The sequence below is a fragment of the Somniosus microcephalus genome, chromosome 4 (genome assembly GCF_052327205.1).
Source record: "Somniosus microcephalus isolate GS21.2 chromosome 4, FLI_Smic_1.0, whole genome shotgun sequence".
Lineage (NCBI taxonomy): Eukaryota > Metazoa > Chordata > Chondrichthyes > Squaliformes > Somniosidae > Somniosus > Somniosus microcephalus.
The window spans coordinates 270,348,311-270,636,668 of record NC_140990.1 but is presented as its reverse complement, the minus strand read 5'-3'; the positions used below and the strand labels follow the sequence as shown (position 1 = coordinate 270,636,668).

At 46.0% G+C, this 288,358-nt stretch overlaps 2 protein-coding genes across 5 annotated transcripts in view; both read right to left on the bottom strand.

Moving 5' to 3' along the window:
* The window catches only part of fap (fibroblast activation protein, alpha), a 149,854-nt gene extending 126,348 nt beyond the window's left edge, over positions 1-23,506 (bottom strand). The window contains exons 1-2 of one of the 2 annotated variants that reach the window (XM_085986421.1): positions 23,169-23,506; positions 22,757-22,844 (exon numbers count right to left, since the gene is read on the bottom strand). In XM_085986421.1, the coding sequence (XP_085842547.1) occupies positions 22,757-22,844; positions 23,169-23,174 (94 nt within the window). In that variant the 5' untranslated portion in view covers positions 23,175-23,506. The remainder of the gene's footprint in view (positions 1-22,756; positions 22,845-23,168) is intronic. The other variant, XM_085986422.1, reaches the window with a different exon arrangement.
* Positions 23,507-102,391: 78,885 nt separating this feature from the next.
* ifih1 (interferon induced with helicase C domain 1) lies at positions 102,392-286,501 on the bottom strand. 3 transcript variants are annotated; one of them, XM_085986418.1, is made up of 16 exons: positions 285,526-286,501; positions 254,211-254,385; positions 248,420-248,617; positions 207,359-207,460; positions 145,187-145,410; positions 143,526-143,736; positions 139,937-140,142; positions 128,919-129,035; positions 128,044-128,167; positions 126,880-127,101; positions 117,605-117,861; positions 111,224-111,373; positions 107,152-107,313; positions 104,883-105,073; positions 103,935-104,028; positions 102,392-103,837 (listed from the first exon to the last, which is right to left on the bottom strand). In XM_085986418.1, exons 1-16 carry the CDS (start codon positions 285,985-285,987, stop codon positions 103,664-103,666), a joined length of 3,069 nt encoding a protein of 1,022 aa, XP_085842544.1. In that variant the 5' UTR covers positions 285,988-286,501; the 3' UTR covers positions 102,392-103,663. The 3 variants fall into 3 exon arrangements, with proteins under 3 accessions (XP_085842544.1, XP_085842545.1, XP_085842546.1); XM_085986419.1 differs by lacking the exon at positions 128,919-129,035; XM_085986420.1 differs by lacking the exon at positions 248,420-248,617.
* Between the last annotated feature and the right edge of the window lie 1,857 nt (positions 286,502-288,358).

Genomic DNA, 288,358 nt, shown 5'->3' with positions numbered 1-288,358 from the left:
AGTTGAACTGACTGTACAGATTACTACTCAGTGCGATATACAGGTGTGGTCACTGCCGGTACTACAGTATACATGAGCTGTAAAAAGTAGTTCCCCCCCTTAAAGGTATATACATTACAATTAGCCTTTTTGATTACTTTGTCTATCTGTGCATTAGCTTTTAGTGATCTGTGTACATAGGCACCCAAATCCCTTTGCTCCTCCACAGCTCCTAGTCTCTCACCATTAAGAAAATATTCTGATTTTTCTTTCTTGTATCCACCCCAACCAACTACTTGTTGTAGGAAGGTCCCAGGTTTATTCCACAGTCTGCTGAGTTAGCTTATCTCATCAGGAAGTGTTGGGATTACTACAATTGTCCGCAGTACCTCTGGGTTAGAAAAAGGTAAAAGTTGTCAGGCTTCTTGCTCCTGATTACTATAAAGTAAACCCTGTTAGAAGTGTGCTGTGTATAAATTTTGGGAGAGGACAGAATCAAGCTCAGGAGTGACATCCTCAACAAACAAATAACCTGTCAGCATTCAGCACCATAGCTAAAAATAAACAGTGGCTACTTGACAAGGTATAAGGGCAACTGGCACCCATGAAACCAATGCTTTCGGGAGAGTTGGGAAACAAGATAATTGGTGTGAAGGAAAATTAGGAAACAGAGAGTAGTATTTAGAAGTGTAAGTCAGACTGGAGCGAAGGTGTTGAGCAGAGTTTGGCACAATCATTACTTATTCTCCAGCTGTTTTTAATCTACATCTACATGAGTATTGAAACCTAAAGTAGCCTTGTTAAATGAAGAGAACAAGGATGTAAGTAAAGGATTTAGATTGGTTACGTAATCAGACTGACAGATGGAAATTAAATTTAACATTGAAATATGTAAAGTATTGCAACTGCTCGAAAAATAAGTATCATAACAATTGAATCACCAGAGGGAAGCTTAGAAAGAGACTGGGGAGTGATTGCAAATTCACTACATTTCAACAGTATACCTAAGCAATTAAAAAAGCAAATAGAACACTGGGATATTCAGACAGAACCCTAGAGTATCCATGTCCAGATGTTATAAATGCAAAACCTTTCTTCTTTATTTGTAATGTGCTGGTCAATGTACATTTGGAGCCTGTGTTCAATTCTGATCACTAATCCACAAATAAAGTATATTGGAGGGAGTTTGAAGAAGAGCAACAAGGTTGGTCCCAAGTGTAAAGGGGATGATCTATGAGGAAATATTGGAAATGGTTAAACACTGTAGTCTGAAAAGAAAGCAAATAAGTAGGAGCCTCACTGAGGTTTATAAAGCATTAAATGGCAGGGATAAGATAAAGCCAGCACACCACTTTAAATTAAGTCAGAGTTTTCCTGACTGTCCGTCATAACTTCGGTGGTTACGCCGTTTCTCCAGGGTTTTCGCAGATTTTCTGCCAAAGTTGACCGGCTGATTCAGAGAACATCTCAGAAATTCAACCCGAGGATCTCCTGAGCTCAACTGGAATTTAATTGCTCTTGGTGAGGGAAGTTTGCAGAATGGCAAATGCTCATAAATTCCCAACTCCATGTCAGACGAAATTAGCAAGAAATGACTGCTTTTTAAAAAAACATTTCTGACACTGAAATTTGTTGCTTGAAATATGACTGATTCAAAATGTGTAAGTGTAATTGCCACTGGATACTATAATAAGAGGTTTATATGGGCGATATGAACAGATCTAGCAACTCAAAACTGGGCATCCATGAGGCACTGTGGGCAATCAGCAGCAACAGAATTCCACCACAATCTGTAACCTCATAGCTCGGCATATCCCTCACTCTACCATCAAGCCAGGGGACCAACCATGGCTCAATGAGCAGTGTAGAAGAGCATGCCAGGAGCAGCACCAGGCGTACCTAAAAATGAGGTTCCAAGCTGGGGAAGCTGCAACACAGGACAATATGCATGCTAAACAGCGGAAGCAGCATGCTATAAACAGAGCTAAGCGACTCCACAATCAAAGAATCAGATCAGAGCTCTGCAGTCCTGCCACATCTAGTCGTGAATGGTGGTGGACAATTAAACAACTAACGGGAGGAGAAGGCTCCATGAATATCACCATCCTCTATGATGGCAGAGCTCAGCATACGAGTGCAAAAGGCAAGGCTGAAGCGTTTGCAACCATCTTCAGCCAGAAGTGCCGAGTGGGTGGTCCATATTGGCCTCCTCCTGAGGTCCCCATCATCACAGAAGCCTATCTTCAGCCAATTCGATTCACTCTATGTGATATCAAGAAACGGTTGAGCGCACTGGATACAGCAAAGGCTATGTACCCCGACAACATCCCGGCTGTCATGCTGAAGACTTGTGCTCCAGAAGTAGCCGTGCCTCTAGCAAATTGTTCCAGTACAGCTACAACACTGGCATCTATCCAACAATGTGGACAACTGCCCAGGTATGTCCTGTCCACAAAAAGCAGGACAAATCGAATCTAGCCAATTACCGCCCCATCAGTCTACTCTCAATCATCAGCAAAGTGATGGAACATGTCGTCAACAGTGCTATCAAGTGGCACTTACTCACCAACATCCTGCTCACTGATGCTCAGTTTGGGTTCCGCCAGGACCACTCGGCTCCAGACCTCATTACAGCCTTAGTCCAAACATGGACAAAAGAGTTGAATTCTGCAGGTGAGGTGAGAGTGACTGGCCTTGACATCAAGGCAGCATTTGACCAAGTGTGGCATCAAAGAGCCCTAGTAAAGTTGAAGTCAATGGGAATCAGGGGGAAAACTCTCCACTGGCTGGAGTCATAACTAGCACAAAGGAAGACGGTTGTGGTTGTTGGAGATCAATCATCTCAGCCGCAGGACATCACTGCAGGAGTTCCTCAGGGCAGTGTTCTAGGTCCACCATCTTCAACTGCTTCATCAATGACCCTCCCTCCATCATAAGGTCAGAAGTGGGGATGTTCGTTGATGATTGCACAGTGTTCAGTGTCATTCGCAATTCCTCAAATATTGAAGCAGTCCATGCCCACATGCAGCAAGACCTGGACGACATTTAGGCTTGGGCTGATAAGTGGCAAATAACATTCATGCCACACAAGTGCCAGGCAATGACTATCTCCAACAAGAGAGAGTCTAACCACCATCCCTTGACATTCAATGGCATTACCAGCGCCGAATCCTCCAACATCAACATCCTGGGGTCACCATTGACCAGAAACTTAACTGGACCAGCCACATAAGTACTGTGGCAACAAAAGCAGGTCAGAGGCTAGGTATTCTGCAGCGAGTGTCTCACCTCCTGACTCCCCAAAGCCTTTCCACCATCTACAGGGCACAAGTCAGGAGTGTAATGAAATACTCACCACTTGCCTGGACAAGTGCAGCTCCAACAACACTCAAGAAGCTCGACACCATCCAGGACAAAGCAGCCTGCTTGATTGGCACCCTATCCGCCACTTTAAACAGTCACTCCGTCCAACATGGGTGCACCATGGCTGCAGTGTGTACCATCTACAAGATGCACTGCAGCAACTTGCCAAGGCTTCTTCGGCAGCACCTCCCAAACCTGCGACCTCTACGACCTAGAAGGACAAGGACAGCAGGCACATGGGAACACCACCACCTCCAAGTTCCCTTCCAAGTCACACACCATCCTGACTTGGAAATATATCGCCATCCCTTCATCATCGCTGGGTCAAAATCCTGGAACTCCCTCTTTAACAGCACTGTGGGAATACCTTCACCACACGGACTGCAGCGGTTTCAAGAAGGCGGCTCACCACCATCTTCTCAAGGGCAATTAGGGATGGACAATAAATGCTGGCCTTGCCAGCGACGCCCACATCCCGTGAAGGAATAAAAGAAAATGGTGTTTTCTCATCTTTGCATTTTCTTTGATAAACCATTCATTGTATCCTATCCAGAAGTGAATGAGAGGTATTAGAGGATTCTTCTCAGATAGTGAAGCAATATATATGTTTTGGAAAGACTAAGGCTTTATAGAGGGTTAACATTTGTTATGGGGAAAGTAAGTGTTTAACACAGAAGCGGAAACAAAGCTTCTTGGAGGTAGCTTTGACAATGGATGAGCTGTGGGAATTCCATTTGAGACAAGAGGAGATAGTAATACCAAGAATGTCAATAGATTATGAAGCAGTACCAAGATGGAGCCAATGATAAATAGTTGGTAGCTGTTGATTATACTTGTAAGAGACAAAGAAACTGTGGCCTGAAAATTACTGTTGGTAATCAAATGTTAACTAAACATTGCTTACGATTGTTGGGGTTTACATAACACTACTGCTAAATTCATTATCAGAATGTGGGTGTAACATTTGCATATTGATTTATCATTGGCCCGCAGGCATCTGTAAGGAATACCTATTATATTCACATGTGATCACATGCTGAGTTGTCATTGGCCTGCAGGCATCTGTAAGGACTGCTATTGTTTAGAAGACCCAGGGGGTCCTGACTCCATCTTGTCCACACGGTGCTGTACTGATATGAGTAAGCACAGACCTGATGCTTCATTAAAAGAGTTTAAACTGTAATACTCTGTTGTCCTGCAATTTATTATTTTTGTACAAAGTGTGCAAAACAAGACATGGTGTCAGAACAGGGATTTGAAATGGACATCGTTGGAGCTCCCTTACCTCGAATGAATTGGGAATCTTTGAACTTACATAGAGAATGGTGCAAGTTCAAGCAACACGTGGAGTTAATGTTCTCGGGTCCGTTGAAAAGAAAAGGAGAGGAAGAAAAATGCAGCTACCTACTCCTGTGGATCAAAGAAAAAGGGAGAGACATTTTTAACACATGGTCTCTCACCGCAGATGAAGCAAAGGTACTGAAAAGTTATTTTGACCGTTTTGAAGCATATGTGATGCCCAAGACAAATACAATATTCGCTAGGTACAAGTTTCAGGAGAAAGTACAAGGAGCTAGTGAGTCGTTTGAACAGTTCGTGACTGAGTTAAAACTGCTGGTAAATGACTGTGCATATGCAGATAAAGATGAGATGGTCAGAGGCCGCATCGTGTTTGGAATACATTCAATTAAAGTGAGAGAGAAACTTTTGAATGTTGGGTCCGGGCTAACGCTGGACAAAGCTATGGACATAGCTAGATCGCACGAGATAGCCCAAGCACAGTTGAAAACCATAACCGGCGCCACGAGCAGCTCGAGTGAACAGACAGTGCACGCAGTTAATAGACACACACCAAAGAACACCGCCCAGAGAGCGTGTTTCAGAACAGAAAGAACAGAGAGTTCTAAAAATGGGCGACACAGACATAAAATGCTTCAAAAACTGTGGATATTGTGGAAACAACTGGCATGGAGAAAAGAAGTACTGCCCTGCCAAAGGAAGGCAATGTACTAAATGTGGTAAATGGAACCATTTTGCTAAAGTTTGCAGGACTGTTTTTCGAAAAGCAGTACACACAGTGAGTGACAGCCAAATGCCAAATAGAGAGCCAAATGCAGAGGAACTGTTTATTGATTCTGTGTCACAGAAAAAACAGATTTCAGAGACTGAGCAAGCCTATGTTGATATTGAGATAGGAAAACAGGGCAAAGAGCTTAAGTTTAAACTAGACACTGGATCTCAGGTTAATATAATTCCTCTGAGTGAGTATCGCAGCTTGAAGGATGAGTGTGAGCTACAGCCCACCTCATGCAGACTGACCGGCTATGGGGGTGAGCAGCTCATTGTAAAAGGCACATGCGTGATGAAATGCAAGTACAAAGAAAGCGACATGTTGGACTTTTACATTATTGACACTCAAGCACCTCCAGTGCTAGGTCTAAAGACATGTTTAGACATGGACCTCATCAAGCTAGTGCTATCATTGACAGCACCAGTTGAGAAGCAGACAGTCATGGAGGAGCTTGCTGACGTTTTCAAAGGAATCAGACTATTCCCAGGTGAATGCACTATTCACCTTGACCCAGCAACAACCCCTGTGGTTTGCCCACCGAGAAGGATACCCCTTGCTCTATGTAGTCGCCTGAAGGAGGAGCTGCAGAGCATGGAAAATACAAAAATCATCGTCCGGGAAACAGAACCGACAGAGTGGGTTAACGCGTTAGTAGTGGTTGAGAAACCACGTACAGGCAAGCTGAGAGTCTGTCTCGACCCCAGAGATTTGAACAAGGCTATCAAATGCCCTCACTACACTCTACCAACGCTAGATGACATCACACCCAAGCTAGTGGGAGCACGTTACTTCAGTGTAATGGATGCATGATCAGGATACTGGAATATCAAGCTCACGGAAGAGTCATCTAAGCTAACAACGTTCAACACACCATTTGGACGCTACCGATTTCTGCGTTTACCATTTGGTCTTATCTCAGCTCAGGATGAATTCCAGCGGAAGATTGACGAAACCTATGAAGGCCTCGACAGAGTAGTTACAATCATAGACGACATCCTCATCTATGGCAGGAATAGAGAGGAACATGACAGGAACCTCCGTGCGATGCTACAAAGATCACGGGAGAAAGGTATCCGGCTCAACCCTGAGAAAAGCATAATCGGATCCACCGAGATCAGTTATTTCGGGCATCGCCTCTCAACTGATGGCATTAAGCCGGATCCAAAGAAAATCTCTGCCATCAAGAAGATGGAGCCACCGAAGAACCGCGCAGAGCTAGAGACAGTACTAGGCATGGTTAACTACTTAGCCAAGTTTGCCCCGAGCCTCTCCGAAATCAATGCGCCATGCGTCAGTTGCTCAAACAATCCAATGAGTTCCTATGGGACAAACAACATGACACAGCATTTCAGAAAATGAAAGACCTAATCACCAGAGAACCAGGACCAGTTCTTGCCTACTTCGACCCCAACAAAGAGCTCAGACTACAAGTGGACGCGTCAAAGTACGGACTAGGCGCAGTATTACTGCAAGAAGGAAAGCCCATCGGCTACGCTTCCAGATCTCTCTCAGACAGTGAAATCAACTATGCTCAAATCAAGAAAGAGCTATATGCAATTCTGTTTGGATGTAAGCGTTTCCACCAGTACGTCTATGGCCGACAAGTCATTGTGGAATCCGACCACAAGCCCCTCGAGTCAATCATGAGGAAACCACTAGCCGCAGCCCCACCAAGGCTACAGAGAATGATCCTTCAGCTACAGAAGTATGACTTCACAATCATTCACCGTCCAGGCAAAGACATTCCTGTCGCAGACATGCTCTCCAGAAAGTCTCTAAGCTACCAGGACAACAGCCTCAGTGAAGGCATGGATGTGCAGGTGCACATGGTGTACAACAGCTTACCTGTGAGTGACTCAAAACTGAAGGAGATCCGAGCAGCAACAGAGAAAGATGCACAACTCACATTGCTGAGCAAAGTCATACATGAAGGATGGCCTGAGGAAAGGAGGAAATGCCCTCAGAGCATATCTGAATTCTGGAACCACAGAGACAAACTGTCACAAATCAACGGAATCATCTTCAAAGGGGAGAAAATCATCATTCCTACCAGTCTCAAAGAGATGTTGACAAAAATTCATGCTGGACATATGGGCATGGAAAAATGCAAACAAAGAGCACGTGACAATGGCCCAGTAATTCGGGTCGGTGGCTTGCCGCGCGTGCAAGCCCCGTATATGCACTTACCCGACGCGCTGACATTTCACCTCCAGGGACGCCTGGAATTCGTGTTTGAAAAAGAAGAATCCCGGGCAGCGTCTGACGTCACGCCGCCCAGGAGTGCAGCCAGCGCGAAGCCTGGAGCGCGCTGTGCAAGTGAGACACGCCCCTTGAGGTCTCAGTTTAATAGGACATGCCCCCAATGTTTCTCACAAGCTGCTAAGCATTTTTACATGCAAAGCAGCATTTTAAATAGGTTTTTGGTATTTTTATGAAGCTTTTGGTAACTTTTATAAACTTTTAAAAACATTTACATTATTTTGAAGAATTTGAAGTAGTTTTAAACAGAATTAAAGCAATTTAAAGACTTTTAAAAGCCCTAAAATAATTTTTTTTATTCCATTTATTTATTTAGCAATGTCGTCGTCATACGTGTCTTCACACTGTTCCCTTTGGGGAACTGTATGAAGTGGTGGAAGGATTTATGGCCGTGATTAACACTCATTCCGTGACCGTAACCATCTTTGAACCAGCCATTAGGGTGGTTAGTCCTATGGCGGGAGGGTTTTACGGGCTCCCACAAGCTATACAAGGAGGGGGGGCCACCCACACCCACGGACGCAAATATCCCACTGGATGTCAACCCAGAATTTAGAGCCGGAGCTCCGACTCCACTTGCCGGGACTGTCTGGAGCGGGGTTCGAAACCCTACCCCGTCTGGCCCAGCGGCGGGGATCCTACCGCTACGCCAAAGGCCCAATCCGATTAGCAACGTGAAATGGCTGGAATGAGCACAATTCACGGCATTAAAAGAACTCACAATTGAACTGATGATGACCTCAGCAATCTCCTCAACGAGGTGGAGGTGCAGCGCCTGCTCATCATTGGTAATGAGAAGTCAAAGGCGCCGCAAAAAGGACAGATGATAGCTTGGTCTTTCAAGTGGCAGCATAGGGCTCCAGTCACGGGGAGGGAAAAGGCGCAGGAAACGTATGGGTGTCACCTTTTGTGCGGAGTGGGCCTTTTGCGTAGCGGTAAGCATCCCCGCCGCTGGGCCAGAAGGAGTAGGGTTTCGAACCCCGCTCCAGACAGTCCTGGCAAGTGGAGTCGGAGCTCCAACTATAAATTCTGGGTGGACATCCAGCGGGATACTTGCGTCCGCGGGTGTGGGTGCCCCCCCCCTCAGATGGGTTGTGGGAGCCCGTAAAACCCTCACGCCATAGGACTAACCACCCTAATGGCTGGTATGAAGATGGTTATGGTCACAGAAGGAGTGTTAACGTGGCCAGAAATCCTTCCACCACTTCATACAGTTCCCGAAAGGGAACAGTGTGAGGATACGTACGACGATGACCTGTTGCGCAATGCACCTCCTTGGACCCTCAGTCGCAGATGCGAGGGGGCAAATCGTGCAATTGTTAAATTTTTCATTTTATTGACATGTAAAATGTTGGCCCAGTAATTCCCTTCCAAACGCGCGAGTACGGTCGGGGTACTTACGCGTCTGTCCGGAGGAAATGCCGGTTTTCAGCATGCACAGCGCATGCGGGGAAAACCGGCATTTCCTGTCCTCTGAACGAAGGGGTTCAGAGGCAGAACACGTGCGACTGTACAGGCAGCGCGTGCGCAGTAAAATTCGTCACTTTCATTCATGCTTTCAGTGAGGTCAAGTCCTTACAACTTACACATGAAAAAAGCATGAGTACAGTTGCTCCAGAGGCTGCGGTTGTTTGGGAAAGGGATGAAAGTTATTTTAAGAAATGCTGAGGTAAGTTTTAAAGTTTATTTTTGTTTTTTAAAACGGGTTTTCAGTACTGTAGGTAGAAGGATCAATTGTGGCTATGTGAATTGAATTTGCTGTGTTTATTAAATGTGAAAATGACTCCAACATTTTTAAGAAAGAAACTTTTCATCAGTAATATATTCTTTTAAGTAATTATGTATGTATGTCTGTATATATTCCTTTGCGTGTATGTATATATTCCTTTACTTATGTGTATGAATGTATGTATTTAATTATGACTTTCAGAGAAAGTAACTTATTGGAAAATCATAATTAAAAACATACATTCATACACATAAGTAAAGGAATATAAAACATACATACATATACGTAAAAGAATATATGCAGACATACATACATAATTACTTATTACTGATGAAAAGTTTCTTTCTTAAAAGTGTTGGAAATGTTACATTACTCATTTTAGAACACTCATTCTCACATTCAATTCACACAGCCACAATTGCTCCTTCTACCTAGCGTACTGAAAACCCGTTTAAAAAAAAAAATTTAAACTTTAAAACTAACCTCAGCATTTCTTAAAATAATTTTCCTCCCTTTCCCAAACAAAAATATTGCCTTTCAGAAGCTCCACGATAAAATATATCTTCCTCCGCAGCCTTGGAGCAACTTTACACATGCTTTTTTCAAGTGTAACTTGTAAGGACTTACCCTCACTGAATCCATGAATGAAATCGACGAAGTTCACTGCGCACGCGCTGCCTGTGCAGTCGCACGCGCTGTGCCTCTGAACCCCTTCGTTCAGAGGACTGGAAATGCCGGCGTTCCCCGCATGCACGGTGTTTCCTGAACGCCGGCATTTCATCCGGCCAGATGCGTGAGTACCCAGACCGTACTCACGCATTTGGACCCGAATTACTGGGCCAATATGTTTTAGCCCGGAATGTGCAAACACATTGAGGACATTGTCGGAAAATGTTCCATTTGTCTAGAACACTGCCCATCAAATGTCAAAGAGCCCATGATACCTCACCGTATCCCAGACAGGCCTTGGCAGGTCGCGGCAACGGATCTGTTCACATGGAACAACGAGGACTACATAGTGACTGTTGATTACTACAGCAGATTTTTTGAATTGGACAAGCTTCACAGCACCACATCTGCAGCTGTGATCCACAAGCTAAAGGCAGCCTTTGCCAGGCATGGCATTGTAGAGACTTTAGTCTCAGACAATGGCCCCCAATACAAATCGAAAGAGTTCGAGTCGTTTGCCAAGGCATGGGATTTCACACATGTCACATCAAGCCCACATTACCCTCAAAGTAATGGCCTTGCTGAAACAACTGTCCAGATTGCAACGGCACTCATGGACAAAGCCAAAGCGGACAAAAGAGACCCCTACATCAGTCTCCTTGAGTACCGCAACACTCCGGTTGACAACTTCAAGTCACCAGCACAGCTGTTGATGAGCCGCAGACTTCGCTCAATCCTTCCAAGCACCAACCAGCAGCTGCAGCCAGAGGTCATCAGCTGCAAGCAAGTGCATGCAAAACATGTACAGAGACAGCAACACCAAAAGAGATACTATGACAGGTCAGCTAGACTACTGCCGCCGCTGCACAATGGAGAATCCGTCAGAATCCAGGAGCATGACTACTGGAAGCCAGCAGTCATCATCCAGCCAGCTGACACTGAGCGATCATATCATGTCCGCACCCCAGAAGGACAGGTTTACTGCCGCAATCGCAGGCACCTCCTGAACACCAAGGAACAACCCCATCATTCCGACGAGAGGATCAGTGCAACAGAGTGTGATGAACAGAGCAATACACAAAACACATCATACTTACATAACCTAAACCTGAACCTGATTTATTGACCGATTCGGGAGCATGCTCAGTTCCATACCACACAAGGTCGGGACGAGAGGTCAAGCCTAGAGTTATCCTTGACTTGTGAACTGTCAAAGGGTGTAGGCGGATCGCTGCCCTAAAAAAAACTGTACATCGTTATTGAAACGTTGAGATGTTTTCAGTGCTAGTTAAATGTTGAGTTTACTTATATGTTGGTGCTACTGAGAACATTATGTAGAAGAAAGGTTCAAAAGTAATGCATAACATTTTTCTTTTAAAAGAAAGGGGATGTAACATTTGCATATTGATTTATCATTGGCCCGCAGGCATCTGTAAGGAATACCTATTATATTCACATGTGATCACATGCTGAGTTGTCATTGGCCTGCAGGCATCTGTAAGGACTGCTATTGTTTAGAAGACCCAGAGGGTCCTGACTCCCTCTTGTCCACACGGTGCTGTACTGATATGAGTAAGCACAGATCTGATGCTTCATTAAAAGAGTTTAAACTGTAATACTCTGTTGTCCTGCAATTTATTATTTTTGTACAAAGTGTGCAAAACAAGACAGTGGGTATCACTGGCAAGGTTGGCATTTGTTGCCCATCCCTGAGATACAACTGAGTGGCTTTCTAGGCCATGTCAGTGGGCAGTTAAGAGTCAACCATGTTGATGTATGACTGGAGTCACATATAGACCAGAACAGGTAAGGATGGCAGGTTTCCTTCCCTTAAGGACATTAGTTAACCAGTTGGTTTAGTATGACAAAACAGCAGCTTAGTGGCCACTTTTAATGATACCAGCTTTTCATTTCCAGATTTTTTTTAAACTGAATTCAAATTCCCAAACTGCCATGGTGTGATATGAACTCACATTCCCTGGATTATTAATTTAGGCTTCTGAATTACTAGTCCAGTCACATAACCACTACACTACCATTTCTGATGTTTTTTGAAGGAGTAATACATCATACACTATAACACCGACACAGCTGGTTGTCCAGTGGAGCAGCAAGATCAATAATAAAGGCTAGCATCTGTTAACAGTGCTAAGCAGCCACTTAAACCAAATAAACAGCCACTTAATCCTTTGCAATAGTGCAGGAAAGAGCAGGATAGCTGTTAATGGTGCCATATTATTGTGCTATGGAGGCTATCAGATAAAGGAAAGCAAGGTTTATTGACTGGGCACGGGATGCACTTCTGTAGAGAGTGAGGGAAAGAAAGAAACCATTTAAATGCAGAAAGTATGGGAGGAAATGGCAGTAAGGGTCAACACTCTCTTAAATCCAGCCGATGAGGAAGAATATTAGGAAAATCTGTTAAAGTAAGGCAAAAGTACACTATACGTGGCAGCAGCTGCCAGAAGTCATCATACAAAAAAGTCTACCCTGACATGCTTTAAATCCGATTCTGTCCCATCAAGTAACCACTAAGAAATTAACCTGTGCATTACTAGCATGAAAACAACCAGAGCAGTGAATGCTTTCCACGATTGAGGATACTTCTGTATTGGAAAGGTAAAATGAGTAAGTACATATACCAACTTCTGTGTGCAATAATAATTCTTAAAGCACTTCACATAAATCAATCGGGCACACTGAGTTCAGTTTTTATCAGTCAGTATGGCCTAAAAGCTGTGCAGCTACATGACATTGACTCTTTTCCATGTTCTTGCACTATCTCAATATTATTATATTACTTGAAGGTCAAGATGACCTATAATTAGCTGCAGCAACCTTGAATAGATAGTACATAGAAAAATAGGAATTGCTAAACGTAAAAAGACCAAGGTCCATCTAGTTCGCCTTCTACCATCCTGGTAGTCGCATAGTTGTATGATACAACAATAATGAAGTTGTTATCTAATCATAGCAATCAATGTCCATCAAATCGTCTACAACAGACCCAGACATGACGCAAAAAAAACCACAGTGGTGGAAAGCTTTGGGAATCATAAGTCCAATGACACCTGTTCCTCCCATACATGGTACATCTACCATATGTCTCCAATTACTCATATACTGTATCCCAAAATGTTATTTTCTGAAAGAAATCTGAATAATTTGCATTTAAATGATTCAATACAGACTGCTTTCATCATCTCCCTCGGGAGCCTGTTCCAGAGATTGACCATTCGCTCATTGAAATATTGTTTCCGCAGATTAGTTTTGAATTTACCTCCATGGAGCTAAATGAAACAATGCTTCTTTCCTTGTTGGATAAGAAACATATTGGGCCAAATTTTGTCAAAATAATGGTGAGGCTAAAGGCGCTCGCTGTTATTTATGCATAAATGGTACAACAACTTCAGGCAAGGCTGTTCTCAGCTCGCACTTTCAGCAACTTAGTGGGCAAAGATGTTTTGAGTTGAAGGGTGCAGGGGCAAGTCTAACTAATGGTAGATGCCATTAGATGCCCTGTTACAATAAAATCTGGCCCAATGTTCTAGCAAGCAGCCCTGGATACATTCTTTAAAAAATCCTCCTTTTATCCAGTTTATCTTGGGATAGCAAAAAGCCCCACCATTATTGCCCTGTTGTTCTTACTCTCCTTTTAAACTATCTGCAGATTTCTGGCTCTATCTTATCTCTACTATTTGATGGTCTGTTATGCACACAAAGAATTATAACATTTTCCTTCCCATTTCTTAACTCTATCCATATGGATTCTGTCTGAATGCAGCCATTTAAGATACATTTACATTCTAGTGCTGTGATAGAATCCTTCACTATCACTAACACCCCACCCTTTTTCCCCCTCCCTATCATTCCTGAAAATGTTATATCTAGGAATATTAACTTCCCAGTCCTATACACACTGAAGCCAAGGTTTCAGTCGATCTTCTGCCGAAATTATGTGGACAGATTGGTGAACCGCTGTGTAACTTCTACCCATATATGTAAAATCCATATTCAGACACATTCCCCATTAACATTAAATAGTGTATTCAATCCTCATTTATATACATTCCATGTTATAACATGTTTTAACTTTCATGAACTTCATTATTATTTATGTTGCAGCACGGTGGCATAGTGGTTAGCACTGTTGCCTCACAGCGCCAGGGACCCGGGTTCGAATCCAGCCTCGGGTGACTGTCTGTGTGGAGTTTGCACATTCTCCCCGTGTTTGCGTGGGTTTCCTCCGGGTGCCCCGGTTTCCTCCCACAGTCCAAAGATGTGCGGGTTAGGTTGATTGGCTATGATAAATTGACCTTTAGTGTTAGGGGGATTAAATACGTGGGGTTACAGGGATAGGGTGGGATATGTGTTGGTGTAGGGGTTACGGGGATCGGGTGGGATATGTGTCGGTGCAGGCTCGATGGGCCGAAATGGCCTCTATCTGCACTGTAGGGTTTCTGTGATTTCTGTGATTTCTGTGAAGAAATCCCCAACCTGCTATTAATTGGATAATTATGAATGGTTTGTGGCCCATTAATTAATTAACCTCTGCCTATTACTCAAACTTGATATTTGATGAATTATTTGGCTACATTTCAAATATGATTGTGTCAACCTTCTTTGGGCGGCATTTATGTTCTTCACAACTGAAACTATGCAGCATTGCTCATTTTTAATTTTATTGATCCCCATTTTTGAAGAATCTAGTATTAATGTAGCCTCCTAATAATTATGATAAAGAGAAATTACAATAGAACAGCAGTCTTCATCTCAAGCAGGCTAAGTCTCCTGTTATGAACCTGAATAGATTATCTCTTCCTCTGTGGAATCCAAAGAAATACATCAGCTCTTGGCTCCAGAAGCACAAGATAACAAGTGACACCAGGCCAAGGCATTGTGGGCAGCCACATTCTGATGAAGATCATAAGATTTTGTGGCAGTTACTATAATGAAAACCTATTTTTAAATAAATGCTATTAATTATCAGTGATTTATATTGAGACAAAAGTCAAATCGTTATTGGAGATATTAACAGCGGAATGTTTAATGTAGTCATATATCCACTATTTTAGCAGAGGTTCTAATCCATTTAAAATAAATGGGTTAATTTTCTGTGTTGAAACATTAGACAAAATAATATCATACAAATATGATAATATCGTTAATAATAATTTCTAGGGTCAATAAAGTGCCGCAAAATAGTAAGAAGCAACTTGAAACAAGAAACAAGTAGATTATTTTGTTAATAATAGATTACCACAGCATACATGAATCACCATTATAATTGTTTTCTCTCCAGCTTAGTGGACTGTAACCTCTCAGATGTAATATAAATAAGATCAGATATTTACGTCTATTCCCAAATGCTGGAAAATACACCAAATAAAGCGTCAAAGCAAAATTTTCTGTGCCCACATACCTCCAAAACCTCCCCCATAAAATAAATGGCATACATGATATACCCTTGTCTATAATTGTCACTAACCACTGACTCTACTCTCCTGAGGTCATAAAAAGCACTATATAAATGCAACTTCTTTTTTTCTTTCTTTGCTGCAGTCCTTATGGTGATGGTGCTCCCACAATGGTATTAGGTAAGGAATTCCAGGAATTTTTTTTAAAATTCATTCATGGTATGTGGGTGTCGCTGGCAAGGCCAGCATTTATTGCCCATCCCTAGTTTCCCTTGAGAAGGTGGTGGTGAGCCACCTTCTTGAACCGCTGCAGTCCGTGTGGTGAAGGTATTCCCACAGTGCTGTTAGGGAGGGAGTTCCAGGATTTTGACACAGCGACAATGAAGGAACAGCAATATACTTCCAAGTCAGGATGGTGTGTGGCTTGGAGGGGAAGTTGGAGGTGGTGGTGTTCCCATGCGTCTTTGGGTTGTGGGTTTGGGAGGTGCTGCCGAAGAAGCCTTGGCGAGTTGCTGCAGTGCATCTTGTAGATGGTACACACTGCAGCCATGGTACACCGGTGGTGGAGGGAGTGAATGTTTAAGGTGGTGGATGTGGTGCCAATTAAGCAGGCTGCTTTGTCCTGGATGGTGTTGAGTTTCTTGAGTGTTGTTGGAGCTGCACTCATCCAGGCAAGTGGAGAGTATTTCATCACACTTCTGACTTGTGCCTTGTAGATGGTGGAAAGGTTTTGGGTTGTTGGTCCAGTTATGTTGACCAGTGACAATAAAAGAATGACGATATATATCCAAGTTATGACAATCTGTGACTTGGAGGGGAACTTGGAGATAATGGTGCCCCATGACATTGCCCTCCTCTATGGTAGAGGTCATAGGGGAGGGAAGTTTGTTGAATAAGCTGCAGTTTTCCTTATGGAAACATTTAAGGTGAAGCTTTTTACAGTAGTATCATTATGAAATAATTATGTAATTATGTGTCTGCCATGGCTCAGCTATTAGCACCCTTGCCTCTGAGTCAGAGGATTATGGGTTCAAGTCCCACTCCAGAGACTTGAGCACATAAATCTAGGCTGACACTCCAGTGCAGTGCTGAGAGAGTGCTGCACTGTCAGAGGTGGCGTCTTTCAGATGAGACATTAAACCGGGGCCCAGTCTGCCTTCTCAGGTGGATGTAAAAAATCCCATGGCACTATTTCGAAGAAGAGCACGGGAGTTATCCCCGGTGTCCTGGCCAATATTTATCCCTCAATCAACATCACTAAAACAGATTGTCTGGTCATTATCACATTGCTGTTTGTGGGAGCTTGCTGTGCACCAACTGGCTGCTGCGTTTCCTACATTGCAACAGTGACTACACTTCAAAAAGTACTCCATTGGCTGTAAAGTGCTTTGGAATGTCCAGTGGTCGTGAAAGGCACTATATAAATGCAAGCCTTTTTTTTCTCTTTTTATTGCAGTGTATTAGGACCACTGCTCTTTTTGATGTATATTAATGACCTGGACTTGGGTATACAGGGCATCATTTCAAAGTTTACAGATGACACAAAACTTGGAAATATAGTAAACAATGAGGAGGATAGTAACAGACTTCAGGAGGACTTAGACAGAGGCCGCAAATTTAATTCTGGAGGCGGAATGGGGGCAGGACATCTGGTTTCCGGGTTCCGGTCACGCCCCCAGCTGCCTCCGCTCTGCAGATGTGATTTTCCCTTGATTGGTCTTGTTAAGCCTGCCCTGCGGGCTTACCGGCCAATTAACAGGAAGCGGGTCTGATGATGTCATTTGATGATGCTTCATCTGCTGGTTTACATAGAAACATAGAAGATAAGAGCAGGAGTAGCCATTTGGCCCCTCGAGCCTGCTCCACCATTCAATGCGATCATGGCTGATCATCCAAATTCAGTACCCGGTCCCTGCTTTCTCCCCATACCCCTTGATCCCTTTAGCCTTAAGAAATATATCCAACTCCTTCTTGAATATATTTAATGAACTGGCCTCCACCGCCTTCTGTGGTAGAGAGTTCCACAGGTTCACCACTCTCTGGGTGAAGAAATTCCTCCTCATTTCTGTCCTAAATGGCCTACCCTTTATCCTTAGACGGTGTCCCCTGGTTCTGCACTCCCCGACCATCGGGAACATCCTTCCTGCATCTAGTCTGTCCAGTCCTGTCAGAATTTTATAAGTTTCAATGGGATCCCCTCTCATTCTTCTAAACTCCAGCGAGTACAAGCCCAATCAACCCAATCTCTCCTCATACGTCATTCCTGCCATCCCAGGTATCAGCCTGGTGAATCTTCACTGAACTCCTTCCATGGCAAGAACATCCTTCCTCAGATAAGGTGACCAAAACTGCACACAATACTCAAGATGTGGTCTCATCAAGGCCCTGTACAACTGCAACAAGACATCCTTGTTCCTGTACTCAAACCCTCTCGCTACGAAGGCCAACATGCCATTTGCCTTCTTAACTGCCTGCTACACCTGCATGCTTACCTTCAGCGACTGGTGCACAAGGACACCCAGGTCTCGTTGCACTTCCCCTTCTCCTAATCTATTGCCATTTAGATAATAATCTGCCTTCCTGTTTTTGCCACCAAAGTGGATAACCTCACATTTATCCACGTTATATTGCATCTGCCATGTTTCTGCCCAATCACCCAACATGTCCAAATCATCCTGGAGTTTCTCGACATCCTCCTCACAGCACACACGCCCACCCAGCTTTGTGTCGTCTGCAAATTTGGAGATATTACATCTAGTTCCCTTGTCTAGATCATTAATATATATTGTGAATAGCTGGGGTCCAAGGACCAATCCCTACGGTACCCCACTAGTCACTGCCTGCCACTCGGAAAAAGACCCGTTTATTCCTTAAAGGGACCATGCACAATTTTATTTTGACAGTTGATCTGTCAGTGTTTGACAGCATTGCGGTGCTGCAAACACTGACAATCACTGCACAAAGGTGAACACTTGCACCTAGGCTCTCCAATGAGTCCCTCCATATGCTTATGGAGGGAGTCACAGCACGCAGGGAGGTTATCTTCCCTTCCAAGGGTGGAAGAGACCTCCCCAGGACACCAACTTACCTTGAACCTCCACCCAACCCTCTTTATCTACTTTATCACTTCCCCATCTCACTAGCCACCCCTCACACTCACCCTCATCCTACTGCAAGCATACCAACTAACAACACACAAGGGTAGGCACTTCAGAGGTTTAGCCAATGTCCATATGAAGTTTCTGGTAATGTGTTGTCATACAGTGTACTATCTTTTTCCAAAAGTGCCCCTTATTGGACAGATCTGAGCACACATTGAGAAGTGTTTTACTGAGTTGCAGTGTTTGTTCAGTCATAACTCCAGCACCCCCCCCCTCCCCCCCCCCCACCCCACTATAGTGATGTGTGTGCATGGAATGGCTTGGACATTAAAGGGATGCTTCACGGTGCTGGTATGGGATGGTATGAACCTGGAGCACCATGTGGCAGCCAGGGTTTACAGCATCAAGTGAAGAAAATCTGGCCATGGTAATGCCTCCCGGCCAGCGATTTTATCAGGGGCTAATGCCCTCTGTCCTGTGCAGCATCAGGTGGGTGAGGAGGAGGTTGGCACTCCTGGTGCTGGTGCTGCTGTTGTGGCTGGTTGTGGTGCTGCCACGGTTGCACTTCTTCCAAATCTGATGACCAGGAAGAGAGGATGTAAATGGTTCCCATCCCATTGCTATAGATTTCAGTTGAGGCAAGCAGCTTGCAAGCGCACACACAAAAAAAAGTGGCCTGAAATTATTCCAATCAGGTAACACTGCAGATGGGTGTCAGCTGGGTGTCAGCTTGAACAGTCACAAGGTCAGTAGATCTACAAAATCTCATCCCAAACCTCCAACAACAAAGTTGTTGCATTTGAATGTCAGCCATGTTGCAGGAGCACTTTTAAAGTGCTGCACCAATTACTACAAATCATGCCCGAGAAACTCATCTCCTTGCAGCTGGCGTGTCTCTGACAAGACAGGAAACAGAAGCCAAAGGCACAAAAATGGGAAACCACTATAAAAATAGGATTAGCAAGGCAGTTAACAGGCTCTTAACTGCCTTAATTACCTGTCCCACCATTTCCCGTCGGGTCAGTTTGGGAGCGGCTGACCTGACATGGAAATCGCATGGGGGCGGGATGGAGGCGGGTTGCGTCTGAAGCCATTTTCTCCGATTTTCGCTGCTGACCTGCCTCCAAATCCGCCTCCTCAGGGCGATTAAAATCGAGCCCAGACAGTCTGCTGAAATGGACAGACACATAAGAACATAAGAAATAGGAGCAGGAGTAGGCCAATCGGCCCCTCGAGCCTGCTCCGCCATTCAATAAGATCATGGCTGATCTAATCCTAACCGCCAATCCACTATCACAGAACCATCTCCTGAACCTAACAGAATTAGACACACAAAATAGGAGCAGGATCAGGCTACACGGCCCCTGGGCCCGCTCCGCTACCCACAGGGCCATGACCGATCCGAACCTAGACTCATGTCCAAATTCCTGCCCGCTCCCCGTAACCCTTAATTCCCTTTACTTCTAGGAAACTGTCTATTTCTGTTTTAAATTTATGTAATGATGTAGCTTCTACAGCTTTTTGGGGCAGCATATTCCATGGACCTACCACCCTCTGAGTGAAGTAGTTCCTTCTCATCTCAGTTTTGAAAGAGCAGCCCCTTATTCTAAGACTATGCCCCCTAGTTCTAGTTTCACCCATCATTGGGAACATCCTCCCCGCATCCACCCGATCCAACCCCTTCACAATCTTATATGTTTCAATAAGATCGCCTCTCATTCTTCTGAACTCCAATGAGTAGAGTCCCAATCTACTCAACCTCTCCTCATATGTCCATCCCCTCATCCCCGGGATTAACCGAGTGAACCTTCTTTGTACTGACTCGAGAGCAAGTATGTCCTTTCTTAAGTATGGACACCAAAACTGTACGCAGTATTCCAGGTGCGGTCTCACCAATACCTTGTACAACTGAAGCAATACCTCCCTATTTTTATATTCTATCCCCCTAGCAATGAAAGCCAACATTCCATTGGCCTTCTTAATCACTTGCTGCACCTGCATACTAACCTTTTGAGTTTCGTGCACCAGGACCCCCAGATCCCTTTGTACTTCAGTACTTTCCAGTTTAACGCAGAGAAGTGCGAAGTGATACATTTTGATAGGATGAATGAAGAAAGGCAATATAAACTAAATGTACAATTTTAAAGGGGGTGCAGGAACAGAGAGACTTGGGGCTTATGTACACAAATCTTTGAAGGAACTGAGGGACCTTGGAGTGAATGTCCACAGATCCCTGAAGGTAGCAGGACAGGTAGATAAGATGGGTAAGAAGGCATACGGGATACTTTCCTTTATTAACCAAGGCATAGAAAGGTTATGGAAGGTTATGCTTGAACTGTATAAAACACTAGTTAGGCCGTAGTTAGAGTATTGCATACAGTTCTGCTCACCGCATTACAGGAAGGATGTGATCGCACTACAGAGGGTACAGAAGAGATTTACAAGGATGTTGCCAGGACTGGAGAATTTTGCTATGAGGAAAGATTGGATAGACTGGGGTTGTTTTCTTTGGAACAGAGAAGGCTGAGGGGAGACTTGATTGAGGTGTACAAAATTATGAGGGGCCTAGATAGAGCGGACAGGAAGGACCTATTTCCCTTAGCAGAGAGGTCAATAACCAGGGGGCATAGATTTAAAGTAATGGGTAGAAGGTTTAGCGGGGAGTTGAGGAGAATTTTTTCACCCAGAGGGTGGTGGGGGTCTGGAACTCACTGCCTGAAAGGGTGGTAGAGGCAGAAACCCTCATCACATTTAAAAAGTACTTGGATGTGCCGTAAACTGCAATGCTACGGACCAAGAGATTGAAAGTGGGATTAGGCTGGATAGCTCTTTTACAACCGGCGCAGACATAATGGACCGAACGGTTTCCTTTTGTGCCGTAAATTTCTCTGATTTTATGATTCTACGAACACTGGTTAGGCCTCAGCTAGAGTATTGTGTTTAATTCTGGGCACCACACTTAAGGAAGGATATAGAGAGGCAGCAGAAGAGATTTACTAGAATGGTACCAGGGATTAGAGACTTCAGTTATGTGGAGAGACTGGAAAAGCTGGGGTTGTTCTCCTTAGAACAGAGCAGCTTAAGAGATAATTTTGATAGAAGTGTTCAATATCATGAACGGTTTTTGATAGAGTAAATAAGGAGTAACTGTTTCTAGAGACAGTAGGGTCGGTAACCAATAAACACAGATTTAAGGTAATTGGCAAAAGAGCCAGAGTTGATGTGAGGAGAAATATTTTTACGCAGTGAAATATTATCATCTGGAATGCACTGGCTGAAAGGTGGTGGAAGCCGATTCAATTGTAACTTTCAAAAAGGAATTGGATAAATACGCGAAGGGAAAAATTACAGGGCTATGGGGAAAGAGCAGGGGATTGGGACTAATTGGATAGCTCGACCAAAGAGCCAGCACAGGCATGATGTGCTGTAATATTCTCTGATTCTGATTGTCATTATAATTTTGCTTATTCAGAGGTTGCTATTTTAATTATGTGATGGACAAGTCACTTTTTTATTTGTAACTTTATTTTTTTCACAAGCTTGGAGGGCTTAAATCAATCAATAATCAATACCAATCCTGGAATTATAACGATGATCTAGAATTTGAAAGGCACGCCCATTTATATTATTTGATGATGTGTAGTTAGCCATCAATGACAAGAAAATGACAGCAAGTGGTTGGTATGTGCCTGAAAATGTCATACACAAGTGTGGCAATAAGGAGTACTAGTAACAAAAAGGTAACAAAAGATTAGGGATCTAAAATCCGAGACCTCAAAAAACAGTCACATTTGGTAGGACTAAGTGGCAACACTGAAGATGACAATAAGTACTGGATCCTACTATTGGCAAATAGGATTCGCACTGCATCGAAGTCCTCGCCCCAACGGAGCGGACCACATGGACTCAAAGATTGAGAGCTACAGGTATCAGTCACCATTTCCCGAGGATGTGCTTTGAGGAGCAGTGACAATCTCTACAGGTTCAATGCACTGTAACACATTAAAGTGACATAATGGGGGCAGACTGAGTGAGCTCTTTGCAATCTGGTTGTGTTTTTCCATCAATTTCTGTTGGTGCATGAAATTATAAAGCCATTCTACAAATAAGAACTGAAAACATCACGAATGACGTGCTGTAACATCTAAACAGCTTTAAATGCACTTACTGTTTGAAAACACAACTGCAACGGGAACCACTATCGCGATGATGACGACAGCAGATGCAATGACCCCCAACAACACTTTCAGAAGGAGCTGAAAGACAAAGAATCCATGGGAGGAGACAAGATACTGGGAGCCTGGTAACAAAACTACACTCCTTCATTGCACAGCAGGGGCATCAAGAGTTAAAATCTCAAAACTCCGCAAAACCAATAGAATTAGAATGGAATTCAGGTTTGCAAAAAGTTATAGTGAAACCAAAAAAAAGGAAAAAAAAACTTTTGTAATTTCTGTGAGATGAATTCAACATAAACTAAAACCACTGGCAAAAACTTTGCATCTGACTGTGGTCGCACTGGGTATTATATTAAGCAGCCTTTCGCACGGCGAGGTAACTATATCGCGCTAGTTACTGACCTTCATGTTTGGTTCAAGTCTTGTTCTTTGGATGGATGTGCAAACCCCGTTGGGTTTGATCCCTCTTGAACCGCGGCAGAGGCAGGACGGACAGAGAGGCAGCTAGCTGATCCTCACCCAACGAGTCATAAACTGCTGGCGAAAACTTTACAGCCCCTCTAATGTACCTAGTCTTTTTTGGCTTAGTAAACCATCGTTAAATATCATTTACAGTATTAAACATCATGCTAGTCGATCGTTTACGAATCGTAAATACAAAGGTTAACTGATAGCAAGTGCGATCTTTTGGCGTGGATCATAGAAGTGAGACAATTATGAAATTCTCATTGCTGAGGTACTTATTTTGAGTCAGCAGTGGAAAAAAATGTGGGTAGTGGTAGAACAGCTGCTTCAACAGCAGACTTATCTTTCGGTTTGGGTTAACTCAAACAGCAGATTCACAATTGGGATTGAGGCCAGCGTATACTGAAGCAACAACTCTACGTTTAGGGTTACTGAGCAAAAATGTCAGGTTTTTTTAACTCTTGAATACTGCAACATCAGCCGAAACGGCAAGATTTGACTATACCCCTATCAAACAGAAATCCATTCATATTCCCAAGGGAGGATTGTGTTGCTACATGCTCATTTGCATTTGGGACGGTCAGGTTTGCGAATTGCTGGTGTAGCGAGAAAAAAAACTATCTCCGTTGCCCCTCCCTTTTTGGAGCGGATGTTTGCAGCTGTTAACCGCTGCGCATACATATCGCCCTTGCACTATGTTAATATAATGTTCCTTATGTGTTCCATTATCGACGCTTCATTACAAAATCAATAAATATCAGTGGAGTAAATAAACCACCAGCACAATATCAAATCAAAACTAGAAATCTCTCTGCAGGAGAAGGAGATATAAAATTAAGGGTATAGAAAAAAGGAATAAAAACGTTACTAAGAATGCAGTGTGAGGATTAACAGTCCAGCCTTCTCATGCCCTTAGGTAATAGAACGTTGTTTCCACCCATACCTTTCATGTAGGAGGTTCCTTATGAAATAAGTGAACCACACATTCAAGGAGCTGTTTTGCCTGAACACCCTTCAGAATCTAGCAAGAATTCCAGAATGTGTAGGTAGACACTACTTTTATCTACTTTATTTCGTCGAAGAAGTAAAGCAGATGGGTTTTAATGATATTGCTAAAAAAACAAAAATATATAAGGCTAATATAGGAAAATTCTCCCCGGCTGGTATGCCTAGTGACATCATCAACACTATCCATATGAACCCATTTCCAATATCACTACACATAGTGACCAGAGCAGTTCTTTGGCTAAGGTGTTATTCCATTATAACAGCCCATGGCTACTATCATCCATAGCAGTTCATAGAATCATAGAATCTTACAGCACAGAAGGGATCATTTGACCCGTCGTGCCTGTGCCTACTCTTTGAAAGAGCAGTTCAATGTAATCCCACACCTCAGCTATTTCCCCATAAACCTGTAAATTAGTTCTCTTCAAATACATGACCAATTGCCTTTTGAAAGTTCCGATGGAATCTGATTCCACCACCCTTCCAGGTAATACATTCCAAATCATAGCAACCCTCCAGGTGAAAAAATTCTCCTCATTTCCCCTCTAATTCTTTTGCCAATTATTTTAAATCTCTAGTTATCGATCCACTTGCCAGAGGAAATAGTTTCTCCCTACCTGCTCTATCAAAACCCCTCATAATTTTAGCCAGTTTAAACACATCGCTACACAAAACATCACTTGTATCTGATGTTCCCCAGTGATGACATTTATACAATCAATTTCTGATTCTGAATTGAATGGCTGGTGACAATTCAGAGTCCCATCTTGTTAACACCTGCAACTTGGCACTTTGGATTAAATTAGTTTCCCAGAAACAAAGACCAGGACCCCTTTGAAAAAATATCGTAACCTGCATTTAACCTTTGTTTGGAAGAATATTGCTGGCATTTTTAAATACACTAAAATGAAACAGTGCAAATTTCCCGATTTGTAACGGGTGAAATAATGCCTCAGCTATACTGTTGGTACCAATATATTATGAATGCAGGTTCTAGAGCCATTGAAGTGGCTACACAGAGTTCTACTGTCTGCCTACTCCACACTGGGAAGATCCCATTCCCTAAAGTTCTAAGCACACATAGTTATGTGCACAAGTTGCCTGCCGATGTGCCATTGCATCGACATGTAGTCAGATCACCACGCATGTATATACAAAATGTCCCAGTTGTGGATTTTTGAAAAATTGGTGCAATTAATGAGCAAATGCAGCAATTTCTTGAAACTTACGAGGAGGTTGAGGGTGAGCTGCCGCTTTCTCGAGGCTAACAGTGGATCAGTGAAAATCATCCAGCAACTTGTAGCAATTCCCAATTCACAAGGTATCTCTTCCTCACCACAAGTTGCTGGACGATTTACACATTAATAATGGCATGCTCATTAAACTCACCCATATTTTGCTGGGAAAGTCTGCGCCAATAATTATTGCCACACAGCTTTGTACCATTGTTTTAAGAACTCGGAGAGTTGTATCACATTCTCACAGTTTGTTGCTTGTGAAACAGTTGGAAACACTTGAAAGCTGCAGCACCTGGCTGCAGTTATTCAGCTACAATCCTCACTGCTGATGAATAGTTACTGTAATGACAGAGAATCAGTGAAAGAACAAGTGGAAACACGTCAGAGTACAGAGTCTGTATGAGTTCTCTTGATTTTTGTGTTACAATTGCTACAATCTGGCCTCAGGGTCACTATCTGCTTTATACAACAGGCTGCAGATAATGCAGGTTTTGGAAAACTTTCACATGAGCAGGAAGAACTTCAACTGACATGCACTTCCATAAAAATAATTCCAGCTGAAACTTGAACTATATTGTGGAAACTGTAAAAATGATGTTTGTCCCGTACCACTATCTATGACATGTACTGTTACCATTATTGTTTTTGATGTTTGTGCAGGGATCATTGACATCTTGAAACTTTTGTTTATCATAGTGCCAACTAGAAATATCCCTGCATTGGTTCATGCCACAGAATTACTACAAGTGCCAATGATGGTGTTCCATGATTACAGAGGCAAATCATGTTGGCATGGTTATGTTTTTGAGATGAATATGTTGATTGGCCAGGAAATATAAACAATGCACTTGTGCTGATAAACTCCTTACTTGTATGCACTAGTTGCTGCTGGAACATTATTCCAAATTGAGGTGCCAACCTGGGGAAGCTGCAATACAGGACTACATGCATGCTAAAAAGCGGAAGCAGCATGCTATAGACAGGGCTGAGCGATCCCACAATCAACGGATCAGATCAAAGCTCTGCAGTCCTGCTACATCCAGTCGTGAATGGTGGTGGACAATTAAACAACTAACGGAAGGAGGAGGCTCCATGAATATCCCCCATCCTCAATGATGGTGGAGCCCAGCACGTGAGTGCAAAAAACAAGGCTGAAGCGTTTACAACTTTCTTCAGCCAGAAGTGCCGAGTGGATGGTCCATATTGGCCTCCTCCTGAGGTCCCCACCATCACAGAAGCCAGTCTTCAGCCAACACTGGATACAGCAAAGGCTATGGGTCACGATAACATCCCCGCTGTCGTGCTGAAGACTTGCACTCCAGAACTAGCCATGCCTCTAGCCAAGCTGTTCCAGTACAGCTACAACACTGGCATCTATCCGACAATGTGGAAAACTGCCCAGGTATGTCCTGTCCACAAAAAGCAGGACAAATCAAATCCGGCCAATTACCGCCCCATCAGTCGGCTCTCAATCATCAGCAAAGTGATGGAAGGTATCGTCGACAGTGCTATCAAGTGGCACTTACTCACCAATAACCTGCTCACTGATGCCCAGTTTGGGTTCCGCCAGGACCACTTGGCTCCAGACCTCATTACAGCCTTGGTCCAAACATAGGCAAAGGAGCTGAATTCCAAAGGTGAGGTGGGTGTGACTGCCCTTGACATCTAGGCAGCATTTGACCGAGGAGCCCTAGTAAAACTGAAGTCAATGGAAATTGGGGGGGGAAACTCGCCACTGGCTGGAATCATACCTAGCACAAAGGAAGATGGTTGTGGTTGTTGGAGGTCAATCATCTCAGCCCCAGGACATTGCTGCAGGAGTTCATCAGGGCAGTGTCCTAGGCCCAACCATCTTCAGCTGCTTCATCAATGAACCTCCCTCCGACATAAGGTCAGAAATGGGGATGTTCGCTGATGACTGCACAGTGTTCAGTGCCATTCGCAACTCCTCAGATAATGAAGCAGTCCATGCCTGCATGCAACAAGACCTGGATGACATTCAGGCTTGGGCTGATGTGTGGCACGAATGTTACCTGCCACTTAAGTGCCAGGCAATGACTATCTCCAACAAGCAATAGTCTAACCACCGCCCCTTGACATTCAACGGCATTACCATCACCGAATCCCCCACCATCAACATCCTGGGGGGGTCACCATTGACCAGAAACTTAACTGGACCAGGCACATAAATACTGTGGCAACAAGAGCAGATCAGAGGCTAGGTATTCTGTGGCAACAGTCTCACCTCCTGACTCCCCAAAGCCTTTCCACCATCTACAAGGCACAAGTCAGGAGTGTGATGGAATACTCTCCACTTGCCTGGATGAGTGCAGCTCCAACAACACTCAAGAAGTTCAACACCATCCAGGACAAAGCAGCCCGCTTGATTGGCATCCCATCGACCACCAGCGTACCGTGGCTGCAGTGTGTACCATCTACAAGATGCACTGCAACAACTCTCCAAGGCTTCTTCAGCATCACCACTCAAACCCGCGACCTCTACCGCCTAAAAGGACAAGGGCAGCAGACGCATGGGAACACCACCACCTCCAAGTTCCCTTCCAAGTCACAAACCATCCTGACTTGGAAGTATATTGCCAATCCTTCATTGTCACTGGGTCAAAATCCTGGAACTCCCTCCTAACAGCAGTATGAGAGTACCTTCACCACACGGACTGCAGCGGTTCAAGAAGGCGGCTCACCACCATCTTCTCAAGGGCAACTAGGAATGGGCAATAAATGCTGGCCTTGCCTGCGATGCCCACATCCCATGAATGAATTTTAAAAAAGTGCCAAGATGTGGTAAACTCATCTGTTAAAAGATGCCCCACATCTACTTTGTTCTTGGTATTTGAGCACAAAACATGGTACTGTAACTTTGAGTTGTCCATTGCATGATTAGTTATTGATAATGTATTTGGTAGGATGAACGGGTAGTGATAATCTCTAATCAGATGGAATGGCATTATATTAAAATTAACTTCCACACCAGTCATGGGATTATGCACCTTGCGCAATATCTGTAAGAAACAATTCTTGCTTCTGCATCAGCAGTTGAGGGTTTACCCTGAGAGGAATGCATGGGATGTGTTTAATTCTGTGGTTTGGTGTCTCAAAAGCCAGCAAGTGGAATGTGATGTGATGTATTCCCAGTCTGTTAAGGTACAGCAGCATGTAGGTTGCTGCTGCATCTTGTACCTTTTTAGTTGTATTGAATTGTTTTTGTAACATTAGCCTTTTTCTTTACTTGCTGGCACTCGCCTGTGTTTCAGGTCGGATCATTTGCTTCAAATTTCTACTCTGGACAAATGTGCCAACAGATCTTTCTGATTCCTGTTTGATTTTGCAATAATGTGATTCTGAATTAATTTGTGATGTTGATGGTTTTTTGCACTCTTCTAATTATTTTCAACCTTTACTTATTGACATGGACCAGGTGGGATCTTCTGCTTTGGCATTAAGTCCAGTAGAAGTGTGGTGGGGTGGGAATTCTAACCCACCAACTAGAGACAGCTAATTACAATATTTTGGGATGGGCTCCCAGCAGGAGTGTTAGGAAACAGTAATAATGTGATGACAGGGGGAGATGTAATTAAAGAATGTTTGGCTTGTGAAGCAGTTGTACTGTTCACTAATGTCCATGCAGTATTTTGCTATCGTACTAGTGTTTGGTTCACTGCCACACCTCTTCTAGGAATGCCTACCTTGAAGAAGTTCTGCTCTTCTCCACGGATGTTGCCTGACCTGCTGAGTTTTTCCAGCATTTTCTGTTGTTATTTCGGATTTCCAACATCTGCAGTATTTTGCTATCGTACTAGTGTTTGGTTCACTGCCACACCTCTTCTAGGAATGCCTACCTTGAAGAAGTTCTGCTCTTCTCCACGGATGTTGCCTGACCTGCTGAGTTTTTCCAGCATTTTCTGTTGTTATTTTACATTTTAGACCTCTGTGCTTATATGGTGCCTCAAAAGCTCAGATTCTCTGCACATTTTAAGTAGCTCATAATACATTGTATATTATTGTTTCTGCATATGTGCAGAAGAGTTAACATGCAATGCATTGTGGTTGAGTCCCCAGGGTCCCATGAAAAAGTTGCCAGGTATAGATTAAGGAAGCAATAAGAGGGTGGAGTGTACACTGCAGGAAAGGGAAGTCATAAAAAAAAGAAAGACTTGCATTTATATAGCGCCTTTCATAACCTCAAAGTGCTTTACAACCAATGAAGTACTTTTGAAGTGTAGTCACTGTTGTAATGTAGAAGCAAAACAGCCCACAATGTACTAGCAGTTTTCTGTGGTCAGTAAGTAGTTCACAAACTCATCAAGAATCGGACAAGATCATTCAGCTTAAGTGATGTTTGCCAGAATAAAGGCTTATCCTTGGCATAAATGTGCAACAGGATATCTGTTAAAAGTATTATAAAATCTTATAGGATTCTTTGAACACTGGGACAAATCCAGCTGCATCTTAGATATGTAGTGCAGATCCCCATGGCACTGATAGGATCCTGTAAAGCAATCTTAAAATGAAACTGGATTGTTTGGCGAGAATAGTTGTGTGATTTGCAGAACTGAAGGGCTCTACTGTGCTCAAAATGAAATCAAAGCTGTCACGCAACACTTGTGTTCTATTGAAGTTGGTGAGTGCAGAATGCAAAAAAGCGCTAGTATTATTACAAGGGTGATGAACACTATAGTGTTTCTTGCAAAAGATTTGCACAGTATTACTATAAAATGCATATATGCTCTATGCCAAAGATACTTTTTATGTCCTTGGACAGTTAATTACAAGTGATGCATTAAGTTAAATCCACCAAGCAGCATTAGTCCTACTTATGGTTCACAAATTGTTTTGAGAGCATTTATGTACTGAGCACAAGTAAATGCAAGCAAAGAAAAATATATTACATGAGAATTGCCAATACATGATGATGTGGCGGAGCCGCATGGTCGCGTTGGCGAGGGCGCTTTTTGTGTCAACGAACGCCTGGTCCATGTCGACCGTCCAGCTTACCGGATCCTTGCCAGACCTACGTTCTCCTCTATGGCCACAAAGCATGGTGTGGAACACCACATCACTACCACCGGCCCCCCGGTCCACGCATGGGCCCGGCACCTCGAACCCGGCAAGCTGGCGGTCGCGAAGGCGGAGTTCGCTACGATGGAACGCCTGGGGATTATTCGCCGGTCTAATAGTCCCTGGTCTTCGCCTCTCCACATAGTACCGAAACCTGGTGGCGGATGCCGCCCATGCGGCGACTATCGGCGACTTAACGATGCTACCACTCCTGATCGATACCCGATCCCCCGCATTCAGGATTTCTCTGCCCATTTGGCTGGGAACACCGTGTTTTCCAAGGTGGATCTGGTCTGAGGCTAACATCAGGTCCCGGTACACCAGCAGGATATGCAGAAGACCGCAGTCATCACCCCATTCGGCCTTTTTGAATTTTTGAGGATGCCTTTTGGGTTGAAGAACGCTGCCCAGGCCTTCCAGCGCCTCATGGGCTCCGTGCTGCGGGACCTCAAGTTCCTTTTCGTCTATTTAGACGACATCCTCGTGGCCAGTCGAAATAAGGAGGAACACATTGCGCACCTACGCACCCTCTTTCGTCGCCTCAGCCAACACGGCCTGATTCTCAACCCGGCCAAGTGTCAGTTTGGTCTGCCCCACATTGATTTCCTGGGACATCGCATCACATCAGAGGGAGCGGTGCCTTTGCAAGCAAAGGTAGAGGCGGTGACATCCTTTCCGCACCCGCAGACCATCAAGGCCCTGCAGGAGTTCCTCGGGATGGTAAATTTTTACCGCCGCTTCGTGCCTAAGGCAGCTCTGCTCATGCAGCCCCTGTACGAGGCCCTCAAGGGCAAGTCTGGCAAGGATCCGGTAAGCTGGACAGTCGACATGGACCGGGCGTTCGTTGACACAAAAAGCGCCCTCGCAAATGCGACCATGCTGGCGCACCCGCTGCCAGGTGCCACCATCGCCCTCACCACCGACGCGTCAGACTACGCCATCAGCGCAGTGCAGGAACAGTGGGTAAATGGAACGTGGCAACCGCTGGCGTTCTTCAGCCATCAACTACGGCAAAACGAGCGGAAGTACAGTACCTTCGACCGGCAGTTGCTGGCTCTTTTTCTGGCCCGACTACAGCATCGGACCTGGGGGTGAGCAGTGAGGTGAGGCGAGGTGGAGCTTAAAACCCGCAGCGACCCGAGGCCCGACTACAGCATCGGACCTGGGAGTGAGCAGTGAGGTGAGGCGAGGCGGAACTTAAAACCGGCAGCGACCCGAGGCCCGACTACAGCATCGGACCTGGGAGTGAGCAGCGAGGTGAGGTGAGGTGGAGCTTAAAACCGGCAGCGACCCGAGGCCCGACTACAGCATCGGACCTGGGAGTGAGCAGTGAGGTGAGGCAAGGCGGAGCTTAAAACCGGCAGCGACCCGAGGCCCGACCACAGCATCGGACCTGGGAGTGAGCAGTGAGGTGAGGCGAGGCGGAGCTTAAAACCGGCAGCGACCCGAGGCCCGACCACAGCATCGGACCTGGGAGTGAGCAGTGAGGTGAGGCGAGGCGCAGCGCAGCTTAAAACCGGCAGCGACCCGAGGCATACCAACTCAACAGCAGAGGAGAGAGGTAAAAAATAATCCAAGAGTGACGTCACCAGGAAGCAGGTAAGTGATTGGTTGGATTGGTTGGTGAGTATTTCTTTCTTCTTTTCATTACAAGCTTAACTTCTGCGTTTTTTTTTCTAGGGTCTCTGTGCTGTAGTGGAGACAGTTGGTAAACCATTTAACTGGTGTAATTGGAGGGATTGATTTAATTTAAATCCAATTAATTAAAGGGGATACTAGCATCTATAATCGGGCAGAGGGTGTCCATAACTAACAATAAAAAATTTAATTAATTACATAGAATGGAGCAGGTGATGTGTTACTGTTGCGAGATGTGGGAGCCGGTAGACCTCATTGAGGCTAACGGTGATTACATCTGTGACAAGTGTCTGCTGCTACAGGATCTCCAGCTCCGTGTTGATCAGCTGGAGTCTGAGCTTCAGACACTACGACACATCAGGGAGGGGGAGAAGTACCTGGACTCTGTGTATCAGAAGGTGTAAATGTAAGAAGTCACACAACACCAGGTTATAGTCCAACAGCTTTATTTGAAATCACAAGCTTTCGGAGCGCTGCTCCTTCTTCAGGTGAAGTGGAGAAATGCATAAAGACACAGCTTATATAGTCAGAGAATCATGTCAGATGTTTACAGGTAACCTTTCCAACTGCCATTTATCGCACCTCGGCAGAGAGATAATCACAGCAGTCAAAGGTGTGAATGGTGTCCAAACAGGTCAGTCAGGAAAACATTACATCAAAGAACAATGAGGTGGGGTCACAAGGGGTCAAATGTTGCAGATGCTGGGGTCTGTATGAAAAACAAAAAAACAGACAAAAAACATTTTTTTTGGCTGGAAATCACAGCAGGTCCAGCCGCATCTGTGTAGAGAGAACAAGCCAATGTCGACTCGAGTCTGGATGACCCTGCATCAGGTGGGGTTACATGTAGCGTGACATGAACCCAAGATCTCGGTTGAGGCCGTCCTCATGAGTGCGGAACTTGGCTATCAGTTTCTGCTCGACGATTTTGCGTTGTCGTGTGTCTCGAAGGCCACCTTGGAGAATGCTTACCCGAAGATCGGAGGCTGAATGTCCTTGACTGCTGAAGTGTTCCCCGACTGGGAGGGAACACTCCTGCCTGGTGATTGTTGCGCGGTGTCCGTTCATCCGTTGTCGCAGTGTCTGCATGGTCTCGCCGATGTACCATGCTCTGGGGCATCCTTTCCTGCAACGTATGAGGTAGGCAACGTTGGCCGAGTCACATGAGTATGTACCATGTACCTGGTGGGTGGTGTCCTCACGTGTGATGATGGTATCTGTGTTGATGATCTGGCATGTCTTGCAGAGGTTGCTGTGGCAGGGTTGTGTGGTGTCGTGGTCGCTGTTCTCCTGAAAGCTGGGTAATTTGCTGCGAACGATGGTCTGTTTGAGGTTAGGCGGCTGTTTGAAAGCGAGTAGTGGAGGCGTGGGGATGGCCTTAGCGAGGTGTTCGTCGTCATCGATGACATGTTGAAGGCTGCGAAGAACATGGCGTAGTTTCTCCGCTCCGGGGAAGTACTGGACGACGAAGGGTACGCTGAGAGACTCTGCCGTCGTACCTCTCGCACACTCCTCAACCATCTCGTACACCAGCTCTACAGCAGACGCCGCAACCTCGAAACCGAGATGGAGTCCATGTTCTCAGCCTGTGCTCAGGACGCAGCAGGCCAGCTACGAGACACCGCCAAACAAACAAGGCAACGGAACTACGCTACCTACATGCACACCAAGAACAGGAAGCTTGAGAAACTTGGCATCACCAGCAGCAGCAACCAAACCTCCCCCGGTACCACGGTTGAAACCACAGGGAAATCCATCGTCAACCTGTCCGACCACACCCTTCAACCAGACGAAATTGAAGTTCTCAGCCGAGGGCTCAATTTCTGCCCCACCACCAAAATGGACCCCATCGGTCTCGCGGCAGACACAGAGGAATTCATCAGGAGAATGAGGCTCCGGGAATTCTTCCACAAATCCCAAGATGTCAGCAGCGAACCCAATGAGACAATCAATGATCCGGAACAGCAGACAGAGGGATCCGCAGTGCAGCAACCGAAGAAGAAAGAGTCAAATTGGACCCCTCCGGAGGGTCGCTGCCCTAAGCTTGACATGTATGCTCAAGCTGTCAGGAGATGCATCAACGCCAGATTCATCAGCCGCACTCACAAGACAGTCCAGAATGTCACCCGAGCACAACGCAACGCCATCCACGCTCTCAAGACCAACCGCAACATCGTCATCAAACCAGCAGACAAAGGAGGTGCCATCGTCATACAGAACAGAACGGACTATTGCAAAGAAGTATACCGACAACTGGACAACCAGGAACACTACAGACAGTTACCCGCAGATCCGACCAAAGAACACACCCGCCAACTCAACAGACTGATCAAAACCTTCGATCCAGACCTTCAAAGCATCCTACATGCTCTCATCCCACGTACTCCCCGCGTGGGAGACTTCTACTGCCTCCCAAAGATACACAAAGCCAACACACCTGGACGTCCTATCGCATCAGGCAGCGGAACCCTGTGTGAGAACCTCTCTGGATATGTCGAGGGCATCCTGAAACCCATCGTACAGGGAACCCCCAGCTTCTGTCGCGACACTACAGACTTCTTACAGAAGCTCAGCACCCACGGACCAGTTGAACCAGGAACACTCCTCGCCACGATGGACGTCTCGGCACTCTACACCAGTATCCCCCACGATGACGGCATCGCTGCGACAGCCTCACTACTCAACACCAACAACAGCCAATCTCCAGACGCCATCCTACAACTCATCCACTTCATCCTTGACCACAATGTCTTCACCTTCGACAACCAGTTCTTTACCCAAACACACGGAACAGCCATGGGGACCAAATTCGCACCCCAATACGCAAACATCTTCATGCACAAGTTCGAGCAAGACTTCTTCGCTGCACAGGATCTCCAACCAACGCTATACACCAGATACATTGACGACATTTTCTTCCTATGGACCCACGGCGAAGAATCACTGAAAAGACTACACGATAACATCAACAAGTTCCATCCCACCATCAAACTCACCATGGACTACTCCTCAGAATCAGTCTCATTCCTGGACACACGAATCTCCATCAAAGACGGACACCTCAGCACTTCACTCTACCGCAAGCCCACGGACAACCTCACGATGCTTCACTTCTCCAGCTTCCACCCTAACCACGTTAAAGAAGCCATCCCCTATGGACAAGCCCTGCGAATACACAGGACCTGCTCAGACGAGGAGGAACGCAATGGACACCTACAGACACTGAAAGACGCCCTTGTAAGAACGGGATATGATGCTCGACTCGTCGATCGACAGTTCCAACGGGCCACAGCGAAAAATCGCATAGACCTCCTCAGAAGACAAACACGGGACACAACCAACAGAGTACCCTTCGTCGTCCAGTACTTCCCCGGAGCGGAGAAACTACGCCATGTTCTTCGCAGCCTTCAACATGTCATCGATGACGACGAACACCTCGCTAAGGCCATCCCCACGCCTCCACTACTCGCTTTCAAACAGCCGCCTAACCTCAAACAGACCATCGTTCGCAGCAAATTACCCAGCTTTCAGGAGAACAGCGACCACGACACCACACAACCCTGCCACAGCAACCTCTGCAAGACATGCCAGATCATCAACACAGATACCATCATCACACGTGAGGACACCACCCACCAGGTACATGGTACATACTCATGTGACTCGGCCAACGTTGCCTACCTCATACGTTGCAGGAAAGGATGCCCCAGAGCATGGTACATCGGCGAGACCATGCAGACACTGCGACAACGGATGAACGGACACCGCGCAACAATCACCAGGCAGGAGTGTTCCCTCCCAGTCGGGGAACACTTCAGCAGTCAAGGACATTCAGCCTCCGATCTTCGGGTAAGCATTCTCCAAGGTGGCCTTCGAGACACACGACAACGCAAAATCGTCAAGCAGAAACTGATAGCCAAGTTCCGCACTCATGAGGACGGCCTCAACCGAGATCTTGGGTTCATGTCACGCTACATGTAACCCCACCTGATGCAGGGTCATCCAGACTCGAGTCGACATTGGCTTGTTCTCTCTACACAGATGCGGCCGGACCTGCTGTGATTTCCAGCCAAAAAAAATGTTTTTTGTCTGTTTTTTTGTTTTTCATACAGACCCCAGCATCTGCAACATTTGACCCCTTGTGACCCCACCTCATTGTTCTTTGATGTAATGTTTTCCTGACTGACCTGTTTGGACACCATTCACACCTTTGACTGCTGTGATTATCTCTCTGCCGAGGTGCGATAAATGGCAGTTGGAAAGGTTACCTGTAAACATCTGACATGATTCTCTGACTATATAAGCTGTGTCTTTATGCATTTCTCCACTTCACCTGAAGAAGGAGCAGCGCTCCGAAAGCTTGTGATTTCAAATAAACCTGTTGGACTATAACCTGGTGTTGTGTGACTTCTTACATTTGTCCACCCCAGTCCAACTCCGGCATCTCCACACCATATCAGAAGGTGGTCACACCTATGAAGTTAATTAATTCAGATGTAGCCCATGGTCAGGGACAGGACAGTGTGACTACGAGCGAGGCAGGTACAGGGATCCAGGAGGTAGTGTTGGAGGAGCCGCAGCCCTTGCTCTTGTCCAACAGGTTCGAGGTTCTTACTCCCTGTGGGGACGGGAGCAGGGGCTGCAGGGAGGATGAGCAACCTGGCCACAGCACCGTGGAGCGGGTGGCCATTCAAGAGGGGGGAGTAAATAGAAATGTTGTAGTGGTGGGGGATAGTATTATTAGGGGGATAGATAGAGTTCTCTGCAGCCAAGAGCGAGAGTCCCGTAGGCTGTGTTGCCTACCCGGTGCCAGGGTTAAGGACATCTCCTCTGGGCTGGAAAGAAACTTGCAGTGGGAGGGGGTGGATCCAGTCGTCGTGGTCCATTGTTGGTACAAACGACATAGATAGGACTAGGAAGCCGGTTCTGTTAAAGGAGTATGAACAGCTAGGGGTCAAATTAAAAAACAGAACCTCAAGGGTAATAATCTCTGGATTATTACCTGAGCCACGAGCGAATTTGGCTAGGACAAATAAAATAAGAGAGTTAAATGCGTGACTCAAAGACTGGTGTGGGAGAAATGGGTTTTGCTTCCTGGGACACTGGCACCAGTACTGGGGCAGGAGGGAGCTGTTCCGTTGGGACGGGCTTCACTTGGCCAGTGCTGGGACTAGAGTCCTGGCGGATCATATAACTAGGGCTGTAGAGAGGGCTTTAAACTAACTAGTGGGGGGGAGGTTCCTAGAGAACAAATAATAAAAATGACAACAGAGAAGGTCATAGACTTAGGTAGCAGTGGGGAAATTAAAAACCAGAGCGTGTCAGGAAGGGGCAGAAGGTATGGAGTAAAAGGTAAAGTAATAAAAAGGGCAAAAGCAGGAACTAAGTGTCACAAAACACATTTGAAAGTTCTCTATCTGAATGCACGTAGCATTCGTAACAAAATAGAGTTAATGGCACAAATAGCTACATATGGGTATGATCTTGTGGCCATTACAGAAACATGGCTGCAGGGTGACAATGCCTGGGAATTAAACATACCAGGTTATTTAACAATCAGGAAGGACAGGCAGGAAGAAAGGGGAGGTGGGGTGGCTATGTTAATAAAGGAAGGAATCACTGTAATACAGAGAAATGATATTGGGTCAAAAGGTCAGGATAATGAAACAGTTTGGGTGGAGGTAAGGAATAATAAGGGGAAAAAAACACTAGTGGGCGTAGTCTATACTCCTCCGAACAGTGGCAACTCTGTTGGACGGAGTATCAATCAGGAAATAGTTGAGGCTTGAAATAAGGGAACATCTATAATTATGGGGGATTTTAACTATCATATTAATTGGACAAATCAAATTGGGCAGGGCTGCCTTGAGGATGAGTTCATTGAGTGTATTAGGGATGGGTTTCTTGAGCAGTATGTAACTGAACCGACCAGGGGGCAAGCAACCTTAGAGCTGGTCCTGTGTAACGAGACAGGATTAATTAAAAATGTCCTAGTAAAGGATCCCCTTGGAATGAGTGACCATGACATGGTTGAATTCCATATTCAATTAGAGGGTGAGGAGGTTGTATCTCAAACAAGCGTGCTAAGCTTGAATAAAGGAGACTATGAAGGTATGAGAGCGGAATTGAGTAAAGTGGATTGGGAAATTAGATTAAAGGGTAAGACGATACATGATCAGTGGTGTACATTTAAGGAGTTATTTTACAACTTCCAAAAAAAGTATATTCCACTGAGAAAAAAAGGGTGTAAAAGAAAAGACAGCCATCCGTGGCTAAGTAAAGAAATTAAGGATAGTATTCAACTAAAAACAAGGGCATATAAGGTAGCCAAATCTAGTGGGAGGATAGAGGATTGGGAAAACTTTAAAAGACAGCAAAAAATAACAAAAAGATTGCTTAAGAAAGGGAAGATAGACTATGAAAGTAAATTAGCAAAAAATATAAAAACAGATAGTAAGAGTTTTTATAGTTATATAAAAAGAAAAAGGGTGGCTAAAGTAAATGTTGGTCCCTTAGAGGATGAGACCGGGAAATTAATGGTGGGAAATATGGAGATGGCAAAAACACTGAATGAATATTTTGTATCAGTCTTTACAGTAGATGACACCAAGAATATCCCAACACTGGACAAGCAGGGGGCTATAGGGGGGGAGGAGATAAACACGATCAAAATCACTAAGGAAGTGGTACTCGGTAAAATAATGGGACTCAAGGCGGATAAATCGCCAGGACCTGATGGCTTACGTCCTAGGGTCTTGAGGGAAGCGGCGGTAGGGATTGTGGCTGCATTGGTAATAATCTTCCAAAACTCCCTGGACTCAGCAAAGGTCCCGGCAGACTGGAAAACTGCTAATGTAACACTCTTATTTAAAAAGGGCAGTAGACAGAAGGCTGGAAACTATAGACCGGTTAGCCTAACATCTGTGGTAGGTAAAATTTTGGAGTCCATTATTAAGGAGACAGTAACAGGACATTTGGATAATCGTAATTTAATAAGACAAAGCCAGCACAGTTTTATGAAGGGGAAGTCATGTTTGACAAATTTGCTGGAGTTCTTTGAGGAAGTAACATATAGGGTGGATAAAGGTGAACCAGTGGACGTAGTGTATTTAGACTTCCAAAAGGCATTTGACAAGGTGCCACACAAAAGATTATTGCTTAAGATAAAAAATCACGGGATTGGGGGTAATATTCTGGCATGGATAGAGGATTGGCTATCTAACAGAAGGCAGAGAGTTGGGATAAATGGTTCATTCTCAGAATGGCAATCAGTAACTAGTGGTGTTCCGCAGGGGTCAGTGCTGGGTCCCCAACTCTTTACAATCTATATTAACGATTTGGAGGAGGGGACTGAGTGTAACATATCAAAGTTTGCAGATGATACTAAGATGGGAGGGAAAGTAGTGAGTGAGGAGGACATAAAAAACCTGCAAGGGGACATAGACGGGCTAAGTAAGTGGGCAGAGATTTGGCAGATGGAATACAATACTGGAAAGTGTGAGGTTATGCACTTTGGCAGGAAAAATCGTAGAGCAAGTTATTATCTTAATGGCAAGAAACTGGAAAGTACTGAAGTACAAAGGGATCCGAGGGTCCTGGTGCACGAAACTCAAAAGGTTAGTATGCAGGTGCAGCAAGTGATTAAGAAGGCCAATGGAATGTTGGCTTTCATTGCTAGGGGGATAGAATATAAAAATAGGGAGGTATTGCTTCAGTTGTACAAGGTATTGGTGAGACCGCACCTGGAATACTGCATACAGTTTTGGTGTCCATACTTAAGAAAGGACATACTTGCTCTCGAGTCAGTACAAAGAAGGTACACTTGGTTAATCCCGGGGATGAGGGGATGGACATATGAGGAGAGGTTGAGTAGATTGGGACTCTACTCATTGGAGTTCAGAAGAATGAGAGGCGATCTTATTGAAACATATAAGATTGTGAAGGGGTTGGATCGGGTGGATGCAGGGCGGATGTTCCAGATGATGGGTGAAACTAGAACTAGGGGGCATAGTCTTAGAATAAGGGGCTGCTCTTTCAAAACTGAGATGAGGAGGAACTACTTCACTGAGGGTGGTAGGTCCATGGAATATGCTGCCCCAAAAAGCTGTTGAAGCTACATCATTACATAAATTTAAAACAGAAATAGACAGTTTCCTAGAAGAAAAGGGAATTAAGGGTTACGGGGAGCGGGCAGGAATTTGAACATGAGTCTAGGTTCGGATCGGTCATGGCCCTGTGGGTAGCGGAGCGGGCCCAGGGGCCGTGTAGCCTGATCCCGCTCCTGTTTCGTGTGTCTAATTCTGTTAGATTCAGGAGATATTCCTGTCATAGTGGATTGGCGGTTAGGATCAGATCAGCCATGATCTTATTGAATGGCGGAGCAGGCTCGAGGGGCCAATTGGCCTACTCCTGCTCCTATTTCTTATGTTCTTATGTTCATCCGCCATTTCCAGTTCTTGCTGGAAGGACGTCCTTTCACTGCTTTTGTAGACCATAAGCCACTAACGTTCGCTATGGCCAAGACTGCCGAACCGTGGTCAGCCCGACAACACCGTCAGTTAACGTTTATCTCTGAATTCACTACTGATATTCAGCACGTGGCCGGTAAAGACAACCTGGTGGCGGATTGCCTCTCTCACGCGACCGTTCAGGCAGTCCAGCTCGGCATCGACTATGCCCTCATGGCTGTGGATCAAGCCTCAGATCCAGAGGTGCAAGCTTAACGAACCAGCCCCTCTAGCCTCCAAGCGGCCGACGTCAAATTTCACGCCGCAGGCACCACGCTACTTTGTGACATCTCCGTAGGAGATCCTCGCCCTATCGTGCCGGTCGCCTGGCGCCGAAAAGTGTTTGACGCCATACACGGGTTGTCACACCCTGGCATGAAGGCCTCGCAAAGGCTGATGTCATCCAAGTTCGTTTGGCGGGGCATGCATATGGATGTCCGCGACTGGGCCAACACCTGCGTGGTCTGCCAAAAGGCCAAGGTGCAGCGTCACGTCAAAGCTCCATTGGCCACCTTCACTGTTCCGGAGCGACGGTTCGATCACGTGAATGTGGACCTGGTGTGGCCACTTCCACCTTCTCATGGGTTTACACATATCCTTACGATGGTAGACCGCACCACTAGATGGCCAGAGGCAGTTCCCTTGTCATCCACCACTTCGGCAGACGTAGCCAGGGCATTCATCTCTTGGGTCGCCCGTTTCGGGGTACCAGCGGACATCTCTTCTGATCGTGGACCGCAATTTTCCTCTGAGCTCTGGAACACAGTGGCTCAGGGGCTCAGCATCAAACTACATCGCACCACAGCCTACCATCCACAGGCGAACGGCCTGTGTGAACGGTTTCACAGGTCGCTCAAAGCCGCACTGAGGGCCAGCCTCCAAGGCGCTGGATGGGTGGACAGGCTACCATGGGTCTTGTTGGGTCTTCGCACAGCACCCAAGGAAGATCTTCGCTCGTCCTCGGCAGAGCTCGTCTATGGCCAGCCGCTACGCGTACCAGGGGATTTCCTTTCGACTCCAACAGAGCCATGGTCCACATCCAATCAACTCATCAGCCACCAGGAGGCAGCCAGGTGTTTTGCACAGTACCAACGTCGCATCACGGCTTTCAGAGCTCCCACGTCCCAGCAGAGCTGAAGAACGCCGAATATGTGTTCATCTGCCACGACGCTCATCGGGATCCGCTCAAGGCCCCTTACACTGGTCCTTTCCGCGTGCTAGAGCCGGGAGACAAAACTTTCTCGGTGGATATCGGAGGTAAACCGGACCACATTTCGGTTGACCAGTTGAAGCCGGCACACTTGGACCTTGACCGCCTGGTTGAGACCGCACAGCCATCAAAACGTGGCTGACCGCCCACAGTCATCATGCCAGATCAAGCGCAACTGCCCGCCAGCCCGCCCGCCGTCCAGCAGCTTCCACTCCAAGTGTACAGAAGTCGCTCTGACAGGCTTGTCAGGCCTCCTCGCCGTTTCACTTTTTCTGTTAAAGACAATTCTGGGGGGGGGCGCATGTGGCGGAGCCACTAAGGGACTCCGATCAAATGTATATAATTCCCTTTAACAACATGTTAGCTACAGCCTGAGTCTGTATCTTTGTATATACTGTTTGCATGTACAGAGCGCGGTCCCTTTAAGAGCGCGGGCAAACGCAATGACATCACGCCATTCATCACGTGATCCCCCACCGGCGGGAAAAACGTGATGACGTCATGACGCCAGCCACGGGACTGCCCAAGCATTCCTCGTGGAGCCTCCGAACTGACTAGACCTGTATTCATAGTTCTCTTGCAACTGTTCGTTAAACTCAATTAGTTTTACATTAAACATCGTTTGTTTGATCGCCTGAGTCGACCTCAGTCTCTTGATAGGAACTAGACATTCCTACAATGACATCATTTTTAACATATGAATAAATGTTCTGGCTTTTGTTTGCAGACCGTTGTATTTTTGAGTAGTGCCAATGGAGAGAATTTTAAACAGATGCATTTAGAGTATTGCTACCCTGGAGCAGCCATGTTGTTGTGCAATTCTGTTTATCTGAAGAAAAAAAAGTTTGAAAGGTATAATTTTCATATATATATGAATGAATGGAGGTAGATTGTGTCCTGTTGCAATTCAGGCCATCTCCAAACATTCTTTATTCATGCTGACCATAAAAGGCAGCTTCCATAAGTGGGCCCATGTGTCTTAAGAAGCGAAACTCAACTTTATATGTGAAGTGATTAGAATAGTGTGTTAATAATCCACCTATGGCATTTGATGCTAGCAGCAACTTGGTAGGCCTTCGTCAACACAAGTCAGTGCAACTGCCCGCACCCACCCCCCGCACCCCCCCACCTTGCACCCCTGGCCCTACACAAGTTCAATGGCTAATGCAATGGACAGGTCTTGCTCCTCTTGTTCAGATCACTTCCGGCACTAATGGCTTGAAATGTCACCTCTGCAGATTGGAGATGGGAACTCTCCCCTTAGTCATAGGCCTTTATTCAGAGTTGTTTTTCAGTTGCATGTTGTCTTTTGGGTTGTCAGCTTATTTGGGGCTGTGCAGCTTTTTTGATTCCTTCGTCACCGTTTCTGAGTTTTTTAGGTTGGCATATATGGATTTTAGTGGGGTGAGGTAGAGTTTGTTTTCTCAGATCCCCTACTTTTGCTGGTTGTAGTTTAAGGGTTGTGATCTACTTCATCGGCACCAGGTGGGGGACAAGTAGTAAGGACAGTTTAGGCAGGAGGGTGATGTCACTCTGTTAAGAAGATCTCCTTGATGATCTGTCTCAATATTTCTCTGGCAGCCATGACTGCGGCTGTTATGTATTGTGTGTTCTATTGTGTGTTCTCCTCCCACATGTGGTGGCGCTGTCACAGGAGATAAATGGTTGGGTGTTCTCTGTTAAGTTTAGCTCTCTTTGTTTGGAACTTGCCAGAACTTCCTTTCCTTCCAATAAAGCACTTCATGTTTGAATCTCTGAGTTCTGAGTCCTAAATTGTGTCTCGATAGAAAGGTACCAACACAACAAGTGGCAACGAGGAGCGGACAAATCTGCGTACGTTACGGGTGCAGTGAGTAAACAGAAAATTTAATTTGAAACGTGAGATGGCTACTATATTAGGAAACATCGGTGATTTTGATGAAAATGTGGAGCAATGGAGCGCTTATACAGAACGTTTTGACTATTTTGTATTGGCGAATGCGGCGGCAAATGAAAAGGTCGTGCCTACCTTTTTGAATGTAATCGGGCCGAAGACATTCAATTTACTTCGCAGCCTCGTGCAACCAGATAAGCCAGGAACTAAAACATATAAGCAACTAGTGGAAATTCTTGGAGCACGTTTTTCACAAAAACCTCTGGTTATTGCTGAGAGATTTAGATTTCATAAACGGAATCAAGAGGAGGGGGAATCAGTGACGATGTTTATTGCTGCTTTAAAAAGGTTGTCGGAACACTGCCAGTTCAAGGAGGCGCTGAATGACACCATTAGAGACAGACTTGTGTGTGGTCTGCAAAATGCAGCCACACAGAAGAGCCTTCTTACTAAGGACAACCTTACTCTTGAAAAGGCCATTGAAGTTAGTGTCTCCATGGAGATGGCGGAAAAGGAGGCTCACCAGTTGAGTTCAACAGGGAGAGTTCACAAGGTGTCGTCTGAGCCTAAAGGTGCGCGGAACGGCACATGTTACCGTTGTGGGAAAACGGGCCATCACGCTAATGACTGCTGGTGTACGGAGCTGGAATGCCGAAATTGTGGCAAAAAGGGTCACATTGAACGCGCCTGTAGAGGTAAAAAAAGAACAGACAGAGCTGGGAAGCATGGAAGCAAAATGTCTGTATTTGGACAAGAGAGGAAAAAGAGTGTTCATTCAGTGCAGTATGATGGAACAAGCAAAATAGAGGGGAGCGACACCTCTGAGGAGGAAGAGGTGCACATACTGATGGTTGCAGGTGATTTAAATGGCTACTGGGTTTCACCACTGGTGGAGGGACAATCAGTGCGGATGGAGGTGGACACAGGCGCGGCTGTGTCCCTTGTTTCAGACACTGTCTACAACAAAATGCTAAAGCATCTTACCCTTCAGCCAACAAACATTGTGCTAAAGACGTATACCGGTGAACCTGTGGCCATGAGAGGCGTCATTGAGGTGACAGTTAAATTGAACGGACAGACTGCAAAACTGCCACTATATGTGGTAAAGGGAAATTACCCATCGCTACTGGGACGTGCGTGGCTAGAGAAAATCACGCTGGACTGGCCTGCAGTCCGCATGATGTCAAAAGGGGAGTCAGGTCTGACTGCAGTGTCAAACAAACATGCAGAACTCTTCAATGGGGAACTTGGGAGCATGAAAAAGATCAGTGTGAGACTGGACATTAAACCTGACAGCAAGCCGAAGTTTCACAAAGCCCAACCTGTACCCTATGCAATTAGGCCAAAAGTTGAGGCTAATTTGGAGGCCTTAGTCGAGAATGGAGTCCTGGAGCCTGTGAGCGTGAGCAAATGGGCCACACCCATTGTTCCTGTCATGAAAAAGGATGGATCTGTTCGAATCTGCGGGGATTTTAAAGTGACTATTAACCCGGTGCTGTCTGTGGAACAGTACCCTCTTCCCCTCATTGATGATCTTTTTACGGGCCTGGCCGGAGGGCAAAAGTTCAGCAAAATAGACTTATGCCAGGCTTACCTACAAATGCATGTCGATGACAAATCAAAGGAGCTGCTGACAATTGTGACACACAAGGGGCTATACAGGTACTGCCGCCTTCCGTTTGGAATTACGTCGGCCCCTGCTCTATTCCAAAGGGCAATGGATCAGATTTTGAGTGGACTGCCAGGAGTCCAGTGCTACCCGGACGACATCCTTGTCACTGGGACAAATGAGGAGGATCATCTTCTGAACTTGGGTGCGACACTACAACGACTGAAAGAGTACGGACTCAGAGTTCGTAAAGACAAATGTGAATTCTTTCAGTCTTCAGTTGAGTACCTGGGGCATGTGATTGACGCTACTGGCCTGCATAAGGCGCTGTCAAAGGTCAAGGCGATCGTGGAGGCCCCAGCACCCCAGAATGTGAGCCAGTTACGTTCATTTCTGGGGCTACTTAACTACTATGGGAAGTTTATTCCAGACTTAGCAACATTGCTGAAGCCGTTACATCAGTTGCTATGTCAAGGCAAAATATGGAAATGGACTGAACTGTGCAACGAAGCTTTCGCCCAAGCAAAGAAAGCATTGCTGAAATCGGAGGTCCTGACACACTTCGACCCAAAGCTACCCGTGCAGCTAGCATGTGATGCATCACCATATGGTGTGGGAGCAGTCATATCCCACATCATGCCTTCGGGTGAAGAGATACCTATCGCTTTCGCATCACCCACCTTGAACAAGGCCGAGAGTAACTATGCGCAGATCGAGCGCGAGGCCTTGGGAATCGTTTTTGGAATTCGAAAATTTCATCAGTACCTGTTTGGGAGAAGGTTCACACTCCTGACGGACCACCGTCCATTGACTTCAATCTTCGGGCCCCACACCGGAATTCCGTCTCTCGCTGCAAGCAGGATGCAAAGGTGGGCTTTACTGTTGTCAGGACACACATACGACATCAAATATCGCAAATCAGACTTGCACGGCAACGCAGACGGTCTCTCGAGGCTACCCTTGCCTGTTACTCCCCCAGAGCCTCGTCAGATAGACATCTTCTACTTTAGACAAGTGGAGGGAGCACCTGTCACTGCAGTTCAGGTGCGAAGGTACACCCGCAACGATCCAGTCCTGTCTGAGGTAATGGACGATGTAATTCGAGGGAGAGCTATAGGAGATTCTCCTAGTTTGAAATCTTACGTTTCAAAAAGAAATGAGCTCTCCGTCCAGGCAGGTTGTCTTCTTTGGGGACGCCGTGTCATCATTCCGCCACCTCTGAGGGAACCTATACTGCAACAACTTCATACAGGCCACAGTGGGATGGTTCGGATGAAGGAAATGGCAAGAAACTACTTCATTGAGGAGAAAGCCAAAACATGTTCCCCATGTCAAAGGGTCCGGAATGTTCCACAGCTGGCAACCCTACACCCCTGGGATTGGCCTGCAGAAGTGTGGCAGCGAGTACATGTGGACTTCGCCGGTCCTTTCGAAGAGAAGATATTTATGGTGGTTGTGGACGCTCGTAGCAAGTGGCCGGAGGTCGCTGTGATGAGGTCTACCACGGCAGAGAAAACAATTGAGAAACTTGGTGAGATGTTCAGCCGTTATGGCTCACCAGAACAACTCGTATGTGACAACGGTCCACAATTTGTATCACAGGAGTTTGCAACCTTCCTGCATGTGAATGGTGTCCAACACATCAGGTCTGCGCCCTATCATCCCTCTACTAACGGCCAGGCAGAAAGGTTTGTGCAAACTTTGAAGCACGCCTTGAAGGCATCGCAAGGTCAGGGCTCAATCCACCAACGTCTGAACAGCTTCCTGTTGTCCTACAGGAACGAGCCGCATGCCACAACCAAAACTTCCCCTGCTTCGCTCATGATGAAGAGGCAGTTGCGGACAAGTTTTGAATTACTCAAACCTCCAAGGGCAGAACAGGTTGTCCATTGTCAACAACAAGCTCAAGTTGAAAAGAGAGAGAAAAGAGCCAAGGAGAGACGGTTTCACCCTGGAGAGCACGTCCTAGCTCGAAACTACAACACTGGACCGAAATGGGTTCCTGCTACGGTGATCGCACAGACGGGCCCTGTGTCTTACACGGTTGAGACTGCTGAGGACGTCGTCGGGAGAAGACACACAGATCAACTGTTGCTAGGAGCAGAGACAGCCACAGAGGCTCCAATGGCTGGTTGGCCTGAACTGTTTCCGGATTGTGGTGTATGTAACCTGTACCACCTTAAGAGACTACCTTAAGAGATGGACTACTTTCTCTTGGCTACTGTATATTGTAGTACCGGTGGTGACCACACCGGTATATAAACTCTGTGTAGTAATTTGCTAAGCAGTTCAGCCCTGACCTTCGATTAGTAAAGACCTGTTTAAGTTATTCTTGTTGTCAGTGTCCAGTGATTTAGAATAAGCATATCTGGGACACTCAGACCCAACACGGATGATACCGCAAACCAGCATCCTTTGCCACAGTGCTCTTCTCCAACACAGGAAGTCAAAGAGACTGTTCCACCTGTGCAAACTCCTGACTTTCGACTGACACAGGCACCTTCTCCATCCAGGCCTGTGTCAATGCCTAGTGCTGTGGAAGCCAGCGATGACCGCCGGTATCCTGTCAGAGAGCGGCGGCCTCCAAGACGCTTGGATCTGTAGGCTTAGTGACTTACCCACAAGACTGGGGCAGAATAAACCCCAGGGTAAAGTCAGGGTTTGAGGCAGTCTACCTCTACCCTAGGTTCGTTGAGTGCATTGAAAGTAACTTACCTGTTGAGGAATAATGTGGACCTTCCATTTAAGAGGAGAGGAAATGTTATGTATTGTGTGTTCTATTGTGTGTTCTCCTCCCACCTGTGGTGGCGCTGTCACAGGAGATAAATGGTTGGGTGTTCTCTGTTAAGTTTAGCTCTCTTTGTTCGGAATTTGCCAGAACTTCCTTTCCTTCCAATAAAGCACTTCATGTTTGAATCTCTGAGTTCTGAGTCCTAAATTGCGTCTAGGTAGAAAGGTACCGACACAACAGCGGCCTCCTCTGATTCCAGCTCTTCTTGCTTAATGGCTCAGTATCCTTCCTCCACACCTGACTGGCCTTCTTCTCCTACTACCTCCATTCCAGGACCTTTTTGAAGGGTGAAATTGTGGTGCATGCCACCACATTATGCTAGACCCTGCCTGGAGTATATTGCATGCTGCTTCAGGTACGTGAAGTGACCCATATACGCCAATCATAGAAACATAGAAGATAGGAGCAGGAGTAGGCCATTCGGCCCCTCAAGCCTGCTCCGCCATTCAATGAGATCATGGCTGATCATCCAATTTCAGTACCCTGTCCCTGCCTTCTCCCCATATCCCTTGATCCCTTTAGCCTTAAGAAATATATCCAACTCCTTCTTGAATATATTTAATGAGTTGGCCTCCACGGCCTTCTGTGGTAGAGAATTCCACAGGTTCACCACTCTCTGGGTGAAGAAATTCCTCCTCATCTCTGTCCTAAATGGCTTACTCCTTATCCTTAGACTGTGACCCCTGGTTGTGGACTCCCCGGCGATCGGGAACATCCTTCCTGCATCCAGTCTGTCCAGTCCTGTTAGAATTTTATAAGTTTCAATGAGATCCCCTCTCATTCTTCTAAACTCCAGCGAGTATAAGCCCAATCGACCCAATGTCTCCTCATACGCCATTCCTGCCATCCCAGGTATCAGTCTGGTGAATCTTCGCTGCACTCCCTCCATGGCAAGGACATCCTTCCTCAGATAAGGCGACCAAAACTGCACACAATACTCAAGGTGTGGTCTCACCAAGGCCCTGTACAACTGCAGCAAGACATCCTTGTTCTTGTACTCAAACCCTCTCGCTATGAAGGCCAACATACCATTTGCCTTCTTAACTGCCTGCTGCACCTGCATGCTTACCTTCAGTGACTGGTGCACAAGGACACCCAGGTCTCATTGCACTTCCCCTTCTCCCAATCTACTGCCATTCAGATAATAATCTGCCTTCTTGTTTTTGCCACCAAAGTGGATAACCTCGCATTTATCCACATTATACTGCATCTGCCATGCTTCTGCCCAGTCACCCAACCTGTCCAAATCATACTGGAGTTTCTCGGCATCCTCCTCACAGCACACACGCCCACCCAGCTTTGTGTCATCTGCAAACTTGGAGATATTACATCTAGTTCCCTCGTTTGGATCATTAATATATATTGTGAACAGCTGGGGTCCTAGGACCGATCCCTGCGGTACCCCACTAGTCACTGCCTGCCACTCGGAAAAAGAGCCGTTTATTCCAACTCTTTGCTTCCTGTCTGCCAACCAGTTTTTTATCCAAGTCAGTACCTTGCCCCTAATCCCATGTGCCTTAACTTTACACTCTGCTTGGTGACTAGATGTGCCTCATTGAACTGATGTTCTGCTGCAGAGGTGGGCACTCACAATGGCGTTATCAGGCATGGAAGTAAAGCCACCAGACATTTGCTTTTCTTGTGCAAAAATTTTGTGTACACTAGACTGCTGTAAGATAGAGTTATCATTACAGCAACCAGTATTTTGAGTGCTTACATGGAGGATTCATTGCGATTGGCTGCATACTAGTGGCGGGATTTATAATAAAGGAGAAAGATTTAAAATTTCAGTGTGCTAAAGGGCAAAAAGCCAATGAAGGTCTGTGAGCACAGGTATGATGGATGAGTGAGTCTAAGTGTATCTTAGTTTGGTGTCGGATTTGGGCAAAAGCTCTAGTCAAGTTGAGACTTGTGTGCAGTGGAGCTCCACACTTCCCCAGATTGTCCTTAACATTGTTACATATTTTAAACAACAACAACTTGCATTTACATAAACCCTTTAACATAGAAAAATATCTGTAATTTAAAAAAAAAACTAGATAAGGAGATATTAGGATGGGTGTGCAAAAGCTTGGTCAAAGAGCTGGGTTTTAAGGAAGGTCTTAAAGGAGGAGAGGGAGATGTAGAAGTGGAGGGGTTTTGGGAGGGAATTCTAGAATGTGGGACCTAGGCGGCTGAAGGCACGGCCGAAAAAGGAGGCGCAAGGTAGGGAGGATTCATAACAGGCCAGAATGAGAGGATTGGAGAATTTGGGGTGGAGGATTGCAGGAGTGGTGAAGGTTGCAGAGATAGTGAAGGAGAGAGAGAAGCCATGAAGGGATCTAAATACAAGGATGAGTATTTTAAATTAGAGGTGTTAGCAGATCAGGAGCCAAGGTGGATAACTGAGGATAGGGGTGATGGGGGAGTGAGATTTGGTGCAGGATAAAATTAAAGCAGCTGTATTTTTGGAGTTTATGGAGGGTGGGCAATGGGAGGTTGGCTAGAAGTGCATTAGAATATTTGAGTCTGGAAAAACATGTATGAGGGTTTCAGGGGCAGATGGGCTGAGGTTGTGGTGGAGGTGGGTGAGGTTATGGAGCTGGAATTAGGTGTTATTTGTGATGGAGAGGATATGGGGGCAGAATATCAGTACAGGTAGAATATGATGCTTGTTATAAATCTCATCATCAAGAAACTACTTATGAAATAACGCTGGACGACCAGCTGGTGGCACCGTCCAAGGAGTATAAATACTCGGGCGTGGGCCCCAGCTTTCCAGGGACATTTTGTAAGACAAGGAGCTAGTGAAATACAACTAGACTTCCATGTTCTGAAACAAGTTGATTAAAGCCTTGCTTTATGCTCAAACCAAGTGCGTAGTGAGTTTTATTACATCAATTTAATCAACTTGATATCGACTCCACGCTTTGGGTGATTTCAGGAACAGCCAGCTACGACTTGAACCGTAGAAGGGAACTCAGACAAGTAATCGATCCATCATGGAGAAACTACTCAGCCCCGCCTGTAGTGATCAATAACATGTCATTCTGTGGTGGACACTAGGTGGAGCAGTAGAGCTGTATATAGCTGTAGGTATAAGACTACACTACCCATGAGGCTAGGCTACCCACAAGGCAGCAGTCAAGATGGAAGCCTCTACAAGATGCTGTACCTAGTCCACATGGCTCAATAAAGTAACTAGCAAAAGCTAACTGTGTTCATAATAAGAATGTCTAGTTATTAATGAACATAACACCGCCCGTCTCGACCTGGACCCGAATTCACTTACAGCTGCTAAGGTATGGAAACACTGGTATTGTACTTTCAGCAGCAACTTCCTCAGAGTGTGTGGTGAAAATGTTCCTGATAAATTAGAGATACTTGCGAATTATGTATCCCCTCATGTGTTTGATTATATCGAAGACTGTGTAGATTATGACGCCGCTATCCAAATACTACAGCAGCTATATATCAAGTCCCCAAATGAAATTTTTGCTCGGCATCTACTGGCCACAACTCGACAACAACCCGGGGAATCACTTGACGAATTCCTTCAGAAACTTCGCAGGCTCAGCAAGGATTGTAATCTTAAAGCTGTTACAGCTGAGCAGTACCAGGAGGAGTTAATTTGTGATTCCGTTATTAATGGAATTGTGTCTCCCTTCATACGTCAGTGTCTGTTGGAGAATAAAACCCTCAAGTTACAGGTTGCCTATGACCAGGCATGTTCTCTGGACTTAGCAAAGAGGAATGCAGATATCTATCTTTCACCACGTGCATGGGCTGCTGCTATCACTTTTAGTGACTCCTTTGATAGGCCTCGGGCGGAAGCCCTCACAGGTGATGACTCCAACCTGGCTGTTGGCAACCCTACCCTAGAAACCTACACTGATGACGACCCCGCCCTAGCGGCATCTTGGCAATCCGGAAGGAAGTGTTTCTTCTGTGGAAGTGCATTCCATTATAGGAAATTTTGTCCTGCTCGCAACACAACCTGCAATCATTGCAGCAAGAAAGGACACTTTTCTAAGGTATGCCAGTCAAGAGCCATTGTTAGTAAGAAAGGCCACTTTTCTAAGGTATACCGGTCGAGAGCTCCTGTTAGTTTTGCAGCTACTATCTATAAAACTGCTCCTCCCCCAAGAGCCACTACTAAGGTTACAGCTGCAATCTATGAAACTGCTCCTCCCCCAAGAACTACTACTAAGGTTACAGCTGTCGAGGGTAAAACTGCCTCTCCTCCCGTCACAGCTGTTTTTCCCCAAAGTCTGTCCCATGCAGCCACGAATGTTTCGGTAAATGGACACATTTTGAGTGCACTAATCGACTCATGCAGCTCTGACAGCTTCATTAGTGAGCGGGCTGTCAGTAAGCTAAAACTGCGTATTTACCCCTCGGACAGGGAAATTGCAATGGCTCTGACGACACTGACCACCAATTCTTCTGGCTTTTGTCTTGTCGACCTTATCCTCAATGGCCGCACTTATTTCTCCACCCAGCTCGGGGTGCTCAAGAACCTATGCAGTGATGTGCTCCTGGGACAGGATTTCCAGAAACAACACAAAAGACTCACTTTCGAGTTTGGAGTGTCAAAGCCAGAGCTTACTATTTCCAAAGTACTGTTTTGTGCACTTTCGGCGGCTTCGCTCGACGAGCCCTCCTTGTTTGCCAATCTTTCCCCCGATGTAAGCCCATAGTCATTAAATCACGACGTTTCAGCCAAGATGATCGAGCCTTTATCGAGGCAGAAATCTCTTGCCTTCTAGCTGACGGTATCATTGAGCCATGTTCATCTTCCTGGCAGGCTCAAGTCGTCATTGTTAAAAATCCTCTGAAGCAACACAAGAAACGTCTTTGCATCGATTACTCGCAAACTATTAACCAGTATACTGACCTGGATGCCTACCCACTACCACGCATCGATGACATGGTCAATAACCTTGCAAACTACAAGGTATTTTCAACTTTTGATTTAAAGAGCACATATCATCAGGTACCGTTAAAGGACTCCGACAAAAAGTTTACAGCCTTTGAGGCCAATGGTCGGCTTTACCAGTTTTGTCGCCTTCCATTTGGGGTCACCAATGGGGTGGCCATCTTTCAACGGGCAATGGATAGCCTAGTCAAACAGGAGAACTTAACGGATACTTTTCCATATCTGGATAATATCACCATTGCTGGTCATGACCAGAAGGAACATGATGCCAACCTCCAGAAATTTTTTGACGTTCTCCGTCGTCGCAACTTAACCTTAAATGAGTCCAAATCTGTGAAATCAATACCATCAGTCAACATCCTTGGCTACTGGGTGGGCAACGGTGTCATCAAACCGGATCTGGAGCGACTTTGTCCGCTTCAGGAGCTCCCTCCCCCGACGAATCTCGGCTCTCTTCGTCGGGCACTCGGCATGTTTGCCTATTATGCGAAATGGATACCCCACTTCTCCAACAAGATCCAGCCCCTGCTTCACGCTAAGTCATTTCCATTGGAGGCAACGGTTATTTCAGCTTTCAACCTCCTCAAGCGACAACTGGAAAAAACCACGCTTCATTACATTGATGAAAATCTTCCTTTCGTGGTCGAGTGCGATGCATCGGATGTGGCGATCTCTGCTACCTTGAATCAAGGTGGTCGACCTGTTTCTGTCCAGAACTTTGCAGGGTAGCGAGCTCCATTATCCTCCTGTCGAGAAGGAGGCTACGGCCATCATCGAAGCGGTACATAAATGGAGTCATTTTCTCGCTCATCGCCATTTCACACTTATAACCGATCAGCGCTCCGTGGCCTTTATGCTGGATAACCGGAAACGCACTAAGATCAAGAATAACAAAATACAACTCTGGAGGATGGAATTGGCTGCCTTTGGATACACCATACATTATCGACCCGGCAAAGAGAATGTGGCCCCGGATACCCTCATGCGGGCATTCTGCTATTCTATGTCAACTTCGACTCTGGCGGATCTTCATACTGACTTATGCCATCCTGGCGTTACCCGTATGTTGCACTTTGTGCGATCTAAAAATCTCCCATTTTCTACGGAAGATGTGAAAAGAACGTGCTCCTCCTGTAAAATTTGTGCGGAGTTAAAACCGCAATTCTTCCATCCATCGGATGGCTCGCTCATACACGCTATGCAGCCTATGCAGCGACTCAGCATTGACTTTAAAGGGCCATTGCCTTCCTCAATGCGGAACACCTACTTACTGACTATGGTGGATGAATATTCACGCTTTCCCTTTGCTTTCTCCTGTCCCAATATGCTTACTTCCACAGTGATCAAATGCCTTGATCAAGTCTTTTCCCTTTGCGGTACGGCCAATTTCATCCACTCTGATCAGGGTCCCTCCTTCATGTCAAGCAAACTCAAAAGTTATCTCTCCCAACGGGGAATCGCCACAAGTAAAACGACACCATACCATCCCATTGGTAACGGACAGGTTGAGAGATACAACGCTATCATTTGGAACGCTGTTTGTCTTGCGCTGAGGTCACACAATCTACCAGACCAGCAGTGGGAAACTATGCTCCCTGACGCGTTGCATTCCATCAGGTCTCTCCTTTCTACTTTTATCAATGTCACACCTCACGAGCGATTCTTCAGCTTCCAGCGTCGCTCCACCCATGGGACGTCTCTACCGTCATGGTTGGCAGCTGCTGGCCCCGTGCTGCTCCGAAGATTCGTCCGATCATCGAAAACCGATCCTCTAGTTGACAAGGTAGAACTTATGGATGTCAACCCCACATATGCACACAGGCAGTACCCAGATGGCCGGGAGTCCACCGTTTTGCTCCGGGACCTGGCTCCCTGTCCGGCCGGTTCCGCGGACCCAACTGATGGAGGGACCCGCGGGGATGAGGCCGACACTCTGTGCTCCCCCGAGGATGATGCCCTACCTGGGACATCGAGGGGTCTGCTGGCTGCCCCACCAGATCCGCTCCCCGTGGGATGGCCTCCCCGGGCCTGGACGCCGGTCAATCCCCGGCTAACCTGTTATGTTCATTAATAAACATTCTTATTATGAACACAGCTAGCTTCTAGCTAGACATTTATTCAGTACACGTTCTCTAGGTACAGCATCTGTAGAGATTCCGCATGTGTGCTTCTGTGTGCAGGCTTCCATCTTGACTGCTGCCTTGTGGGTAGCCTAGTGCATCCTGGGTAGCCCACTCTTATATACATACAGCACCACCTAGTGTACCATTCCAGAATGACAGGTTACTGATCATTACATCCCCCTTTCTTTGAGGTTAAACAAAATCAGTATCAATCAATATCAAGCAATAACAACATAAACATCTTCAACAGTCAATACATTTTCAATGTAGTTTTCTTTGTACTCAAAGATTAAGTCTATCAGGCTTTTTTACTTCACGTGTGGACCTTCTCAGCACAGGTAAGTCTGATGTGTTTTCATGAGATTGTTCTGGTGGTGAGTGACAAGATTCAGTTGCGGCATTGTCATCAATCTGCTCTTGGATAGCTTCTTGTGTTTTCAGGAGGGAACGGCGGTTCCTCCTGAGAATCTGTCCTTCCTCAGTTCTAACAGTGTAAGACCTTGGTCATACTTCCTCAAGAACTGTAGCTTTCCTGTTCCATGCATCTGGATCCTCAATCCTGACAACATCATCTCTTGTCAATGGTTTTAGAGTTTTGGATGACTTGTCATAGTATGATTTCTGTTTCAGCTTTAACAGTTGAAGTCTCTGTCTCAGTTCCTTATTTTGCTGTTCTTTTGCACAGCAGGGTAGCGTGGTGCGCAACTTGCGACCCATTAGTAGTTCAGCAGGTGAAGAACCAGTCTAAAGGTGAGGCTCGGTAGCTCAGCAGGGCGAGATAAGGATCAGACTTGCTTTCTGTCGCTTTCTTCAGTAGCTGCTTGAGAACTTGAACACCTTTCTCTGCCTTACCATTTGACTGAGCATACAAAGGACTGGATGTGATGTGCTGAAAGTCATAATGTGCTGCAAACTGTTGCCACTCCTTACAGTTGAAGCACGGACCATTGTCGCTAACGGCAATCCTGGGAATTCCATGTCTGGCGAAGATGGATTTCACATGCATTATGACACGGCTTGCTGTGGTGCTTGAGAGCAGCGCCATCTCAGGATAGTTAGAATAGTAGTCAATCACTATTAGATATTCTTTACCATTCAAATGAAAGAGGTCCATACCAACCTTTTGCCATGGTGCTGTTGGTATGTTAGCTACTATCATTGGTTCCTTTTTTTGTTTGTTTTGGTGTTTCTGACATGTCTCACATTTGCCTATCATGTTCTCAATGTCCTTATTTATGCCAGGCCAATAAACAGTGTCTCTTGCTCTCCTTTTGCATTTTTCAATTTCGAGGTGTCCCTCATGAACCCTTTTGAGCATGTCTTGACGTAGAGCCTGTGGAATTACTATTCTGTTCTGTTTTAGTAATAGTCCACTTGCGACACTCAATTCTGACCTTATGTGAAAGTATTTTGGACAGGAACCTTTTGGCCAACCATGATGAATGTTCTCTATTACTGTTTGTAACACTGTATCTTTTACTGTTTCTTCTGCTATTTGCTTTGATTTTGTGTCTGACACGGGCAGCGCAGCAGTGACCATACTCACATGAACATCCACGTCTTCTTCAGTAGAGCTCACTTGACTCATTGTGGGTGCTCGCGATAGTGCATCTGCTAACACTATGTATTTGCCTGGTGTGTAGATCAGTTCAAAGTCATATCTTTGCAGCTTCATCATGAGTCATTGAATCCTTGGAGACATCTCATTCAGGTTCTTTTTTATGATGGCAACCAGTGGGCTGTGGTCTGTCTCAACTGTGAAGGTGGGAAGTCCATATATGTAGCCATGGAACTTTTCTAATCCAACTACCAAGCCTAGACATTCCTTTTCAATCTGGGCGTATCGACACTCAGTATCAGTCATAGACCTGGAGGCATAGGCAACAGGCTTCCAATCTTCACCCTCTGCTTGTAGCAAGACCGCGCCTAGGCCATCCTTTGATGCATCCGTTGACACTTTGATTCTCTTTGTTGGGTCAAAGAAGGTGAGTACAGGTGTGGTTGTCAGCACTGTTTTGAGGTTCAGCCACTCTTGTTCATGTCTTTCTGTCCATGCGAACTCATTTGTTTTATGTAGCAGGTCTCACAGACAGGTTGTCTTGGCTGACAAGTTAGGAATGAACTTTCCAATGAAGTTTATCATCCCCATGATGCGTAGCACTCCTTTTTTATCAGTGGGTCGGGGCATTTTGAGTATGGCGTTTACTTTTTCCATATCTGGCTCTATTCCTTTACCAGATAGAATATCTCCTAGGAAAGTGACTTCCTGGATGCCAAACTGACACTTGGCTTTGTTGAGCTTCAGTCCATTCCGGCGTATGCTCTGTAGCACTTTAGTCAGTCGCTCATTGTGTTCTTTCAGTGTGGAGCCCCAGATGATGATATCATCAACATAGACCCGAACTCCTTCCAGACCTTCAATTATGTGTTCCATCGCTCTATGAAAGATTTCAGATGCAGATATTATCCCGAAAGGCATTCTGAGGAAACAATACCTGCCAAATGGTGTGTTGAAGGTACAGTATTTGGTGCTCTCTTCATCCAGTTTTAGTTGTCAAAATCCTTGTGAGGCATCGAGCTTTGTAAAGTATCTGGCACCTGACATTTCACTGGTGATTTCTTCTCGCTTGGGAATCTGGTAGTGTTCACGTTTTATGCTTGCATTTAAGTCCTTTGGATCCATGCATATTCTTAGATCATTGTTCTTTTTCTTTACATATACCATGGAGTTAACCCAGTCTGTTGGCTCTTCGACTTTCCTGATGACTCCTAGTGTGGTCATTCTGTCCAGTTCTTTCTTGAGCCGGTCACGCAGGGGTGCTGGAACTCTTCGTGGAGCATGTACCACTGGCTGAGCATCCTCCTTTAGCTGGATCTTGTAAGTGAATGGTAGAACTCCAAATCCTTTGAACACATCCTGGAAATTACTCACTACAGAATCCACTGAGTCATCTGGTCTGCTTATGGCACAGTTTATACGAAGCCAGTTCTGCGCCTGTGGGGACCCGCACCGGGAGTCACGATCTCCCCAGCCTCCCTCGGGTCGATCAGAGCAACACGGGCCCTGTCGATCCACCGGTACGGATCAAGCGGCCCAGGGACCAAGACACGGTCCGGGGAGACGTGCCTTCTGGCCATAAACAAATATCTAAAAGACTGCGGCTATTCGTGGTCCGCCTAATCCGTTAAGAGGAAGTCACCGGACTTCCAAATCTTTTAGGCAGGAAGAATGTTATAAATCTCATCATCAAGAAACTACTTATGAAATAACGCTGGAAGGCCAGCTGGTGGCGCCGTCCAAGGAGTATAAATACTCGGGCGTGGGCCCCAGCTTGCCAGGGACATTTTGTAAGACAAGGAGCTAGTGAAATACAACTGGACTTCCATGTTCTGAAACAAGTTGATTAAAGCCTTGCTTTATGCTCAAACCAAGTGCGTAGTGAGTTTTATTACGTCAATGCTGAGATTGTGAACAGTCTGGTTCACAAGTAACAGTCGTAACCTTTATCACTGCTGGCAGAGCTGTGCCTGTCTTGGAGATAGTTTGCAGGTCTTCCAGTAGGAGGTGAATTCCCTGATGTACCTCAATCTCCTGAGACATAGCTCCTCTGACATTTCCATCAAACTATGTCTGGACCTGGACACAAGTGCCCTTGAATTGGCATGCATGCATGCTGCACCCTCCTGTGATGCAGACACACCTGTCTCTGCTCCTACTGGTACAATTTCTCCTCATCCTTCTTTTCATGAAGAGCCAGTGGAATCTTCAAAAAGGTCAACAAACTCAGATCCAAGGTCAAAGAGTACACACCTTTAAATTTTTCCGATAGCAGGCCTGCCCTCTGCTCCAACTTTTTATTGACACATGAAAATCATGTGGTACCAATGACATGACATTTCAGAGCCCCAAAGGATATGCCCCACAAAACGCTCCAAATACATATTGCATTGAAGCTTATCCATGGAGCAGCACAAGCTTCCATTGCCTCAGCGGAAATCCTGGGGCAAGCATAAAACTGGCACAAGGACAAATTCACAGTTTTCCATCTCCTCTGCACCCGGCACCTGGAGCAGAATTTTAGCCTCTTCATCACCACAGAACCTTAAGTGCAAATGATAAATTACAATGCAAGTTTTTAAAAATAATTTTCCCCCAATAACGTTAACTGGCAAGTGTTTGGTCTGATTTATGAAGAAAGGATTATGACTTAAACTCCAGCATGTGAAACATAGCGATAAGAGACTGATCTATATCTGTGCACAAGGACATCCATAGGACAGCAGGAACATGCTTATGAGCTATGAAGACAGCAACATGCTGACAAGTTCTGGCAACAGCCCAACACTCTTCAAGGGCTATGGTAAATACCAGGCGCATACTGAATGAAATATTCAGTTGTTCCAGGTTCAGTTGTGCATAGTAAATAGTATCCATTTCCTGTTCACCGAGACTATACTGGACATGTATCAATAAGCCACTTCAAATTCCTGTCATTATTTCTGGCAGCTACTTTCAATCCTCTAGGAATTTCCAATAAAATAGAAGAACACACTACTCAAACATTCTGAGAAAGCCAACAGCAGGATTGTCTTTATGCTCGTTGGGGTAGAATCCTTAAGCTTTCTGTAGTAGTGAATGCATTGTTAATGTGTTTCTCCCATCACTGTACAGAGAATGTTATATATAGATCTAGAAGACTGTGTAAGTGGACGATTTTTCTGTATTCAATAAATCCAGTGGTTGTACTAGGGCTAAAAGGCCGAGAGGATTTTGTTGTTATCTGGTAAACTGTCTAACAAGAGGTTATCAGATTTGGAAAGTTAGTATTCTATAATGCACTGATTATGCCCTTATGGGTTGTCATTTATTTGCCAATACATGTTACATAGAATTTACAGCACAGAAACAGGCCATTAGACCCAATTGGTCTATTCCAGTGCTTATGCTCCACACGAGTCTCCTCTTACCTTACTTTAGCTCACCTTTACCAACTTATCTTTCTATTCCTTTCTTCTTCATGTAATAACTTATTTTATTCTCTATTCTCTGAAATCTGATCCAGCCAAGAATATTCTAAAACAACTGCTAAGGGGTATGCAACTGCAGCTGGATGCATATGGTATTTTAATTTACTTTGCTCCTTGTGCAGACGCACGTAGATTCCATTTGGCACCACCACATAACCATTGTTGAGATTGAAAACTGTATTTGGAAATGTAAACACAAACCTATATCCTACTATAAAATGCATAATGAACCTCCAACCTGCTGCTGGACATTTTACAAGTTGAATTTCTCTAAAAGGTACAACAACAAAGTAATAAATATATAGATTCAAAATGACAATACATTAATTATGGGGCCAAGATAATGTATCAATGTAAGTCTCACCAAGAAAGAAATTGCATTTATTTAATGGCTTGGCATGTCCCCAAATGACCCAAAGTGCATCTTATCAAATGAATTACCTTTGAAATGCAGCAAATACAGCAGCCAATTAATGCACAGCAAAATCCCACTCAACAGCAGATGGGCCTCGGTTTCATGTCCCATTCTCCAACAGTGTAGGCCAACGGTTGCAGAAAGGTTGAGGAGGATGAAGCGAGATAATGCATCATGGGCACAGTCATGGAGAATGTTATTTGTGACTTTGATTTGCACCATTTCAGTGCTCTGGCAACAGTGGAAACCTGATTAGACAGGTTCAAACATGGAGTTGCTGGAAAAATGGGAGGCAACAACTCATTCAAGGATTTTGCAGAGGAAAGGAAGGTTGGAGATGAGGTAAAAACAGAAAATGCTGGAGATACTCAGCAGGTCAGGCAGCATCTGTGAAGAGAGAAACAGAGTTAACATTTCAAGTCGATGACCTTTCGTCAGAACTGGAAAAAAGCAGGATATGGAACAGATTTTTAAGCAAGTGTAGGGGCTGGGAAAGGGGGAAGGGGATTAAAGAACAAAAGGGAAGCTCTGTGATAGGATAGAAGGCTAAGAGACATTAAGAGATATTCAAGGCAAAAGGAGATGGTAATGGGATAGGTTAAGAAACAAAGGATGGCTCTAGATGAAGTGTGAATTGAGCTGGCAGAATGAAAGACAGCTGCCATGTGGGAGAGAAGAAAAAAAGACACAGACAAAAAGTGTGGATGAAAAATATATATATGATAGGGGCCGAGGTTATGATCTGAAATTATTGAACTCTGTGTTGAGTCCAGATGGCTGTAAAGTGCCTAATCGAAAGATGAGGTGCTGTTCCTCGAGCTTACGCTGAGCTTCAGTGGAACAGTGCAAGAGGCTGAGGACGGTGAGGTCTGAGTGGGAGTGGTGCGAAGAATTAAAGTGACAGGCGACTCGAAGCTCAGGGTCCCCTTTACGGACTGAACGGAAGTGTTCCGCAAAGCGGTCACCCAATCTGTGTTTGGTCTCCCCAATGTAGAGGAGACCGCATTGTGAGCAGCGAATACAGTATACTAAATTGCAAGAAGTACAAGTAAATCACTGTTTCACCTGGAAGGGGTGTTTGGGGCCCTGGACAGTGGGAAGGGGGGAGGTATAAGGGCAGGTGTTGCATCTCCTGCGCTTGCACGGGAAGGTGCCGGGCGAAGGGGAAGGGGTGCTGGTGGTGATAGAGGAGTGGACCAGGGTGTCGTGGTGGGAGCGGTCCCTTCGGAATGCTGAAAGAGGAGGTGAGGGGAAGGTGTGTTTGGTGGTGGGATCACGCTGGAGATGAGGTAGTTGTTTGTAAGGACAGAGGGGCTGAGGGTGGCAATGATGGTTGTTTTGAAAGTATGGGGAACAGTACCAGGGAAAAGAGGCAACCTTTAACCATACCATCTAGCATGGGGACTAGGCTGGAAAGTTTGGCCGTCAGCAGTTTAGTGGGAATGGGGTCAAGGGAGCAGGAGGTGCATCTTATGGACAAGATGAAACCATGGAATTAAAGGGGCACCGTGGATATGAAATTGGTTAAGAATCTGAAAGCAGAGAGCAGTGGTGAACAGTTGTTTATCAGACTGGAGGTATGTATAGAGTGGTGTCCCCCCAGGGGTCACTATTAGGACCGCTGCTCTTTCTGATCTATATTAATGACCTAGACGTGGGTGAAGGGGAAATGATTTCAAAGTTTGCAGATGACACACAGCTTGGAAATGTAGTAAATAGTGAGGAGGATAGCAGCAGACTTCAGGAGGGCATAGGCAGACTGGTAAAATGGGCAGATGCACAGCAGATGAAATTTAATGCAGAGAAGTGTGAAGTGATGCATTTTGGAAGGTAAAATGAGGAGAGGTAGTATAAATTTAATGGTACAATTTTAAAGGGGGTGCAGGAACAGACAGTCCTGAGGGTTCACATACACAAATCTTTGAAGGTGGCAGAACAAGTTGTTAAGGCTGTTAAAGAAGCATATGGGATCCTTGGCTTTATAAATAGAGGCATAGAGTACAAAAGCAATGAAGTTATGGTAAACCTTTATAAATCACTGGTTAGGCCTCAGATACAGTATTGTGTTCAATTTTGAACACCACATCTGGAACAATGTTAAGGCCTTGGAGAGGGTGCAGAGGAGATTTACCAAAGTGGTACTAGGGATGAGGTACTTCAGTTATGTGGAGAAGCTGGGATTGTTCTCCTTAGAGCAGAGAAGGTTAAGGGTGGTTTAGTAAAGGTATTCAATATTATGAGGGGTTTTGGAGGGATATGGAGAAACTGTCAGGAGGGTCGATAACCAAAGGACACAGGTTTAAGATAATTGGCAAAAAAGCCAGGGTGGAGATAAGGAGAATTTTTTTTCATAACGAGTTATTATGATTTGGAATGCAATGCCTGAAAGGGTGGTGGAAGCAGATTCAGTAGTAACTTTCAAAAGAGAATTGTATATATACTTGAAAAGAAGAAAGTTGTATGGCTATGGGGAAAAAGCAAGTAACTGGGACTAATTGGCTAGCTCTTCAAAGAGCCGGCATAGACACGAAGCATCAAATTACCTCCTCTTTGCTGTTTGATTCTATGATTCTATGAGCTTGGAGAGGGCTTGAGGGGAGATAGGAGAGAAACTAGTGAAGGATGGAGGATGAGGGCTAGGACAGGGGGAGCCTGTAGGAAGGTTTGGCTTGATGGACAAGAAGAAGGGGGAAGCAGCAGAAGGCAGCTGATTGAATGGCCTTAGTGACAAAGAAGTCCTTAAGTTCCTCGCACTTGTGTTGCAAATGAAGGTGGAAGGGCCTGGGGAGAAGGGCTCAAGGAGATGGTTGATAGTGGAGTAAAGGAGCCAGGGTTATCTTTGCTTTCCAGGATGAGTGGCAGAGCAGAGCCATGGCAGCTATGGCATAAAATGTAGGCCAGCAGAGCAGCACAGTCCTGATGGCAGAAGAGTCCAGGGGCTGGATTTTGTCAGTGTGGGCGGGCTGGGGCATGTCAGGAGGAAATCGTGTCAGGACCCTGATTCTTAAGTGAAGTGTTGAAAAAGTGCGATTTTCCCCTAACTGGCCAATTGATTTCCTGCATGTGGGAACCACTGGACCAATGAGTCTTTTCATACAGAAAGTCATTTCCGATGACATCATCAGTGCTGTTGGATTTAAGGCCTGCAAGCAGCCTTGATTCTTCTGGAGACTGCAAAGGCTCTGCAATTTATATGAAGGAGTTGAATTGTGGAAAATGTCAACGATCAAACAAAAGTGTGCTCCTCGGTTTGATGAGCCCTCCCTCCAAGCTCTGGTATACGGAGCCAGCTGTAATAAGGAGGTGCTCTTCCCTTCCTCAGGGAGAAAGAAGCCACCCCAGCAGACAAAAGCTGTGTGGCTACAAGTGGCCCAGGTTGTCAACACCATTTCAATGAGCCGCAGAACGTGGCTGCAATGCAGGAAGAGGTTTCATGACCTTCCCCGCACCGGAAAAGTGAGTATGACTTTCCCATCACCCTCAATCTGATCCCCATCACCTCTCCTCACCAGCACTCTGCTTTACCAACCTCTTCCTCCACATCCCACTGGACACTTGCATCCCTGTACCCTTACCCCTTCCCTCTCTCTCTATGGTCACATTCACTTAACTATTAGAACCATGCAGCCCTCACACTTCCTATCACTGTGATGTCATTACAACAACTACTTACAACACATAGGGAGGGTCCTTTGTATCCTTCTAAGCATCTATGCTATGCATTCACTACACTCACTCCTTCCATTGTCCATGGAGGAGCTTAGTCGCAAGGGTATTGAAAACATGGTCATTGTTCAGAATAGAATGATGTCTCTTGAGGAGCGATGGTCAGCTGTTGGGAAAACAAAGCAGACCTTCATGCAAGTCCTCTGGAGTAGGACTTCCAGTGCAGAAATGGGTCCTCATGGCCCCCCTGCAGTGCAGCAAGGTGCTGTCAAGCCACTTGCTACCTCTGAAGTGGGGCTGACCCATGAGAGGGATGTTAGAGGCAGACAACAAGGAAGTGGGGGCTCCTCTCCAAGTGCTCACACGACCATGCCACAGCAAACCCTCGGTCAGAGCCCCACCAGAGTCCTCACCCAAATGAGATGGGCGTCTCAGCCCCTGCACAGCCATAGGAGCAGCAGACTGTTGGCGAGCCCACACAGGTTCGCCACCCCAGAGGATGCCCATCAAAGGCGTCGAGACAGGAGCAGCAAGAGAGCGAGCAAGGGGCCTCCACATCTGCTGAAGCCACAGGGGAAGCACCATGTAGCAGCACATGTAAGAGGAAGATAAAGCACAAGTAGTCACAAGGGTAGTCACTTGGGTGCTGTGTTGTTTTGTTTTTGGACCAGCCATCATTGTGATTGTATTATAAAGTGTTTTGATAGCAAACTGTTGAAGTTGTGGCCTGCGTCATTTCGCAAATGGGACTTTCACATTGAGGGCTTAGGGCACCTTGTGATTATCAGAATGGTGGTCAGCGTGATAGGATTCCATAGGTTCTTCTCCATTGTCGATGATCTGGTAAGAAGGAGCGAGATTAAAGTGTTTGATTGTGCAGGCTAAGCAAATCTGGCCAGGATGAGTGCGTCCCTTGCATCCCGGGCAGCAATATGGTGGTGCTCTGGCGCCTTCTGGCCTGTGCATCTTCAGGTGGGTGACTAGCAGCTTGACGCTCCTGTTGATGTTCCTGCTGTTGGTGCTGCTGTTGCTCATGGTTCTGCTGCTGCCGCGGCTGGTCTTCATCCGAATCTGATGTCCAGGAGGAAAGGAATTAAATGGTCGCCATGCTTCTGGTATATGCCTCAGTTGAGGAAGCCAAGGTGGGGAGAGGGGTTTCCAAGGAGGTCACACTGGAGATGGGTGTCAGGCTCTAAATATCCACAACACTGAGTATGCCTGCTAAAAGTTCCCCCAGACCTGAAACAACAAAGTTCTGCCACCTGCAAATGATCATTGGTGAAAATTCCTTTGTAATGGTGGAGCTGCAGCTGTTCGTAAGCAATCCACTAGCGAGGCTGCCAGGATTACCTGGTGTGTTCCAGAGGAGGTGTGTAGGATGGAGGAAATGTGTTAAAATCAGAAAGGCCTCTCAAAATGGGATTATAGAGGCAATTAAGTGGTTGTTAAGGGCCTTAAGGGTCTATCCCACCTCTTGGAGGCAGGATGGAAAGCGGGTCAGAAAACACGCACTTTGGAAAATTGCTCGGAGGCGGGATGGAGGCAGGAACGGGCCCGCCCACCAGTTTTGGCAAACTCGGGGCTGGGAAAATCGAGCCCCAGGAGTCCAGGAAATTAAATGTGAGCAGAGTCCCAGCATTTTTTATGCAAATTAAAACTTTTAACTTGGGCAACAAACTCACAGGATGCAGTAAATATTGATTCACCCAAAGTATTCACGTAGGAAAATGAATAAAAATGAATTCAACAAAGAAGGCAGTGGTACAGGATTGGCACTGAATCAGGAGGGAGACAGTCCATTTGGGTCCAATGCATCAACATGAACAACAGTGAGATTGACAAGCTGAAGGACTTATTCTCAATCCATCATTTTATATTCTTACTGTAACTATTATGAAGAATGTATTGTCAGACACTGAATTGGTGACAAGAACAGCAAATAAATCAATTTGTCGAAAAGCAACGTGAACTGTGAAAAGGAAATGCAAAAGAACAGTTGTACATTAAAATAAGGCATCAGTGACAACAATGTAAATTCACTAAAGGGAAACATGGACACACTAAGGATAGATACATAGATAAAGATAGACAGACATACACATTATAAGATAGAAATTCCAATTGGGAAAATTCATATTTCGAAAGCACTTGTACTACGTGAATAGATTAAAACCTACATTAAAAATTTACATAGAAAACCCGGCGACCAGCGAGGCCCGAGACCAGTCGGGAGCAGTGAGTCAGAGCCCGGTATAAAAACCGGAGAGAGGCGAGGCCCGAGACCAGTCGGGACCAGCGGGAGCAGCGAGGAGGAGCTCGGGAGAAAACCCGGCGACCAGCGAGGCCCGAGACCAGTCGGGAGCAGTGAGTCAGAGCCCGGTATAAAAACCGGAGAGAGGCGAGGCCCGAGACCACAGCTGGGGCAGTCGGGAGAGCAGGAGGCCAGTAACTGCTGGGGCAGTCGGGAGAGCAGGAGGCCAGTAGCTGGTGAGTTTAAAAGCTCACCTTTCGCGGGCTTTTTCTTTCACAGCTGGTGCAGTCGGGAGAGCAGGAGGCCAGTAACTCTTATATAGGTGGAGCTGTTGCTAAACCCGAAACACTACAGTGTAGTGTCTCCCACCCTTCCACCTCCTCTAACCTTTTAGGGGTTAGGGGAAGTTGAAAAGGTAGGTTCAATTTATTTTATTTCAGGAGCCTAACCTAGGTGGAGAAGGTTCCAGGACAGGAGGCGGCAGTGAAAATACAACACCAGAAAACAGGTAGGTGACTGGTTGGTGAGTACTTTCACAAACTTATTCTAAGTAGAATTCAATAATTAAGCTAAATCGTAGTAAATAAAAGGGTATTGTAAGGGTTAAGTCATGGAAGGGCAGCTCGGACCCGTGTCATGCTTCTCCTGTGCCATGTGGGAAATCAGGGACACTGTCCCTGACAACTATGTGTGCAGGAAGTGTGTCCAGCTGCAGCTCCTAGCAGACCGCATGGCGGCGCTGGAGCTGCGAATGGACTCACTCTGGAGCATACGCGATGCTGAGGATGTTGTGGACAGCACATTCAGTGAGTTGGTCACACCGCAGGTAAAGGCTAGCTCAGACAGTAAATGGGTGACCAAAAGGCAGGGTAAAGGCAGGAAGGTAGTGCAGGAGTCACCTGCGGTCATCTCCCTCCAAAACAGGTTTACCGTTTTGGGTACTGTTGGGGGAGATGACTTATCAGGGGAAGGCACCAGCAGCCAGGTTCAGGGCACCATGACTGGCTCTGCTGCACAGAAGGGCGGGAAAAAGAGGGATAGGGCTATAGTGATAGGGGATTCAATTGTAAGGGGGATAGATAGGAGTTTCTGTGGCCGAGACCGAGACTCCAAGATGGTATGTTGCCTCCCTGGTGCAAGGGTCAAGGATGTCTCGGAGCGGGTGCAGAGCATTCTGAAGGGGGAGGGGGATCAGCCAGTTGTCGTGGTACATGTAGGTACCAACGATGTAGGTAAAAAGAGGGAGGAGGTCCTACAAGCTGAATTTAGGGAGTTAGGAGCTAAATTGAAAAGTAGGACCTCAAAGGTAGTAATCTCTGGATTGCTACCAGTGCCACGAGCTAATAAGTTTAGAGAGAGTAAGATAGATAAGCTAAATACGTGGCTTGAGCAGTGGTGCAAGGGAGAGGGATTTAAATTCTTGAGGCATTGGAACCAGTTCTTGGGGAGGAGTGACCTGTACCAAGGGGACGGTCTACACCTGAACTGTGAGGGAGCCGATGTCCTCGGGGTAATATTTTCTAGGGCGGTTCGGGAGGATTTAAACTAATTTGGCAGGGGGATGGGAACCTAGGTAGTGGAAAAGAGGGAAGTCATATGAAGTCAGAAATAGATGGTAGAAAGGTGAGAAGCAATAAGCAAAGGAGAGAAACACAAAGGGCCAAACTAATTCATAATGAGAGTGTGAAAAAAGCAAGCCTGAAGGCTTTGTATCTTAATGCTAGAAGCATTAGGAACAAGGTGGATGAATTAGTTGTGGAAATAGAGGTAAACAAGTATGATTTGATTGGGATTACAGAAACGTGGCTGTAGGGTGGGCAAGGCTGGGAACTTAACATCCAGGGATATACAATATTTAGGAAGGATCGGCAAAAAGGTAGGGGAGGTGGGGTAGCATTGCTGGTAAAGGAGGGGATTAATGCAATGGAAAGGAAGGATATTAACTCGGATGAAACGGAATCTGTATGGGTAGAAATGAGAAATAGCAAGGGGAGGAAAACGTTAGTGGGTGTGATATATAGGCCTCCAAATAGTAATATGGAGGTGAGGGAAGGCATAAAAAGGGAAATTAGAGAAGCGTGCGATAAGAGCACAGCTGTCATCATGGGTGACTTTAATTTACATATTGATTGGACTACCCAAATTAGTAAAAATTCTGAGGAGGAGGAATTCCTGGAATGTTTTCGGGACGGTTATCTGGACCAATATGTCGAGGAGCCGACTCGAGATCAGGCCATTTTAGACTGGGTATTGTGCAATGAGAAGGGACTTATCAACAATCTTCTTGTACGAGGCCCCTTGGGTCAGAGCGATCATAATATGATCGAGCTCTCAGTCGAGATGGAGAGTGAGGAAATTGAATCAGAGACTAAGGTCCAGAACTTAAATAAAGGGAATTACGAGGGTATGAGACGGGAATTGGGTAAGATTGATTGGGTGGTGTTTCTGGGGGGATTGACAGTGGATAGACAATGGCAAGCATTCAAAGATAGAATGGAAGAATTCCAGAACATGTTTATACCGGTTTGGCATAAAAATAAACCTAAAAAGGTGGCTCAACCGTGGATAACGAGGGAAATTAGGGACAGCATAAAATCAAAAAAAAGGGCATATCAACTGGCAAAAAAAAGCACCAGACCGGAAGATTGGGGGCAGTACAGGATACAGCAAAAGAGGACAAAGGGATTAATCAGGAAGGGGAAAATAGAATACGAAAGTAAACTTGCAGCAAACATAAAGACAGACTGCAAAAGCTTTTATCGGTATATCAGGAGGAAAAGACTGGTAAAATCCCAAGTCGGTCCCTTGCAGTCCGATTCGGGAGAATATATAATGGAGAATAAGGAAATGGCAGACCAATTAAACTCATACTTTGGTTCTGTATTCACAAAGGAGGACACAAATAACCTCCCAGGAATATCGGCAAACATAGGGACTAATGAGAGGGAGGAGCTGACAGAAATTAGTATCTCTAGGGATATGGTGTTGGGTAAGTTGAGGGGACTGAAGGCCGACAAATCCCCGGGGCCTGATAAACTACATCCTAGGGTACTTAAGGAGGTGGCCCTGGAGATAGCAGCTCTAAGGATCATCTTCCGGAACTCCATTGACTCGGGAACAGTACCCGTGGATTGGAGGGTAGCTAATGTTACCCCAATATTTAAAAAGGGGGGTAGAGAGAAAGCAGGGAATTATAGACCAGTAAGCCTTACATCGGTTGTGGGCAAAATGCTAGAGTCCATTATTAAGGATAAAATAGCGGAGCACTTGACAAATGGGGAAAGGATCGGACAGAGTCAACATGGATTTACAAAGGGTAAATCGTGTTTGACTAATCTGCTGGAATTTTTTGAGGAAGTAACTGGTAAAATAGATGGGGGAGAGCCAGTGGATGTGGTGTACCTTGACTTCCAGAAAGCCTTCGATAAGGTTCCACACAAAAGATTATCATGCAAAATTAAGGCTCATGGGATTGGGGGCAAAGTATTAACGTGGATAGAGAACTGGCTGGCGGATAGAAAACAGAGAGTTGGAATAAACGGCTCGTTTTCGGAGTGGCAGGCAGTGACCAGCGGGGTGCCGCAAGGATCTGTCCTGGGACCCCAGCTGTTCACAATATATATAAATGATCTGGATCAGGGAATTGGATGCAATATTTCCAAATTCGCTGACGACACTAAACTAGGAGGAGGGGTGGGCTCTGATGAGGATGTCAGGAGGCTACAGTGCGATTTGGACAGGTTGGGGGAATGGGCGGATACGTGGCAGATGCACTATAATGTGGATAAATGCGAGGTTATCCACTTTGGGGGTAAAAACAGGAGGGTAGATTATTATCTAAATGGCAATAGATTGGGAGATGGGGAAGTGCAGAGGGACCTGGGTGTTCTTGTGCACCAGTCACTGAAGGAGAGCATGCAGGTGCAACAGGCGATTAAGAAGGCAAATGGTATGTTGGCCTTCATATCAAGGGGGTTCGAGTATAGGAATAGGGATACCTTACTACAGCTGTACAAGGTGCTGGTGAGACCGCATCTGGAGTATTGTGTACAGTTTTGGTCGCCCCATCTGCGGAAGGATGTTCTTGCCATGGAAAGAGTGCAGCGGCGATTCACCAGGCTGATACCTGGAATGGCGGGAATGACCTACGAGGAGAGATTGAATAGTTTGGGCTTGTACTCACTGGAGTTTAGAAGATTGAGAGGGGATCTCATCGAAACATATAAAATTATGGCAGGCCTGGACAGGCTGAATTCAGAGAGAATGTTTCCAATGGCAGGGGAGCACAGAACCAGGGGCCACAGTCTAAAAATAGCGGGCAAATCATTTAAAACAGAGATGAGGAAGAATTTCTTCACTCAAAGAGTGGTGAGCCTGTGGAATTCCCTGCCACAGAGGGCTGTGAAGGCTAATTCAATAAATATTTTCAAGAGAGAATTGGATATATTTCTGAAGGCTAAGGGGATTAAGGGTTACGGAGAAAAGGCGGGGACGGGGTACTGAACTGGTAAGATCAGCTAAGATCTCAGACGAAGATCAGCCATGATCTCATTGAATGGCGGAGCAGGCTCGAAGGGCCGAATGGCCTACTCCTGTTCCTATCTCTATGTTTCTATGAATGTAGTAAGAGCATGTCAAGTGTTCATTTCTGATGATATTCATTATTCACATTTCTTGAGTAAAAGTCATTTATCATTGAATTCCATCAAACTGTAGGATGCAGCACATTTAAAGCACTTCCTAGAAAGAGTTAATTTTAAAAAGAAATATTGCTTGCTTTAGGTGTAATCCCCACTCAATTGAATTTCAAGGAGTTACTAACAACATTTATACAAACTCGGATTTCCATATCATGGACCTTCAAAGATAATTTCTCACTTAATCCCATTCTATCATCTAAATATAATATTGAAAAAGTACACATACAGGGCAGTATTAAAAATATATACAATAAAAAATTTGGAAAATTATGAAACTGACATTAGCTTTTGCTACGATCTTCAATTACATCCAAAAAACAACCAGCATTCATAAATGATCCTTTATTGAAAAACTTACAAGAAAGTCATTTCTCTGTCTCCCATTTCTATGTTTTCCCACTCTGTCTTTTAAGTGCTCAAAAATATGCTGATTAATTTTTACTGGCAGTCTGGGTAACAGATTTTTGAACATGTTACTACCTAGAGTTTACCTCCAACAAGAGACACAAGGGAAAATTGCTTCATAGAAAATGCAACAGCTTCATTAGCAAGCAAATCCTTAATAATCTGCTCTGTAGGCCCTGGAGCTCTGGAGAACATGTGAGCATGTTCTCATTGGCTTAGTACAAGCACAGGGTGTTCTACAGATGTTCTTAAGTGATGCCTTTGTACATTTGCTTTGTATTACTGATTACTGCATGGTGACAATTTATAGTTATTTCCTCACCCACCTCAGAGATTCTTAACCAAAGCCAGTGTTTATGCATCTTTCATCTTATGGTACAACCCATTGATTCCAATCCATGTGTGTTCAACCAGGAAGATTCTTACCTTATGCCCATATGGATATTCACTCCATACAACTACAATAGGAATCTGTAGACACTGGTGCTAATTATTTGGTGCTTTGCAGGAAATCGTATTCATTTAGGTCAACGTATACAACTGCCCTGTGATGTCCCCACAGACTGCGACAGTAGCGCATACAGTGGCAGTAATTCACCAGGGAGGGAGGTTTCAGGACCTTACCATAATGTAACATATATATAAAGACCATTGAATACATGACTACTTAAAGATATTTTGCCAATAAAGATATCTAATTAATTAATGGCATATTACTGTACAAAGAATTATATCTGTAAAATAATACTTGGTGACATCTAGTTAGCTAAAAAGGGGTGGAAGAGAGGAAAATTGAACAGAGGGAAGTAATGAGAACATATGGAATAATTTGTATCGACACAATTAATCCTTCGCTTCAGACCTGAAAGCTCACCTTGTTAGAGTCAATTAATCAAGCATTGCCAATGATCATGTTCAGATGATGATGCCCATCTTGCAGGCCGTCAGTGGCTACAGTGCCACTGTTGGACTTCTTAAAGAGGTACAGACAGAAGACAAGTTTGCCTGAAAATAATACTGAAACAAAATCTATGAATAATTCGATTTTATGGTTGCATAGCACAGTGGGATGTTTAAAGGGAAACTCTGAATGACAGTGATTACCTGGGAATTTTCTAGTGTGAAGGAGGACAGCTACAATGCCAGCAGCAGAAGGTAATTATCTATCATTGTTATGTCATCTCTGAGAAACATGGCAGCTTTGGTTAATGGAGGACAAATGACTGTTCTTCAAGTAATACCACAGGATCATTATCATCCAACAAATAGGCAGTTGGGACCTCAGTTTAACATTTTATCCTAAGGACAGCACTCTCTTAGTACTACACCAGCCAACATTATATTCTATAGTGACCCCCGCCTGGTGGATACTGGGCAGAAGGGCAGTAAAATGGAACGGGAAACTTACCTGCTGGCTTGCCGCCCTGATCCGTCTGACTGTAATTTTAAATTACAGGTGCCAAGGACACCCAGATGAAGCTTACTTAAATATGCAGATCAGGTCCCTATGACATTATTGGGGCCAACTACAATCTTTACCCCACCAGGCCAAACCTGTCGGGAAGTGGATCCAGGGCCAGAAGAGTATCTTATTTTAAAATGTTTTTTGGAATTCCTTGCAAACCAGGAGAAGGAGGAGTGCTGCTCTGGGCTTCAGAAGAAAGCTCTGGGCTTCCCCTGCCCCGAGCTTCCCTCCTCCTCCCCCGGCCGCGATCCCCTCCGGACCCCTCAGACCACTTACCTGACTGCTAGGGACTGTTCGTTGGATCTGCGGCAGTCACCTCCTTCCATCGGAATTTCCACTCCCACCCACCGGCCAGGTACTGATTCCTTCTTGGTTGGGCGGGTGTTTGACCTCTGATATGAAAATGAGGCCCGAGAACTAAAATCTCTCAGGGTGTCATGTGGCGTCGGCATGCGAGGTTGCCGCTCACCCCAAACTCCACATGCACTGATCTCACTCAGTGGTAAAATTGCCACCTGAGATTTGAATTTACAGCCTTCTGGCTGGGTCAAATTGATACATATGTACTAATAAGAATGAGAAACAATGGCCAAGAAATTTTTTCCTGCTGACGCAAACAAGGCCCACCCAATACTGGGCATTACTCCTCATTAATATCAGACCGGGGAGCTGCAGACACCTATTGCACATCTCCAGACAGGTCACCAGTGAAGACCTCTGGAATTTTTGGTGGTGGCCTGCAGCGGTCCCTTTAAAAACTCCTGGTTCGGCATCATGTAGACCTAGTTTTTCTCTGCGCAGCTGCTTTCAGGGTAGCCCAATTTCGTACAGGGGGCCTCAACAGGTGTTGGCTCCCTTATTTGCACATGCAAAGGGCTTAATGCCTGTTTCAGGTGCTTACCCTGGACACCTATAATTTTGCCTATACCAATATGGTGGTCGGTGCACTAATGGCTCATAAAGAGTGCGTGTTTTCTGCCCACCATATTGGAAGCTTAGGCCTGCAAATTAGGCACGGCACAATTGCTCTGGGCATTGGGAACATTAAAATTATTTTCTGCTACTAAAAAATATCGAAGGTCGTTGACAAAATATGGAGGATGCACTGCCAAGGAACATAAAATAATTGAGGTAATTAATAAACAATGGATGCCTGGTCCCTATCAGACTATTGATTCAAGGAATGTGTTTAATAAATCAATATTTTCATAGGTTATGGATGTGCACTTATTTGGAAGGGACAGTCTTCTTGGGCAAGGGGGAGGAGGTAAAATGTTACCGTGATAAAATTTGTGGGACTCCTTGTCTAGGATTGCAGCAGCTGGTCAGTGACATCTGCTTTGACATGTGAAACTGAAAACAGTTGGGGATGGAGTGTCATCAGTCAACTCTCTGCTTAGTTTCTTTGGTATTACAACAGGTGAAGCAGGAGGCAACTATAAGAGGAACAGATGCCTCCTGAATTTGATCTTAGTTGCTGCTGGAAGCACAAAGAGACCTTAAGAGATTGTACTGTGCTATCAATGGAGGCTTTTCATAACTTAATGTGGGTCCCAGCAAGTCTGGTAAAGTAAAGTGAGGAACAACTCTGCATTTGTACTTTTGCATACAAGAGACAGAATTGCACATGACCACACATACAAAATATCAGAAATGTGAAAATAATTTAAGTTTAGTCAGTTCATTTCTGCCTTGTGGAGATATGATGAACAGTTTAAAAGAAAGTGAAAAGTAACTACTTGTTGAATGCTATAACATTGGAGCATTGCCTATGTCTGGGCTGATTGCATGGAATGCCAACATCATTTACTTTTACTATTTATCCATATGAGCTCGTTCTGAGAATTATCCAATGTCTGGCAGTTTCTCTCAGCCTAATAGGCAGCTGACTGAGACATCATGCTGTTGTTACCAAGGGCTGAATTAGTTAACGCTGATGTCTCAGTGACGTGGTTCCTATGTGCTTCCTTCCCGTTGTGTTGATTAACTTGTTGCACATGTGTCTTCCTATTCTTGCGACCTTGGTTACTAGGGTTTATGTGATTTGCTGGATTGTCCAAACTTACAAAATGTTTTCTTCTTTCTGATCTTTTAAAATAAGCTGCTTTGTGACATTCATACATTGGTAACTTTAGCTGTATTTTTGGTGTATGGTGTTGCTGCAAACAGCAGGAGTACGTGACTGGGTAAGAAATCACAAAGTAAGTAGGAATCCCTGATTTAGCCTGAGTTAGCCAGATGAAGACACTATGAAAACTTAAGCAAAAAAATGTCCTATTTGAGAAAACAAAATAGTTCTATTGGTAGTTACTTTTGAATAACAAGAGGAGAAATTAGACTTGTGCGTAAAATAGGCGGCACGTGTGTAGGATTCGCAAAATCCAGGAAAATACAGCCTACATTTTAAAACCCCTGAAATGGCCACATTTTTAAGAGCACAAGATGGAGTCGGCAGATCACATGACTCATTTCAGAAGGACATACCACTGCAATACCTTAAAGAAACCTGAGTCACCACCGATTGGAAAATTCCAGACTGACTGCAATTGATATGGTAATAAAGGTAGCAGCAGTAACGAAATCAAAAACAAAGGACTTGCACTTGAAAAGGTCATGTTAATCGCCAGATAAATGTAAACCCATCACTGAAATCACAGAGCACAGACAAGACCCATTATCTGCATCAAACTCAGCGGGACACGGGACATAACCCATCAGTTTGGTTTCGGCCACGATTAAAGTCGTTAAACTAAAGTACCAGCTTTTGTCAAAGTAGCCGGCCCAAAACTTTGACAAAAGAAAACCCCTGATTTGGCGCCAAAGATAAGGGCAAGGAAACGGTATAACTGTTGGGGGAAAATCGACGGGCAGAAGGTACAATCGGAGGCAGAGAACAATGAGAGGTTAAGGTTAAGTTGAACGGTTCGAGTGGAGAGGTCCAATTAGGAGGTTCGATTACGGTTCGAGGAGCACGGAGGTTCTACAAGTTCGAGCAGGAGAGCAGGTTCAGGAGCCCGTCCCAGAAGGAAGATCAATCGGGAATCCCGGAAGCTACAGGAGCACCAAGGTCGAGGACAGTTTTAAAACCCTGGTGAGCATAGAGGCCCAACTCCACCTAGCTGACCTAGTAGAGGGATACTTTAGAGATGGGAAGGTTTTAATATTAAGGGCTTTGTAATCGGGAGTGTTATTTATCCTTCGTTGTACCACGCGCTTTCCCCACCCCCGTTTTATTATACCGCAGCTAATGAATTGATGTATTTTAAGATAGTCAAAGTAATTCTTGTGTGTTAAATTTTAGTTCCCATTGGGAGGCATGTTAATGATTTTGTCTGTGTTGTTTCTTTGTTCCCTGTGTTTTTATTCTCCTTATAAATAAACCATTAATTTTAAAACTTACCTTGTCTCACCTGATCCATTTGTCTTCCAAGTCACAAGTTGGGCCAACACATCAAGGTAGTCTGGCAATAAGTCCAGTGTCTAGAATCAGTGAGGGGGGAGCGCTTCGAAACCGCTCACGAGCAGTGTGAAATCAAGAATCGATCTCGCACACCACAAGCTCGTTAAAAAGACCCCTTACACGTGGCCGAACCGAATGCTTCGCACATCTGTCTGTGCTGGCCTGAGGCTTGATCCAAAAACAGCTCATTTAAACTAAATTAGTGAGCTGTTGGCGCCAATTCATTGCAACTTGCCAATCGGGGCCTGACGAATTCCATCCAGCTCCGACCCGACACGCAGGTAAGTCCTGGGGTACAAAGCGGATGGGGTGAGCCCAGGCTGGCAGTGGCAGCTCGCAGTAATTTTTGTGGAGCCAGGCTCCACAGAAATGTAACTTATAGTTAGTTTTATGGCCAATTCTTCAGTGGCCTCCAGCGGTACCTTTTAAGGATCACTGGTTAGGACACTCAAGACCTGGTACAACTCGGCGGAGATCTGGCCAGAGATCTGTTCTACCTGGGGGTAGTGCTGCCCATTTGTACCCAAATTTTGCATTGGGGTCCTAGGTGTTAGGACCCTGATTCATTGCCTAGGCAATGTACCGAGCCCACTGAACACCTAAAAGGTGTCCGCTTCCAATATGACAATCGAGTCACTTGCAGAACAAATTGGGTGCAGGAGGTTGCGAAAAACAGCAAAGGTATGTCGAATTTCTCCCCCACAGTGTTTGCCTTGTAAACAAATAGAGAGGAAAGAGAAAAGGAATTCATTGCTAGAGTGCCAATGTTTAGATCAACACCAGAGAAAATCAGGTAGAATAGATCTCTGGCCAGAAGCGACTGAACAAAAGCCACAGATGGGAATAATCAGGTCCCAAACAGTGCACTGCTTGAGAGGAAATAACACTATTCTTTGAATAGAAGCTGCAATGCATGGATTATAGGGTGCAAAATTTCTAGGTTAATGGAGGAAAGTTGTGCCATGTTTGATAAAAAGGAAACCTCAAACAGCTGACTACTTATTTTCTCAAACATGGAACAAAATAACTACTTTATATAATATGCTATTCTGCTTATTGATTGGCCTTGGACAGAGGACTGCTTAGTTCATCAAAGATTAAAGAAGAAGAAAATAATTTTCACTTATATAGTGTTTCAGAGAGCTCTTAACACCGATAAATTATTTTAAAGTATAATTAATGTTAATATGTAGGTGAACACAGCAACCAACCTGTGCACAGCCAAGGCCCACGAAGAGGTATGAAATAAATAACCAGATTTTCTGTTTTTGGTTGTGATGATTGAGAGAAGAATGTTGGTCAGAACATTAAATGCAAAATTGAAAAAAAGATGTAAAGTTTTACAAAATTCTGAAATGACGACTGTTATGACTCAGATGCTGCTGCTTAATTGAATCATGTTGGACCTGTAGAAACTCTGAAGCAACATTCTAATCTAGGCTTGAACATTCAGTAATGAACATATTTGTATAATTGGCAAATATCATTAATATACAGTATATAGCAATACGTTTAAGAAGTGATTGTGTTATCTTTAAACCCCATATCCATGCATGTGATCCATCAGCCTATCCAGATGGTGCAGATGTTGGAGCACAGAGACTGAATGGCAGCAGATTATGTAGTGTATGTACCTTTAAGGGGAGAACTACTTTTTACAGCTCCTGTATACTGCAGTACTGGCAGTGACCACACCTGTATATAAACCCTGAGTAGGGATCTGTACATTTAGTTTTAGAGTAACCCTCATCCAGTAAATACCTGTTGATTGTTCCCTGCAGTCTCGTGTCTAGTTATTGAAGGACACACAACATCAAAATACACGGATCTAACATTGGCGACGAGGCAGATTTGAACCTACCTGCAACTCTGCATTACCTCCCAGGGATTCGCTCCTGGAGAACAGTGGAAGAAAGTGGAGGCCAGAAGCACGGGCGTCGACCACAAGCAACCGCCCAGTCATCCAGCGGAGATTTGAGCATCGCAGGGGAGGCTGTTGAGAGCTGGGCTTGGTTCTCCAGTCACCGTGGTCCAGCGAAACGGGCTGGCAACAGGTACGGCGCAGACCCTTCCTGGACAGCGGCGGCTAGAGCCGACCGATGGCACAGAAAAGGCTGAGCAGCGTTGACGGGAGAAGAGAGAGGGTGGAGCGCACAGGGCGCAGCTGGTGTTCAGGACCGAGCGGCGTCGACGGGAGAAGAGAGAGGGTAGAGCGCACAGGGCGCAGCCGGTGTTCAGGACTGAGCGGAGTCGACGGGAGAAGAGAGAGAGGCGCGAAGGGAAACACGCAGAGCGCAGCCGGTGTTCAAGGGCCGAGCAGCCGCAGCGGAGAAGAAGGGAGAGCGCGGGAAACGCCATTTTGAGCCGCAGCGGAGAAGAAGGGAGAGCGCGGGAAAAAGCCATTTTGAGCCGCAGCGGAGAAGAAGGGAGAGCACGGGAAAACGTCATTTTGAGCTGCAAGAAGAAGGGAAAGCGTGGGAAAATGCCATTTTGAGCCAGTCTAACCACACCCAGGGATGCCGAAGAGTGGCAGTATCACAGCATTCGACAATGAAGTTGAAGATTGGACGACATATGTCGAATGCATAGAAGTGTACTGCAAGGCGAATGAAGTGCCAGATGAGAGGAAAGCGCTGGTATTGTTGAATTCCATGGGTGCAAAAACGTATGGCTTACTGCGAAACCCCAGAGAAGCCAGTGGAAAAGGATTTTGGAAACATAGTGTCAATCCTACAGAACCACTTAAACCCCACACCGCTGCTGATAGCAGAAAGATTTAAGTTTCACAAAAGGAACCAGCATAAAGATGAAAGTAATGCTGAGTATTTAACGGAACTGCGCAAGCTATCGAAACACTGCCAGTTTGGAACGGGACTAGCAGATACTTTAAGGGACAAGTTTGTGTGTGTGCTTCAAAGTGAAGGAACCCAGAAATGGCTTTTATCAGAAAAGGATCTTACGCTGGACAAGGCTTTCAGCATTGCAGTATCACACGAAACAGCCGCACGGGGCGCTGCAGAGATACAACGGAGACCGCAAGAATATGGCACAAATGAAATGTCATACGGAACAGTGAAGTGCTATCGCTGCGGCAGAACAACACACGACCATAATGATTGCTGGTTTAAGGACAAAGTGTGCAGACAGTGTGGAAAAGTAGGACACATAGCAAGAGTCTGCAGGTCGGGAAAGAAAACCAGCAGCAAGAAATCTCCACAGGAGAAGTACAAGAAGGTACATAAGGTGACGGAGAGTAGTTCAGACGAACAGAAAAGTGATACAGACTCCGGAAGCAAGGAGCTGGTTTGTCTGAAACTACATAAGGTGATCCAAACAGAGGATCACCAAACTATCTGGGTCACGCTCAAGATAGCTGGAGTCCAAGTGAAAATGGAATTGGACACAGGATCAGCCCTAACAGTCATAAACCAAAGGGACTACAAGCGGCTATTCTCACATATACCCTTGAGAGATACAGAGATTGTCTTGAAGACGTACACGGGGCAAAAAGTCTACCCCAAAGGAAAAATAAGGGTGAACGTTGTATATAACGGTAAGGAAACACCAAAAATGGACCTATATGTATTGCCAGATGGAGGACCACCACTACTAGGACGTGAATGGATCCGGAAGATACAGCTAGATTGGCATTCCATACAAGCACTGACTGTAAATGCCAAAAAGGATGACAACGTCACACCTGGACGACTGTCAAAAATGCTAACTGACGCACAAGAAGTGTTCCAGGAGGGACTTGGAACACTAAAAGGTATAACAGCGACGATTAAAATAGAGGAAAATGCAAGCCCAAAGTTTTTAAGGCCAGACCGGTGCCTGATGCGATCCGCCGAGCCGTCGAAGCAGAGCTGGAAGGTTTGGAATGTTCAGGAGTACTGTCCAAAGTGGACTGGAGCGAGTGGGCCACACCCATCGTTCCTGTAATGAAGAGGTCATTGAGTAATACGCCTGGGGAACCAAAGAAAGTTCGCATCTGTGGGGACTTTAAGGTGACAGTGAACCCAGTCCTTCACACGGTACAATATCCGTTTCCACGGATTGAAGATATTTTCGCCTCGCTATCTGGAGGGAAACGCTTCACTAAGATTGATCTGGCCCAGGCGTACCTGCAAATGGAGGTAGAAGAAGCCTCGAAACAGTACCTCACGATCAACACTCATGAAGGTCTCTACCAATACAACCGGCTGGTGTTCGGGGTAGCATCAGCTCCGGCTATTTGGCAAAGGGCAATGGATCAAGTCCTGCAAGGGATTCCAGGGACCCAGTGTTATTTGGACAACATCCTGGTCACGGGCGAAAATGACAGTGCTCACTTTGCCAACCTGGAGCAGGTGCTCACTAGATTGAAGGAATATGGGCTCCGTGCAAATCGCCACAAATGCGAGTTTTTCCAGAAGCAGATCTCGTATTGTGGCCACGTTATTGATGAAGAGGGGTTACATAAGTCCCCTGAAAAGATTGAGGCAGTAGTCAAGGCTCCAGCACCAGAAAATGTGTCACAACTGAGGTCGTTCCTTGGGCTGGTGAACTACTACCATAAGTTCTTGCCGAATTTGTCTACAGCACTACACCCACTGAACACCCTACTGCAAACGGGGGTACCATGGAAGTGGAATGACGAATGTAAACGAGCTTTCCAGAAGTGCAGAGAATTGATCACATCAAAAGAGGTGTTGGCTCATTTCAACCCAGCACTACCAATTCGGTTGGCGTGTGATGCATCACCCTATGGCATTGGAGCGGTGCTGTCGCACAAGTTCCCGGACAGCTCGGAGAGGCCGGTAGCCTTTGCGTCTCGGTCACTAACCTCAGCCGAGCGTAACTATGCCCAGATTGACAGGGAGGCCCTCAGCCTAGTGTGGGGTGTGAAAAAGTTCAACCACTATCTGCACGGGCAGAAGTTTACCTTGCTGACGGACCACCAACCACTTGTCTCCATCTTTAATCCAAAGAAGGGTGTGCCGGTGATGACTGCGCAACGGCTACTAAGATGGTCCTTTTTTCTAGGGGCGAACCAATATGAAATTGAGTATAAGGGCACGAAACAGCATGGAAACGCTGATGGGCTATCACGCCTGCCACTGCCTACTGCGGAGAAGCACCAGCAGTGGACCCTGTCAAAATATTTCATTCGACTATAATTGAACGCTTGCCAGTAACTAACGCTGATATAGAGAAGGAGACCCGAAATGACCCGACACTGTCTTGGGTATATGACTTGACGGTGAAGGGATGGCCAACACATGGCGACTCACTGTTGCCAGCATTCTCATCCAGAAGAGAACAGCTGTCAGTATGCCAGGGGACCTTGATGTGTGGGTCCTGAGTGGTAATTCCACCCAAGTTAAGGGAGCGAGTGCTCAATGAGCTTCACGAAGGCCATCTGGGAGGGGTGAAAATGAAAAGCCTTGCTAGGGCTTATGTGTGGTGGTCGGGGATTGATCAGCAAATCGAGGACCTGACAAAGAGCTGCTCAGGATGCCAGAAGGTCCAAAATGCACTACACCCATGGGAGTGGCCCTCATCTCCGTGGCAACGGGTACATATTGATTTTGCTGGTCCATTCATGGACTCAATGTTTCTAATAGCCGTGGATGCGCACTCGAAATGGCCTGAGGTGATCAAAATGTCGTCCACCACCATGGAGAAAACTATTGCAGTCCTACGGACCATATTTGCCAGGAACGGCTTGCCAGAGCAGATTTGCTCTGATAACGGACCACAGTTTGTGTCCGAAGATTTTCGAAGATTCATGAAAAGGAATGGGGTAAGGCATTATACATCCACCCCGTATCATCCAGCCACAAATGGATTGGCTGAGAGGTTCGTACAAACCTTTAAGAAAGCAGTAAGGGCCATGTGCGATGACGACATTCCACTGCAGCATAAGGTGGACAATTTCCTGTTAGCCTACAGAAATGCGACACATGCAGTCACCAACCAGACCCCGGCCATGATGTTCTTTAACCGAAGGTTGAGATCTCGTCTGGATTTGCTCAGACCAAATGTATGAAGAGATGTTGAGAATAAGCAATTCCAGCACATCAATGAGAAGCCGACAAGGAGCTTCAATGTAGGGCAACCAGTCTTGGCCCGCGACTACCGAACAGAGAAATGGCAACCAGGAACGATATGCACATGGCAGGGGCCACTAATGTACACAGTGGATGTTGGGGAGAACATTGTGAGACGCCATGTCGACCAGATCCTAGAGTCACAGGAACGAGTCAACCCCATGTCTCGCGCACCCGGTGATGAACCCGACATACAGGTATCATCTACCCCAGAAACAGTAGCATCGGAAGCTGATGAACCAACTGACGACAGGGGGCCTCCGCACCAAGAACAAGACACTCAGGAAAGGCGCTATCCAGAAAGGATCAGGAAGCCGCCCCAAAGACTGAATTTATAAATGGACTATTTTCAGTTAATGTGCATGTTAAAAGTGTTAATTGTTAAATGAACGTTATGGTACTGTCAATCTAAAAGGGGAGGAATTGTAGTGTATGTACCTTTAAGGGGAGAACTACTTTTTACAGCTCCTGTATACTGTAGTACCGGCAGTGACCACACCTGTATATAAACCCTGAGTAGGGATCTGTACGTTTAGTTTTAGAGTAACCCTCATCCAGTAAATACCTGTTGATTGTTCCCTGCAGTCTCGTGTCTAGTTATTGAAGGACACACAACATCAAAATACATGGATCTAACAGTTTAAACTTCCAACAAAGCTGCAAAGTGATGGTTACACAGACTCCTGGTGTGAGGGCCCAGCCACAGCATCCATGGAGGTTGCCACATGCTCCATGGTAGACTGCAGAGTGCTGATGCCTTATGACATAACGCCATACAAACTAGAAACGGACTTCTCCAAACTTTCAGACATGGTATTGCAACTCTTTTGCGGGCTTTCCCATACACCGTACATTTGCATGTGTGCCAAGAGGAGTTTTGGTTTGAAGGCTGGGACTTGAATTCAGCATGTCTGTCCTCCTCAGCAGAACTTGGTGATGAGGTTATCTTCCAGCAATCTGTCTCCTGGTCTTTGCCTTCCACTAGTCCCTGCCCGTGCTCAATCATGCTGAGTGCTTCACCAAGTGCAAACTCCTCTAACCCACCTGGAGTGCCAATCTCTGTGCTGGTGCTTGGGAAGGATTGAGCCCCTGATGGTGCATCTTTTCCAAATCCTCCTTGACAGGCTCCAGTTACTGAGAAGGAGAAAAGAAAGGGACAAGAGTTAACATTGGAGTTGACAGGCTATTTAGAAGCAGATGACCGACTTCATTATGTAACATGACATTGTCAAGCTGGTTAAATGTTGATTCCTGGAGGTAAAGGAAACCTCCTAGAAGATTACATCTCTCTGAGTAGGTCCTTGTTGAAGAGAGTCTGTATCATGGTGCATAAAGCATCACGACTGTATGGGACAGGCTAGATGGACCAGTTGGTCTTTTCCTGTCCAACATTTTTGTATGTTTGCATGGTACAATAGGCAGCCACTCTGCTCAATTAAGCCCTCAGATTAAATTCTCGCTGCCCTGCTCCATCTTGCTTAGGGTCTGGATGTTGGATGGTTCTCCTCTTGCTCCTCTCCCTAGTGTTCTGAGACATTTTTTTTTCTGCAGAAACAGAGGGAGAGAGGTACTGAGTGGCTATTGAGAAGGAATATGCATGTGTGGGGCTGCTTCATGCGGTGCATACGCTGAGAATGAGAAGCAACAGGTTGCAAGTAGAATGGAGAGGTTTTCAATGGGGAGAAATGGCTGGAGTGTGAAGTGAGAAAGGAGTCATCAGAGGAATTCCTGGTTCTGCAATTGCTACCATATTGAAAACAGAATGTTGTTTGTAGCTGCTGTGAAGGCAGCAAAAAAGATGTGTTTGGAATGTGAAGGAGAGGTATACAGTGTCCCCTTGTGGTTAGTGGAAAAGGATGTAATGCAGGGGAGGGAAGTCTTCAGAATGCTGAGGGGGGAGGGGGGAGTGCTGTTGTCAGGTGTTATACAAAGACATAGAGAAATGAAGTGCTGTATTCACCCGTGCGACTTTGGCCAGGTCACTGGACCTTTACCTGCACTGAGTCCAGAACCTACATAAGAACATAAGAAATAGGAGCAGGAGTAGGCCAATTGGCCCCTCGAGCCTGCTCCGCCATTCAATAAGAACATGGCTGATCTGATCCTAACCGCCAATCCACTATCACAGAACCATCTCCTGAATCTAACAGAATTAGACACACGAAATAGGAGCAGGATCAGGCTACACGGCCCCTGGGCCCGCTCCGCTACCCACAGGGCCATGACCGATTCGAACCTAGACTCATGTCCAAATTCCTGCCCGCTCCCCGTAACCCTTAATTCCCTTTACTTCTAGGAAACTGTCTATTTCTGTTTTAAATTTATGTAATGATGTAGCTTCTACAGCTTTTTGGGGCAGCATATTCCATGGACCTACCACCCTCTGAGTGAAGTAGTTCCTCCTCATCTCAGTTTTGAAAGAGCAGCCCCTTATTCTAAGACTATGCCCCCTAGTTCTAGTTTCACCCATCATCGGGAACATCCTCCCCGCATCCACCCGATCCAACCCCTTCACAATCTTATGTTTCAATAAGATCGCCTCTCATTCTTCTGAACTCCAATGAGTAGAGTCCCAATCTACTCAACCTCTCCTCATATGTCCATCCCCTCATCCCCGGGATTAACCGAGTGAACCTTCTTTGTACTGACTCGAGAGCAAGTATGTCCTTTCTTAAGTATGGACACCAAAACTGTACGCAGTATTCCAGGTGCGGTCTCACCAATACCTTGTACAATTGAAGCAATACCTCCCTATTTTTATATTCTATCCCCCTAGCAATGAAAGCCAACATTCCATTGGCCTTCTTAATCACTTGCTGCACCTGCATACTAACCTTTTGAGTTTCGTGCACCAGGACCCCCAGATCCCTTTGTACTTCAGTACTTTCCAGTTTCTTGCCATTAAGATAATAACTTGCTCTACGATTTTTCCTGCCAAAGTGCATAACCTCACACTTTCTAGTATTGTATTCCATCTGCCAAATCTCTGCCCACTTACTTAGCCTGTCTATGTCCCCTTGCAGGTTTATATGTCCTCCTCACTCACTACTTTCCCTCCCATCTTCGTATCATCTGCAAACTTTGATATGTTACACTCGGTCCCCTCCTCCAAATCGTTAATATAGATTGTAAAGAGTTGGGGACCCAGCACTGACCCCCGCGGAACACCACTAGTTACTGATTGCCAGTCTGAGAATGAACCATTTATCCCAACTCTCTGCCTTCTGTTAGATAGCCAATCCTCTATCCATGCCAGAATATTACCCCCAATCCCATGATTTTTTATCTTAAGCAATAATCTTTTGTGTGGCACCTTGTCAAATGCCTTTTGGAAGTCTAAATACACTACGTCCACTGGTTCCCCTTTATCCACCCTATATGTTACTTCCTCAAAGAACTCCAGCAAATTTGTCAAACATGACTTCCCCTTCATAAAACCATGCTGACTTTGTCCTATTAAATTATGATTATCCAAATGTCCTGTTACTGTCTCCTTAATAATGGACTCCAATATTTTACCTACCACAGATGTTAGGCTAACCGGTCTATAGTTTCCAGCCTTCTGTCTACTGCCCTTTTTAAATAAGGGTGTTACATTAGCAGTTTTCCAGTCTGCCGGGACCTTTGCTGAGTCCAGGGAGTTTTGGAAAATTATTACCAATGCATCCACAATCCCTACCGCCACTTCCCTCAAGACCCTAGGATGTAAGCCATCAGGTCCAGGTGATTTATCCGCCTTGAGTCCCATTATTTTACCGAGTACCACTTCCTTAGTGATTTTGATCGTGTTTAGCTCCTCCCCCCCATAGCCCCCTGTTTGTCCAGTGTTGGGATATTCTTAGTGCCTTCTATTGTAAAGACTGATACAGATCACCTGGGAGTGATGGTCCTTGAACTGACAAGCTCAGCAACTCTTCTGCAGGGCTGTGGGATATTGGGCTTCCATATCTTCTTCCCATCCTTTGGAAAGAGAACAATGCTCTGCGTTCTCACCTCTTCAACAAGGACCTCAGAGAGGATTCCAGAGAACCTAGGGGCTAGGTTCCGACTCATTTCTCACAATACGCTCCTTGCAGTACGATAACACAGTAGAAGCAAAGAAATGAATGAAACCTCCCTTTAAGAGGTGAATTCACACTTTAAGTAGGTGTCTGGAGATCCACCGGAAATCCCGTCCTGAAAGTGGGTGGGCCACCTGTCCCTGACGCAATTGGGTGGTCAGTCTGCCAATCCAATGCTAATGAGTCCTGCCAATTAAAATTTCCTCTTATGAGGGCGATTTTAGCCCTACTCACCTGGCAGAAACCAGGTGCATGGATAGTTAAAATAGCCCCAGATACTTAACCATCAGATCCCACCATTCCAAATTTTAATTTGAAAGGTTTGCACCACTGCACCCAGGTCCTCCTGATGACATCCCTGCTGAGACCTCCTCTGAAATGTGCAACCAGGCTGTGTTGGTCTCCTGGGGCAGTCTCTTCCGCCCATGGGGAGGAAAGAGGACCTCCCTCCGTGCTGTGACTCCCTCCATAAGCATATATGGGTGGGCAGGATCAGTGGCGGGTCGGGTGGGAAAATGGGTATTTTTGACAGCGGGTTGGGAACCCGCCACAACGTGTCTTTCCCAATGTCGGGACTGTCAACGCTGAGCAGGCCCGACCGGCAGCGTCGGGCAACCCAATTAAAATCATTAGCATCTAGTTGACAGATGCTTAACAGGCTTTTTTAACTTAACTTTTGACTTTAACTGCATGACCACGGAAATCACACTGTTTGGGGACTACAGCTGTCAACCTGAGGCAGGAGTTCCGTGGCCATTGCTCCAGCTGATTACTTGACAGCTTCAAATGTACAGTAAAAGCTCCCACCTGACAGATCATCACTTTCCTCAGCCACAAGCTGTTTCTCAGTCCATTTCCAGCACAGATTCTGCAGGCTTTCCACTTTCCATTCTCCATCCACTCTTACCTCATTGGAAGAACTCTCTCACCCATCATCTCTACTTCACCTGCCATCTATTCCATCAACATGCATGCCATTTATACTGTCTCACCTTGGTCCTCATAATCAGACCATGATCAGCCCCAACACCAGCAGCACCAACAACACCAACCTTCTCCGCAATCAACTGATGCTACACAGGACATGGCATCAGCACCTGACCACATTGCTGCCCGGGATGGCCTCACCATGGCCACATTTACTTCACTTAACACTGTACACCTTGGCTGCCATATGATGCGCCAGGTTGGCACCACCCCACACCAACACTATAAAGCATCCCTACAATGCCCAAGCCATTCCTTTCACACTCACCACCATTGCGGGGGTACCGTTATGTCTCATCATTCACTGCAACTCACGAAGCCACTTCCAAAGGTGCACACAAATCTGTCCAAGAACGGAAAGTGTTGAAAATAAAGGTTTCAATATTTGACACCACATTAACAGAAACTTCACATGAACATTGGATAAAATACCCAAGTGCCTACCCTTGTGTGTTGTTAGTTGGTATGATTGCACTGGGATGAGGGTGAGTGTGAAGGATGGCTAGTGAGATGGGGGAAGTGACAATGTAGATAGAGAGGGATGGGTGGAGTTGCAAGGTAAGTTGGTGTGAGTAAGGATGTGCAGGAGTAGGATAGTGAAAGCAGAGTGATGGGGATGTGATGAGAGGCACAGGAGGTTGAAGGCGAGTGTGGCTTTCTACTCACATTTCGTGATCTACTGAGATCATTGAAACATTTGCACCACTGCACCCAGGTCCTCCTGACAACATCCCTGCTGTGACCTCCTCTGCAATGTGCAACCAGGCTGTGTTGGTCTCCTGGGGCGGTCTCTTCCGCCCATGGGAAGTGAAGAGGACCTCCCTCCGTGCTGTGACGCCCTCCATAAGCATATGGAGGGAGTCATGGGAGAGCCTGGGTGCAGCCCTCGGCCCTGTGCAGTGCTTGTCAGTGTTTGCAGTACTTCAATGCTGCAGAGCACTGACAGCACAATGTCAAAAGAAAGTTGGCCACGGTCCCTTTAAGGAAACCGACTCAAGACGCATCATGAATGATGTTACCAGACCCGCTCCTTCTAATTGGGCCGGGTAACATGCTGGGCGGGCTTAATAGGCCCCATTCAGGTAAATTAATTTCCCAGAGCGGGCTGGATCCAGCAGCAAGGCCGCAATCCGCTACCGACATCGCTCACCCCGGACCCGCCGAGGTAAGGAAAATCTTGGCCTATTTTTGAGTGAATTTGAATAATTTGTTTTAGAGAAGCGATGTACAGTATCAAACTCAAATATACTTTGTTGGTAAGGAAACAGCATTCCCTACAAGAGATGTTCAGGGTCTTTTAGAAATCAGGTCCAGATTGCTTGTTATTTTTCTAATCTTGGGTGAAGGCTGAGCGCCACTTGCTCTAATTGACATATTTTCCATGAATCCTTCATGTTTGTAGTGGGTGCAGCTTCTGCATAGCTTTTCTCCTGGCCTATTTATGCTGACTTCTTAGTTGGAGAATGTAACAACATTTTTTTTTCTTTTAACAGTTCTGTGGGTGAGAATCTGGTACTGGGGGCACGGGACAGAAAGGAACTTCTGAAAGGAAGAGTGAACTATTTTATAATACTCATTTGTGCATCTTAACCCACTGATTATGTTATTTCTCTGCAAACATGGCTCTGTAATGATGGATGATGTGGTCTGGAATTGGCAATAAGCCAACAAGCCTTGTGATTCTAGCATGAGATGGTGGGGGAGCAGAGATGACAGTTGCATATGTCTTCTGGTCAGGGGATAACCCTATGACCAATTTAATTACAAATGGAATTCTAAAACAAAAGTCATACCAACCCAAAACAAAATGCATCTAATGGACTGAGGCCCATCATCTACTAATAGACAGCCAGAATAACAGTTGGCGTGGGAATAGAAGTACCAGCACAAGCAACTTCTTTCTAAGCTTCTACTTGATATCCCTACTTGGGTTTCTTGAACCAGCTGAAAAGGGCCCTAGTTTCTCTAGCATCTGGTCATCAGGAGCCTTGCCTGGGATGACTTTGAAGTTCTGCAGTGTTCCTTAACAACTTGCAGCATCTCCTAAACTTCAATTTAAAAGGGATAAGTAATGTTTGCTTGCAGGTCATTAGGGAGACTGCAATTCTTAATCAGGCATAATTGCAGAGCAATGTACTCATGGAGCCGTTGCCCCCACCTCAAGGGTATAATTTGCAGATTGCAGCATTAATGGTATTCTGAATAATGTTATGTACATCAGGGGAGCTCTCTGGATGATCTAGACTGTATTTATCCCACGACCAGCATTATTAAAATAGATTATCTGGTCATTTATCTCGATGTGTTTTGTCAGAGCTTTCTATGCACAAGTTGGCTGCCGTGTTTCCTTACATTACAACAGTGACTACACTTCAAAAGTAATTAATTAACTGTGAAACATTTTGGGATGCCCTGAGGTTGTGAAAGGTGCTTTATCAATGAAAATTCTTTCCTTTCTTAATTGACATAGCAAAAAATAAGTGTTCTACATTCATAGAATTTATATATTTTTTTCATTATCATAAATTCCCTGATGAGTTTTAACAAGGTTCTGTATCATGGAACCATACAAGTTCACAGCACACAAGGAGGCCATTTGGTGAATCATGTCCATACTGGCTGTTGGCTACCACAATCCAAACTAATCCCCGTATCCTGCTTTCTCCTCATGTATTTTCTTCTGTTTCAAGTATTATCAATTTTTCCCCTGGCAGTGGTCTCTCCCGCCCTGTAGCAAAATATTCTCAGCTACAACAATTCCTAACTTCTCTTTAGCCTTTAAGTGACAATCTTAAATTAATAACTTCTCGTCACTGACTCCCCAACCAGAGGAAATATTCTTTCTCCATTCACCATGTCAAAACGCTTCATAATTTTAAAAACCTCTATTAAATCTCCAATAGCTGTCTGTAAATCTTGATTCTGCCCATGGTTGGCTTTTGGTATTCAAATGCCTGCTGCATCATTGATTTTTTTTTGGGGGGGGGGATTTGCTTTTAAACCTTTAACTACTGACTGACTGTTTTTGCTTCCTTTATGTCCCTATGTGTGTCTGCTTGAGCTGAACATGTCCATAAGGAAACATTTCTCTCCTCTGATGTGAAGTGTGTTTTGGACCCCCAGGAACGTAAACACAAGAGAAGGGTGCTGCATTTGGAAGGAGGGCTAAATTTGCTGTCTACTTCCCTGCTACAGATAGTCCTTTTGCTTGGTGAAGTGGCTGTGGAGACTCATGCTAAGCCTGCCTTGTGCTGAGGAGAATTTATCTGGAGGTTTCCTACACCATTTTGGTGAGAGTGCCTTAGGCGATATCACAGTTCCCAAAATAAATGATATGGAAGTGGTTCCAAAAATGTGGAACATGAAGCCTGTCCATTTGAGCCACAGTGAGAGGCTAGAAAACAAATGAGGGAGATTGGTACTGATAGTATTGCAGAGATCGTCATTGAATTAGTATGTTACAATTTGCACCTTGGGAAGCTTAGCTAGAAGCATAGAAGATAGGAGCAGGAGTATGTCATTCGGCCCCTCAAGCCTGCTCCGCCATTTAATGAGATCATGGCTGATCATCCAAATTCAGTACCCTGTCCCTGCTTTCTCCCCATATCCCTTGATCCCTTTAGCCTTAAGAAATATATCCAACTCCTTCTTGAATATATTTAATAAATTGGCCTCAACTGCCTTCTGTGGTAGAGAATTCCAGAGGTTCACCACTCTCTGGGTGAAGAAATTCCTCCTCATCTCTCTCCTAAATGGCTTACCCCCTAACTTTAGACTGTGACCCCTGGTTCTGGACTCCCCCGCCATCGGGAACATCCTTCCTGCATCTAGTCTGTCTAGTCCTGTTAGAATTTTATAAGTTTCAATGAGATCCCCTCTCATTCTTCTAAACTCCAGCAAATATAAGCCCAATCGACCCAATCTCTCCTCATACGTCATTCCTGCCATCCCAGGTATCAGTCTGGTGAACCTTCGCTGCACTCCCTCCATGGCAAGAACATCCTTCCTCAGATAAGGCGACCAAAACTGCACACAATACTCAAGGTGTGGTCTCACCAAGGCCCTGTACAACTGCAGCAAGACATCCTTGCTCCTGTACTCGAATCCTCTCGCTACGAAGGCCAACATACCATTTGTCTTCTTAACCGCCTGCTGCACCTGAGTGCTTACCTTCAGTGACTGGTGCACAAGGACACCCAGGTCTCGTTGCACTTCCCCTTCTCCCAATCTATTGCAGTTCAGATAATAAGCTGCCTTCCTGTTTTTGCCACCAAAGTGGATAACCTCGCATTTATCCACATTGGGCAGATGCATGGCAGATACAGTATAATCACCCAACCTGTCCAAATCATACTGGAGTTTCTCGGCATCCTCCTCACAGCACACACGCCCACCCAGCTTTGTGTTGTCTGCAAACTTGGAGATATTACATCTAATCCCCTCGTCTAGATCATTAATATATATTGTGAATAGCTGGGGTCCTAGCACCGATCCCTGCGGTACCCCACTAGTCACTGCCTGCCACATGGAAAAAGACCCGTTTATTCCAACTCTTTGCTTGCTGTCTGCCAACCAGTTCTCTATCCAAGTCAGTACCTTACCCCTAATCCCATGTGCTTTAACTTTACATGTTAATCTCTTATGCGGAACCTTATCGAAAGCCTTCTGAAAGTCCAAATACACCACATCCACTGGTTCTCCCTTATCTATTTTACCAGTTACATCCTCAAAAAATTCCAGATTAGTCAAGCGTGATTTACCTTTTGTAAATCCATGTTGACTTTGTCCGATCCTGTCACTGTTTTCCAAGTGCTCTGCTATTACATCTTTTATAATGGACTCCAGCATTTTCCCCACTACCGATGTCAGGCTTACCGGTCTATAATTCCCTGTTTTCTCTGTACCACCTTTTTTGAATAGTGGGGTTACATTAGCTACCCTCCAATCCATGGGAACTGTTCCAGAGTCTATAGAATTTTGGAAGATGACCAGCAATGCATCTACTATTTCTAGGGCCACTTCCTTAAGTACCCTAGGATGTAGATTATCAGGCCCTGGGGATTTATCGGCCATCAATCCTGTCCATTTCCCGAACACCATTTCCCTACAAATACTGATTTAATTCAGTTCCTCCCTCTCATTAGAACCTATGTTCCCTGACATCTCTGGGAGGTTATTTGTGTGCTCCTTTGTGAAGACAGAACCAAAATATGTATTTAATTGGTCTTCCATTTCTTTGTTCCCCATTATAAATTCCCCTGATTCTGACTGCAAGGGACCTACGCTTGACTTCACCAATCTTTTTCTCTTCACATATCTATAGAAGCTTTTACAATCAGTTTTTATGTTCCCTGCAAGCTTACTCTCATACTCTATTTTCCCCCTCTTAATTAATCCCTTTGTCCTCCTTTGCTGAATCCTAAACTGCTCCCAATCCTCAGGTTTGCTGCTTTTTCTGGCCAATTTATATGTCCTCTGCTTGGATCTTATGCTATCCCTAATTTCCCTTGTTAGCCACGGTTGAGTCACCTTTTTTGTTTTATTTTTATGTCATACAGGGATGAACAAATTCTGTAGTTCATCCATGCGATCGTTAAATGTTTGCCATTGCCTATCCAGCGTCAACCCTTTAAGTAACATTCCCCAATCCATCCTAGCCAACTCGCGCCTCATACCGTCGTAGTTTCCTTTATTTAAATTCAGGACCCTAGTCTCTGAGTCAACTACTTCATTCTCCATCTTAATGAAGAATTCTATCATATTATGATCGCTCTGCCCCAAGGGGCCTCGCACAACAAGATTGCTAATTAATCCTTTCTCATTACATAATACCCAGTCTAAGATGACCTGATCTCCAGTTGGTTCCTCAACATATTGGTCCAGGAAACCATCCCGTATACACTCCAGGAATTCCTCCTCCACAGTATTGTTACTAATTTGGTGAGCCCAATCTATATGTAGTCACCCATGATAACTGCTGTGCCCTTATTGCACGTGTCTCTAATTTCCCATTTAATGCCATCCCCAACCTCAGCATTACTGTTTGGGGGTCTGTATATAACTCCCACTAACGTTTTCTGCCCCATGGTATTTCTCAACTCTACCCATACAGATTCCACATCATCAGAGCTAATATCCTTCCTTACTATTGTGTTAATCCCCTCTTTAACCAGCAATGCTACCCCACCTCCTTTTCCTTTTTGCCTGTCTTTCCTGAATATTGAATACCCCTGAATGTTGAATTCCCAGCCTTGGTCGCCCTGGAGCCATGTCTACGTAATCCCAATCACATCATATCCGTTTACATCTATTCGCGCAGCTAATTCATCCACCTTATTACGAATGCTCCTCACATTAAGACACAAAGCCTTCCGGCTTGTTTTTTTAACACTCTTAGACCTTTTAGAATTATTATTTACTGTGGCCATGTTTGATTTAAACCCTTGATTTCTCTGACTGCCACTTTTGCTTTTCTCCCTCCTGTCTTTTGCTTCTATCCTTGCTTTCCTTTCCTCTGCCTCCCTGCACAGGTTCCCAACCCCCTGCCATTTTAGTTTAAACCCTCCCCAACAGCACTAGCAAACACTCCCCCTAGGACATCAGTCCCAGTCCCGCCCAGGTGCAAACCGTCCATTTTGAACTGGTTCCAATATCCCAGGAATTTGAATCCCTCCCCCTTGCACCATTCCTCTAGCCACATATTCATCTGAAATATCCTTCTATTTCTACTCTGACTAGCACGTGGCACTGGTAGCAATCCTGAGATACTACCTTTGAGGTCCTATTTTTTAATTTACCTCCTAACTCCCTATATTCAGCTTTCAGGACCTCATCCCGGTTTTTACCTATATCGTTGGTACCTATATGCACGACAACTGGCTGTTCACCCTCCCCCTCCAGAATGCCCCGCAACTGCTCTGTGACATCCTTGACCCTTGCACCAGGGAGGCAACATGCCATCCTGGAGTCTTGTTTGCGGCCGCAGAAACGCCTATCTATTCCCCTTACAATAGTCAGGCAGTGAGTCAGGAGCAGCCCAACTAGAGCGGGCCTTGTGGGAACACAGCATCGGCGGCAGTTCAAACCGGTGGCAGTGAGTCAGGAGCAGCATACCAATTCAACAGCAGGGGAGAGAGGGAAAAAGTAATCAAAGTGTGACGTCACCAGGAAGCAGGTAAGTGATTGGTTGGTGAGTATTTGGTTGGTGAGTAGATCTCTTTTTTTTTAAACTTTAACTCTGGTTTATAGTTTCTAAGGTCTCTCTGGTGTAGCAGGGACTGTTGGTAAACCAGTTAACTGTAGTGTAATTAGTGGGATTGATTGATTTAATTTAAATTCAATTAATTAAAGGGTAAGTCATGGCAGGACAGCCAGGCCCCGTGATCTGCTCCTCCTGCGATATGTGGGAACTCAGGGACACCTCCGGTGTCCCTGCCAACTACATGTGCAGGAAGTGCATCCAACTGCAGCTACTGACAGACCGCATTGCGGCGCTGGAGCTGCGATTGGACACATACTGGCGCGTTCACGATGCTCAGGACAACGTGAATAGCACATTTACGGAGTTGGACATGTAAGGGTTTGGGGGCTTCTTTAAACTGGTTTAAAGTAATTTTCCTGGTCTTGCAGGACCAATTCCAATAAAACCAATTTTATTACAGCGGTTACGAATCGCTACCCCTCCTTTAGTTCTGAGTGGAGGAACTTATAATTAATGATATTAAAACAGAACAAGTGGTTTGGATGAGAGAAAAAAATCAAGTTTATTACCTAAACTACAATCAAAATAGCAAACTATCCCACACGAACACAGTAATTACAGTAAAATGGCTTAATAGGGGGGTTGCAGACAGTGAAAACGAGGGATACAGTGGCTACAATGTTATTTAAACAATCTTAGCAATTCCCTTAAATCACCACCCCTTAACCCCTGCTAGGTTGCCTTGTTGAGGAGTCAGAAACTCCACTCACCTGTGATCCAGCGAAGTAAGAGAGAGAGAGAGCTAGCTTCTCAGCCGCTATTTTATACCTGGTGAGGTCCTGCCGTTCTGCCTTGCAAGGGCTGTGTGCAAAATTCCCCACCCAAAAGGGTCCCATACACAAGAGAAAGCAGTGATTGGCTAACTCAAAGTGGTTAGACTGGGTTAATGTGTCTTCCGGAGCTTCCTGGGCTGAAACAAAAGGGAGATACAACTGCTCTATTGTCCAGTGCTGGGTGATTTAAAACCCATTCAAATCTTGAACGATTCCCATTCAAGGTGCAAAAGTCTCTTCTGCAGTTTAGATGTATCCACTCGATATACAAACAAATGCTAATAGCATTCAATTGCTTTGTAAACAAAGCATTGTCCTTTGTCTTCGGCCATGTGGTGACAGCCATTTTTATCCCTGGAAATTTAAAAGCACATCGCCCAGGGATTCTTCAATAAAAAAAAAATCTTCAGAACTGTAAATTATTGTGAATTCTTACAGACACACCGCAGGTAGAGGTTGGACAGGAAGAAAGGGAACGGGTGACCAACAGGCAGAATACTAGGCGCAGGCAGGTAGTGCAGGGGTCCCCTGTGGCCATCCCCCACTCCAACAGATACACCACTTTGAGTACCGTTGGGGGGGATGGCTTATCAGAGGAAGGCAGCAGCAGCCAACTTCCTGGCACCAGGGGTGGCTCTGCTGCACAGAATGGGAGGAAAGAGGGGTAGAGCTATAGTAATAGGGGATTCAATTGTAAGGGGAATAGATAGGTGTTTCTGCGGCCGCAAACGAGACTCCAGGATGGTGTGTTGCCTCCCTGGTGCAAGGGTTAAGGATGTCTCCGAGTGACTCCAGAACATCTTGGAAGGGGAGGGTGAAGAGCCAGTTGTCGTGGTGCATATAGGCACCAACGATATAGGTAAAAAGCGGGATGAGGTCCTAAAAGCGGAGTATAGGGAGTTAGGAGATAAATTAAAAAACAGGACCTCAAAGGTAATAATCTCAGGATTGCTACCAGTGCCACGTGCTAGTCAGAGTAGAAATAGAAGGATACTTCAGATGAATACGTGGCTAGAGGAATGGTGCCAGGGGGAGGGATTCAAGTTCCTGGGACATTGGAACCGGTTCTGGGGGAGGTGGGACCAGTTCAAACCGGACGGTCTGCACCTGGGCAGGGCTGGAACCAATGTCCTAGGGGGAGTGTTTGCTAGTGCTGTGGGGGAGGGTTTAAACTAAAATGGCAGGGGGTTGGGAACCTGAGCAGGGAGACAGAGGAAAGGGAAACAAGGATAAAAGCAAAAGATAGGAAGGAGAAAAACAAAAGTGGCAGTCAGAGAAATCAACGGTTTAAATCAAACATGGCCACAGTAAATAATAATTCTAATAGGTCTAAGAGCGTTAAAAAAACAAGCCTGAAGGCTTTGTGTCTTAATGCAAGGTGCATTTGTAATAAGGTGGATGAATTGGCTGCGCAAATAGAAGTAAACAAATACGATTTGGTTGGGATTACGGAAACGTGGCTCAAGGAAGGCCAGGACTGGGAACTCTACATCCAGGGGTATTCGATATTCAGGAAAGATAGGCAAAAAGGAAAGGGAGGTGGAGTAGCATTACTGGTTAAAGAAGGGATTAACACAATTGTAATGAAGGATATTAGCTCTGATGAGGTGGAATCTGTATGGGTAGAATTGAGAAATACTAAGGGGAAAAAAATGTTAGTGGGAGTGGTTTATAGACCTCCAAACAGTAAGGCGGAGGTTGGGGATGGCATTCAAAGAGAAATTAAAGAAGCGTGCAATAAGGGCACAGCAGTCATCATGGGTGACTTTAATCTACATATAGATTGGGCCAACCAAATGAGTAACAATACTGTGGAGGAGGAATTCCTGGAGTGTTTACGGGATGGTTTCCTGGACCAATATGTCGAGGAACCAACCAGAGATCAGGCCATCTTAGACTGGGTATTATGTAACGAGAAAGGATTAATTAGCAATCTTGTTATAAGAGGCCCCTTGGGTCGGAGCGATCATAATATGATCGAATTCTTCATTAAGATGGAGAATGAAGTAGTTGACTTGGAGACTAGGGTCCTCAATTTAAATAAAGGAAACTATGATGGTCTGAGGAGCGAGTTGGGTAGGATTGATTGGGGAATGGCACTCAAAGGGTTGACGGTGGATAGGCAATGGCAAACATTCAAAGACCGAATGGATGAACTACAGAATTTGTTCATCCCAGTTTGGCATAAAAATAAAACAAAAAAGGTGACCCAACCATGGCTAACAAGGGAAATTAGGGATAGCATAAGGTCCAAGGAGAGGACATATAAATTGGTCAGAAAAAGCAATAACCCTGAGGATTGGGAGCAGTTTAGGGTTCAACAAAGGAGGACAAAGGGATTAATTAAGCAAGGGAAAATAGAATATGAGAGTAAGCTTGCAGAGAACATAAAAACTGACTGTAAAAGCTTTTATAGATATGTGAAGAGAAAAAGATTGGTGAAGTCAAGCGTAGGTCCCTTGCAGTCAGAATCGGGGGAATTTATAATGGGGAACAAAGAAATGGAAGACCAACTAAATACATATTTTGGTTCTGTCTTCACAAAGGAGGACACAAATAACCTCCCAGAGATGCCGGGGAACATAGGGTCTGATGAAAGGGTGGAACTGAAAGAAATTAGTATTTGTAGGGAAATGGTGTTAGGAAAATTGATGGGACTGAAGGCCGATAAATCCCCAGGGCCTGATAATCTACATCCCAGGGTACTTAAGGAAGTGGCCCTAGAAATAGTAGATGCATTGCTGGCCATCTTCCAGAACTCGATAGACTCTGGAACGGTACTCATGGATTGGCGGGTAGCTAATGTTACCCCACTATTCAAAAAAGGTAGTAGAGAAAAGGTGGGGAATTATAGACCTGACATCGGTAGTGGGGAAAATGCTAGAGTCCATTATAAAAGATGTAATAGCAGAGCACTTGGAAAGCAGTGACTGGATCGGACAAAGTCAACATGGATTTACAAAAGGTAAATCATGCTTGACTAATCTACTGGAATTTTTTGAGGATGTAACTGGTAAAATAGATAAGGGAGAACCAGTGGATGTGGTGTATTTGGACTTTCAGAAGGCTTTCGATAAGGTCCCGCATAAGAGATTAGCGTGCAAAATTAAGGCACATGGGATTGGGGGCAAGGTATTGACTTGGATAGAGAACTGGTTGGCAGACAGAAAGCAAAGAGTTGGAATAAGCGGGTCATTTTCCGAGTGGCTGGCAGTGACTAGTGGGGTACTGCAAGGATCGGTCCTAGGACCCCAGCTGTTCACAATATATATTAATGATCTGGACGAGGGAATTGGATGTAATATCTCCAAATTTGCAGACGACACAAAGCTGGGGGGGAGGGTATGCTGTGAGGAGGATGTCGTGAAACTCCAGCACGATTTGGACAGGTTGGGTGATTGGACAGAAACATGGCAAATGCACTATAATGTGGATAAATGTGAGGTTATCCACTTTGGTGGCAAAAACAGGAAGGCAGATTATTATTTGAATGGTAATAGTTTGGGAGAAGGGGAAGTGCAAAGAGACCTGGGTGTTCTTGTACACCAGTCGCTGAAGTTAAGCATGCAGGTGCAGCAGGCGGTTAAGAAGGCAAATGGTATGTTGGCCTTCGTAGCAAGAGGGTTTGAGTACAAGAACAAGGATGTCTTGCTACAGTTGTACAGGGCCTTGGTGAGACCACACCTTGAGTATTGTGTGCAGTTTTGGTCGCCTTACCTGAGGAAGGACGTTCTTGCCATGGAAGGAGTGCAGCGAAGATTCACCAGGCTGATACCTGGGATGGCAGGAATGACGTATGAGGAGAGATTGGGTCGATTGGGCTTATGCTCACGGGCCTAGAAATTCACTATGGCCCCGCCAGCTGGCTAGTGCCCAAAAGTTAGCGCTGGGCGGGGAGCCATTAGCGATCGTCAGATATTCAGTTTCTGCGCCCCAATTCGGAACCGGGCGCTATTCCAGGGTGTGCCTGCCTCCACTTGGGGCGCTGAAACTGAATTTCAGCGCTCTTGGCGCAGCTGCGCCAGCCGCTGCGGAGCGGCAGGCTGCGGTACTGCAGGCCTCCTCCTTCTCTTAAGGGGGAGCTGCCTGCAACGGGGAGATCGCCGCTGGATAGTGCCGGCAAATGAGCCCGGCACCACGGAGAAGTGCTGGGTTCGCGGAAAGCAGCCGGCAATGCCGCGGAGGGGGGGGGGGGGCTGGTGGAGGAGGCCGGGGAAGGAGGTGCGGGCAGGCGGCCGCCGAAAAAGCGGCCGGCTGCACCTCCACCTTAAAGCGCCCCACTAAGGCTACAGTACGGCCCCGTTTTCTGGTCGCTGTTTGCGGCCGCTGCGGAGGAGGCGGCCGCAACTAAATATGGGGATCGGGCCGGTTTCGGGGCGGTACCGGGGCACTGCGCACACCGATGACGTCATCGGTGCCGGCGCAGCGCTAACGGCTACCGCCGCCAATACCGCTGCGCTGAATATCAGCGCAAACTCCTTTTTGGCGCAGAAGCCCTCTTTAGGCGGTAACTGGCCGCAAAGCTGGCAGCGCCTTAATGAATTTCTAGGCCACTGAGTTTAGAAGATTGAGAGGGGATCTCATCGAAACCTATAAAATTCTGTCAGGCCTGGACAGACTAGATGCAGGAAGGATGTTTCTGATGGCCGGGGAGTCCAGAACCAGGGGTAATAGTCTAAGGATAAGGGGTAAGCCATTTAGGACTGAAATGAGGAGGAATTTCTTCGCCCAGAGAGTGGTGAACCTGTGGAATTCTCTGCCACAGAGGGCGGTGGAGGCCAGTTCATTAAGTATATTCAAGAAAGAGTTGGATATATTTCTTAAGGCTAAAGGGATCAAGGGATATGGGGAGAAGGCAGGGACCGGGTACTGAATTTGGATGATCAGCCATGATCTCATTGAATGGCGGAGCAGGCTCGAAGGGCCGAATGGCCTACTCCTGCTCCTATCTTCTATCTATATAATCCCCTATTACTATAGCTCTCCTGCTCTTTTTCCTCCCGTCCTGTGCAGCAGAACCACCCACGGTGCCAGGAAGTTGGCTGCTGCTGCCTTCCTCCGATAAGCCATCTCCCTCAACAATATCAAAATTGGTATATCTGTTTGAGAGGGGGATGGCCACAGGAGACTCCTGCACTACCTGCCTGTGCCTACTACTCTACCTGGCAGTCACCCATTCCCTTCCTGCCTGTGCAGCCTTTACCTGCGGTGTGACCAACACCCTAAACGTGCTATCCACGATGTCCTCAGCATCGCGAATGCTCCAGTATGTATCCAGTCGCAGCTCCAGCGCCGCAATGCGGTCTGTCAGTAGCTGCAGCTGGATACACTTCCCGCACACATGGTCGTCAGGGACACAGGAAGTGTCCCTGATTTCCCACATGGCGCAGGAGGAGTATGCCATGGGGCCGAGCTGTCCTGCCATGAATTACCCTTTAATTAATTTAAATTAATTTAAATCAAATCAATACCACTAATTACACTACAATTAATTGATATACTCAAGGGCCCTTGGTTACTAGCCCTCCCCGATACACAACAGAGACCTTAGAAACTATAACCCCAAAAATTAAGACCGTCTAAATTTTATAAACTATTAACCTTAACTGTCAAACTATAGAGTAGTATACCCTCCTGGCCGTACTCACCCAATCAGCTGCTTCCTCTTGCCCGCGTCACTGTTTGAATCGTGGCGTGGCTCTGGAATGCCGCCACCGGTCTGCGAGATTGACCGGCCTTTGAGAAAAAGCCTGCGAAAGTGAGTTTAAATACTCACAACCCTCCTGCTGCTCCCGACACCGGCCTCTTCCTTCAGGGTGAAAAGTTAGGAAAAACAAAGGCGAGGCAAGGGAGCTCCTCCTACCACTCCTCACCTAACTCTGACTCACCCAACTCATAGCACTCTGTTGAAACCGCACTGGAAGAAAGCATCCATTGTAATCTAACTAAGGAATTTTAATTGGGAAATGGTGGGCTCACTATGCAGTAACAGCAGGCTGAAATGGCCTAGTATGTTGTTATTCTTACATCACTGGATATTTTAAGCACCACTTCTTGTTGGAAGGCTGGTCCCACTCTAGATTTGTGGCATTGGTAGATTACTACTGCCCTTTTATATTTGGCTGATACTTGGGGCTGAGAGCTACATCCATCATGAGTAAATTCTCCTTTTAAATATAATGGGTTGTTCCTAGAAGGGACTTTTCTGCATATCAGTGCCTCAGAAGGTTACACTTCCCCATCCCCACCTCTGGAAGCAATTGTGCAGATATGTTAACTACAGCCCACTTCCACCAAGAGAACAGCCAGTCAAGGTTGCCACTGCCTTGAATCTTTTTTGCAGCTGGATCATCACTGATTCGTTCATAGCTTTAGGGAAAATTGTTTTGTGCTACAGTATCAATAATTTACACAATATTAATTCAAATCCAGAATACTGGCTGCTTCTCCTGTGTTATCTCAGGTGACCACTATCACATTTACTGATCTACAGCAAAGTGGGGTATGAGAGACATTTTTGATATAATGTAATTTGATGTAAAATTGAGAACACTAACATAAGATTTCATGACATGTTGAAATAAAGGCAGAAAAACAAACACCTGTCAAAAAATGATATTTTTATTGAACATAAAATATTAAATTTTTCACTTCCATAAAAGATCCACTAATACCCCTAAAGAAGCAATAAGTTGAAACCACTGCGGATCACCGTCTTTCTGTCCCAGCCATTTACTCCACCAGAGACTGCATTAATCCTTCGTGATCACAAAGCCAGCTCAGGGAGATGACCACTTTTGTTTTAGGGGAAAATACAGTTATGTTCCCGGGAGTGAGACAGAAGATTGAGTGCAGATCTGCTGCAGACTCCAAGGCCTAGAAATTGGTCCACGCAGCGTCCATTTCTCGGGCACTACTCAGACTACTAAGGCAACGATATGTTGGCAGGAAGCGTGTGCACATTTCTGCCCGGAGGTATGCCATCTGTTATACTGGGTAAGGATCAACAAGTAGGTGTCCTTTACCCACGCATGAAGCAGGTATTAGACCCATTGCATATGAAAATAAAGGGCCTAACGCCTGTTTGAGGTCCCCTCTCAAGATTGGTTTGCCTTGAGGAAGCCAGCGCCATCACTCATGAAATCCAAACCCTAGGACCACCTGCCAACAAAGAAGGTATGTAATTTACCTGATGTAGAGCCAGGAAGAGCAGGATTGCCCCTCCAGACACTACATTAAAGGAACCGATCGCCGCTGCTCGCTACCCCCAATCATCTCTGTTTCCATCCCCAATCCCACAACTAACTTAGCCTGCACCCCCACCTCCCCCCCCCCCCCCAAATCCCCGGCCCCGCATTCCCTGCACCCATAGCATACACTTAAGCTAGCAGCAGACAGATTTTCCACGACTCTTCACCGGGCGGCTCTGAGGCTGCCATGACTCCATTATAATGAAGCCTGAGGCCCAATATCTGGGGAACCTCAGGCCTCACCTTTTAGTTGCATGGCTATATTTCTGGGCTTAGTTAGCTTCAGTAGCACAGAATAGGATCATAATTCTTTCATAATCTGTAATCATCTCCAGCTCACATTTTCACCTCTGGACTGCTTAATATTAAAGTAAATCAAAAAACAAACATACTGAACTGATCACCTCATCATCTTACAAAATGTAGTAACAACAGGAACAGTATTATCTCAAACATTTGATAAGCAGCTAGTAGTAAATTAAAACCACACGACCTTTAGTCCAGCCATACATAGTATTAGCACATTCTTATTGTGTGATTATCATTTGTTAATCAATATTCAGCATAATACAGATGTAAGATAAAAGTGCCACTGTTTAATTAACATGGAGGATGCCAACACAAATATTATCTGTCACTTTCAACATATTTGATGTAGTCGAATTTAGGCAGCTTGAAAGGAACTTCACTCCACTTTTTATAAGTACCATTCTCAAAATTCTTCTCGATAAGCACAACAAAGTTTCTGATTGACAAACAAGGTAAATTCACTCCACGATGGACCATCATTGTTCCCCATGGCTTTAAAGTAAGATAAGCAGAATGAAGTTAGCCTTTGTATGACAACTAATTATGTAACAATTGAGTCAATTACAAATTAAATAAAATCTCAATTTACCTGGCCACAGTTCTTGCAGTGTATCTCTTGATTTGTTTGGTAATCAAGACATTTCTCTTGTAAGGCTTTATTTTCTCGAACACCATACAAATCTCTGTAATGAAACGTGGATAATTAAAATTCAACAACAGCAACTTGTATTTATATAGCGCCTTTAATGTAGTAAAACATCCCAAGGTGCTTCACAGGAGAGTTATCAAACAAAATTTGGCACTGAGCCACAGGAGGAGATAGTAGGGCAGGTGACCAAAAGCTTGGTCAAAGAGGTAGGTTTTAAGAAGCATCTTAAAGGAGGAAAGAGAGATATTGCAAAGTATATATTTAGCAATAACAGTCTTTTACAAAATATTTTAAAGAACTGGCAATAGAAAAATAATATTTTATTTGTAAGTCAACTTCAGATCTTGCATCGGTATGTATATCTTTTTTTCTTTTGAAAATAGTGCACTAAAATCTACTGCATTCATTTTTACCAAGAATTTTCCCTTTATTAAGCCGAGGGGTTAAGGTTCAACGGTTTCCATCACTTACTCGTGCTACAAGGGTACAAAGGTGATATCCTGATTTGGTGCCCAACAAGTTAATTGACATTGAACTAAATTTCAAAGCCTGTAACTGTAATACCACAGTTCACAAAAAAACATAGAAATCTGAATTAAAAACAGAAAATCCTGGAAATACAAAGCAGGTCAGTCAACCTATGTAATGAGAAGACTGGTTTTCTTCTGGGTGTACCCTTCATCAGAATTAACTTCTAATGAAGGGTACAATCACAAAGCATCATAACCGATTTCTTTCTTTTTACGAAGGTTGACTGACCTTTGTATTTCCAGGATTTTGCTTTTATTTCAGATGTTTGCAACAGGTTTGAAAACATAACCACAGTAATTAAAATTCAAGATTTTATGCAGTTCATGATAAATTTGCAAAAGTTTTATGAATTCTTACTTGAACTCATCTGTGACGTTGACATGGTGCATGTTTTCAATTACTTGAATATCTTTCCCTGAGCAGGCAAGTTTGCTGCAAGTATTGCAGCGAAAAGTCACTTTAGAGGGATCACTTTTTATTTTTTTTGCCAAATTTTTCTTCTTCTTCATTCTGTGTTCCATTATATTCTGCAACTGCCTTTCTTCTATCTGACCATTGGAAAAGAAAGTCGGAGTTATACAGCTATCAAACAGCTCTCTATTTTGCACAGTTTATGTACAAATGTAGTTTACAGTCTACTCCTCTTAAACTGAAGTTGCTTAATTCAAATTATTGATTCATTCAAGTTTGAATTCCAACTCCAAATGGGTCTTGAGCAGTTAAACCTGCTGCTTAATTTGAATTCCAGCTGATTCAAGTATGTGAGAGCAGCTAATCTTCCTGGGCAGCGTGACTTCATCTTGATGGAAAAGGTTAAGAAATTCACTGCATAATTTGGAATTGACCCTGTTTTTGCATCATGGCTCAGCCACTTCAGGACCAGCATGTAATCAACTTCACTTACATACGGAGAGGAATACTATGTTCCCGCAAAAAGCACCAACAATTCAGTGCATGCTAAAATTCCTGAAATGTTATCTCATTTTTAAACCCAATGACACCTTTTAATGTTGATGAAATTAGCCTTTTTAAAAAAAAACAAACAGCAACTAAGCAGAATGCCAGCTATCATCATCGAAAAATTTCCAGGTTGGGAAAAAAGCTAAGTAGCAAATTATTATCATGGTTTGTGCTGGCAGACTGGGGAAAAAAGCTGTTGGTGAGTGGGAATCCCCTGAGTTTTTTGTGGTTTTGCTACTCTGCCTGTAATCTACAGAAACTACAAAAGGCAGGGATGACTGGTGTTATTTTTGAGTAATGGCTATCATTTTGGCCAAAGCATGGCACCACAAAGCAGATAGTCGACAACTGTGCAGCTGATGTGAAGTGGTTGTGTCTAAAAGCAGATTCCATGGTCAACTGCTCTTGGAATGTATATTCGCCCCACCAGATGAAGCAGCTGCATCAGATACAGTGGAGGATTTGACACAGGCACTGATGGCTGACTCCGACACAGTGAACATCTTTCAGTGCATGCCTTCCCTTCTTATGACAGTCAGAAGACATGAAAGAAAAGAAATAACTTGCATTTATATAGTACTTTTCACGACCTCAGTCCGTCCCAAAGCACTTTGCAGACAATTAGTTATTTTTGAAGTGTCGGTACTGTTGTAATGTAGGGAAACACGGCAGCCGATCTGCACGCAGCGAGGTCCCACAAACAGCAATGAGATAAATGACCAGAAAATCTGTTTTAGTGATGTTGGTTATGGAATAAATATTGGCCAGGAACTCCCTGCTCTTCTTCGAATAGTGGAGCTCTCCCTCGGTACTGTACTGAAATGTCAGGCTAGATGATGCGCTCAAGTCTCTGCATTGGGACTTGAACTACAACCTTCTGACTCAGAGGTGAGAGTGCCACCACTGAGGTTTGAATCCTTTATAGGTGTTGATGATTGCTGATTGCCATGGTAGTTGAGGATGTTGCTGCTAGTGGGAGTAAATGTGAGGAAGAAACCCAAGCAAGTGGATCGAGTAAGCAGATGTAGGTAGAGGAAGCAGATATCACAATGGCCATGGCATCCAATTCTGTTTTGACTGTTGAGGAAGTGGCTAATAGGAAGCAAACCACAAACACTGAGTATTTTACAAATTAACTGAATTTCAATCGCCTGCTTTTCAGTGTTTTGTGTTGTTCCTGCAGTGTTTTGCTGTGCTGCTTTTCATTAAATGTGGCTAATTCCAACTATTGGATAATTCAGTATTTTTTCCAAGCAAAGAAAACAACTTTGAATTAGCAGGAGTAGGGTGTAATGACAAGCATTCCTACAAAATGATTAAAATACACAATTTAAAACATTGCGGTTGAATATCCATAGAAACTTGTGGAGAAATGAAGTAAAAGCCTTTTATCCGGGGCTTCCACAGACCTTCCGCCACAGTTACAGCGGATGACCAGGCGAACACCCACGGAAATTCAACCCATTGTTCTTACTGGGACATAACTTAATACATGTAATTTGGTCACTGCTTATGGACAGCTTTTTAAAAATATGTTTTCTGAATTTAGCTGCAGATTTCACGGATCAAGGCAAATTTGGGGAGGAAATTCAAATTTAAATCTAAAAAAGATCATTTACATTTAGAAAACGAAGAAGTTTTCTGTGGATTATTTCTTCTGTGTTACCTGCTTCTTGTATTCCTCTTCTGGCATTTCCTGCACTGTTTGAATTGCATTGTACATCATTTTCTCACGGAAAACATTCACATGCTCACGTTCAATAACTCCTGACCCCTCGTTTGCTACTAAAGCGTAAGTGCTGTCATCCGATCGAGCCCTGCCACGAGCCTGCAATTGAGCAATAGTCAGGGCAGAATGAACGTATGCTTTTGAATACGCTCAGTGAAACATCCTAAAACTATGCATTTCTATGAACAGAAAAGTTGCACTGAGAATTACTCTGGCATAAACCTTGCTATTTACATTCTACAATGACTACATGAATAGCAAGGGTAACTGTATAGTATCAAAACCACATTTTAGTGAGGAACTAAGTATACTGGATTCTATTTGGACTGCCCTCATCTGACGTTAATGGGGCTGTAACGCCTCAAAATGGGGTCGGTAGCCTTACCGTCCTGTTAACACCGGCAATCCGGCGGCTCCATTTTGAAAGGTGTGTCCAAAGCACCTGCCTGTTTCAGGCGATAGACCCCTTTTAATATGGAAATTGGGGTCCTATGACATAAATAGGAGCCCGATTGTCATTTTAGGTAGGAATTGGTTGGAGCCTGCAAAAATAATCTGGGTCACTACCGCCCCGGGACCCCCACCCTCCGTGAACCCCACCCCATAACTTACCCTGCTGGTGGCAGCTCCGGCTCGATCTGCAGCCATCAAACTGACGAGCTGCGTCGGAATGCCTGCCAAATTCAAATCACGGGGACCACTTTGCCTCCAGAATGGGCAGCAAACCAGCGTGCTTCGCCAGTTAACTACTCAAAAGTCAAAATCTATCCCATTGTTTCTATTTCTTAAAATCATTCTCAAGCTATAGTAGAAAATATTCACAACTAAAATAACAAAATAGTTGTTAAAACAATATTGTTTGATGGAAATTGGGATGATTCCAAGCTGTAAATCACAAGTACACTTGGTTCTTTACGCAATAAGGGTTAAAAATCCATTCATGTCTAAAAATGGGCGCGGAGGGATCGATCCCTGTACCAGAATGGTTGGCCTGAGAAACACCTAATATTGGGCCTCGAGACTCATTATCATTGAACCTGTGTACTGTAGACAACTGATGGGCATCCCCAGGAAACTGACTGGAGAAGAGGCCTTGAATACCTTGTTCTGAAGGAGTTTCCCGCTGCTTTTCAAGTGGTTTCTTTTGTTCTTTACTTTGTGGACGGGATGAACCTCAGAGTTGCGGGGAGCCGGTTAGTGGTTGTGCCTCTTGTGTGGGGCTTGGTTTATGGGCCAGGGTGAGGGGCGGGGGGGGGGGATGGAGATATGGCTGGGAGGGTTTGTAGAGCTAGGCTGGGGTGGGGTGAGTCATTGAATCCTCATCATGGTCTTTGGACTTTCAGAAGGCTTTCGATAAGGTCCCACATAAGAGATTAGCGTGTAAAGTTAAGGCACATGGGATTGGGGGCAAGGTATTGACTTCGATAGAGAACTGGTTGGCAGATAGAAAGCAAAGAGTTGGAATAAATGGGTCTTTTTCAGAGTGGCAGGCAGTGACTAGTGGGGTACCGCAGGGATCGGTCCTTGGACCCCAGCTATTCACAATATATATTAATAATCTAGACAAGGGAACTAGATGTAATATCTCCAAATTTGCAGACGACACAAAGCTGGGTGGGCGTGTGTGCTGTGAGGAGGATGCTGAGAAACTACAGGATGATTTGGACAGGTTGGGTGATTGGGCAGAAGCATGGCAGATGCAATATAACGTGGATAAATGTGAGGTTATCCACTTTGGTGGCAAAAACAGGAAGGCAGATTATTATCTGAATGGCAATAGATTGGGAGAAGGGGAAGTGCAACGAGACCTGGGTGTCCTTGTGCACCAGTCGCTGAAGGTAAGCATGCAGGTGCAGCAGGCGGTTAAGAAGGCAAATGGTATGTTGGCCTTCATAGCGAGAGGGTTTGAGTACAGGAACAAGGAAGGATGTCTTGCTGCAGTTGTACAGGGCCTTGGTGAGACCACATCTTGAGTATTGTGTGCAGTTTTGGTCGCCTTATCTGAGGAAGGATATTCTTGTCATGGAAGGAGTTCAGAGAAGATTCACCAGGCTGATACCTGGGATGGCAGGAATGATGTATGAGGAGAAATTGGGTCGATTGGGCTTGTACTCGCTGGAGTTTAGAAGAATGAGAGGGGATCTCATTGAAACTTATAAAATACTGGCAGGACTGGACAGACTAGATGCAGGAAGGATGTTCCCGATGGTCGGGGAATCCAGAACCAGGGGTCACAGTCTAAGGATAAGGGGTAGGCCTTTTAGGACAGAAATGAGGAGGAATTTCTTCACCCAGAGAGGTGAACCTGTGGAATTCTCTACCACAGAAGGCAGTAGAGGCCAATTCATTAAATATATTCAAGAAGGAGTTGGATATATTTCTTAAAGCTAAAGGGATCAAGGGGTATGGGGAGAAAGCAGGGACCGGGTACTGAATTTGGATGATCAGCCATGATCACACTGAATGGCGGAGCAGGCTCGAGGGGCCGAATGGCCTACTCTTGCTCCTATCTTCTATGTTTCTATGTTTTAAATTCTCCAATCACTTGTGGGTTGTAGAACCAAAATAGGTTGATCAGGACAGTGATGATGGGACTTGGTGCAGGTCAGGATTTGTGCCACAACCTTTATGGAGGATAGGCTAAGCAAGGAGAGCATTTGTTGGACATGGAGGTAAAGAAGGCATGGCTGAGGGTTTCAGCACAGAAGGGCCTGAGGTTGAAAATGTTGCGGAGTTAGAAGTAAGCAGTCTTGTGGTGGAAAGGATTTGGGTTCTGAAATGGAGTTCAGGGTCAAAGTGATGCCAAAGTTGGGATTGAGCCTTAAACAATGGCTGGGAAGGGGAATGGATTTGGTGGCAAAGGAGCAAAATTTGTGTCAGGGACCAAAGCCAACTGCTATGGTCTTCTCAACATTGAGCTGGAGGAAGCTGCGACTCTTCCAAGACTGGAAGGCAGTCGAACAACACAAAGACAGATGAGGGATCAAGGCTGTTAGATCTGCATGTCATCAGTATACACGTGCAAGCTGGCCCCATGGCTGCTAATAATGCAATTGAGGATGAGGAGGGGAACAAGGACAGATTCTTGGGAGACTCCAGAGGTGAGAGTAAAGAGGTGGGAAGAGGAGTATTGCTGCAGATGCACTGGCTACACCGTGATAGGTAGGAATGGAATTGTGCAAAGGCAGGCCCCGAAGCTGAATGATGCAGGAGAGGAACTAGAGGAGGATGGTGTGGTTAGCTGTGTTAAAGTGCTGCAGTGAGGTCAAGGAAGGGAAAACATTGGTCTAACATTTGGAATACCTGGCTGGACAATATATGGTTTCCAGCACCTACATTATTGCTCACCTAGAAACAATTCAAGAAGTTATTTACAGAAGTACATTACTTTTGTAACTATTTTTTTGAATTGTGTCTAAGTGAACAATAATGTAGGTGGAAGCCATATCTTGTCCTTAGTTTTTAATAGTTTTCAATGAGGATTACAGCTATTCAGTTTTTTCTTTATTTAGTTATTGTGCTCGTCGAGTTGAGGGATGTTAGTACTGGGAAATGGAACTCTTCCTATTTTCAGCATCTAATGTCAGTATGAAGCAATCCCATTTTGGGTATGGCAGCAAGCTGTACAGTAAAGTTCCTCCTAATCTGCCTCAGCCCCAACCCCACAAGAGCATCCCCTCTTACTGCACCAGTGTGTCATTTTTCAATTTACCACCCAGCCTTTCTGTAGCCTTTCTGAGTGTGATTGCCAATTAATGCTGAATTAAAAACAGATAAACACATGCCCCCCAGGAACTCTCTTTTCAGAGAGGACCCTTACACCAATCCCAGCTGGGTTTTAACCAGGTCCCAGAGGTAAAATGCCAGTGGCTAGCCCAATGCATCAGCCAGCTTCCCCATTTATTTGGCTCTTAATAAGGATTACATCTATTAATACCTTACCAAAAAATTCTATATTATATGAAACATGAACGTTTAAGCAAACAATTTGTACATCAAATGAACTTACTTGGACCATGGCAATCTCATTGGTGACTAGACCATAACGGATTACAAAATTACATTCTTTTATATCCAGACCTTCTTCTGCTACAGTAGTTGCAATCAGTAGGTTTATTTCTCCATCACGGAATTTACTGAGCACCTCCTTTTGTTCATTCTATTTAAAGTATAAAAATATTTTTTAAATTCAGAAATAGACTATGGATTAACATATGACTAAAATTTAGGGTTATACCCATCTATAAAATCCAAAATCATAATTATCATTGGGAAGTTGCTACTCTTGAGATTCAACAAATTCATGATCTCCTACCCCTGCTTTTGATTTAGAGGCTGAAGATTAAATTAATAGCAGGATAATGGCAGGTTAAAATATTCAGATATTGAAATAGAAGAGGGTAGCTTTTTGTTTTTAATTCAGTAATTCATTAAGCTATGGTTTATAAATGGTGGCACAATTAGAATACAGCCTAACTCATTTTTATGCAATTCTGGTGTAAGGAGAAGCCAATTTTATGTTAAGTTCTAAGGAGGAAAAATTGGGTTGATTTGCGCTTCTCGTTAGGGGACACAAATCCCCATGTGCCCGGGCGTGGTTAACACCTCCCAATTCAGCGGGAGGTTAGCGGCGGCAGTAGCCGGTAGCGCCCCGTGGTGCTGCGCTGCCAGCAATGATTTAATCACCGTGCACAGAGCCCCGCTTGTGCCCCGGCCGCAAACTTCCCTTGCGCCCCTTGACCTATTGCCGGATGATGTGTCCGACAGGGTCAGGGAGTATTTTTGCAGTGGCGATGGTGCTAATCAAAGGGGCAGATGTCGGGCGGCCATTTTTTTTGGACCGACTGCCAGCACCTGTCCCTTCCCCTTTTTTTCTCGGGGTGCCAGCCGCGATCACTCAGTCCGGCACTCCTCGGGCTGTTTTCATGGCACCCCGCTCCCCGGTGGTCCAGCAGGGCCCTGGTGCGTGCAGCGCTAGGCCCCTCCCCCTTAATCAGGGGAGGAGGCCTGCAATGACGCGGCGCTATGTGCCAATGCACGTGGCGTTGTTGCACATAGCGCCGTGATCATCAGTTGTAGCGCCCCAAGAAGGAGGTGGCGTGCTTCAAGTTCCTGCTTGGGGCATTACAACTCAGTTTCCGGCGGAGGGGTGCTAACTTTTTTGGGGCGCTAAAATTAGTGCCCCGGTGACGTTAGCACCCCAAAAGGGGCACCACCCAATTTTTACCCCTGAAAATTTCAATTTTCTCCATTAATTTACATGGAATTCTAGTCTGTTGTAATACAAGAATATTTATTTACTAGTTTAAGGTATGCCAGAGAAAAACACAACAGCAGATAAATAATCTTCAGGAATATGCAATTCAGTTTTTAGAAAATTTAAAAGTCAGGTCATGGGTGTTGACTTTGATAAAACAGTACAAAATTAGTTTCCACGCCCAAACCTCCAATGTCCTACACATAAAACTGAAGCCACGCTGATAAAATCTAAAGCAAAATACTGCGGATGCTGGAAATCTGAAGTAACAACAGAAAATGATGTTACTCTCTCCACAGATGCTGCCTGACCTGCTGAGTGTTTCCAGCATTTTCTATTGTTATTTCTGATAAAATCTATGGTTATTCGGTAATTTTTAGGCTCTGACAATCTAAATTATTGCAATGCTGTGCAGCTTTTAATTCACATCCACACAAGTATATGCACTTGCTTATGTAATTATTTTAACCTGAAAATTGAAGATTAATTTGGCACATAATTGGGTTTTGATTCCTGTTTATTGCAGGGTGCTATGACAAAATGCATGCTGAGAAAATTTAACTGAGGCCAGACATGTAACAGGCTTGCTCAGAGATTACAATCTGTACCTACTTCCCTAAGTAACATCATGGAAAGCAATAAACAGATAGAGAAATAAGGAAGTGTTTAACGCTTTATACCTTGTAGTGTGTGTAGCTATATAAGGTTTTCTAGCGAGAAGTAAAAATAGTGACTAATGCAGAATGCTTTGTCTTGAGCAACAATCTCTGGCTATGGTTTCAAAACCAGAGGAGTTTGCACATGCATAACTCTAAGCACAATTTACTCCAAATGAATGTTTTCCAGTTGCAATGTTCCAAACTAGTTTCCATCATATAGAATTTCTAATCTAGGTATAAAGTCTAAATATACAACCTTGACCTAAGCGTAACACATTCTTAAATTAATTTTGATTTGCTTTCTCAGCACAATGAATATTGAATATGCCCAGTCATTCCACACTTCAGCAATTTACAAATTACTATTGTTCAATATATCTTGTAAAGTAGACCCAGTTGTGGTTAATTAAATGGTATGCGGTACGAATATTCCAAAATTAGTCATTTTATTTGTTAGAGGAATCTATAGATTTTGATCCAAGAAAATTCTTCACAGCTACCCAGCAACTGGTCTACAGTGTACAGCTCTACCAGTTAAGGAGTCTGTTCTGTGGGCCCAAAACTTGAACTAACTGAGACTTTCTTTCGTGGCATGAGTTTCCTGGTGGAAGGACAACCAGCTATATGGATGGGTTCGAGGCTTATAGAAACGTATTTGGTAACTTTGAATACCAAATCTCTGTCAGAAACTGTGTTACCTAAAGGCCTTAAGAATTATTTGAAAATATTCTTTTACAAATGGATTAGAAATGTGATATGTGGAAGACAAGATACTACTCTGCATCATTCAGTTATTATATAGAACTGCAATATGGAAACAAGCTTTTCGGCATAACCAGTCTGTGTTGGTGTTTATCCTCCACACATGCAGTAGTTCTAATCATTGAATGATACAGCACAGAAGGAGGCCATTTGGCCCATCTTGCCTGTGCCAGCTCTTTGGTAGAGTTTTCCAATTAGTCCCACTCCCCTGCTCTTTCCCCGTAGCCCTGTAAAATTTTTACCTTCAAGTATTTATCCAATTTCCTTTTGAAAGTTATGAATGAATCTGCTTCCACCACCCTTTCAGGCAGTGCATTCCATATCACAACATCTCATTGTGTAAAAAAATGTTTCCTCATGTCGCCTCTGGTTCTTTTGCCAATCACTTTAAATCTGTGTCCTCTGGTTACTGCCCCTTCTGCCACTGGAAAGTTTCTCCATACTTGCTCTATCAAAACCATTCATGATTTTGAGCACCTCGATCAAATCTCCTCTTAACCTTCTCTGTTCTAAGGAGAACAATCCCAGCTTCTCCAGTCTCACCACATAACTGAAGTCCCTCATCCATGGAACCATTCTAGTAAATCTCCTCTGCACCCTCTCTAAGGTCTTGACATCCGTCCTATAGTGTGGTGCCCAGAATTGAACACAATACTCCAGCTGAGGCGAAACCAGTATTTTATAAAGGTTTAGCATAACTTCCTTGCTTTTGTGCTCTGTGCTTCTATTAATAAAGCCAAGGATTCCATATGCTTTTTTAACTGCCTTCTCAACTTGTCCTGCCACCTTCAAGGATTTGTGTACATACACCCCCAGATCTCTCTGGTCCTCTATCCCCTTTAAAATTGTATCATTTAGTTCATATCGCCTCTCCTCATTCTTCCTACCAAAATGTATCACTTTACACTTCTCTGCATTAAATTTCAAGTGCCACGTGTCTGCCAATTTCACCAGTCTATGTCCTCCTGAAGTCTGTTACTGTCCTCACTGTTTACTACATTTCTGAGTTTCGTGCCATCTGCAAGCTTTGAAATTATGCCCTGTATACCTGTAGTCCAGGCCATTTATATCAAAAAGAGTAGTGCTCCTAATATCAACCCCTGGGGAACACCTATTTTCCTTCCCTATCTTTCCTGAATACCTTGTAGCCAGGAATATTAAGTTACCAATCCTCCCCTTCTTTGAGCCAGGTCTCTGTTATTGCCACTATATCATAGTCCCATGTGGCAACTTGTGCCTGCAACTCACCAACCTTATTTACCACGTTACGTGCATTTACGTACATGCACTCCAAACCCATTTAGACCACTTTGCATTTGGCCCCTGTCTGATTCCTCCTATTTCTGAACTGTTCTTTACTCCAGTGCTATTTGTCTCCCCCACTTCCTCTGTGCACCTCGTTTCTCCTCTCTAATGTTTCATCCTGGTGCCCACCCCCCTGCCAAATAAGTTTAAACCCTCCCCCACAGCACTAGTTAACCTTTCCATGGGGACATTGGTCCTAGCTCTGTTGAGGTGCAACCCACCTACATTGCACAGGTACCTCCTGCCCTAGAACTGGTCCCAATGCCCCAGGAATTTGAAGCTCTGCCTCCTGCATAATTTCATCAGCTACACGTTAACCTGCCTTATCCTACTATTTCTATAATCATTAGTGCGTGGCACTGGGAGTAATCCAGAGATTACTACCTTTGAGGTCCTGCTCTTTAATTTCCTCCCGAGCTCCTGAAACTCTGATTGCAGGACCTCAAACCTTTTCCTTCCTACGTCATTGGTTACCGCATGGACCACAACTTCGGGTTGTTCCCCTTCCCCCCCTCAAAATGTTCTGCACCCTCTCAGTGATGCCCTTTAACCTGGCACCAGGGAGGCAACACTCCATGCAGAACTCATGTCAGTGGTTGCAGAAACGCTTGTCTATCGCCCTGAATATTGAATCACCTGCGACCACTGCATTTCCACACTTTGCTGTGCCTCCCAGTGCCGTGGATGTGCTCTAGACTGCACTATCCTGAGATATTCAGCACTGAAAACCGGTTTGAGAGTGCCACACTCCCAAAGGATTCCTGCACTGCCTGCCTCTTCCTACCTTGCCGGATGGCCACCCACTTACTATCCTCCTGAACTCTCTGTAGCTGCGGGGTGACCACCTCCTGGGATGTGCGCTGCAAGAAACTGTCAGGCTCCAGTATGCCCTGTAGTGACTCCAGCTGCTCCACAAGCTCAGAAACCCTGAGCCCGAATTCGAACAACTGGAGACACTTCCTGCATGCCTGGTTATCCAGGACACACGAAGCGTCCTGGAATTCCCACATGGTACAGGAATTGCAGGCAATGGGTCTCGGCTGTCATTTTGCTTAAAAGTTTATCTACTTATGTTTATATATGTTTTTAGTTTTGCATCCCCTTATTCCTATTTATTATTCAATTATTTATGTACAGTATACCAGATTTTTCTTTAATGCAATTTGGATCCTTTAATGGTCTCAGTCCTAAATCTCTTGCATTTAATCTTATTTCTATATTCCCTTGCTCTAGACCTCTTCAATCATTGGAAACAATCTGTTTCTTATCTACTCTGTCCAATTTCACAATTTTAAATACCTATATCAAATCATCCATTAATCTCCTCTGTTCTAACAAAATCGACCCCATTTTTAACAGTCTTTCTTCAAATTTGAATTTCCTCATATCAGGCAGATCCGAGTGATCAGCCTAGTGGTTAGCAGATCCTAGCTATATTTTCTCTAGCCCCTCAACATCTTTCCTATAGTGTAGAGCCCAACACTGCACATACTGTGGTCTGTCTTACTAAGGTAAGACAGGTTCACTATTGCATCTCAACTTTTATATTTTATAGCTCTTGCTACAAAACCCAGTATTCCATTAGTTTTTTTATGATCTTATCCACTTGAGGTACTTCTTCTGAACCTAAACTCCCAAATCCCTCTTCTCTTCCATGTCACCCATTCAAATATGTTTTTTTTTGCAAAAATATACTTCACATTTATTGACACTGAATTCCACCTGCTGCTTTTTTTCCACATTCCACCATCTTATCAATATCCCTTTCCAGTTTCCTTTGATCTCCAGAATTATTTACTGTGCCTCCTATTCCAGTATTATCTGCAAATTTGGACACTACTCCGTATAGCCTTATTTATAAATCAAGTAATGCACACACGGAACACAAAAAATCCCAGAATGGAACTGTAGGGCACTGCTCCCCATTCCCAACCACTCTGAGAAACTGCTCTGAACTATTACTGTTTCCTCCCTTTTAACTAGTTTTTAATCCAATTTGCTACCCTCCCCTAATTCCATACCCCTTAATCTTATCCAATAGTCTTCTATGTGGTATCTTGTCAAAGGCTTTCTGAAAGTCCATGTACATGACATCCGTTTCCCCCATCCACCATATCTGTCACTTCCTCAAAACCCTCCATCCCTGATATTTTCCCCCGTATCTGTTACTCACATCATGTGATCTCCCATCATGCTTTTCATTGATCTTACTAATGGTCACCTGTCCTCTTTGGCTCAGTGTAAATTTTTGTCTGATAACGCTCCTGTGAAGTGCTTTGGGATGTTTTACTATGTTAAAGATGCTATATAAATTGTTGTAATGGGGAAATGAAATGAATATGCAAGTTTTAAAAGTCCTGAGATGATTATGAAGAAATAGTACTTTGAATTTGCAGCAGTGTTTTACCTGAGTCATGTGCTTGAACTGACTGTTACTGCCAGCTCCAGTTAAGTAATGGGCCTTAATTCCAACATCCTTAAATTTCTCATTCTCTTCTATCCACTCATGCAGAGCATGTGCATTTTGGCGTGTCTTTGTAAAGATGATGCCTCTTGAGTTTCTTTTTTTGGTGAATTCCTGAAGTATAGTTGTTCGTAATTTTGTCAGTTTTCCGTTTTCATACTGAGGCTTTCCGGCGAGGATTTGAAGCTTTGTTTGTTTTTCTGAAAAAGAGAATAAAAAAAATTCTGTCAAATCCTGAGAGGCCACTAACCTCTGCTCCTGAGTTCCAGAATTATGCTCCAAGTGGCTGAAACTCAGCATCAGTAGCACAATTTTATAAAATATACCCTTCAATGTGTTGACATCAAGCATCATTAAACAGGGTAAACAATGGCTTGGCCACAAAGTAAAGTGTCTTCATTCTAACCTAATAATTTAATTTAACCATGACCTCAGATAAGCACTGGTTATCTACTACATCGACGTGACAATTCTGTTTCCCACATCAACCATCCTAGTGCCTTGACTGAAACTACTAACTAGTAGGAAGCTTTGCAGACTTACAACATGAAGTGGAAGAATGTCACATCATTCATTAAATTCCCTGCTTCCATAGACTATAGGGGGAGTTTTAACTTGGTGGAAACTGGGCAGAGCGGGAGTTAAAATGGAGTGGGTCAATTTTCCACTCCATTTCCACCCTGCGGCGATATCAACGCCGCTGTTTTTGCGGGTGGCCGAGGCGTTTGCCTGGAACTACACAAGCACATGGGAAACATAGGAACAGGAATAGGCCATTCATCCCCACAAGCCTGTTCCATCATTCAATTAGATGATTGATTTCAATAGAAGTCAAAATCGGGAGAGATGTGTAACGGGCTGCTGATTCGCTATCACCTGTTTTACACAATCGCACATGGTCAAAGTCTACTCCAATGTCTGTTTGTTGACCCATTAACAGTTCAGCCCAGTTAACTGTAGTCAATTTATTTCTCATTGCTCCGAAGCTGCCTTACTTAAATTTAAATCCTTGGTTTGTGAGTCACCCTTCTCGCTCTCAAACCCAATATAAAACTCAATCATATTATGGTCATTGTTTGCAAGACGCTCCCTTACCATCAGATTGTTCACACATTCTGGTGCATTACTCATCACTAAATCCAGTGTGGCTTGTTCCCTTGTCGGCTCTAAAACATATTGTTGTTGAAAACTGTCCCAAATATATTCTAGAAAATCATTTACTACATGAGCTGTTTTACTTCTCCCAGTCTATGTGAAAATAAAATTCTCTCCTTATAACCACTTTGTTTTTGCTACATGCTTCCCTGGTCTTTATATTTATACATCCCCCCACTACATTCCTACCAGAATCGTTCATCCTTTGCTGTTCATTAACTCTACCCATAAGGGGAGAAATTCATGTCAGCCAGTAAAGTTGCCGGTGGAGTTAACAATGGCTGCTGAAAATGGCCACAACGCCAACGGGACAAAATTCATCGGTGCATAGTGGTTAGCACTGTTGCCTCACAGCGCCAGGGACCCGGGTTCAAATCCGGCCTCGGGTGACTGTCTGTGTGGAGTTTGCACATTCTCCCCGTGTTTGCGTGGGTTTCCTCCGGGTGCTCCGGTTTCCTCCCACAGTCCAAAGATGTGCGGGTTAGGTTGATTGGCCATGATAAAAAATTGACCCTTAAGTGTTAGGGGGGATTAAATACGTGGGGTTATGGGGTTACGGGGATAGGGCTTGGGTGGGATGGCTGTCGGTGTAGGGACCGGGTGCTAGGGTTTGGATGATCAGCCATGATCTCGTTGAATGGCGGAGCAGGCTCGAAGGGCCGAATGGCCTACTCCTGCTCCTATCTTCTATGTTTCTATCTGGGGGGGGGGATGGAGATTGTTGGCGCAGTGCTTATCTTCCATGCAATGCCGTCCTGGTCGCATGGCTGGAGGTATCCGACCCAAAGTTTGTGTGCAGGTGCGGCGTTTGAGCTTCGCACAGTCTCTGGAAGCGAGGCTGAGGAGCTCGCAAGGAATTGTGGGCAATGAAATGGCCTGTGAATCAAAGGGGCCATGCACACTGAAGCAATACAAATTAAAGTCCAGTGAAACAATGCAGTTTTCAGCCCTTACTGCTTTAAAAAAATATTTTGTAGCGGTTCGTGTACACCGCCACTAAATAATCAAGTTTGACTTCGACGAACTATAAAGAAGTTGTTTATTTACAGGAACAGGCTAATTACAGCAGGTAAGATGGCTGACTGTAGGAGCACCGTGGTGTAGGTCTTGTCCCAGCGGGGACTCCACGAGGACTGAGTTCGCAGTCCTGTGGCGAGCGTGATGACGTCATCACGCTCTGCTGTGTCTTCCCGCGCTTTGGGCGTCACGTGATCGCGTCGTGACGTCAGCACGTTTGCGTGCGTTTAGGCGGTCACGTGACCTGCGCCATTGTGTCGGTGCCTCTTCCCGGTATGGAGGCTGGCTGTTGAGGCCGAGTTCGCGAGGCCGGGCTGTGCTGGTGCTTGCCGCGGGAGCGGGAGATCGCGTCGCTCCTGTCGGCCGGCCGTTGAGGCCGAAGTCGCGAGGCCGGGCTGTGCCGGCGGCCGTCCTGGAAAGCCAAGTCGGGCCAGCGGCCGCTGCACACACATCACGTGGTACGTGACGTGACGTCAGCGCACTAGGGCGCGTCTTATAGGGGCAACGGCCCCAACAGGTAAGTTAAAGGGGCAACGGCCCCAACAGGTAAGTTATACATACAGTAAGGTAAGTTAAAGGGAATTATGTATATCTTTATGTAAGGGACAACCGGTGGTACCGTCACATGGGCCGCCCCAGAATTCGCTTTAACGAAAGTCCAAGGGTAAGATGGTCTGACGAGCTGGTGGTCACGGCGGTCGTGCCGTCTCGGCTTGGCGAGCGAAGTCCGAAGATGCTGCTCGTGAGGAGATCCATACGCGCGTCGTGGCGAATAAAATGTATCAGTCAGGCGAAGGACCGTGGAGACGTGCGAAACAGCAGGCCTTGTCAGAGTGACGGGCAGGTTGGGCGGACGCGGGCAATGACTCTGTTGATGTTGGAACAAGTCCTTGTTATGACGAACTCTGCAGGAACGCCAAACGAACGTTCCAGAAGGACTTGACAGGCGAGGTGAGTGAACTCGCTGACAGGTGAGCGAAACCTTCAGGAGGCTGGAACACGCGGAACGGTGCGTGCCATAGTGCTACGACGTTAACACAACAGAGGGTGAAGAGTTGCTGCGTTGATCAGTGATCGGTGAGGCCAGCAACTTTCACGTGGCTGATCGCGGCCACAGGATGCCCGTTGGATCCGTCCTCGTTGTTTGCAGCGTCAGTGTACGTTTGCGTTCGTTGAGAGGAAAACTGGAGAAAGGGGGGCAACGGTCCAGGTTGTTGTTGCTTTCAGGAGGGGTTAACTCTGCCTGGAGGGTGGCAACACTTGTAGTTGATCTTGCTTTAGGAGAAAACAGCCGGGAGGGTGGCACGCTTTTTGTTCACGCCGAATCGTGTAGTAGGTAACACAGCCAGCAGGCTGACGGGCTGGTGCGTCGTCGGCGGAGGAGTCGTCGTTGTTTTGCATGAGGGATGGGTCCTCGTGGTTCGCGAGGGATGGGTCCTTGTGCGCGAGGAGTGCGTCCTCGTGTTTCGCGGGGGTGAGTCCTCGTGGTATCCCTGCAGGGCGCGCTCCGATCTTGTGGGCCTGAACATGCTGTACCCCGCGCTTGGAGAGATTTATACTTGCTGTAGCGTTGAACGTAGAGGCGGACGATCCGTGTGGCGGTAGAATAGTCGAATACGGAGACTGTGAGCACGTGTGTGGTCTGTGCCGCATCGATGTTCTCGGCGAACAGGGCTTCTACCTTTAGAAAGCACGAGGGCGATTGCAGCTCCCTGAATAGCGGTAGCGACAGCGAAACGGCTGATGCTTCCATAGCGTGCTTCGTTTGTGAAAGACGTTCACAAAACCCGACTGTAGCGTTGGTGGCCGACGGTTGCCGTTGGTCGTGCTCTACCTCTATGAAGTTGTTCGTGAAAGGCGGTTGCTGTTCCGTGGTTGTTTGTCGGTTGTGCGTCGGCCATCTTGTGGGAGGACGAGGTTCAGGCGCGCGTTGCTACCGTGAAAATCGTTCACGGATACGGGTTCACCAATTGTAGTGTTGGAATTGATGAGCTCCCATACTCACGTCGTTGGGTCACCAATGTAGCGGTTCGTGTACATCGCCACTAAATAATCAAGTTTGACTTCGACGAACTATAAAGAAGTTGTTTATTTACAGGAACAGGCTAATTACAGTAGGTAAGATAGCAGGTAAGATGGCTGACTGTAGGAGCACCATGGTGTGTAGGTCTTGTCCCAGCGGGGACTCCAAGAGGACTGAGTTTGCAGTCCTGTGGAGAGCGTGATGACGTCATCACGCTCTGCTGTGTCTTCCTGCGCTTTGGGCGTCACGTGATCGCGTCGTGACGTCAGCACGTTTGCGTGCGTTTAGGCGGTCACGTGACCTGCGCCGTTGCGTCGGTGCCTCTTCCCGGTATGGAGGCTGGCCGTTGAGGCCGAGGTTGCGAGGCCGGGCTGTGCCGGTGCTTGCCGCGGGAGCTCACGTCGCTCCCGTCGGCCGGCCGTTGAGGCCAAAGTCGCGAGGCCGGGCTGTGCCGGCGGCCGTCCTGGAAGGCCAAGTTGGGCCGGCGGCCGCCACACACACGTCACGTGGTACGTGACGTGACGTCAGCGCACTAGGGCACGTCTTAAAGGGAATTATGTATACCTTTATGTAAAGGACAACCGGTGGTACCGCCACAATTTAACATTTAAAAGTCCTAAATGTGAATATTCAGCTCTTAAAGTTGAATTACCTTCCTAACCTCAAAAAATGGGAAAGCTGCCTCAGCACTAACACAAATGGCTCAGCAAACCAGGTAAGGGGCACCCAGGGTCCCGCACGCAGCACTGCAGCTTTGTGCAGGGGGTGAACACTGCAAGACAGGCCCTCTACCCACAGGGGCCAGGAGACCCTCCAGAAAGAACGATTTTCGGACCACATCACCAAGGCCGTCAATGCCAGCAATGTCGCCCCCACCACCTGGCTCCAGTGCCCAAAGAAGCTTCATGACCTCAGACCACTTCACCACTAGCCTCACACACTGCTCAATGCACAACCTCCCAATCACTCACCTACCAACAATCTGCACAAATCACAAGGCACATCTCCCATTCCTAGCCTCACCTCACTCCCTTGGAGGAGACAGTGCAGGCCATTCTTAGGGGCATGACCGGGCCCTTGGCCAGCGGCGGGTCTGAAAGGATACAAGATGCTGGTATCCTCATACATTATCCTCCTTCTGGCATTCACCTCAGGCTTTCCCGCCCTCCCGTGACAACTCCACCCTTGTGCCTTCCTCATTTCACACACCCAAGAAATGCAGCCTGCCCAGCCAGTGGGTGACAAGAAGAGGGAGAGGAGAGTGAAGAAGAAGAACAAGATTGATTTCCCAGCCACCAGCTCTTCAAGGTCAACCAGCTAGGTAATTTACAGTGTCCCCCACTGAAAGTCAGCAGCCTTCCACCAGCCATGCTGCAGCCACTGGGGTAGCATTGTGTGACATCAGTAGGACAAAGACACACACAAGACAGGCATTAAGAGAATGCATACGGGTGATGAGTTGATTTCTTGATGTCACATTGGATGGATAGACGTATATACTGTAGTTGGATTGGAAAGTTTGCTTTGTGGTGTCTTTTATTTCAGCATCGTGGCCCGTGGCCAAGAGGATGTAAGGTATGGCGTGGGACTTACGTTGAAAGGGGAATTGGGGTTGTTGTCACTGGGATCGCAGGCGGATGATTCCATCCCGGATATCCTGGCTACAAAGGGGCTGTCTGGGATGCATCCTTCCATCTGCTTCCTCCACTTCTGCTTCCTCCTCTTCTGCTTCCTCCTCTTCTGCTTCCTCCTCTTCTGTGTCTTCTTCCCTCTGCGAGTGGATGCTGTAAATGTGAAATGACAGCATAAAATCCTGGAAATACTCAGCAGATCAGGCAGCATCTCGACCCGAGACGTGAACTCTGTTTTTCTCTCCACGTATGTTGCCTGACCCGCTGAGTATTTACAGCATTTTCTGTCTTCTCAAAGGTGTTCATTTACCATCCGAGCCCTTGCAAGCATCCAACAGCACTCCCTACATGCTTAAAAAACTGTTCACATCTATTGCAGCAAGCCACCACTTCAATAAAATAAAAAAGTCCAAATGCTTAAATACAAACTTAACTGAACAACGTGTTTGTCCCTTTAAGAGGTGCTGACATCGCCACTGTCAGCCTGCACTTAGGACCCAGCGCTGAATTCAGTGCTAGGGTCGAAGTTCGCATTTGTAACGTTAGGTTGATGTTGCGCGCCAATTGACGTGACAACGTTGCCATTTTGTTCGGGATGGCGCTGCAAAGCTAGGGTCGAAAACGGCGGCCGCTGCGGGACCTACCACCAGCTGGCGAAAGAGCGGCTGCCGCTATTTTAGCACCATTCGTGGCCTTAGCGCCATCACTACGGAGTGGCGCTAAGACCACGAGTTTCTTGCCCATAGTGTTTTCACTGCCCTGTCACCCTTACTGAAATCCCTTCTTTCATTTGAGGAAAGTAGTGCACTGAAGCATTACTTTGGAGTGGAACAGAGCGTTTCTGCCCACGACTCCATATGAAGGCGAGTTAACAATCATATCATGATATCACGGGTATGGGGTAAGTCGAGACCAGACACTTTGGGGGGGGGGGGGGGGGGATTTTAACCCCCAAAAACAGGTGGGTTGGAATTGGGTGGAATGTTGCAATGTTAAAAATCTGAATCATGACCCCACCCTGTCCACTTCCGGTTTTAACGGAGGTGAGACGGGGGGCGGCCAACCAACCCGCTCGCAGGAGGCAGGTTGGCAATTAAAATATTATAATGAGGTTGGGAGCATCAGATTTAACCACCATCTTAAATTTAACCCTGGATGGCCGTGTTTCCCGGGCCTTGGGAAACCCGGCTGCTAAAGGGAGGGGAGGACTGCTGGTTCCAGGAACTAAGTGTCTTTCCACTTACTGGATCCAGCTTACCTGCTTCACGCCCCCCTCCACCCTCGACCTTCCGATCTCCGCCACAAGGCCACCACTCTCCCTTGTGGCCTCTGGACTCCGATCACTCTGGCCTCCGAACTTCTCGATGTTGCCCAGCTCAAGACTCCTGATCATCCTCCACCCTCCCACCCCAGCCTCCCCTATCTCCCCAGGCTCAGGACTCCCGATCATTTTCCCCCTGCACCGATCTCCCCGATGTTGCCCGGCTCAGGACTCCCGATCTCCCTCCCACCACCCTGCTTCCCCACCTCCCCGATCCCTCACTGCAGCCTGGTGCTGAAGGCCTACCCACCCAACAGCCAGCCAGCCTCTCAATCTGGGAATCAGAGACAAAAAATGTTAATCAGGGCCTGCCGTTATAATCAGCAGGACCTGAGGGAGACCCGTTCTTCTGGGTTTCCCGATCTCAATCCACCCCCCCACCACCGAGTTAATATTCAGCTCTTTCTCACAGGGAGCCAAGAGGAAAACAAGCAGAGTGAAAGTTATCCCAGGACAATCTTATATACATCAATGTATACTTCAACTTGATCGAGTTCTTTGATAAAGTAATAGAGAGGGTTGATAAGTGTAGTGCGGTTGTTGTGTATATGGACTTTCAAAAGGCTTTGACAATGTACCACATAATCGACTTGTTATCAAAATTAAAGCCCATGGGATTAAAGGGACAGTGGCAGCATGGATACAAAATTGGTTAAGGGACAGAAAGTAGAGAGTAGTGGTGAACGGTTGTTTTTCAGACTGGAGGGAAGTGTGCAGTGGTATCTCCCAGGGGTCGGTATTAGGACCACTGCTGTTTTTGATATATATTAATGACCTGGACTTGGTCTTACAGGGTGTAATTTCAATGTTTGCAGATGATGCAAAACTTGGCAATGTAGTAAACAATGAAGAGGATAGTATCAGACTTCAGCAGCACATAAACAGAGTGGTAAATGGGCAGACACATGGCAGATGAAATTTAATATAGAAAAGTGTGAAGTGATACATTTTGGTAGGAAGAATGAGGAGAGACAATATAAACGAAATGGTACAATTTTAAAGGGGGTGCAGGAACAGAGAGACCAGGGGGTATATGTACACAAATCTCTGAGGGTGGCAGGACAAGTTGAGAAGGCTGTTAAAAGGCATATGGGATCCTTGGCCTTATTAATAGTGGAATAGAGTACAAAAACAAGGAAGTTATGCTAAACCTTTTTAAAACAATGGTTAGGCCTCAGCTGAAGTATTGTGTTCAATTCTGGGCACCACACTTTAAGAAGGGTGTCAAGGCCTTGGAGAGGACGCAGAAGAGATTTATTAGAATGGTACCAGGGATGAGGGACTTCAGTTATGTGGAGAGACTGGAGAAGCTGGGGTTGTTCTCCTTAGAACAGAGAAGGTTAAGAGATTTAGTCGAGGTGCTCAAAATCATGAATGGTTTTGATAAGAGTTAATAAGGAGAAACTGTTTCCAGTGGCAGAAGGGTTGGTAACCAGAGGACACAGATTTACCCATTTACAGGGCTATGGGAAAAGAGCCGGGGAGTGAGATTAATTGGATAGCTCTACCAAAGAGCCGGCACAGGCACGATGGGCCAAATGGCCTCCTTCTGTGCTGTATCATTCTATGATTCTAATGTAACCCTTGCCCGAGGAAAGTATGTAGCTTAGATATACTCAGAAAGAGAATCCACTCAATCTGTACCATGTTGATCAGGGAGGCACTATGCAGGGGCTGTGGCATCTAGCAGCATGGTGAGGGAAGCTAAAGGGGAGAGTCATGCCTGGATGGCCTCAGGCATTTCCTGGTGGATGGCTACAAGGGGCATTGGTCATTACTTGGGAGAAAGCTGTTTACAAATATGGCAGGACAAGTGGGTGAAGAAAAGGGATTAGACTGCATAAAAAGTGTGAAAGTAACCTAAGAAATGTTGTGATTAGCCATTCAACCCAGTTATGGTTTGACCGCAGTGAAATTTCCCTCTACATTCCAAAGCCAGCAGTTATACATAAAAATGCTATTTCAAAAATGTTCATTCCGGGAGAGTGCACGTGAACCCAGATGTAGTTATTTTGTACATAAATCTTTGATATGCCTTGCAAATGCATGCTAGAATGTAGAAGTATATTACCGTTAAATAAAGTAAAAAGAAATCTATCAGTATTATCCAATTTTGACTTTGGTATATCCTCATCATCATCTGTGACCTTCTTCCTTATTTCGTCTTGATAGAAGTTTGTGAGATAATTATATGCATCAATCATCCTTATGGTATCATTAATCATCAGGACGTCATTGTATTTTCTTAAATGCTCTGCGCAGACACGCAGTTTACGATTCTCTTCCTTTGCTCCTGTGGAAGACAAAGTGATATCACTTACAAACACTTCTGTAGTATGCATGGGCTGCAGTACAATTTGGCCAGTCAAGTACTTCCAAAACAGTAGTCATCCAATGATTTTACACTTACATTTACATTCCGTTCCATACTGTTCAAAACGGTTTCAGGTGGGAGGCCACATGTAATATGCAGATTGGGGTCCTGTGACATATAGGATCCTGATTGTAATTTTTGAGGTACAAATGGGTGGACTGTGTACCAAGCCCACTCCTCCCATTTGTACCAGGCATTGACCAGGCATTGAGTGGCCTAAGATCTGGCCTGTCAAAGGCCAAAGATTCTTTTTAACTATTATTTTTGTGAGGCTAGGAGGAGCAGGAGTGCTCATCTTGGGCCCAAAAAAACAAACTCCGGTCCGTTGCCAGCCCATGCCAATTTCCTGCATCCCACAGCTGGCGAGCTTCATCGGGGCATCCATTTGGTGCCCGCAGCTTGCTGGCTGCATGTAAATGAGGTCCAGGCCTCAAAATGGCTCAGGCCTCTAGATAGTAACAATGGGCAGGCTGTGGGCACTATCACTCACCCATTGTTTACCTCCAGTTAAAATTGTCCTTGTAGTGTTAAATGGACATACACAGAGCTCTACAGAAGTACCATATCAAATAGCAAAACACAACTAAATCTTACAAAATCCAAGGGCCCCAGAAATTCCACAAGCATGTGGGTCATGCTGCCACAGAAGGGCATAGATAGATAGAAAAAAATCAACTGTGGTGGTTAAAAAGGGAATTAGATATTTACCTATGAAGCAAGGGTGTTAAACCGATATGAAGGGTGGGCAATTGGGATTAAAAAGACAAACAGCGACATTCATGCCTAACACAATAGCAGAACAGGCTTTATGGATCGAATGACTTACTTGAGTTCCTATAAACATACAGTGAGTCATCTAACCTGTTCTCTCTTTTTGTACAATCCACTGCTCATAAGACTGCGTGCCAAAATCTGATGCAGGGCTTCGTCCAAGGTACGTGTGAATTTCTGTCATCATTTCTTTGATTTGACCTCCAAAAGGATCCTTAAAATCATACACAAAGGGCAATCAGCTATTTTGATAAAGGCTCCTTAATCTGTACTTTGTGATATTTGAGTGTTGCAGTTGAAACATGCCTCTGCTGTGTGTCTGCACCTGACAATGCCATTTTCTGCCTCCATAGAGTGGAGAAAAAAGTAATCTGCATAGGACAGCTGACATATTTCCTGTGGGTTAGGGTAGTCTCTCAATTAATACAGGTGAATTCTATACATGTTATTATTCTGCCAGAACTCTTTTTTTAAAAACAAAATGCTGCAGATGTTGAAAACCTGAAATGAAAACAGAAAATGCTGGAAACACTCAGCAGGTCAGACAACATCTGTGGAGAAAGGAAAAAGGTTAGGTTAACATTTCAGGTCTATGATCCTTTTCAATGTTGCTGTAGTGGATGCTACAGTGGGAAATGGCAAGTGGATGTCAAAACCAAACAAAACTCCAGCTGTCGATCGCCTAAGAGGGTTAGAGAGGAATTTCCCAGATTTTCTTTTCCCCAAATTGGCCTGGGTTTTCACCTCTCCCAGGAGATCACATGGTTTTGGGTGGGGTGGAGTGTAAAAATTGTGATGCACAGTTGTGTGAGACAGGCTGGATGCAGAAATCTTGCTGAACAGTAAGGAGGATTTGAATTGTACCCGTACTAATTTTGGACCAATTTTAAATCGAAACAAATTCTGCCACTTTTTAAGAGAAATGGATGTTATTTATATGGACTTCCAGAAGTAGATATATGCACCTCTCTTCGTTCTTCTGCAATCTCCATCTTTTTGACCGGATCTTTCACTTGGTCTTTCAGCTGTGCGTATTGCTTCTGAACAGTCATTATTTTGTAAGCATCAAGGTTTGCACAAATCTACAAATTTGAAAAGGAGCAGAAATTCGTTAGTCAGATTCACATAAAAAGTTAATTGGTTACATTTACTGATTTGCCCTATTTATCCTAAAGCACCAGTCAGCAGTTAATCTGCCTGAAACTAACCTGTTTTCCTGTGCTAGAATCTACATCACAATTTGGCTCAGTGTAGCACTCCCACCTATGAATCAGAATGTTGTACATTCAGCCCACACGCCAGCAGATAATCTAGGCTGGTACTTCTAGGCACCGCCTGTTCTGGTGGACATAAAAGATACCATGACATTTGAAGAAGAGCAGGGGCGTTTTCTTGGTGTCCTGGCCAACATTTCATTCTCAAACACCAAAAAAACAGATGGGCTGCTCATTTATCTCACTCCTTTCTGTGGGACATTGCTGTGCACGAATTGGCTGCAGCATTTACCTACTCAACAACAGTGCCTACACTTCAAAAGTATTTAATTGGCTGTGAAAAGCTTTGGGACAACCTGCGGCATGAAAGACGCCATTTAACCGCAAGTCCTTTCTATCCTCTTTACCATGGAACAGCTGGGACGATTTTCAACTGCCATCCACCTGTTTCTTGCCTCAAAAATGGTCAGTCAGCAATGGAAAATGGAGAGGGCGCCGAGGCCTGCCTGATGCAATGGAACACTCGAGGCTTGCCTGACGTAATTTTCAGGCAAGTCTGTAAATGGGTTCACAGCACACTCGACCAAAACAGGCGGGAGGCTGCTTACATATGCAAATCAGGGTTCTACACCGGTTATAGGACTGTTTGTAATTTTCAAGCACTAATGGGCACAGCAGGCATGCTCTGTCCCTTTGTATCAGGTGGTGAGCAGTCTAACCATTAGCCCTTAAAGGCCGCTCCAGAAATTATTTGGAACTTTTGGGGGGAATTTCTCTGAGGCCAGGGGGGAGCAGGAATTGCTGTTCCTGGCCCCACAAACATACAGCATACAGCAGCCAGCCCCTGCCCCTTGGTGTGCCTCCCTCGATTTTTTTTTACTACTGTCTTCTGGCGTGGCTTGCTGATGGAGCCGATGGGTATCCCCTCGGAGTGGTGAGCTGCCCACTAGCAGCTTGCTCGATTTCTGCTGGTGAAGCCCAAACTTGAACATAGTTCGGGCTTCCTGGTGCTGGCTTCAGGCACGGCTGCTCCGCTGACTTCATGCCTGTTTTGGGCAAAAGTTAAAAATCAGCCCCAGCATGTGCTGTCTCCAAAAGGTAGCTACCGTTAATTGGGAAAAAAACTACAAAAAAAAAGATGTTTCTGCATAAACCTGAACACAGCAGGGCTGTATTTTAATATTATTGACAGCTTGACAGTTCGAGTATAGCATCTGGGACCAAAATGATGTGGACCACATCCATCACTATGGAGGTTGGGATTGACATCAATGTAGTAGCTCACTAGCAACTGTCAGATTCAAAATGTTTGGTCTATAAAGATGCTATGGAAAGATAATAAAGGGCAGGGGAGATTTTAGATTGTACAAAATTGTGGTATGAAAACTGAAGGAAAAAGAAAGATTCACATTGCAAGTAGTCCAAAGCACAGTAATGTTCCTCTTGAAATAAAGGAATGATTCTGCCTGGTTGCTGGCAACTTGCTAGCCAACAGAAAGAACTGTGCGCTAACTGCCTATAGTTTTGCATGATCAGCTCATTTTAATACTTATTCAGAGCTGCTTTCACAACTTTGGCCCTGTGCTTGGAGCTAGCAGAATGTGGAATGCACAAAATGTTGCCATCAATTCAAAGTTAAAGCAACATGCTCTCTTAAAGTAAGTAGCTGTGTATGAAGACAAATATTCTTTCAGCATTTATAAAGCTTCACCAAGGGTGGGACACAGGCAGATGGGGAAGAAGGAATTGCCAGGCAAAAATGAAGTCTAAGTAAACCCAATATAGAAGCACAAATTGGAAGCTGCGGGCAAGTGACCTGTTTGATGGAATTTATATTTACAATATACTCATACTCATTGGAATTTAGAAGAATGAGAGGTGATCTTATTGAAACGTATAAAATACTGAGGGGGCTCGACAAGGTAGATGCAGAGAGGATGTTTCCCCTCATGGGGAAATTTAGAACTCGGGGACATAGTTTCAGAATAAAGGGTCGCCCTTTTAGAGCTGAGATGAGGAGGAATTTCTTCTCTCAGAGGGTCGTAAATCTGTGGAATTCTCTGCCCCAGAGAGCTGTGGAGGCTGGGTCATTAAATACATTTAAGGTGGAGATAGACAGATTTTTGCAAGGGAGTGAAGGGTTATGGGGAGCGGGCGGGGAAATGGCTTTGAGCCCAAGATCAGCCATGATCTTATTGAATGGCGGAGCAGGCTCAAGGGGCCAAGTGGCCTATTACTGCTCCTATTTCTTATGTTCTTATGGCTAGTAAAGTGGACAGGATGCCTTATGACATGGGTATGAGGAGGGCGGCTTTGTTTGGCACTTCAGAGCACCCTCCACAGAAGGCAGTCGGTGGTGGCCCAGAGGCGGGAATTTCATCAAAGCTGCTCCCACTCTGCTGCTAGTAAGTGTGTCAGAAGTCCTGTTTCTGAGCATAAACATGGTTTCCGGAGAAGCTATCGGGGTCCTTGAATGGTAGCAGCAGAACCCCATTAGAAAAGCCCAACTTATGCGATCCCAGCCATGAGTAGATGCAAGGCGCAGGATATTTTGACTCCTGTTCGTTCACATTCACATGATCTCAAAATTTTCCCTAATATTCCTAAAATTTGGTTTTATGTTTTTAACATCAAAGGCTCCAATTCACAGATAAAGAAATATCTATTGGCATACACACAGATCTAAATTGCACACTGCTAGAATATTTAGAAAAAGATTTTGGGAAGAGTGGACCTTAGTGCACATTGCGACAGGAAATTCATCTACTGACCTACTGCAAATATTGATTTCAATTTTCTTTTAGAGACCACCAATATTCTAGCAGTTATACTCAAAAAGGCTGGAGAGATAAACTAGGAAATTATAGGTCTATTAGTCTAACATCGGTTGTGGGAAAGTTACTAGAATCTGTTATTAGGGGCAAAGTGACTGAGCAGTTGGACAAATATAAGCTATCAGAGAGCCAGCATGGATTTGTAAAGGGGTAAGTCATGTCTAATGAACCTAGTTGAATTTTTTGAGGAGGTAACAAACGTGGTTGATAAGGGAGTGTCTATGGATGTTAATTCTAACAGGACTAGACAGACTAGATGCAGGAAGGATGTTCCCGATGGCGGGGGAGTCCAGAACCAGGGCTCACAGTCTAAGGGTAAGGGGCAAGCCATTTAGGACTGAGATGAGGAGGAATTTCTTCACCCAGAGAGTGGTGAACCTGTGGAATTCTCTACCACAGAAGGCAGTTGAGGCCAATTCATTCAATATATTCAAGAAGGAGTTAGGTATATTTCTTAAGACTAAAGGGAACAAGGGATATGGGGAGAAAGCAGGGACAGGGTACTGAATTTGAATGATCAGCCATGATCTCATTAAATGGCGGAACAGGCTCGAGGGGCCGAATGGCCTACTCCTGCTCCTATCTTCTATGTTTCTATGTAATTATACGGACTTCCAGAAGGCATTTGACAAGGTTCATAGAAACATAACATAGAAGATAGGAGCAGGAGTAGGCCATTCGGCATAACTAAGACCGCCTATTTCCACCTCCGTAACATTGCCCATCTCCGTCCTTGCCTCAGCTCATCCGCTGCTGAAACCCTCATCCATGTCTTTGTTACCTCTAGACTTGACTATTCCAACGCACTCCTGGCTGGCCTCCCACATTCTAAACTTGAGGTGATTCAAAACTCGGCTGCCCATGTCCTAACTCGCACCAAGTCTCGTTCACCCATCACCCCTGTGCTCGCTGGCCTACATTGGCTCCCGGTTAAGCAATGCCTCGATTTCAAAATTCTCATCCTTGTTTTCAAATCCCTCCATGGCCTCGCCTCTCCATATCTCTGTAATCTCCTTCAGCCCCACAACCACCCCCCACCCCTCCCGAAATATCTGCGCTCCTCTAATTCTGCCCTCTTGAGCATCCCTGATTATACTTGCTCAACCATTGGTGGTCGTGCCTTCTGTTGCCGAGGCCCTAACCTACCTCTTTGACCAAGCTTTTGGTCACCTGCCCTAATTTCTCCTTATTTCGCTCGGTGTCAAATTTGTTGTCTTATAATATTCCTGTGAAGCGCCTTGGAACGTTTTACTACGTTAAAGGCGCTATATAAATACAAGTTGTTGAGAAGATAGTAACTGTGGAGGAGCAGAGAGATTTAGGGGTCTAAGTACAGAAATCACTGAAAGCTAGTGGACAGCTACAAAAATAATTTTAAAAGGCTAATGGAATGTTGGCCTTTATCTCAAGAGGGCTGGAATACAAAGAGGTGGAAGTTGTGTTACAGCTGTACAGAGCTCTGGTTCGACCCCATCTGGAGTACTGCACTCAGTTCTGGGCACCTCACCTCAAACAGGATATACTGGCCTTGGAGTGGGTGCAGCACAGATTCAACAGAATGATACCAGGACTAAAAGGGTTAAATTATGAGGCTTGTATTCCCTTGAAATATAGCAGATTAAAAAAGGCGATCTAATTGAGGTGTTTATGATGATCAAATGAGTTATTCGTGTAGATAGGGAGAAACTATTTCATCTGGTGGGGGAGTCCAGAACAAGGGGGCATTAACTTTAAAATTAGAGCTTTGCTGTTCAGGGGTGATGTCAAAACTCTTCACACAAAGAGTAATGGAAATCTGGAACTCTCTTCCCCAAAAAGCTGTTGAGGCTAGGACAACTGAAAATGTAAAAACTAAGATTGATAGTTTTTTGGTAGGCAAGAGTATTAAGGGTTACGGAACCACGGTGGGTAGATGGGAGTTAAGATATAGATCAACCATAATCTAACTGAATAGCTTGAGGGGCTGAATGGCCTACTTGTGTTCCTATGTAAAAATAATTACTTACTTATGGACACCGATTGCTACTGTTTGCAAAACATTCGGCTTGGTCACATCTTAAAGCGACTCATCCATAAGCAGACTTTAATTTAAACTGATTCACACTTTGGCTTGTGACTGAACAAAGTGAAAGAGAGATGTTATTCTAGTTATTTTGCAGCGTGTTATTTTTAACTTAGACAAGAAATGTACAGATCAATAGAAACAAGAGGCTCTTTAACAAGTTAAGAACAACTAGGCCAGTTGCCCTAGCTATTAATAGTAATTGATTATTTTATCTAATATATATAGGCCTAGAAATTCAGTATAGCCACTTTTGGGGCGGTAAAGTCGGGCGGGCGCTAAAGTTTGCGCCCGCCGGAAAGTGGAGGCCACTTCGCCGATATTCAGTAGCTTTGGCCAAGGAGTTTGCTCGAGCGCTAAAACTGGCGTTGCACCCCTATCTTTAGGCGCTAAGCCGGCGGTGCAGACTGATACCGCCGAGGCCGGGCGCAGCGCAGGTGCGGTCATGTTTTGATTGACAGCAGACACCCTGGCGCCGGCCAGCTCTTAAAGGGGGAAGGGTCGACTTGGTCTGCTGCCACGCCCTGGATACTGCAGCCCTCCAGCTAGGCCTAAACACTGCTGCTGGAGAGAAATAGCGCCAGCAACGATGCAGAGGGCCCGTGAGCGAGCGCAGCGCTTCTCTGCCCATGATTTGAAGGTGCTGCTTAGGGGTTTGGAGAAGAGAAGAGAAGAGATATCTTGTGCCCGGACAGTGGCAAGAAGGCTCCCAAGAGGCTGTACAGGAGCGCCTGGAGGGAAATCGCCCAGAAGGTCACAGCCAACAGCGATGTCCCCAGGACTGGTGACCAATGCCGGAAAAAGTTTAACGACCTCACTCGGTTGGTCAGGGTGAGTACCCTTTCCATTGTCCTCCTCATCCTTGCATGTGCACCTCACATTATGGGCAAAGGGACCTCAAAGGCCTAATGGCCAGCCCTCCTCCAGCAGCTATGGCACTGGCATGAACATCAATAGCACTTTCTGCACTTTACACACTGGCCAAGCTATTCGACCATGGGAGGCAGTGCACACAACAACAGGGCACCACACTGGCCAAGCTATTCCACCATGGGAGGCAGTGCACACAACAACAGGGCACCACACTGGCCAAGCTATTCCACCATGGGAGGCAGTGCACACAACAACAGGGCACCACACTGTGCTTAGAGGCCGTCCATTCTCTTGCAGGCCAAGCTGGCCCAGAATCTGAAGAGCCGGACTGTCACTGGGGGAGGCCGTGCCCAGTTCCAGGAGCTCAGTGACCTGGAGGAGCGCGTGGGTCGACTCATGGGTGCCCGGGTGATTGGCCCCGTTGCAATTGGAGATGCCGACCCTGTGCTGGGCCCCAATGGTAAGGACATGAGCGTTTGGACCTCTCTCGTTCCCCTTGCGCTTCAGATCTACATCCTTTGCCACTGTCCGACCAATGCGCATAATGCCACCACTCATGCCTCCCTCGCTGACGCCCTGTCCTCACTCTAAAGCTACTCTTGTGCCTTCCTCCTTTCAGCTGGTGAGGAGGAGGTCCCTGAGGCTGCGAGTGTCAGTCCCTCGGAAGAGGAGGACGACGAGGAGCAAGAGGAAGGCGGCACATCGGGGGAACCCTCATCCGCGCCAGGGGATGGCAATGGAGGGGACACGTCTTGCCTGGAGGAGAGCCAGGGGGAAGTGTTGCAGGGGGGTGTAGCTCCTGTGCCCAGTGGCGTCCAGCCACGCGGGAAGGGTCGGGCAGCACGGCTGCCTTCTCCCCAGAGGGGGGAAGTGTTGCAGGGGAGTGTAGCTCCTGTGCCCAGTGGCATCCTGCCACGCGGGAAGGGTCGGCCAGCTCGGCGGCCTTCTCCCCAGAGGGGGGAAGTGTTGCAGGGGAGTGCAGTTGCTGGGCCCAGTGGCGTCCAGCCACGCGGGAAGGGTCGGGCAGCTCGGCGGCCTTCTCCCCAGAGGGAGAGTCCGGCCTCCAGTCCGGAGACGGTCCTCGCCCAGGAGGTGCGCCTCCTTGATCAAATGTCCGCGGACTCGGATCGTCGGCACACCGAGTTCATGGGGGTTGTGGGACAGTTGCCTGAGGCCATTGAGTCCCTGGCTCATAGTGTGGCCGATTTCGGGGCCTCACAGGCCAGGGGTTTAGAAGAACTCGCGGCAGCACAGGCCAGGGGTCACGAACAATTCGGGGCAGCACAGGCCAGGGGTCACGAAGAATTCAGGGCATCACAGGACGCGAGTCGGGCCGATTTCAGGGCAGCACAGGCAGCGAGTGCAGAGTTGATGAGTGGTGCCGTGCAGTCACTGGCTGGTCTGATGCGGGCACAGACTAGGGCAGTACGGGCACTCACTGCTGCCACACTCGCTGTGTCACGCACGCATCGCCAGGGCACCCGCCGCGCTGCTGCAGCACTGCGGTCTGGGCTTCACCAGATTGCTGCGCTTGCTGCAGTGCCAGCCCGGCCGACTGCCAGTGTCTCTGGCGACCAGCGAGCGCCTGGCATCAGCCAGCTTGCCCCCATTGCTGCAGCCGCCACTGCCACTCCCCCAGCAAAGCTGCGACGAGCTGCTGGAGAGACTGATGCTGCCCAGCCACAGCTGCAGCAGTCAGCAGCCAGCCCCTCCAGGGCCGGAGCTCGTCTAGGCCGACCCCCAAGGGCATCTGCCGTCACGCATTGTGCCCCTCAGGAGCCTTCCCCCAGCCTTGCAACACCCACAGGGCCCAGGTTGAGGCGGAGCAGCAGGTCGGCCAGGGGCCGGAAAAGCCTGGACAAGGACTCGCCCTCTCGGCACAGAGTGTGTTGCCAAATGTTTTTTTATATGGGGGTGTTTGTGTTCTATATGGGGGGGGGTTTATTTTGGTACGGCCGAAGATGAAGGCAAATGTTTTTTTATATGGGGGTGTTTGTGTTCTGTATGGCGGGGTTTGTCTTGGTAAGGCCGATGATGAAGGCCATTTGGATGGACAAGTTTTGTTATTCCTCCCCAGGTTGTGGGAATGAGATATGTTTTTGACTGTTTTTTGGGGGTCTTGTCTGTTTTTGGGTTTCGTGTGGGAAGGACCCTGAGTTTGTTAAATAAAGCTTTTTATTTATTCAGCTTGTCCATGTGTGATGTTTCAAGTGGTTGTTGCGTTAACCGGCTGAGGGCTTGCGGAGCGGCTGCATTCAGGTGCGTTCATTGCCACAAGCCATTCCCTGACAGGGGGCCTAGAAGTGTCGTTCAATAAGCCGCCGGCGGACGGCCCTTGGACCTTGTGGCTCCCTCCTGGGCTGGTACTCCTCCTCCTCCTCCTCCTCCTCCTGGTCCTCCTGCTCGTCCTCCTGAGGTGGTGGTCCAACGTGAGGTGGCAGTGCCTGAGTCCTGCGGATAGCCAGGTTGTGCAGCATGCAGCAAACGACGACGAACTGGGAGACTCTATCCGGCGAATACTGTAGAGATCCGCTGGAACGATCCAGGCAGCGGAACCGTTGCTTGAGGACGCCAATCGTTTGCTCTATGATGTTCCTTGTGGCTTGATGGCTTTCGTTGTATGCCTCCTCAGCAGGGGTCCTGGGCGCGCGGAGCGGGGTCATGAGCCATGTACACAAAGGATAGCCTTTGTCCCCGATAAGCCATCCTCTTGGGGGAGGCTGTGCCTGGAACATGTCAGCCACAGTAGTCTGGCGCAGGATAAATGCATCGTGGCTGCTTCCTGGAAAGCGGGCATTGACAGCTAGGATGCGCTGCCTGTGGTCACACACCAGCTGTACATTGAGGGAATGGTAGCCCTTCCGGTTGCGGTAATCCTCGGCATTGTCGATAGGTGCCCGCATAGCCACATGCGTGCAGTCAATGGCGCCCTGCACCATGGGGAAGTCGGCGATCCTCGCAAATCCGACTGCACGCTGCTCCTGCCTCTCTAGGGTCATGGGGAAGGAGATGAATTGGTGTCTCCTTGCGAAAAGGGCATCGGTGACCTGCCGGATGCAGCGATGCACGGCGAACTGGGAGATGTTCGCTATGTCCCCAGCAGCGGCTTGGAAGGAGCCGCTTGCATAAAAATTCAGAGCCACCGTGACCTTCACTTCCACTGACAGAGACGTCCTGCACATCAGCTGTGGACGCAGATCTCTGTGAAGCAGCTGGCAGATCTCTGCAACCACCTCCCTTCTGAAGCGCAGCCTCTTAACACAATGCGCGGCAGTCATGGTGAGATAGGACACCTGCTGGCGGTATTCCCTGAGTGGGTAAGGCCTACGTTGCCAACGCCTGATGGCCCCTCTGCGTCTAGGCATGGCTGCCCCTCTCACACAGCGTCTGCGAGCCCTTCGCACATAATGCTGGAACTGAGGGTTGGAACCCCATGCAGCCCCCATAATATACTTGCAAACAGTGAAATCACAATGAGACAAATTTGCAAGCTCTGGCCAGAAGCCAAAAATACCTCTCCTATGTTGGCCCAATTCAGTAAGGTCTCTTCCTTGGTCTCTGTCCAGAAATCCGTAGCACTAAAGTCATTGCAGCAAAATGGCTGCCCTTTATAGTTCAGTCTAAGTGCCCTTTAATTAGCGCTCCCCGAGGCCCGCAGGGCCTCTGCTGCGTTCCACTTCACAGTTCTTAACAGCGCCACGCCCACATTGGGCGGGCGCCACTGAAGTTCCGGTTTGGGGCGCACAAACGGCGTTGCACGACGAAATGACGTCATAAGCTGCGCGCGCAGCTGAGCGCGCGCAAACACTTTGCGCCGGCGCTAAATGTCAACTGAAGTTGGGCGTAGGCGCAGATCGGTCTGCGCCCGGGCGCTAAGTGCCTAGCGCTCGAAATCTACCCCTCATGGCGCTAACGGCTGGCGAACGCAACTGAATTTCTAGGCCATATATTATTCAGTAAACCACAGCAATTTTCAAAGGAATAGGGGTAAGAGAAACTTGCTATAACCTGCTTTGAATCACATAACATTGTCATTCTACTTTTAATCACAGCCGTTACATATTTTCTTCATCATTACAGCAATGTCAATTATCTCCCAGCATCGGTTATAATGGTACAACTAACTTCAAAATAGAAACCAGTATGGGGGTAAACATTCCTCCTATATTTTCCTCTGTTTGCTAATGTTAGCAAAATTTTTAACGCAAATACCAAGTGGGGAAAGTACACATCTATATAAACCAATGATGATTTAGGGTTTGTTAAAAAGGCTGTAATTCAATCTAAGTTTTCTTTTGACATTCCTAAACTATGACACTCATTATAATTCCCTCTTTGGTACCCATTTTCTATATTTAAATTAAGCAAATTTTTATTCTTATCTTCTGATCGCCGGCATATTTTATTTCTTTCACAGGGGATGCACAGCAAGCACCATGCTGCTACCCTCAGCTCGGAGCAGTCACAGAATCAACATGCATGCCTCCCTGAGGTAGGGTACCGCTATCAAGAGTTGCTCCTCATAGCTGAGAATGGACAAAGCATAGCTATGCCAAATAGACTGGAGTTAATTGTCACTCATACAGGACGTTTTTTTAATTTGTTCATGGGATTTGGGCGTTGCTGGCAAGGCCGACATTTATTGCCCATCCCTAACTGCCCTCGAGAAGGTGGTGGTGAGCCACCTTCTTGAACCGTAGAGGGCAGTTAAGAATCAACCACATTGCTGTGGGTCTGGAGTCACATATAGGCCAGACTGGTTAAGGACGGCAGATTTCCTTCCCTAAAGGACATTAGTGAACCAGATGGGTTTTTATGACAATCCGGTAGTTTCATGGTCACCATTACTGATACTAGTTTTTAATTCCAGATTTATTTAATTGAATAAATTCTGCTGTTATATTACCAAGGGATATTTCAATCTCTTATAATTAAATATGCAGACCTACCCTTGTTGGCAATATTTAGTCTATACAAGCAGAACAAATGCAAAATCTTACTTGTAAAATGTGCGATTCCGCATTTCGTTTATTCTTTGCACCACCCACGCCAGGTGATGCTGTTAGTCCAAGGATCTGTGGAAGTGGCTCCACTGCAATCCCTTTTTTGTTGTTGAGCTTTTGCTCAATGTATCTGGTCATTATGCTCCTGTATACTCCTTCTTTCTGAGTGTGGTGGCATTCATCAATTATTATCAGTGAGAAATCTGATAAGAAGAAAGTGTTCATGTTACATTGCAGCAAGTCACCTCACCGCATCTCAGTATCTGTAAGACCACAGTGCTAAATTGTCACACCATTTATTGATGTGCAATGTGGAACTTCTTTTGTAATCTGGGCCACCCGCTATAGCATCAACATGATTTTCTTTCTATAATCCGCTCTGGCAGATTACTACCCAGATGGTGAAGATGGAAATTTACCCCAATGATTCTTAGCTTGGTTGGAATAATACAATCAGAATATCAGATAAAGGTGACAGAAGCTCTGTGTTATTTTTCATTTTTAGGTAGCTTGTATTGGGAATAATGTGCTAGATTTTAAGAATTAGGATGTTGGTGAGGAGTTTTTCATCCCTGGAGTGCATATCAGGAATTTGGGTGTGGAGATCAGCATGCTCTGCAGGATTTTCTGATCATTAATTTTAATGGATAGATCTCCATGCCTAAAATCCTGATATGTGCTTCAGGGGGCGAAGCTCTACACTAGGAGCACAAATTTATAATACCTGCCCTGATATGCTAACATGGAACACAAGTTGTTAATGCATGGAAATGTAGATGGCTGGGAATGAGTAATATGCTAAATTCTAATTGAGGGCATCAGAGTACATCATGTTTTATTATTATAATAAATCCTTACAGCCAATTTGTGCACAGCAAGATCCCACCAACAACAATACGATAACCGACCAGATAATGTTTTTGGTGGTTGAGGGATAAATGTTGGCTAGAACACTGGAAGAAATCCCCTGCTCTTCTTCAAATAGTGCCATGAGATCTTTTATGTCCACTTGAGATTAGACAGGACCACCGACAGTGCTGCACTCCCTCACTACTACACGGAAGTGACAGCCTAGATTGTGTTCAAGTCTCTAGAATGGGTCTTGAAACCACGCCCTTCTGGCTCAGATACAAGAATGCTATCACTGAGACAAGGTTGACACTGAATTGATTAATAAAGCTGTAATTTAGGTGATATTTAGATTGTATCCATGAACTACTTGTGCTTCTTCACATCACCTGCATCCCTTGATTACAATATACCCTTATTACTTGCAATCAACTAGAATACTGCCTGTCAGAAGACAAACAAAACTCTAAGCGTATTCTTTTGCAATTGGAAAGTATAATGACTGGGCAATTGAGACAACAGAATGCATTTTACTCGTTATTAAAATAAAGCAGAGGCTAGAATAGCGGTTTGTATAGCAATTGGGGATGTTCACTGCATTTTCACAGCTGAATTTACAGACATCTACAATAAATCAATGAAATAATTTTCAAACCAATAAGAAACCAGGGTCATGTAGAGCTCATGGACTGAGATGCTATTTCTAAAAGGCAGATCAGAGCCGTTTATCTTGTGGAAGTTGGCCAGTTGTAATTTGGCAGTGTTTAAGGATTAATAAATGTTGGAAACACTGGTTAAAAATCAAAAAGGGAAAACATTTTGTGTACTTCCTGATTTATTGATTGATTTATTGCTGCTTGAATAACTTTCCTACCCATCCTGTTAGGTGAAAGAGGGACCTTTGACAAATTACATGTCCAAAGCTACAGAAAAGACCAATAATCCAAATTAGGTAGTAGCCAGTATAGAAGTGTTCACAGCTGGGATACAACAATTGTTTTTAACTATCCCCCTGCTTTGATGTGGTTGTACATCACATTAAGAACGTTAGCTGATTTCTTTATGCATTTCTCTGAGATCAAAACATTGAAACTTAAAGAACAATACACAATATTTCATCCAGAAAGAGTTTGAATGCTGTGTATGCCCATTAGTCTATTTTGAAATAGTAAATAGTTAACTGTAAAGCCAAATTATTAAAATGATTCATTCTATAAGAGCAGGCATTTATTAAAAAAAAGTTACTACATCTGGTCTTAGTTACAACATTGCAAGCAGGCAGTGATCCATCATGATCAGCTAGAGATAACACCCTAGAGCTCAATAAAACATGGAGATACACTAGAGTCTTTTTATTCCAAAGTTGCAGTCTCCTGAGAAACATTTGCCACAGCAGTGACAAGCTATGCTGTGCTGAAAGTTAAAATCAGAGTAGTGATTGTACACAAACACTTACTCACTAAACAAGATAGCCCTGAAATCCCTGGGTTGGGAGAGGGTATGTGTCCAATTTCCACCCGGAGGGAGGAATTTGGGCTGGAACCCATTTCTGCCAGGATTCTGCCCCATTTACACCAGGACCTTTAGATTCCATTTGGGAGGGGGAAAGAGAACCCTGGGCAGATCTTACACTTGTGCCCCTACACATGCCAGTAAGGGGGTGCAGGATGAGTTTCTGGGTTTCACCAGGAAATTCCTTCCTTTACACCACTGAAAGGCCTCAGCAGAACACATGCTAGTTGTGAGCTGGCCTGAGTCCCTTTGAGGCCTCCTGAAGGCCCAAACCTTCACGGATAAGGTAATCAATCCCAGAGGGGATCATTTACCTTCTCTAGTGGCAGAGTGGGTCCAGTAGAAGCCAAAAATTTAAAGAAAAAAATCTTCAGCCCAGTTGGACCTCAGGGGGAATTTCAGGCAGCTTGGGGTTAGGGTAGGTGGAGGTTCTGCACAGTAACACTTAGCCCAGCAGAACGAGTCCCCATGTGTTGTACAAGAATTCACAATACCACTGCTGCTTGGATTCACCTACTTTCCCCAGTTTATGCCGACAAAAGATGGTGTAATGTATTTTTCACAACTGGTGAACTGATCATGTAAATCATGCTTCTCTTCCCAAGATAAAATGTTGCTTTCTCCTCATAAAATGAATTGTTCATTTCTTGTTTTTAGCAATTGGTTCCTTTGGAGTGGCAGAAGAGATTTTTAAAATCGAGCAGTTCAATCACTGCAGCATGTGGGTAGTGGACTAGCACCAACAATGGACTGCAGAGCAACACGGTAACCAGAACAAAATGAACAAAGAAACTAAACTGTAAGGTTGGGAGAAGAAGAAATTTAAAAAAGCAATAGGAGAAGTGAAAACAAATCCTACAGGAGAGAGAGAACATTTAAATATGAAGAAGCAATCCTATATAAAATTCAAAATTGCTCCTGGATTTATCCTAGAATCAACCTAGGTGCAGCATCCACTGGGAATTGATACAAAAATGACATGCATGTGACACATCGATGCAAATACCATCCTCTCTCTTTTACCACCATTTGTTCAGATGAATTATTCTTCAATTAAATATTTTAGATTAAAGGAGCTCATTTATATGTGATCTGTTAAATTTAGGGCTTATTAACTGTCAGGATTATCATCGCTGTTGCAGACAGATCTATTACAAATAACACAGCGATTACAGTACTTCAAATAATTAGCACATAAAAAAGTGTATTAAAGACAAAAATGTACCTGATATTTTGAGATTATTAGCATCGCTGTCATTTAGTTCAGCCAGCTGATTCTCCAGGATCTGAGCTGTACAGATAATAATGTCATTCTCATGCACCACTTGAGGGAAGGAGATCTTCAGCTGGGTATCACCGCTTATCTTGCTGACACTATACTTATCTTTCAGGTATGGATTGAACTCCTTACGGAAATGCTGGTCAACTAAGGGCACCTGGCGTACATATGAATGAAAGAGAAACAATCATTTGTAATTTTACTGACCTGATTGAATGAGAATATGAATCTAATGTTGTTTAATGCTTTCTCTACAATAGAACAGTGACTACACTTCAAAAGTACTTCATTGACTTTAAAGCGCTTGGGGGGTGTCCCGATGTCGTGAAAGGCGCTATATAAATGCAAGTCTTTCTTTCCTTTTTGCTTTTAAGTAGATTTTAACTTCATCTTATTTCATTGTCAAAATAAGTACAGATTTTCATGACAGCAGTTTTGGCTTTTCCAAAATAATGACAATGCTGTTGTCACTTTGTGATGCAAGAATGCCACCACACTATGATTTCTATAAATCTGTCATCCTATACTAGATTATCTTTTATCCATTATTAATTAATATCTATAAACTAGTGGATTGCCCATGCCATTGCTCATGGTGAGTCAGAGGAGACGCTGATTTAGAACGTGGGCTTGCTAAGCCCCACCCCCTGATCACAATCTAGCAGAATCAGAAATGGAACCCTCGTGTCCTAATCTCGGGTTTCTTTTCCTTTTCCCTCCTTTCTCAACAGGTCTCTCTCTCTCTTTTTCTTCCATTTTTAACAGGGCCCTCTTGCTCTCGTCTCCACCCTAATAATGTCTCTCTCTTTCTCCCCTTCCAAAACTGGTACCCCAGAGGGTCTTTTCTTGCCATTCCCCTTTGAAAAACGGCTTTCTCCCTCTGATCTCTCTTCCCACTTCCCCCCCAAGAGAATCTTTCTCTCTTCCCTGATAACAGTATCTGTCTCTCTTTTTTTCCTCTCAATGACCAGGCTTCAGTGCTGCTGAAAGAGGTAAATAAAAGTCTAGGTGAGTTTATCAGAGACAAACTCCTTTGCGTGCACATGTCGCAGCCATATGAAAAAAGAGTCCTGTGCATGCATATTTTGTTTATTTGCAATGAGGTCATAATATCAAGTTTCTCATTAAGTCTGCTGACTAGGTAGGGATTTTGAAGTATGGCTAGAGTGTGCACCTGGAATTTAGGATGTTCACAGGCATGTTAGGATGTATATGCAGGGTTCCCACCTAGCAAACAAGAGTGCCAGTCACAGCTCTGGTCGTGCTGGTTGTGCTTCGTACTCTATAGCTATCAATTTCAGACCGATAGTGCCGTATACCTACGAAGACTACTTGGAGGAGATGCTCTCATACCATTTCAGCTTTGCACTGTTGCAAAGGTTTCCAATGATAAAATGAGTTCAGGGAATTGTCTATCTTTCTCTAACTTTAAAAATGTTAGTGGCAGTTGGATCAGGCGTCTATACAGGGATTTGCTTTCCCCACTTTGGTGTACTCCAAGCAATATAACTCATCACTGTCTGTCTATATAGCTCCAAAAATAGCTTTTAAAATATAATGCTACTAGCAGTATAACTGAACCACAGTCACCCTCAACAATGAATTACCTTGTTAACAAGCACTATGGCCTTCCCCGTTTTGCCCTGTAATTTCATTTTGTCTAGATGATGTCTGGTAATGTAGACAGCCACTCTGGTCTTTCCACTTCCTGTGGGCAAGCAGATAATGAGGTTTTTACCCTCCAAAGCCGGAGCTGCTACTTCCTGCTGATAGCCTCGAAGCTGGATCTCAGGAACTGGTGACCATCTGCCTTTGTCCTCCTCATCTGAATCTGGAACATGTGTATAGCAAATTTCAAGATGATAAATAGGGAGTGAGATTGATACATAATATATAACATTTTTTGATCTCTTTTGTATCTACAACAAATGGATCCTAACCATGGAACGTGTTCAGCACAAGGCTGTTCAATGTCAAACAATATGTTCATCAGTTGGCAAGCGTGCTGGAATCATTATAGTATCCCAGTAGCCAGTACAGCAGGTGAGAACAGGCAGTAGGGAACTTATCCAGAGCCTCCTAAACCTCAGAAAGCATGCTTACCTGCCTAGGTGTTCTGCATATTCAGCTTGTTGCATGTTTTCCCAGGGTCAGACGGCTCTGAATCAGCTCTTAGTCCAAAGTTGGACAGCTGCCACTGCAATCTTTAAACCTGCTCCAGACTCCTCGCACTCCATGACAGCACAGAGCAGTCTAGCAGCCAGTGTGACCCCTGACCTGACAGGTCTCTGAGTAAAAACTTGACACATTTTTAAAAAATCAAGGCTAATTTTTCTGAATATAGCAGGAGGAAGCACTTTGAATATGTGTTCACCTAGATTTTCCTTCTCCTCTAAGTGCCTTAAGGGCTTTCATTCATAAAGCTACGTGGGTCTTTGCTCTCATTAGCAGGCCTGTGTATTCACTGTACAAATAAAGTGGCAGGAAACTACAAGGACTGCAGGAAGTCTGAAGATTTTACTTTACAAACAATACATAGGCAATTTGGGAAAAAATTCTAAAAAGCACTTTGTGTAAATAGCTTTCAAAGACTGACTTTGTGAACAGCAGTGTGGTGGCACAGCACTTGGGTGCTGTAATGTACAGTGGCACAGACTGATAGGACAGGAGTTCCAAGTCATATCCTCTTCGCAGTGAGTTTGAGCTGCGCCACTGCAGGGAGATACTAAGCAGAGTCATAGAGCTGCTCGACAGAGAGGGAGGGAAAACAACAGAGAAAGTTACACTTGGCCACTCTTGCGCACTTCTCAGTTGCTTGTTTCAGAGATGCACTGGTAAAAGCTTAATTAAAGGGGGATGGAAAGAAAATACTCAAAAAAGAAAGAATTTCACCCTAATAAAAAAAAACTGAAAAATTAGGTAGATCTGTTTTTTCTACTTGCTGTTCTGGTAACGTGATTCCAGAAACAAAACAGACAGTATATACAGGAAGTATGTTTCTCATTACATGTACCCAATAGTTTAGCTAAAGGGGAGTGCCACTCATGGGGGTGGAGGAGCATAACATCTACTTCAGTGTTACGTAAGGAAACGAATGATGTTTACTGCCTCTGAACTTCTTTAGCCTGCACGGAAAGCTAAGCTACTTAAGGGGTTTTGATAAAAATTAAAAGCAAGTTTTACTAAAGCAGCTTTGTTTAAAAATCTTAGTTATACTGCTATAAAATCACTGCTTCTTCAATATTTTCTGATCTTAAATATAAACAATTAGAATGTTTCCCTCCTTAATGTATTTTCTTCTTTTTCCATTTCTCATGTTTCACACCACATCCCCAGACAGAAAAGTAGATGAGAGACCTGCTGCCAGAATTCTACGAATAGTATTAAGTCAGCCACTAAGATGTGACAAAAGGGAGAGGCTGACTCTCACCTACAACTTTTCTCCCCCCACCCCACGTCTGTCAAACCTTCTGTTAAAACACCCGACTTCCACAAGGCACCTTCTAATGATAAATAGAACTGAGACTGATAATTGGGTGTGTGGGGAAATCACTGGCATAATAATTAACAAAAAATAATTTACACCATTAGCTCTTGACAGATAGGAGACTGCAGTAAGAATGAAATAGTGTACAAATGAATGCATTCAGTTGTCATTGCAGATTAGTCCTTAGATCAAGAATCAATTACCTTCACTATATCACCACAAGGGACTTGTCAGTATGGATTTAACTCTCTTCCCCACATACTCACAAAAAGTTTGCTTAATTATTCCATGACCTCAAAGCTGATTGAAATATGTAAAACTATACATTACACTATTTCAACTTGTGGTTAAAGAACAAAATAATTAACGTTGTACTATTACTCAGATAGGAGAGCTGTTATTTATGTATTAAATATGCACATAGGAAGACATTCAGGAAGAGCCTGTATTTATCTGCGTCTACAATGACATTAAAGCTTTATGTATAGAACATGCTCTTGTCACACAACTAGACAGCTTTAATGTAGCTAATATTGAAATAATAAAGTCTTATATTCAGTATTTCCGTCAATTTCATAGTCACCATGATAATTCACAAAATAAAGGAAATAGCAGTTTCAAACTCAACAAAACTTATAGGTTTAAGAATCATAGCCAATACAAGCAGGGAAAAATGACATGCATGGCGAGGGTAGATTATAGATTAGCTCCAGAATGGATTATCTTTCCCCAGTCGTGGATTAGAGCCTGTTAAGGCCCCCCTGTAGGAATATGCCAGCTCTCAGTCACCCCATCACTGAAATTTAATGGCCAGTGAAAATAGGGCTGAATCTGGGTTCCAATGGTGTAACCAGGTTTCACCCCAAATTCCTGCAACCCCCCCTGCCCCCTGCCCCCAAATCAGCTCAAGTGGAACTGGAGATCTCTGCTTTCTTCAGCCCCAGGGATTTCAGGGGCAGTGGGGTTTTTTTTTACATTGGATTGATTCCAGATTAAACTCAAGTCATGAGCAACCATTGTGCAAACATAACTAAAGTCAGCACTGCCAAATCGACTTCCATCTTCTTCTGGGGCTTGATTGAGTGGAGTGGATTACAGCGTTTGCACATTTCTGTCAAGCGGCGACATCAGTTCTATGATTTCATGGAACTACAATCATCTGCACTATGTATTTGAGCAGAATATAGTTCTTGATCCCCTAACCTTCTCTTCCACCCATTCTAGTTTGGTGTCAATGGGTAACATAAATGGATCTAATATAACATGTGGCAGTGGAGTCAGTTTTAAAGAGTGTGCAGGGCCAGAGGGACCTGGGAGTTAATGTGCATAGGTCCCTGAAGGTGGCAGGACATATTGAGAGAGTGGTTAACAAAGCATATGGGAAATAACAACAGAAAATGCTGGAAAAACTCAGCAGGCCAGGCAACATTCGTGGAGAGAGAAGTAGAGTCAACGTTTCAGGTTGAAACCCTTCGTCAGGACTGAGAGAAAACACAGGAAATGAAACAGATTAAAAGGCCAGTTTGGGGGCTGGGAAATGGGGATGAAAGAACAAAAGAGAAGTGAAGAGACATTAAGAGGTATTCAAGATGAGACGAGATGGTGATAGGACTAATAAAGCATATGGGCCTAGAAATTCAGTATAGCCACTTTTGGGGCGGTAAAGTCGGGCGGGCGCTAAAGTTAGCGCCCGCCGGAAAGTGGAGGCCACTTCGCCGATATTCAGTAGCTTTGGCCAAGGAGTTTGGGCGAGCGCTGAAACTGGCGTTGCACTCCTATCTTTAGGCGCTAAGCCGGCGGTGCAGACTGATAACGCCGAGGCTGGGCGCAGCGCAGTTGCGGTCATGTTTTGATTGACAGCAGACACCCTGACGCCGGCCAGCTCTTAAAGGGGGAAGGGTCGACTTTGTCTGCTGCCACGCCCTGGATAGTGGAGCCCTGCAGCTAGGCCTGAACACTGCTGGTGGACCCAAATAGCGCCTGAAGCCATGCAGAAGGCCCATGAACGAGCGCAGCGCTTCTCAGAGCATGCTTTGAGGGTGCTGCTTAGGGGTTTGGAAAAGAAAAGAGAGATCTTGTGCCCGGACAGTGGCAAGAAGGCTCCCAGGAGGCAGTACAGGAGAGCCTGGAGGGAAATCGCCCAGAGGGTGTCAGCCAACAGCGATGTCCCCAGGACTGGTGACCAATGCCGCAAGAAGTACAACGACCTCACTCGGTTGGTCAGGGTGAGTACCCTTTCCAGTGTCCTCCTCATCCTTGCATGTGCACCTCACATTATGGGCAAAGGGACCTCAAAGGCCTAATGGCCAGCCCTCCTCCCGCAGCTATGGCACTGGCATGATCATCAATAGCACTTTCTGCACTTTACACACTGGCCAAGCTATTCGACCATGGGAGGCAGTGCACACAACAACAGGGCACCACACTGGCCAAGCTATTCGACCATGGGAGGCAGTGCACACAATAACAGGGCACCACACTGTACTTAGAGGCCATCCTTTCTCTTGCAGGCCAAGCTGGCGCAGAATCTGAGGAGCCGGACTGTCACCGGGGGAGGCCGTGCCCAGTTCCAGGAGCTCAGTGACCTGGAGGAGCGCGTGGCTCGACTCATGCGTGCCCGGGTGGTTGGCCCCGTTGCTATTGGAGATGCCGACCCTGTGCTGGGCCCCAATGGTAAGGACATGACCGTTTGGACCTCTCTCGTTCCCCTTGCGCTTCAGATCTACATCCTTTGCCACTGTCCGACCAATGCGCATAATGCCACCACTCATGCCTCCCTCGCTGCCGCCCTGTCCTCACTCTAAAGCTACTCTTGTGCCTTCCTGCTTTCAGCTGGTGAGGAGGAGGTCCCTGAAGCTGAGAGTGCCAGTCCCTCGGAAGAGGAGGACGACGAGGACCAAGAGGAAGGCGGCACATCGGGGGAACCCTCATCCGCGCCAGGGGATGGCAATGGAGGGGACACGTCTTGCCTGGAGGAGAGCCAGGGGGTAGTGTTGCAGGGGGGTGTACCTCCTGGGCCCAGTGGCGTCCAGGCACGCGGGAAGGGTCGGGCAGCACGGCTGCCTTCTCCCCAGAGGGGGGAAGTGTTGCAGGGGAGGGCAGTTCCTGGGCCGAGTGGCGTCCAGGCACGCGGGAAGGGTCGGGCAGCTCGGTGGCCTTCTCCCCAGAGGGAGAGTCCGGCCTCCAGTCCGGAGACGGTCCTCGCCCAGGAGGTGCGCCTCCTTGATGAAATGTCCGCGGACTCGGAGCGGCGCCACACCGAGTTCATGGGGGTTGTGGGACAGTTGCCTCAGGCCATTGAGTCCCTGGCTCATAGTGTGGCCGATTTCGGGGACTCACAGGCCAGGGGTGTCGACCAACTCGCGGCAGCACAGGACGCGAGTCGAGAGTTCATGAGTGGTGCCGTGCAGACACTGGCTGGTCTGATGCGGGCACAGACCAGGGCAGTTCGGGCACTCACTTCTGCCACACTCGCTGTGTCACGGACGCATCGCCAGGGCACCCGCCGCCCTGCTGCAGCACAGCGGTCTGGCCTTCACCAGATTGCTGCGCTTGCTGCAGTGCCAGCCCGGCCGAGTGCCAGTGTCTCTGGCGACCAGCGAGCGCCTGGCATCAGCCAGCTTGCCCCCACTGCTGCAGCCGCCACTGCCACTCCCCCAGCCAAGCTGCGATGAGCTGCTGGAGAGACTGATGCTGCCCAGCCACAGCTGCAGCAGTCAGCAGCCGGCCCCTCCAGGGCCGGACCTCGTCTAGGCCGACCACCAAGGGCATCTGCCGTCACGCATTGTGCCCCTCAGGAGCCTTCCCCCAGCCTTGCAACACCCACAGGGCCCAGGTTGAGGCGGAGCAACAGGTCGGGCAGGGGCCGGAGAAGCCTGCACAAGGACTTGCCCTCTCGGCACACCAAGTAGAGTGTGTTGCCAACTGTTTTTTTATATGGGGGTGTTTGTGTTCTGTATGGGGGGGGCTTATTTTGGTAAGGCCGAAGATGAAGGCAAATGTTTTTTTATATGGGGGTGTTTGTGTTCTGTATGGGGGGGTTTGTCTTGGTTAGGCCGAGGATGAAGGCCAATTGGATGGACAAGTTTTGTTATTCCTCCCCAGGTTGTGGGAGTGAGATATGTTTTTGACTGTTTTTTGGGGGTCTTGTCTGTTTTTCTGTTTCATGTGGGAAGGGCCCTGAGTTTGTTAAATAAAGCTTTTTATTTATTCAGCTTGTCCAGGTGTCATGTTTCAAGTGGTTGTTGCGTTAACCGGCTGAGGGCTTGCGGAGCGGCTGCATTCAGGTGCGTTCATTGCCACAAGCCATTCCCTGACAGGGGGCCTAGAAGTGTCGTTCAATAAGCCGCCGGCGGACGGCCCTTGGACCTTGTGGCTCCCTCCTGGGCTGGTACTCCTCCTCCTCCTCCTCATGGTCCTCCTGCTCGTCCTCCTGAGGTGGTGGTCCAACGTGAGGTGGCAGTGCCTGAGTCCTGCGGATAGCCAGGTTGTGCAGCATGCAGCAAACGACGACGAACTGGGAGACTCTATCCGGTGAATACTGTAGAGATCCGCCGGAACGATCCAGGCAGCGGAACCGTTGCTTGAGGACGCCAATCGTTTGCTCTATGATGTTCCTTGTGGCTTGATGGCTTTCGTTGTATGCCTCCTCAGCAGGGGTCCTGGGCGCGCGGAGCGGGGTCATGAGCCATGTACACAAAGGGTAGCTCTTGTCCCCAATAAGCCATCCCCTTGGTGGAGGCTGTGCCTTGAACATGTCAGCCACAGTAGTCTGGCGCAGGATAAATGCATCATGGCTGCTTCCTGGAAAGCGGGCATTGACAGCTAGGATGCGCTGCCTGTGGTCACACACCAGCTGTACATTGAGGGAATGGTAGCCCTTCCGGTTGCGGTAATCCTCGGCATTGTCGATAGGTGCCCGCATAGCCACATGCGTGCAGTCAATGGCGCCCTGCACCATGGGGAAGTCGGCGATCCTCGCAAATCCGACTGCACGCTGCTCCTGCCTCTCTAGGGTCATGGGGAAGGAGGTGACTGGGTGTCTCCTTGCGAAAAGGGCATCGGTGACCTGTCGGATGCAGCGATGCACGGCGAACTGGGAGATGTTCGCTATGTCCCCAGCAGCGGCTTGGAATGAGCCACTTGCATAAAAGTTCAGAGCCACCGTGACCTTCACTTCCACCGACAGAGACGTCCTGCACATCAGCTGTGGACGCAGATCTCCGTGAAGCAGCTGGCAGATCTCTGCAACCACCTCCCTTCTGAAGCGCAGCCTCTTAACACAATGCGCGGCAGTCATGGTGAGATAGGACACCTGCTGCCGGTATTCCCTGAGTGGGTAAGGCCTACGTTGCCGACGCCTGATGGCCCCTCTGCGTCTAGGCATGGCTGGCCCTCTCACACAGCGTCTGCGAGCCCTTCGCACATAATGCTGGAACTGAGGGTTGGAACCCCATGCAGCCCCCATAATAAACTTGCAAACAGTGAAATCACAATGAGTCAAATTTCCAAGCTCTGGCCAGAAGCCAAAAATACCTCTCCTATGTTGTCCCAAATTAGTAAGGTCTGTTCCTTGGTCTCTGCCCAGAAAGCCAAAGCACTAAAGTCATTGCAGCAAAATGGCTGGCCTTTATAGTTCAGTGTAAGTGCCCTTTAATTAGCGCTCCCCGAGGCCCGCAGGGCCTCTGCTGCGTTCCACTTCACAGTTCTTAACAGCGCCACGCCCACATTGGGCAGGCGCCACTGAATTTCCGGTTTGGGGCGCAGAAACAGCGTTGCACGACGAAATGACGTCATAAGCTGCGCGCGCAGCTGAGCGGGCGCAAACACTTTGCGCCGGCGCTAAATGTCAACTGAAGTTGGGCGTAGGCGCAGATCGGTCTGCGCCCGGGCGCTAAGTGCCTAGCGCTCGAAATCTACCCCTCTTATGGCGCTAACGGCTGGCGAATGCAACTGAATTTCTAGGCCATGGGATCTTGGGCTTCGTAAATAGAGGTATTGAGTACAAAAGTAGAGAAGTTATGCTGAACCTTTATAAAGCGCTGGTTAGGCCACAACTGGAGTATTGCGTCCAGTTCTGGTCACCATACTTTAGGAAGGATGTGAAGGCCCTTGAGAAGGTGCAGAGGAGATTTAGCAGAATGTTTCCGGGGATGGGGGACCTTAGCTACAAGGAGAAGCTGGATTTGTTTTCATTAGAGCAAAGGAGGTTGAGGGGTGATTTGATAGAGGTGTACAAGATTATGACGGGTTTGGATAGGCTAGACGGGGAAAGGCTGTTCCCAATAGTTGATGGTACAAGGACTAGGGGACATAGATTTAAGGTTTTGGGCAAGAGATACAGGGGGGACGTGAGGAAAAACCTTTTTACGCAACGAGTGGTGATGACCTGGAATTCGCTGCCGACGTAAGTGGTGGAAGCGGAGACACTCGATGTTTTCAAGGGGAGACTGGATAGGCACGTGCAGGGCTATGGGGATAAAGTGCGGGAATGAGACTGACTGGATTGCTCTACAGAGAGCCGGCAAGGACTTGATGGGCCGAATGGCCTCCTTCGTATGACTAAGTACGTCCAAGAAGTGTTTATTTTCATAACTGGAGTAATTCGAGTATGCTCTTTTCTTGTATCAGTTCCAGGTCTTTAGGTTTCATATTGTTCCATATCTCACTCTTTTGCAATCCATTGTATATGTAGATAGCGGAAGAACCGGTTGAGGGCCTCACAACAAGACTTCATGGGGAAAAATTTGGTACCAACTATTTTGGGGCACTAACATCACCTGTGCGCTAACTTTAGCGCCCAGCGCTAATTAGTGCCGGCGACTGCAAAATTTAGTTTTAGCGCCCCAAGGGGGAAGTGGAGCGCTAAATCAAGCACAAAAATGCTGCAAAATGGGCCGTGTAACGCTGCCGCGTTCAAAGGTTCCTTCCCTCCCTTAAAAAGGGCCATCACTGCAGGCTCTGCAATTTAAAAAGTAGCTACCTGGACCACCAAGACTGCCGCGATCCCGCGCGATCGGCCCAGCACTCAAGCAGAGTGCCAGGCTGATCGATCGCGGGCAGGAACCCGCGGAAAAAACTAGAACAGGAAAGGTAAGTTTTTTTTTTACTTACCCCGGCCACCTCGTCTTTAATCATTGCCCCCGAAGCGGCCGTCGCCCGATGCACGCCTCCTGCAGCTGTCGGTGTTTTCGACCGGTGCAGCTAGAGGGGCGGAAGTTAATTCCAGGTCCGGGGTGCTGCGCACAGTGATGCCGTCATGATCTTCGGGCGAAGGAGATCGGGGTGCAACGCCGTAGCGCCGCCGCAAATCTCCCGCCGATTATGGTGGGAGTCGATGTCAGCACCGCACCCGGTCGCAAAGCCATTTGCGCCCTGTTAACGCCCCCCGGGGGCACTAAGGGGAGGTGCAAAGGCACCCAATTTCACCCCCCATAGAATTATACTGTAGATTTATTCTAGCTTATATAGCATATACTGTAGTGGAGTAACACTCCATCAAACTACTTGGATAATGTTTGGATTTTTAAAATATCTGATCCTACAAATAAACTCACTTCCATTGAATCCCATCTGATTAAAGATTTTTGGTAAACTAAAAATCATGTGATCAGTCTTAACACAATCTGAACTAATCCTAAAGGAAGATCTGACCAGCAGATAGAACACTACCTCTCTTTCCTCCTTTAAGACGCACTTTAAAACCTAGAGTCAAAGAGTTATACAGCACAGTAAGAGGCCCTTCGGCCCATCGTGTCCGCGCCGGCCATCAAGCCCTGTCTATTCTAATCCCATTTTCCAGCACTTGGTCCGTAGCCTTGTATGCTATGGCGTTTCAAGTGCTCATCTAAATGCTTCTTGAATGTTGTGAGGATTCCTGCCTCTACTACCCTTTCAGGCAGTGAGTTCCAGATTCCAACCACCCTCTGGGTGAAAAAGTTTTTCCTCAAATCCCCTCTAAACCTCCTGCCCCTTACCTTGAAACTATGCCGCCTGGTTATTGACCCCTCTACTAAGGGGGAAAGTTCCTTTCTATCTACCCTATCTATGCCCCTCATAATTTTGTACACCTCAATCAGGTCCCCTCTCAGCCTTCTCTGCTCTAAGGAAAACAACCCCAGCCTGTCCAGTCTCTCTTCATAGCTGAAGCGCTCCAGCCCAGGTAACATCCTGGTGAATCTCCTCTGCACCCTCTCCAATGCAATTACATCCTTCCTATAGTGTGGCGACCAGAACTGCACACAGTATTCCAGCTGTGGCCTAACTAGCGTTTTGTACAGCTCCATCATAACCTCTCTGCTCTTATATTCTATGCCTCGGCTAATGAAGGCAAGTATCCCATATGCCTTTTTAACCATCTTATTGTAGGGTTCTCAAAATTCCCACATTCCCCAAAAGTTATGGATAAAGGGACCCTGTATGGACAAGTTGTTAAAAAGGGTACCCAAAATGGCTTCTGCAACCTCGTGACCAAAAGTACAGGATTTTAAAAGCAAGGCCCTGCAGAAAAGGCAGGCACTTTTCAAAACCTGAAATGAAACCTAAAATGCATGAATCTGTGAGGAGACTTTGTGGAGCCAGACAGATAAGCAAACACAGAATATGCATTCATTCACCTTGGAACAGATCAGGTTAGAATGGGCCTAAATCGAGGCCATAAGGTTTCTGCATATTTAATCGGTAACACCTCATAGTAGCCATCAAGCTAGGATGAGGACAATTAAGTTTCATAAATGACAAACAGCCAGGACATCGAAGCCATTAAACACGGAGGCAACCACTCCAGAAGTCGTTAAAGTAAATGGCTGTAATCATTTTAAACGAGCCCACCAAAAGTTAGACAAAGGACTGACCTGATTTGGCGCGCAGATAAGGAATGAAGAACCGGGTATAATTGTAGGCCCATCGGCAGTGATCGCTCTCTTAGCTCTTGCTCTTGCCCTTGTCTCTTGGCCTTGGCCTCCTGCCTCTCATTCTCGTGCCCTGACCTCGTGGCTGGCTCTCTTTTCGCTCCCCGCGCCGCTCAACACCAAGGACGCCCATTACTACACCGAGGGCCAAACGCGGGAGGAGAACGAGACCCGAATCCGAAAACACACAGGACACACAGGCCACAAGCGGGCAGACGAGTCGAGACGAGACGAAGAATACGGTAAACCGATAAGGGCAGAGAAGGGCAGCGGAAAGACGCGTTGGGGCCCAAACGCCTAGTTATAAGCTGGCGTTTGACAAATAAGCTGGCATTTAAAGCATGGATAGCAGCGTCCATGACGAATAAACTGGCGTTCGAAGGATGGGTAGTAAAATCAGTTTAACAGTGTAAACCGCCAACCGAGCCCCAACTGTTTTAAAAACTCGTCAGTGACTAAACCGCCCGAGGAAGAAGACGACGACTTGACGCGACTCGACGACGACATTAGCTGAGGAAAAGGAGGGTGATTCGCATAAACAACTCCACCACCGCGATCTGTGACCACGTGGCGACGAGGTACCCCAAAGGACAGCAAGAACAGACCCCAAAACTCACAACCGTTAAAAGTCAACAGGTTTCAAATTGGTGAGCATGAATTCCTGGCCCCTCGTAGCTTAATCTAGTTAGGTATTGGGGGTGGGATAAGGATAAGGGGATTTTTAATGTATTTGTTTCCCTCGATGTGCTGTGTGTTACCCATTCCCATATAAGTGTATTAATTGTTTATGCCTGTAATTCTCAGTAAGATTGTGTTTTATTCAGCCTTTTAATAAAATTTTGGTTTTCTTGCACCAAACCACTTGTCTACTCGATTTTCCGTATCGCCGCCTGTACCTAAGTCCGGTGTCTAGAACCCAGGGGTGTGGGAGCGATTCGAACCGCTCAGAAACAGTCAGAGGTGAAGCTGACTGGGCACACGCCAACCCCCTACAGAAATGGCGACCGCGGCAGGACTCCGGCAACAGGGGTGCGATACAGTAGTCAATGGTTCGGAAGAGCAAACCATGATGGAGGAAAGGATTTCTGATTATGTGTTTAGTAAGGTGAATATCACAAAGAAGTGGATCACCACTCTGTTAAAGGCTGGGCGTCCGGTAGATGCCGCAGCTAAGTGGACAGAAGGGAAGGAGCACAAGAAATCCCTACAGAAGGCAGTCTGGCTGATGTGCTTCAAAAAGCAGGTCCAGCTTTTGGACAGGCTTGCTGCAGCACAGGCAGCCGAGATAAAAGTGTCAGCCCTGGAAATCCAGGACAAGGCTCTAGCAGGGGAGAAGTTACTGGTAGCATTGTAGGCCCTGAATCAGGAAAGGGTTCAGTTAATGGGAGAACATAAGGCCAGGTTGGAATACCTACAGTGCCAAGTCACCGAAGCCAAGGGTAACGTGTTGAGGTTACGGGAAAAGAACGCCCGCCTAGCGAGACAAGTAAGGGAGCAGGAGGAGAAAGTAAAGGAAGTAAAAGCAGCTTATAAGTTAGCGAGCGAACAGGGGTTTGAAGATGCAGATCATGGCCCCTGCAAGGAACAGATAGAAAATCTGAGCCTGGCCCTAAGGAAGGCAAAGGGCATGGTGTGCCTCATAAGCCCGAAGGCAGGCCAGGCGGATTTCACAGGGAATGAGGGGAGAACGGTTCAAACACCACAGGTAGTGCCAAGGGGCAACCCGGTTGAGGAACAGGAGGTCCCACGACCACCAGCCGTAGCGCCAGGTTTTAGCGAGGTCTGGCAGCAAGGGGGGCGCAGTCAGGGGTCGAAGCGGAGGTGGAACAACCCCCGTGGGAGAGGCTAGAACCAGAACCGATGTGTCCAGCCCGGCATCGGAGGTTCGGCCCACCCGTAGATGGCGAGGAAGAGGGACCCCTCCAAAACCAGTTCGTATTACCCTATAGCACCCAACAGCTTAGGGCTATGGTGAGCCATATCCCAAGGCTCACCGAGAAAGGAGACCCCTCGGACCACTTCAGGGAAGTGGAACAGGCAGCCAGCATCAACGATTGCGATGATGCTGAGCGGGCTAAAATGCTGCTGTTCTCTTTGGAGAGTAAGCTCCTCCAATCCCTCTCTGACGAGTGTAAGAGGGGACAGGGCAGGTATGAGGCGCTCAGGGATGAAGTTCTGGAGGCCATGGGGATGAATGAGGGAAGTTCTTTCTCCCGTGTGGAGAAGACGGTGCAGCTCGCAGGGGAAACCCCGCAAGCCTTCGCGGACAGGTTATGGCCGGTGTACCAGAGTGCCTGTCCGGGGGCACCTAACCGGGCGTTCCTGAACAGGGATTCACTGGCCCACTGGCTCCGTTGCCTGGTGGCAGACAGCTTGCCACAGGTCCGGGCCAAGGCGGAAGCCTGGTTCGACACCAGGAATCCCCTGACCACCGAACTTACGGTGATCAGACAGTTGACCCTAGCCTATAAGAACGGTAGGGGATCCGATGCACACCCACCTAAGGGGAAGGTGCATGAGGTAAAACCCGGACAGGGTAGGAAGGAGTGGCATCAGGAAGGGAATAACCCTCCCAACACAAAGCTCAATTGTTACGGGTGTGGGAAGGATGGTCATTGGAGGAAGGACAGTAAAAACCCTTGGAAAGACAGCAAGGAAAAGAACTCCGCAGCCCCAGCCCAAAAGGTAGAGGCAGGGATCCCTCCCGCCGCGGTCAAGTCATTTTTGGACACCATGAGGTCCTTCTTGACTGGCCAGGGGAGAGTAGCCGCCGCTCCCGGTGCTCTGACCCCGTCAGCCCCATCCAACCCACAGCCATGACTAGAGCCAGCGCAGCCTGTTTACCTGTGGTACGATGTATGGAAAAGACCCCTCGTGGAGATGGAGGTAGAAAAGGGGACCTATCTGTTGGATACGGGGGCATCATGCACCATGGTCCATTCAGCTAACCCCACCACCTCGCCTCTCTCTAGCGGGGTCCCATACAGCCTGTCGGGATTCACAGGCAGAGAACAGGCCGGCTCGTTTTCCATCCCGCTCTCCATTCGTTTAGGTACGCTCCGCTCTAAGTGGACCTGTATCCTGATGAAGTGGGAACAGGAGGGTAGAAAGGGGATCCTGGGAGCCGACTTTATTGTAGGCCACGGGATCCTGGTGGATTTAAGAAATCATTGCCTATGGGGGGCAAGTACAGGAAAGGACGGCGAGGTAGTAGTACAGTAATCCCAGGGAAAGAAGGGAAGGGGACCCTGTGCACCATGAAGCCCAAAGAGGGCTATAACCTCAAGCTCATGGTCAGCAACACCCCAAAAGAGTTCCAGGCATTTGTGCGCGCCCACCTAGCCACATTTGCCATGCACAAACACGACTGCGGGAGGGTCAACGGGTTTGAGGTCAGCGTAGACGGGGACCCCATGGCCCGACCACAGAAACAGTATAACTTCCCCAGGGAAGCGGAGCCAGACATGGAAGCAGCCATGTCCTCCTTAGTGCAGCTGGGACTCTTGAGACTGATAGCCACCCACGTAAACTCTCCACTGTGGCCGGTTAGAAAGCCGGACAACTCCTGGAGGGCCACGGTGGACTATCGGGTGCTCAACAGCAACATCCCAGCCTGTGCACCCACGGTAGCAGCAGTTGCCGACCTGATAGGAAGTATCCCAGCATCCGTGACCACATTCACGGTGCTGGATATTTCCAACGGGTTTTGGTCCATCACTTTAAGGAGGGAGGATCAGTACAAGTTTGCCTTTACGTTTAAAGGGCAACAGTACACGTGGAATTGTTTGCCTCGGGGCTTCCACAACAGCCCCAGCATTTTCCACCAGTGCATGGCGTACAGTTTAAAGGGTTTCAGCCAGCCCAGACAGTTGGTGCAGTACATGGATGACCTGCTCCTGTTCACAGACACGAGAGAGGAGCATGGCCCACTACTGGCCGAATTGCTGGAGCTGCTCAGGCGGGAGGGTTTTAAAGTAAACCCGAAGAAAGCGCAGATCGGCCAGCAGGAGGTGAAATTCCTGGGCCTGACCGTACGCGCTGGGGAAAGGGCCATAGATAAGGCTAGGAGGGAAGCGGTACAACAGTTACCAGTGCCCAACACAGTCACGGGTGTGAGGTCATTTTTAGGGCTAACCGGGTACTGCAGAGACTTCACTGAAGACTATGCAGCCACAGCAGCCCCTCTGCTCCGACTCCTACACAAGGGAGTGGAGTGAGTTTGGGATGAGGGCTGCCAGGCAGCATTTGTCAGGCTCAAGGAGGATCTGCAGACCGCACCAGCTCTAGGGGCCATAGATGGGGGGGAAGAGTTTTTCCTGGAGGTAGCAGCCAGCAGAGACAGCCTGAGTGCTGTGCTGCTCCAAGAGTGGCACGGCCGGCTGAGGCCGGTGGTCTACTCCTCCAGGATACTCACGGATGTGGAGAGGAGCTACTCCAACTGTGAGCGGCACCTCTTGGCCACACATTGGGCTGTGAAAAGATCGCTGATCTTCACAGGCACCTCTCCCATCACCCTCCTCACCCATCACACACCCACCCAGATGCTCCTGGATGGGAGGATCAAGGATGGAATGGTGAGCAGTGCCCGCATTGCTCGCTGGACCCTGCTCCTCTCACAGATGGACCTTAAGGTGAAGGGTCTCTGCAAGCCAAAGCTCGCAGCTAACCTGGTATATCCAGGAACAGCCCACCGGTGTTCCATAGAAGGGGTTTGGGAAGTGAACATAGGTTTACGGGCCGGGATACATCCCACAAGCCGCGAGATCTATGTAGACGGCTCCAGCGCGATATCTGCTGGCAAGCGACTCACGGGGTGTGGAGTTTATGACCCAGCGGCAAACATTGCCCTGGCAATTAAGCTCCCCAGCACCATGAGCGCCCAGCAGGCTGAACTGTCCGCAGTAGTGTACGTCGTTACACACACCCCGAAATCTTCCCCACCCCATACATGATTTGCTCGGACAGCATGTTTACGTGCAATTCGTGTACGGAGTACCTGGCCATCTGGTCCCGCCGCGGATACACCTCCGCCGATGGGAGACCCCTCACAGTAACACCCCTGCTGGAGAAAATCCTAGCGGCAGTGGGGGAGGAAGGGGAGGTTTTCGTCCACAAGGTGAAGGCCCATTCCTCCACAGAACCCCGTAGCCAGGGTAACCAGCAGGCTGACATGCTGGCTAAGGAGGGTGCCCACACAGGCACTTTCTGGGACCCATATGGATCCAGACCCATAGCAGCAGTCAGGGGTAGGGATGGGACACAAGGGAGTGCAGGGGTAGCTTTAGCCCTGGACCTCAAGACGGTCCAAACCCAAGACCCCGTCCTTAAAGCCGTCCTCAGCGCAGTAGCTGAGGGAAAAAGGGTAGAGGGCCCTTACGGCACAGCAGCCCTCTCCGTAAAAGGCGGCATGCTGTTCAGGGGGGAACAGTGGGTTGTGCCGCAGCAGCACCGGAGGGAATTCCTTCAACTGGCCCATGAGGGTCCAGGAGCGGGGCATCCCGGGCCTGAGACCACCTGGCAGCGGGTGGAACAGGCGGGATGGTGGCCAGGGCTCAGGGAAGATGTCCGCGAGTTCTGCGCCAGCTGTCTGGTGTGCGCTGCTAATAACCCTGACCCCCACAAAAGGAAGGTACCTATGGGACACATCAGGAGGGTAGAGGCTCCCCCGTTAAAAAGGGCCACCCCTCGAGTGAGGGATCGGTCCGAAGACAGAGGTCCCCAGCCAGCAGCCACAGGCTGTGAGGGACCGAAAGTGCAGGACAGTGCGGTCACACCGAAGGGAGCGGCATGCCGCAGCCCAAACAGGGATTAGGCTGGCCGCCCGGAGACGGGCAGTAGATGTATATAGTTTAGGTAATTTAAGTTTAGGTATTATTAAGTTTGGGTGTTTAGTGTAAGTTTAAACAAGGTGATGGGTAGTTTTAAATAAGCAGTGATCTGTTAAGAGTGTGTGTATTTGAGTCGAGGTCGCGAGACCCGACTATGCTTCACCCAAGCCAGAGAATCTCCTCGGGACCTGGCTACATGCTCTTGTATCTTTTGCAGATTTTCAGGATGAAGGAGGGTGTAATCCTACTCGCCCTGATAGGACTGAGCGTTGGAAAGCGAGGTGACGTGGAGGACTCCCACATCTATGGGTGCTCAGGAGAAAGAGCACCTATAGTAACCGATGGAAGTGGCAAGCGGGACGTGGAGGAGATCGCCGTCTACGTCCACGAGGGAAAGTGGCCAGGGTGGCTGGGGTCCAATTCGTCTGAGTACTCCAGCCAGACCGGGTTCACGTATGGGGAGGCCTCCCTCCTGTGCCCCAGGGTACAGGTTGTTACCACAAGGGTTAGCGTCACCATAGGGAAACGTATATGTTTAACATGCAAGGGACACATTCCTTTGGATAGGTGGTGGTGGCTCAGAAAGTTGAGCAAGGATATGAGAAACCCCGCAGTCGAGTGGGAACAGTTGGGGAACAATACCCATCGGACGATTACAGGGACTCACGGGGGATTAAGTGTGTGCTGGGACAAGTGGGAATCGGATCAAGGGATTTATGTCTGTATGTGGGGATCAGAAAGGGTCTGCCCCACAGGCATATCCATCATTTTCCACCGGCAGTGGCAAGACGCCGGGGAGGGGAAAAAGTGGGATACCTGCCTGAAGGCGTGCACGGTCCCATACTCCCCAATCCCAGTCAATGCCACTGAGCTTGTGACCCACCCCCGAAAGCCCCTGCCCATGACCCAGGCAGCAAGGACACACAGAGAGGGGTGCCCCGCCACCACCAAGGGACCAGGGAATGGGCTGGTACTAGTGCCTATGGATCAGGTGCTGTACCAGGGGGTACACTACGCGGTAGCCTCCGTGATTTTAAAACTCACCAAGGTACACTTACCGGAGTGGTGCCCCAAAGAGACAGAGCAGCTATACCAGGCCCTATTAAAGGAGATGTTTAGAAAATTTTACGAGTTTGATTTCGCCAATGTCGACAAAACCGAACTGTACACCACACACCATGAGTTTTTGGGTAATACGGGGAGGCAAAGAAGGGGAGTATGGAATTATGTTTTTACTGCGTTTAACACTGGGTCCTCTGTCATCAACAGTCTGGATGACATAGAGTTGCAGACCCAGATAAACGGTTTAAAAACTCAGTTAAAGAAAATCTTAATGGATGAGAATAAGGTAGTGGGCTCAGAGTTACATGAGGACCAGGCCATGACGGTCCATTTAAAAGAAATTATAGCCGAGCTGGAGAAGCATGCAAAGACCGTAAATGCCCTCATAAGGGAGGACAGAAATGCTTCGGATCAGGCTGCGCAGAACGAGGTGTGTGTGCTGTACGGGGTGTGGTTGCTGGGCGAGGGCCGCAGTAATCTGGAGGATTTAAAACAGGGTTCAGTCCCCTCCTGGATCAGCAACAAGCACCTCGCAGCCCTCCCTCCGTTTGAGAATGCATTAAGCCCGTGTCAACTCCGGCTAGCTTCTGAGGCCTACCCAGTCCCAGTAGATTGTGGACGGTCAAACCACATGATCATGGGTATAGTAGTTAGGATGCCGGTCATGGGTAGGATAGCCCGACCTGCACCGGTATACAGGGTAGAGAACATTGGAGTCATTCAAGGGGGTGCACACATTCGTTTCACAGCGGTCCCACCTTACGTCATAAAGTGGGAGCATGCTATGACAGGTACTGACCTCTCGGGGTGCCAGAGCCGGGGAGCACACATAATACTGTGTCCCCAGCACTTGAATGCCTATTCAAAACCACAGTGCGGGTTTAAAGCCACTGGCACAAAACCTATAAATTGTACCATGGAGGCAATGGCACAAGGCCATGTACCCCCACAGGTAGCATATATAGGTGGGATATATTGTGTCATCACAGGAGCGCCCCACTACCAGCATGGACAGCATAGCTGGTGTCCGGTAAGTGACAGCAGTTTCTGCTTTAAACCCGAGGCAGAAGTTCAAGTGGCCCAGGAACGAATTGTCCCCATTCCTGAACCCTCCACTGTTCACCTCACTGTAAAGGAGAATTTCACCAATCTACAAAAGTATGTAGCGCATTTCGGCTACAAAATCCCCCCCCTCCCAGAACATCTTACCAAAATACTCAAAGCAGTAATAGTTTCACAGAAACATTTTTACACTCTGGAGCAGAAAGCAGTAGAGATAGGGGCCAAGATATTGGACATTGTAGTTCCACCCTGGTGGGACATTTTTGAGAATATAGACGTCCCTTCGTGGATTAGACTGGCTTCCCACATTCTCGTGGTTTGCCAGCTGGGGATAGTATTGTACCTAGTATGCACTCAATGCAAGGGAAAAGGTCAAATACTCGAATTCCGAAACCAAAGGACGTGGAAAGAACATTATGTTAAGGTGGAGGGAGATACTCCTGTTTGAATTTGTTGTTTGTGTTATTGAATAAAGATTGTTGTTTTTTGTGTTCTTTTTGTTATTTTTAATAAAGATTTTCAAAGTGTTATTATGTTAATAAAGATGTATGTGTACCAAGTGGTGCAGGGGTGTTGGACCACCCTCCGTGCTTGGATGTGTGTAAACGACTGTAATTATTGTATGTATGCTTATGTACACGACATTTTTACAGAATGGGAAATGCATGTGTCGTGGGTATCTTAGATAGGTAATTACAGGGGAAGATTGACTATGGAGGGTCGGAAATTTTGCTCACCTTGTCAGGATGATACTTAAAGCGAGTTTAGTATCAACAGGGGGGGAGTGCAGGGTTCTCAAAATTCCCACATTCCCCAAAAGTTATGGATAAAGGGACCCTGTATGGACAAGTTGTTAAAAAGGGTACCCAAAATGGCTTCTGCAACCTCGTGACCAAAAGTACAGGATTTTAAAAGCAAGGCCCTGCAGAAAAGGCAGGCACTTTTCAAAACCTGAAATGAAACCTAAAATGCATGAATCTGTGAAGAGACTTTGTGGAGCCAGACAGCTAAGCAAACACAGAATATGCATCCATTCACCTTGGAACAGATCAGGTTAGAATGGGCCTAAATCGAGGCCATTAGGTTTCTGCATATTTAATCGGTAACAGCTCACAGTAGCCATCAAGCCAGGATGAGGTCAATTAAGTTTCATAAATGACAAACAGCCAGGACATCGAAGCCATTAAACACGGAGACAACCACTCCAGAAGTCGTTAAAATAAATGGCTGTAATCATTTTAAACGAGCCCACCAAAAGTTAGACAAAGGACTGACCTGATTTGGCGCACAGATAAGGAATGAAGAACCAAGTATAATTGTAGGCCCATCGGCAGTGATCGCTCTCTTAGCTCTTGCTCTTGCCCTTGTCTTTTGGCCTTGGCCTCCTGCCTCTCGTTCTCGTGCCCTGGCCTCGTGGCTGGCTCTCTTCTCGCTCCCCGCGCCACTCAACACCAAGGACGCCCATTACTACACCGAGGGCCAAACGCGGGAGGAGAACGAGACCCGAATCCGATAACACACAGGACACACAGGCCACAAGCGGGCAGACGAGATGAGACGAGACAAAGAATACGGTAAACCGATAAGGGCAGAGAAGGGCAGCGGAAAGACGCGTTGGGGCCCAAACGCCTAGTTATAAGCTGGCGTTTGACAAATAAACTGGCATTTAAAGCATGGATAGCAGCGTCCATGATGAATAAACTGGCGTTCGAAGGATGGGTAGTAAAATCAGTTTAACAGTGTAAACCGCCAACCGAGCCCCAACCGTTTTAAAAACTCGTCAGCGACTAAACCGCCCGAGGAAGAAGAAGATGAAGACGCGACTCAACGACGACATTAGCTGAGGAAAAGGAGGGTGATTCGCATAAACAACTCCACCGCCACGCCCTGTGACCACGTGGCGACGAGGTACCCCAAAGGACAGCAAGAACAGACCCCAAAACTCACAACCGTTAAAAGTCAACAGGTTTCGAATTGGTGAGCATGAATTCCTGGCCTCTCGTAGCTTAATCTAGTTAGGTATTGGGGGTGGGATAAGGATAAGGGGATTTTTAATGTATTTGTTTCCCTCGATGTACCGTGTGTTCCCCATTCCCATATAAGTGTATTAATTGTTTATGCCTGTAATTATACCAGTAATTCTCAGTAAGATTGTTTTATTCAGTCTTTTAATAAAATTTTGGTTTTCTTGCACCAAACCACTTGTCTACTCGATTTTCTGTATCGCCGCCTGTACCTAAGTCCGGTGTCTAGAACCCAGGGGTGTGGGAGCGATTCAAACCGCTCAGAAACAGTCAGAGGTGAAGCTGACTGGGCACACGCCAACCCCTACATTATCTACCTGTCCTGCTGCCTTCAGGGATTTATGTAAATGCACACCAAGGTCCCTCTGATCCTCTGTCCTTCCTAGGGTCCTACTATTCATTGTGTATTCACTTGCCTTGTTAGTCCTCCCAAAATGCATCACCTCACACTATTCAGGGTTAAATTCCATTTGCCACTGTTCTGCCCATCTAACCAACCCATCTATATCGTCTGTAGCCTGAGGCTTCCCTCCTCGCTATTTACCACTCCACCAATTTTCATGTCATCTGCAAACTTACTGATCATACCTCCTACATTCATATCTAAATCATTAATGTACTCTACAAACAACAAAGGACCCAGCATCGATCCCTGCGGTACACCACTGGACACAGGCTTCCAGTCACAAAAACAACCTTCGACCATCACTCTCTGCCTCCTGCCACTAAGCCAATTTTGGGTCCAATGTGCCAAATTGCCCTGGATCCCATGGGCTCTTACCTTCTTGACCAGTCTCCCATGCGGGACTTTGTCAAAAGCCTTACTGAAGTCCATGTAGACTACATCAACTGCACTACCCTCATCCACACACCTAGTCACCCCCTCGAAAAATTCAATCAAATTGGTTAGACATGATATCCCCCTGACAAAGCCATGCTGTCTACCCTTGATTAATCCTTGCCTCTCCAAGTGGAGACTAATTCTGTCCCTCAGAATTTTTTCCAATAATTTCCCTAATGTTAGGCTCACTGGCCTGTAATTCCCTGGTTTATCCCTACTACACTTCTTGAATAATGGTACTACGTTAGCTGTCCTCCGGCACCTCCCCTGTGACCAGAGAGGTTCTGAAAATTTGTGTCAGAGCCCCTGCAATCTCCTCCCTTGCCTCACACAGCAGCCTGGGATACATCTTGTCTGGGCCTGGGGATTTATCCACTTTTAAGCCTGCTAAAACCGCTAGTACCTCCTCCCTCTCAATACTAATTTGTTCAAGAATATCACGATCCCCCTGCCTGATTTCTATGCCTACATCGTCCTTCTCCATAGTGAACACAGATGCAAAATATTCATTTAAAACCTCACCTACATCTTCCGGCTTTACACAAAGATTGCCACTTTGGTCCCTAATGGGCCCTACTCTTTCCCTGGTTATCCTCTTGCCCTTAATATACTTATAAAACACCTTGGGATTTTCCTTTATTTTGCCCGCCAGTGTTTTTTCATGCCCCCTCTTCACTCTCCTAATTTCTTTTTTAAGTACCCCCCTGCACTTTCTATACTCCTGTAGGGCTTCCACTGTTTTTAGTCCTTTGCATCTGCCAAAAGCCTCCCTTTCTTTCCTAATCCATTCTTGTATGTCCCTTGACATCCAGGGTTCCCTGGGCTTGTTGGTCCCACCCTTGACCTTTACAGGAACATGTTGGCATTCACCTGCCCTAATTTCTTATGTGACTCGGTGTCAACTTTTTGTCTTAGAACACTCCTGTGAAGCGCCTTGGGATGTTTTACTATGTTAAAGGTGCTATATAAAAGAAGTTGTTGTTGTAATGACCCTTGAACATGTGCTGAGAGCAACAGTTTCAATGTACACTGGTGCTTGTGTTATCTTTATTACTTTAGTGAGCAGTTGTAAATTGCAGAAATCTCACCAGATGGTACTTTACCACTAACCTTTGACTGCTTTAACACTATTTACCTTCAACTGCTTTAACACTATTTACCTTCAATACCACTGCCTACATTCAGGATGCACTAAAACTAAATGATATACTTTGCCTGTTTTCGTACAAACCCTAAAACAATCTCTAGTTTATTGTTGAAACTAAATTAAATGCAAAAGCATTCAGCTATATCATTTTTCATATTCTGAGCTCAGTTTCACTGTAAACATTCGTGGCAAGCTCATTCAACTAATGTAATCAGTGAAAACTAACTTGTTAACCTAGGAAGTTCCTTTTGATACAAGTTGCCTGCACAGAATAACATTGTATAATAAACTGCTGGATGAAAGAAAGTCTGAGAATCTCTAAGGAAATATTTGAGCTTTTAAGCTTGAAAGTTTAAAGTAATTTAGTGGTGGAGTGCCCCATTACAATTAATTACTTTTTATATATAAACTTAAAGGACAGAACATTTCTATAGGGTTCTTGGCTATCTTTCACGCTGTCCCTGCTCACTGAAATCTCACCTTCACAAAGTGACAAAATGCAGCTGCTTCCAGCAGCCATTCATTGGTCTCTGCTTATCCTTCAAACTAAAATCTAATCCTTGTCCCTCTCGGCCCCTTTAGGTCAACAACATGTAGAGTGCCCAGAGGATAAGGAGCTGACAGAAAGCATCACAGAAGATGGGACTGCGTAACTTGACCTTACTTCAGCAAGCACTAGCTCAGAGAGTGGCCATACACGTTCGTCAGAGGACAGGCTGGAGGGGTCTGCACTGGGAGATTTAAGGAACACCAGTGCACAGGAGGATGGACAGGGAGATGGGATGGCCCAGGAAGCAGCTAGCTGAAGGGAGAGCTCGCATCTTAGCCCTGCTGTAGAGGGAAGAGATGAAGATCAACCTACAGCCTACATTCAAAGACTGATCCTTATACACCAGGACCTTTTTAAGTGCACTGGGCAGCCTGCCAGAGAGCTTGCGCACAATGGCAGATCATGGAGGAATCCAGCTGTAGCTCGTGTGCGGTCATCCAACAAGGCACTGAGACCATGCAGTCAATCATGGAATGAGTGGTCAGTGAATGGCGAGACACAGTAATCTGCAGCTGAGCCCTCAAGGCCTAGAGCTGCTCAATCACCCACTATGGCCATCTCAAATATGATCAGTGGCGTCCCACCTCCCAGTTTCCTTCGACAGGGGAAGCACTTCGTAGGAACACCAGACTAGGTCAACGAGCACAGAGGCCAGGCACAGAGGGATTGCACTAGGGTGATTTAATTTCAATATAAAGAGGAAAAGTTGTCAAATACACAATGTGCACGATGTGAAGTAAACAGCTTTTATTCGTAGTTATGTAGGAGGAAGACCAATGAGGTAGTGTTGGAGGACATTCAGAAGGTGGTTGGAAGGAGTGTGGCAAATGGTAGGATTGTTGGTGTGCTGAGGGGAGGGTTTGCTTAGCAGAGTTTTTATATAAGTTGTTAAATATAAATTCTGAGCTGAAAGTGTTTTTAGAGATTAGCTTTTTGTGTTGTTGAGGGGGACTGTGGTTGTGTTGAGGATGAATCGGGGTGTTTATATGACACTGCATCTGGAGTCAGTTGGTTAGGTTCAGACCATAACTAATGAGCTTTTTCAAGGTACTGATGACTCAACAGTGGGTAAACCTTCCTCCTGGAGTAGTACACCAAAGACATCATTAGCAAGAGCTACAAAACCATAGGAAGTAAGAGTGATGAAAATATCCTCTGTGATCACATGAGTAACTGAGAAAAAAGAATTTGGAAAATAAACAAATAAAAACACATTCATCTTAGGCAAATACTGCAAATTTACTGTGGAGCTAAGGGTTAAAAAAATCTTTAAAATGAGCAACCCCAACCTGCCCACTTACGGTTTTAACGGAGGTGAGTTGGGGGACGGGCGACCAACCCATTCTCAGTAGGTGGGTCGGTCACTAAAATATCTTAAGGAGGTTGTGTGCATCCAATTGAACTTAACCTTTGGTTTTAATGCTTGCAGGTCAGGTTTCCCGGGTCTTGGGAAATCTGGCAGCTGAACATAAGAACATAAGAATTAGGAGCAGGAGTAGGCCATACGGTCCCTCAAGCCTGCTCCGCCATTCAATGAGATCATGGCTGATCTTCGATCTCAACTCCACTTTCCCGCCTGATTCTCATATCCATTGATTCCCCTAGAGTCCAAAAACCTACCTATCTCAGCCTTGAATATACTCAATGACTGAGCATCCACAGCCTTTTGGGGCAGAGAACTCCAAAGATTCACAACCCTCTGAGTGAAGAAATTCCTCCTCATCTCATTCTTAAAAGGCCAACCCCTTATCCTGAGACTATGTCCCCTAGTTCTAGACTCTCCAGCCAAGGGAAACAATCTCTCAGCATCTACCCTGTCAATCCCCCTCAGAATCTTAAGGGCCAGATCCATCAGGTAAGTGTCTTTACAGCATTGCTTGTAGCCCAGGAGGAGGATGATGAGGAGTGCTCCGTCTGGTCCACCAAACTTACCTTCACACGATCGGAACCCCGCGATTGGCAGAACCCCCCCCCTTCACCCTGCCATGTCCACGTACCGCCATGTCCGACTCTTCTTGCCCTCACCCTCCACAAGGCCCCCTGGCTGCCTTCCCGCCTGACAGCCAGCCAGACTGTCAATCTGGCTGGCAGCAGCGGGAAACCTGTTGAAAAAATTTAAAACAGGTGATGCCATTACATTTGGTAGGATTTGCAGGAAACCTGTAATTCCAGGCCGCAAATCCTACACCCACCCCGCCTCCCGCGCCTTACAGTTATTATCAGGGCCATTGATTTCAGTATGTTAATACCCTTCAATTAAGCATACCACAATTTTATTTCCACTTACAATGGGATGTTACAGGTGCTCTCTTTGCTCATTAGCAGTGGACCTAAGGTATGTACAGAGCTCTTAAAGGGGCAGAGACTTATCCCTATTTTAATTTCTAGTTTATGTTTCTTTCAAATACAGTTTTTTGTTGTTTTCTGGCATTTTATCAAAAAATAATTACTTTTGTTTTGTTTTGTAAATTTTGGAAGACTTTTTGTCATAACTCTAAGTAATATTCATTAGGAGACTAAAATAGTTAATTATTTGATGTGAATTTAGTGGAAAGCTGATTATAATTGAAGCATTAACAGAACAGAAATTTAAAAACTGCCAGGGAAATCAATGGTTATTAGAGCCAGGCAGCCTGCACCTATCATTATGTCACCAACTGTATCTGCAGGCCCTGGCATAACTATCTGGCAATGACCGTGGGGAACTGGCTCTGCAAGCTCCGGGTCACCAGTGCCATATGCTGCAAGGATAGCTGCAGCCAACTTGTACCATAGCAACAGCATGGCCAGTCGCAAAGTCACCTGCTCTCTCAATTTTACTGCCTCCACCTCCTTCCGCAGACTATCAAATCAATCAATTGCAGTCTCAGCCATTATGTTCGCACTCATACATTATACAGGGATGTATTGGTCAGCATTTCTTTTCCTTTCCCACTGAACAACAACAGCAGCTGGACAAGGCTGCCCAATGTCACCACACTGCTGCATTTCCTCATTAATGGCAACCAATTTCTGCTCCTCCTCTGCCACAACCACATCACAGTCCACACCTGTGCACTGTGAGTCGCTGGTGCTACTCCGACAAGCTCATTAGCTGTATCCTTGAGGATGTGTGTAGCTGTGCTGGTGCTTTCAAACATTGCTGAGAGGGCGCTGTCTTGTTCTGGCAGTGTTGGCAGACTGTTCTTCCAGGCTTACATTGACAGAAAATGAACAAATGTTAGTATGTTTGATCCAAGACACACTTTTAAACAAAGGAGCTGGACGGCCCTAACTGTAACCTGTGGCTTCACGTTTCCCCATTCCCTCCTTGTAAGGATGACCAAGGCGCCTCCTCCGGCTTCCTTTTGTTACATACCATCTTATCATGGAAACAGTGAAGTAGTCTTCATAAATTGTGAGTTGAAGGAGCACATAAACAATGACAGGCATATGCCCAGCCTGCAGTGGATCCAAATTAGTAAGTGGCAATGCATTATACACGGTTGAAACTGTGAATGTACCAAGGCTTTTGACTATAAGTTGCAGTCTGATTGCATATCCGGCTGGAGTATGGGGATGCATCAAAAGCAATGAAAGAGCTGGAGGACAGTGTTAGGCCTCACTCTCCTCACACAACAGCACCTCCACGATGCTAGTCATCAAAGAAATTGACTAGGTCCTGTATTGCTCCTAAAATTTGCCCAGACTCTAGTTCCTGCCTCCCCATTTTGCCAGCCACTTTTTTCCCCTCATACAAACTGAAAAAATGCATTTAAGATATCTGCAGCCTATTGGATGGCTGAAATGAAAAATTTGGGAGTCTTTATGTGGCTACTTACCTTTAAGCTGCATCTATTTAAATGTTGGCAGCAGCTCTTTAAAGGCTGATGATGTGTACAATTTTCTGTCGGCCCATCCCGAGCTCCTAGTGCCAGGCCAATATGGATTGGGAGCTTGCTATTCATGACTAATTAAGGCCTACCATGTATATGACATATACCAGTTCAAAATCCTAGAATTTCCTGCCTAATACCATTGTGTTATCACCATCACCACAAAGACTACAGCAGTTCGAGGAGAAGGTCTACCACCATCTTCTCAGGATAATTAGGGATGTGGGAAATAAATGTGGACTTCATTAGGGTTGCCCACATCCCAAGGACAAATTTAAAAAAACCTTGGGAAATCCTGCAATGTCCTGTATCTTTCAGTATCGGTAATGTGTAATCTTAACCTGTATCAATCATCATGTGGTATATTGCTTCAGTAAATTTGCTATATTACAGTGATAGGTAAATTGTTGCTGCAAGACCTCAATAAGCATTAGGAGCTGCTCCAGATCCTGGACTGCCTTTGAGTATCTCATTTTTAAAAACTAAAAATCTTAAATATTAAAAAAAATAATAGGGCCCTTAAGAAAAAAGAGCAATCACAATGTGTTATGTTTTGAGTTACAGTATGAAATGCATGTAAAGATTCTCACAATCTTCTATGTAACCACTGAAAATCATTTCCCTACATTGCAACAGTGAACTACACTTCAAAAAGTGCTTCATTGGCTGTAAAGCACTTTGGGACGTCCCGAGGTCGTGAAAGGCGTTATAGAAATGCATGTTCTTTTTTCTATATATCACAATATTGCCTTTAACACACTGCCTCGTGTACAAAGAGTGATAGCCCACCACAAACAGAATCTTGAAAGCCTTTTTTTTTTACAACCATTTGACATTTTAATTCTGAATAACTCTGAAAGAGAATGAATTATTTTAATGGACCCCATTGCTTAAGGAGCTTTTTTTTAAAAAGGGGAGCGAACAAAACAATCATCATATTGATTGTGTTATTCCACTGTAAAACTAAAGCTTGTAATTTGCTGTGAGTGATGTTTTTGTCTACTCTCCATTATTTTAACAGGGGTATTAACCCAAAGGATTAACGCCTCTATTGAAATAGCAGGCAGAAGAATTTGATATGAACTTGTTAAATGTTTTATACAATAAATTCACTCACTAAGCTTATTTGACAGTATTTTAATAGTACAAAATTGTTTTGAAAGATCCAGATAAATAAGGGAAATATAAACTTGATTTTTTTTTTTTTTTTTTTTTTTTTTTTTTTTTTAAGTACACTGTATGTAGGCAATATAAATAGCTACTTATTAAACTCCCCCGCACTGATTAAATACAATACATTTTTCACTTCCTTTTATGTCTGACAATATAACAATTGTTTTCGGTTACATCAAAGCCTTTGCAGTTTTCCAATTGTGCTTAGTCTATCACTAAAGACATTTTCCAGTCAAACTATGAGTAAAATAATAAAGGCTGTGTTGATAGAAAACAATGACAGAGTCAATGGAAATATGTGTGACAGAAACATACTGAAATATTTTAGGTGGTTAACTTGGGTGATTCATGGAAGCAATTTTTGTTGCAGATGAGTGTACTATGCAGTTTATACCACAAATTATAAACCACAAATTGTTTATATGACTGGATTCAGCACAGCAGGCTTCAGGCTTATTTTTAGCAGGGTAAGAGGACAGCAGAAAAGATACAAGTAATTGATGGGATGGGCCTAGATATCAATATAATACCTGACCATTACTGCTCTAACCAATGGCAGGAAATCCCACGGTTAGATCAGTTCTTTCATAGTTGGAATCAGTTTTCATTTAAGAATTAATGAGTAAGTGGAGCATGAAATAAAAACAGAAAATTCTGGAGACGTTCAGCAGGTCAGGCAGCATCTGCCGAGACAGAAACATAGTTAACGTTTCAGGCAATCCTGAAATATTTAACTTTGTTTCTCTCTCCACAGATGCTGCCTGACCTGTTGACTGTTTCCAGTATTTTCTGCTTTTATTTCAGATTTCAAGCATTTGGCTTTAGTAAGTGGAGCATGTTGCCTTGCAGAAGTAAATAGATAGTGTTACTCTTATTGACTGGAAGAAGTCCTGGTGGAGTCATCCAATTGGCCATTAAGGAGCAATATGGAAAATGATGATGAGAAATCTGTGCTCCTAGCTAAAGGAAGATGTCATAAAGGCCAGAATCTGAAAGGCGGGATAAAAAGTTACAATAATGATGATAATCTTTTAAATCAACTTTAGCTAATTCACATGGATCGCACATAATGACACCATCTTATGAAATATTTTCAGTATTTCATGCTGATGATATCACAAGTGAAAACAAATGGTAACATTTAATTCTGATGAACATTTATTTCCTGGTCTTAACACTTTAATTACTAATGAGTGGGGCAATGTAATTGGAATATATGACAAGATGTTGTGGGATATGTTCTGTATTAATTGTACAGACCATAACTCAATTACCGCTTGAGGTAATACCGCTTGTCAATACAAGACAATGAGGTAAATTTTTGTCTTCCCTGCATGGGTGATAATCAATGGAATGAAACTCTGGCGGGTTGTATAATGAACAGGTGAACCATTCCACTAGATTCCAGCCCATGTAATGAGGATAAAAATTTACCCCAATAGGTCTTCCCATTTGTGGGATATGAATCATATCATTTAGCTCATCTTCTCTTTCCATGTCCACTATACACACCATAAGAATCAGCATTGTCTCATAATTTGCAAACACAATGGCCTAGAAATTCAGTATAGCCACTTTTGGGGCGGTAAAGTCGGGCGGCCGCTAAAGTTTGCGCCCGGCGCAAAGTCGCGCCCCCTTCGCCGATATTCAGTCGCAACGCCCCAAGAGGTTGCTGCTGCGCTAAAACAGGCGATGCACGACTATCTTTAGGCGCTAAGCCGGCGGTGCTGAGCGATACCACCGAGGCCGGGCGCAGCGCAGGTGCGGCGAGTTTTTGATTGACGGCAGACACTCTGGCACCGGTCAGCTCTTAAAGGGGGAGGGTCGATTTGTTTGCCTGCCACGCCCTGCACACTGCAGCCCTCAACCTAGGCCTGACCACTTCAGCTTCACCTGTACAACGCCCAGGACTATGGAGAAGTCCAGGGAGAGAGCGCAGCGCTTTAGCGACGGTGACCTGAGGGTGCTGGTTGGCGGAGTGGAGCGCAGGCGCCATGTTTTGTACCCAGAAGGTGGCAAGAGGCCGCTGCCCAGCGCCTACCGGAAAGCCTGGAGGGAGGTGTCCAACAGGGTCTCTTCCAACAGCGTGGTTGCCAGGACTGCTGTGCAATGCCGGAAGAAGTTCAATGACCTCACTCGGGTTGTCAGGGTGAGTACCCTTTCCAGTATCCTCCTCATCCTTGCATGTGCACCTCACATTATGGGCAAAGGGACCTGAAAGCCCTAATGGCCAGCCCTCATCCAGCAGCTATGGGACTGGCATGAAAATCACTTGCACATTCAGCACTTTACACACTGTCCAAGCTATTCGGCCATGGGAGGCAGTGCAGACAAGATCAGGGCTACACACTGTCCAAGCTATTCGACCATGGGAGGCAGTGCAGACAAGATCAGGGCTACATACTGTCCAAGCTATTCGACCATGGGAGGCAGTGCAGACAAGATCAGGGCTACACACTGTACTTAGAGGCCGTCCTTTCTCTTGCAGGCCAAGGTTGCGCACAACCGGCGCAACCAAACTGAGACCGGGGGAGGCCGTCCTGACATCAAAGAGCTCTCCGACCTCGACCAGCGTGTGGAGCGCATTATGGGAGGCCGGCTGATTGGCCCCGTCGCCACTGGAGATGCCGACCCTGTTCTGGGCACCAATGGTAAGGGCATGACCTTTTGGACCTCTCTCGTTTCACTTGCGCATCAGATCAGCATCCTTTGCCACTGTCCGACCAATGCGGTGAATGGCACCACTCATGCCTCCCTCGCTGCCGCCCTGTCCTCACTCTAAAGCTACTCTTGTGCCTTCCTGCTTTCAGATGGTGAATCGCCAGGTGAGGAGGCGGGCCCTCAAGCTGCCACTGTCAGCCCTTCGGAAGACGAGGAGGAAGAAGAGGAAGCCGGCCCATCAGTGCCACCCTCAGCCGCACCAGCCCATGCCGATGTAGGGGACACGTCTTCCCTGGAGGGGAGCCGGGGGGAAGGGTCGGAGGAGAGTGAAGCTCCGGGGCCCAGCGGCCTGCAGCAACGCGGGAGGGGTGGGGAAGCTCGGCGGACTTCTCCCCAGAGGGTGAGTGCGGCCTCCAGTCCTGCGACGGTCAGCGCAGAGGAGGTGCGCCTCCTAGAGGAAATGGCCATCCAGGCTGAGCGCAGGCACACTGAGCTCATGGCTGCAGTGGCACGGATGCCTGACTCCATAGAGTCACTGGCAAGGAGTGTGCAGGAATTCGGGTCAGCACAGGCCAGGAGTCTGCAACAATTCAGTGCAGCACAGGCCAGGAGTCTGGAACAATTCAATGCAGCACAGGCCAGGAGTGTGCAGGACATCAATGCAGCACAGGCCAGGAGTCTGCAGGACATCGCGGCAGCACAGGCCACGAGTCTGCAGGACTTCACGGCAGCACAGTCGGCTTCTAGCCAAGTGCTCAGTCGTGCCGTCCATTCACTGGCTGGTGTATTGCGGACACAGACCAGGGCCACATGGGCACTAACTGCTGCCACCCTCGCTGGATCAGCCAGGCCTCGCCAGGGCACTCGCCGCACAGCAGCAGCCCAGCAATCTGTCCTTCAGCTGGTTGCTGCGCATGCTGCACTGCTGGCCCGTGCGAGTGCCAATGTGTCAGGCGACCAGCGAGCACCTGCGATCTGCCAGGTTGCCACCATTCCTGCAGCCGACACTGCCACTCCGCCATTGCAGCTGCCACGAGCTGCTGGACAGACTGCTGCCGCCCAGCCACAGTTGGAGCAGTCAGCAGCCGGCCCCTCCAAGGCCAGAGCTGGTGCAGGCCGACCCCCAAGGGCATCTGCCGTCTCGCCATCTGCCCCTCAGCAGCCTTCCCCCAGCTTTGCTGCAGCCACTGGGCTCCCATTGAGGAGCAGCAGGGCGGGCAGGGGCCAGGCAAGGATGCGCAAGGCATCGCCCTTGAAGGGCAAAAAGTAGAGGTATGCACAAATGCCTGGTGCTTGTTGGAAGGCCGACACTTGTGCAGTTGTTTGGGTGTAAGGCCGAGACTGGTGTCTTTCTTTATTTGTGTAAGGCCGAGACTGGTGTCTTTCTTTCTTTTTGTAAGGCCGAGACTGGTATTTTTCTGTTTTTGGAGGGGGCTTCTCCACATGAGCATGTAATGTGGGAAGGGCAGAGGTTTTCAATAAATTTTTGTTGTTAAATTGCAGTGTGCATGGTTTTTTGGTTAAGTCCTGGTTGCCCTGCTCGGCTGAGGGCTTGTGGAGCGGCTACATTCATCTGCTGACATTGGCACAAGCCAGTCCCTGAGAGGGGGCCGAGAACCGACGTTCAATAAGCCGGCGACGGGCGGCCCTTGCACTTTGTGCCTCCCTCCTGTGCTGGTCCTCCTCCTCCTCCTCCTCCTCCTCCTCAGGTGGTCCTCCAATGTGTGGTGGCAGTGGCTGAGTCCTGCGGATAGCCAGGTTGTGCAGCATGCAGCAAACGACGACGAAATGGGAGACTCGCTCCGGCGAATACTGCAGTGCTCCCCCGGAACGATCGAGACAGCGGAACCGTTGCTTCAGGACGCCGATTGTTTGTTCGATGATGTTCCTGGTCGATTGATTGCTCTCGTTGTATCGCTCTTCAGCAGGGGTGCTGGGCGCACGGAGCGGGGTCATCATCCAGGTACACAAAGGATAGCCTTTGTCCCCGATAAGCCATCCTCGTGGGTGAGGCTGGGCCTGGAACATGTCTGCCACAGAAGTCTGTCGGAGGATGAAGGCATCGTGGCTGCTGCCTGGAAAGCGGGCATTGACAGCTAGGATGAGCTGCCTGTGGTCACACACCAGCTGGACGTTCAGCGAATGGTAGCCCTTCCGGTTGCGGTAATCCTCGGCATTCTCCAGAGGTGCCCGCAAAGCCACATGCGTACAGTCAATGGCGCCCTGCACCATGGGGAAGCCCGCAAATGCTGCAAAGCCCATTGCACGCTGTTGCTGCTTGTCAAGGGCCATGGAGAAGGAGATGAACTGACGTCTCCTTTTGAAAAGGGCATTGGTCACCTGGCGGATGCAGCAATGCACGGCGAACTGGGAGATGTTGGCAATGTCGCCAGTAGCGGCTTGGAAGGAGCCGGTGGCATAAAAGTTGAGAGCCACCGTCACCTTCACTGCCACCGACAGGGACGTCCTGCGCCTCAGCTGTGGCTGCAGATCACCGGCAAGCAGCTGGCAGATCTCCGTGACCACCTCCCTTCTGAATCGCAGCCTCCGAACACACTGCTCCTCAGACATCTGGAGATAGGAGAACTGCTGGCGGTATACCCTGGGTGGGTAAGGCCTCCTTTGCCGACGCCTGTTGCCCCCTCTCCGTCTAGCCAGGGCTGCCAGTCTCTCATGGCGTCTCTGAGCCCTTTGGATGTAATTGAGAAAGCCAGCGTTTACACCCATTGCAGCCCCCATAATATGCTGGCAAACAATGAGATGTCAATGAAGGCAAAAACTTTTGGAAAGCTGTGGCCTGAAGCCAGAAGTACCTGTCCGAGTGTTGGGCCAAAGCAGAAAGTTATCTACCTTGGTCTCTCTCCAAAGATCCGTTTCGCAAGAAGGTGTGCTGCAAAATGGCAGCATTTTATATTGCAGGATGAGTGCCCTTTAATTTGCGCCCCCCGCGCCCCGCATCGGCTGAGCACCGTTCCACTTCAGTCGCTAGGGGCGCCAGGCGCACAATGGGGCGGCGCGACTGAAGTTCCGGTTGGGGCGCACAAAGGGCGTTGCACAAGGAAATGACGTCATGATCTGCGCGCGCAGCTGAGCGCGCGCCAAGACTTTGCGCCGCCGGTAAATCTCTAGTGAAGTTGGGGCGAGGCGCAGTTCGCGCTTCGCCCAGGCGCAAGCCGCCTCGCGCCCGGAACCTACTCCTCCTAAGGCACTAACGGCTGGCGCAACCAACTGAATTTCTAGGCCAATGTTTATTTGATTTATATTACATTGCGCTGTTTGTATTTCAAATAGAAGGAATACATATGAATTGCTGAAATTAAAGGGGAGGTTACACAATTTTACCATTTCTGCCCCAATTTTTTCCTTTCCTGAAAACGACGTGACTATTTTTCCTGTGGCCCTTATTCTGGGCACTAGTTAGACACTACAAACTCAAAGTATACTGGCGAGACATGAATCTACATTTCCAGACAGATTTAGATTCACAGATACAGGTCATTTGCATAGTTCTGATGTGCCCTCAGCACAGGCTCGCCCCCCCGATTGCAGAGACTCATGCCGGTTCAGGTTCCATGGTTACAGGCAGCCCTTCATACCTTACCGAGTGACCATTCTTCATCATGCTCACAGACATGGACCGGAATTTTGCTGGTGCTCAGGGGGCGGGACAAAAGGCAAAATCGCAAAGATTGACAGTGGGTCGGAAACCCGCTGTCAACCGCCTCCAATCAATCTTCAATTTGCGCATGGACCCGACACCTAGCGCGGGAAGAGGATTATAGCCACTTACCTGCCTGTTAACAGGCTTTTTCCAATTTTGACACTTCTACTGCGGGCTTCCCGACGTCTGGACACCATGCCAGGTAGGTATGGCGTGCTGTGGGTCTACTGTAATGTTTCTGCATTGATGACAGCTGCAGAAGTGGTGTGAAGGATCCAATGGTGCACTGGTGAATTTCAGAGGTAAGATAATGTTGGGGAAATAATTTTTAATGCATTTACACTTTTCTGTAGATAGCAAGTTTTGATTTATATATGTAGTCCCACCTCATTGGGAGAACGTCTCTCACCAGTGACAGATCACTTCTGTAACCTCACCTGCAGCTGCCATCTGTTCTAGCTTAAGGAGGGAGTCGCTGGGCAGCCTGGGTGCAAGAGCTCACCTTTGTACACTGATCGTCAGTGTTTGCAGCACCTCAACGCTGTCAAACACTGAGAAATCAGCTGTCAAAAAAATGTGCGTGGCCCCTTTAAGAAAACCGGCAGATGACACGTCGTCAACTGACGTCATATGACACCAGCTTCCTCTTAATCGTCTAGCAAGCCCGCAGTGCGGGCTTAACAAGGCCAATTAACAACTGCCAAAAGGAAACAGACACTGCGGATAGAGGATCATTTCCGCAACAACTCGGACCCCTGGCGCATGTGGCAAGGCATCCAGTCCATCACTGACTACAAGGGCAAAAACACCAGTCCCCTGGTTAGTGATGCCTCCCTTCCGGAGGAGCTTAACAACTTCTACGCTCGCTTCGACAGGGACAACAGGGAGCCGGCTACCAAAGCCTTGCCACCCCCGGAAGACCAGGTGCTCACTCTGTCGACCTCCGACGTAAGGGGTGTTCTACGCGGAGTGAACACACGAAAGGCTGCTGGACCGGATAGCATCCCTGGACGGGTACTCAAGGAATGTGCGGATCAGCTGGCTGATGTCTTCACCACCATCTTCAATCTGTCATTGGCCCAGGCAGTAGTCCCTACATGCTTCAAGACCGCTACCATTATTCCTGTGCCAAAACAAACGGCTGTGACGTGCCTGAATGACTATCGACCTGTCGCACTCACACCCATCATAATGAAGTGTTTCGAGAGGCTGGTCCTGGCTCACATCAAAGCCAGTGTTCCCGCCTCTCTTGACCAACACCAGTTTGCCTATCGTGCAAACAGATCAACGGAGGATGCAATCACAACTGCTCTACACTCGGCACTGAATCACTTAGATGGTAAGGAGACCTACATCAGAATGCTGTTCATAGACTACAGCTCAGCATTCAACACTATCGTCCCCAACAAGCTGGCCACCAAACTCCAAACTCTTGGCCTGAACACTTCCCTCTGCAACTGGACCCTGGACTTCCTAACAAACAGACCCCAGTCTGTCAAATTAGGTAACCACACCTCCCCCCCCCTGACCCTGAACACGGGGGCCCCACAAGGATGTGTGCTGAGCCCCCTCCTCTACTCCCTCTTCACCCACGACTGTGTGGCTGTTCATGGTTCCAACACCATCATCAAGTTTGCGGATGATACCACGGTAGTAGGCCAGATCACCAACAACGATGAGTCTGCCTACAGGGAGGAGGTCCAGCATCTCGTGAAGTGGTGCGCCGATAACAACCTGGCCCTTAACATCAAGAAAACCAAAGAAATCATTGTGGACTTCAGGAAGTCTAAAGGCGGAAGTCACACCCCCATCCACATCAATGGGGCTGTGGTGGAAAGGGTGGACAGCTTTAAGGTCCTCGGAGTCCACATCACGGAAGACCTCTCCTGGTCCCTCAATACCTCCTCTCTGGTGAAGAAGGCCCAGCAGCGCCTATATTTCCTAAGGAGGCTGAAGGGATGTAACCTGTCACCCCTGATCCTCTCTAACTTTTACCGCTGCACTATAGAGAGCATCCTGACAAATTGTATCACAGTATGGCATGGCAGCTGTAGCTACTATGACCGGAAAGCCCTGCAGCGGGTAGTCAAAACTGCCCAACGCATTACCGGCACCCAGCTACCGACCATAGAGCACATATACCAGAAACGCTGTTTACGGAGGTCATGATCCATCATCAAAGACCCTACCCACCCCAGCCACAGTCTGTTCGCCCTCCTGCCATCTGGGAGACGCTACAGATGCATTCGCACCCGTACGACCAGATTTAGGAACAGCTTCTTTCCCAGGGCTGTCATCCTACTGAACTCCACAAATAAACTCTAAAGCCTGCACATCTGCCAAGGCACTTTATTATGGTTATGTTTATGTTAATGTATTACAAGCCAAATGTATGTTGAATGTTTAAATGTCTTAATCTAAATGTACACTCTCGGGAGCTGCAAGCCTACATTTCGTTGTACTGCACTTGTGCACTAACAATGACAATAAAAGTTGATTTGATTTGATTTTGATTTGATTGACGCAAAATCATGTTTGTGCGTCTGATGTCATTGGGGGTGGGACTGGAACCCGGAAGGCAGCTGTCCCGCACCCAAGCCGCCTCGAACAGAAAAATCGAGGCCATGGAGTGTTGGAGGCTATTCCAGAGTACAGCATCATTACAGCCAGGCCTGATCCTACCCTCACCTGGAAGACATCCGCACACGTGCATTTTCCAGCATGGTCACTGGGCAGGAATGGGAATTTTGGCTGATCCTCAGCCCAGATATACTGAAGCTAACAGCAGTACACTATCGACAGCCTGGCTAAGATAAGCTAACTCATTATAGACCAAGAATCAAATCTGGGAAGGGTGAGCTCAATGGGTATCCTCATCTGTACTTATCGAAGTGAAGCTCTCTGTAACTGTACCACTTTTTGACATTAGACTACAAATTTGTATACTTCAATTTTCCTTTAAAGCTTCAGAATCTGTCCTGTTTGCTCAAACAAAAATATATAGAAGTTAATCTCTTGTGTTATCTGGTATCATTCCAATACCACAAGTGACATCAGCTAAACATTTTTCCTCTTTAAAATCTTCTGGTTTCCCTCCACAGCATAGTTCGATTAGACAATTCCCAAGTATTGCCACTGTTCGCTTGGCTGCTGCTGTAATTTTTCTGAATCTCAACTGCTGTACTCCACAGCTGAGATCAGAGTATCACAGATTCTGTTCTCAGGCAATAGAACACTGATCTAAACAAATGGAATTGCTGAAACGGATTAAAACAGACTGAAAAACAGTGAATTGGAAAAAATCTATTTGGACATTAACTAACCAATAACAATCCCAAAAGAGAAATTGAAAAGTAACTCTTTAAGTAGTCTTTAAATGCACTAATGTGAAGTGGTTATCTCTACATTTGAAAATGACTTTGAAGCCCTGAATAATAATGCTAATAGGGAGAAGTCTGGACTTTTACAACTGCTTGAACATCTGCCCTGAAATGATCTGTGTAGCAGAAAAGGCTGAAATGCAGGTGATTAGATCCTTCAAAAGTTCCACTTAAGGTTTAAAATAATAAAAAATTTTAGTTCACCGTTTAAGTGGATATCTGCTGATTAATTTGTGTTTCTTCCATATAGATTTTCTAGTTTTTTTTTAATACAATGTCTGTATTTATTGGTATCTTCTATATATTTTCAGATTTTTCTGTCTTAAATAGTCAAGTTTGATCTTTATTGTTACTGCACCAGCGAGAGTATTTTAATTTCCATTTCTCATAGCAGCCAACCTTAGACCCTGTCCGAGCAAAATTCCCCATTAGTCCCACGCTGGAGGGAATTGTGTATCTGTGCAGGAACTCGATTGAGACGTTCGTCCAATTAATCTGATTGAATTTGAATCCAGTGCCAGTGGTAACTGAACAATTTGTGCTTCACAGGTGTGTAATCAGACAAACATTGACAGCGAGTAAAAGGAGATATTCGGATAGGTGGCCAAAAGCTTGGTCAAAGAGGTAGATCTTAAGGAGTGTCAAAGGAAGAGAGAGAGAGAGGTGGAAAGGTGGAGAGGTTTAGTGAGGGAATTCCAGAGCTTAGGCCCTGGAAGGCCGACGGCAAGGCCGCCAGTGGTGGGGCGATAGAAGTGCGGGATGCACAAGAGACCAGAGTTGGAGGAAAGCAGAGCTCTCAGAGGGTTAGAGGGGGTTACAGAGATATAAAGAGGCGAAGCCATGGAGGGATTTGAACATGAGTATGATCATTTTTAAATCTAGGTGTTGATGGACTGGGAGCCAATGTAGGACAGGGTGATGGATAACTGGGACTTGGTGCGAGTTAGGGTACGGGCTGCAGAATTTGGGATGAGCTCAAGTTTAAGGAGGGTGGAAGATGACAGGCCAGCCAGGAGAGCTTTGGAATAGTCGAGTCTGGAGGTAACAAAAACATGGATGAGGGTTTCAGCTGCAGATGGGCTGGAGCAGGAGCCATAGTTTAATTTAAATCATTCTAACCCTACATTCTCAATGCACGATTCATAAGGTTCAAATTATCCTCAGGAAATGCAGGAAACTAAATGACTTCAAGCTATTTTTCATGCCATAACATATGGTATGATGAAATATCTTATGACCTCAACATTTGGCAGTATCCAGTTCTTCCCACATAGGTCTGGAACGCCTTTCTTACAAATGAATTTTAGAGCTGGGGACAACATGGATAGCTGGAAAATCATTCAACTTAACATTTTGAATATTCAACTTACTGCTTTGTGCGAGTGTGGTTCCACTAGTTAATTAAAAATTAATTAAATATCGCAATTGTTAAATATCTTCTCACAAGTTTAGATTAAAAATGATCTTTGCAAACACAACAACAATTAAAACTGCAAAAAGTAACATCTAAAAGAAGGAACACAAATAAAATATTGCAGACTTAGAAAGACTCTCCCAGAACACTAGATTTGGTCCTTAGTGTTGTGACACAAAATAGTTTGGCATTATGAAAAAGGCCCATACAAGCCTGCTAAGAATTTTTTGTAACATCTGGTGTGTTTGTTTTTGCACATACTATAAGTTGTTAGAATTCTTGGCTTAATATACCCCTTGAATCAGCAACATGGACACACTAACACTCGGAATATTTTATTTTTTTCAACACTTTCAAAAATGTAGATGTAATTACAAGATGAAAGTATGTACAGGTAGAACATCCCGAATCGGGCAACCTCGGGACCGAGGCCGAGCCAGTTTTCGGGTTTTTCCGGACTTCGGAACGTGCTTCTGATGTCCGAAGTCCGGAAACGCCCGAGCCCAGGTTGCAATATTTCCGGACATCGGACATCAGAAACACGTGCCGAGTCCGGAAATGCCTGGGCCCAGTTTGCGCTTTTGGTAACATTTTACGGATTCTGGACCCCTGCCACCAATCATCCCGGAGTCTGGATTCTGGAACGTTATAGATTCCGGAACTCCGGATTTGGGACGCTCAACCTGTATTACAGCACAAGGAATGTTTCATCAATGGTACTCTAAACCTGCTGAAAATGCAACTGAATGCACAGAAGAAATCTATTTATTGCAGTTAAGGATAACAAACCAATAGAAACTTGTTATGGGTTGAGTAAGGATATAAAACTGTGATGATAATACTAGAACACATTAGCAGGGATTTTAATTCATTCAACCCAGAAATGGAGCAGTAACAAAGATAAAATTGAAATGGTCAACTTACAACCCACTGATGTTAATTAGAACTTTTTAATAATAGCATCAGGAAATGGGCTTAAGCTTGGCAGACAATTAGTATTATACTATCTAAGGATCCTAACAAGAACATTTATGTAAATTGATAGGGGTTGCAAGAAAGTACTATCTTGGGTACTTATAATGCTGGCTGTGATAGCATAAACCAGTCAGCTTAAACTTGTGGTTCGGGAGATTCTGTAGAGAAGATATGGAATGTATTAAAATTGGGATGGGTATTGGGACAGTCATGAGCTGTTTAAAATGGACTACATGTAAACAAGAGGCTGTAAAGTTGGTCTTGATTTATGTAAAACAATTTGGAAATATTTTAAATAGAAGCAGTGGGGAAAAGCATTAAACAGAGAAGAAGAAGAAATATATCTAATATTGAGCATTAAAGCTTAAAAGTTAAAATGTTGACAGGCACCATTAAAATAGTGACAAAATAAGGGCCCGTAATTTGCGGACAGTGGCAAAGCAAGTGCATTCGCCGCTGGCCCTGAAGTAAGGTTCCCACAAAGATCTCGCGATCTCTGTGGCGAGAAGTTCGGCTTTTCCGACATGCAATTGAAATCAATGCAAGCTCATGGGGAATCCCTAACGCAAGCTGCTGTGACATCAACAAGCTGTCTAAGCAGTCAATCTAAATGCAGAATCAGGAAGTGACTAAGTTTCTTTGATTCTAACTTTTTATTAAAAGTTAAATTTAATTCTTTTTAAAGCTTCTTATAAATTTTAATTTTTATTAATAAATTTGACACTCCACAAAATTGGAATTCGTTTTTCAGGGCCATAACCTTTGTTTTGCAGTCAATACACTGTTAAGACCCCAATTACACCTAATCCAACAGGGTCTAACTTTTAATGGGTTATTTAATAATGGTATTATCGCGGAAGAGCCGATGTTTTCGTCAGTTTCCCTGATTTCACAGATTCCACTGATCCCTGACTGTGTGGGGGGTGGGGGTGGTCACAGCGCAGCCAGTGTCGGATCAGTGAATGACTGACTGCAAGTTCAGGATTTCTGCGTTAGGATGCGCATGCACTACATCCTGAAGTTGCGGTCAGTTTCAAAGGAGTGATAACAGCAAATGCTGTTCGTTCGCTGTTATTACCCACCGCAAATTCCGGGCCAAGGTGTTTGCACTAATATATAATGGTTTTCAGGAAACAAAGTCACTGAAGCTTGATAGTTATGCATGGTATGAGGAGGTGGCTATAATTGGTCGAATCAAGGCCTGATGAATACTGGATGATGGTTGTGAACTTCATGTACTATAGTTGGGTTTAAAATTCAAAGAACATTGAGTTCTAATGTGATTTTGGTGAAAACTTGGGATTCAAAGAAAGGAGATTAGGTCTATTAATTTTGCTTGTTAAAGGTGCCCTGAATGTTTTATAATGTTGTATTTCCTACTGTTAGATATGGAACAGTATAATTCTCATCCAACAAGGGGAAAAAATTGCTTCATTTAGTTTTGGGAAATGAAGTGGGTCAAATAACTGAAGAGTAGGAGAACAATTGGGAAATAGTGACTACAAGATAGTTACGTTCAATGTGAATATAGAAAAGGATAATGAGGAGTCAAAGATAAGGGTGTTGGATTTGAAAAAAGGCAAAGTCCAGTGAGATAAGGAGGAATCTGGCCCAAATGAAGCGCGCATAAATGTTAGCAAACAGGATGACAGATGAGCAGTGGGGAATCTTCTAATAGGAGATGAATAAATTACAAAATAGATATATTCCTATAAATTGAAAAGGGAGAATAACAAAAGAAAATCAAGTTCCATATATACATGGAAAGATTAAAACAAAACTGAAATTTAAAAAGGAAGCATATGATATAACAAGAGCTAACAACACTAAAGAAAAACATGAGAAATATCCAAAGTATATTGGGGAGGTGAGAAGTGAGATTAGAAGGGCTAAAAGGGATTATGAAGAAAGCCTAGCAGATAATGTAAATAAAAATAATAATGATTAGACACATGAACTATGCCAAGTAATTGGAAAATAGCCAATGTAACATCTTTGTTCAATAAAAGAGAGCATAATAAACCTGGTAACTATGGGCCAGCACAGAATGGTTAAAGACAACCCCTGTTTGACAAATTCCATAGGTTTTTGAAGAAGTGGCTGATTAGCTAGATAAAGGGAATGTAGCAGATTTAGTGTATGTGGATTTTCAGTAGGCTTTCAGTCAAGCGTCTAACAGGACATTTGCTATAAAAATTCAAACATGGCACAAGAGGAAATGTAGCACAATGGATAGAAAGTTGGTTGATGGACAGCAAAGGTTAATCAGTGGTGCTTGGATTAGAAAAACATTGGAAGTGGAGTAGCCCTGGGGCCAGTGCTGGGTCCACTTTTATTCTTGATATATAGATGATTTGGACATGGGCATACGGAGCATAACACTGAAATTTGCGGAAGTAGGAGTTTGGGCAAACAGCAAGAAGTATTTTAAAAGACATCAGGAGGTCATTGCCAGCTTAGTGGAATGGCAGTTGGGTGGCAGCTGCAATTTAATGCAGAGATAGTGTATTCTGGGAGGAAAAACAATAATTGGAAGTATACATGCACTATAAAGACACTGAAGGATGTTGCTGAACAGAGTTCAAATACATAGGAGGAGAAATTGGGTGAGTAGCGCCACTTGTTAGCGCCTAAAGAGGCAGGCAGTGGCTGTAGCGCCACTGGCTGCGCCTCCCGCGATATTGAGTTGGGCCGATAATGGTGGCGTTAGTCTTTTGCGCTGCGCCGCCACCGATGACGTCATCGGTGTGCGCAGCGCCCCTTTCGCGATATTTGGTAGCGAACGCCGCAGTTGCGCCGTTCGCTACCCGCGCCCGGTTCACGGGGCCTTACTGTGCCGGCAGCGGCACAAGTTAAGGTGGAGGTGCGGGGCGGCCGCCTTTTCCGGCGGCCGTCTGCCAGCACCTCCGTCCCCGGCCTCCTAACCACCGCCCCCCCCCCCGCCCCCAGCATTGCCGGCTGTTTCCTGAGAGCCCGGCACTTCTCCTTGGTGCCGGATTCATTTGCCGGCACTCGCGATCGGGGTTCGCGCTGTTGCAGGCACCTCCCCCTTAACAGTGGGAGGAAGGCCTGCAGTACCGCAGCGTGCCGTGCCGCAGCGTGTGGCGCTGCGGCATGTTGCGCTGCGATATTCAGTTTCAGCGCCCTAAGAGGGACGCGGAGCGCCTCGAGCCTCGCCCCGTGTCCCTCGAGGGGCAATGAAACTGAATATCTGACGATCGCTAAATCCTCGAACGCTGCGCTAAATCCTGCGCTCAGGCGACTTTTGCGCCCCAACCCAATTTCTAGGCCATAATCCCTTGAAATATGGCAAAGACCACTGCACTTTTAAGGGAAAAATGGAAAGACATTTAAAGCAGGGAAAGATACAAAACTATGAGTAGAGAGCAGGGTAGCAAAATTCATTTTGGACTGCACTAACAAAGAGCCAGCCACAGTCACAATGTCCTCCTTCTGTGCTGTAAATCTCAATGGTTCTTTGTTCTTTTCAGATATACAGTACTATATTATAGGCCCAGAAATTCAGGTCTCCACGGGCGAGTACGCACGGGGTACTAACCTGTAAGCCCGATGGAAGTGCCGGTTTCCTGCATGCACTGCGCATGCGCGGGAAACCGGCACTTCTGTTCCTCTGAGCAAAGGGGTTCAGAGGACGAACGCGTGCGTGGGGGAGGATGCGTGTGCGCCTCAAACTTACGTTTTTTTTTTTACAGGTTTCTCCGGGATCGTAAGCCTGCAGGATTTAGAAATGTAAAAAGGTAAGTGGTGAATTAATTAAAATTAAAAAAAAATTTCCACAGGTTTATTATTTTTAAATACTTTAAAGCAAGGTAAGTTTATTTTTAGCCCTGTTAGAATATAAAATTAATTTTTCAAAAATTTAAATTATTGTTTAATAGTTATTTCATGTAATTTATAGTTTATTTAAAAAATGTGATTTAAAAAAGAAAATTTGAATGTTTAGTGCTATTTTGGGGCCGTAGTATTTATAAGTCTTAACAGCTCTTCCTGTCAGACTTATGAATGGGCTTTTCCCTGCTCCGATTGGCTGCCCATGGCCCACGTGATCCCAGGGGACGCATCGAACTAACTGCGCCCCTGGAATACGCAAGCACTGCGCGCCGGCAGCTGGACCAGGCCCCGGATCAGAATTCCACGGGGCCCTACAGCTCAACTGCCGGCGCGCAAGTTAAGTGCAGGTCGGGGGCTTACACCCGTGGGAAGCCCCCGACCTGAATTTCTGGGCCAGTGTGTTTAATTCATTGTAGCTAAAATCCTCCTTTTATTCCTTTTTTGGTGTGTTCTATCTGGAGGGTCTCTAACTTTGCCTCATTTGCATTATTTTGTATAATTCAAAGTACCAGATGTCACCAAAAAAAACCAGAACAAAGTATATGGAGTCAACTAAAGCAAACATGCAAACCAGTTGCAGCTGACCCACCATAGCTAAGGTTTGTACCAGTTCAGCTTGTACAGTTATGTAGACTACAAGGGTTTCTTCAATACTGGCATCCAAGTAAACACTTTTCGCAGCTTCTATGCCCATCCCAAACACTCCATTTTGGGGAGATGTTCATAGTTCTAAAGGTATTAAAATACGTGAGGGTCCCCCTTAGATAGAAATAGGTGAGATTATGTGCTTTGGAATTCTCTACCCCAAAGGGCTGTGGATGCTGAGTCATTGAGTATATTCAAGGCTGAGATAGAAGAGATTTTTGGACTCTAGGGGAATCAAGGGGTGTGGGGATCGAGTGGGAAAGTGGAGTTGAGGCCGAAGATCAGCCATGATCTTATTGAATAGTGGAGCAGGCTCGAGGGGCCGTAGGGCCTACTCCTGTTCCTAATTCTTATATTCTTATTATGTTCTTACAAAAAAAACTATTTTTTAAAAATGACTGTCATTACAAAATGGGGTTATCACCTTTCTGGTAATAGGGGAAGGGGTAGGATAGACCTTCATGTTCATCAAGAAAGTAGAGATTTGTAATGAAATAATGATTAAAAAAGGCCATCAATATTTATAAGGTTGGAAGATCAGATGGAACGCACCCAAGGGTACTTAAGGAAATGAAGGTAAAAGAACAGGAAGCGGAGGTTAAATTTTTTCTAGCTTATAAAGTGCATGTTAGTAACAAGTAACATTTTATCATTTTTTTAAAAAAGCCAAAAACAAGATCCTGAGAAATATATACCTGACAGTGTGAGATTTATAGTGGGGATAAACATTGGAAATCATCATAAAAGAAGTAATTCAAGTGGATTTAACAAGAGTAAAGATATTTGTGAGTAAGGGCAGATTTGTGAAAGGCAGGTCAAACCTAACTAATTTACTGAAACTCTTGTGATGTTACAGTGGCAAGTGATTTTTAAAATACTAAAGGGAATCATAAATGTCCATGTAGAGAGGTATTTGTGGGGGGGGGGGGGTGGGGTGGCGGAGGGGGTGGGGAGGGGGGAAACAGGATGACAGAACAAAAGGACATGTTAAGAAAAATGGATAACTTCTTCATGGCTACAGTTGTTGACTTAAGGAACAAGGTATAATCCGGTACAGCAACATACCGATTATGTTAGAACAGCTAATGGAGAATTGGGCTGGAGAATTGGGCTGATTCCTAATTAGAGTAAAATAATATGGGGGAGAAATTCGGTGGGCTGCGCCACCAGTTATCGCCTAAAGAGGGCACTCAGTGGCTTTAGCGCCACTGGCCACACCTCCCGCGATATTTAGCTGGAGCGCTAATGGTGGCGTTAGCCTGTTGCGCTGCGCCACCACCGATGACGTCATCAGTGTGCGCAGCGCCCCGCTACCGCCCCGATCGCGATATTTGGCAGCGACCGCCTCTGTAGCGCCGCTCGCTAATCGCGCCCGGTTCACGGGGCCTACCTGTGGCGGCAGTGGCGCAAATTAAGGTGGAGGTGCGGGGCAGCCGTTTTTTCCGGCGGCCGCCTGCCAGCACCTCCGTCCCCGGCCTCCTGTTCTCCCCCCGCGGCATTGCCGGCTGTTTTCCGAGAGCCCGGCACTTCTCCTCGGTGCCGGGCTCTTTTGCCGGCACTCGCGATCGCTCATTGCGCTGGTGCAGGCCCCTCGCCCTTAAGAATGGCAGGAAGGCCTGCAGTACTGCAGTACCTTGCCGCAGCGTGTGGCGCTGTGGCACGTTGCGCTGCGATATTCAGTTCCAGCGCCCTAAGAGGGACGCGGAGCGCCTCGAGCCTCGCCCCGTGTCCCTCTTGGGGCGCTCAAGCTGAATTTCCGACGATCGCTGCTGCTCCGATCGCAGCGCAAAATCTGGCGCCCAGGCGAGCTTGGCGCCCCGTTTGCGGCTCAACCCAATTTCTCCCCCTATGGGTTTTGAGTAGGAAAATAACTGAGTACTGAAACAGAACTTGGGTGAGAGTTGAGCTGGATGGGCTGAACAAGCTTTCTTGTTTTTCTATTCTGCTGAAAATGTGTGGAAGCCAAACAAAATGACTATTGCAGCTACAATTCTGTATAAAATCCCAAACTATCTCTACAGATTATTTAAAAAAAATAGACTGACACAGCAGAAACAAATCAGATTCAGTCTTCGTCATTGCATTATATCTAAATCAGACCTGTCGAGCACAATTGGGTCATTCTGCCAGTCACTTCTAACTGGTTCTCTGTTCAAAGCATGTCATCAGAATTATAGTTATGGAAGTGGCACCCATCATATTAAGCAGTAAAGCTAAGCCTTCTTGTACCTTTGTGACTTCACATGTCAAATTTTATTATTTAAATGAAGATAGTACAAATGCCCTAAAGTAAAACGAGCACAAGTCTGCATCAATTGGGCATGAGCGCTAGAACTATTTAACCTTCGTTCTCGGTGGACCATAAATGTAAATGCTGAGATTTCTATTTTTAATAACTTTTTTTTTAACAACAGGCAATGCAGCAATAAAAATGTCTGTCTTACACTTGGTCTGCAACTTTCCACCATGTATTTAATGTATTTGGCATTAGAGAAGACAATTAAACAATTATGTTGCACCCTGATGATAAGGCTGCAAGTTATACCACTATCTGTGCCCAATGTTATAGGACCTTGGCTCCTACATATTCATCTTTGAGTTTCACAAGACTGAGTGACTTAAATGTGAACACTGCAATGAAGGCTGTAAATTATATTACATTTATAAATACTTGCATTATATTAACAACTGATAGAAAGCTAGAAATGGAAGAGGTCAGTTAGCTGTAGTCAATCCAGTCTCTCTCTCACACAAACACTCATCATAGAATCATAGAATGATATAGCACAGAAGGAGGTCATTTGGCCCATTGTGCCTTTTAAAGAACTATCCAATTAGTTCCATTCCCCTGCCCTTTCTCCATAGCCTTGCAAATATTTTTTCTTTCAATTATTTATCCCATTCCCTTTTGAAAGTTATTACTGAATCTGCTTCCACCACCCTTTCAGGCAATGCATTCCAGATCATAACAACTCACATAATTTTTTCCCCTCATCTCACCTCTGGTTCTTTTGCCAATTACCTTAAATCTGTGACCTCTGGTTACTGACCCTTCTGCCACTGGAAATAGTTTCTCCTTATTTACTCTATCAAAACCATTCATGATTTTAAACACCTCTGATAAATCTCCTCTTAGCATTCTCTGCTCTAAGGAGAACAACCCCAGCTTCTCTAGTCTCTCCACATAACTGAAGTCTCGCATCCCCAGTACCATTCTAGTAACTCTCCTGTCCTCCCTCTCTAATAAGAACATAAGAAATAGGAGCAGGAGTAGGCCATTTGGCCCCTCGAGCCTGCTCCGCCATTCAATAAGATCATGGCTGATCTGATCTTGACCTCAACTGCACTTCCCTGCCCGCTTCCCATAACCCTTGACTCCCCTGTAGTTCAAATATCTGTCTATCTCAGCCTTGAATATATTCAATGACTCAGCCTCCACAGCTCTTTGGGGTAGAGAATTCCAAAGATTCACGACCCTCTGAGAAGAAATTCTTCCTCATCTCCATTTTAAATGGGCGACCCCTTATTCTGACACTGTTCTAGATTCCCCCACGAGGGGAAACATCCTCCCTGCATCTACCCTGTCAAGACCCCTCAGAATCTTATATGTTTCAATAAGATCACCTCTCATTCTTCTAAACTCCAATGAGTATACGCCCAACCTGCTCAATCTTTCCTCATAAGACACCCCTTCAACTCAGGAATCAACCTAGTGAGCCTTCTCTGAACTGCCTCCAATGCAAGTATATCCTTCCTTAAATAAGGAGACCAAAACTGTACGCAGTACTCCAGGTGCAGTCTCACCAACTCCCTGTACAGTTGTAGCAAGACTTCCCTACTTTTACACTCCATCCCCCTTGCAATAAAGGCCAATATTTAATTTGCCTTCCTAATTACTTGCTGTACCTGCATGCTAACTTTTTCTGTTTCATGTACGAGGACACCCAGATCCCTCTGAACTGCAGCATTCTGTAGTCTCTCTCCATTTAAATAATATTTTGCTTTTTTACTCTTCCTACCAAAGTGGATAACCTCACATTTTCCCACATTATACTCCATCTGCCAAATTTTTGCCCACTCACTTAACCTATCTATATCCCTTTGCACTCAGTGTACTCCTCACAACTTGCTTTCCCACCTATCCTTGTATCATCAGCAAATTTAGCAACAGTACACTCGATTCCTTCATCTAAGTCATTAATACAGATTGTAAATAGTTGAGGCCCCAGCACTGATCCCTGTGGCACCCCGCTAGTTACAGTTTGCCAACCTGAAAATGACCCATTTATTCCAACTCTGTTTTCTGTTAGTTAGCCAAGCCTCTATCCAATCTAATATATTACCCCCAACACCGTGAGCTCTTATCTTGTGCAGTAACCTTTTATGCGGCACCTTATCGAATGCCTTCTGGAAATCCAAATACACTACATCCACTGGTTCCCCTTTATCCACCCTGCTCGCTACATCCTCAAAGAACTCTAGTAAATTTGTCAAACACTTTTTCCCTTTCATAAAACCATGTTGACTCTGCTTGATTGTATTATGATTTTCTAAATGTCCTGCTATTACTTCCTTAATAATGGATTCCAGCATTTTCCCAGTGACAGATGTTAGGCTAACTGGTCTATAGTTTGATAGCAAAATACTGCAGATGCTGGAAATCCGAAATAACAACAGAAAATGCTGGAAAAACTCAGCAGGCCAGGCAACATTTCTCTCCACGGATGTTGCCTGGCCTGCTGAGTTTTTCCAGCATTTTCTGTGGTCTATAGTTTCCTGCTTTCTGTCTCCCTCCTTTCTTAAATAGGGAAGTTACGTTTGCAGTTTCCCAATCTGCTGGGACCTCTCCAGAATCCAGGGAATTTTGGTAGATTACAACATCCACTATCTCTGCAGCCACTTCTTTTAAAACCCATGGATCCAGGCTATCAGGTCCAGGGGACTTGTCGGCCTTTAGTCCCATTAGTTTGCCTAGTACTTTTTCTCTAGTGATAGTGATTGTTTTAAGTTCATTCCTCCCTATAGCCCCTTAATTATCAATTATTATTGGGAAACTTTTAGTGTCTTCTACGTGAAGACCGATACAAAATATTTGTTCAAAGTCTCTGCCATTTCCCTGTTTCCCATTATTAATTCCCTAGTCTCATCCTCTAAGGGACCAACGTTTACTTTAGCTACTCTCTTCCTTTTTATATACTTATAGAAGATCTTACTGTCTGTTCCTAGGGTACTTAAGGAAGTGGCCCGAGAAATAGTAGATGCATTGCTGGTCATCTTCCAGAATTCGATAGACTCTGGAACAGTTCCCATGGATTGGAGGGTAGCTAATGTTACCCCACTATTCAAAAAAGGTGGTAGAGAGAAAACGGGGAATTATAGACAGGTAAGCCTGACATCGGTAGTGGGGAAAATGCTAGAGTCCATCATAAAAGATGTAATAGCAGAGCACTTGGAAAACAGTGACAGGATCGGACAAAGTCAACATGGATTTACAAAAGGTAAATCGTGCTTGACTGATCTACTGGAATTTATTGAGGATGTAACTGGTAGAATAGATAAGGGAGAACCAGTGGATGTGGTGTATTTGGACTTGCAGAAGGCTTTTGATAAGGTCCCGCATAAGAGATTAGCATGTAAATTTAAGGCACATGGGATTGGGGGCAAGGTACTGACTTGGATAGAGAACTGGTTGGCAGACAGGAAGCAAAGAGTTGGAATAAACAGGTCTTTTTCTGAATGGCAGGCAGTGACTAGTGGGGTACCGCAGGGATCGGTCCTAGGACCCTAGCTATTCACAATATATATAAATGATCTAGACGAGGGAACTAGATGTAATGGCCTAGAAATTCAGTGGGCTGCGCCACCCGTTAGCGCCTTAAGAGGGCGCTAAGTGGGTCGGAAGCCACTGGCCACGCCTCCCACTACATTCAGCGGGACGCTAATGGCGGCGCTAGCCGTTAGCGCTGCGCCGCTACCGATGACGTCATCGGTGTGCGCAGCGCCCCGCTAACACCCCGATCGCGATATTTAGATGCGCCCCCTGCTTTAGCGCCAGACGCTATGTGCGACCGGTTCAGGGGGGCCTACCTGTGGCGTTAGAGGCGCTAATTAAAGGAGGTGCGGGGCGGCCATTTTTGTTGCTGGCCGCCTGCCAGCACCTCGCCGCGCTGCTGTCCCCGGCCTCCTGAGCCCCCCCCGACTGCGTTCCAAGAGCCAGGCACTTCTCCTCGGTGCCGGGCTCTTTTGCCGGCACTCGCAATCCTCGATTGCGCTGCACAAGGCCCCTCTCCTTTATGAAGGGGAGGAAGGCCTGCAGTACCGCAGCGCGCCATGCCGCAGGCCTCCAGTAGCGCCGCGCTTCCCTCTGGGGCGCGCCAACTAAATTTCCGGCGAGCGGTCGCGACTGCGTCCAGGGCGCTACTTTTAGCACCCTGGCGAGGCTGGCGCCCCAAACGGGGCTATAGTGAATTTCTAGGCCAATATCTTCAAGTTTGCAGACAACACAAAGCTGGGTGGGCGTGTGTGCTGTGAGGAGGATGCGGAGAAACTCCAGTATGTTTTGGACAGGTTGGGTGATTGGGCGGAAGCATGGCAGATGCAGTATAATGTGGATAAATGCGAGGTGGCAAAAATAGGAAGGCAGATTATTATCTGAACGGCAATAGATTGGGAGAAGGGGAAGTGCAACGAGATCTGGGTGTCCTTGTGCACTATGCAGGTGCAGCAGGCGGTTAAAAGGCAAATGGTATGTTGGCCTTCTTAGCGAGAGGGTTCGAGTACAGGAACAAGGATGTCTTGCTGCAGTTGTACAGGGCCTTGGTGAGACCACACCTTGAGTATTGTGTGCAGTTTTGGTCGTCTTATCTGAGGAAGGATGTTCTTGCCATGGAGGGAGTGCAGCGAAGATTCACCAGACTGATACCTGGGATGGCAGGAATGACGTATGAGGAGAGATTGGGTCGATTGGGCTTATACTCGCTGGAGTTTAGAAGAATGAGAGGAGATCTCATTGAAACTTATAAAATTCTAACAGGACTAGACAGACTAGATGCAGGAAGGATGTTCCCGATGGCTGGGGAGTCCAGAACCAGGGGTCACAGTCTAAAGATAAGGGGTAAGCCATTTAGGACAGAGATGAGGAGGAATTTCTTCACCCAGAGAGTGGTAAACCTGTGGAATTCTCTACCACAGAAGGCAGTTGAGGCCAATTCATTAAATATATTCAAGAAGGAGTTAGATATATTTCTTAAGGCTAAAGGGATCAAGGGATATGGGGAGAAGGCAGGGACAGGGTACTGAATTTGGATGATCAGCCATGATCTCATTGAATGACGGAGCAGGCTCGAGGGGCCGAATGGCCTACTCCTGCTCCTATCTTCTATGTTTCTATGCTTTTATATTATTTGCTAGTTTACTCTTGTGGTAAACCACTGTTATCGTTCACAACCGTTCACTATTGTTACACTGTTGTTATCACTACACAAGGTTACCTCTTGCCACGCACGCTGTTATACCTAGGCATACCTCAGCTGACTCCGCCCATGGCTCCGCCTGCTTGCCCAGGTATAAAGGTGACCGCTTGGCTAGTATTCTTCCTTGTTGGAACTAGCAACCGGGGCTCATCCTTCATGAGCGAGGAACTTCGCCAGTTTCTGCTCGCGAGAGGTATTGCTGCGAGCAGGACCACCAGCTACAACACCCGGGGGAACGGCCAGGTGGAAAGAGAGAACGCGACAGTTTGAAAGGCCGTCCTCTTAGCCCTAAAGTCTAAGGGCCTCCCAACCTCTCGCTGGCAGGAAGTCCTCCCGGCAGCGCTCCATTCCATCCGGTCACTGCTTTGTACCACCATTAACGCCACCCCTCATGAGCGAATGTTTGTTTTCCCCAGGAAGTCGACTACGGGAACCTCGCTACCAACATGGCTGACTTATCCGGGGCCCGTCCTGCTGCGGAAGCACGTAAGGACCCATAAAACGGACCCCCTGGTCGAGAGGGTGGACCTCCTGCACGCCAACCCCCAGTATGCCTATGTGGCATACCCAGACGGGCGGGAGGACACAGTCTCCTTGCGAGACCTCGCACCCTCGGGCACCCCTGAGATACCACCGTTATCCCCCACCACTCCCCCAAATCCAGCTCCTGTAGGCGGCATGCCGGAACCCCAGGAGCCTTCGTCGACCACGCAGACACCAGCATTAACATCGGATACTGCACCACCGCCGCCGCTGCTGCGCCGATCAGAAAGGCTTACGAGGCCTCCTGATAGACTGATATACACGAACTGGTAGTACACTTCACCCCGCCGGACTCAATTTTAAACAAGGGGTGAATGTGGTAAACCACTGTTATCGTTCACAACCGTTCACTATTGTTACACTGTTGTTATCACTGTTGTTATCACTACACAAGGTTACCTCTTGCCACGCACGCTGTTATACCTAGGCATACCTCAGCTGACTCCGCCCATGGCTCCGCCTGCTTGCCCAGGTATAAAGGTGACCGCTTGGTTAGTATTCTTCCTTGTTGGAACCGATCACCCACGAGGGTGGGCTCTGTTATTTAGCCAATAAAAACCTATAGTTACTATCTTAACTCGTCGCTTTTCATGGAATGAATTGATAGGTATATCAACTCTCATAATCTATCTTCTCCCTCTTTATTTTTTTTTAGTCATCCTTTGCTGGTTTCTAAAAATTTCCCAATCCTCTGGCCTACTACTACTCTAAGGCCTAAATATCCTTCCTAAAGTGTGGTGCCCAGAATTGGACATAATACACCAGCTGAGGCCTAATCAGTGATTTTTAAAGATTTAGCATTTGACAAGTGTCTGCCCATTTCATCAGTGTATGTCCTCCTGAAGTTCAGGTCATTTATATCAAAAAGAGCAATGGTCCTAATCTTCTCTTCTTAGGCAGTCCCTCGGAACCGAGGATGACTTGCTTCCACTTTAAAAATGAATTCTCAGGTGACTGATGAGTCCAATGCAGGACCTACAGACTCTGTCACAGGTGGGGCAGACGGTAGTTGAAGGGGCGGGTGGGTGGGGTGCTTGGGTTGACGTACGCTCCTTGCGCTGTTTGCGCTTGGCTTCCGCTTGTTCCCGGCGAAGAGTCTCGAGGTGTTCGGCGCCTTCCCGGATGCTTCTCCTCCACCTTGTGCGGTCTTGGGCCAGGGATTCCCAGGTGTCGGTGGGGATGTTACACTTTTTCAAGGAGGCTTTGAGGGTGTCCTTGAAGCATTTCCTCTGCCCACCTGGGGCTCTCTTGCTGTGCCAGAGCTCCGAGTAGAGCGCTTGTTTTGGGAGTCTCGTATCAGGCATGCAGACAATGTGACCCGTCCATCGGAGCTGATTGAGCGTGGTCAGAACTTCAATGCTGGGGATGTTGGCCTGAGCAAGAACACTGACGTTGGTGTGCCTATCCTGCCAATGGATTTGCAGGATCTTGCGGAGGCAGCGTTGGTGGTACCTCTCCAGTGCTTTGAGGTGCCTGCTGTACATGGTCCATGTCTCTGAGGCATACAGCAGGGCAGGTATCACTGCTGCCCTGTAGACCATGAGCTTAGTGCCGGGTTTGAGGTCCTGGCCTTCAAACACTTTCTTCCTCAGGTGACCAAAGGCTGCACTGGCACACTGAAGGCGGTGTTGGACTTCGTCGTCGATGTCTGCCCTTGTTGACAGTAGGCTCCCGAGGTATGGAAAGTGGTCCACGTTGTCCAAGGCCTTGTCGTGGATTTTGATAATCGGGGGGCAGCACTGTGTGGCGGGGGCAGGTTGGTAAAGGACCTTTGTCTTACGGATGTTTAGTGTAAGGCCCATGCTCTCGTATGCTTCGGTGAAGGTGTTTACGATGGTTTGGAGTTCGACCTCCGAGTGAGCGCAGACGCAAGCATCGACCCCTGGGACACTACTATATTCTACCCTCCAGTCTGAAAAACAATACCGACCCCTGGGACACTACTATATTCTACCCTCCAGTCTGAAAAACAATACCGACCCCTGGGACACTACTATATTCTACCCTCCAGTCTGAAAAACAATCTTTCACCACTAGTCTTGGTTTTCTGTCTCTTAACCAATTTTGTATCCATGCCGCCACTGTCCCATGGGCTTCAATTTTGCTAACAAGTCTATTATGTGGTACTTTATCAAACGCCTTTTGAAAGTCCATACACACATCAACTGCACTACCCTCATCCACCCTCTCCGTTACTTCAACAAATCCATGCTGGCTATCATTTAGTAACCCATATTTTTCTAAGTGACAATTAATTTTGGTTTGGATTATTGGCCTAGAAATTCAGTGCCCTTAGCGCCGATTTTGCGGCGTTAGAGGGCCTAGCGCTGCAATTGGCGCCGGCGCCTAAATTGCCTGGGGCCCTTCCGCCGCGGTAGACCGGTAGCGCTGCGCCGGCACCGATGACGTCATCGGTGTGCGCAGCGTCCCGGTTGCCATGGTAACCCGCCCGAACTGGGAAATTGACTTGCGGCCGCCTCGCCCGTGGCAGCCGCAAGCAACGTTCTGGCAGAGGTGCCTTGCACAAGTTTGCGCCGGCGCATTAAAGGCCCCGCGGCGGCCGGCCGCTTTCCCGCCGCCCGCCTGGCCGCAGCTCCCTCCCCGGACTTCCCCCCCCGCCCCCGGAACAGAAGCAAGCCCGGCACTTGTCCGAGGTGCCGGGCTCATTTTTAATAAGATTATCGCGGGCCGCGGCCGGGTGCAGGCAGGTCCTCCTTAAGGGAAGGAGGAGGCCTGCACTTCCCGAACCTGCCGCACCGCAGCGGGCGCCGCAGCGCCGGAATAGCGCCGAAATTCAGCGCATAGCGCCAGTTTTCAGGCGCTAACAGCTTTCAGCAGCGCCGGCAGCCGTTTGGGCGCAGAAGTAGTGAATTTTTGGCCCGACCAGCGCGACTTAGCTCCGGCACTAACTTCCGGCGCTAAAGCCGTTGCTGCGCCAAAACCCAATTTCTAGGCCATAGTGTCATAATTCAGGAATAGCTGAGTAGAGAAAAACCTGACAAAATTATAGATTTTAGGGATAATTTTTCAAAACTGGGCTCCCAGTTGGGAGTTTTACCTATCACGAGTACAAATTAGTACCAGGGATGCAGGACTTCGGTTACGTGTATATTGAAACCCCATGGTTTTCTGCCAATTAATTTTAATGGACAGAAAATCATAGGGAGCATGCACTCAATTCCTGATATGTGCTTCTGGCAAGTAAGGCTCCCTGCTCAGAGAACCCTTTGTAAAATGACACCAATTACTTAATGTTTGTCATGGCCTAATGCACTTTATAGGGCAATGTTTAACTTGACAGGTGTGCAACAGCTACAAAAATAAAAAGGATTATGACTGCTCAGTTTTGAAAATAATGTGGAATGCACAGAAGCAATTTTCCTCTCTGAAGCCTCACCTTTTCCCTACTCTATATCTCCAATACCCATACTCGCTCCTTAATTCCCACACTCCTCACTCTATTCCATGCCTCTGAAATCCCCCCCGCCATTCTCCTATTTGCTCATCCAATGTCTCCACTTCTGACTTGCCTACTAGCATGTCTTTGCTTCAGAAACCACCTCATGCCCACTCCATGCTAACTACAATCCCAGTCCTTTGTTTTCCATTCACTACCAACGCACCTCTTTCACAGCTCTGCTCTTGTGAACATGAAAACAGATGAGGCTATTCCAGCACCTGAGCAATAATGAAATTTGGGAGTGTTAGAGACGCCCAGTTGCAACAAGAGTGAAGGAGTGGCAGTTGTGAAGAAGAAATGATTGAATGAAGTGCACCTGATGATTTTATACATGATGAAATATTAGTTTACAATGACAGTTATCCATGACTGACATTACTGAATATATCAGTAATCTTATCATGGGCATTTCCACTAATACACAACTATACTCTTATTTTACACATGCAGATTCAGATGATGTCATGAAATGCAAAAGTGAAGCTTTAGCAATTTACAACCAGCCTGAGATTATATTATGGTCTTGAATCCACCAGTTTATCAATTATAAACTGATTAGGGGGGGAAAATTTGGTTGCTTTGCGCCTCCCGTTAGCGCCCTAAGAGGCGCAAAGCAACTAGCGCCCGGGCGCGGAGATGCTTGCGCCACTCGCGAAATTGACCAGACATTTTGTGGCGGCGCTAAACACTACCACCCGCAGATCGTGACATCAGTCGAGCGTGCTACGCCCCGGTAGCGCCCCAGACCGGATATTGAGTGGCGCCCCCTGCCTTTCCGCCTGCCGCTAGCAACGACAGGTTGAGGGGAACGTTTTGCAGTCGGGAAGGGACTGGGGGAGCGCTATTTAAAGGTGACCGCTTCCTGCCTTTTTTTGTCGGCGACAATTTTGCACCACGCATTGAGAGACACTTCTGGAGAGATTCAACGCTGTGTGAAGAAGTTTTGGGTACTGAGCAGCACTTTGCAAGTTCATTTTGATTTGACCTTCCTTGCATCGATTTAGAAGAGACTATGGGGGCTGCACTCTGAGCTCTTTCCAGCAGATTTGATGTACAGGTCTCTCCAGGCTGAGATTCAAGGCTGCAATGAGCAAGATCGACCCTCCTTTTTAAGAACTGGCCGGCGCCAGTGTGTCGGTGTTCCATTGCTGACTGACATCACGAGCTTCACCCCCACAGTCTCTTCTAGTCAATGCAAGGAAGGTCAAATCAAAATGAACCTGCAAAGTGCTGCTCAGTACCCAAAACTCCTTCACACAGCATTGAATCTCTCCAGACGTCTCTCTCTTTCAGAATGCGTGGTGCATAAATGTCGCCGACAAAAAAAGGCAGGAAGCAGCCGCCTTTAAATAGCGTTCCCCCATTCCTTTCCTGACTGCAAAACGCTCCCCTCAACCTGTCGTTGCTAGCGGCAGGCGGTAAGGCAGGGGGCGCCACTCAATATCCGGTCCGGGGTGCTGCGCACTCGACTGACGTCACGATCTGCCGGCGCAAGAGATCGTGGCGGTAGTGTTTAGCGCCGCCGCAAAATGTCTGGTCAATTTCGTGAGCGACGCAAACATTGCCACGCCCGGGCGCTAGTTGCTTTGCACCCCATTAGGAGGCACAGACCAACCAAATTTCCCCCCCCAGAATCCAGTATGCTTAGTTCCTCACTAAAATGTGGTTTTGATACTATACAGTTGCCCTTGCTATTCATGTAGTCATTGTAGAATGTAAATACCAAGGTTTATGCCAGAGTAATTCTCAGTGCAACTTTTCTGTTCATAGAAATGCATAGTTTTAGGATGTTTCACTGAGCGTATTCAAAAGCATACGTCCATTCTGCCCTGACTATTGCTCAATGGCAGCCTAGTGGCAGGGCTCGATCGGACGACAGCACTTATGCTTTAGTAGCACAACAGGAATCAGAAGTCCTTTCATTTTGTGAACATATCTCTAGGCCCCTGTGTCAAAGGTTAGTAGTATGCTTTGGCTCCTGCACTTTCCTATTTGATGTTCATAAGACTGAGTGATTTACATGTGAACAACACAATGTAGTCCATAAACCATTCCAGTGTGTTTCATGTCATTGGGAAGTTTTTTTCTCAGTCTGTGCAACAGTCTTCCAGCAAAAGCAGTCTATACAGGTCAAAGCTTTACAGATTATCTTTCCATAAATTAAATGACACTCTTTAATCTTTAAGTGTGACTATGATCAGTCATCATATGAACATAAGAAAGCTGCCAGAGTGGTGGGAGGAAGATCAGCTCCAATGATTCCTGTGCGGCTGGCACCAAGTAAATGTCAGCTGTGGAAAGCAAGTGACCAGGGTTGAACTGACATTATAATCTCACTCCTTTCACAGGCCAGAGAAAGAAACATCTACAATCTGTCGACCCTTTTTAAAAATAAAAGCTGTATCTATATCTGGGCAGGATTGGGATTGAAGGTTACATAGTGAAACGTAATCCGAGATGATCAAATACTCCATACAACACAATACTGATTCTCCTCTCCTTTGTGCTGGGGACCAGTCAATTCCCAGGTGAAAAGCATAGAAACAAAGGGCGGCGGCGGTAGCCGGTAGCGCCCCGCGCCGCCGGCAATGACGTCATCGATATGTCTGACAGGATCAGAGTGCGTTTTTGCAGTGGCGGCGGCGCTACTTAAAGGACAGATGTCGGGCGGCCATTTTTATTTTGGCCGACTGCCAGCATCTGCCCCCTTTCATGTTTTTATGCAGGGTGCCGGCCGCGATCGCTCAGCCCGGCACTCCTCTTGCGTGCAGGGCTGTTTTCACGGCACCCCGCTCCCCGGTGGTCCAGCAGGGCTACGGTGCGCACAGCACCAGGACCCTCCCCTTTAATTAGGGGAGGGGGCCTGCAATGACGTGACACTGCTGCATGTAGCGCCGCGACATTCAGTAGCAGTGCCCCAAGCAGGAGGTGGAGTGCTTTCCAGCAACGCCCACCTCCTGCTTGGGGCGCTACTACTGAATTTACGGCGGGGGGGGGGGGGCGCTAACTTTTACAGGGTGCTAATGTTGGCGCCCCAAAATGGGTGCCACCCAATTTTTCCCCCTTTATGTCCTGCGCCTAGTTACCCCTCCCTGATCAGATAGGGGAAGACAACAAAGTTCTGGAGGCTGGAAAAAATTGTACGTCCCTTTTTCAGAAATAGCAGGACAGGCAGAAGAGGTGGAGGTTATTTTTGAACAGAGGCCAGAAGGCCCTGAAGCCAGTAAACATTATTTTTGCTACAAGCCTTAAGCCTAAAAATTCGGTTGCTTTGCGCCTCCCGTTAGTGCCCTAAGAGGGTGCTAACGGAGCACAAAGCAACTAGTACCTGGGTGCAGCGCCGCCAACGCCTCCTGCGAAATTCAGCGGGAGGTTAGCGGTGGCGGTAACCTTTAGTGCCCTGCGGCGCTGCGCTGCCGGCAATGATGTCATCGCCATGCCCAGGGCCCCGCTCGTGCCCCGGCCACAATCTTCGGTAGCACCCCCTGACTTATCACCAGATGCTATGTCCAACGGGGTCATAGTGACCGGAGTGGCACTAATTAAAGGGAAGGTGCCGGGTGGCCATTTTTGTTGCTGGCCGCCTGCCAGCACGAGCCCACGTTGCCATCCCCGGCCTCCTCTTCAGCCCCCCCCCCCCCACCGAGTGCCGGCTGTGCTCCGTAAGCCCAGTACTTCTCTTGAGTTACTCTTTCCTGAATCCTCCCACCCACCCTTCATTAGTTTAAAGCCCTGTCTACTGCCCTAGTTATTCGGTTCACCAGGACACTGGTCTAAGTGGAGCCCGTCCCAACGGAACAGCTCCCTCTTTCCCCAGTACTGGTGCCAGTACCCCATGAATTGAAACCCCTTCCTCCCACACCACTATTTTTGCCACGCATTTAAACCTCTAATCTGTTTGTCCCTATGCCAATTTTCACGTGGCTCAGGTAACAATCCAGAGATTATCACCTTTGAGTTTCTGCTTTTTAATTTGGATCCAAGTTCCTCAAACTCCCTCAGCAGAACCTCATTCCTAGTTTTACCTATGTCGTTGGTTCCTACATGGACCACGACAATTGGATCCTCCCCCTCCCACTCCAACTTTTCCTCCAGGAGATGTCTTTAATCCTGGCACCGGGCAGGCAACACAACCTTTGGAACTCTTGGTCGCGGCTACAGAGAACAGTATCTATCCCCCTGACTATACTGTCCCCTACCACAACTATATTCACTTTCACTCCCCCCACTTGAATGGCCTCCTGCACCATGGTGCCATGGTCAGCCTGCTCATCCATCCTGCAGGCTTTTCCCTCATCCACACAGGTAGCAAGAACCTCATACCTGTTGGACAAGGGCAAAGGCTGAGGCTCCTCCAACACTGCACCTGGGGTCCCCTTACCTGCCTGAGTTGCAGTCACACCCTCCTGTCCCTGACCACTAACCAGACCTGTACCACTACCTAGCCTAAGGGGTGTGACTGCCTCCTGGATCAAAGTGTCCAGGTAACTCTCCCCATCCCTGATGCCTGAAATGTCTGCACCTCAGACTCCAGCTCAAAAACTCTGAGCTGAAGTTCCTCAAGATGCAGGCACTTATTGCAAACGTGGTTGTCCGGGATCACAATGCTCTCCACAAACTCCCACATGCTGCAGTTGTGGCACACCACCTGCACTACCATCCCTATATGATCTTGTTTTATTTAATTAAATGTAATTAAATTTGTAATTAGGTAACTTAGTTATCAGTGTAGTTTCTTGACTACTTACTTGATCTAGATTAAGTTATGGGTACTGAAATTATATATCTACCTGTAACACAAAGCACTGCAAGTAGTGTAGGCAAAAAGCAGCAACGCCTTCCCCCTCTTCCCACTCTTTCCAATCCAATGTGAAGTTATCCACTTTGGTAGGAAAAACAGAAAAGCAGAGTATTTTTTAAATGGTGAGAGATTGGGAAATGTTGGTGTTCAGAATGATCTGGGTGTCCTTGTACACGAATCACTGAAAGTTAACACGCAGGTACAGCAAGCAATTAGGAAAGCAAATGGTATGTTGGCCTTTATTACAAGAGGATTTGAGTATAAGAGTAAAGACGTCTTACTGCAATTATATAGGGTCCTGGTGAGACCACACCTGGAGTATTGTGTAGTTTTGGTCTCCTTACCTAAGGAAGGATATACTTGCCATAGAGGGAGTGCAACGAAGGTTCACCAGGCTGATTCCTGGGATGGGGGATTGTCCTATGAGGAGAGATTGAGTAGTCTAAGGCTATATTCTCTAGAGTTTAGAAGAATGAGAGGTGATCTCATTAAAACATACAACATCCTTACAGGGCTTGACAGGGTAGAAGCAGGGAGGATGTTTCTCCTGGCTGGGGAGTCTAGAACCAGGGGTCACAGTCTCAGAATAAGGGGTCGGCCATTTAGGACTGAGATGAGAAGAAATTTCTTCACTCAGAGGGTGGTGAATTTTTGGAATTCTCTACCCCAGAGGGCCATGGAGGCTCAGTCGTTGAGCATATTCAAGACAAAGTTCGATAGATTTTTGGATATTAAGGGAATCAAGGGATATGGGGATAGTGCAGGAAAGTGGAGTTGAGGTAGAAGATCAGCCATGATCTTATTGAATGGCGGAGCAGGCTCCTATTTCTTATGTTATGTTTATGTAAATACAGCAAATTTCTATGCAGAAGCTGATGTCAAGTCAAAACCACAACTGCTATTAGGTAAGATTCTATATAAAAACTTGTTTGCCAATTAAACTGCAGAACACCTTACCTGAACAGGCATTCTCCTCTCCAGACACACCAGAACTTCCATTCTCCAGGTGACTATCATTTAAACTGCAGGTACTTGTCTCTGCTGAATCCTGAACAGATTCTGTTGGAAACAGGGAAACAACTGCTGTTAATAATTTCCTGATACTATAAAATAAAGTATAATATGTCTTCAGTTATACAGAAGGTTCATAATATTCCTATAATATACATATAGGTTATACTGCTCCACTGAAACACTTTGAGAATTCAGACTTAAAAGCATATAAGCATTAAAACAAATGGACAGGAAAAGACCATCTGGTCCATTGAGCCTGTCCCAGTTTGGCATGGTGTGACTTGTGCATATCATCATCGCACCACCCCCACCCCACCCCACCATAGCCATGCAATCTCTTGAGACATAAAAAGAGAGAGAGAAGGGCTTTAGACAATTTAGGGGGAAAAAACAGAAACTCCTCTCCGACCCCTGAAGGTGACCAAGCAAGCTCCTGGAGATCATGGTGATTGGGTGACACATCCCACAAAGACCCATTTACATTCTATATATAGATGTGTTTGGCACTGTCAGGAATTCATCCAGCTCCCTTTTGAATGCTTGAAGCAAATCCACACTCAGTGCATGAGCCAGTAACTTATTCCAGAGCTCGATGACTCTCTGTGAAAAGAAGTACTTCCGACCAGCGAACCTAGTTTGATGTTGTCATAACTTATACATATGTCCCCTGGTCATCCCTAACCTATCCAGCTCAAATAGCAAATCCACTTGTATTGAGTCTGATTATTTTAAAGACTTCAATCATATCTCTTTAAAGTATACACTTTTCCAAACTAAAAAAGCCACAGCTCTCTTTGTCTTTGAGATAGGCAAAATGGAAAAGGAAGAGGGTGGCCCTGATAATAAAGGATGAGATAAAGACTGTAGAGAGAAAGGATCTTAGCCCTGAAAATCAAGAAGTAAAATCAGTTTGGTTGGAGCTACGAAACAGCAAGGGGCAGAAAACATTGGTGGGAGTTGTTTATAGGCCCCCAAACAGTAGTTATAATGTAGGGCAGAGTATAAATCAGGAAATTGGAGGCACATGTAACAAGGGTAATACAGTAATCATGGTGGACTTTAACCTACATATAGACTGGGCAAACCAAATTTGCAGTAATACTGTGGAGGACAAATTCATGGAATGAATGCAAGATAGTTTTCTAGATCAGTATGTTGAAGAACCAACTAGGGAACAGGCTATTTTAGATCTAGTATTGTGCAATGAGAAAGGGTTAATTAATAACCTTATAGTAAAGGGGCCTTTAGGGAAGAGTGACCATAAGTGGTAGAATTTTATATTAAGTTTGAAAATGATTTAGTTAAATCCAATACTAGGGTCTTAAATCTAAACAAAGCAAACTACATCGCTATGGGGGGTGGGTTGGCTAAGGTAGATTGGGAAACTACATTAAAAGGTATGACAATAGACGAGCAATGGCTAGCATTTAAAGAATTAATACATAATTTACAATATACATTCCTTTAAGGCACAAAAACCTCACAGGAAAAGTGGTCCAACCGTGGCTAACAAGAGAAGTTAAAGATAGTATTAGATCAAAGGAAGAGGTTTATAATGTTGCCAAAAATAGTAAGCCTGAGGTTTGGGAAGATTTTAGAATTCAGCAAAGGAGGACCAAGAAATTGATAAAGAAAGGGAAAATAGAATATGAGAGTAAACTAGCGAGAGACATAAAAATAGACTGTAAAAGCTTCTATAGGTATTGTAAAAAAGAAAAGATTAGCAAAAGTAAATGTGGGTCTCTTACAGGCTCAGACAGGAGAAATTATAATGGGGAATAAGGAAATAGCAGAGAAATTAAACAATTACTTTGTGTCTGCCTTCACAGAAGAAGGTGCAAAAAACTTCCCGGAAATAGTGGAGAACCAAGGAGCTAGCGAGAATGAGGAACAGAAAGAAATTAGTATTAGATTCTAGAACGGTTCCCGCAGATTGGAAGGTAGCAAATGTCACCCCACTATTTGAGAGAGATAGAGAGAGAAAACGGGGAACTACAGACCAGTTAGCCTGACATCAGTAGTAGGGAAAATGCTAGAATCTATTATTAAGGACATGGTAACAGGGCATTTAGAAAATAATAATAGGATTAGGCAGAGTCAACACGGATTTATGAAAGGGAAATCATGTTTGACGAATCTGTTAGAGTTTTTTGAGGTTGTAACTAGCAGAATAGATAAGGGGGAACCAGTGGATGTGGTGTATTTGGATTTTCAGAAGGCATTCAATAAGGTACCACATAAGAGGTTATTAAACAAAATTAGAGCTCATGGGATTGGGGGTAATATACTAGCAAGGATTGAGGATTGGTTAACGGACAGAAAACAGAGAGTAAGAATAAACGGGTCATTTTCAGGTTGGCAGGCTGTAACTAGTGGGGTACCGCAAGGGTCAGTGCTTGGGCCTCAGCTATTCACAATCTACATCAATGATTTGGATGAGGGGACCAAATGTAATATATCCAAGTTTGCTGATGATACAAAGCTGGTGGGAATGTAAGTTGTAAGAAGGATGCAAGGAGGCTTCAAGGGGATATAGAGTGGGCAAGAACAAGGCAAATGGAATATAATGTGGAGAAATATGAAGTTATCCACTTTGGTACAAGGTTCTTACAGGGCTTGACAGGGTAAATGCAGGGAGGATGTTTCCCCTGGCTGGGGAGTCTAGAACCAGGGGTCACAGTCTCAAAATAAGGGGTTGGTCATTTGGACTGAGATGAGGAGAAATTTCTTCACCCAGAGGGTGGTGAATCTTTGGAATTCTCTAACCTGGAGGGCTGTGGAGGCTCAGTCGTTGAGTATATTCAAGACAGAAATCGATAGATTTTTGAATATTAAGGGAATCAAGGAATATGGGGATAGTACAGGAAAGTGGAGTTGAGGTAGAAGATCAGCCATGATCTTATTGAATGGCGGAGCAGGCTCGAAGGGCCAAATGGCCTACTGCTGCTCCTATTTCTTATGTTCTTATGTCTGACCTGGTAGCTGAGGGCCTTGAATGAGGTAGTATTCTAGTGGCCCTGCTCTGAACTATATTTTAATTTACCACCATGTGATATGACCAAAACTGGACACAGTATTCTATATGTGGCCTGCACAAGGTCTTATACAAAGCAGGTATAGTATTTCTTGTTCTATATTTAATTGTCCTGGTAATACTTCCTAATGTCTTATCACTTTTACAATGGTCTCACAGTACTGCTCCTGGACCTTCAGTGACTCATGGATTGTAACCCTCGAGCCCTTCTCCTTCTCCTCAGCAATCGTCAGTATGCAGCCCTGCATGACGTGCAGTGCAGGGTTGTACAATGCTGTGTTTATCTATATAACAGCAGTCACTCCATTTCAAAAGTAATTCATTGTTTGGGAAGTGATTTGAGCCACTTCTGAGACATAAATGTTTAATAAATCAGATGGCTCTACTAACAAAGGTCAAAACTTTGTATCAGAATATGACCAAATCAATCTCATTCCAGTTGACCCTGCAAAGTCCTCCTCACTGGGACTGGTGCCCAAATTGGGAGAACTGTCCCAGAGACTAATCAAGTAGGAGCTTAACAAATTTATACTCACATTCATATCTATCAGCTAGCATCCTAGCCTGCTCCATCATCATCCCTGGGTATGTCCTGTCCTATCAGCAGGATAGACCTACCAAAGGTGGAGGCATAGTGGTATACAGTCGGGTGGGAGGGGCCTTGCGAGTCCTCGACATTGACTCTGGATCCCATGGAGTCTCATGGCTTCAGGTTAAACAAGGTCAACAAAACCTACTGATCGCTACCTACTGCACTCCCCTCAACTGATAAATCAGTACTCCTCCTTGTTAAACATCACTTGGAGGAATCTCTGAGGGAAGCAAGGACACAGAATGTATTCTGGGCAAGAACTTCATGTCTACTGCTGAGAGTGACTCAGTGGTACCACCGCTGACTGAGCTGTCCCACCACTGACTGAGCTGTCCCACCACTGACTGAGCTGTCCCACCACTGACTGAGCTGTCCCACCACTGACTGAGCTGTCCACAATCAATTATAACCTTATCTGTGTGATCTAAATAGCTGTTGACAAAGGGCTGGACGCAACAGGGTAGGAGGCAGCCACACGGTTGGGCTGGAAAGTCAGCTGGGGTTCAAGAGAGGCAGAGAATAGCTGGAGGGCACGGAGTGACTCAGGCTCTTAGCAGGAGTCAAAACTTTAAACGTCAGACTGTAAAGCATGTTGACCAGGAGGAGAGTTGTCCAACAGGGGAAATATACCTGAAGGGGGATACAATAAAGGCATCATTATTGAAAAAATATTAAAAGAATCACTTTCAAAAATTTTCCGCAGTTGGGGGAAAAAATGTCATTCTGCAGTGCCACAGAGTGGTCAGAGCCTGGAAATGCATACAAGCTTAAAAGTAGTTGTTACTTCGAAGTAACATCCTCTGTCGTCGAATTACAATATGCAGACAACGCTTGCGTCTCCACTCACTCGGAGGTCGAACTTCAAACCATCGTCAACACCTTCACTGACGCCTACGAGAGTATGGGCCTTACACTAAACATCCGTAAGACAAAGGTCCTCTACCAATCTGCCCCCGCCACACTGTACTGCCCCCCGATTATCAAAATCAACGACAAGGCCTTGGACAACGTGGATGGACCATTTCCCATACCTTGGGACCCTACTGTCAACAAGGGCAGATGTCAATGACGAAGTCCAACACCGCCTTCAGTGTGCCAGTGCAGCCTTCGGTCGCCTGAGGAAGAGAGTGTTTGAAGACCAGGACCTCAGACCCGACACTAAGCTCATGGTCTACAGAGCAGCAGTGATACCCGCCCTGCTGTATGCCTCAGAGACATGGACCATGTACAGCAGGCACCACAAAGCACTGGAGAGGTACCACCAACGCTGCCTCCGCAAGATCCTGCAAATCCATTGGCAGGATAGGCGCACCAACGTCAGTGTTCTCGCTCAGGCCAACATCCCCAGCATCGAAGCTTTGACCACGTTCGATCAGCTCCGATGGACGGGTCACATCGTCCGCATGCTCGATATGAGACTCCCAAAACAAGCGCTCTACTCGGAGCTCCGACACGGCAAGAGAGCCCCAGGTGGGCAGACGAAACGCTTCAAGGACACCCTCAAAGCCTCCTTGAAAAAATGCAACATCCCCACTGACACCTGGGAATCCCTGGCCTAAGACCGCACGAAGTGGAGGAGAAGCATCCGGGAAGGCGCCAAACACCTCGAGTCTCTTCGCCGGGAGCAAGTGGAATCCAAGCACAAGGAGCGCAAGTCAACCCAAGCACCCCACCCACCCGCCGCTCCCAACCACCATCTGCCCCACCTGTGACAGAGTGTAGGTCCCGTATTGGACTCATCAGGCACCTGAGAGCTCATTTTTAATGTGGAAGCAAGTCATCCTCGGTTCTGAGGGAGCCCAAGAAGAAGAGTTGTCACTCCAAAGGGGCTACACTAATTGCAGTACTGAGGGAGTGCTGCACTGTCAGAGGTGCCAACTTTCAGATGAGACGGTAAACTGACTGCCCTCTCAAGTGGGCATAAAAGATCCCATGGCACTATGTGACGAAGAGCAGGGGAGTTCTCCCGGTAACCTGGCTAATATTTAATCCTTCAACCAATTTAACTAAAACACAATGGGGCAGTAATTCGGGTCGGGGGCTTGCCGCGCGTGCAAGCCCCCGATATGCACTTACCCGACGCGCCGGCCGTTGAGCTTCAGGGACGCCTGGAATTCCTGTTTTAAAATGTTGACTCCCGGGCAGCGTCTGACGTCACGCCGCCCAGGAGTGCAGCCAGCGCGAAGCCTGGAGCGCGCAGTGCAAGTGAGACACGCCCCTTGAGGTCTCAGTTTAATAGGACACGCCCCCAATGCTTCTCACAAGCTGCAAAGCATTTTTACATGTAGAGCAGCATTTTCAATAGGTTTTTTGTATTTTTAAGAAGCTTTTGGTAACTTTTATAAACTTTTAAAAACATTTAAATTATTTTGAAGAATCTGAAGTAGTTTTAAACAGAATTAAAGCGATTTCAGGACTTTTAAAAGCCCTGAAAGCATTTTTTTCATTCCATTTATTTAATTAGCAACGTCGTCGTCGTACGTGTCTTCACACTGTTCCCTTTGGGGAACGGTATGAAGTGGTGGAAGGATTTCTGGCCGTGATTAACGCTCCTTCCGTGACCGTAACCATCTTTGTACCAGCCATTAGGGTGGTTAGTCCTGTGGCGGGAGGGTTTTACGGGCTCCCACAACCTATACGAGGTGGGGGGGGGGGGGGGCCACCCACGGACGCAAATATCCCACTGGATGTCTACCCAGAATTTAGAGCCGGAGCTCCGACTCCACTTGCCGGGACTGTCTGGAGCGGGGTTCGAAACCCTACGCCGTGTGGCCCAGTGGCGGGGATGCTACCGCTACGTCAAAGGCCCACTCAGGTTAGCAACGTGAAATGGCTGGAATGAGCACAATTCACGGCATTAAAAGAACTCACAATTGAACTGATGATGACCTCAGCAATCTCCTCAATGAGGTGGAGGTGCAGCGCCTGCTCATCATTGGCAATGAGAAGTCCAAGGCGCCGCAAAAAGGACAGATGATAGCTTGGTCTTTCAAGTGGCAGCATAGGGCTCCAGTCACGGGGAGGGAAAAGGTGCAGGAAACGTAAGGGTGTCATCTTTTGCGCGGAGTGGGCCTTTTGCGTAGCAGTAAGCATCCCCGCCGCTGGGCCAGAAGGAGTAGGGTTTCGAACCCCGCTCCAGACAGTCCCGGCAAGTGGAGTCGGAGCTCCAACTATAAATTCTGGGTGGACATCCAGCGGGATACTTGCGTCCGCGGGTGTGGGTGCCCCCCCCCCCCTCGGATGGGTTGTGGGAGCCCGTAAAACCCTCGCGCCACAGGACTAACCACCCTAATGGCTGGTATGAAGATGGTTATGGTCACACAAGGAGTGTTAACGTGGCCAGAAATCCTTCCACCACTTCATACAGTTCCCGAAAGGGAACAGTGTGAGGATACGTACGACGATGACCTCTTGCACAATGCACCTCCTTGGACCCTCAGTCGCAGATGCGAGGGGGCAAATCGTGCAATTGTTAAATTTTTCATTTTATTGACATGTAAAATGTTGGCCCAGTAATTCCCTTCCAAACGCGCGAGTACGGTCGGGGTACTCACGCGTCTGGCCGGAGGAAATGCCGGTTTTCAGCATGCACAGCGCATGCGGGGAAAACCGGCATTTCCTGTCCTCTGAACGAAGGGGTTCAGAGGCAGAACGCGTGCGACTGTACAGGCAGATCGTGCACAGTAAAATTCGCCGGTTTCATTCATGCTTTCAGTGAGGTTAAGTCCTTACAACTTACACATGAAAAAAGCATGAGTACAGTTGCTCCAGAGGAAGATATTTTTTATCGTGGAGCTTCTGAAAGGCAATATTTTTGTTTGGGAAAGGGAGGAAAGTTATTTTAAGAAATGCTGAGGTAAGTTTTAAAGTTTATTTTTGTTTTTTAAAACGGGGTTTCAGTACTGTAGGTAGAAGGATCAATTGTGGCTATGTGAATTGAATTTGCTGTGTTTATTAAATGTAAAAATGACTCCAGCATTTTTAAGAAAGAAACTTTTCATCAGTAATATATTCTTTTAAGTAATTATGTATGTATGTCTGTATATATTCCTTTGCGTGTATGTATATATTCCTTTACTTATGTGTATGAATGTATGTATTTAATTATGACTTTCAGAGAAAGTAACTTATTGGAAAATCATAATTAAAAACATACATTCATACACATAAGTAAAGGAATATAAAACATACATACATATACGTAAAGGAATATATGCGGACATACATACATAATTACTTATTACTGATGAAAAGTTTCTTTCTTAAAAGTGTTGGAAATGTTACATTACTCATTTTAGAACACTCATTTTCACATTCAATTCACACAGCCACAATTGCTCCTTCTACCTACAGTACTGAAAACCCGTTTAAAAAAAAAAATTTAAACTTTAAAACTTACCTCAGCATTTCTTAAAATAACTTTCCTCCCTTTCCCAAACAAAAATATTGCCTTTCAGAAGCTCCACGATAAAATATATCTTCCTCCGCAGCCTCTGGAGCAACTTTACACATGCTTTTTTCAAGTGTAACTTGTAAGGACTTAACCTCACTGAATCCATGAATGAAATCGACGAAGTTCACTGCGCAAGCGCTGCCTGTGCAGTCGCACGCGCTGTGCCTCTGAACCCCTTCGTTCAGAGGACTGGAAATGCCGGTTTTCTCTGCATGCGCTGTGCATGCTGAAAACCGGCATTTCCTCCGGCCAGACGCGTGAGTACCCCGACCGTACTCACGCGTTTGGAACGGAATTACTGGGCCATTACGTGATCAATTATCTCATTGCGGTTTGTGGCACCTTGCTCTGTGCAAACTGATTGTCGCATTTCCCTACATTCAACATTAACTACACTTTAAAAGTACGTCATTGCTTGTGAAGCGCTTTAGCACATCCAAAGGTCATGAAAGGCACCATATAAATGCAAGTTCTTTTTTTAAAACCTATTTGTGAAATATGACAATAGATATTTGACAATCACAGCTATATCATGGTATTGATCAGCATGACTTGTTGCTACAGCAACATTATAACATTTTATGTCTCTCAGGCATAAAAACTCATGCATCTGCTCCTGGTGTGCAGTGGGAGCACAGATCATAAAATTGCGCATTCATGGTCTGCAATTTTCCATTCATTAAAGTAATGGTTGGAACATTTGCAGGCTAGGAGTCGGCAATATTGCAATGTTTTCTCCTGGCGTGGGTGCATAAGAATTTTTAACCTTTAGTATTCTCATTGAAGTTCACATACTTGTACAGACTTGTACCATAAATCAGCAAAGTGTATCAGGTGCACCTAAAGACAAAAAGAAGCTGCATTTATATAGTGCCTCATCACATCCTCAGGATATTAAAAACATCTTTACAAATTCACACTGCCGGCCTCAGAGCTTCCCCTGCCAGGATAACACAGCAGGAATTCAGACATGAGGCCAACATGCCCCACAGGGGTTTACATCTAATTTCCACTCAGACTTACAGTATTAAATTTATCAAGAACTGCCTGGGAAGTTATTAATTATTAGTGCAATGGCACCTTGCTATAATAGGTCCTCCAATAACCCAAGTTTATTTACAAATCTGAATATTCATAGCCCTTAATGATCATGGTTTGTTCCTACTCTATTTGATGACTGTACTTGGGAAGTGTCACTTTCAATAGCTGCGCAACACATCGGAGAAAAGGTCAGAAATACAAGTCAGAATCATCAGGGACCATGAATGTGCAGGGTTCTAAATAAGATCTTGTTACTGGGAAGCCTGTTGAAGAGAAGCTCCACAGCACTAAGAACGTATTGCACAGTTCTTTTAATATTAAATACTGTAAGACTGAGTAAAACTTTTATTAATTCTTGTGTCCTACTCTCTTAAAATATACCTTGGTCTGATAAAAACACTACATAAAGAGCTATCAAAGCTGGGGCTGTGTACTTCAAGTGCCCTGGTTGCTGAAACCAGGAAGCAGGCTGTGCTTTGCAATTATTTCATGGTCTCAGGGGCTCTTGGTGGCTGGGACCAGAACTGTATTGAGAGGGAGTTCTTAACATCTTATTGCAAGTGGTGGCCGAGATTAGCTCTTTTTTCTGCTATAGTTACATCGGAAGCCCACACAGAGGCCTTTTAAAGAAAATAAATACTGTGCACCTGTAAACTGTTCTGTGCATATACACTTGTGGCATTGCTGAGACAACAATCACACATAAATGTCAACAGTGGTAACTAATTTCAACAGGAGTTAAAAAATGCTATCACTGATTAGGTTTCTGTGATAAACTCAAAGTCGTGTCTTAACAAGCAATAATGGGGGAAAATTTCAGTATCGCCCCGTTTGGGGCGCGATTATTGGCCATGCGCAAAGTTTAGCGGCTGGCGCTAATTATTGCCTCCGACTGCAAACTTGGCTTTTATCACCCCTGGAGTTGATTGGAGCGCTAAATCAGGCGCTACACACCTCTCTTAAGGCGCAAAGGCCGAGGAGCGAGGCGCTAACTCAGAGCGCGGGCGCAGCGCAGGTGCTGTCAGTTAGCGATGGAACACAGACACACTGGCGCCGGCCAGTTCTTAAAGGGGAGGGTCGATCTTGCTCTCCAGCCACACCCTGCTCATTGGAGCCTTGAATCTCGGCCTGGAGAGACCTGTGGCTAAATCTTGCAGCCAAGGACTATGGAGAGGGCCAGGGAGCGAGCACAGCGCTTCAGCGAGCGGGCCTTGGAGGCTCTGGTTGGTGCAGTGGAGCGCAGAAGATCCAACACTGTACCCAGAGAGTGGCAGGAGGCCATTGCCGCGCGAGTACAGAAGAGTGTGGAGGGAGGTGGCTCATCACGTCTCCTCCAGGGGCATGGTGCCCAGGTCCCATACTCAATGTAGAAAAAAGTTCAACGACCTCACTCGAGTCGTCAGGGTGAGTGGCTTTTTTTCACTACCTCTCCATCACTCCATCTCAACCTCACTCTATGGCCAGAGGGTCTTAAAACCCCAATGCCCAACACTCATCCAACACCTTGGCCCTCTCATGAAACACACACGCACATTCCACACTTTGCATACAGTAATGGCTATTTACCTATGGGAGGCACATCAGGCAAGACCATGGCTGCATACAGTAATGGTTATTCACCTATGGGAGGCACATCAGGCAAGGCCATGGCTGCATACAGTAAGGGCTATTTACCTATAGGAGGCACATCAGGCAAGACCATGGCTGTATATTTACTCAGACGCCGTCCTTTTTCTTGCAGGCCAAGCTATCTCATAATAGGAGACAGCAGCCGGTGGAGGAGCTGCAACCCCTCAGCGATCTTGAGGTGCACGTCCACAGGATTGTGGCAAGCCGGGTGATCGGTCCCGTCGCCACTGGAGACGCCGACCCCGTTCTGGACAGCAATGGTAAGGTCATCACCTTTTTGTCCTCTCTCCTTCCACTTGTCCCTCACAACACCAGCCTTTGACACTTTCAATCCAACTTATTGAATCGCTGCACTCATTCCTCCCTTACTGCCACCCTGTCCTCACGCTAAAGCCACTCTTGTACCTCCCTGCTTTCAGATGGTGATTCACCAGCTGAGGAGATGGGCCCTCAAGCTGCCAGTGGGAGTGAAGCTGCAGGCAAGGAGGAAGATGAAGCCGGAGCATCAGCGCCACCCTCTCCCGAGGAAGCCCATGCCCACACTGGGAACACGCCTTCCTTGGAGGGGAGCAAGGGGGAAGGGTCTGATGAGGGTGATGCTCCAGGACCCAGCGGGCTGCAGCAACGCGATGGGGGTAGGGAAGCTTGGGGGCCTTCTCCTCGGAGGGAGAATATGCCAGCGAGACCTACTGCACTGGACGCAGAGGAGGAGCGGCTCATCGCTGAAATGAACACCCAGGCGGTGGACATGCACACTCCGCTCATGGGTGCAGTGGGAAGGGTGCCCGAATGCATTGAACCACTGGCAAGGAGTGTGGAGCACTTCGCTGTAGCACAGGCGGATGCCACGCAAATGTTTAGTGCTACAATTCAGTCACTGGCTGCCATGACCCCATCTCTGACTGCTCTCATGCAGACTCAGATTGAGGCCACGCGAGCACTGACTGCTGCCATCCTCGCTGGTTCGGACACATTTCCCCGGGGCTCTCACTGCGCCGCAGCAGGCCAGCAATCTGTGCTCCAGCAGATTACTCCGGATGCTGAAGTGCTGCCCTGTGCGAGTGCCAGTGTGTCGGTCGAGCAGGGAGTTGCTGTCCTCTCTCAAGATGACAGCATTCCTGCTGCCACCACTGTCACTTCTCCACTGCACTTGCCACCACCTGTAGGACAGACTGCTGTCGCCCATGCAGAGTTGGTGCAGTCTGCAGCTGGGCCCTCCAGGCCCAGAGCTGCTTGAGGCCGTCCTTCAAGGATATCTGCAGTCTCAGGTTCTGACAATCAGCAGCCTTCCTCCAGCCTTGCTGCAGCCACTGGGGTCCCATTACGGAGGAGCAGTAGGGTGGGAAGGGGGGAAGTGCGCAAGGGAAGGTGATCACCCTCGAAGGGCAAAAAGTAGGAGGTTGTCATGTTTTTATTAAAGGCCGAGGTTCGTGGTCAAACTTTTGTTTAGTGTTTTGGACATTATCTCCAGGTTGTGAGAACCAGTTATGTTAATGACTGTTTTTTTGTGTTTCTTTCTGTTAGTTTGTCATGAGGAAATGACACACACAGAGTTTGTAAAATAAATAAATTTTTGTATTCAAAATTTACATGTTTGGTCTTTGGAATCATTGCTGCCTTGGCCGGCTTAGGGGTTGCAGGTTGGTTTCATTCATGTTGTTCTCAATGGCAGAAGCCATTTCCTCAGCAGGGGCCTAGAAGCGGCTTGCTATCAGACGTTGACGGACGGCCCTTCCAGTTTCTACATTGTGGGCCTCCCTCCCGCCTTGGTGCTGCTGATGATCATCCTTCTCCTCCTCTGGTGGTGCTCAAAGGCCTGGTGGCATTGGCTGGGTCCTGAGGATTGCCAGGTTATGCAGCATGCAGCACACAACTACGAAGAGGGAGACTCGCTCAGGCGAGTACTGCAGGGCTCCTCCTGAGTGGTCCAGATAGTGGAACCATTGCTTGAGCACGCCGATTGTGTGCTCAACGATGTTCCTGGTAGCGAGATGGCTCTCGTTGTACCGCAGCTCAGCAAGGGTGTTGGGCGTACGGAGCAGTGTCATCAGCCAGGAGCACAGTGGATATCCCTTGTACCCGAGAAGCCAACCACCTGGGTGATGCGGTGCCTGGAAAAGTTCTGCCACAGTAGTCTGGCGCAAGATGAATGCATCGTGGCTGCTGCCAGGATAGTGGGCATTGACAGCGAGTATCAGCTGTCTGTGGTCACAGACCAACTGCACGTTTAAGGAATGGAACCCCTTTTGGTTGCGGAAATCCTCTGCATTCTCATGCGGAGCACGCAAAGCCACATGCATGCAGTCAATGGCGCCCTGCACCATGGGGAAGCCTGCTATCCTCGCAAAGCCCATTGCGCATTCATGCTGCTTGGCCGGGGTCATGGGGAAAGAGATGTACTCTCGTCTCCTTTTAGAGGGCATTTGTGACCTAACGGATGTAGCAATGGACCACGAACTGGGAGATATTGACGATGTCCCCAATAGCTGATTGAAATGAGCCGGTGGCAAAAAAGTTCGGAGCCACTGTGATCTTTACTGCCACCGACAGAGACGTCCTGGTCCTCAGTTGAGGCTGCAGATCTGGCTGCAGCAGGTGGCAGAGCTCAGTGACCACCTCCTTGCTGAAGCGCAGCCTTCGCAAACACTGCTCCTCAGACATATTAACGTAGGAGAATTGTTGGCGAAATACCCCGAGAGGGTAAGGTCTCCTGTACAGAGGCCTGTTGGCCCTCTTCCGTCTGGCCATGATTGCCACTCTCTCTCTGCGTCTCTGTGGCCTCCAATTCTGCTGGCGCAGGACGATGCCCCCAATCAGTGCAGCCCCCATAGTCTCTTGGCAATCAAGGTTATGAAGGTCAAAAACCAAAGTACCTGCAAAGTTATGCTCAGCAGCCAAAACTACTTCACACAGTGTTGACTCAATGCAGAAGTCTCTCTTTCTCTCTCTCTCAGAATCTCTCTCTCTCTCTCTCTCTCTCAGAACGAGTGGTGCAAAAATGTCTACCACAGAAAAAGCCAGGAAGAGGCCCCCTTTAAATAGTGCCCCCCCAGCCCCACAGCGACTGGGAAGCGTTCCAGTCTACCTGTCGTTGGTTGCGCGAGGCGGAATGGATAGGGGCGCCACTCAATATCCGGTCCGAGGCGCCACAAGGGCGTTGCACGCTCGAATGACATCAAGATCTGCGTGCGCAGGAGATCGGGCGGTATTGTTTAGTGCCGCCGCAAAATGTCCGGTCAATTTCGCGAGAGGTGTAGATATCGCCGCGCCCGGGCACTAGTTGCTTTGTGCCCCATTAGCGCCCTCTTAAGGTGCTAACAGGAGGCGCAAACCAACTGAATTTTTCCCCCAATGTGTCTTGACTGTTTTTTAAGTAATGGAGAGAGTTGATAAGAGTTGTGTGGTTGATGTGTATATGGACTTTCAAATACCACGTAATAAACTTATTAGCAAAATTAAATCCCACAGTATTAAAGGGGTGGTGGCAGCATGGATATGAAATTGGCTAAGAGACAGAAAGCCGAGAGTTGTGGTGAATAGTTGTTTTTCAGTCTGGAGGAAAGTATATAGTGGTGTCCCCAAGGGGTTGATGTTCGGACCACTGCTCTTTTTGATATATATTAATGACCTGGACTTGGGTATACAGGGCATAATTTCAAAATGTGCAGATGACACGAAACTCAGAAATGTAGTAAACAGTGAGGAGGATAGTAACAGATTTTATGAGGACATAGACAGACTAGTGAAATGGACAGACACAAGGCACATGAAATTTAACGCAGAGAAGTGTAAAGTGATGCATTTTGGTAGGAAGAATGGGGAGCGGCAATATAAACTAAATGGTACAATTTTAAAGGGGGTGCAGGAACAGAGAGACCTGGGGGTGTATGTACACAAATCTTTGAAGCTGGCAGGACCAGTTGAGAAGGCTGTTAAAGCATACCAGGCTGACTATAGAAAGTTCAGAGGGGAAGTGAAAAAGGAAATAAGAGGGGCAAAGAGAGAGTATGAGAATAGATTGGCAGCTAACATAACAAGGAATCCAAAAGTCTTCTATAGGCATATAAATAGTAAACGGGTAGTAAGAGAAGGGGTGGGGCTGATTAGGGAACAAAAAGGAGACCTGTGCATGGAGGCAGAGGGCATAGCTGAGGTACTAAATGAGTACTTTGCATCTGTCTTTACCAAGGAAGAAGATGCTGCCAAAGTCATAGTGAAAGAGGAGGCAGTTGAGATACTGGATGGGATAAAAATTGATAAAGAGGAGGTACTAGAAAGGCTGGCTGTACTTAAAGTAGTTAAGTCACCAGGACTGGATGGGATGCATCCTAGGATGCTGAGGGAAGTAAAGGTGGAAATTGCAGAGGTACTGGCCACAATATTCCAATCCTCCTTAGATATGGGAGATTCTATGATTCTATAAAGATATTCATGCCATCGCCAAAGGCACCTTTCATTGCACCTGCGCAAACTTCTGGATAGTGTCCTGTTGTTGGTTCTTTTCCACATTTTCTTATGCTGTTAATGATTACTCTTTTTTTCACTCCATTTAACAATGAGAGGAAATCACAAGCTGCAAGTGTTTGCAGTCAGTAACTGCCCTCTGCTGATTTATAAATGTAATGACATTTAAAACATCCAACAAAAATGCCACCTCTTGGCAGAACACAGCAACAGCAAACATCAATTCAAAAGTAACAAGTTTCATTCAGATTTCTGCAAGTGAGGAAATGTCATTTAAATAATTGTAAATACATAGTACATACCACAAGATGTATATTTTACACAACATGTGTCCTTAAAGTTTTGAATATTCAAAAAACTTTCACAGAGGTTTTGGACAGGACACTATCCTATCGCGTTCTTAGTTCCCCATACATTTTATAGGATACTGAAAGAGGTTGATCATGTTTAGTATTATTTGTCTATTGGAGAATCACAAATTACAATTTTACAATCGTTATTTGTTCTAAAGTCCTTGTTTTTGTTCCTTACCCTCCGGGCATTTTATTTACAAACTGCTAAACTATATATATGAATGAATGAATTGGATAAATATTTGAAGGAGAAAAAATTGCAGGGATATGAGGAAAGAGCGGAGAAGTGGGACTAGCTGGATTGCTTTTCGAAAGAGCCCATGCAGACTCGATGGGCCGAATGGCCTCCTTCTGTGCTGTATTATTCTATGATTCTATATACTTTCCCTCCTCCAATGTTCCGACAGATTTTCTTCCCTCAGCCCTCTTGTTGTGAATGCACAACTCATGCTGATGTTTAGGATACAGTTCTAAGTAGCCGTTCTTCATAGACAAGCCTGTACAGCAAATGTTAGGCATCTGATGTAATATATTAAAAGTTTTGCGTCCAGTGTCCACTTCCTATTTGTCACACTTACTTCCTGTGCCAAAATTTTGTCATGTCTGGCTGTCACACATGGGTGTAATGCCTGGGTATTTATTTTAATTGTACGGTATGGATATTAGCATTATGTATTCAACTTTCAGCCCCCTCAATGCTGCTGATCCACAAGCTTCGTCTCCCAGGTCTGTTCCTCTAGGTGACACTGCAGGTATTCTTTGATATTTTTAACTTCTGTGAGCCTCTAGTCCCTCAGTTAAGATTTCATTTTTAATTCATGTAAATTTTATTTTAAGCCACTGCCAAGTAATTTTTTTTTAATGTAATTTAATTGTAAATTTACTCCCCTGCTGCTGACTCCATAGGCCTCAGTTTCTTCCGTTCCCAGCTGCTTCCTCGGCCTGCTGGCCCTCAAGGGTCTCCCCAGCCCAGACCTCTAACCACACACACTGCTTCCCCTTTGCCGATGCCGACACACCCTCTAGCCAATCGCACCTCTGGCCGTTCACTTGCCTGGTTCCGCTCAGGCCTATCGCCAGCAGTGCACATACCCATCCACTTGCACCCACCAGTTTTGTGCTCAGGTTGTAGTGGAGAATGGGAATATCGGGTGCTGAGAGAATGGGGCAATATGGGGTGGAATGGCAGTGCACAGGTGGATAAGCAGCAAGGGGAGATCATGGTGGGATGGGAGGAATTGGGGGCTGAGGTAATAATAGGCATTATGGGGTGAAGGGGAGGGAAGATGAAAGGCGTGGGGTAGGATGGGGTAGTGGGAGGTGAGGCGATGGGACGATTGGAGAGGATATAAGGGGTTTCTGACTGCAATCCCTTGGGTGAGGACAGTGATTGAGGGGGAACAGAAATAAGGGGAAGTGGGAGCCAACAAGGGACTGAGGGAAATGGGAGGATAATTTAAACTTTGGGGGGTAGTGTAAAATGGGCGATATTTATTCAATCGCCCGTTATACATATCTCCCGATTTTAAATGAAAATCAGGAGAGTTGTATAACGGGCGGCTGAATCAATATTGGCCATTTTACATTATCCACCAAAATTTAAATTAGCCCCGTTGAGTGGGTAGTTCAAAGGGCAAGGAATAAGGGAATATAATGGGGCATGGAAGTAGTAAGATCACAGGTGAGGGGGTCAAGAAGGGAGCTGCTGAGGGATGCAGGCCGCATTTTTCTTGCATTCGCCACTGGCAAATGGGACCTGCAGCCCATGGCGTCTCCATACCTGGCATGTCAAACACCAATTATCATTCAAAAAGACAAAGAGTAGCAGAAAAGAAATGTTATGGAGATAAACGTTGAACAGAAGAGAGAAAGGAAAGCAAAAGGGAGAGACAGACAGAAACAGAAAAATTAAGGCAATAGAGATGGGTAAGAGAAAAATCATGGGTAGATCTTCATCTTCACTGCCTTTTCATTCTGTCTCTTATTATGTCTTCTTCAGTTTCATTGTCTCGTATGTTCTTTCAGGTGGAAGATAGTGTATAGCGGGATAGGAAGTATTTGGTGGTAGTGCCTGCGGAAACTGGCTGGGGGAGGCAAGGGTGGGAGTTGGTAGAAGGGAGATGAAAAGATAAGGGGTAGGGATTAATGAGTATTCAGGGTGAGACGTAGCAGGAGTAAGAGGGAAAATGTAAGAAGGCACTGGAGGGATATGGGTAGTAGGGTACTTTAGGCCCGTAGGTCATGAGTGCATTTTAGAATGCAAGTTTCAGCTGAAGGGTGAGGATAGGGATGTAGCCCAAGGGGTCGTATGTTCCAGTAGTGTATGCAGACTGCTGGCTTGGGAGGGATATGGGCAGAGGCAAGATGCACTCGGAGGGAGAATGAAAAGGTGAGGGGCCAAATGGAACAAGTGCTTAAGGTACTCCGGAAAGAGGCGATCCGAAGGAGTAGGAAAAAGCAAAGGATAAGCTTTCGGGCAGGAGGCACAGTGAGGAATGGGTGGTCAGGGTGGGATGAGGGAGCAAGAACATTAGATACTGCTCCAAGCCACAGATTTGGGCAAGAACCTATAATTTGAAGCCTTTCTAGTTTAAATAATAGGGCCTTCACCAAGGAGTAGGGAAGCCCTTTAGGGAATTCCTTGCCTGCAGTTCAAAAGCTGGCTCCTGAGCTTAAGTGGGAAAAGGATTTTGAACTACCACTACTGCAAGGACTCTATTTATATAGGGCCTTTGACACAGAATAATGTCCCAATTCACTTCACAGAGGTGCAATGAAAAAACAGATCCTGATCCAAAGAAGATGTTATGACCTTGGTCACAGAGGTGGGTTTTAAAACAGGCCTTAAAGGAAGAGAGGATGGAGAGGTGGAGGGTTTTAGGGAGGGAATTCCAGAACATGGGATCTAGGCAGTCGAAGGCACAGACGCCAATAGTGGAGTGAAGGAACGAGGGATGCACAAGAGGCCAGTCAGACAAGCAGAGAGTTTGAAAGGGTTTCTAGAGCTGAAGGAGGTTACAGATAGGGAGGGGTAAGGTCACGAATGGATTTAAGCACAAGGGTAATAATTTTAAATCTGAGGCACTGGGAGACCATAAGTCAATGTATATCAGCAAAGACAGGTGAGCAGGTCTTAGTGTGGGGTAGGATACAGGCAGGAAGGTTTTTGATAAGTACACCCTCGGGAGCCGCAAGCCTACATTTCGTTGTACTGCACTTGTGCACTAACAATGACAATAAAAAGTTGATTGATTGATTGAAGTTTACTGAGGGGTGAACAGGACACCACGGTTATGAAGTCGGGTTCAGCCTGAGACAGTAGCTAGGGAGAGGAATGGAATTGATGGCAGGGGCCGAAGATTATGGCTTCGGTCTTCCCAATGTTTAGCTGGAGGAAATGTGGCTCATTAAAGATTGGGCGGGGGGGGGGGGGGGGGATTTTTCAGTGGGGTCAGCGGGCGCGATCAGTGGCGGGAAAAACTTTTTGGCAGCGGGTAGGAAACCCGCTGTCAACCCGCCTCCACGCTAGTCTCCCAGATATTGGGTCTGTCAGCGCTGAACAGACCCGACACTAAGTGGCGGGGGAGGCAATTTAGATCATTAAGATATTGTTAAGAGGCACTTAAATATTATTTTAAGCTTACCTTTCAATTTTATGAGTTCCCCCACGGGTTATACGCTGCTCGGGGATCACGTCAGCTCAGCAGGTCGTGAGTGGATTCAGCAGTGAATTATCTGATTAATTGACAGCTGCAAAAGTGGTATAAAAACTCCCATCTCACAGCTGTTCACTTTCCAAGCTCACAAACTGTTGCTTACTGCATTTGGAAGACAGATTGAGCTTTATGCAACTTGCAAGTATTTGGAGCAAACTCTCTATCCGGTGCCACCTCACTGGAACAACCTCTCTGACCATTGACAGATTCATCTCAACTTCACCTGCCATCTATTCCATCAGCATCGGTGCCCTTGAAAATATCTCACCTTGGTCCTCAGAATCTCACCATGATCAGCCCCAACACCAACAACAACACCAACCTTCTCCACAATCAACTGATGCTGCACAGGGCACAGGGCAACAGTACCCGACCACATTGCTGCCCGGGACGCCAGGGATGGCCTCACCATGGCCAGATTTACTTCACTTGACGCTGTACACCCTGGCTGCCACATGATGCGCCAGGTTGGCACCACCCCACACCAACACCATAAAGCATCCCTACAATGCCCAAGCCATTGCTTTCACACTCATCACCATTGCGAGGAGTACTGTTATGGCTCACCATTCACTGCAACTCACTAAGCCACTTCCAAAAGTGCACAGAGATCTGTCCAAGAACGCATGGTGTTGAAAATAAAGATTTCAATGTTTGACAGCACATTAACAGAAACTTCACATGAACATTGGCTAAAACACACAAGTGCCTACCCTTGTGTGTTGTTAGTTGGCATGATTGGACTAGGATGAGGGTGAGTGTGAGGGTGGCTAGTGAGATGGGGAAGTGATAATATAGATAGAGAGGGATGGCTGGAGGGGCAAGGTAAGTTGGTGTGAGTAAGGATGTGCAGGAGTAGGGTAGGGAAGGCTGAGTGATGGGGATGTGATGAGTGGCACAGCAGGATGAGGTTGAGTGTGGCTTTGCAGTAACGGTTCGTGATCTACTGAGATCATTGAAAGGTTTGCACCACTGCAACCGTGTCCTCCTGACGACATCCCTGCTTGTGTCCTCCTGCGCAATGTTCAACCAGGCTGCGCTGATCCCCTGGGGAAGTCTCTTCTGCCCATGGGAAGGGAAGAGGAATTCTCTGCGTGCTGTGACTCCCTCCATAAGCATATGGAGGGAGTCATGGGAGATCCTGGGTGCAGCCGTGCACCTCTGTGCAGTGCTTGTCAGTGTTTGCAGCACCTCAATGCTGTCGAACACTGACAGCACAACTGTCAAAATCAATTTGCGCATGGTCCCTTTAAGGAAACTGGCTGATGACGCGTCATCAAATGACGTCGTCAGACCCGCTTCCTTCAATTGGCCGGGAAATGCACTGGGTGGGCTTAACAAAGCCAATCAACGTAAGATCACTCTACAGTGATCTTGCTGCAATGCTCCATCTCACCCTCAGTAAGCTCACCACTGGAGTGGAGCTAATTTACAGAACAAACTGTTCAACCTCCATCGCCTCCAGTCCAGATCCAAGGTCGTCCCATCCTCTGTCATCGAATTACAGTATGCAGGCGATGCTTGCGTCTGCGCTCACTCGGAGGTCGAACTACAAACCATCGTAAACACCTTCACCGAAGCATACGAGAGCATGGGCCTTACACTAAACATCCGTAAGACAAAGGTCCTCTACCAACCTGCCCCCGCCACACAGTGCTGCTCCCCGATGATCAAAATCCACGACAAGGCCTTGGACAACGTGGACCACTTTCCATACCTCGGGAGCCTACTGTCAACAAGGGCAGACATCGATGACGAAGTCCAACACCGCCTTTAGTGTGCCAGTGCAGCCTTCGGTCGCCTGAGGAAGAGAGTTTTTGAAGACCAGGACCTCAAACCTGGCACTAAGCTCATGGTCTACAGGGCAGCAGTGATACTTGCCCTGCTGTATGCCTCAGAGACATGGACCATGTACAACAGGCACCTCAAAGCACTGGAGAGGTACCACCAACGCTGCCTCCGCAAGATCCTGCAAATCCATTGGCAGGATAGGCGCACCAACGTCAGTGTTCTTGCTCAAGCCAACATCCCCAGCATCAAAGCTCTGACCACGCTCAATCAGCTCCGATGGACGGGTCACATTGTCCGCATGCCCGATACAAGACTCCCAAAACAAGCGCTCTATTCGGAGCTCCGGCACGGCAAGAGAGCCCCAGGTGGGCAGAGGAAACGCTTCAAGGACACCCTCATAGCCTCCTTGGAAAAAGTGTAACATCCCCACCGACACCTGGGAATCCCTGGCCCAAGACGGCACAAAGTGGAGGAGAAGCATCCGGGAAGGCGCCGAACACCTCAAGTCTCTTCGCCGGGAGCAAGCGGAGGCCAAGCGCAGGCAGCGCAAGGAGCGCACGTCAACCCAAGCACCCCACCCACCCGCCCCTTCAACCACCGTCTGCCCCAGCTGTGACAGAGACTGTAGGTCCCGCATTGGACTCATCAGTCACCTGCGAACTCATTTTTAATGTGGAAGCAAGTCATCCTCGGTCCCGAGGGACAGCCTAAGAAGAAGAAGACTCTACAGAGCGGGCTGGAGCCAGCAGTGGGGTCGCACCCCACCACCGACCCCGGCCGCATCGGACCCGCCGAGATAGGTGAAATCGCAGCCTGGATGTTGGACAAGCATTTGGCAGCACAGAGACAGTGGAGGGTTCAGAACAGATGGTGAAGAGGTAGAGCTGAATGTTGTCAGTTAATATATAGAAGTTGACTCCATTGCTGCAGATGATGTTGCCAAAGAGTAGCATACAGATGGGGAAAACGAGGGAGCCAAAGATAGGTCCTTGGCGGACTCCAGAGGTAACGTTGCGGGGCTGAGGAAGACATTGTTATTTAAACTGAAAATTAGTTAAATAACAAGGGCTTCCTTTTGGGAATCCTGCCCACCTGCACTTTAAAGGCTTATTCCTGGTGAAAACCAGAAATTTGTTTTTAAAGTGAAGCCTGAGGGAGGCAGAAGTGGAAGCAAAGCTCCCACAAAAGTGTAGTTGGACATGGGGTAGCTGCGAAGATTTACAACAGTGGCTAGCAATAAGAGTTGGAAGAGAAGTTAGGATGGCAAAGGCTGACACAGCAGTGGCAGATCGGCGTGTCGGGGCACAGGGAGGCCAGCAAAAGAGGAAAGCGTGCAGCGGCAGACCCAGGAAGTGACAAGGTTGGGGAGTGGGCTTGGAGGAGTTTTGGGAGAAGGGGGATAGAGTAGCATGCCTGAGACAGTCAACAAGTCAGATGGTGTCATACTCCAATACACAATAGCTGCTATTTTATTTTATAGTGAGACTTTCACCCATTGATTGCACAATCTGGCCACTGGGTTCCCACAAATTGCACAATGAGGTGGGGGGAGTGGAGGAGGAAAACTGGTTGAGGGTGAGGAGCCCCCTGGTCTCTTGCCACCAACCCTTGAGGGATCAAGTGAGAGTTGGGGGGGGGTTGAAGGTGGAAGGTTAAGAGTAAGGTGAATTACAGTAGAGCAAGGGGGAGGGAGGATACATGGGGTAGTTCAAAGGGAAAGAGGTAGAGGTAGTGATGAGAGTGAGTGAGTTATAGCAAGCGGAATGGGTGTTGTAACGGTGAAGGTGTTGGGGTTGCTGTGGAAGCGAGGGTGGGGGAAGCATGAGTGATGGGGGAGGGGATAGGAAAGGAGCCATTACTGCTACATATTCTCCTCAAACCCCACCCCAAATGCAGCCTGCAATTATTAGTGGCTTCTTTTCCCATCACAGCATGTCATACCGCCTCCCAGCTGAAAGGAAAGAAAACAGAGACAGAGAAGCAGAAGTAGATTACAGGTAGAGCAGCAAAAGGGGACAGAAGTAGAACAGAAGAGAGACAGAAGCAGTAAAGGAGAGATGGAGAGAGAAACAGCAATACTAAGACAACTGAGACAGGTAAGAGAGTGACTAGACGACAATGTTGCCAGACACAGCAACCAGTGCAAGTCTTTTCTGATGGACTTTTCAGCTTCTCATTTGATAGTCTGATCTTCCCCACTACTATAGGCACCACACATATGTGCAGCTATAGGAATATATTAAATTACTTCAAAAGAAGTTTCTTCCTGGCTTCACCAATAATGGACAAAAACTCTAATTGAAGATCCGCACTTTGATTTTTTTCAGCAAGATATATAGTCTAGCCTCATATAACGATGAATAATCAACAGAACTGTGGCTTTGTGAGTCTTTACCAACTCCCAATGCAAACACCTATTGATACAACCACTGAATTAAGAGTTCTCAGCAAGAAGTGAGTCAGCAACCTGTCCAGAGGGATAACATTACAGAGTCACACTCATGTCAAAAAGTTAAAAGTCTTCTCGAAATGTTAAATGCAGTGGAAACATACAACTCCTGGTCTGTAAAAATTGCTAGAGAGACTTTTATATATAGCTATATATAGTCCCTAATTTGTGGGTAAATGGCACTGTAGTACAAATATAAATCATATTTCCATAACAGGGAGGTAATTGGAAAAAAAATATCGAGCAGTATAAAGCAAACATAAACTTTTGATTGACAATAACGCAACCAGAAGAGGAAACTAAAATCTTAATGAAGGTTTCCGGTTTCTTTTTGAGTCTTATTGTTTGGAAAGTGATAAACGAAACTAGAAACTAAAACCTTGCTGCCTTTGGCAGAAAGTTTCAGTTTTCAGTTCGATGTCTTGTTGACATCAGAGTTTGGACACAAACTGTGAAACACAGCATGGTTTAGAACAGGGGTTCCCAACCTTTTTGCTTCTGAGGCCCCCCTCCCATGCTATAAAGAATCCATGGACCCCCTGTAACACAAGTACTTTTTCTGTATAAAAATTAGTTATACAATTAAACATACAGGAAACTGTGCGCTATCCGGCACCAACGGGACTGAGCTGTTGCCGTTCCCTCAAAACTGCCGGACACACCAACGTTAATGTTGAAGCATACGGAGCTTTTCATCTCCGTATCTGACAACAAACACTGTTGCTTAGCAACAGCTTCTAAACAGTCGGCCCGTACCTTGGAAGCGTCTCTGTAGCTTAGCAACAGCTTCAGAGAGACTTTCCAGAGCCTGACTGTTGGAAAAAAAAGCCACGAGAAGAAAAAAAACCTAACAAAACAGCTCCAGATTTTTGCCGGTGGCTCGAGCTTAGCCTTCGGATAACACACAGTTTCCTGTATATATTTATTGTTATTTTTGTTTTACTTACTTAATATGACTAATTAGGAAGAGAAATTCCAATCATATATTAACCGCACACCCTTTAATCGATAACTGGCAATTGGACGCAATTTTATTTTACCACTACCGTCAAGGGCCCAACAAACACAGGATATGACCTGAACCAGGCCCTAAACCCCAGCATTACTGGCACCCAACGGAATGAATGGATGTAAAGAGGAAGCTCGCCTTTGGTGACTCTAGTGTCACTGCTGGTTATTTATTATTCACAGGCTGCTGTTCCTTACTGAATTAATTGAGGAAATCCACTATCTTTTTGATTCTGCTAGTGATAACCTCAATGTACTCCCTGTTGGCCCAGGCCTGGTGTATCTCTCTCTGCACCGGATTGCCCTGTCCCGCCATGTCTGAAGCACAACGACGCCCCCCCGACCTGACCCGACCCCACCTGTAATCGCTGCACTGATTGGCTTTGCATCGCTCATCCAAAGTGCTGAATAAACTGAACAACCAGACTGGCCATTTCTAACCCAGAAATGCGAGTTAAGCAACGATTATTGGTCAGGAGGGCGGCAGATTGAGACGACGGATGAAACAACAGTTTCTATTGGTTAAACGTGAAGGAAGGCTCAGAGCAAAAGAAGAATCTGATTGGTTAATTGATTGACAAGAGGTTACATCTGGAATTCAATTGGTTTAATTGAAGAAACAAGGAGAAATATGATTGGTTTAACTTGGGATAGTGCTATTTTGGCAGACCCCTTGAAACCTTCTCGGGGGTCCCAAAGGGCCACGGACCCCTGGTTGAGAACTCCTGGTTTAGAGCACACCCAATATGTGTCACCAGGAGATCATATTTCCTGCTTGATCCATCCATGCAGTCAATTCCATTCACAAATCTGCAATAACCTCCATCATCGTATTATTTCAGTTTAGTTTAGTTCTGCTTACCACATTTTACTGAATAATTTGCCTTCTGTTGCAGGTTACATATGTGGACATCGGTCTGCTGGAAAGGATAGCAGTGCTTTTGAACAGCAGCATTTCAATTCAAAGTTCGATAGCCACCATCATCAGCTCTTTTACAACTTCCAGACAGAATGAGAAAAAGGTCATTCAGTCCTTCCAGGTAATCCAAATTCTGCTTCTGGTCATGAAGAGTTCACTTTTTGGGCGTGAAATTCAACTTTTGGTTGGGGTGCAAAAAGGCGGTAGCGAATCAGCCACCCATTATACACCCCATCTGATTTTTCTTTCAGTTGAATTTTGCTATGAATACCTAACAGCAGTAATCTTCCTCAGTCATGGCTATTTGTGGGCTAATACACCTGGCAACGGAATACCACAATTTATTTCAAACCTGGAATAACGACATTAAAATAATCTGAGGTGTAGCTATCAAATAAAACTCAGACTCATCCATACTTTTTTCCTAATTAATGTACGTGTACTTTTTTTTAATGGATCTAAAAAGCTTCAGTTTTTTGGGTGACGTGGATTTTGGAACAAACAACTGAGCAATAGCGTGTCCCAACTGTATCAATTTTCATTCCAATTAATTATACCAATTGAAATATGGATACTGCATTTCACCAACATTGGCACAGCACTGAAAATAAAAAATATTGTACAACACTTAATACTACCCTGACTTTTAATTAAGATTAATATTTCACTAGTGAAACCCTAACATCATTAGTAAAAGCTGCTAACCTCTTGGCTATCTTCCACAGTGCATGTTTTGTGCAGTACTGTATAACACATTTTCAAGGCATCAAATGCTGCATGGATCAGCTGTGACACTGTGATCTTTGACATTTTCAATCTGGAATAGGGAACTGAGCTGAGAATCTCTTCTGCCAATGGAGCTGTTTTGGAATAAACTTTATATTTATCAGTTGTTTACTTAATGTACAATTTACTAATTGGCTGGCACAAATGATAGTAAATGTATCCAAAGAAGAGTAAATTACTCATTAACTAATAGGCAGAGGCAGCAGTGCCATACCACCTTTTCCTTTAGCATAAGATCAAAAGTGATCAGTGTGTGCGTGTGTGTATGTCCTTATTCTCAAGAACTAAAAAACCCAACTATCCTGAGCTCACTTCTACCTTCCTGGCACAGAGATAAAGGCCTGGATTCTCATCCTTTTGGAAGCAGTCCTAATGCCCATCAATGTGAAACTGCCAATAACCCACTGCAGTTTCCGCTCAAAAACCTTAGTAGCCATGCAGGGTGGTTTGGGGGCCAAAAAACTGCCCTTCATTGGCTGACTGCCACTGGGAGGGAGGGAAATACAGTACTGGAGCAGCATTTAAAAGGTTGCAGCCAATTAAAGGGCAACATTAGTTGTTAGCAGGCCTGGAGCAGCCTCGGGGGTATCAGCAGCTGGAAGGGCCCTATTGTGAAACAGCTATTTCATTAGGCCTCTGTAAGTTCAAACATCTAATAATGCTTTCCTCTGCATTCACATAAAAATTGCATCACTCAGCAGCTGATTGTTAATACTTTCCAATTTACAGCTAGCATTCACAGTCAAAAGCAGTTTGGTAGAAACTTAGTAGGGGAAAGAGCATAAGAACAGAAGAACATAAGAATTAGGAGCAGGAGTAGGCCATACGGCCCCTCAAGCCTGCTCCACCATTCAATAAGATCATGGCTGATCTTCGACCTCAACTCCACTTTCCCGCCCGATCCCCATATCCCTTGATTCCCTTAGAGTCCAAAAATCTATCTATCTCAGCCCTGAATATACTCAATATTCAGCATCCACAGCCCTTTCGGGTAGAGAATTCCAAAGATTTACAACCCTCTGAGTGAAGAATTTCCTCCTCATCTTACTCTTAAATGGCCGACCCCTTACCCTGAGACTATGCTCTCTAGTTCTGGACACTCCAGCCAGGGGAAACAACCTCTCAGCATCTACCCTGTCAATCCCCCTCAGAATCCTGTATGTTTCAGTGAGATCACCTCTCATTCTTCTAAACTCCAGAGAGTATAGGCTCAATCTCTCCTCATAGGACAACCCTCTCATCCCAGGGATCAATCTAGTGAATCTTCGTTGCACCACCTCTAAGGCATGTAGGTCCTTTCTCAGATAAGGAGACCAAAACTGTGCGCAGTACTCCAGGTGTGGTCTCACCAAAGCCCTGTATAATTGTAGTAAGACTTCCTTACTCTTGTACTCCAACCCTCTAGCAAGAAGGCCAACATGCCATTTGACTTCGTAATTGTTTGCTGTACCTGCCTGCTAACTCTCTGTGTTTCTTGTACGAGGACACCCAAATCTCTCTGAATACCAATATTTAATAGTTTCTCACCATTTAAAAAATATTGGCCCGTAATTTCCGATAGGAGGCTTCTTGCGTGCGGATGCCTCCTATCGGGAAAAAATCTACGCCCTTACCTCAGGGTCCCGAGGTCCGGCCATTTCCGATCCTGAGCCTTGTTGTGTATGTAACCTGTTCCACCTTAAGAGAGCTTAAGCCTGTTCCACCTTAAGAGATGTACTACTTTCTCAGGCTGCTGTAGACGTAATACCGGGGGTGAACACACCGGTATATAAGCACTGTGCAGTAATCTTGTATTCAGTATAGTCCCTACCTCCAACCAGTAAAGACCTGTTTTTATTGTTACTCATTAGTCTGTTTTAATTAACTAAATAATTCACAGACTTAACACTGGCGACGAGTCAGGTTCTTACCCTGCGGCAGTTATTCCACGGCGGTTGAAGAGAGGTTTCAAACCTCACCACTCACCACCCCACTGGAAGCGACAGGCATTAGGACCCTGAAGCCTCCATCAGCTTGTGAACCGGAGTAGAAGACAGGACTGGGGAAGAGAGAGGTATAGGGCGATAGCGATCGGCAGATAAGGGCCGGGCCGCTTTCAAGTGCGAGGCGCAGCCGGGCCATCGATCGCATCCGCTGATAAGGGCCGCACTCGGGGGCTGAAGGGAGACGGCGTCGGGGGACGGGTGAAGACCGCCAAGCGCGGGAAAACCGCCATTTTGTGGGCGGAGGACGACGGCAAGAGCGGGAAGCCGCCATCTTTGATAACAAGTAAAGAAAATAAAATCTGAGAAATTGCAAATCTACAATGCCTAAACACGGGAATATTAGCACCTTTGATAGTGACCTCGAAGATTGGGCCATATATGTTGAAAGAGTAAAAAATTATTGTAAGGCCAATAAAATTTGTGACCAAGATAAAGCTCTAACATTATTAAATTTAATGGGTGCGAAGACATACGGGCAATTGAAACACCTGTTATCACCAGATGAACCGGCGGATAAGACGTTCGATGAGATTGTTACTGTCCTGAAAGATCATCTAAACCCCACGCCGCTGATGCTAGCGGAACGATTTAAATTTTACGACAGAAGGCAGCTACAGCATGAAAGCAATGCTGAATATTTGCTGGAATTGCGTAAATTAGCGAAATATTGCCAGTTTGGAACGGGACTGACAGAGGCACTTCGAGACAAATTTGTGTGTGGTTTATTTAAACAGGATACACAAAAGCGACTGCTCGAGGAGAATGAGCTGACGCTTGAGAAGGCGGTCACTATGGCAGCAGCACACGAAGCCGCAGCGAGAGGCACGGCAGTAATGCAGCTACGGTCACCGGAGCTCAGTGCACACAAATTGGGTGAGAGTTCTGGCAAATGTTATCGTTGTGGAAAGACAACGCATGATCAGAACCAGTGTTGGTTTAAAAACCAAGAATGTAGAACTTGTGGTAGGCTTGGACATATAGCTAGAGTATGCAGGTCAGCGAAGAAGACCAGCAACAAGAAGTCACCGCAAGGGAAATACGCAAAGGTACACAAGGCGGCCGAACAGGAGTCCGATTCAGACGCAAGCAGTATTGAACTGGCTAGCTTAAGGCTACTCAACGTTGGTAAGGGTGCAGACCTCCAGACAATTTGGGTTACTCTTCAGATAGAAGGAGTCCAAGTAAAAATGGAATTGGACACTGGATCGGCATTGTCGGTCATGAATAAGAAAGATTACAGAAGGTTATTCCAACATATTCCCCTACAGGATACGGAGATTATATTGACAACCTACACGGGGCAGAGAGTGTACCCCATCGGGACAATAAAGGTTGCAGTGGCCAACAAGGGCGAAGGAAGTCAAATAATGGACTTATATGTGCTACCGGAGGGAGGTCCACCACTACTAGGCCGGGAGTGGTTTAGAAACATAAATATGGACTGGCATTCTCTAAAAGCCATAAAGAGTGAGAACTCGGTGCAGATAATCAGCCCAGACTCTAGAACTGATGATGGTAAGACCAACCCATGTGCAAAAGACAAAGTTTCAGCACAGAATTCCACTGAGCAACAACAACATAGTTTAACAGAGAATCCTGAGTCTGTCAAGTCTACTGATATGCACATTTTTGAGGGACACTGGGCTCGAACTCAACTCCATTTCAAACTACAACAGCAATTAGAACAAATGATTCGCCGTTTTGAGCAAGAGATGAATGAAATAAAAAAGTTCTTTGTTACAGAGTGGGAGAATCTGGAAAGTCAACAGAAGCAACTGATGGAGAAAATGGAGCAGGAGCACACCAACCATCTGCGCGAGGAGGCCGAACGAATCAAAGCTGATTCAGGTTCTGAAGGTGCGTGCCATAATCTGGTGTCAGAAGAGTTAACGGTCAGCCAACTCCTTCATATGCTGAGGGACAAGACTCTGAAATGGGAAAAACTTGAACACGAGCTGCGATCTTCAAAGGAAAAGGGTTCGGAGCTCTCAAAAGTCATTGAGATGGCTGATGTGACGACAGACTGAAACGACTGCAACAGAGCAGCCATTGGATGCCAAAAGTACGCTGACTCACGTCAATGTAGAACAACAGACCGCTGAAACAGCTGCTCCGGTAGAGGGATTGCATAGTCCGAGCAATCAATCTCCAAAGGAAGTTGAAGTATTAAAATCACAAATGAGGTCACTAGTAAACGACTTGCTGAAAGCCCAGAAAAAGCTGGATGCAGAGGTACACATGAAGAAGTCTCTTCAGGAAAGATGTCTGGATTTGGAACAAGAGCTGGCTAACGTCCAGCTGGGTATGGAGGAAATAGACGACCCTCTCACTGGTCTAGCTCAGGACGACACCGAATATTACCATGACCTGGTGGACGACACCGAATATTACGATGTCCTGTCCTGCCCAGCTTGTAACTTCGACTCCCAAAGTGCAGAAATCATGGAGGAGCACCAAAAGTCTACGGAACATCGGGAGAAGCTGGCTCTACGACGGAAACAGGAGGACGAGAAGGAGGAACTGCGCATGCAGCTGGCAGCTGTGGCAGCTGACAATGGAGCCCAGAGAGTCTCCAAGAAGCAGAAAAGGAAAAGGAAAAACAGAAGATGACCCATCTGAACCATTATCACCTCTACCAGATCACACACGTGGTCCCTCCGAACGGAGCCAAATCAGTTCGGAAGTTCAAGCTGTTAAATCCATGAAAGGACTATTGAATGAGTAACGTGAACCGACTACACCACAGAGATTGAATCTGTGAACTGTTTTCCGCAGAGACTGAATCTGTGATATGTTACGTTAAACATGAAGTTATATATGTATATATGTTATTACGTTATGTTAAATGGGGGGGATGACTATAAAGCTAAGAAGGGAGGAGTGTTGTGTATGTAACCTGTTCCACCTTAAGAGAGCTTAAGCCTGTTCCACCTTAAGAGATGTACTACTTTCTCAGGCTGCTGTAGACGTAATACCGGGGGTGAACACACCGGTATATAAGCACTGTGCAGTAATCTTGTATTCAGTATAGTCCCTACCTCCAACCAGTAAAGACCTGTTTTTATTGTTACTCATTAGTCTGTTTTAATTAACTAAATAATTCACAGACTTAACAAGCCTCTCCACGACGAAATGCGTAGGGCCCAGGTGTCCCAGGGGCGCATGCAGTTCGCAAGCGTCCCTGGGATCACGTGGGCCAGACGAGCCAATGAAAGAAGGGAATCCCCCTTCATACTTTTGACAGCTAGACCTGTCAAAAGTATGAATGGGGATCACTGAAAAAAGACATCAAAACATTAAAAAAAAAAAATTTTAATCATGTTTTTAAAATCAGTTAAAATTACATTAAATTTAATATTTTAAACAAAAATTTATATTTTTTTGAAAAAAGTAATTAAAGTTTTTTACAGGGCTAAAAATAAATTTACCTTATTTAAATTATAAATGAGTGAAAATTTTATTTTTTTACTTTTTTAAACTCTTATGCTGGTTTTACCAGGCATAAGATTTTTAAGTGATTTCAGCGGGCGGAGGTTCTGCAGAAAGCAGAACTCTCCGCCCGCAGAGGCCCTTCTCCAGGGCAGGCATCCAATCTGTCAAGAGGATCCTTGACAGATTGGAAATTCACATGCCTGAAACCGGCATTTCCAATGACCCTATGGGTGTTTATACACCTCGTACACACCCGTAGGCATCGGAATATACGGGCCATTCTATTTTTCTATTCTTCCCACCAAAGTGAATAACCTCACATTTCCCGTATTAAACTCCATCGGTCACTTTATTGCCCACTCACTTAACCTGTCTATATATCCCTTTGCAGGCTCTTTGTGTCCTCCTCACAGCTTACTTTCCCACCTAGTTTTGTATCGTCAGCAAACTTGGATACATTGCACTCGGTCCCTTCATCTAAGTCATTAATATAGATTGTAAATAGCTGAGGCCCAAGCACTGATCCTTGCGGCACCCCACTAGTTACAGCCTGCCAACCTGAAAATGACCCATTTATCCCTACTCTCTGTTTTCTGTCCATTAACCAATCCTCTATCCGTGCTAATACATTACCCCCAACCCCATGAGCCCTTATACATAGATACATAGAAGATAGGAGCAGGAGTAGGCCATTCGGCCCTTCGTGCCTGCTCCGCCATTCGATGAGATCATGGCTGATCCTTTAATTCAGTATCCCGTCCCCGCCTTCTCTCCGTAACCCTTAACCCCTTTTGCCCGTAGAAATATATCTAATTCCCTCTTAAATATATTTAATGAGCTGGCGTACACTGCCCTCTGTGGCAATGAGTTCCACAGGTTCACCACTCTCTGAGTGAAGAAATTCCCCCTCATCTCTGTCCTAAATGGTTTAGCCCTTATCCTTAAATTATGTCCTCTAGTTCTGTTCTCACCCGCCAAGGGAAACATTCCTTCTGCATCCAGTCTGTCTAGACCTGTCAGAATTTTATACACTTCTATGAGGTCCCCTCTCAATCTTCTAAACTCCAGTGTGTACATCCCTAAACTACATAGTCTCTCCTCATAGGTCATTCCCGCCATTCCTGGTATCAGCCTGGTGAATCGCCGCTGCACCCCCTCCATGGCAAGAACATCCTTCCTCAGATGAGGCGACCAAAACTGTACACAGTACTCAAGGTGTGGTCTCACCAGTGCCCTGTACAGCTGCAGCAAGGTATCCCTGTTCCTGTATTCTAACCCTTTTGCTATGAAGGCCAGCATACCGTTTGCCTTCTTGACCGCCTGTTGCACCTGCATGCTCGCCTTCAGTGACTGGTGTACAAGAACACCCAGGTCTCTCTGTACTTCCCCCTCTCCCAATCTATTGCCATTTAAATAATAATTTGCCCTCCCGTTCCTGCACCCAAGGTGGATAACTTCGCACTTGTCCACATTATAGTGCATCTGCCATTTATCCGCCCAATCGCCCAGTCTGTCCAAATCGCTCTGGAGCTTCCTGGTCTCTTCCTCTGAGCCCACCCCCCCTCCTAGTTTAGTGTCGTCTGCAAATTTGGAAATGCTGCATCCGACTCCCTGATCCAGGTCATTAATGTAAATTGTGAACAGCTGGGGGCCCAGGACAGATCCCTGTGGTACCCCACTTGTTACTGCCTGCCATTCAGAAAATGAGCCGTTTATTCCAACTCTCCGTTTTCTATCTGACAGCCAGTTCCCTATCCACGCCAAAACTTTCCCCTTTATCCCATGAGCCTCAATTTTCCATGCTAATCTTTTATGTGGGACCTTATCGAAGGCCTTTTGGAAGTCCAGGTACACCACATCTACTGGCTCTCCCCCATCTATTCTACCAGTTACTCCCTCAAAAAATTCCAATAGATTAGTCAAGCACGATTTACCCTTTGTAAATCCATGTTGACTCTGTCCTATCCTGTCCCCATTTGCTAAGTGCTCCGCTATTTCATCCTTAATGATGGACTCCAGCATTTTGCCCACAACTGATGTAAGGCTTACAGGTCTGTAATTACCTGCTTTTTCCCTACCCCCCTTTTTGAATAGTGGGGTAACGTTAGCTACCCTCCAATCCATCGGCACTGTTCCCGAGTCTAATGAATTCTGAAAAATCATCCTTAGTGCATCCGCTATCTCTAGGGCCACCTCCTTCAGTACCCTAGGATGCATGTTATCAGGCCCTGGGGATTTGTCCACCTTCAATCCCTTTAGCTTCCTTAACACCATATCCTTAGAGATATTGATTTGCGTCAGTTCCTCCTTTGCCAATGTCCCTATTTTTCCCGATATCCCAGGGAGGTTTTTTGTGTCTTCCTTCGTAAAGACTGACCCAAAGTATGCATTTAGTTGATCTGCCATTTCCTTATTTCCCATTATATATTCCCCCGTATCTGACTGCAATGGACCAACTTTGGTTTTCACCAGTCTTTTCCTTTTGATATACTTATAAAAGCTTTTGGAGTTAGTTTTTATATTTTCCGCCAGCTTGTTTTCGTAAGCTATTTTGCCCCTCTTGATTATGCCCTTTGCCCTCCTTTGCTCTATCTTAAACTGTTCCCAATCTTCCGCTCTGGCGCTTTTTTTGGCTATTTTATACGCCCTATCTTTGGATTTTATGCTGTCTCTAATTTCCCCTGTTATCCACGGTTGAGTCACCTTTTTAGATTTCCTTTTATGCCAGATTGGTATAAACAATTTTTGCAATTTTGTCATTCTATCTTTAAATGTTTGCCATTGTTTATCTACCTCCAGTCCTCCCAGGAACGTTGTCCAATCAGACCTACTCAGTTCCCGTCTCATGGCATCATAATTCCCCTTGTTTAAATTCAGGACCTTAGTCTCTGAGTCAATTTCTTCGCTCTCCATTTCGAGTGAGAAATCGATCATGTTATGATCGCTCTGACCCAAGGGTCCCCGTACAACAAGATTACTGATTAGTCCCTTCTCATTGCACAGTACCCAGTCCAATATAGCCTGTTCCCGAGTTGGTTCCTCGACATATTGATCCAGATAACCATCCCTCAAACACTCAAGGAATTCCTCCTCCTCATTATTTTTACTGATTAGGCTAGTCCAATCTATATGTAAGTTAAAGTCACCTATGATGACAGCTGTGCTCTTATTGCACGCTTCTCTAATTTCCCTCGTGATGCCCTCCCTAACCTCTATTTTACTATTTGGAGGCCTATATACCACTCCTATTAATGTTTTTCGCCCCTCGCTATTTCTTAGCTCCACCCATATAGATTCTGTATTAACTGAGTTAATATCCTTCCTTTCAATTGCATTTATCCCCTCTTTTACTAGCAATGCTACCCCTCCTCCCTTTCTTTTTTGTCGATCCTTCCTAAATACTGAATACCCCTGTATGTTAAGCTCCCAGCCCTGCTCACCCTGCAACCATGTTTCCGTAATCCCAATTAGGTCATAATTATTAACCTCTATTTCCACAGCTAATTCATCTACCTTGTTCCTGATGCTTCTCGCATTAAGGTATAAAACCCTCAGGCTTTTTTTATGCTCACATTTTTTATGAATTAGTTTGGCCCTTTGTTTTTTGTTCCTCACCCTTTTATCATTTATTTCTGTCTGCCTTTCACTTTCCTCTATTTCACTACATAGGTTTCTAGCCCCCTGCCATACTAGTTTAAATGCTCCCGAACTGCTTTATCAAAAATTACCCCGAGAACATCAGTTCCATCTCTGCACAGGTGTAGACCGTCCCTTGCGTGTAATAACCTTTTATGTGGCAACTTATCAAATGCCTTTTGGAAATCCAAATATACTACATTCACTGGTTCCGCTTTATTTGCCCTGCTAGTTACATCCTCAAAATATTCTAATAAATTTGTTAAACACTATTTCCCTTTCATAAAACCATGTTGACTCTGCCTAATCATATTATGATTTTCTAAGTGCCCTGTTACCACTTCCTTAATAATGGATTCCAGCATTTTCCCGACGACTGAGAGGATGTTTCCTCTAGTGGGGGGTATCTAGAATTAGGGGGGCATAGTTTCAGAATAAGGGGTCACCCATTTAAGATGGAGATGAGAAGGAATTTCTTCTCTCAGAGGGTCGTGAATCTTTGGAATTCTCTACCCCAGAGAGCTGTGGAGGCGGAGTTATTGAATATATTCAAGGTGGAGATTGACAGACATTTGAACTACAAGGGAGTCAAGGGGTATGGGGAGAGAGCGGGTAAGTGGTGTTGAGGCCAAGATTGGATCAGCCATGATCTTATTGAATGGCGGAGCAGGCTCGAGTTGCCGATTGTCCTACTCCTGCTCCTGTTTCTTATGTTCTTATGACTGATGTCAGGCTAACTGGCCTGTACTGTAGTTCCCTGTTTTCTCTCTCCCTCCTTTCTTGAATAGCAGGGTTAGATTTGTTACCTTTCAGTCCACTAGGACCGTTCTAGAATCTCGGGAATTTTGGAAGATCAAAACCAATGCATCCACTATCTCTGCAGCCACCTCTTTTAGAACCCTAGGTTGTAGGCCATCAGGTCCAGGAGATTTGTCGGCTTTTAGTCCCATTCGTTTCTCAAGTACTTTTTCTCTACCGATATTAGTTACTGTAAGTTCCTCACTCTTATTAGCCCCTTGGTTCCCCACTAATTTTTGTATGCTTTTTGTGTCTTCTGCTGTGAAGACAGATACAAAATATTTGTTTAAAGTCTCTTCCATTTCATTATTCCCCATTATAATTTCACCTGTCTCAGCCTCTAAGGGACCAATACTTAATTTTGCTACTACTGTATCTTCCTTCTCACATACTTGTAGAAGCTCTACAATCTGTTTTATATTTTAGTCTTATTCAGAAAGTAAATTTAGGAGGTACTTGATAAATAAGTTTTGGATTTCAATAATCTGAAGTCCTCCACTTGCAACCCCCAATTAATGGCATATTCCTGTCTAAGTATGAAGAAGATCATCCAAATGTAGCAAGGCTGTGCTGAAGTATGAAATGACCTGTGAGAGAATAATGTCTTTTCAAATATCATCTGAAGAAATTGTTAAAGCCATTAATTTCATCCTGAAAATAAATTCAGTGGTTATAGACTATAATTACATTTTGATTATTTGCTTATGCGAGTAGCTTGTCATAAATAATGCCAGACTAGTGATTTATGTAGTGATAATGTACTGATTAAAATTCCAAATTATGTTAACTGCAGTGGGATTTACAAATATGAGACTTTTATAAAAGCTTTGATGATGTAATGGGGAACTCTTTGCTGGCAGTTACCACTATCATATTTGTTGGTGCAGAAACACAAACTGTAAGCACAACAATTCTTTTACATGAAGAATGCTATATAAATGCCAGTTGTTGCTGTTGTAATACTGCCCCTGTGAACCAATACAAACTTGGGAGTGTGTGGGAAACCTCTGCACATTCATGAGTTGTTAAGTTTAGTTCCATTCCTCCCTGCTCTTTTCTCCTTCATTGATGTGAAGTGGTTACAAGGGCACTTCATGCTTTCTGGTAGCTCATTCACGTGGTCATTAATCATGTGTGATCCTCAACAGCGAGAGTTGGCATCAGAGCCCACCCTGTTTGTGTCATCTTTGATATCCACATCTGCACTTTTCAGCAGGAATCACAGGATAGCTCTCAGAAGCAAGAACCCTGACTGGTATTCTCCTCTCTTACTGAAGGTCATTCAGGCTGGGGTTCAAAACTGGAATCTTCCTAATCTCCATGGCTCCTCTACTGACTCAACAAACTACTGACTGAATAAACTTGCTGAGCCATCAGGCCCGTCCCTGGTGAGTTATCTTCTAACTGAAATGGGGCATAGTGCTAGTACAGAAGGCTACCTAATAACAGTATAAATAAAGGGCAGACTTTGTACCAGCGGCCAATTATATTAATATTTGTGTTTCTATAGATGGAGTTATACTTCCCCCTAATTTCACACCACTTCATCTTCTCCAATAGTCTCCTGTGTGGTATCTTGTCACAGGTTTTCTGAAAGTACCCCATGGTGCTCCACAGGTAGCAGTGACAATGCTATAACAACCAGAGTGAAAAGAAAATTGTTGAAGAGGCAAAAAGGAGAATCTGTTGGAAGTGGCCAGCAAGTTGCAGAGGTCTCAACCTATGATCTTAACTTTTATAAAGATTTCAATGAGACATCCAGGTAGGGCTCAGGTCCAGCATGGAAAGCTGATGAGCTGCTCCTTTTTTGTGTCAGCCTTGGCTCCGTGGTAGCACCGTCATCTCTGAGTCAGGAGGTTGGTGGGTTCAAGTTCAAGAGACATGAGGAGAACATCTAGGCTGACACTCCAGTGCAGTACTGAGAGAGTGCTGCACTGGCAGAGGTGCCGTCTTTCAGATGAAATGTTAAAACAAGGCCACGCCTGCCCTTACAGGTGGGCGTAAAAGATCCCATGGCACTATTTCAAAGGGAGCCAATATTTATCCCTCAACCATTCCAGAAATAGTGGAGAACCAAGGGTCTAGTGAAAATGAGGAACTTAAAGAAATTAGTGTTAGTTAAAAAAGTACTGGAGAAATTAATGGGACTAAAAACCGAAAACTTCTCTGCACCTGATGGCCTACATCCTAGGGTTTTAAAAGAGGTGGCTACAGAGATAGTGGATGCATTGGTTTTGATCTTCTGAATTCCCTAGATTTTAGAATGGTCCCTGCAGATTGGAAGGTAGCAAACCAGCCAGTTAGCTTGACATCAATAGTAGGGAAAATGCTAGAATCTATTATTAGCAACGTGATATCAGGGCACGTAGAAAATCATAATGTGATTAGGCAGAGTCAACACGGACTTATGAAAGGGAAATCATAGAGTTGTTTGAGGTTGTAACTAGCAGGGTAGATAAGGGGGAACCAGTGGATGTGGTGTACTTGTATTTTTAAAAAGCATTTGATAAGGTGCCACACAAGAGGTTATGACAGAAAATTAGGGCTCGTGGGATTGGGTGCAATATATTAGCACATATTGAGGATTGGTTAACAGACAGAAAACAGAGAGTAGAAATAAACAGGTCATTTTCGGGTTGGCAGGCTGTAACTAGTGGGGTACCGCAAGGATCAGTGCTTGGGTCACAGCTATTTACAATCTTTATCAATGACTTAGATGAGGGGGCTGAGTGTAATGTATCCAAGTTTGCCAACGATACAAAGCTAGGTGGGAAAATAAGCTGTGAGGAGGTCGCAAAGAGGCTGCAAAGGGAAAGCGACAGGTTAAATGAGTGGGCAAGAACGTGGCAGATGGAATAGAACGTGGAGAAATGTGAAGTTATCCACTTTGGTAGGAAAATAGAAAAGTAGAATATTTTTTAAATGGTGAGACTGGGAAATGTTGGTGTTTAGAGGGACCTGGGTGTCATTGTACACGGAGTACTGAAAGTTAACATGCAGGTACAGCAAGCAATTAGGAAAGCAAATGGTATGTTGACCTTTATTACAAGAGGATTTGGAGTATAAGATTGAAGAATCTTACTGCAATTATATAGGGCCTGGGTGAGATCACACCTGGAGTATTGTGTACAGTTTTGGTCTCCTTACTTAAGGAAGGATATAATTGCCTTAGAGAGAATGTAACAAAGGTTCACTAGACTGATTCCTGATTCAGGATGAGGGGATTGTCCTATGAGGAGAGATTGAGTAGACTAAGCCTATATTCTCTAGAGTTTAGAAGAATGAGAGGTGATCTCATTGAAACATAGAATTCTTGCAGGGCTTGACAGGGTAGATGCAGGGATGATGTTTCCCCTGCTGGGGAGTTTAGAACTAGGGGTCAGTCTCAGAATAAGGGGTCGGCCATTTAGGACTGAGATGAGGAGAAATTTCTTCACTCAAAGGCTTGTGAATCTTTAGAATTCTCTACCCCAGAGAGCTGTGGCTGCTCAGTCATTGAGTATATTCAAGACAGAGCTTGATAGATTTTTGGATACTAAGGAAATCAAAAGATATGGGGGTAGGGCAGGAAAGTGGAGTTGAGGTCAGCCACGATCTTACTGAATGGCGGAGCAGGCTCAAACAGCCGATTGGCCTACTCCTGCTCCTATTTCTTATGTTCATATCTTCTTATGATCATTATTTCTTTGCTGTTTGTGGGACCTTGCTGAACACAAATTGGTTGATGCGTTTCCTACATTACAACAGTAACTACACTTCAAAAATATTTAATTGGCCATAAAGCGCGCTTTGGGACATCCTGAGGTCTTTCTTTCAAAGTAAAAAAGCAGCATGTACTTCACCACAGCTTGAGACATTTTGTTGTGGCAGGTTAAAACTGCTGTCATTAAATGTTACAAGTCTGAGGGCTGCAACAACACAAAGGAATTTTTAAAAATAAATTAAACTCTCATCTTTTGCCCTATGACTATGAAAATATTGCAGGATCATGGTCCCACAGCGCAAAATAATTAAAATCTATTATTACCTCAAAATCTGCAAGAGAGTTTCAAAAAAAATTAGAAGTTGCAAAGATCTCAAAATCTGGTAACTTAGTTACTTTACATTTGCTGTGTTAATATCTAAAAGTCTAGGAAAATATTCTCACTTGCAAGAAGATCTTCAAAATACCACTGTCACACGCCATCAGAACTGAGGAAATATTTTTCATCCTAACAATGCTCAAGTCATTGTAACATCACTGACACAGTGTAAAACTGACATGTAAGACACAGAAAATGGGCCTCTAAAAAAATAAATTTTAGACATAAAAATTATTTTTTGAGGCGATAGATAACATGATGAAAATTTCTCTGATGAAAGGTCATCGACCTGAAATGCTAACTCTGTTTCTCTGCCTGACCTGCAGTGTTTCTAGCATTTCCTATTTTCATTTATGTAAATTTCTCAATTGAACTTAACAAATTTGCTCATGACCAAGTTCCTAGAGAGTTATGTCAATTCACTCATGAAAATGTATTCATCATAAAGTGCACAGCAAGTTGGAACTCCAACATAGAATAGTGGGACTTTGGATCAGTTTCACTCCCAACTTTCCTCAGTTCCTGATATCAGCAGCATTGTTTTAGACAGGCACCAAGAAGAGGCTAGGAGGAGTCCAAAGGACTCATGACTGAGCTGCTCCACTCGTAGCTGGCTTGCAGTAGCATTACCTGGAGCCTGGGAGCCTGCCTCATCTCTTAGTCACTATCAATCAGTGACCTAGGATCTGAGATCGAAGGCAACAGAAGTTGGGGGGCGAGGGGAACAGGAACATTTCATATAGAAATAATCATCTTCAGTATTTCTTCCCTCACCCATACCCTCTATGTAATGAAGCCACTGGCTACAGATGATGTTTGCTGATACAATCTTTTACCTGTCGCAGACAAATCCAAATCCAGGATGCTGCTGTTTAGATCATATTCCCCTGCAGTAGTAGGGCTACTATACAAGTCCTGGGCTGCCTGCTCATCTTTTTCAACAGCTAACTGGTCCGGTTTAGCATCATCTACTTTGATCTGCACCTCAGTTGCCAACTGATCGCCAGCTAAATCTTGACTTTCTTCTGCTGGATCTGCATAAAAAAGAATGTATGTACTAGGTTAATAATGTATACTGAAGTGACCTGGTGGTTTCCATTTTTTTTACCCCATTTTTATTATTTTATTCCCCTTTTAAGTCCTTCTGCAATATACACCATATCATCCAGGTGTCCACCTGGCTCAGTTGGTAACACTCTCTCCTATGGTCAGAAGGTTGTGGGTTCAAATTCACACCAGGACTTGAGCACAGAAATTAGGCAAGCACTTCGTGCAGCACTGAGGTAGTACTGTATCATTGAAGGTGCCATCCTCTGAAGGAGATGTTATATCGAGGTCCCATCTGCTTGTTCATGTGGACATTAAAGTTCCCACGGCTCCTAACAAAGTGAGTTCTCCAACATTCCCCCCTCAGAAAAATCTCACTGTTGTTTGTGAGATATTAACAGCTAAATAAATATCTCCCGAATGGATAGCTGATCTGTTCCAATGTCACTTTGTAACAGGTACCCCCAAGAACAAGGTAATTCATCTTGATTCCCTCCCTCTTACTGCACAAACTGATCACCTGGCCAAGACTGGAAATGGTTGCAGTCAGGAATTGAGGGAAAAATCTGCATTGTGGCACTCAATGGCACAGTATACAGGTGCAACAACACACTTCATCATTCTTGAGAACTGAAGGCTGATAAGAATCAGAAAGTAGCCATTTCAATTGATTTTCAATATAGTGGAATACATGCACAATAACATGTATAAAAAGGTTAACTCAAAGATAGCTGCAGAATAGAAACATTTACTTCCACATACTTTAGAAAATACCCTAACTAAATATTAACGAGTCCAGTACCTTAAAGCATCATGACCTTGCAACTTCTAAGATAAAAAAACTAATCTATAAATGGGTGCGTTGGAAAGAGAATGGACTGTAATTTAATATAGCTTTATGCTTTTACAGTTTAAATACACCAACATTCAATAAGAACATGTTTACATCTTCCTCTCACCTCTGAAACATGATTTTCTGACAGACACAACCTGCGCCATGATTATGTCATTATACTGCAGGTTACAAGATTTATTGTTTTAAAAATTGGATAGGACCTCTGGCATTTGAAAAGCAAAAGATTTTTTAGCTTCAAATAAAGAGGATGTTGTTCCATTATTTTCTCATTTGAAAGTGCTCTATTTCCATTGAGAATGGTCAGAGATACTCAGTAAAATGACAGCACCCATTAAACTCAGCGCTGGCAGCATCATCGGTGCCTCATAACTTCAGCTTGGAAATATTCATACTGTGCAGAAACAACCAATCTCACTAAAGAAATGCTCCAGAGTATTCAGATTTTTGTAATAAAACCAGTGGCCTGCTTTGCGTTGGGATTGTACTAAACAAGATGTTGAAACTCTTGTGCTCCCTGTCTTTTTACTCCACTGTTTGCAGCTGTAATGGATTTTATCAGTTATTCCTGAGCCATGAAGTGAAATACACTGGACAGGTTAATGAGAGGAAAATTAGGTTGGTCAACACATGGCTAGTGCAGGAGGGAAGGGTTCATATTTTGGGGGGAAATTGAAGCAAGGGAAGGTTATTCCAAGGCGGCAGCCTTCACCTGAACTGAAATGGCCCTAATATCATTGCAGAGAGGGTAAATAGAGCAGTGGGGAGTAGTTAAAATAACATTGTGGGAGTGGGGAAACTCTAGGGCCCCTAAATTTAACTCTGGGACAGTTTTGTGCAGGTGGACAGCATTGTGAATTAGAAACTCACCCGCTGTTCCATAAATGAGGACCAGTTACTTTAACTCCAAGGCCTCATTTAAATATGACCAGCCAAATTCTCACCCGTTTTGGGTGGCTAAGTGGTGGAAAATTGCATGGCCCAGAAGCCGCCCGCCGATAACCGATAAGTGGCAGGATCGGCTGCTAGGCCACCCTGGGGAGTCCCATGATTGGAGGGAGGGGGGGGCGCGAGGAGTTCGCAGTAGGGGAGGCTTAAGTTTGCCTTGTGGGATCTGGAGGAACAATCTACTCCTCCGGGCCCCACAAAGAAAGTTTTTTTAAACATTTTAAATTACCCTTTTGGGCCTTTTCTGGTCCCAATTTGCTTTGTCACAGGGTTGGCCTGGCAGGAAACTCATTTATGCTTCCCGTTTAGGCTGCCTAATAAAAATTACAGTCGAGTCCAAATGGCATCACAGGGACCCAACATGCATATGTTAAAAAGGACCCTGCTGACTTTGGGCGGGTGTCTAGCTGCCTGCTGAGGGGACCCGGAGCAAATCGAAACCAGTCAGCTCTCAGTGGTTCCGGGGCGGGTAAGGAACTTGGGCAATTGTAACTGCCCACCCAACCAGTTTCTGTGGTTGGATGGGGTTAAAATCACTTTTCAGACTAGAGGAAAGCATGATTAATAAAGCTACTGGAATAAAAGCAAAAGACTTAGCTTAAATAAACAGTACGGCAATACTAACAGGGGAAAGGGAAAGAAACAGACTGAGGTGATGAGAGATAAAAACACTGTTGTACAAAGGGCAAGGAGTATCAAAAAATGAATGAGAAAATCCAGAAAAAGAATAAGGGTTCTGATCAACAAGAATTGGAGTCAAGAATGAGTGACATGTATATGAATGCACAAAGCATTCAAAATAAAACTGAAGAAATTAGAAGCATTAATAACCATGGAAGAATATGATATGGTTGCTATAACAAAAACATGGCTTAAATTTGGACAGGACTTAATATTCCTGGTTATACCATTTTCAGGAGAGATAGGGAGGGAAAAAGGTGTCCACGTTAGTGGAGGACTGTACCACAGCATTAGAGTATAAGAATGTCCTACAAAGTTGCATTAAGACAGAATTCACCTAGATAGAGTTAACAAATGAGAAAGGAAATTTCCTGTGTTTGGGAAGTCAGTGAAAAGAGGTCATCAATTTGAAATTATCACAAAAAGAGTGAAATGGTTAGGAGAATTTTTTTTACAGTGGGTTGTTGGAGCATGGGGAACGGTTGAGGCAGAGATAATTGTATGTTTTAAGGGAAAATTGGATAAGACGTTGAAGCAGAGGAAGATACAAGACTATGAAGGAGATCAGGACAGTGGGAATAGTTTTGGATTGCTCTAGCAAAGAACCAGAACAGATTCTATGGGCCCAATAGCCTCTTTCTGTGTTGTAAACTTTTGTGGTTCCATGGTAACATACTGAAATGTCATAATTCTGTATCTGCTCAGGCAGTTTCATTTGCTGATTGGCAGAGTCTCTAAATCTATTTTCTGATTTAGTCCAACAGATTTTAGGTGTTGGAAAGATGAATGATTATTTAATTTACTCCCTATTTTCCCAATAAAATGGATGATGTGTCAATTGCAGTTTATTACTATCTATGTAAAGAATTATTACTAAGCTGGAGTCCACAAATTTGTATTTTAATTGCATATTCAAATCCACGACTATGAAAAACAGCAGTGTTGACTTAACATTGTAAGAAACTAGTCAGCTATTATTCCTCTGGAGATCTTCCCCTCACAGCCGCCAACCTCATAGTTCCCCAACCCCGCACAGCCCGCTTCTAACTCCTTCCCAAGATCCACAAACAGGACTGCCCTGGTAGACCCATCGTTTCAGCCTGTTCTTGCCCCACGGAACTTATCTCTTCCTATCTCGACTCTTATTTCTCCCCTTGCCCAGTAGCTTCCCACCTACATCCGCGACTCTTCCGACGCCCTCCGCCACTTTAACAGTTCCCAGTTTCCTGGCCCCAACCGCCTCCTTTTCACTATGGACGTACAATCTGCACCTCCATCTCCCACCAGGATGGCCTGAGGGTGCTCCGCTTCTTCCGTGAACAGAGGCTCAACCAGTCTCCATCCACCACCACCCTCCTCCACCTGGCTGAACTTGTTCTCACATTGAACAACTTCTCCTTTGACTCCACTCACTTCCTCCAAATCAAAGGTGTTGCTATGGGAACCCGCTTGGGTCCTAGTTATGCCTGTCTTTTCGTGGGATATGTGGAACACTCTTTGTTCCAGTCCTACTCAGGTCCCCTCCCTCACCTCTTTTTGCGGTACATTTATGACTGTATCGGTGCCGTTTCCTGCTCTCGCCCTGAACTATATAATTTCATTCACTTTGCTTCCAATTTCCACCCTTCCCTCAACTTCACATGGTCCATCTCCGACTCTTCCCTTCCCTTCCTCGATTTCTCCATCTCCATCTCTGGGGATAGGTTATTGACAAACATTCACTACAAGCCCACTGACTCCCACAGCTACCTGGACTACGCTTCCTCCCACCCCGCCTCCTGGAAGGACTCCATTCCATTCTCCCAGTTTCTCCGTCTCCGCCGCATCTGCTCTGATGATGCCACCTTCCATACCAGTGCTTCCGACATGTCTTCCTTTTTCCTCAACCGAGGATTCCCCTTTAATGTGGTTGACACGGCCCTTGACCGTGTCCGTTCTATCTCCCGCACTTCTGCCCTCACCCCCGCCCCTCCCTCCCGGAACCATGATAGAGTTCCCCTTGTCCTTACCTTTCACCCCACCAGCCTCCACATTCAACGGATCATCCTCCCCCATTTCCGCCACCTCCAGCGTGATCTCACCACCAAACACACCTTCCCCTCACCTCCCCTTTCAGCATTCCGAAGGGACCACTCCCTCCGCGACACCCTGGTCCACTCCTCTATCACCTCCAACACCCCTTCCCCTTTGCCCGGCACCTTCCCGTGCAAGCGCAGGAGATGCCCTTATACCTCCCCCCTTCCCACTGTCCAGGGCCCCAAACACCCCTTCCAGGTTAAACAGCGATTTACTTGTACTTCTTGCAATCTAGTATACTGTATTCACTGCTCATGATGTAGTCTCCTCTACATTGGGGAGACCAAAGGCAGATTGGGTGACCGCTTTGCGGAACACCTCCGTTCAGTCTGTAAGGGGGACCCCGAGCTTCTGGTCGCCTGTCACTTTAATTCATCGCTCCACTCCCACTCAGAGCTCACCGTCCTCGGCCTCTTACACTGTTCCAATGAAGCTCAGCGTAAGCTCGAGGAACAGCACCTCATCTTTCAATTAGGCACTTTACAGCCTTCTGGACTCAACATAGAGTTCAACAATTTCAGATCATAACCTCGGCCCCTATCCTATGTATATTTTTTATCCACACCTTTTGTTTGTATCTTTTCTTCTCTCCCACATGGCAGCTGTCTTTCATTCTGCCAGCGCAATTTACACTTCATCTAGAGCCATCCTTTGTTTCTTAACCTGTCCCATTACCATCTCCTTTTGCCTTGAATATCTCTTAATGTCTCTTAACCTCTCCTGCCTTCTATCCTATCAGACCTTTCCTTTTCTTCTTTCATCCCCTCCCCTTTCCCAGCCCCTACACTTGCTTAAAAATCTGTTCCATTTCCTGCTTTTTTCCAGTTCTGACGAAAGGTCATCGACCTGAAACGTTAACTCTGTTTCTCTCTTCACAGATGCTGCCTGACCTGCTGAGTATCTCCAGCATTTTCTGTTTTTATTTCAGCTATTATTCTTTATCAGCCTTAAGGCATTGTTGGGTATAGATGTACCATTAGATACAGATATATTAATATGAACATTAACAGTTCAGAACTTACCTACTGTTTCAGATATGCTTTCATTGCCAGCCAACATGTTTGCAAGATCCTCATGTCCTGTCTTCTGTAGTACAGCCAAAAACTTGGAGAACCAGCCAGGAGGTTTCATCACTACTCTGCTCAATAATTGTCGGATTCCTGCTTTATCTCCCTCTTTACCGGTTTCACTTAAAATCTAAAAGGACAGGTTCAGATTAGCATTAAAGAACATTATCACAGTTATGCATTGGTTTACACATTTCTTATTCAGACAATTTGGTGATGTTGATTGAGGAAGTCACTGAGAGAATGAATAGTACCATAGGATCTTTGGCATTCACTTAAACCAGGAAAGGCAAAATTTAGTATTTTGTCCAAAGAATGATGCCTTCGACAATGCAGCACTCCCTCAGCATTACGCTGAAGTGCCAACCTAGATCACATGATCAAATTCCTAGAACAAGTTTGAATCTATAACCTTCTGACTCAGAGGATAGATATTTACCAACTGAGCCAAGCTAACAACATAATTACAGTTACTGTACTTCATGATACTGGATTGTATGTGAGAGATCTGATAAGGGGCTATATGTTACTAAAAATCCCTGCCATAACTTCAGTGGAAGGGCAATAGAAACCCTGTTTATACCTCCGGTGAAGTTACAACTCTGGAGTGGGAGCAGCACCGAGTAAATGCTGGGCTAATATGACTGTGTACACTTCTTGTTTATCCTACTCTCTGTTGTCACATTTTTTCAAGTTTTACCATTATAAATTCCTATGTCCACATTCTTAATGAAAACTGCTTATGTAAATGAGTCATCCTGTCATTGCACAATCTGGCCACTTAGTGGCACAGTATTATCTTTGTTAGATCCGTGGTTCAGTGGATAAAGAATTACACGGATGCTGTATATAACAAACAACAGGTCTTTACTGGAGGAGGGTCATCTCTAGACTGGAGTACAGAGGCATGCGCACAGCTTACATACCGGTGTGGTTACTGCCGGTACTACAGTATACAGGAGCTGTAAAAAGTACTTCTGACTTAAAGCACATACACTATAATTCCTCCCTTTTTAGATTAATACCCCCTTAATATTCAAAGAACAATTACATTTTTACATGTACATTCAATAACAAAAAGTCCATTTATAGATTGGGTCTTTGGGGCGGCTTCCTGACCCTTTCGGGATAGCACCTTTCCGGAGGTTCTTGTTCTTGGTGCAGAGGCGATTCTGACCCCTTTTCATCGGGTAGTTCATCGGGTTCCACTGCTACTGGGTCTGAAGTAGATGCTACCGGTATGTCGGGTTCATCCCCAGGTACTCGAGACATGGGGTTGACACCTTCCTGTGACGCTAAGATCTGATCGACGTGGCGTCTCACAATGTTCTCCCCGCCATCCACTGTGTACATTAATGGCCCCTGCCTTGTACATATCGTTCCGGGTTGCCACTTCTCTGTTCGATATTCACGGGCCAAGACTGGTTGCCCTACATTGAAGCTCCTTGTCGGCTTCTCGTTGATGTGCTGGAATTGTTTGTCCTCAACATTTCTTCGCACATTTGGTCTGAGCAAATCCAGACGAGATCTCAACCTTCTGTTAAAGAACATCATGGCCGGGGTCTGGTTGGTAACTGCATGTGTCGCGTTTCGGTAGGCTAATAAGAAATTGTCCATCTTATGCTGTAGTGGAATTTCCTCGTCGCACATGCCCTTTATCGCCTTCTTAAAGGTTTGTACGAACCGCTCAGCCAATCCATTGGTGGCTGGATGATACGGGGCGGATGTGTAATGCCTTACCCCATTCCTTTTCATGAATTTCTGGAACTCGTCAGACACAAACTGTGGTCCATTATCAGAGCAGATCTGCTCTGGCAAACCGTTTCTGGCAAATATGGTCCGTAGGACTGCAATCGTTTTCTCTGTAGTGGTTGAAGACATCTTTATCACCTCAGGCCACTTTGAATGAGCATCCACTGCTATTAAGAACATTGAGTCCATGAATGGACCAGCGAAATCAATGTGCACCCGTTGCCATGGAGAGGAGGGCCACTCCCATGGGTGTAGAGGGGCATGTGGTGGTGCATTTTGGACCTTCTGGCATCCTAAGCAGCTCTTAGTTAGGTCTTCGATTTGTTGATCGATTCCCGGCCACCACACATAAGCCCTAGCAAGGCTTTTCATTTTCACTCCCCCCAGATGACCTTCATGTAGCTCCTTTAGCACTCTCTCCCTTAACTTGGGTGGAATCACCACTCTGAATCCACACATCATTGTCCCCTGGCATACTGACAGCTGTCATACTGACAGCTGTTCTCTTCTGGATGAGAATGCTGGCAACAGTGAGTCGCCATGTGTTGGCCATCCCCTCACTGTCAATTCATATACCCGTGACAGCGACGGATCATTGCGGGTCTCCTTCTCTATATCGGCGTTTGTTACTGGCAATCGTTCAATTATCGACGAATAAAATATCTCAATAGGGTCCACTGCTGGTGCTTCCTCCACCGTAGGCAGTGGCAGGCGCGATAGCCCATCAGCATTCCCATGCTGTTTCGTGCCTTTATATTCTATTTCATATTGATTCGCCCCTAGAAACAGGGACCATCTTTGTAACCGCTGTGCAGTCATTACTGGCACGCCCTTCTTAGGATTAAAGATGGAGACAAGTGGTTGGTGGTCAGTCAGCAAGGTGAACTTCTGCCCATGCAGATAATGGTTGAATTTTTTTTACTCACCATACTAGGCTGAGGGCCTCCCTGTCAATCTGGGCATAGTTGCGCTCGGCTGAGGTTAGTGACCAAGACGCAAAGGCCACTGGCCTCTCCAACCCGTCTGGGAATTTGTGCGACAGCACTGCTCCAATGCTGTAGGGTGATGCATCACATGCCAAACGAATTGGTAGTGCTGGGTTGAAATGGGCCAACACCTCTTTTGATGTGATCAATTCTTCACACTTCTGGAAAGCTCATCTACGTTCGTCATCCCACTTCCATGGCACCCCTGTTTGCAGTAGGGTGTTCAGCGGGTGTAGTAACGTAGACAAATTTGGTAAGAACTTGTGGTAATAGTTTACCAGCCCGAGGAACGACCTCAGTTGTGACACATTTTCCGGTGCTGGAGCCTTGACTACTGCCTCAATCTTGTCAGGGGACTTATGTAACCCCTCTTCATCGATGACGTGGCCGCAATACGAGATCTGTTTCTGGAAAAACTCGCACTTGTGGCGATTAGCTCGTAGCCCATATTCCTTTAATCTGGTGAGCACCTTCTCCAAGTTAGCGAGGTGATCACCGTCATTTTCGCCCGTGACCAAGACGTCGTCCAAATAACACTGGGTCCCTGGAATCCCTTGCAGGACCTGATCCATCGCCCTCTGCCAGATAGCCGGAGCCGAGGCTACTCCAAACACCAGCCGGTTGTATTGATAGAGACCTTTATGGGTGTTGATCGTAAGGTAATGTTTCGAAGCTTCTTCTACCTCCATTTGCAAGTACGCCTGGGCTAGATCAATTTTGGTGAAGCGTTTACCACCAGATAGCGAGGCGAAAATATCCTCAATTCGTGGAAGCGGATATTGCACCGTGTGAAGGACTGGGTTCACTGTCACCTTAAAATCCCCACAGATGCGGATCTTCTTTGGTTCCCCAGGCGTATTACTCAACGACCTCTTCATTACAGGGACGATGGGTGTAGCCCACTCGCTCCAGTCCACTTTGGACAGTACTCCTGAACGTTCCAACCCTTCCAGCTCTGCTTCAACCGTTGGTCTGATCGCATAAGGCACTGGTCTGGCCTTCAGAAACTTTGGGCTTGCATTATCCTCTATTTTAATTGTTGCTGTTATTCCTTTTAGTGTTCCTAGTCCCTCCTGGAACACTTCTTTTGCATCAGTTAGCATTTTTGACAGTCGTCCAGGTGTGACGTCGTCATCCTTTTTGGCCTCCACCTTCAGTGCCTGTATGGAATGCCAATCTAAATGTATCTTCCGGATCCACTCACATCCTAGCAGTGGTGGTCCTCCATTTGGCAATACATATATATCCATTTTAGGTATTTCCTGACCTTTATATGTCACTTTCACCCTTATTTTTCCTTTGGGGTAGACTTTTGGCCCCGTATACGTCTTCAAGACAATCTCTGTAGCTTTCAAGGGTATGTGTGAAAATAGCCGCTTGTAGTCTCTTTGATTTATGACTGTTAGAGCTGACCCTGTGTCCAATTCCATTTCCACTTGGACTCCATCTATCTTGAGTGTAACCCAGATAGTCTGGTGATCCTCTATTTCGGTTACATTATGTAGTTTCAGACAACCCAGCTCCTTGCTTCCGGAGTCTGTGTCACTTTTCTGTTCGTCTGAACCACTGTCCATCACCTGGTGTACCTTTTTGTACTTCTCCTGTGGAGATTTCTTACTGTTGGTTTTCTTCCCAGACCTGCAGACTCTTGCTATGTGTCCTGCTTTCCCACACTGTCTGCACACTTGGTCCTTGAACCAACAATCTTTCTGGTCATGTGTTGTTCTGCCGCAGCGATAGCACTTCCCTGTTCCATAGGTCATTTCGTTGGTGCCGTATTCTTGCGGTCTCCGTTGTAGCTCTGCAGCGCCCCTTGCGGCTGCTTCGTGTGATACTGCCATATTGAAAGCTTTGTCCAGCGTAAGGTCCTTTTCTGATAGAAGCCGTTTCTGGGTTCCTTCACTTTGTAGCCCACACACAAACTTGTCCCTTAACGTGTCTGCTAGTCCCGCTCCAAACTGGCAGTATTTCGATAGCTTGTGCAGTTCCTTTAGGTACTCAGCATTGCTTTCGTCTTTGTGTTAGTTCCTTTTATGGAACTTAAATCGTTCTGCTATCAGCAGCGGTGTGGGGCTTAAGTGGTCCTGTAGGATTTCTACTATGCTTCCAAAAATCCTTGTTTACCGGCTTCTCTGGGGTTATTAGATTCCGCAGTAACCCATAAGTTTTTGCACCCATGGAATTTAACAGAACCAGTGCTTTATTAGCATCTGGCACTTCATTTGCCCTGCAGTACACCTCAATACGTTCCACATATGTCGCCCAATCTTCAACTTCATTGTCGAACGTAGAGATACTGCCACTCTTCGGCATCCTTGGTTGTGCGTTAACTATCCCCAGTGGTGCCTCCCGCGCTTCCCCTTCTTCTCCGCTGGCACAAAATGGCGTCTCCCGCGCTTTCCTTCCTTCTCCGCGGCTCAATGGCGTCTCCCCTTGCTTCGCCCCGCGGACCCTGATCAGCCCGTGATCCCTGGCTGTGCTCTGCGCGTTCTTCTCTTGATATTTGTCGACGCCGCTCGGTCTAGAACCCGGCTGTTTCTTACCCTCTCTTCGGTTTTGCAGTATTTTTCCACGACGCCGCTCGGTGATCAACCCCCGGCTGCGCCCTGCTCTCTTCACCCTTTTTCTTACCCCGTCGACGCTGCCCGGCTCTCTCTCTCTGCCGTCGGTCGGCTCCAGCCGCCGCTGCTCGGGAAGGGTCTGCTCAGGACCTGTCGTCGGTCTCTTACTGCTCGTTGTGGCTGGGGAACCAAGCCCGGCTCTCCACAGCCTCCCCAGCAAAGTTGGATCTCTGCCTGACTGCTGGGCGGTTGCTCGCGGTCGACGCCCATGTTCCTGGACTCGACTTTTTTTTTGTTTTTTTTTGTTTAATGTTGCAGGTAGATTCGCATCAACACTCGTCGCCACTGTTAGATCCGTGGTTCAGTGGATAAAGAATTACACGGATGCTGTATATAACAAACAGGTCTTTACTGGAGGAGGGTCATCTCTAGACTGGAGTAGAGAGGCATGCGCACAGCTTATATACCGGTGTGGTTACTGCCGGTACTACAGTATACAGGAGCTGTAAAAAGTAGTTCTGACTTAAAGCACATACACTACAATCTTTTCCCCACAAATTACTCCCAATGCATTCTGAAAATTTTTGATCTACCATTTTTACTCCATAACTGAAATTTCTAAAGTTCTAAAAATAAATATTTGGACAGGTTGGGTGATTGGGCAGAAACATGGTAAATGCACTATAATGTGGATAAATGTGAGGTTATCCACTTTGGTGGCAAAAACAGGAAGGCAGATTATTATTTGAATGGCAATAGATTGGGAGAAGGGGAAGTGCAAAGAGACCTGGGTGTTCTTGTGCACCAGTCACTGAAGGTAAGCATGCAGGTGCAGCAGGCGGTTAAGGCGGCAAATGGTATGTTGGCCTTCATAGCAAGAGGGTTCGAGTACAGGAACAAGGATGTCTTGCTGCAATTGTACAGGGCCTTGGTGAGACCGCACCTTGAGTATTGTGTGCAGTTTTGGTCGCCTTATCTAAGGAAGGACGTCCTTGCCATGGAAGGAGTGCAGCGAAGATTCACCAGGCTGATACCTGGGATGGCAGGAATGACATATGAGGAGAGATTGTGTCGATTGGGCTTATACTCACTGGAGTTTAGAAGATTGAGAGGGGATCTCATCGAAACCTATAAAATTCTGTCAGGCCTGGACAGACTAGATGCAGGAAGGATGTTTCCGATGGTCGGGGAGTCCAGAACCAGGGGTCATAGTCTAAGGATAAGGGGTAAGCCATTTAGGACTGAGATGAGGAGGAATTTCTTCACCCAGAGAGTGGTGAACCTGTGGAATTCTCTGCCACAGAGGGCGGTGGAGGCCAGTTCATTAAATATATTCAAGAAGGAGTTGGATATATTTCTTAAGGCTAAAGGGATCAAGGGATATGGGGAGAAGGCAGGGACAGGGTACTGAATTTGGATGATCAGCCATGATCTCATTGAATGGCGGAGCAGGTTCGAGGGGCCGAATGGCCTACTCCTGCTCCTATCTTCTATGTATTTCACAATAACACGATCAAATCTATCTACTGAATTGCCTTTTGTGTCTTTTAATGCCTTCATTAATGTTTTTACTTGAAGGCCTCAGCTTCTCCCAAAAGCTTGGGCTTGGACTTGATATTTTTACCCAGAGTTGTGACACTGTGAGCTGAATTTGGATTGTGCAGTCTGAGCATGTGCAGTGTACTTAATTTTCAACGATACATCAGTACCATTCAGCTCTGTTGATCTGAATGTTTCTTTTGCCTCTAGCAGTTTCTGGTCACTTATTTTTCAAAACTATTTGAGGAAAAGCTAGAGAACACATTTCAAAAGCTTTATTTGGGTAACATTCATATTTTAAAAAACAGTGGCTGTTTGTGTCAAAATGAAAAAGATGACTATATACTGATTACATACCTGTTGTAACTTTAGCAAAGTACTGCAGATGCTGGAAATCCGAAATAACAACAGAAAATGCTGGAAAAACTCAGCAGGTCAGGCAACATCCGTGGAGAGAAATTTGAGTTGACGTTTCGGGTCGAAACCCTTTTTCAAAACTGGAAAGAAAATAGATCGAAGGCAGGGCTGCGATCGAACAAAAGAAGTAAAAGAGACAATAAAAGGTATTCGAAACCAGACGAGATGGTAATAGGCCGGTGGAGACAAAAGGCAGCTGAGATTAGGTGTGAAGTGTACTGGCAGGTAAGAGACAGCTGCCAGGTGGTCAAGAGAAACAAAAGGAAAGGGGGGGGGGAAAAGGAAAACCCAAAACAAAGGAGTGGAAAAAATTATAAGTAAGAAAGTAATAGGGGCCGAGGTTATGATCTGAAATTGTTGAACTCGACATCGAGTCCGGAAGGCTGCAAAGTGCCTAATCGGAAGATGAGGTGCTGTTCCTCGAGTTTACGTTGAGCTTCCGTGGAACAATACAAGAGGCCAAGGACGGTGAGGTCCGAGTGGGAATGGAGCGGTGAATTAAAATGACAGGCGACCGGAAGCTCGGGGTCACCCTTACGGACTGAACGGAGGTGTTCCGCAAAGTGGTCACCCAATCTGCGTTTGGTCTCCCCAATGTAGAGGAGACTGCATCGTGAGCAGCGAATACAGTATACTTACTAGATTGCAAGAAGTACAAGTAAATCGCTGTTTCACCTGGAAGGGGTGTTTGGGGCCCTGGACAGTGGGAAAAACAGCCCTTCCCCTTCGCCTAACACCTTGCCGTGCAAGCGCAGGAGATGTAACACCTGCCCCTATACCTCCCCCCTTCCCACTGTCCAGGGCCCCAAACACCCCTTCCCGGTGAAACAGCGATTTACTTGTACTTCTTGCAATCTAGTATACTGTATTTGCTGCTCACGATGCGGTCTCCTCTACATTGGGGAGACCAAACGCAGATTGGGTGACCGCTTTGCGGAACACCTCCGTTCAGTCCGTAAGGGTGACCCCGAGCTTCCGGTCGCCTGTCATTTTAATTCACCGCTCCATTCCCACTCGGACCTCGCCGTCCTTGGCCTCTTGTATTGTTCCACGGAAGCTCAACGTAAACTCGAGGAACAGCACCTCATCTTCCGATTAGGCACTTTGCAGCCTTCCGGACTCAATGTCGAGTTCAACAATTTCAGATCATAACCTCGGCCCCTCTTACTTTTTTACTTATAATTTTTCCCACCCCTTTGTTTTGGGTCTTCCTTTCCCCCCCCCCCCCCCCTTCCTTTTGTTTCTCTTGCCCACCTGGCAGCTGTCTCTTACCTGCCAGTACACTTCACACCTAATCTCAGCTGCCTTTTGTCTCCACTGGCCTATTACCATCTCGTCTGGTTTCGAATACCTTTTATTGTCTCTTTTACTTCTTTTGTTCGATCGCAGCCCTGCCTTCGATCTATTTTCTTTTCTTTCCAGTTTTGAAAAAGGGTTTCGACCCGAAACGTCAACTCAAATTTCTCTCCACGGATGTTGCCTGACCTGCTGAGTTTTTCCAGCATTTTCTGTTGTTATTCCTGTTGTAACTTTGTTGTGTTGTGTTCTATAAACTTCAAAAAGTGTATTACAAATAGAGAGACTTTCCTCATACTAATGTTAGTATAATTTGAAAAGGAAAGGTTGAATTTTGAAGCCAACTAATTATCTCTCCTATCCTGCTATGTTCTAATAGCATACACCTGTGAGAAAGAACTTCTCATTTTTAGCACCTGTTAAACAGAGAGAAGAAAAGGCAGACAAAGTGTATTACTCATTCTATTTTGATTTGCATTTTTCCAAATGAACAAAGTCTATTTAAGGGGAAAGAAAATAGGAAGAGAGGGTAGGAGGAAGATAGAGAAACTGGTCTGACAGTGAGGATGCCTCTGGCCTCTTGCCATCTACCCTTGGTGGGGTAAGTGGGAGTATTTTTTACATGGAATTTACAGCACAGAATTTACATTTGGCCCACCTGGTCTCTGCCGGTATTTATGCTCCACACGAGCCTCCTCCCACTTTACTTCATCTCACCTTATCAACATATCATTATATTCCTTTCTCTCTAGCTTCCTCTTAAATGCATCAATGCTAATTCAATGTGGTAGCGAATTGCATATTCTCACCACTCTTGGAGTAAAGAAGTTTTTCCTGAATTCCTTAGTGGATCTTCCATCCAGACCCAGAATTGGCAAGGTGAATTCAAAGTGATAATTTCCTTGGTGAGTGAAGATGAACCATACCAGCCCCACCCACACAACCCTGTGGGTAAAGACTGCTAAAATGGAATATGTGAAGTGACTGTTAATCTCAAGTGCAACATCAAGGTCAAGTAAAGAATGGATTGTTGTAGTCAAGTGTGTGTTATTCATGATAGAGGGCTGCGCTGTAGTTAATGGCTTATTCATGATAAGGGGTTGCACTGTGCTTACATATGTATTTCATTTTAAAGGGTGCACTGTGGGAATGTATGAGTTATTCATGATGTGAGCAAAGCAGCTATATGTGTTATTCATGTTAAGGGGTTCCAATAGCATTCTGATACATATGAAAAAGGAGGCCCAACAGTGCTCATCTATCCATTAGATGGTGCCACCTTGTTCACGGGTCTCTTCAACCAATATGAAGTGCCAGAGGACACAATGGGAGTGAGGGTGTGACGGAAAGTGCGTGCTTGGAGTGGGACTGAAGCTGCTGAGGGCCATATTTTGCCCCTAAATCCTACCCGAAATGCAGCCTGCAGCCATTGGTGGCTTCCTACCCCATTACACACCTCTCTCCAAAAAGGAAAAAAGACCAAGAAGGAAGCAAAAAGGAAAGTTAGAGAAAGAGAACCAGAAGAGAAAATAAAGATAGAGGCAGAAGAGAAGGAACAGAGAAACAGCAACATTAAGACAACAAAGGGATCATATTCAATAGCAAAATACTGCAGATGCTGGAAATCTGAACCAACAACAGAAAATGCTGGAAACACTCAGCAGGTCAGGCAGCATCATGGAGAGAGAAAAACAGAGTTAACATTTCAGGTTGATGACTCTTCGTCAGAACTGAGACCATATTCTCAGAAAAGAGACCATATTCTCTTGACTGATCACGTGCAACGCCACGATAGACTGACTGGTAAATGCAAGTTTTTTTTTAGCAATTAAATAAAAAACTCAATGGTATGCCATGGAATAGAGAATTTAACCCACAATTGTGAAGCCCCAAAAAATGGCATATGCAATGCTTATGAACCATCTGGCAGCCAGTATGCCTAATCTTACTCAGCATACATGGGATAAAGACAGTAGAGAGAAAGGATCTCAGCTCTGAAAATCAAGAAGAATCAGTTTGGGCGGAGCTAAGAAAGAGCAAGGGGTAGAAAACATTGGTGGGAGTTGTTTATAGGCCCCCAAACAGTAGATGTAATGTAGGGCAGTGTACAAATCAGGTAATTAGAGGCGCATGTAACAGTAATCATGGGGGACTTTAATCTACATATAACCAAATTTGCAGTAATACTGGGGAGGACGAATTCATGGAATGTATACAAGATAGGTTTCTAGATCAGTATGTTCAGGAACCAACTAGGGAACAGGCTATTTTAGATCTAGTATTGTGCAACAAGAAAGGGTTAATTAATAACTTTGTAGTAAAGGGGCCCTTAGGGAAGAGTGATCATAATATGATAGAATTTTATATTAAGTTTGAAAGTGATTTAGTTAAATCCAAAACTAGGGTCTTAAATCTAAACAAAGCAAACTACGTAGGTATGAAGGGCAAGTTGGCTGAGGCAGATTGGGAGACTACATTAAAAGGTATGACGGTAGACAAGCAATGGCTAGCATTTAAATTTACATCATAAATTACAACAAATATACATTCCTTTAAGGCACAAAAATCCCACAGGAAAAGTGATCCAACCGTGGCTAACCAGAGAAGTTAAAGATAGTATTAGATCAAAGGAAGAGGCATATAATGTTGCCAAAAAGAGCAGTAATCCTGAGGACTGGGAGGATTTTAGAATTCAGCAAAGGAGGACCAAGAAATTGATAAAGAAAGGAAAAATAGAATGAGAGTAAACTAGTGAGAGACATAAAAACAGACTTATATAGGTAAAAGCTTATATAGGTATGTATGTAAAAAGGGAAAGATTAGCGAAAGTAAATGTGGGTCCCTTACAGGCTGAGACAGGAGAAATTATATTGGGGAATAAGGAAATGGGAGAGAAATTAAACAAATACTTTGTGTCTGTCTTCATGGAAGAAGACGCAAAAAACCTCGCAGAAATAGTGGAGAACCAAGGGAATGAGGAACTGAATGAATTTTGTATTAGTAAAAAAAATAGTACTGGAGAAAATAATGGGACTAAAAGCCGATAAATCCCCTGTACCTGATGGCCAACATCCTCAGGTTTTGAAAGAGGTGGCTATGGAGATAGTGGATGCATTGGTTGTCATCTTCCAAAATTCCAGTGATTCTAGAACGGTTCCCGCAGATTGGAAGGATGCAAATGTAACCCCACTATTTAAGAAAGGAGAGAAAACAGGGAACTACAGACCAGTTAGCCTGACATCAGTAGTAGGGAAAATGCTAGAATCTATTATTAAGGCCATGGTAACAGGGCACTTAGAAAATGATAATAGGATTGGGCAGAGTCAACACGGATTTATGAAAGGGAAATCATGTTTGACGAATCTGTTAGAGTTTTTTGAGGTTGTAACTAGCAGAATAGATAAGGGGGAACCAGTGGATGTGGTGTATTTGGATTTTCAGAAGGCATTCGATAAGGTGCCACACAAGGTTATTAAACAAAATTAGGGCTCATGGGATTGGGGGTAATATACTAGCATGGATTGAGGATTGGTTAACGGACAGAAAACAGAAAGTAGGAATAAACGGGTCATTTTTGGGTTGGCAGGCTGTAACTTGTGGGACACTGCAAGGATCAGCGCTTGGGCCTCAGCTATTCAGAATCTATATCAATGATTTGGATGAGGGGGCCAAATGTAATATATCCAAGTTTGCTGATGGTACAAAGCTAGGTGGGAATGTAAGTTGAGGAGGATGCAAAGAGGCTTCAAGGGGATATAGATGGACTAAGTGAGTGGGCAAGAATATGGCAAATGGAATATAATGTGGAGAAATGTGAAGTTATCCACTTTGGAAGGAAAAATAGAAAAGCAGAGTTTTTTTTAAATGGTGAGTTTGGGAAATGTTGGTGTTCAGAGGGACCTGGGTGTCCTTGTACACGAATCACTGAAAGTTAACATGCAGGTACAGCAAGCAATTAGGAAAGCAAATGGTATGTTGGCCTTTATTACACAAAGTTTTGAGTATAACAGTAAAGATGTCTTACTGCAATTATATAGGGCCCTGGTTAGGCCACACCTGGAGTATTGTATACAGTTTTGGTCTCCTTACTTAAGGAAGGATATACTTTCCATAGGGGGAATGCAACAAAGGTTCACCAGACTGATTCCTGGGATGGGGGGATTGTCCTATGAGGAGAGGTTGAGTAGACTAGGCCTATATTCTCTAGAGCTTAGAAGAATGAGAGGTGATCTCATTGAAACATACAAAATTCTTACAGGGCTTGACAGGGTAGATGCAGGGAGGAAGTTTCCACTGGCTGGGGAGTCTAGAACCAGGGGTCACAGTCTCAGAATAAGGGGTCGGCCATTTAGGACTGAGATGAGGAGACATTTTTTCACTCAAGAGGATGGTGATTCTTTGGAATTCTCTACACCAAAAGACTGTGGAGGCTCAGTCGTTGAGTATATTAAAAACAGAGAGCGATAGATTTTTGGACATTAGGAAAACAAGGGATATGGGGTAATGCAGGAAAGTGGAATTGAGGTAGAAGATCAGCCATGATCTTATTGAATGGCGGAGCAGGCTCGAGGGTTCAAAAGGCCTACTCCTGCTCCTATTTCTTTTATTCTTATGTACATGGGTCCCAGATTTGGCAGGAACCCGGTGCTAATTAAGCACCAGTATCTTTTTGGCATCCATGAAGTGGTATCCTAATAAACAAGGCAACAAGATGGCATAGCTCAGTCACTACCTGTGCAATGAAGCAGTGTAAACAGGTTTTCTCTGACATACCCAGTTAGGAGTGACAGAGTCTATAAATACATATCTTTGGATATTGACAGGAGGGTGCCTAACATGAGGTCCACCAGGCCTGGAAGGAGGTGGCAGAGGTGGTCAGCTCCAGAAGCATCACCTCCAGAAGCATGACCTCTAGGATCTGGAATCAATGTCATAAAAGGTTCAATTACCTCACTAGAGTAGTAAGGGTGAGTACAGATCTGCACTCTTCATTTGTGTCAGTAACACCTGCCAACAGTATAAAAAGGTAAGCTCGAGCGTGGGGAGGCCTCAGTGCGGCAGCGGCGGGAACTCGAGCGGCGGCAGTATAAAAAGGTAAGCCTGAGCGTGGGTAGGCCTCAGTGCGGCAGTGGCAGGAACTCGAGCGGCGGCAGTATAAAAAGGTAAGCCCGAGCGTGGGTAGGCTTACCAATCTCCAATCTCAGAGGGAGAGAAGTAAAAAGTAATCGAGGTGTGACGTCACCACAAAGCAGGTAAGTGATTGGTTGGAAGTATTTCTCTCTTTTTTTAAAACTTTAACTCTGTGGTTTATAGTTTTTAAGGTCTCTGTGGTGTAGCGGGACAGTTTGTAAACCAGGGCCCTTAAATATATCATTTAAAAATAATAATAATAAATTTAATTAATTACATAGAATGGCAGAGCAGGTGATGTGTTACTGCTGCAATATGTGGGAGCTGGTGGACACCATTGATGTTCACAGTGATCACATTTGCAGTAAGTGTTGGCTGCTCGAGGAACTCCGGCTCCGTGTTGATGAGCTGGAGTCCGAGCTTCAAACACTGCGACACATCAGGGAGGGGGAGAGTTACCTGGACTCTGTTCCAGGAAGTAGTCACACCAATTAGATTAACTAATTCAGATGTAGTCCGTGATCAGGGACAGGAGGGTTTGACTATGAGTGAGGCAGGTACGGGAATACAGGAGGTAGTGTTGGAGGAGCCACAGCCCTTGCTCTTGTCCAACAGGTTCGAGGCTCTTACTCCCTGTGGGGACGGGAGCGGGGACTGCAGGGAGGATGAGCAACCTAGCCACAGCACCGTGGAACGAGGGGCCATTCAAGTGGGGGGAGTAAAAAGAAATGTTGTAGTGGTTGGGGATAGTATCATTAGGGGGATAGGGTTCTTTGCAGCCGAGAGCGAGAGTCCCGAAGGCTATGTTGCCTGCCCGGTGCCAGGGTTAAGGACATCTCCTCTGGGCTGGAGAGAAACTTGGAGTGGGAGGGGGAGGTTCCAGTTGTCGTGGTCCATGTTGGTACCAATGACATAGATAGGACAAGGAAAGAGGTTCTGCTGAGGGAGTATGAGCAGCTAGGGGCCAAATTAAAAAACAGAACCACGAGGATAATAATCTCTGGATTACTACCTGAGCCACAAGCAAATTTGGCTAGGGTAAATAAAATCAGAGAGTTAAATGCGTGGCTCAAAGATTGGTGTGTGAGAAATGGGTTTTGCTTCTTGGGACACTGGCACCAGTACTGGGACAGGAGGGAGCTGTTCCGTTGGGACGGACTTCACTTGGCCAGTGCTGGGACTAGAATCCTGGCGAATCGAATAACTAGGGCTGTAGAGAGGGCTTTAAACTAATTAGTGGGGGGGGGGGTTTCAAGAGAGCAAAAAATAAAAATGTCAGCGGAAAAGGCAATAGAGCAAGGTAGCAGTGGGGGAATTAAAAACCAGAGCGTGTCAGGAAGGGACAGAATGTATAAAGATAAAGGTAAAGTAGTAAAGGGGGTAAAAGCAGGAATAAATTGTCACAAAACATATTTAAAATTTCTTCATCTGAACGCACGCAGCATTCGTAACAAAATAGACGAGTTAACGGTACAAATAACTACACATGGGTATGATCTGGTGGCCATTACAGAAACATGGCTGCAAGGTGACCATGACTGGGAACTAAACATCCAGGGGTATTTGACAATTAAGAAGGACAGACAGGAAGGAAAGGGAGGTGGGGTGGCTATGATAATCAAGGATGGAATCACTGCAATAGTGAGAAATGATATTGGGTCAAAGGATCAGGATAGTGAAACAGTTTGGGTGGAGATAAGGAATAATAAGGGGAAAAAGTCACTAGTGGGCGTAGCCTATAGGCCTCCTAACAGTTGCAACTCTGTTGGTCGGAGTATAAATCAGGAAATAGTTGGGGCTTGTAATAAGGGAACAGCTATAATCATGGGGGATTTTAACTTTCATATTGACTGGACAAATCAAATTGGGCAGGGCAGCCTTGAGGAAGAGTTCATAGAGTGCATTAGGGACGGGTTCCTTGAGCAGTATGTTACTGAACCAACCAGGGGTCAGGCAATCTTAGATCTGGTCCTGTGTAATGAGACAGGATTAATAAAAAATGTCCTAGTAAAGGATCCCCTTGGAATGAGTGACCATAACATGGTTGAATTCCAAAGTTAATTGGAGGGTGAGAGAGTTGGATCTCAAACCAGCGTACTAAGCTTAAATAAAGGAGACTATGAAGGTATGAGAGCAGAGTTGACTAAAGTGGACTGGGAAAACAGATTAAAGTGTAAGACGGTACATGAGCAGTGGTGTACATTCTAGGAGATATTTCACAACTTTCAAGAAAAATACATTCCACTGAGGAAAAAGGGGCGTAAAAGAAAAGACAGCCATCCGTGGCTAAGTAAAGTTACAAAGGATAGTATCCGACTGAAAACAAGGGCATATAAAGTAGCCAAATCTAGTGGGAGGATGGAAGATTGGGAAGCTTTTAAAAGCCAGCAAAGAATAACTAAAAGATTAATTAAGAAAGGGAAGCTAGATTATGAAAGTAAACTAGCTAAAAATATAAAAACAGATAGCAAAAGTTTCTAGTTATATAAAAAGAAAAAGGGTGGCTAAAGTGAATGTTGGTCCCTTAGAGGACAGGACCGGGAAATTAGTGGTGGGGAACATGGAGATGGCAAAAACGCTGAACAAATATTTTGTATCAGTCTTTACAGTAGAGGACACTAAAAATATCCCAACACTGGACAAACAGGGGGCTATAGTGGGGGGGGTGGTGGGGGGAGCTAAACATGATTAAAATCACTAAGGAGGTGGTACTCGGTAAGATAATGGGACTAAAGGCAGATAAATCCCCTGGACCTGATGGCTTATATCCTAGGGTCTTGAGAGAAGTGGCGGTAGGGATTGTGGATGCATTAGTGGTAATTTTCCAAAACTCCCTGGATTCAGGAAAGGTCCCAGCAGATTGGAAAACTGCTAATGTAACGCCCTTATTTAAAAAGGGAAGTAGACAAAAGGCTGGAAACTATAGACCAGTTAGCCTAACATCTGTGGTTGGTAAAATGTTGGAAGTCCATTATTAAGGAAGCAGTAACAGGACATTTGGAGAAGCATAATTTAATTGGACAGAGTTAAAATCAGCATGGTTTTATGAAGGGGAAGTCATGTTTGACAAATTTGCTCAAATTCTTTGAGGACGTAACAAACAGGGTAGATAAAGGGGAACCAGTGGATGTGGTGTATCTGGACTTCCAAAAGGCATTTGACAAGGTGCCACACAAAAGATTACTGCACAAGATAAAAAATCACAGGATTGGGGGTAATATACTGGCATGGGTGGAAGATTGGCTATCTGACAGAAAACAGAGAGTTGGGATAAATGGTTCATTCTCGGGTTGGCAATCAGTGACTAGTGGTGTTCCGCAGGGGTCAGTGCTGGGACCCCAGCTCTTTACAATCTATATTAACGATTTGGAGGAAGGGACCGAGTGCAACGTATCCAAGTTTGTCGACGATACAAAGATGGGAGGGAAAGCAGTGAGTGAGGAGGACATAAAAAACCTGCAAAAGGACATAGACAGGCTAAGTGAGTGGGCAGAAATTTGGCAGATGAAATATAATGTTGGAAAGTGTGAGGTTATGCACTTTGGCAGAAAAAAATCAAAGAGCAAGTTATTATCTAAATGGAGAGAAACTGCAAAGTGCTACAGTACAAAGGGATCTGGGGATCCTGGTGCATGAAACACAGAAGGTTAGTATGCAGGTGCAGCAGGTGATCAGGAAGGCCAATGGAATCTTGGCTTTTATTGCAAGGGGGATGGAGTATAAAAGCAGGGAAGTCTTGCTTCAGTTATACAGGGTATTGGTGAGGCCACACCTGGAATACTGCGTACAGTTTTGGTTTCCATATTTAAGAAAAGATATACTTGCTCTCGAGGCAGTTCAGAGAAGGTTCACTTGGTTGATTCCGGAGATGTGGGGGAGTTGACTTATGAGGAAAGGTTGAGTAGGTTGGGCCTCTACTCATTGGAGTTCAGAAGAATGAGAGGCGATCTTATAGAAACATATAAGATTGTGAGGGGGCTTGATCGGGTGGATGCGGTGAGAATGTTTCCACTGATGGGTGAGACTAGAACTAGGGGGCATAATCTTAGAATAAGGGGCTGCCCTTTCAAAACTGAGATGAGGAGAAACTTCTTCACTCAGAGGGTGGTAAATCTATGGAATTTGCTACCTCAGAGAGCTGTGGAAGCTGCAACATTAAATAAATTTAAAACGGAGATAGACAGTTTCCTAGCTGATAAGGCAATTAGGGGTTACAGGGAGCGGGCAGGGAAGTGGACATGAGTCTAGGTTCGGATCAGCCATGATCCTATTGAATGGCGGAGCAGGCCCGAGGGGCCGTATGGCCTACTCCTGCTTCTTATGTTCATATGTAACAGTACTTCCCACCCCCTCCCCCAGCACTATGATCTATTCCCTCCCCTCCATCACTTCGCTCACCACCCAGCACAAGGGCACATGTCTCATTCCCATTACAAACACACACTCTCCTCTTCCTTGCTGTCTTAACAGCAGCCACTAGCAACATTCTCTTCCTACTTAACAGCCTTGGCAGAATCAGCAACTTCTCTCATTGGTTATTCCTCACTTCACACTCCACACACGTGCTTTCCATGGAACACCTCCCCATTCTGCTTGAATCTTGCTGCTTCTCCCTCTCAGCACGTGTACAACAACCAGAAGCCCCATAAATTTGCATTCTCCTTTGCTGGAGATGATTACTAACTCTTCCCCTCTCTTTCTGCAAGATAAAAGGGCATACTAGAAAATCTCGATTTACCGGCACCTAAATAACCGGAACCCTCTGTTAACCAGCAAAATTCAGGAGTAGGTTCAGTAAGTTTTACTTCGTATTAGTGGCCATTCCTGGATCTGTGGCTGTGTAACAGGGTTCCTGCACGTGTTGCTAAGCAACAGGGGTGCTTGGTCTGTGGCCGGGGTTCCTGCACCTGTTGCTAAGCAACAGGGAAGCCTGGATTTGTTGCTGTGTACGGAGCTCTCGTACCTTTTAACTATACCTCTCTGTAATCCGGACTTTTTGATAAACCGGCATCACGCCAGTCCCGTCAGTGCCGGATAAAAAAGTTTCCTGTACAACACGAGGGAGAGGGGCATGGGCAGGGGGAGGATCAACCAACATCATGAAACACTCCGAGCCGGAGCAGTAAGCACTGGAAATTAGTGGCCCTCCAGAGTTGTCAGAATAGGAGATTCCGAGTCCGAGAACTGCTCTGAACAGGATCTCTTACTATTACTTGCACAGCTTCATGTACCTCATCAGCCTACTCTCAATCATCAGCAAAGTGATGGAAGGTGTCGTCGACAGTACTATCAAGCAGCACTTACTCAACAATAACCTGCTCACTGATGCCCAGTTTGGGTTCCGCCAGGACCACTCGGTTCCCGACCTCATTACAGCCTTGGTCCAAACATGCACAAAAGGGCTGAATTCTAGAGAGGAGGTGAAAGTGACTGCCCTTTGACATCAAGGCAGCATTTGACCGAGTGTGGCACCAAGGAACCCGAGTAAAATTGAAGTCAATGGGAATCGGGGGGAAACTCTCCACTGGCTGGAGTCATACCTAACACAAAGAAAGATAGTTGTGATTGTTGGAGGCCAATCACCTCAGCCCCAGGACATCGCTGCAGGAGTTCCTCAGGGCAGTGTCCTAGGCCCAGCCATCTTCAGCTGCTTCATCAATGACCTTCCCTCCATGATAAAGTCAGAAGTAGAGATGTTCGCTGATGACTGCACAGTGTTCAGTTCCATTTGCAATTCCTCAAATAATGAAACAGTCCACGCCCACAACATTCAGGCTTAGGCTGATAAGTGGCAAGTAACATTCGCACCACACAAATGTGAGGCAATGACCATCTCCAACAAGCGAGAGTCTAACCACTGCCCCTTGACATTCAATGCCATTACCATCGTCGAATCCCCCACCATCAACTTCCTGGGGGTCACCATCGACCTGAAACTTAACTGGACCAGCTACATAAATACAGTGGCTACAAGAGCAGGTCAGAGGCTGGGTATTCTGTGGCGAGTGTCTCACCTCCTGACGCCCCAAAGCCTTTCCAGCACCTACAAGACACAACTCAGGGGTGTGATGGAATACTCTCCACTTACCTGGATGAGTACAACTCCAACAACACTCAAGAGGTTCGCCATTATCCACGACAAAGCAACCCGCTTGACTGGCACCCCATCCACCACCTTAAACATTCACTCCCTCCACCGTGGCTGCACAGTGTACCATCTACAAGATGCGCTGCAGCAACTTCCCAAGGCTTCTTCGACAGCACCTCCCAAACCTGCGACCTCTACCACCTAGAAGGACAAAGGCAGCAGGCGTATGGGAACACCACCACCTCCAAGTTCCCCTCCAAGGTCACATACCATCCTGACTTGAAAGTATGTCGCCGTTCCTTCATCGTCGCTGGGTCAAAATCCTGGAACTCCCTCCCTAACAGCACTGTGGGAGTACCTTCACCACACGGACTGCAGCGGTTCAAGAAGGCCATTCACCACCACCTTCTCAAGAGCAACTAGGGATGGGCAATGGTACGATAGCAAAATACTGCAGATGCTGAAAATCCAAAATAACAACAGAAAATGCTGGAAAAACTCAGCAGGTCAGGCAACATCCGTGGAGAGAAATTTGAGTTGACGTTTCAGGTCGAAACCCTTCTTCAAAACTGGAAAGAAAAGAAAATAGACCGAAGGCAAGGCTGCGATCGAACAAAAGAGAATGAAGAAGAACAAGGTTGAAGAGCCAAACGGAGATCCAATAAATGCTGGCCTTGCCAGTGACACCCACATACCATGAATGAACATATAAAAAAAGGAAAAAAACACAATCAAACAGCTTGACTACATCAAGCTGCATTGTGATGCCACTCATCTGCTACTGTCCAACTTGAGTGCTATCCTAACTCTTGCCCCTTTTATTTTTCCTTTAACCATTTCTCAACAGCCATAGCACGCAAAAGAAGACACCTCAGAGGAGGAGAATCCTTCTGAGGAGGCACCTTCACAAGCACTAGCATAGAGATTGGTATCCCGCTGCATTAGACAGTAAGTTAGAAGAGTTTGTGAGTGGTGATGCACCCAGCACTAGTGAGCAGCAGCAGATACTGGTGGCAGGGACAGCCCAGAAGACAACCTGCCAGAGGGTGAGGTTGTCTCCTAGCTCTGCTGAGGAAGAGAGATATGAGAAGTTCAGGGTCCAGTTAGGTAAAGAAAACGGCTTGCCTCACATAAGCAGTTTTATCAGGTATTAGCAGGTCTGCCAAGGAGTTTCACTACCATGGCTGACAGTATGGAAGAGACTGCTTCCAGCCTGTGTGGTGTCATCTCCCAGGGCACCAGCTCTCTATCTTGGAGAGTGTGTCCACCTCCAGGGATGCTGCAGCCGGGCCTTCATAACAGCAGTCAATGTTGACAGCCTTTGTAGCTTTGGCGGTAGCTCAAATGGCTGCAATGCAGGCTTTGGGCTGCACCTTGGAGAGACAGGTGTCCACGTTGGAGAGATTGGTGCACCACCTTCAATGTCCATCACCAAGAGTGGCTCGGTAGCACCACTACTGACCGAGCTGGCCGAGTCCTGAAGGACATAACTGCCAGTCTGGGCCTGCGACAGGTGATGAGAGAACCAACACGAGGGAAAAACCTACTTGACCTCATTGTCACCAATCTACCTGTCACAGATGCATCTGTCCATGACAGTATTGGTAGCAGTGACCACCACACAGTCATTGTGGAGAAAAAGTCCCATCTTCACACTGAGGACACCCTCCATTGTGCTGTGTGGCATTATCACCATGCTAAATGGGATAGATTCAGAGCAGATCTAGCAGCTCAAAACTGGGCATCCATGAGGCACTGTAGGTCATCAGCAGCAGCAGAATTGTAATCCACAAAATCTGTACCCTCATGGCCCGGCGTATCCCTCACTCTACCATTACCATCAAGCCAGGGGACCAACCCTGGATCAATAAGGAGTGTAGAACAGCATGCCAGGAGCAGCACCAGGCATACATAAAAATGAGGTGCCAACCTGGGGAAGCTGCAACACAGGACTACATGCATGCTAAACAGTGAAAGCAGCATGCTAATAGACAGGGCTAAGCGATCCCACAATCAACGGATCAGATCAAAGCCAGGCAGTCCTGCCACATCCAGTCATGAATGGTGGTGGACCATTAAACAACTAACGGGAGGAGGAGGCTCCATGAATATCCCCATCCTCAATGATGGTGCAGCCCAGCACATTAGTGCAAAAGTCAAGGCTGAAGCGTTTGCAACCATCTTCAGCCAGAGGTGCCGAGTTGATGATCCATATCGGCCTACTCCTGAGGTCCCGACCATCACAGAAGCCAGTCTTCAACCAATTCGATTCACTCCACGTGATATCAAGAAACGTCTGAGCACACTGGATACAGCAAAGGCTATGGGCCCCGACAACATCCCGGCTATCGTGCTGAAGACTTGTGCTCCAGAACTAGTCGCACCTCTAGCCAAGCTGTTCCAGTATAGCTACAACATTGGCATCTATCCGACAATGTGGAAAACTGCCCAGGTATGTCCTGTCCACAAAAAGCGGGACAAATCCAATCCGGCCAATTACCGCCCCATCAGTCTATTCTCAATCATTAGCAAAGTGATGGAAGATTTCTTCGACTATGCTATCAAGCGGCACTTACTCACCAATAACCTACTCACTGATGCCCAGTTTGGGTTCCGCCAAGACCACTCGGCTCCCGACCTCATTACAGTCTTGGTCCAAACATAGGCAAAGTAGCTGAATTCCAGAGGTGAGGTGAGAGTGACTGCCCTTGACGTCAAGGCAGCATTTGACCGAATGTGGCATCAAGGAGCCCTAGTAAAACTGAAGTCAATGAGAATCAGGGGGAAAATGCTCCACTGGCTGGAGGAATACCTAGCACAAAGGAAGATGGTTGTGGTGGTTGAAGGTCAATCATCACAGCCCAGGACATCGTTGCAGGAGTTCCTCAGGACAGTGTCCTAGGCCCAACCATCTTCAGCTGCTTCATCAATGAACTTCCCTCCAACATAAGGTCAGAAATGGGGATGTTCGCTGATGACTGCACAGTGTTCAGCGCCATTCGCAACTCCACAGATAATGAAGCAGTCCATGCCTGCATGCAACAAGACCTGGACGACGTTCAGGCTTGGGCTGATAAGTGGCAGGTAACATTCGTGCCACAGAAGTGCCAGGCAATGACTATCTCCAACAAGCGAAAGTTTAACCACCGCCCCTTGACATTCAATGACATTACCATTGCCGAATCCCCCACCATCAACATCCTGGGGGGGTCAGCATTGACCAGAAACTTAATTGGACCAGCCACATAAATACTGTGGCAACAAGAGCAGGCCAGAGGCTGGGTATTCTGCGGCGAGTGTCTCACCTCCTGACTCCCCAAAGCCTTTCCACCATCTACAGGGCTCAGTGTTGGGAATTGTGCTCCTCAACATTTTCATAAACGATTTGGAAGAGGTGCCTGTAGCTTCATCTCAAAGCTTTCAGATTGCACCAAAATAGTAGAAGTGACTAACATGCTTGAAGATGGGGACAGGCTGCAGGGACACCAAATATTTGGGGAGGTGGGCTGACAATTGACAAATGCTATTTCATGTCGATAGTTATAAAATCATCCACTTAGGAATACCGAATAAGCAGAGGAATTATAGACTTAATGAGAAAATACTGACAAAGATGAATCAGGAAAGTTATCTGGGATCATTCCCTCAAGCAATGTTGGGCTGCTGTCAACAAACAAAACTAGATGTTTATTTGTCTAAAAAAAAAAGAGTATTGTGTAGATTAAAGGCTATCCTGCCAGCATTGGTCAGGCCACAATTGGGGTATTATGAGTAATTCTGGAATCTTCACTACAGGAAGTATGTATCTGAACTGGGAAAAGTACAGTGAAGAGTCAACAACAACAACTTGTATTTATATAGCTTCTTTGATGTAGTAAAACGTCCCAAGACGCTTCACAGGAGCGTTATAAAACAAAATTTGACACCGAGCCACTTAAGGAGCTATTAGGGTAGATGACCAAAAGCTTGGTCAAAGAAGTAGGTTTTAAGGAGCATCTTAAAGGAGGAAAGCGAGGTAGAGATACGGAGAGGTTCAGGGAGGGAATTCCAGAGCTTAGGGCCTTGGCAGCTGAAGGCACGGCCACCAATGGTTGAGCGATTAAAATCAGGGCTGCTCAAGAGAGCAGAATTAGAGGAGCACAGATATCTCAGAGGGTGGTGGGGCTGGAGGAGTTTAGAGAGATAGGGAGGGGCGAGGCCATGGAGAGATTTGAAAACAAGGATGAGAATTTAAAAATTGAGGTGTTGCTTAACCGGGAGCCAATGTAGGTCATTGAGCACAGGGGTTATGGGTGAACAGGACTTGGAGCAAATTAGGACATGGGCAACAGAGTTTTAGATGACCTCAAGTTTACAGAGGGTAGAACTTGGGAGGCCAGCCAGGAGTATGTTGGAATAGTCAAGTCTAGAGGTAACAAAGGCATGGATGAGGGTTTCAGCAGAAGATGACCTGAGGCAAGGGCGGAGTTGGGCAATGTTCTGGATGTGGAAATAGGCGGTCTTGGTGATGCCATGGATATGTAGTCGGTAGCTCATTTCAGAGTCAAATATGACACCAAGGTTGCGAACAGTCTGGTTCAGACTCAAACAGATGCTAGGGAGAGGGATGGAGTCGGAAGCTAGGGAACAGATTTTGTGGCAGGGACCGAAGACAATGGCTTCAGTCTTCCCAATATTTAGTTGGAGGAAATTTCTGCTCGTCCAGTAAGGGTGTCGGACAAGCAGTCTGACAATTTAGAGACAGTGGAGGGGTCGAGAGAAGTGTTAGTGAGGTAGAGCTGGGTATCCTCAGCCTACATATGGAAACTGACTCTATGTTTTCGAATGATGTCGCCGAGGGGCAGCATGTAGATGAGAAATAGGAGGGGGCCAAGGATAGATCCTTGGGGGACACCAGAGGTAACAGTGCGGGAGTGGGAAGAGAAGCCATTGGAGGTGATTCTCTGGCTACGATTAGATAGATAAGAATGGAACCAGGCGAGTGCAGTCCCACCCAGCTCAACAACGGTGGAGAGGCGTTGGAGGAGGAGTGTGTGACCAGCCACGTCAAAGACTGCAGACAGGTCAAGAAGGACAAGGAGGGATAGTTTACCTTTGTCATAGTCACATAGGATGTCATTTGTGACTTTGATAAATGCCATTTCAGTACTGTGGAGGGGCAGAAACCTGATTAGAGAGATTCAAACATGGAGTTCTGGGAAAGATGGGCACGGATTTGAGAAGCGACAACACATTCAAGGACTTTGGAGAGGAAAAGGAGATTGAAGATGGGGCGGTAGTTTGCAAGGACGGGGGGGTCAAGCGTTGGTTTTTAAGGAGGGGTGATGATGGCAGATTTGAAGGAGAGGGGGACAGTACCTGAGGAGAGAGAACTGTTAACAATGTCAGCTAACATGGGAGCCAGGAAAGTAAGTCAGGTGGTCAGCAGTTTAGTGGAAATAGGGTTAAGGGAGCAGGAAGTGGGTCTCACGGCCAAGCTGAGCTTGGAGACGGCATGAGGGGAGATTGGAAAGAAACTGGAGAAAGATGCGAGTTCAGGACTAGGGCAGTTAGGAAAGTTTGGCCTGGTGGGATAGGGGAAGGGAGGGAAGTGACAGAGGCAGCTGATCGGATGGTCTCAATCTTAGTAAGTCACTAGAATGATTAGGGGATTAGAGAATTAAACAGTGGAGAAGACTGAGGAGGATATGATGGAGGTATTCAAATGAATAATGCTCATGGAAAATTTAGGCTGTGTGAAGGATAGTTGATTTTGTGCGGAATAGCAGAACTCAGGGATGTGTGTACAAGTTGAAATGGGGTGAATTCAGGCAGGATGTAAAGAAGCATTACTTAATTGATAGGTTGGTCAATATTTGGAATAGCTTAAAGAGGCAAATAATTTAGGGGCAAATAATTTAGATCTCTTCAAAATCAAATTGGTCAAGTATCTTAAAGAGGAACATACCATTGGTTGCAACTGCTAGAACAGTAGGAAGATAAACATAGGCTGCTAGAAATTTGCCTCCTTTGCACCTCCCATTAGCGCCTCCGGGGGGAGTTAACGGGGTGCTACCAGATTTGCAACCGGGCGCAGCAAGAGTACCTACACCCTCGAAATTCCCGTCGAGATTTGCGGCAGAGGTAACCCCAGCGCCACGATCTCCTGCGCCTGGAGATCATGACATCATCGTGCTGCACATCGCCCCGGACACGAAATTCGGTTCCACCCCCTGCAGCATCCCTGGGGGACAACAACGACAGCTGCAGGAGACATTGTCATGGAGGCCGGTCACTTGGGGAGCGTTATTTAAAGGTGATGATGGTTGCGTGAAAACCAAAAATGTTCTTAATGCCTTATGTCCATTTTTCAGCTTTTTCTTCAGCCACAATCGATCAGCCCTGCACTGTGCTAGAGTGCTTACATAAGAACAATAAGAACATAAATAGGAGCAGGAGTAGGCCAATTTGCCCCTCGAGCCTACTCCACCATTCAATAAGATCATGGCTGATCTGATCCTAACCTCAAATCTACTATCACTCTACATCCCACCCAAACCCATGTGATCTCCTGGGAGAGGCGAAAAACCAGATAAAAAAACCCAACGGCCAATTTGGGAGAAAAAATCTGGGAAATTCCTCTCCGACCCATCTAGGCAATCGAAACTCGTCCAGGAGATCACTCTGTCCCTACATTTTCTACAGTACTTACCTTCCGTAAAAGGTGATCTCCACCCCAGCCAGGAACAGGAATAGAACCATCTCCTGAAATCTAACATATAATTAGAACACAAGAAGTAGGAGCAAAACCAGGTTACACGGCCCCTGGGCTCGCTCCGCTACCCACAGGGCCATGACCGTTCCGAACCTAGACTCATGTCCAATTTCCTGCCCGCTCCCCGTAACCCCCAATTCCCTTTACTTCTAAGAAACGGTCCATTTCTGTTTTAAATTTATTTAATAATGTAGCTTCCACAGCTTTCTGGGGCAGCAAATTCCACAGACCTACTACCCTTTGAGTGAAGAAGTTTCTCCTCATCTCAGTTTTGAAAGAGCAGCCCCTTATTCTAAGATTATGCCCCCTAGTTCTAGTTTCACCCATCATTGGGAACATCCTCACCGCATCCACCCGATCAAGCCCCTTCACAATCTTATATGTTTCAATAAGATCGCTACTCATTGGAGTTCAGAAGAATGAGAGGAGTCCCAGTCTACTCAATCTCTCCTCATATGTCCACCCCCTCATCCCCGGGATTAACCGAGTGAACCTTCTTTGTACTGACTCGAGAGCAAGTATGTCCTTTCTTAAATATGGACACCAAAACTGTGCAGTATTCCAGGTGCGGTCTCACCAATACCTTGTACAACTGCAACAATACCTCCCTGTTTTTATATTCTATCCCCCTAGCAATAAAAGCCAACATTCCATTGGCCTTCTTGATCACTTGCTGCACCTGCATACTAACTTTTTGAGTTTCGTGCACCAGGACCCCCAGATCCCTTTGTACTACAGTACTTTCCAGTTTCTTGCCATTAAGATAATAACTTGCTCTATGATTTTTCCTGCCAAAGTGCATAACCTCACACTTTCCAGTATTGTATTCCATCTGCCAAATCTCTGCCCACTTACTTAGCCTGTCTATGTCCCTTTGCAGGTTTTTTATGTCCTCCTCACTCATTACTTTCCTTCCCATCTTTGTATCATCTGCAAACATTGATATGTTACACTCAGTCCCCTCCTCCAAATCGTTAATATAGATTGTAAAGAGTTGGGGACCCAGCACTGACCCCTGCGGAACACCACTAGTTACTGATTGTCAGTCTGAGAACGAACCATTTATCCCAACTCTCTGCTTTCTGTTAGATAGCCAATCCTCCACCCATGCCAGAATATTACCCCCAATCCCGTGATTTTTTATCTTGAGCAATAATCTTTTGTGTGGCACCTTGTCAAATGCCTTTTGGAAGTCTAAATACACTGCGTCCACTGGTTCCCCTTTATCCACCCTGTATGTTGCTTCCTCAAAGAACTCAAGCAAATTTGTCAAACATGACTTCCCCTTCATAAAACCATGCTGACTTTGTCCTATTAAATCGCGTCGGATCGAGGCTGCCGTCGGCGACGAGGGACCTCGTTTCAATGCAGAGCCTGCAGTGATGGCCCTTCCCTTTAAGGGTGGGAAGGAGCCTCCATTCTCGGCAGCGCTGCCCTCGACAGTGAGTGCAAAAAACAAGGCTGAAGCGTTTGCAATGCTGGGTGTCTGAACACCCCAGACCCTGGGTATACACAGCTAGCTGACTCCTTACATGCAGTGAATAGGGAAAGTTTATATCCTTTCGATGGGGAGTCAGTGACAAAAGGTTATGAATTTAAAATTAAAATTCTCACTAAGAGAGTGAGGAAAAAGGTTAAGAATTTTTTTTACACAGAGGGTTGTTGCAGCATGGAATGCTTTGCCACAGGGGGCAATTGGGGCAAATGACAACTGCATCTTTTAATTGAAAACTGGATAAATATTTGAAGTAGAAGATCCAGGGCTATGGGGAGAGAGCGGGGCAGTGGGAATGGTTTGGGATATGGATCATCTATTTCTGGCTGAAGATGGTTGCAAACGATGATGATCCATATCGGCCTCCTCCGGAGGTCCCCACCATCACAGAAGCCAGTCTTCAGCCAATTCGATTCACTCCACGTGATATCAAGAAATGGCCGAGCACACTGGATACTGCAAAGGCTATGGGCCCCGACAAAATCCCGGCTGTCGTGCTGAAGACTTGTGCTCCAGAACTAGCCGCGCCTCTAACCAAGCTGTTCCAGTACAGCTACAACATTGGCATCTATCCGACAATGTGGAAAACTGCCCAGGTTATGTCCTGTCCACAAAACGCAGGACAAATCCAATCCAGCCAATTACTGCCCCATCAGTCTACTCCCAATCATCAGCTATCAAGCGGCACTTACTTACCAATAACCTGCTCACTGATGCCCAGTTTGGATTCCGTCAGGACCACTCGGCTCCAGACATCATTACAACCTTGGTCCAAACATGGACAAAGGAGCTGAATTCCAGAGTTGAGGAGAGAGTGACTGCCCTTGACATCAAGGCAGCATTTGACCGAGTGTGGCATCAAGGAGCCCTAGTAAAACTGATGTCAATGGGAATCAGGAGGAAAATGCTCCACTGGCTGGAGTCATACCTAGCACAAAGGAAGGTGGTTGTTGGAGGTCAATCATCACAGCCCCAGGACATCGCTGCAGGAGTTCCTCAGGGCAGTGCCCTAGGCCCAACCATCTTCAGCTGCTTCATCAATGACCTTCCCTCCAACATAAGGTCAGAAATGGGGATGTTCGCTGATGACTGCACAGTGTTCAGCGCCATTCGCAACTCCTCAGATAATGAAGCACTCTATGCCCGCATGCAACAAGACCTGGACGACATTTAGGCTTGGGCTGATAAGTGGCAGGTAACATTCACGCCACACAAGTGCCAGGCAATGACTATCTCCAACAAGCGAGAGTCTAACCACCTCCCCTTGACATTCAACGGCATTACCATTGCCGAATCCCCCACCATCAACATCCTGGGGGTCACCATTGACCAGAAACTTAACTGGACCAGCCACATAAATAGTGTGGCAACAAGAACAGGTCAGAGGCTAGGTATTCTGCAGCGAGTGTCTTACCTCCTGACTCCCCAAAGCCTTTCCACCATCTACAAGGCACAAGTCAGGGGTGTGATGGAATACTCTCCTTTCGCCTGGATGAGTGCAGCTCCAGCAACACCCAAGAAGCTCGACACCATTCAGGATAAAGCAGCCCGCTTGAATGGCACCCCATCGACCACCTTAAACATTCACTCCCTCCACCACTGGCGAACCATGGCTGCAGTATGTGCCATCTACAAGATGCACTGCAGCAATTCGCCAAGGCTTCGTCGGCAGCACCTCCCAAACCCACGATCTATACCACCTACAAGGACAAGGGCAGCAGGCGCATGGGAACACCACCACCTCCAAGAACCCCTCTAAGTCACACCCGATCCCAACTTGGACATATATTGCTGTTCCTTCAACGTCACTGAGTCAAAATACTGGAACTCCCTCCCTAACAGCACTGTGGGCGAACCTTCACCACACGGACTGCAGTGGTTCAAGAAGGCAGCTCACCACCACCTTCTCAAGGGCAACTAGGGAAAGGCAATAAATGCTGGCCTTGCTAGCGACGCCCACATCCCATGAATGAATTTTTAAAATCCTTCAGTATCTTTTCATTGAGTTTATACGGATACTTCTTTTCCCTCTCAGGTAATGCATTACCTTACATTTATCCACATTAAATTGCATCTACCACCTGTTTGCTCATTTTGCTAATCTGTCCATGTCTTCCTGTATTCTTTTACAATCCTTCTTGCATCCAATACTTTTGTGTCATCAGCAAATTTCAACATTGTGCCCCCCATATCCATTTGCTCCCTATACCCAAGAACAAGTGGACCTAGCACTGACAAATGGACCCAGCACTGCCATTGTCAAATCCCCCACCATCAACATCCTGGGGTTGCCAATGACCAAAAACTCAAATGAACCAGCCACATAAATGCCATGGCTACTAGAGCAGGTCAGAGGCTGGGTATTTTGCGGCGAGGGGCTCACCTCCTGACTCCCCAAAGTCACCTACAAGGCATAAGTCAGGAATGTGATGAAATACTCTCCACTTGCCTGGATGGGTGCAGCTGCAACAACATTCAACAAGCTCGACACCATCCAGGACAAGGAAGTCCACTTGATCGGCAACCCTTCCTCCACCTTAAACATTCACACCCTCTAGCACCAGCGCACCATGGCTGCAGTGTGTACCATCTACAAGATACACTGCAGCAATTTGCCAAGGCTTCTTCAGCAGCACCTCCCAAACCCATGACCTCCACTACCGAGAAGGACAAGGGCAACAGGTGCATGGGAACACCACCACCTCTAAGTTCTCCACCAAGTCACACCCGATCCCGACTTGGACATATATTGCTGTTCCTGCATCGTTGCTGAGTCAAAATACTGGCACTCTCTATGTAGCAGCAATGTGGGAGTAGCTTCACCACACAGACTGCAGCGGTTCGAGAAGATGGCTCATCACCATATTCTCAATAGGCAACTAGGGAGATGTAATAAATGCCGGCCTTGCTAGCAACGCCCATAACCCGGAATGAACTTTGAAACCGCCCAGGCCACACCGTCTCCAGCTGAGCAACACCCATTCACTTTGGTAGGATAATATTCAACTGCAATGACATCACATGGTTTACAAACAGATTCCTTGGAAACAAGAAACCAAATGACTACAGTCAATCTGACTTTTTTTTGAAACTCCAACACCTAAAATAGGCTTGTTACGAAAGGTCAACAGAAAAAGCTGGAAAAACTCCGGTAACATCCGTGGAGAGAAAATAGAGTCAACGTTTCGGGTCAAACCCTTTGTCAATACCGTTCTACAAATGTGCATGCTTCCGATAAAATAGGACACTCACATTCTGCACGTCGTCTACGGTCAAAATATCATTGGTGTAACAGTGCATGGCCACTTCGCGTGGTTTCAGCTTGTCAATCAAAGTCGGGGACAAGATATTGATGAGCTGCACTTCTAGATCGTTCTGAGCCTCGAGTGATGGGGTTAGCAGGTTAACAGCTTCGGGGTCGATATATTCGGCGGCCTGAGGACAACCCCCTTCCCTCAGGGCGGTGACAAACTCTCGAAACCAGCCCACTGGCGGGGGCTTCAGGTGTATTTTGGAGATCAGCAAGTGGACCGCAGCCCGATTGCCCCTTTGCACCTTCTCGGCGCGGATCTCCTCTATATCGGCCTCTTCCATGAACTTGATGAAGTCCAGCACTGGCTCCACTTGGATGATGGCGACCAGGCGATTGCGGAAACACTCGATCAGTGCCAGCCGCTGCTGCTCCCGGTCCCGCTCCAGATCGCTGGAGCTCATCTTGACCCTCCGGCTCCGGGCACCAATTACCTGTACTTGGATTCGCGGCTTTGAACAGCTCGGTCGCACGACGCTCTTCTGAAAGCAGCTCTGAGCTGTGTTTCCCCTGCGCTCTGCTTTAAAGCGACAAGTTTCAGTTTCGATTCCGTATTGCTGCGCAGTGAAACACCGCTGACGTGCGCAGTGGGGACTTTCAGCAGCTTTATTTTCAGGAGCAACAAACAGGAGATAGCTTGGGAACAGTGCCGCAGTGTAGCCCCGATTTCTGTTTATCAGATGAATTGAACAAATAATTAGATTTCCTCATGCATGTGGGATGTTTACTTTTTAATGGCGAACCATTCCAGGTTTCAAGGTCCAGATGCAGCAACATTCCAGTTCTGACGAAGGGTCAACGACCTGAAACGATAACTCTGTTTCTCTCGCCACGATGCTGCCTGACCTGCTGAGTGTTTCCAGCATGTTCTGTTGTTTTGCAGCAACATTACTGATGTTTGTGCCATTCCCTCATCCCCGTGTATAAGATCTAGTTAAATGTACACATAGGAAGAAAATATAGAAAGAATTAAACTTGTATCTTGTTTTTCGTTGGTATGCTTTCATTCCTCTACCTTTACTTTAATCATATTTATAACCCGTTGTTTACAAGTCACGTTGCTGCTCTTAGCCCTTTACTGTTTCTCTTTTTCTGATTTTTTTCCTTCCTCTTCTGCTGTTCACGTCATGTTCTGGAATATATCTCAAATTCTTTATCTTTACTGCTCCTGTGGAGCATAAATGCAGTTGGGCCTGTTTCTGTGCTGGAGACTCGATGTCAACTGGACCATGATTCTTTTATTTCCTGAGTCCTGATTGTTGCACTTGGTAGAATTAATTTCACAGCTCAACCTCGCTCCCCTCCTCCATGCCCCTGATGGCCAATGCTTGATCCTTTAAAAGTTCTGATATTTTGCAATTCCTGGTCCCCTTCCTCAAAAAGGGAAAGCCAAATCTGGGGAACCAGTGAGTCTAACCTCTGTGGTGGGAAAGATAATGGAAAGGGTTATATAGGGATAAATGAGTATTTCCAGCAAACAGGGCTTATATGGATACCCAACACAGCTTCATAAAATAAAGTTCATGTTTGACAAACCCGATGTAGTCACTTTCAAAAACCGGAACAGTGGATCAAGCAGACTTGGTACATCTCATCTACTTAGATTTCTGTTCTGTATGTACCTTTAAGAGAATAACTGGTCTCAGTCTGCAATACCGGCAGTGACCACCCCTGTATAAAAGGCGCTAGAGAGCCTCTGTTTTGTTAGATTCGTTTATGCCTTTCACCAGTAAAGCTCTGTTTGTTTCTCTCCTGCTAGTCCGTGTCTCAATCATTCACGGACTTAACACTGGCGACGAGGTAGAAAGAACTTACCTGCAACTCAGCAGCGGCTCCGACGACGTTGAAGGTCGGAAAAAAAAAATAGAGTCCATTGAAACTCGAGGAACGGGCGTCGACCGTCAATCATCGGGTTCAAGGCTTTGCAGGAGCGACTTTCCAGAGCCAGGCTGGGTTCCTCGGTCTGTGGTTTCCCAGCTAATCGGGCTGGTGGCAGGTAGTGCTCTGATCCTTCCTGGGCTGCAACGGGGCCGGGCAGCGAGTCGGGAAGCAAGAAGAGAGAGAGAGGGTGGAGCATACAGGGCGCGGCCAGTGTTTCGAAGCTGGGCAGCGTTCGGACCTCAGAAGAGGGAGGGAAGTGTTCCAGAGGGTCCGCTCCACGACGGGAAGATAATAAAAGAAAACAAATTAATATTTAACGTGCAGGAAACCGTGGAAAGCAGCGCTAACAACAGCGGGGAAGAAGGAAAAGCGCGGGGGCGCCATTTTGTTAAATCGGAGAAGAAGGCAAAGCGCGGGAGGCGCCATTTTAGATTTGCAAGATGCCGAAGACTGGCTGTATCACTGCTTTTGATAATACATTAGAGGACTGGACCACGTATGTGGAAAGAGTAGAGGTATATTTCGAGGCAAACGATATAGCGGAGGGGAAAAAGGCATCGGTATTGTTAAACTTAATGGGCGCTAGAACGTACGGCCTATTGTGGGATCTGATTACTCCAGCCAAACCGAAGGCGAAGAGTTTTAACGAAATTGTTGCTGTTCTACAGGAGCACTTAAACCCTGCACCGCTGTTGATAGCAGAAAGATTTAAATTCCACAGGAGAACTCAGCACAAAGATGAGAGCAATGCTGAGTATCTTACGGAACTATGCAAGCTATCAAAGCACTGCCAGTTCGGAGTAGGACTGGCAGATACCCTACGGGACAAATTTGTCTGTGGACTCCTGAGTGAAGGAACACAGAAGAAGTTACTCGCAGAAAAAGAGCTGACGC

What these genes read in the sequence shown, in the direction of transcription:
- ifih1 (XM_085986418.1), bottom strand. Translation starts at nt 285,987, where the DNA reads ATGAGCTCCAGCGATCTGGAGCGGGACCGGGAGCAGCAGCGGCTGGCA. An exon ending in CCGTAGACGACGTGCAGAAT is followed by an intron (nt 254,386 to 285,525) that starts GTGAGTGTCCTA and finishes CTGTCCTTTTAG; the next exon opens with ATTTTAAGTGAAACCGGTAA. An exon ending in TGTACAAAAAGAGAGAACAG is followed by an intron (nt 127,102 to 128,043) that starts GTTAGATGACTC and finishes TGTCTTCCACAG; the next exon opens with GAGCAAAGGAAGAGAATCGT.